The sequence below is a fragment of the Phalacrocorax carbo genome, chromosome 5 (assembly GCF_963921805.1).
Source record: "Phalacrocorax carbo chromosome 5, bPhaCar2.1, whole genome shotgun sequence".
NCBI classification, from domain to species: Eukaryota; Metazoa; Chordata; class Aves; order Suliformes; family Phalacrocoracidae; genus Phalacrocorax; species Phalacrocorax carbo.
The window spans coordinates 11,270,332-11,501,624 of record NC_087517.1 but is presented as its reverse complement, the minus strand read 5'-3'; the positions used below and the strand labels follow the sequence as shown (position 1 = coordinate 11,501,624).

At 43.0% G+C, this 231,293-nt stretch overlaps 7 protein-coding genes across 15 annotated transcripts; 2 read left to right on the top strand and 5 right to left on the bottom strand.

Annotated features, from left to right (window-relative positions):
- Positions 1-8,656: 8,656 nt before the first annotated feature.
- SNX4 (sorting nexin 4) lies at positions 8,657-45,289 on the bottom strand. Of its 3 annotated transcripts, none has more exons than XM_064451169.1 (15): positions 45,185-45,289; positions 43,243-43,358; positions 39,328-39,429; positions 32,567-32,705; positions 32,341-32,490; positions 30,648-30,695; positions 26,672-26,727; positions 21,940-22,012; positions 20,329-20,390; positions 18,805-18,870; positions 14,638-14,727; positions 13,320-13,419; positions 12,361-12,506; positions 10,898-11,012; positions 8,657-10,576 (listed from the first exon to the last, which is right to left on the bottom strand). In XM_064451169.1, the coding sequence occupies exons 1-15, from the start codon at positions 45,236-45,238 to the stop codon at positions 10,529-10,531; spliced, it is 1,365 nt and encodes a 454-aa protein (XP_064307239.1). In that variant the 5' UTR covers positions 45,239-45,289; the 3' UTR covers positions 8,657-10,528. The 3 variants fall into 3 exon arrangements, with proteins under 3 accessions (XP_064307239.1, XP_064307238.1, XP_064307240.1); XM_064451168.1 differs by lacking the exon at positions 45,185-45,289 and adding an exon at positions 44,359-44,637; XM_064451170.1 differs by lacking the exon at positions 45,185-45,289 and adding an exon at positions 43,883-44,352.
- Positions 45,290-54,849: 9,560 nt separating this feature from the next.
- LOC104043241 (TGF-beta receptor type-2-like) lies at positions 54,850-88,569 on the top strand. Its single transcript, XM_064451165.1, has 7 exons — positions 54,850-55,101; positions 74,446-74,596; positions 78,562-78,764; positions 81,790-82,598; positions 82,714-82,855; positions 84,119-84,246; positions 88,055-88,569. The coding sequence occupies exons 1-7, from the start codon at positions 55,050-55,052 to the stop codon at positions 88,265-88,267; spliced, it is 1,698 nt and encodes a 565-aa protein (XP_064307235.1). The 5' UTR covers positions 54,850-55,049; the 3' UTR covers positions 88,268-88,569.
- A 3,475-nt stretch (positions 88,570-92,044) lies between these two features.
- Positions 92,045-150,498, bottom strand: OSBPL11 (oxysterol binding protein like 11). 4 transcript variants are annotated; one of them, XM_064451161.1, is made up of 14 exons: positions 136,655-136,770; positions 130,086-130,180; positions 120,177-120,245; positions 119,015-119,190; positions 118,136-118,215; positions 116,934-117,116; positions 112,645-112,846; positions 108,264-108,409; positions 106,081-106,221; positions 103,360-103,858; positions 101,522-101,708; positions 96,621-96,803; positions 95,128-95,281; positions 92,045-93,704 (listed from the first exon to the last, which is right to left on the bottom strand). In XM_064451161.1, exons 3-14 carry the CDS (start codon positions 120,236-120,238, stop codon positions 93,627-93,629), a joined length of 2,091 nt encoding a protein of 696 aa, XP_064307231.1. In that variant the 5' UTR covers positions 120,239-120,245; positions 130,086-130,180; positions 136,655-136,770; the 3' UTR covers positions 92,045-93,626. The 4 variants fall into 4 exon arrangements, with proteins under 4 accessions (XP_064307231.1, XP_064307230.1, XP_064307229.1 ...); XM_064451160.1 differs by lacking the exons at positions 130,086-130,180; positions 136,655-136,770 and adding an exon at positions 150,440-150,498; XM_064451159.1 differs by lacking the exons at positions 130,086-130,180; positions 136,655-136,770 and adding an exon at positions 146,934-147,046.
- LOC104046397 (glycerol-3-phosphate dehydrogenase 1-like protein) lies at positions 148,657-164,494 on the top strand. Its single transcript, XM_064451166.1, has 8 exons — positions 148,657-148,794; positions 153,940-154,117; positions 156,001-156,141; positions 157,062-157,200; positions 158,968-159,080; positions 160,616-160,849; positions 160,998-161,104; positions 162,405-164,494. The coding sequence occupies exons 1-8, from the start codon at positions 148,754-148,756 to the stop codon at positions 162,499-162,501; spliced, it is 1,050 nt and encodes a 349-aa protein (XP_064307236.1). The 5' UTR covers positions 148,657-148,753; the 3' UTR covers positions 162,502-164,494.
- Positions 163,138-182,529, bottom strand: LMLN (leishmanolysin like peptidase). 3 transcript variants are annotated; one of them, XM_064451163.1, is made up of 17 exons: positions 182,313-182,529; positions 181,894-181,991; positions 181,766-181,796; positions 180,955-181,037; positions 180,535-180,652; positions 179,537-179,715; positions 178,773-178,878; positions 178,433-178,527; positions 177,577-177,694; positions 176,198-176,305; positions 174,424-174,500; positions 173,699-173,809; positions 172,813-172,945; positions 172,048-172,207; positions 171,155-171,285; positions 170,223-170,433; positions 163,138-168,480 (listed from the first exon to the last, which is right to left on the bottom strand). In XM_064451163.1, the coding sequence occupies exons 1-17, from the start codon at positions 182,481-182,483 to the stop codon at positions 168,407-168,409; spliced, it is 2,004 nt and encodes a 667-aa protein (XP_064307233.1). In that variant the 5' UTR covers positions 182,484-182,529; the 3' UTR covers positions 163,138-168,406. The 3 variants fall into 3 exon arrangements, with proteins under 3 accessions (XP_064307233.1, XP_064307232.1, XP_064307234.1); XM_064451162.1 differs by having other exon boundaries at positions 163,138-168,842; positions 182,313-182,528; XM_064451164.1 differs by lacking the exon at positions 163,138-168,480 and having other exon boundaries at positions 170,293-170,433; positions 171,155-171,226.
- Positions 182,530-184,331: 1,802 nt separating this feature from the next.
- Positions 184,332-208,209, bottom strand: LOC104052250 (protein mono-ADP-ribosyltransferase PARP14). The gene is made up of 17 exons (XM_064451157.1): positions 207,951-208,209; positions 206,832-206,971; positions 206,707-206,740; positions 204,240-204,500; positions 203,386-203,622; positions 200,068-202,367; positions 198,258-198,494; positions 197,781-198,002; positions 197,280-197,343; positions 196,228-196,377; positions 195,479-195,541; positions 193,921-194,088; positions 191,172-191,378; positions 190,476-191,084; positions 189,840-189,985; positions 188,329-188,503; positions 184,332-186,012 (listed from the first exon to the last, which is right to left on the bottom strand). Exons 1-17 carry the CDS (start codon positions 208,180-208,182, stop codon positions 185,723-185,725), a joined length of 5,535 nt encoding a protein of 1,844 aa, XP_064307227.1. The 5' UTR covers positions 208,183-208,209; the 3' UTR covers positions 184,332-185,722.
- Positions 208,210-209,768: 1,559 nt separating this feature from the next.
- Positions 209,769-229,762, bottom strand: LOC104053622 (protein mono-ADP-ribosyltransferase PARP14). Of its 2 annotated transcripts, XM_064451155.1 has the most exons (20): positions 229,429-229,762; positions 229,194-229,300; positions 229,083-229,116; positions 228,027-228,101; positions 227,791-227,832; positions 227,040-227,237; positions 225,734-226,021; positions 223,662-223,898; positions 220,576-222,812; positions 218,935-219,168; positions 218,432-218,653; positions 217,342-217,420; positions 216,237-216,386; positions 215,655-215,717; positions 214,480-214,647; positions 213,390-213,596; positions 212,710-213,303; positions 211,527-211,672; positions 210,801-210,975; positions 209,769-210,574 (listed from the first exon to the last, which is right to left on the bottom strand). In XM_064451155.1, the coding sequence occupies exons 1-20, from the start codon at positions 229,619-229,621 to the stop codon at positions 210,285-210,287; spliced, it is 5,739 nt and encodes a 1,912-aa protein (XP_064307225.1). In that variant the 5' UTR covers positions 229,622-229,762; the 3' UTR covers positions 209,769-210,284. The 2 variants fall into 2 exon arrangements, with proteins under 2 accessions (XP_064307225.1, XP_064307226.1); XM_064451156.1 differs by lacking the exon at positions 227,791-227,832 and having other exon boundaries at positions 229,429-229,761.
- Positions 229,763-231,293: the final 1,531 nt, after the last annotated feature.

Below are 231,293 nucleotides of genomic sequence, written 5' to 3'. Positions count from 1 at the left end.
GGCCAGGCTGACAGGCAGCACTGCAATTTGGCTCCAGCGGGAGCAAACAAGCACAGGTACAGACAAGATTTATTTTTCCTGTTGGAACATATTCATCTGCAGATTAGCGGCTGCTCTGTGCACACCGAGTCTAGATACCGCCAGTTAACCCTTCTCTGCCAGCCTGCAGCCATCCTGCTAGCCAAAACACCTATAGAGCAACAGCACCCAGCTCTCCAGCCAGCATGTGGTTCCTCCAAGATTAGCGCCCTGTACTTCAAGCACATAAACCCAGGTGCCACAGGCACTATCCTGCAAATATATTTTTTTTAAAAAAATTTTTAGGGAGAGAGAAAGAAACATCTATAAGACAGAGGTTCCCTTTCCTAGAGAACTGCAAAGCTGGTATTTCTGGACCAAATCCAAGAAGGCTCCATAAAATTCCCAGTTTCTAATTTTTACAGACAAAAAGAGGCCAAAAATCTTCAAAAGCAAACCCACAGCAAACCACCACAGCTTTTATTCCTTATTTAGGGTAGACTACATCTGAAATCTAATTATCTCTCTGCAGCTCCCTGTGCAGTTGTTGCCAGACAGAAAGGGATCTCCAGGGAGCAATTCCTTCAACCTGCCTTAAAGACTTACCTTGGGATGTGACTGACTCCCTGTCACACCCAGCACCCAGAGATGCTACACAGAAATAACTCCAGCTCCTGTCTTCTGCAATGTGTGAGTCAGACTACACCTTTACACTTGGCAGGGCAGCTTGTCCTTCCAAATGTTAGCCTCTTCAAATACTTGGAGGTGAAAGAACATCTTCGGTGTATGTTGACCCAAGGGACTAGCGGCAACGGTAAGATCAGTCAGCGAGAGGAGGCAATTTCACGGTTGGTGCTTTATTTTTCCTTTCTTCCCCAGATTATGGCAATCTAATAACTGGTTTTAGAGTTCCCATACAGCCACGCAGGAGGGTACTTTTACATTCATTGGCTCCAGAAATGCCCTTGTTCAGGGACAGCTGCTGAGACATAAACAGAATATGACACACTTACGGCCAGTCAGGGAAACACAACCCTTGCCTGCTGCAGCATGCCACATCTCCGACCTGCAGCAGGAGATGTTCCTAAGAAGCAAACGCTGGTCGCTGTGCTACAAAGAAGTCAGTGGTTTGGAAGGCAAAGGTTGACACAGCAGTTGGAGAACTCTTGGACAACTAAGCTGGAGGGGACTTGCCGCTCACTCTGTAAGGAAGATGGGGAAAAAAGAAAGGGGACATGGTTCATACCAAAGCTAAGCAGGAGTCTCTGCAGGTTTTAAACATGAGACAAAAGGACAAAGCATTCTTCGCTGGAGACAGAAAAGGAAAGAGCAGAAAGACAAAAGGTCCAAGAAGCACTGCTGAACATGGCTGTTCAAGCTAACCTGAAAGGCAATCCATGCTGCCTAGGGAGCTCTTCAATCACTGCAAAACCCCACTGTATTCAGGATAACACAGGTACATCCTTCAAGGGACACAGTTCCTGCCTCTCTAGAGCCAATACATAAAATGTAATTAAGCTTAAATTTCCAGGGACAGCTGGTTATGGAGCCACCTGTAAAGAAGCAGCACCATCCATGCCAATGCACCTCCCAGGAGGCTGGCACGTTGGTGAGGACTTCAGAGAACTCTGCTCAACACGAAGCAGCAGATATCTCAGCAACAGTTCTTGAAACCCTTCCCATCCTTAATCAATTGATAGGAAGAACAGAAAGAAATCAGGGATTCAATCGCATTGTAAAGTGAGAAATGAAGGTTTTGTGGCACAGTCTTCCAGCGGGCGGGGAAGCTGTGTACTGTGGATGGCCACTGTATCAGTAGAAGTCACCCTGATTTTCTGAGCACCAGGCTCAGGCAGACTAAACGACTTGAAAGGGTTTGAACTAGCATGAAGAGAGGATGAAAACAAGTGGCCATTGAGCCAGGGTGTTCAAAACAAAAGCAATGAAGGAAACAGGCCAGTTGCCTGCACGGCAGTGCCCCAGAGCGGGTAACACACAAAATCAACTGTTAAAACACATTTGCAGGCACAGACCTGGCACAGCAGTGTTGCCGACACCCAGTGAAAAGATTCACGCGCCAAAGCATTAACACAAATGGAAGGCAGAAGGGCAGGCAGCAAGAGAGGAAGGGAAGAGGCAGCCTCTGCAAAGACACTTTTGAACTAACAACGACTCAGGCAGCTCAGTCTGCCCAGGACACCAAAACGTGCCTTCTCACACCACACAGGCCACTCTAACCTGAGGTGCCAACTCCCAGCTTTATCACTCAGGGCCAGGGCTCTTGCATCCCACATGTTGCTCCTCAGATGGAAAAAGTAACCCCAAATTCAGCTCCCGGGCAGTGCCATCTCCTAACCATGGCAGGTTTATGTGAATGTCAGTCCCGGAAGCCAAATTTATAAATTAACTTTTCCACCAGCTGAGCCTGCGTTTGCCAAACCTGACCTTACCCAAACCTCCAGCTGGACTTGCAGAGCTCTGTGGTTTCTTTCCCCATGATTATATCCAACCCTGCTCCTATTAACAGCTAATTTCTCCTCTATATCCTTATCTGCCTACTCAGGGTGGGATCTTGTAACGAAGAGGTTATGAGATCCCGAAGCTGGGCTCCTACTGCAGCTTACCTCCCTCTGCTCCTGTGAGACCAAACAAACCCTGCCAACACCCCCAAACCAGGAACCTGCTGCCCTGTGACCATCCGGAAGCATCGCCATTAGAGCCAGGTGCCTGATCCCTCTGTGTTTGCCAGGGATCTCCAGTACCATAGTGCAAAAGCCACCCCGCTTGGTAATGGGGCATAGGGAGGAAGGAGAAACTTCTGAATCAAGTCAAAAATTCTCCAGGACCATCTGCTGAGGACCACCACCAAGGCATCTGTCCTGCCGCTCACATGTTTGCTGGCAATATGGCTCTGCTCCCTGGCTTACCATCTCCTTCATTTAACTCCAGCACAGGAAGCTCCATAGTGGATGTCAATGTGAGAGAGAAAAAGGAAATGTTTTCAAATTTAAAAGTAACAAGAAACTGAGCAACCACTAAATTGCTTTGTAATCGCAATCATTATATTTCTTGGAAGGAAACAGAAAAAGACCCAGCTAAGCACTATGTATTTAGCATTTTAAAGCTAAAAATAGCAGTAACTACATCGGCAGGGAGAAGGAGTTTGAACAGAAAGTGAATGATCACCAGAAATTATTTCTGAATATTTCAAGTAAGTGCCCTGAAATTGGAAAAGGCAACACATATTCAAAACCCTGGCCTTGCTTAGAGGAGAAACAGAAACAGGCAAAGCATTAAGGAGAGGGGAAGAATGGTAAAACCAATCATAAAGAGAAGTTAGAGGTTAGGGAAGATCAATTATCTATAAGGAAGCAAGATGTACTTAGGGAAGATTTAACACCAAGAAGGATTTTAGATTTTGAAGGGAGGATTCCTCATCTCCTCTAATAGTTCAGCTTCCCAGACCAAATGGCGTCTCCTGGTCCACAAATGAACCCACTTCACCACGGTATATTCCTGACACTTTGCATTGTTCAAAGGTTAATTCAGTATTTCAGCTCTGAGATGTCAGAGAGTTTGATCAAACTTCAGCAACAGTATAGAATTATAATGTAATAACATGTTAATCTACATAAGGGTATACTTTTCACTTTATTTAGGAGGATGCCAAAACTGAATCCTACTCTGTGGGCACTCTTCATCAACTACAGCTGTGCATTAGCTCCATCGTGAGGAGATAATTTCTCCTGAGTCACACCCAGGGTGCAGCACAAGACATCAGTGTCTTGAATTAATACCCGTATCTGCAGATCCATACAGCTTCTTCTCAAGCTTATACAAGTCCCAGTGTAAGAGATCTCTGAACCATGGACCTTGATTTTCAACAAGTCTCGAATTTCAGGAGAAATTCCACAAGGGTGGAAGAAGGCTAATATTTTGCCTCTTTATAAAAAGTGCATAGTTAGAGAGATTGGATTATTATAGGCCTGTCAGTCTGAAAGTAACCCCTGGGAAAAAATAGCTAATATAGAGTTAGAAGAGATTAATGCTAATCAACACGTTCATGGAAAACAGGTTTTGTCAAATTGATACTCATTTTAATAGATTACAGTTTCCTTGATAGAGCAATAGTATTAATGCAGCAAACCACCATACCGCAGTATTCCTCTCTCAGGTTGGGCCACTCCTGCTCTGAACAAGAAAGCAGAGAGCCAGCCTAGTGTTCCTTAAAATAAATTAAAATCTGGCCAAAGGCTTCAGGCTGTAACTGGAGACAGAAACCCTTTGGGGTAGCGGGGTCCCGCTGGGATCTCGTGTTGGCAGCTTAGCATCTTTACTAACAGCCGGGGAGTAAGAGCATTACTGAGACCATGGGCGATGGAGATGAAAAGATTAAGGAGCCATTAGAAGAAGAGGACGTCACACTGCTGAGGAGCAGTGCTGAGAGTCACCTGACGGAAGCAAAGAGCAGCAGCGCTGTGCCAGACCCGGCACAGCTCCATGCAGCCCCAGCGCAGTCGGGCTCAAGGAAGAGCCTCTCAAAGCCACCAGGAACACCAGATATGGCTTGAAACGAGCAGTGATGCATCAGGGGCTGACCTGATCCATGGAAGAGAGCAGGGAATGTCACACAAGATTGGGAACACCGCTGTGACTATTGCAATGCCCACTCCAGTTTGGCAAACGCAGGATGGGAGGGACGTAGGGCTCTGCCACATAGCCTGGGAGGGATCTCACTGCAGCACAAGGAGCCCATGGCTCTGCCCTGCTGCCCTCTGAGCAAGCATCCAGTGCCTGGCAGGACCATCAGAGGCGAGCAGGCAGGAGCCTACCAACACTTTGCTTGGAATATAAAGCAGAGACTGGAAATAAAGTCTGTGCTTTTAGCCCCTGGACCTACCATGAGATTTGGCCTCTCTGTCACCGGAGACGTTCAAAGCTGGGATCAGAGAGCACACACTTCAGAAAAAGCTAATTCAAAGCAGTGCTGGGCAAGGGCAACTTTGCCATCCCTTATACAAGAGTACAGCTTACACAAACGGTTACAGGTCATTGCTCCTGACCATGCAGCTGGCACTACTTCCAAGCAGTTACTAAAAAAAAAAAAAATACTGCTAGCTCAAAAACCTGTGTTTTAAGTCCAACTCATTGCAAGGTTTGCCTGGTGTGAAAGGCACCTATGGAACCTGCACACACACTGCAAATCACAGTATAATACATGGTATTATTAATAGCAACCTACAGCAATACATGAATTAATCACTAAAGCCGGCATGGATATCTGTTCCAGTATAACCATCCCTTTGTATTTAGGCATCCATTACGGTATGTCTATCACAATGGCCCTTGCACCTCTGAGCGGCAGGAGGGGAGTGGGTGGCGTTTGCCTCCCTCCTGCCACAGAGTTTTATTCTGACCCATGCAAGCCCGAGCTGGAGACCCACAAGAGGGCGGTCGGGGTTGCATTTTCCCTTTGACTACAAAATTTTTCCTCCTTAGCATCCTAGGAAGGTGTACCACAAAGTCGCTTTACATCTTCTGTGGGCACTTACAGCTACTTTCTGAAGAGAATGTAATAGGTGTTATCACATGCCACGATACCTACACGTAACAGAAAATGTTCTCCACAGATGAAGCAGCTATTTATTAATTGTAGTCCCTGGGATGTTTGTGGTATGTGGGGCAGCCCGTTTTAGAGCTGCATCAGCCAGCAGGCCCCCAGATCACGTAGCTGATCATGCTGGTGTTTGTAGGATCAGGGTGTCCACAAAGTTTACACTGGATTTTTGAAGACTGAAGCTTCTTCTCCTATTTTATTTATTCAGAAAATTCAAAGCAATCATATTAAAAATAGATAAATATCAGACAAAATTAAGTCTCTCTTTCTGAGCTCAAGAGAAACGTCACCCCGTTATCAGCGTTGAACTCAGCTTTAAGACCTCAGTCACCACCACGAGTTTCCTTCAGACCTAGATACTATCATTATACTATCAACAGTGTTACATAGTTGTGTCTTTGACACAACTCCCTATCTCCTGTTTCCACCTCCCTGACTTTTTTTACCCCTCCAGAACAAGGGCAATGCAGTGCTGCTTTCCCCTTCTCCTCCTCAGCACAGCTCACAGGTACAGCAGCTTTCCAGCTGTTCTCCTCTCCAGTTCCTCCACCCATCCCACCTCTGCTCTCCCTCCTGCCTGTTCGCCTTCTCTTCTCTCCTCTGAAGCCCCTCACCCTCTTGTGCGTCTCTCCTCAAGCCTGTACCTTCCCTCACACGCACACAGCTTAACCCCCCCCTTGCCTCTCCCAGCACAGTGCCATCTCCCCTTACCTCCAAATACTCTGTCCCTTCACTGTCTGGAGTTGGTTTCCTCCAAATCTGCCTAAGATCCTTTCCAATTTGGTTTTATTTTGTTGTTTCGATACCTTCTACAACCAGTCAAAGCAAAAAGATCTTTTTGAGAGAAAATACAGCATTGGGAAGGCCAGTCTATGTAAGCCATTCAAAAGCAACTAAAAGGCAGGAAAAACCCCAAAGTCTCTCCTCTGTATTTGATCTTACAGAAGTCACCATTGCAAAATCCTTTTCACAGGACTGTATCATACCAAGAAGCATCAGAAAGCAGCAGCCAAGGAATCACAGCCCTTTGCTTACGCAGGGACTGGAGGCTCTCCAGACCGGCCAAGGCAGGAGGAGGTACTCACCGCAGCAGGGGGATGCACGCAAAACCTCCCTGAAGCCTCTGCCTCTTGAAGAGAGACCCTTCTCTGGCTACCACCACCGCAGCGAGCATCCTGCCCTCCCCGGCGGCCACCCGCTAGAGGGAAGCAGCTCACACGAGTTACTCTGCTGCAGTGCCAAGGAGCCTTGGCACTGTGTGTCTGTGCCTCTGCAGGCGCTGGATGAAGAGTGCGCGTCCTTTGCGAGGAACCCCTGCCATGAGAAACCCCAGCTCTGCTGGGGAACCTGCCAGGCAGGTGCGCTCAGACTGCAGGGCTTCGAGCAGTTAACTCTGCAGCAGCAGCAAAGTGACTGCTTACAAATGTGGCTGCTTTTCCTGGCGATACACACGTGTGCTGGCCTTGGATTTGGCTCTGAAGCCTGCGCTCCCATTCTACTAGCTCTCACTCCGCTTGCTTCGTTTGCATTATTTCTATGGCAGCTGTGTACGAGGATTTTCTTACACAGATCGTGCCTCCCCACAGAGCTCTAAGAGCAAATGCAAGACAGAGGCACCAGTGGTGCACAGAACAGGAGGACACAAGGAAACATGAATTAAAGCCCTGCCGTGCCATTGCATGGCAAGCGTGGGGAATTAAGACAACTTACTTCCCTATAATCCTTCACAGCACATTAGGAAGTGTTTCTCATTTCTTCAACCAATACACACAAGAGACTTTCAGTTGTCGGGAGAAAAATAAGGAAAAATACAGGAAAATAAGGTCTTTCCTAGCATGCAGTGCTCACAGCCCAGCCTGCCGCTCTGGGACCTCAGCCTTGCTCTGCTGGCTCTGCCCTGCGTTTGGCTACAGCTGCCACTTTCCTCTGGCTCACCTGCACCAGGCATGCTCCTCAGCCAGGACCTGAGCTCCAAGCTCTGCTCTGCGCTTGCCAAGGTAGTCCCTGCACACAGCTGCTAGGTTAACTCTGCTCCAGCTGACATGCCAGATACTGAAATAATACATTTAAAAAAATAAAAATAGAGTCCATAAAAATACTTTCTCTTTCCATTTCAGCTGGCTCCCTTAGCCTAGCTGTTTCAGGAGCAGACAACAGTAGCAACTAAAATGTACTGACAAGTCAAGGTCCTGCTAGCAATGGGGAAGGTCAGGGATAGCACAAACAGCGATAATCCACCCGGCAAACTTGTCTGGGACAGAAGTGACAGCTCCATCAGCAAATGAGATGACCCACATGGGTTAACTCTTTCATACACAAGTGTTTTGTCAAGATTAACTTAAAATGGCCTACCTACCTGCTATTATTCTTAAGGCCTTCCACCAATTTTTGATGTTTACTGGATAATTGAAGGAAGCTCATGGAGGCAAAGTGGGTTGAGTTACAGAAGTTAAATCTGCACTGTAACTGGAAAAATGCATGCTTCACAAGTGTGCATTTGTCATGTGGACTCTATTAACCACACGGAAACAGCCATTAACTAGATTATTTCCCCTTAAAAAGCTAAGGGGGAGAAGCCTTCACTGTTTGCTAAGGTCCACAAGTACAGAGCGTATGCAATGCTTTTCTGCAAGCAGAATTAAAAGAAACAAAGTTATTGCAATATTATCCTTAATTCACCTTTCACTCAGTTTCTGTCAAACAACGCAAACCCTTTCCAAATGCATCTTCTCTTACCTAGATGAAGGCATGTATGAAATTCAGAGAGCTGGTTCTGTTTGGGCAAAAACAAAGCAGGGATCAAAGCTGTCTTTTAACAAGCATCTAAGTTTGGCCTTAACACTAGGTTCTTCACCTAAAAGGCAAATAAACTAGTTCTGGGCAATTTACTTTTGAAATTTTAAACCCAAGTTTGGGGGGCGTTTGAGAGCTAAGAGGGACAATAACTGATTTCAAGAAACTGAACAGCAGTTCTCAGAATTAGGAAGACAGCATTTTTACAAAAAACAATGTAACAAAATCTCAAAGAGCAATTTTATTTAGCTTATTTGGCACAAAACTTACAAGAACCATTTTGTTCCCTTCTTTAAATTTAATACAACTAGCAAGGAAAAAAAAAGGCATACTAGTACATATAATTAGCTGTACAGCAAGTGAAATATGGAAAGAGGCACCAGAAAGATCTACCGAAAATCAAAGTGCATGAAAAATACCTACTCTGAGCGCCTCACGGTATTGTATTAAGGCACCACTCCTTTAGAAGGTTTACTGAATACATCAAGTGTGCAACTTCTTGGTTTGGAATGTAAGAGTCCTTCCGCCTGTATCAGAACTGGATACCACAACCTCTGAACGGAACAACACTTGTGTTACATGGAGAGACCTCCTTCTGCCCAACATCATCTCCCAGCCAGGAGTGTCACTGTCATATGCCTTGGAAAAGCAGGTTATCGGAGTGACCAGCATTTTACTTCAGCATTTTAAACTGTAGTGTACACCAGGCCTATGAATGCTTCGCAATGGTTTTATAGAAAAGAAATGCTGCAGAGACAGAAGTAACATGGGACATATTGGTAACTATGTTATTGGTAATTTATCGGAAGAACTTTTACGGACTTCCCGGAGTATCTCTTAAAAGATCAAAATCTGAGTAGTGTTATAACCCAGAATAATTAAATACACTTTTCAACAGAGTATTACAAAGGTTCCTTTAGGACTAGGAATCAAGTCTGACAAATTCCACAAGACTTCAGGAATTTTAAGTAAATATGTAGAAAAAGCCCAGTATTAGACAGTAGTAAGTGTTTTTCATAATTAGAAACATTTAATACAAGTACCTGTAACTGCAAGTCACATTAAACTGGTGTGTATATATACACACACAGATATATATACACACACACACCCCCAAAACATCATTACAAGAGCCAGACAGACACCTCAGTTCATTGTGGATTCTGCACATCACTGCTCTTAAGTACTACAGAAGTTGCACCAGATTTTTCATTTCAACAACTTCATTAAGAACTATTCTTTTAAGAACCAAACTGCTTCAGTTACAAGAAGAGCTACCACAGGCCAGATTCACACCTAGTGTTCCAAACAACCAAATAGAAGTTGCAACTGCTTCTCACCAGCTATGACTTTGGTTTTGCTGCTCAGCTGGATCACCAGTCTCCTTTATTTGCAGGAAGAGGTTTGATAAGAAATCAATGCCCATATCAAAAATTAAGTGGGAACCAGTAAATGCAGAATATTGTATCAAACCATTGTACAACACCTCTACTGAAGAGAGTTTCAAACACCTCAGGAGCATGAGACTGCTTAACCTGAACTCTGGAAAAGCACATTTCTCTATGGACATGCAAAGGCATTTAAATATGAACCCTAGGTGTTACAGTATTTCATTTTTTGTCCTCTTATGGTGTAGGCCTCAAGAACACAACTGCGTGTCCCATTATAAAACCAAAGCACCCTCGAGCATTACAAATTCTAAACAGCAATGGCTGAAAAGAAGGGCATCTGGAAGTGATCTACGCATTACAGAGCATGGTGTTTCACAAGTCTCAGAACAGTTCAGTTCATACTTTCTGGGATAACTTTCCCCTATACCTTTGCCCCAGTACAGAGCTGTAGTTTTCAGTAACTCTTTTACCCCTGAATTATTTGCTACCACATATAAAACACGCCACAGAAGTGGCAGTCAGGGCTAAACATTTAATAACATGTCCTTTTTGTCCTTTATTAACAATTATAATCAGCAGAAAGAAAGACTATTCACTCAACTCATTTATTTCATGATTTATATGTAAGTCATGAAGCAACTTAACATAGGTGTTAGACATTTGTGCTTCCATTCTCTGGCACTTGGAGGAGGAATTCAATTCCAGATAATCACATCTTGCTGAAGCATTCCTTTGCATTTGTCCAAACTTGAATTCCCTTTTTAAAAAAAAAAAGTTAAGAATCAAAAGGTGGAAATACACTTTGTTTGCAAACCTCATCAACAGACTTTCTTCCACAGAAGAGTCCCACAGAACTTCACACAAGAACAAGGCAGAGACCATACTGGAATTGGATCACACTGCCTATTATATATCAACATTAACATGTGACTGAGTTAGAGTAGGACAGAATATGTGGGAGGTTTTACGCTTGTGACTTCCAACCTTCTGGGACTCCAATGTTCCTAGTTATTGGCAGTTTGCATCTGATCCCCTGCTGATAAGATATATACACCAGCCTGGCCTTTGACAAACATACCTTTTTGCACATGCTAATCTGCATAACAGCATAGCTTATAAGTGCCTCCTTCAAATCATGATTCTTTTGTTCTTTAAAGCGTTCAATGTCAGCCCAGGCACTTTTCACAAAGTCTCTGGAATTAAAAGCAATATTTCTGTTAGTGTTTGACATGTTCCATCCTCAGCTGATCTTCCTTCCTCCAAACCCTCAGCAGACAAGCTACATATGACAAAGCGCTCCATCTTTCAGTCAGTAAACCAAGTTCTGTAGTTGTTATATATCCCAGTGTCCTCATTGTATAACTGGCACTACTACCTAGTTCTCCATTTTCTTAAGGTTTTTAATCTAGAGAATCAGTTTCACAGAATGTGTTTGGGGCTTTTCTTCCCAGTAAGCATCACTGCCACAGAACCAGCATAGTAATTCAGAATATTCTTTTCTCCTCAGATTCTGTTGGGGTAACTAAGTATCTTTACGCTTACATTCAGCACACAACATTGCACAGTTCTTTGTCAATTGTCAAGTCAGAATCTTGGTCTTTCCAACATTAAAGCTCACTTGTCATCAGGATTTAAGATACTAAAGTACAACAAATATTTACAATGCAAATTTGACTTGGACAATTCACTTTAGGAATTAATTTTGTTGGTTTGGTGATGTGTCTTCAGGTCTCCTTAACTAAAATGGAGGTAGATTTCTGTAATTCACAGCTTTCATTTGTGCTGGACTATAAATACAAAGCAAGTATTCACTTGAAAATTGCTTCCAAAGCTACAAAAGGAGAGATTTCCAATACTTCTGTCAAAATGATTAAGAAGTTGCATCTACTGAGCATTACTGTTCATTAACTAGTCTCATCTTCTCAGCTCTGATTGTATCATATTAGGAGACAGCATGTTTACCCCTTGCGTTGTACGATGAACATGTTCTGACACAATCACATTGCTTTAGGAATGTTAGTTCCTATTTTTCTTGTTTGCACCCCTGAAGAAAATTTCATTAGAGCACTGAGAAGCTGTTACTCAAACACAACCCACTAGAACTTCTAATCTCATTCAAACAAGAGTCAGTTGTCCCCCATATTAGAAGTTGCAGAATATGAGCTCAGGACCCATATGCATAAACCAAGCTAAATACTGTACTTGAAGCAAATCAGCTTTTGAGTCTTAGGCTATTCAGCTGCAGACCTACAAGCTCACCTGCTAAACATATTACTAGCTGAACATAAAAGCACGCAAGTCAGCCATTAGAGTGGGCTCAGTCACTGGGAAAGTAATCAGCCATGCACTCAGACCAGAAGCTAACTGCATGTACTGTACTTTATTTCACAACTTGCAGCTGACAGGAGCTTTTATAGACAGCTCATAAACACCAAGAATATATTAAAACACTTATAAAATGCAAACACCTTCAAGAGCATCCAGTCAAGGGCTTTTGCTAACCAGCCCTGTGTTTTCTTTGAAAAAGTCAAGCCCATTTACCTGCCCTCCAGATTTTTAGACTTAAGTTGTTCTTCTCCTTCCTGTATCTGCTCTTCTAGAACCTTTATCTTGGATTCCCTTTGCTCAGGGGTTTCTTGCCCGAAGAGCTTGCTGGTCATCCCTTTCAGGGAGAACGTTCTCACAGTCTACAAAAAACAACAACACTCTAGGTTTGGGATTCTTGAGCACAGCCACAAGTCATCATGCGATTTCTTTTTTTTAACCCGCATTTAGGCTTATTCTTATTATTCAGCTGATTTTTGGCTTTAACTTCCATTTCATGAATGTCCCATTGATGAGTAGCTATAGAAGGTATGGTGGCTCACATTAGACTGAGCAAAATGGGAAGGAAGTAATTTCATGTTCCAACTCTTAAGGCTGGTCTGTGGATTGGACCATAAGTGAGTCACTCCACTGACACGGGAAACCTTTCAGAGCAATTTTCTGACTGGAGTACAAAAGAACCTGTCTTGTGTTCTGTATGAGAAAGAAAAGACAAAATAGTTGTGTATAGAGCATCAATAGATCCAACAGCAATATTAAGAATTCTAAACGCTTTTTTGAAGTTACCACTTTAAGATACCGTTTTAAGTAACATTATCTTCCGTATGAAAGGGACTAGCCATAGATCAGTAATATCCACCTTTCAAAAGGCAGAGGAAGCCTTTCAGGATTTTGATCTTTAGGATAGAGTTGTTTGTGTTATTCTGCTCAGCCTGCAACCCTTTACTTGCTCAGTAGCCAATAAAAGTAGTTTGGTGCAAACAGCTTATGTCACCAAGAACCAGGTTACTTTAAACCTCAGAGATGCCTACAGCTCATATGATACCGCTTCTCGTAAGCGGCAGCCAGCATGTTACAATGACATTTAAATGGCACTAAGTAACTTGGCTCAAATAAAAAATAAAAATAAGATTAAAAAAAAGTGGCATCTTGGAGAAGAATGTGGAAAGACTCACTCCTGTTGCCAGCTCCTCACACTGCTGTTTCTTAGATGTTAGGTCCTGTGCAGCCATTTCCAAGTCATATTGCATTAGTTCGTGCTTCCTGCAAACTGCCCTGAAAAGTAAGCAATGAAAGATCTGTCATGTAATACTTTGTTTAGTTATGCTTCCCTTCATTTAAACTTTACAAACGGCATCATACTTTTTTTTTGGCAGGCAGCACATTCAGTTATTTATCTAGCTTGAATTCAATAGTCTTATCACAGAATGTGTAACTCTGCAAATACTGTAGTTAAGCAAGCTTAGATCAAAGTATAAAAGTTCTTAGTACAGCAGCATTCTGCTCTGCTACTCCTCTTTCTAGACTCATTCCAAGATGCTCTCAGCAATACAAGCCCTACCACCTACTTAAGGACACCACTGTAAAGTAGTTGTATTTTAAATATATTACAGAGAAGTCACAACTATGAGAAAAGCAATGTATCAGTCAAACAAAATTCTTCACATTTTATTTTTTAAACAAGACAAGAAACTGTGCTCCTAGGTTCATACAGCGCCTTTCATCTGGAAAAGAAGAGAGTTTCCTCTGACCACCTGCAGTAAGTCCCAGTCCTGTGTGGGCTGACGACGCTACATCCGTCCTCCAAGGCCGGATGCACGTTCGTCTCTCAAGAGAAGCTACTTGTGCTCTGGGTTCCCACACAGCAGCTGTCACACTCACCAACCCGATTCACTACAACACTACCAGACCGCTCCAAGGGGTCCAGAGCCAGCCCATTGAGAGCACAATAGCTTCAGGTGCAATCTTACAGCATAAAAGCCATTTGCTTTTGTATCCAGACTTGTAATGGAGGAATGCCCTACAAAGGCTAATGTAATAAAAAAAAAAAAAAAAAGAGAACAGTGTTTAGCTGCACAGTACTGCACAGGAGATGAAAGTTATATAAGGGCACTTTGAAACTTGCAGGAATCTGTAACAGCTCTGACAGCACTGTTTGGGCTATCTCCTTTGAAAGCTGAGGCTTTCGGCACATTATGGGCACTATTATACCAGAAGCCAAGGAAACAGTGTAACCAGAAGAATAAACAGCATTACCTTCCACAGTATACCTATTTCAACATTTCTATCATTTCACTATTGATCAGCACAGTTCTAATTTTTATTGCCACCCACATGGCAATCAAATACGAGTAAGCAAACATGGAGATGCCACAACACTGGAATTCCTACTTTTTGGAGAACAGAAAAGGATACCAAACTAAATTCAACATCAACACAACGTTACAGGAAAGGACTATAGCTTCCGTTTGAGCTACACTCTTCTGTACATACCGTAGTGCTTCTGCATAGAAGAGATACTCTTTCAGCTGGTCTGCATAATGTTCCTCTTCTTCCAGTATGTCATCAATAGAAGCTGCATATCTGGTGAAAAACAGCTATGGTTAAATATAAAGTTCCTTAATTTAACCTTTAAGGACTACGTATACAGTAACAAGGGAGGACACCTGTTTCACAGAAACACCAGTCACAAAGTGAAAGACTGAAAAGCACTTCCAAAAAGGGTTTTTCCTTTGTTTTTAATTAAACTCCGAACCAGCAAATATAAAAACTCCTGCCAGCCTTTTTTAGTTGTTGCTACAAGATCTATCATAAGGTTTCTGCTGAAGATGAGGCAGTTTTATTACAGGAGAGGAAAACAATGTATTCCTTTTCTTTGGTGGACTGTCAATATGCAGCACCAAGGCAAAAAAGACATGGTGCAGAAGAAATCCTGCAAGGCTTAACGCATCAAGGCATAGGAATGTAAACATTGTATCTTCTGAAAAGCAAAGATGCAGTATTTTAATGGCTGCTTTCACTATTTGTTATTCAACCTGAGCACAGCAGAACTCACACTAGTGCTCTGAACATCGCAGCATTAAGTCCTTGAGCTCCTTGAAAGTGTGTTGCTTTGTCTGCTGTGTAAGTCAGACATATCAATTCAGAGCAACAAGGAGTTTAAATCTGCCTTTTAGGGAGAAATCTGAAGTACAAGGGCTTGGACTAACCCCCCAGCTCTTGCATTCGGTAAGAGTTTTGTAGTTTAGGCTGATGTCTCCTAAAAATGGCAAAAAGCACTTTCTTTTTCTAGTTTATATTGCTTACTGGACAGTATTTAACAGGTTCTCACTAACCAAAATGACAATGCTTGGACACATGTGCAGGGACAGGCCTATAGCTAAGAAGTAACTGCACATCCCACTTGGCACAATGACAGAAGCAGGATGCCACTTTAGCCAGCAATACAGGGCATGTACTACTAGAGATAAACAGAATGAATGAAATCCCATCACAAATGCCTTTATCTATTCTGCCAAACTCAGTCTGGATTCTCAAGTATGTGGCAATCCCTTGCGCAGCTGCAGGCTCTCTGCAGCGAGCATATGTCTAAGCTTGTCTAGTGACCAGCACAATGTGACCCAAATGTTAATTACAGCACCTCTTAAAGTTTTTCCAAAGTATGAGCTTTTCCCTTTCTTCCTGTGCCTCTCCAGTAACTGGCTCTACAGAAAAAAGAGGCAGAGTCTTAAGCTGAAAGGGAACTGGTAATGTGACTTGGGAGGGAACAAGAAATCCCTCCTGCAAGCTCTAAAAGAAACATCACTTAGACCCCTGGAATCTAAGGGAGATACCCCTGCTGAAAGTTATCATCACCCTCAGGCCTGCTCAGCAGGGCATGCGAACCACAGCTCTTCAAAGAGGGAACGGCCACTTGCAGAGTAACTGGAAGAATGTGGAATTTTATAAGTTTGTGAGCAAGATCAGTTGTTTTCCTCTGAAATCAAAGACATGGCACGCCCAGGAAAAGCCCCATCAAGGCTATTGGTGATAAATATTAATGTATGAAGTGACTGGCAACAGCAGATCAGATTGAGCACAAGGGATAAAAGAACAGGCAGAACAAGAATCCATATTATGAATCAAAGTAAGCAAGGAAGAAGTCCAAACTGTTGAAAACAATACTTTTTTCAGAAAGTCCTGCAGCCACATAGGTCATAAGTGGCTTGCCCTCTCTATTTTTACGTTCTGAAGAGCAATAATTTTAGTATAGTGGTTAGATTTCTCAGGGCAGCAGATGGACCACATTTCAGTTTCAAGTAAGTTCTAAGTTTACAGCAGTGCTAGAGTTCACCTCTGGCAAAACAACTCAAAAAAAATGCCAAACAAAACAAGAAACCTAAACAAAAGCCCACCTTACCTAGGCAGGGTTTTCATCATGACACTTAAATTTGATTTAAAGAAGGAAAAAAAAAAAAAGACAGCGCCATGTTTCTGACTGCTTAAGCTGAAGTTCAGACACTGGTTTGTCCTAAGCAGGTAAGACAAACCAGGGGAAATCTGGAGAAGTGGTGCAGTAAGTACTAAAGGTACCTAATACGTTCCCACTCTTCATGGAAATCAAAACCACTGTTTTAGTTTAGACTGCTTCCACCTGTCACGATAGTTTAGTTGATACAGAGATAAAGGGTCACTCGTTAATAGCATAAGGGACAGAAGTCAAAGGTCTGGCATTTTTTCTTTCATCTTTTAAGTGATAGGATTACAGCCATTCTCTCAACCTTTCTCAATACACTCTGTTGCTTTCTATCACTTTAGCAAGCCTTATACTGTTACACAACACAGACCCAGAGGTGCTTTGGGATGTCTTCCCCAAATATTAAGAAGTTTTAGATCATACTGAACAATAACAACTCAAAAGTTCAAGTAAACATCTAGTGAAGACTACAGCATATGGGATAGATAGAGAATAATTAAATTAGTCTTGAAGTTTAACATCTATATTAGGCAACCTTCCTGAAGTACCTCTCTGTTGCGATAAACTCCTGTCTAATGTTATGGGAATGGTAAGTGGAGTGGCAAGTTATACTTTCACGAGATCATAGATATGGTCCGTACTGGTAGGAGACCACATGGGTCACTGAATGAGTTCCTGATTCTCACAGCTGCTGCTTCTTGCTTGATTGTCACTAAGAGATTACTGTTGTACAAAAGTGCCAGAGCAGAAGAGATGACAGACAATGAAAGCTAACTCAGACTTCATGCAGCGATTAGTTACCCAGAAACTCACTGCCATTACTCTGGATCTTTAACCCTAACTGTGTTACAGACAGAAATATTAAACATCTTGGATGTGTGGAAAGGGTTCAGCCTCCTGACCAAGAAGTGAGACCTACTTCTTTTAGTTGGTTACACATCTTTAAGCATTTGACATCTTAGTGTGGTGTATTTGAACCGCTGAGAACCTACTTGTGCCTCATTAACTCCTCTCTATTATACCACATTGTCATTATCTCTTTAATTTCTACACACTGTAACAGGTGCTTAACATTGTATTCCACCTCCACTTCAATTACTTTGTTCTGAAACACATTTTCCATTTCTTTTTTTAGGCAGAAGGCTCTAGTGAGAATAATGTTATAGCTTTCTTTGGGTGCAAACCACCACGCTAGCCAAAACACAGAAGTGTGAATAGATTATTCAGAGGGCTTCAAATTCTTGAAGATCTGATAAAAACAGAATTATTCTGAAGCAGCGGAGGGCATAGTTTCACATGGCTCTTCAAACCCTTTCACTTGACAAGGCATAACACCAATAACATCCAGGCAGTAGAACGTGTAAATCTGCACTGTAAACTAAAACTGATTGATAACTTTACCTCCAGACAAATTACACTTTATCAGTAAAAATATTGTATGAGGAAGTGTCAAACAGCTTCCACCTCTTGCTGGAGTTGTTAGTTATCTGTACCGCGTAATTATAGAAGAGGAATCAGTGATGAGTTTTATGAGTGATGAGTGAGATTATACTGTTTCACTTATATCCATGACTACCTGAAAGCAGAAAGCATGAGCCTAGAATACCACTTCTGTGAGCACTCCGAAGGGCTAGACTCTTATTTTGAAGGCTGTGCTTCACATACTTTGCCAACTGACTCTAAAGATGCAAAGAGGGAGGATTCTCTACTTTATTACATCCAGTCAGCATTTTTTTCAAGAATCCATTGGAGTTTTGGTGCTGATTAATTAAATTTCTTAACTTTCTGTAATTAAGTCCAAATCTGTGTACCATCTACTGCATGGTACAAAATGCTGCTACCAAAACCAAATGGATCTCATCACGTCTGCAGTACATTAAAGTTGTATTCCACCAGTTTCTCGCATAGTAGCTTAAAAGAAAAACTGGAAGAATTCCAAACACTTCTACAATTTCAACATAATAATAAAGAAAGAAACCCCTCTGGTTCTCCTGAGACCTTCTGAGCTACTTAATACAGTATATGGATGCTAACATTGTGCCTGCGTCCAAGTCGCAGAAACACTGTATACGTAAAAACAATGCACCCCCAAGTTTCTCAATGCACTACTTGTATGTACTTTGGGGTTGAGGGAAAAGAAAAGAAAGAGGGAGAGTTCTACATCTGGCTTACATCAAACTATCAGATATTCAGTCAGTACTTACACATCCATGTGGTGGCCAGCACTCTGCAACCCATCCCCCATCTCCTTTTCTATTGCACTCCACTCACTGTAGGAAAAACAAATGAGAAACAACATCACACATGAAGGGTAAGGGAAGTTAATAAGCTGCATCCTGTATATAGTTTCTTTCCAGGTGACACCTGAATGGAAATTGCCTCAAAGTTAGGCTTGGCTGAACTGTTTTCCTCCTCTAAGCAGGAACAGTGACAACGTGGCAAGGCTATTTATGGCACTCAAACAATTGTCCCTGCCACCTAAACTCATCCTCACAAATATACTTAGTTTGGGATTGGTTTTGAGCAGAAAGAGTCTTGTTTAAATAGCTAAAACTCAATTAAAAAAAAAAAGATACTAGCACTTAAAATGGCGGGGGGAGAGGGAACTTTCTAAAAGAGAATTTGGTCTAACATGCTCATCAAGAAGAAACTAAGCTTTCCAGACCTGCAACACATCAGATAAAAGCCTTTCATTCCAAAACCAGAAGGTGGGATTTGACATTTGCAAGCATTTCACTGCTCCTGAAACCATTGTTGTTTTCTGTTTTCATAGTAGGCTGATGTTTAGTTCTATTTAAGATTCAACTTACAATCGTCTCATTACTACCACTACCTATTCACATTAGGGAGATCATTTAGATAAGGGAGGAAACAGAGCTACAATAAAGATAACAAGAGACCTATTCTGGACACCCAAGTACATACACTGTAATTTTAATTGTGTTCTCAGCTTTGTGAAACCTTATGCGATTTCTTAGTTACAAGACATCCACAACTCTTTTTACAAGAAAAAAGGAAGGGGTTCCTTCTATTTCACATAAGTTATGTCTAATGCATCTATTCTGTCCTTCACTTTCTCATAAACATTCCACTCTGCTGATGTTGACATTTGTTTGTCTTTGTGTTATTACAGAACTACACCTAATTTCACTTTAAAACCCCCAATGAGAAAGACATCTGCAATCCATTAACCCAGAGAATTAAATTTAGCACTTGAACAGTGTGCAGAAGCAGGAGGTTTTCCTTAACCAGAAGTTTAGATTCTTTAATTCTCCAGTGAGATGGAGAACTTGAGCATGCAATTCACTCATATAAATCAAAAAACGATTGGCAAATTCACTTTAAAAAGGCACTAAAATTGAATAGATATAGCTGTTGATTTTTAACCCTTAAAATGAACTTGAAGCTTTTCAGAGACAAGTGCATGAAAAGAGGTAGTAAGTTACCTTCTGAAGAAACAGAATGCCAATGCAACAAAGGTCTGGAACACAAAACAAAAAGCTAAAGTCTTCCACTTGAGACTAAGCTCAGCACACCCAGAGATTGCTATATCCGACACAAATCTCATTAGAACTGCAATGTGAAGTTCTTCAAGGCAGGCATTTAAATGTTTCAGATATGCTTTTGAAAAGCATAACAACATAACCAACAAATTCCCTACTCTTGCTATATATACACACACATCTCCTTCTATGTACTTATTTTAAAAAAAATGTGTGAACTCTTACCTGAATACTCTTCCATAGTTGCCATGGACTTTATAGACACCATATAGCCGGTCTGCTACCCTCTAAAACATTAGAGTCAATTTTCAGTCATCAACATTAAGTGCAATTGCTTTGTGAAAACCCATATATAAACTTCAGGATAAAGCCTTAATGTTTTTATACAGGTAAACAAGATTAGGCCCAAATCTAATCTAAGCCACCACTAAAGGAAAAAAATCTATAGCATTAAGTCATTGAAGACTGAAGTCACAGTCAAGGCTATATTGAAAAGTAACATTTCAAGAATTTCTTAGGAAGAACCCATGTATAGGATATGCCTACGGAGACCACAAATAATCAAATTACCTTCAGATTTTGGTAACCAGATGTAAGGCATAGCCTCCTTCATCCAAATAATGCTGAATTTATATACACACCTGCTTATTTAACATAAAGATGGCAAAACAAAAAAGTCCATCCTGTCACCAAAATTGTAGGGAAAGCTTCAGTAAAATTCTAACAAGTGACTTGATTTTTCCATTCAGCTCAGTGAAACAAAGGAAAGGAATCGAGCTATCCATTGCAGAGCTTATTGCTCAAGCTAGAAATGCCATTTCAGCTGTTTGGAGAGTCAGTACCTGCTGCAGCCAGCACTACAATGCTGGCGACAACCTCAGAAGACCACATGTACACTCAAGTGTGACTTGCAATCCAGGTAATGCCCTTGTAATTGTGATGTACCAATGAATGAGACTGAAGTTTGGTAAGAGTTACCATTATTGGTCTGTCAAAGCAGTAAAAAAGAAACATAAGCAAATTGCCCAATGGATCTCATGTGCATACAGCCCTGAGTAAAAAAGGAACTGTCAGTAGAATACCACTGATTAATCCTCTCAAGAACCTCAGCTCTACAGGGCAATCAACCACCATCCTCTGCCAACAGCTTCCACCAAAGATTAAATCCCTTTTAGTATGTTAAACATACTAAAAAGCAGTATCATGCTCCTCATTATTGGAATTGTAACTTCCTAATTCCTTTTTGTGACTTTTAAAAAAAAAACCCTTCCATTCTCAACTCAGAGTATCTTGATGCGTGACATAATTGTTCTCATCATTAGAAAGAACATTACTCGTTACAGATCGAAGAACAAGCCAAAAAAAAAGAAAAAGTGTGCTGGAAAGCATACACGATTGATACTACAAGCTCTGGAAAACAAAGTATTATATGTCTGACCAGAAAACTGTGTTTTGGGGCCCTTCCCAGCCCAGACATCCAGCAAAAGCAACTTGTCTGCTGAGTAGAGAGAAGCAGACATCTTGATCCTCTTTAAAACACCTCCCTCTGATATGTGACCATCAGGGGAGAGGACAGGTTAGCAACATGCATGTGTCTGATCCCCCAATGACTGTCAAACTCAACCACCACATTTGGAACTCTCCCCCCACCGAATCTGTACAAAGTCAGACCTGCCCCCCGCTTGCCATCTCCTGCCCTGTGCTCCAGAGCCAGACTCTCGCAGGCAAAATTGCCCTTATTCTAGAGCACATACGCCAGTTCTCCTGACTAAACAAGAAATACTGCCTTAGAAATAAATTATACTATTTCTCACGACACACATGGGAAATACTTACAGCTCTGACTCGCAGAAGGTGTGATATGACAGACTGCAGTTCATCGCTATAGTGTTTTAGCTCAGTAAATCTCCTGGGAGCAGGAAACAGATAGTACATCATTAGCCATCATGAAAGCAAGCTTTCACAGAACACAAGATAGAGCCGCAGCGCTACAGCCAGCGAGACAGAGCCTGGATTATACTGAGGTGGAATTAGCTGAAGGACTCCTAAAGAAGTGACTGCAGGGTTAAATTTAACTAAAGTGAACAACCCAACACTTGCATAACTGCTACTTTTTTATGTAAATGTACTTTAACGTATGCATTTGTACATAGAAGTGGTACAATGTTGTAAATGTAAAGTTTCAGAACAATTTAAGAGATAAATTTTTATGAAAAATCATTAACTGAAATTACTATATCATCGTGTTAGGATTTTTTTAAAAATAGAATTTATGAAAACAAGCATGAGTGAATAGGAAAGCTTCAAATAAGTATAAAGCCAAGATCTGCTGAAGCATACATACTTCCCAATAAAAATCTATTCACACTGCTGACCTGACAAAGATACTTTACTTTCAAGCCACCATCCAGCCAGTTTTGAGTATAACCCTTCAGAAGTTCAAGGAAGCATTCACAATTATCGCAATCCCTCTAAAGCTAAACTGTACAGTAAGTGCAACTAGTTACATATGGAACCCTACTGAGACCTGTACCTGCACAGGAGTCACACAAGGCTAAAAGAATCAAGTCACTACAGCTAGCAAGGTACCAGTCAGGTAACCCATAGCAAGTGGCCACGAGCACACTGCTGGCCTACCACTACTGAGAGAGAGAGAGGCATTTTATCAGCCACCCCAGTTAGGCCTTAGTGGTAGTTTAAGTTGATAACACTTAATTTAACTCACGCTAATCATGAAGCAAATGCAGCTGCCACAGCTTTGCTAATGACAGCTAACCAATAAAGCCAGAGCAAGAGCCACGTCTGTATATGTAAATCCTCCCTGTTACACGCAAGTCTAATTCATGACCTACTTTGGTACAAGAACATATTTCATCCAGATGGGCAGCCAGAAACAACTTTATCTAAATTACTAAACAATGATCTGAAAATAAACACAGAAGAACACAACTAGAATTAAGGAATGGGAGACTAAGATTAGCCTTCCAGGTTGATGTTCAAGCATAAGAAAACCCCCACCCTTTACCCCTCCTCCCACCACATGCACACAGTCAGGCTTTGTATTTCAGAATAGTTTGTACCCAAGAGGTTTTACTGAAATGAGTCAGGTCACTTGTTTTGGGTGACCAAGTATGAAATTCCAGGGTTTTTCCATTTAACACCTCTTGTTCCCCTGCCAGGAAGTCTTCCCCTAAAATATTCTCCTCCTTACATTCAGGAAGTAGGAGCTTTATTACAATTTCTAATATTTTTGATCTCCAAGGAGCATCTTTTATAAGATTATGACACACACAGGGTTAAAGTACATAAAAAGATTTAAAAGCCAGCAGAGAAACTGTATGGGAAAAATAAATATAGTCATTGATCTGCACAGTGGGGTTTAGAGAGCAATCTTTTCAGTTTACACTTTATAAAACATGCACCGGGGCTGCATGTCAGACAGCTGCAGACACATACAGTGAAGATATTTGAAATAATTGAACTAAAAACAAAAGATTTAAAAGCATGCCTTCAGCTCAGGAAGACTCCCATTTCCACTCCAGAAATTTATAATGAAAAGTTTTATTTATCCTGTTTTGTGGCAAGAAAGCTTTTAGGAATGCCGTACTCCCTGAAGGCAAGAGTCAGGAACCTTAGAGAACTTTCAGTATCCTGGACTCCAGCAGCAATACATCTTCACCCACGCCAATTCCTCCATTAAAAAATAAAATAATAGTAATAATAATTAAAAAATCACCACTTCAGAACCAAGCTGTCATCTTTTTACCGTCTCAGAAAACCATAAACCAAAGTAATGTTATTTTTTGCCCCATCTTCTGTTAAGGCTGAAAATTTTATAAAAATAATTTTTCAGGGAAAAACTGTTTCTAAGAGGCTGATGGTGCTGCAGATCAGAGGTTTATTCCTCAAATATTTGCTTAAGCCCTACTCATTGCTCATGTAAAAACATTACATAATTATAAAGTAATTTCCAAGCTGAGTTTGGCAAGGCACACAAAAGGATGTTTACTTTCCAGCGCATCATAACAGTAGAAGTGTGAAACGACATTGTTTTGGCACTCAGTAACTGAAGCAAGCCTAGCACTTTTCCCTTGGTTTTACTGGTTCTGCAACATTACCAACAGCCCAGATATTTACTGAGCTATTAAAGTAGAACTTCAGACAAAAATGAAGAACAGATCAGGTCACATTTCTGTAGAGGCACCACCAGGCTGCTTCTCAAAAATATCTTTTACGGTAATGGCAAATACTAAGATTTCATTTACAGCATTTCAGTATAAGTTATTTACTTTCTGCATTTTACTTGGCAGTACTCCTCCCTACATCAGGGAAAGTAGTACCATTTTGCTGTCTTGTGAAGGAAGATATTACAATAACAGAACTGTTCACTAAAGAACAAGCCACTTGTACAACTAACCAGACAAAAAAAGGAGAGGTTGGTTTTGGTTTTGTTTTTTTTTTTTTTTTAAGAAAAAGTAAGAAAGCTGCCTTAGGAAAGGATTTAGTGTTTCCTAAAGAAAGCTTTCATCAAGAAGAAAGCTATTGTTTTGATTAAAGCACAGAAAGAGAACAAGAGGATGGGTGCTATGAGGCCAAATTAGAGGGTTCTGCAGTAGATATTAATTTACCTCCGAGTACCAGAATACCACATTTTTATCACCATATAATTACATCATTAAAGATATTTATTGCTTCCCACAGGAGGAGGTTTAGTTTCCCATCTACAGTTAAACTCCTAGAGCAGCATCCTTTCAGCTGTTTAAAGCTCCTCAGGTTGCTCCAAGCTGAAGGGTGCAGCCCCACAGCACCACAAGGCAATCCAGACCGGGAGCTGAAGCAGTTCTTCACCTGGACCCTTCCTAATCCAGGAACCTGAAAGCCTACACTCCACACAGCAGTCAGGTCTTCTGTTTTGGCAAGGTACGCTTGCTGAACCCACTTTACCACCCAGTCACACAAGCACGAAAGGTAACGCAGAGGGGCAAGACATCAAATTCTAGGTAGCTCAAGCTAAGCGTGCTAGGCAGAGCAAGGCACTATTCCCCCTGTTAGGGCCATGCATGCTATGCTAAAAGGCCCTCCCTGAATTAAAAAAAAACAAAACACCAAGTTATGCTTATCAGTTATTTACTAAACAACTTTTATCCAAAAGTTCAATTTAGAAGTTACGTAGCTGGCAGAACAGAATAGAAAGCATGCGCCATCCCTCTTAAGCAGCGTGAAGTCTCTATTGAGAGATAGATTCTCAAGGACTACTTTTGTTGCAAGCCCTTTCTCATGTTTTCCTTGTATTAACTCTTTTCCTGCTTTTTACCAAGCCACTTCTCACAACAGCTTTGTTTTTTGAAATATTGAGTTACCTCAAAAGATAACAGTATATTCCTCATCTCAGCCTTAACTAGTCTAGCCCGCTTATGCCTACAGGCAGACTACTGGCAAAGTTTTCCTCCCGTGAAAATAGGAAAAAGATAACCCCTACTAGCCACAGACAAGATGATCAAGGATGAAATATTCAAACAAGGGGCCATTTTCACCTGTAGCTACTGAGAGAATTGCTGTCTTTCTTTCTCATTCGTTAATGTTATCCTTAATATTAAATCTTAGCTAAAAGCTTCCTTACTGCCACAGAAGGCTGCAAAAATAAACAGAATAAAATAGGAGGGACTGCACCAATTCCCAGATAAGTCTATGAAGAGGTTTAGAAAGGTATGTACCCTCTAACATCCTTAACAGCTCCCATAGATGCCAGGGCAGTACAAAGGGAACAGACAACCAAAAGCAGACAGGCACATGGGCTCTCCCTAAACAGGATCTCCTATTGCCACCACTGGACAGCAGATGAACCCAGAAGGGCACTTTGTACAGCTCTCCATTGCTTATAGATGGCAAACAGCAACATCTCTTTACCCTCTTGCTACACACTAATGTTTTTAACTATTGCAGAAGTAGAAACTCTCATTTTACCCTCCTCACATCACCGAGGGTGTGATGAACCTTCTGCTACACACCCTTACACTTCTGACCATTTTTTTTTATCAGCAGATTGCTCTAGTGCCTTTCCCAGAGCTTCCTAAACTGCAACAGAGCTGAAGTGACCTCTGGACTTCCAAAAGCATTTGTGAAAACTGGCAGCTTGAAGAGATCTATGAACTGCAACACCAGGTTGCGTGTAACCAGAACTGTACACTAGCAGATTTTTGGAAAGACCTACTATCAATCTGTATTCTGTTCACGCTTGGAAAGATTTATTTGCAAACAAATATTAAGAGGTTCTTTTTCTGGGTCTGGTGTTTTTTTTTCCCCTATTCCTTCCTTTTAATCTAGCTAAAATGAAAGACTCGTTTTGCATAAAGTGATGGTATTTTTCTGAATGTTTCCTGCTCCTAGAAACAGGATTTATCAAACCTTTTCACACTACCTCCTTACTGGGCTTCTGTTAAGATTTGAAGTGCAGAAAGATAATTTTTCTTTTCTGAATTTATTCTAAGGAGATAGAATATTCTGTCATCTGAAGTTACAGTTGTAACTGAAAAAGAGAAAGGGAGGGAGGAAGGATGTGGAATCTTACTTGTCTGGGTTTTTCACTCTGAATGTTGCATTAAGAGCTTTTAATCTGGAATCTGCCTGAAAAAAGGGGAAAAAAAGCTTTGTTAATTTAATGCAATTAAATTCCAGTGACAAAAAAATCTCAGTCTTCTGGCAGCGTTATTAGAAAAAAATTCTGCCTTCCTGGCATATTTAAATCTTCAACCATTGAACAAGTTGACACCAGCTGCTCTGCATGTCAGTTTTTTATTAAAAAGTCAAAAAACTACGCTATTTTTGTGAACTAGGATGTAAACAGTATCCACTAAAATTAAGCTGGTATAATCCAAATCCCACAAAAGTAGTCCCTTCTTAAAATATTACACAAATCACGGAGTTAAGATATACAACCCTACATTCTTTTTAGATGAAGCAATTAGGTAACATAAGACCATATGGACAAACTATTTTATATTTTTCAAACCAAATAAAACTGGTGGTAGAGTGACCTCTATATGCTCTTTATTACTAGGAACAGTTCCCCAGTGAAATCAAAATCTTATATACGGTGTTCTCTTATTTTATGACTGGCTTCACAGAATAGATGTAATTTGTATATCAAAACAGAGCCATTTTTAATGCAATGTTCTTTTCTAAAATAGCTCATATATAAGTCTGTACAGAAGAAAGTTCAATACCTAGTTAAAAAAGGTAGTTTGCTACTTTACTTTCTGAGATGTTCGTTTACCAATGACTGCAATAGTAGCATTGAATCCCTCTATGGAGGGTTTTGGGGTTTTTTTTCCAGTTTAATTGATCATTAGACTATGCAATGGGTATTCACCCTTAATATGACACCAATACAGATGAGATATCCCAGCCTTATCTAAGGAGGTCCCACAACACCACAACTTTTCATTTCTATATGGCATATTTTACATATAGCTCACTCAGGGCTCACCTATACTGCATGAGAACTCCAACTCAGGTAAAATGGCTCCAGTTTACTTTTGATCAAAACATCCCTCTTTCCATTGAAAGAACAATAAATAACACATCTTGTGAGGTGCATGGATTTCTTATAGTGTACTCTTTTAGGTAATGGATTGTGCCACAACTGCTAGCAGTAAGTTTCTCCAGCAGTACTTGTTAGCATGGGATATGACACAGGAATATTTTGCGCAGTTACAGCCAACTTAGAGCTGGAAAAGCTATTTTGAATTTGACAGTAAGAGGAACGCAGTGTTTGCCTAAACCAAGAACAGAGTCCTTCCTTTAAGGCCCTTTCAGTAAATTTTACAAATGAGACAAGCGCAGTTTCAGACTATTTCACCTCCCACTGCACTGGAGCTGAGCAGAAGATATCCATATTTGAATATCACTGCAAGTTCCTTTCACCTGGAACCACCCCCATATCCGAGGGACACTTCGGACAGCATCCAAGTTGAAGGAAAATCAGTTTTTCTTCAAACTAGGATGAGAGGTACTGATGGAAATCTTGCTACCTTTAGTTGTCCTTCTTCCAACCACCAAACCACCAATACAAAATATAGTCCACAAACCAAAAGGTAAGTGAATGAAGCCTGCAAGACTATAACTGATACTGGAAGAAAAACAGGTTCATTGTCACTGCTACGTGTGGTGCTCCTGTAAGACTATCTTGCAAAGGGAAAATGAAGGCAGCGTGGGGAAGCTTGTCCAAGATAGCGCAAGGAACACAAAACACTGCAGTAACTCCACTCCTAGCCCAGGCTTTATGTTTATTCAGAGCACTCCACAGGCTTGTATGGCCTTGGACCTCCACTGCTCTATCCCCACAAGTCACTACATATGCCAGTTAGATATCAGGTCATTCAGACCCACGTACGCATACTTCTCACACATTAACAGTCTGAACACCTCCTAGGTACACTGATATTAAATCAGAGTCCTTCCCTCTAAGTAGCTATTTCACAAAATATTTATGTTGAAACAGCAGGCACCAAAGCCATTTCAGTTTGTTGGGACAGCATACACATCCAACAGGTTTACACTTGAGAAGGATCACATCCTACATTACAGTTACAGGGCAAGTTTCTGCCTTTTGTTTCAGACACAGGTAGTGCTCTGAAGGAATGGCTCAGTAAGTACACAAGCACTGTCAGGCAGGAACCAAGATCCTGCCAATGCTCAGCTGTCTTAGTAGGGTTATTTCTTTCTTGCCATTAACAGCACAGTAACTCCCACACACCACCTTTTAGCATTTTCACCACACAGAATTACACTGTTAGAAAAATGTCCAGTCCTAAACTTGATTTAAGACTAATACACACAAGCATTTTAGAGGTGAATTCCCCATGAAGTGAGGTATAGTCAAGGAGTTTTTCAGACAGTTAATTCCTACTATGATCCTATAATCATGTAAGTAAACTAAAAAGATGGGGGGTATTTTCTCCTTCCTGAAGGAAGGGTTAAAATCCCAAGTGACAAATCCCTTAAAGAATAAAATTAAGTGCTGGGGGTGGGAGAGAGGAAAGGCATGATTTAATGATACAGTTGGCAGAGTAAACAAAGTCTCCAACATCAACATCCAGCTATAACATGCTACACTGCATTAATGCCTAATTTAAAGTTTAGTTAGCCTGGTTCAAACCCTTTGGGACAAAAGACACATCCTGCTTTAATGCATCAGCAGCAGAGACAGCAGCAGCACATAAACCAGTGGTCTGATTCTAGTCTATGACATGTAGAGGTTTGTCCTCCAGCATAGTGCCAAATAACTTCCAATCTTGAGGATTTTATACTTCGGATGTTGAATAAAGATGCTTTTTCCCAGGCTTTTGCAAGAAGTTATTTTTCTTTCCTAAGGAAAAAGGAACTATAAAAGGGAAACTATATGCAAAATCAAATCTAGAAGGAAAATGGGACTTGCTCATCTCTCATTTAATCTACAGTATGGTTTCAGGTAGGCAAATAGTCCCAGCATTCTGCTACGAGTTTTCTTTCATACACACACACCACTGAATGCACTCCTGAACATATATCCTGCCAGTACAAACTTTCTGAACTCCTGTGAGTGTAAGCTGAAATAAAAGATCTGTTGACTAGGAAAATACAGCTTGAGAGCTTTACGTTTTTTGCATTATGAATACTAGCAATGTGCAAGCCCTACCATGATGGAAGAGAATTATTTTCAACTTAAGTTATCAACATGAAGTGTCAGGACCAAACTTCCTCAGACATTGAGGATAAGACCACCAGCGATTTTCTTTAGCTCTCACTAAGAATTATTCACAATAATTCTTCATAATCTACCTAGTTATTTGTGATTTCATGAAAGTTAATCTCGTTACCATGAAACAAAAGCTCAGTGTTTGTCCTCATATAGTAACTTTTCCAGACACAGCCCAGCAAAGTATCAGCTTCTCACAGATTCTTGTCCTGTCCTTTGATCATTTATTCTTGCAAGTCTTCCACCGGTTTACCCAGCCACAAACTCACTGATATCAATGCGGATAGTACTACTTCAAGACACATTCTGTTAAATAGTTAAGGGGCACCAAATCCATCTGTCTTAGTCCCTTTCAGCAACTTATCCTTGTAGAGAAGACCTACAATTCAGACCCCTTTGGTTCCCCCTCCCCTCCCTTTACTTTTTTTAACACCTTGCACCTCTTACGAGGCTAAAGCTGACACGCATCTTTAAAGCAACCCAAACTAAACTGACAACATACAAAGGCACTGCTATGGGCTCGAGTTCATTAGTTTTAAAGCTTGTAAGGATCATAATTCTACATTACTAGCAGAATTACATGGTTCAGCATCAAACATAGGCACATATTAACAAGCCTGCTAGAGACCTTAACAACTGAAGTCTTACCTATTACATGCGAAGAACACCGTTTTTTGTAGTTACAAGTATATGTAAGGCAAGGCCTTTAACTCATTCTAACAGCAAACAGCCTTTCATAAATAGCCTAAGACATGTTTGCTGGAGTATTTCTTTGTCACAGCAGTCATAAGACAATTGCAGTAATTACCTTTAACTGAAATCCAGTCTCATTCACCACTTCTTTCCATGCACCTTCCTAAAAATACAGGAAAAGAACATTCAGTTAGGGTGATTTAAGAGTGCCACAGCTTTTGAAAGTCCTTATATCAGAAAAGCTTCTCCAGAAAGCCTGAGTTCTGCCTAGAGCTACCTTCCCATGTCTTTTCAAGAATAACATGTCATGATGTTGTGCTTACATACTAACCTCCCCCAGAAAACTCTCCCCTCTTCACTACTCAATTACTTCATTCTATCAACTAGGGCAGGAGCCATACAGCTTTGTCTAAAGAAGTAGCTCAGCTCTTTAGAAAGAAGGCAAACAGCATCCTGGCTTGTATCAGGAATAGTGTGGCCAGCAGGAGTAGAGAAGTGACCGTGCTCCTGTACTCAGCACTGGTGAGGCCACACCTCAAATACTGTGCTCGGTTCTGGGCCCCTCACTACACGAAAGACATGGAGGTGCTGGAGTGTGTCCAGAGAAGGGCAACAAAGCTGGTGAAGGGTCTGGAGAACAGGTCTTGTGGGGAGTGGCTGAGGAAACTGAGGTTGTTTAGTCTGGAGAAGAGGAGGCTGAGGGGAGACCTTATCGCTCTCAACTACCTGAAAGGAGGTTGTAGTGAGGCAGGTGTTGGTCTCTTCTCCCAAGTTACTAGCAATAGGACAAGAGGAAATGGCTTCAAGCTGTGTCAGGGGAGGTTTAGACTGGATATTAGGAAAAATGTCTTTCTTTACTGAAGGAGTGGTCAGGCATTGGAACAGGCTGTCTAGAGAGGTGGTAGAGATACCCTCCCTGGAGGTGTTCAAAAACTGTGTAGATGTGGCACTTTTGGGACATAGGCATGGTGGTGTTGCATTGGTGGCTGGACTTGATGATCCTAGAGGTCTTCTCCAACCTTAATGATTCTAAGGGTAGTTATTATCTATTGCCTATTAGATTATTGCAGCTCCAAGTACCTTTGCAGCTTGAGGCAGAGAGCATACAGAGAACATACAGGTGACAGCTGTTTATAGTGCACATGCAGTCACCTCGCTCATGTGTAGCGGTTGGTTGTCCACCATTTTCAGTTTCCATACACTGGTTCATCTACATACTACACCATGCTGGGGTAACCATCTGCTCAGTCCACTATTTGGGAATCTCTCATCAAAGCACAGGAAAAACCAAACATCCAACACCTCATATTGCAGAATGCAATGCTTTAGCTGACAACTGGATCACAACCTTTGTGATAACATATTGTATTGGTTTTGGACCACAACACATATGAGTGGATCATGATTCAAACCGCAAAGCTATCACAGATATCACAGATATGAATATCAGATATTCAAAGAGTGAATTGGAAGCCAGTACTGTCTGTGCAGCCAGCAGTATAGCATGGTAACTAGGAAAGAAGTTCCCAATATGCTGCTCCAAAGAGGTGGAAACTCTCTCTTAGGATCCTGAAAACTAGACTGGAAAAAGTCATAAGGTACGTTAGAAGGCCAATTGTACAACTGCACTGGGCTGTTAAGAAGATTTTACAGGGACAAGCCTTTTCTACCTCAAGTTTATTCACATTGTCTATCCTTCTTCTAGACACAGAAGAAGCTACGGGTCAATGGGAGGGAAAAAGAACAGAAGACATTATCTTAAATAATCACTAAAGAATGTATTTAGAAAGCACATCACTTTACTATACCTGTGTTAAAAATGAATAAAAGATTTTGTCTTGGCAAAGAACGGGATGTGAAGCCACACGTAACAAGAAGTTTTCCAAACCGATTCTTCTTCTTTCCACAAAATCTGGATCCATATTGTCTGCTGATAGCTTATGCCAAACAAAGTCAGCCTATTTAAACAGAAGAGTGTTAACAGTAAATAAATAACAAACAATACAAAGCAAGCTGCAGCCTCAGCTTCCTCACCCTTTTTTCTGGCAAAGGTGGAACAACAATATGTGGGTAGGTAACTGACAAGTAATTCCTCAACAACTCAAATTCACTGTAACGTCGCCACAGGGAGTCCACTGGGGCACACTGTCCCTCACTCTGGGACTCAACAGCTCTGAAAGATAAAACAGCATATTTGAGCATTAGTAAGCTATCACCTTCTCCCTCGTACCATCAGTACTATTATAGCAAAGGCCCTAAAAATAGTTATCCAGTAATGATTACTGCATTAACTTGCCCATAATCTAAAGTAACCTTAATTTCATGGCTACATACTTAATTTAAATATAATTTCTGCCTGATAGCACAATTTTTTTTAGGAACACAGGAAAAGTCAACGCAGTTTCATCATACCACAAACAAACAGGTAGGTCGCAGTCAAGTAAATAGTCACACAAGTGACTTAGTTCACTTCACTAGAGAATTAGACATATTTGTCTTGGAACAGTGTTAGGATCCAAGCCAACACGATTTCATGAGCAGCTACAACAAGGAATTTACTATTCAGTAGGAAAGTCTTCACTTCAGAGGGTAAAAGCTGTCTTGCCTGCAACAGCTAGAACAGGTAAAATAACTAAAAATATTAAAAAATTTTAAAGGATATTTTTCAAAAAACAGCAAATTTCAAAGCACTTCCTTTCCCTCCCTCCCTCCCTACACCCCCCCCCCCCCAGTGATATCTTTTTATATTTAAAGACTAAGGACATGCAGTCTAACAAACTATCTAAAGATACGGTAAGCAGGTACAAAATTGATGCATCTGAAAATTTCATCAAAAACTTAAAGTCAACATCACCTAGCAAGGGGCTAAAGGAATTTTATGTTAGTATATAAGGAGAAATCATGGAATATTATAGGATTGAAAAGTAAAAAGTCATTCTTCATACAAGGCATTTAAAGCAACAGAAATACTTCACAATATCATAAAATAAGTATCAGGTCAGTAATGCTTCTTGGCAGTTAGCGCATGCCAGAATAAACACAGAGAGAGAATTCAGACAAGGCACTTAACAGAACCCAGTGACGTCTGTGTCTACCCAAGCTCTTATATTAAGTGACTAATTAGCATACAAAGCACTGGCATAAACCAACATGAAACGGTATTTGCTATGTTATGAGATTATCACAGATTAGCTGAGGTTGAAAGGGACCTCTGCTCATCTGTAGTCCAACTCCCTTGCTCAAAGCAGGTTGCTCAGAGCCATGTCCAGTTGGGTTTTGAGTATCACCAAGGACAAAGACTCTACTACCAGACTGGGCAACCCATTCCCATGTCTGGCTACATGGCCAAACATGTTTGGCCTATATTTGAATTTGTGGCCACTGCCTCTTGTCCCTTCTCTGTGTATCACAGAAAGGGTCTGCCTCCATCTTCTTTACCTCCCCCACCAGGTATTGACACACATTGCTAAGATCCCCTGAGCTGCCTCTTTCTGAGGCTAGACAACCCCACCTCTCAGCCTCTCCCTGCATGTCAGACACTCCAAACCCATAATCATCTTCATGGCCCTTCACTGGACTTGCTTCAGTGCATCCACATCCTTCTTGTGTGGCAAGCCCAGAAATGGGCACAGTAAGCTAGGAACTACAAGTACTTACTTGTATGGTACTCTGTAGGATAGGGTACTACATTATTTCTTGCAGCAGAATTCAGGCTATGTAGTTCTTGAATTCATAAGAACCCTCTGGAGTCAAGTTTTAAAATCATTTAAGTATCACACAATTTTTTTTTAAACTATTCTTAACCTACAAGGTTGGATTTCTAGCGATCTTACTGAAAAAGAAAAAATCCCACTCCAGAGTGGCCCCAATTATTTGGTACACTTAAACAAAATACAAGAAGCCTTTGTCATCCATTTCTGAACTCTCAGAGAGGAACAGTCTTGCTATATCCTCTTGTTTACAAAACAAAACCAAACCCAAACAAACAAAAAACCTCCACAAACCATGGTTACATCTTGAGGTGAAGTAATGCAATACAGATTTATGCAAAAGGAATTTTTATAAATGAGTAAGGCAGAACATTTTCTATATATCTATCCTTGCCTGGTGGAACGACATTTATTCCAGATAACTGACTTTGTAGTTTTAAAAAAAAAAATCACAAGGAGGAAGAAAAAAAAAAGGATGTATTCATAAGCATCCAACACAAACTGCTGCAGATTAAAACTGTCTGAGACTGACTTAAAAGGTGAGCACACTACTGACAGCCACTAAATTGCACTGGCAACACACCACAGAATGCTTCTTCTCTATTAGAGTATTTCGATCTAATGAAGTTGTAACTGCAACCACAAAGTTCTGAAGAGGGTAAACTTGGCATAGCACTGGGCTGACAGGCTGTGCAGTATTCTTCCTACAAAGAACGCTGCACAATTTAAACATTTCAAGAACACTTCAGTAGGTATCTAGTGATTGTACCGTCGCTGAGTTGGAGGTAAACTTAAATAGATAAAGAATTAAGCTATTATGTTCTGGAAGATTAATTGTCTAGTTGAAAGCTGAAGGCACAAACCTCACTTTCCTAGAGGAGAAACTCCCAGCAGGGTTTGGTAAACAACCTGGCCATTCAAGACACTCACAAAGAATTACTTCAGAATTAGGGATCCTTTTAATCTCCAGCTTCAGAGGCTATCAACCACTTGCACTGACTTACACCATGGGTTTCAAGAGCCCTACATCTGCATGGGTTATTAACAACCCTTAACCAAGACTGCCACCATCAATATATCATATGATTACGTGTGCCCTGTCTGAGAATACACTGCACAAGGAAACATTAATAGGGAGATGAGAAAAACACAGGCTGGAACTGCCCTAAGAACCCAGCCACATCCCAGGAGGACCCATCTGTGCTGCAGATACAGATGTTGCTGTGCCAACACAGACACCAGAGACTTACCTAGAGCTAGGCAGACACATTGCAGAGAGTGAAGCGGGCTGCAGCCACCCATACTCTAAAGGCAGGAAGATTACTGATCCAGATCTCAGATCTGGAACAAGGAGGTCTCCGTACCATAATGCATGTTCTGTCAGGCAACAAAGAAAGGAAGGAAAAAAAAAAACACCCAAAAAAGACACCCAAAACCAACAAAAAACCACCCAAACCAAAACAAAAAAAAACACAAAAAAAAACACATTAAAAAAACACCGCAGGATGCATTTGGTCCATTTCTATTAAATGTCTGTCACTCCTATGCATAACCATTTCCTGGCCACAGCAAATGCAACCCTGGGACTGGCACAGGAGTTGTGTTTAACTAGCTCTTCTTTCCAGTTTTGATTTTTCTGTAATATAAGAGTTTCATTACTCATCTTTTTAAAATTTAACTGAACTTTAAGGCTGACTGCATCACCTTGTAACTAGAGGCAAGCTGGATGTGCACACACTACTGACAGTTTATGGCAGCCTAACACATTTCAGACATACAGTAGAGTTACAGAGGCTTAAGAAGTTACCACCAAAGGTAAACTACAAGAACAGTTCACTTTATTTTTTTAAACATCATTCTTATTTTTCTTGTCAATATGAGCCCCTATGGAAAAAATGCTGCTACCCACAATTATTTTTCATCTCCACTTAACTTATTCTATGGGCTTACACTGCCATAGGCAACTTCAAATATAGTGTGTTCCACCTCCTAAGTACCAGGTACTCAGAAAATTTCATTGGCTGTTTCATTTCACAGCAGTGTGTACTTAAGTGTGGTCTTTTGCCTCTAACCCAATCAATTCCCAATGCAGTGCAAGCCTGATCTTATATTTATCACTTTCTGAATAACCTATAACATCAGTGAGGTCAGCACAGAGAGGAAGGAAAATGAGTTTATCTTTCAAGGAAGTGGCTGGTCCAGACATTCCTACTTGGCTTTCAAATGCACTTTTGTAGAAATACAACTTCACAAGATGTTAGAACTATCCCAAATTTTGGTAGTACACACATCTGTAACTCATATCAAATACAATTACAGTAATATACATTAGTAGTATAAAGTTAGGTAGCTTGTCTTCCATAGTTGATTTGCCTTAACTCATCCTGCTCTGGCTTGCCATTCCTCCACACACCCGTTTTTGCCAAGTCAGTGTTATGTAAAAGTTCATCTCTCTTTTTCTTAGCGCTCCCAATTTCTGCAGTCAAGAGAGTCACATTATCATTTAATAAGCTTCAATAGTTTTAACACCACAAGTGTGAAAAAAGAACTAAAGACTAGCGCTCTGCTACAAACTAACAAGTGGAAGAGAAATTAAATCAAGAATGTCTTTAGAAATTTAAAAGTGACTTCACAGATTCAAGTCTGGTTGGAGAACTACATATACTCTACCTCCATAGTACAGATTACAGGTTAGAAGAGAATAGGCTTACGTTTTACGTTCCTATCCTAAAAACATTGAAGGAAAGCAAACACACGGATAGGAATATCACATATTGTAATAGTACAGCACTCCATTTATCATTCATAAGGGTTCAGGTCAACACACCATCAGTAAGCTGGCATTGTAAGAGATAGCAGCCTTCTGACAAGAGAATGTTCCAGTGTAAATTATGCTCTTAATGCTTCATGACTGTTTGGCAGAGTTAATTATAAACTAGAAGCAGCAAAGACCATGTGGAGCCTTAACTGTGCAAAAAATTATTCAACATGCCTGTTCTATCAGCTTTGTATTTGTCAAAGTTAACAAGAACACATCAGTTATTTGAAAAAACACAATAATTGGAGTAGTAACAGTCCACACAGACAAAAAAATATCATGCAGAATATTAAACAGGAACCAAAATTTTTCAAAGGTCATCTAGGAATGTAGCACTTCAGCAGGGAAGGACCACAGCTTTATAGAGAAGCCCAGTCCTACGTCAGAACAAATCATCACTACTCCACAACAGAGATGGAGGCACCCCGTTACTTGAAGTTTTATGCCCACAAGGGGCCTCAAGAACTCAAGGAGGAAGCACGCAGACTGCCAGACCAGACCATGCCACTCACCACATCTTCCCTGCCCACGCTGAAGAAACTAAGGAAGTTTACTAAACTTAAAGCCTACTGTCAATTTATTCTGACAAAGCAGATCTGCGGACAACAGGCTAGGTTTCCCTAAGTCCAAATTAATCAAGCTTTACAACCCTTACGACGGATACACAAGCCTCACATACCCTGAAGAAAAAGATTAAATTACTACTAGAGAACCTTGAAGGTCAAACCCGCCCACATAGTTTGTTCTTTTTTAAACAGACAGCATCTGATAAAATCTCCTCAGCATATTCCGAGTTAAGCAACCTGATGTTGTTTCTCTTCTCAAATCACACTTCCTTTCTTTATTCTAATGCACATTTATTCTTGCTGTCTTAGAATTGTGAAACACTGTCTTTTTTTGGTTGTAATTGTTGCTTTTATCTTTATATAATGCAGTTCTTGTTTTGGGTGAAAAGCAGTTAAGAGACAACAGGTGAAGGGAGTAAATGTGACACCAAAACAGGTAGACAGACACTTGTCCAGAGAAGCATTTGGATTTTTTTCTTTGCCCAACATCCCATTGCAAAAAGCTGCACCCTAACAGTTGCACCTCGGCAGGAGTCTGCCACCATGCTGCCCTTCCCTGCAGGAAGGAAATCCCTGCTGCCTCTGCAGCACCTGCTCTAGTTGTTTTCTCAACAGTCTGTGAAACTTCAGTTTAGTGACTTTTAGTGACCAGAGGGGGAAAACAACATTTCAGGAGTGAGCTTTGTAACGCTCAAAGAAGCTATGCTTTTTAAATTAGCCCACTTTAATAGATTTAATACATTTTGAAATTATTAACACTAGATTAAGATTCCTCCTTACACCCAGGCTTTTATAAAGTAAAAGCAGCCACGTTCTGCACTCTAGAGTGTGCAATGCTGCAGAGTTGGGTAAAGGAGGGGAGCAGCAAAGTTCTTTGCAAAGCTGTGGCAGTAAAGTACCATACAGCACACAGTGATGAACTTGTGTCCATCCCCCTGCCTTCTGAACTAGGTACTAAGAGTTTGAAACTGCATGAATGGATTTGGTACAGGCAAGCAAGATGCAAGAAATTTATTTTTTTTTTTAAATCACACCAAAAATGTCTCCACCTGGTTATACATGAGACCATAAAATATCACCAATTACAAGAGTATTTCTCCCCAGGAACCCCATCCCAGAAAGGAAGTAGAAATCCACAAAGGTACTCATTACACTTAATACCTTCATTACCATCTAATTTTTTAGGCCACATTATGAACTCCACCATTAAATGCAAGTACTGCAGACCAGTTTCAATTAAGATTATAATCACTTGTTGACATTCGGTCAAACTTCTCAATTTGTTTTGGTTTTAAAAACACAATATAATACTTGTACAGTCTTCAGGCAGGAAAAACCATATGTTTCCCCTCTAAGTACAGTTTTAACAATGCAAGTTATTCATTGAATGAACCAACCTGCCTGAAAAAAAAAATTAAAGACAAAATTGAAACCTTCAGCTTTTACATTCATAACTGATGTTATCATAAGTGATTAGAAGATTACATTACTCCAAAAGTCACATTCATTTGCCGTAATTCAAAGTGCCAATGTGAAAACTTTAGTCCATCTAATTAACCTCTTCCCATTTCCCATTTTAAACTAATTATCTTAAATGAGCCATTAAACAATTCTGGATGCAATAAAAAGAGGAATGGCTGCAAAATATTAAATCAGATGAGAAGGAAATACATTGGTTTATTTCCTTGTAAAAGCAATCACCTCTTCAATCGCAGAAGCAGTAGCTTTGCTTTCAGCCTTTGACCTTCCTTTGTATGAGAAACACCACTTCCACTCCCCTGCAGCGGACAAGGTTCACTCTCTCTGTGGAGAAATACCATTTTAGAGGGCTGAGAAACTTTCTATTAGCTATTTAGAAATGGTCTCTGTATTAAGGCCTCTCGACAGACAGAACAGCAATCATTATAGATCAGCTATTTACTTTGTAATACAGCAGAAGTTACCTGCCAAGCTGAATAACAAAGAGGCAGTTCTCCTGTAAGAAGATTTTTCAGTCAAGTGTTTCTTATTTTTTTTAATACTGTCACCCAGTTTGCTGTATTTAACTAAAATATACATCAGCTCAACAGGTTAATGATTCATAGTGTCAATTAAGTAAAGATCAGCAGTGTGTTTTCAACAACTCCATTGTCTTTCAGCTCCTGACTCTCCCACCTAAAGCTCATGCTAAATTCAGACCTTTTCCTTTTTTCGTAATACCTCCTTTGGAGAGAGCAGACAAGTCTTCCTGACTCTCAGTGACCTAAATCTGCATTTTGTTGTTTTATTAGAAGACAACATACCTCTGTGCCTCTCCCCAGGAAGTGCATGCCTGAGCCCTTCGCCTAGCCCAACGTGGAACGGCAGACTTTGGGAAAGGAACTCAAACTGTAACAAAGGAAAAACTCCTGAAGTCCCATCGTGCAGCATTGCTACCACTAAACTGTGACCTGCCTGGCTACTGATTTCCAAGTTAATTTCTCTCACAGAAACTTTCTTTAGAAGTCCCTACACTTTGGATGGGCAATCCAAGGCATTAAGGGAGAAGCAGTAACACCATGGCACAACTTAACTAATGGAAAACTTTCCAAATGCTGAAAACAGAAATAGGATTAGTAACTTCCCCAGCCATACTGGGGATGTAACAAGCAAATATGCTTCAAAAAGAAGTAAAGATTAATAGGGCTGGAAACCACAGATCCCACTATTAAATAGTCAGCTACCAGGCTGCACAAAGTTGTTTTACTTCTTCCTAAAGCCACATTTAAATTTAAAAAAAAAAAATAACACAAAAAGCAAAACCACAAAACAAGCCCACAACAACCCACAAACAAACAACCCACACCCAAAACACACTCTAGTCATCATACTGCGTGACTAGGATAGAGATCTACATCAGCAGTGACAAAAGCAAAGTTACCTAAATGGAAGCATCTACTACAGAATAAATTGTTTACTTTAAAGGAGAACAGGAAAAAAAAAGGCAACCCTGTATGTACTATAATTAGAAGTCCATCAACACAGAGCACTTAGAGCACACTGAATACTGACTGACTTTCAGTGCTGTCATGAAAAACAATGGGTACAAGACCAGGGTTCAAATTCTGGGTTTTATACTACCTCAGTTCTTGTAGTTTCATGCAGACTCTGGTATAAGGCACAGCTGCCTAAGTTTCTAACGAGGAAGCAATCCTGAATTTAAGTGAGATCCTGGATATTTGCAATTTCTCTCACAGAAAAAGCATGTGATATGCTGAGCACCTGCATCTCAAGGAGGAATATTTAGCTACACATCTTAATTTTAAGAATTTTTACTTGCCTTAATGCCATTTCCCACAAAGAGGTGGAAGTGTTCCTCTGTTCTCACAGGGAAATATAAAAACTAAGTTATTTTTAAATAACCATATAGTTTAACGGAAGCTGTGAAACAAATGGACTTCAAGACTAATTGAACGGAAATAGCTCACCACAAAAATCTACTTAGCTAATGCAGAAAGGTGTAAGCCAAGAATAAAAGAGATGCTTTCAGGAAGCACAACCCTTGGAATTTGCTGAGGCTCTGCAGTCTACAGCAGCAGAATTTGTTTTGTCTCAAAGAAAAAGATCTACATGGAGGTGTAATATCACTTGAAAAAAAAAAACAAAAAACAAACAATAGACATCTTTTTATTTTGGAAAGAAAAAAGGAAGCAACACTCACTTGAAATTTGAGCACAGTTTCATCACCACTAATGAAACTAACGTGTTAAAAGTTTAGGTACTCCTGTTCTGTAACAAATATACAGGGGTTGTAATTGCATCCATCTTGTGTCTCTTGTTTACCTAGATGCATGCAATTCCTCAGTGCAAACTGAAATTAAAACCTAGATAGCAGTAATGGCAGAACCCCGGCTGACATAATCGTATGCAACTATTATTAAGTGGTCTTCCTTTTATATTACTATAAACTGAGTTTTATTCTTCAGCTACAAAATATCCTATTACCCACACACAAATTGCTGTGAAGCCCACCTACAGCTACAGGCTCAGCAGGAAGCACATTTAATAGCCAGCAATTATATTTATGCAAGAAATTTTGCCTTCTCAGCAAAAGGAACAGAGAACCTATTTTATTAGAGATGTGACAAACCCACATATTCAATAGTTCTGTGACAAACATGTAATTGGTCTTGGTATTTGCTGACCACAGAATAAAATAAATCTTAATGAAAGAAAGCAATCTGGGCAGCAAAATACAGTTTTGCCACTATGAAAGAACCACTGGGAGAGACCAGCAGGAGTGAGTCTAAAGTAATGTAAGGATGACTGGGAAAGGAGACGCAGTCAGCATGTTCTGGGGCTACATAAAGATGCCCCCAGAGCACACTTCCCATCACAGTTAGACACCAATGATTCCAATTTTCTTCTCTTTTCCTTCAGGAACACCATTAAAAGAAAAATAACATTACTTATGTGAGAAGATGTGATCTTTAATATCAATACACTGTAAAAGTATTTTTTAAACATCTGAGCAATTGCCAAAGAGCTACAATATTTGAAAAATATAACATGCATATTTTTGTATTTTATTCTTAAAGTGTAGCAAAATACAGTAAACATATCCCAACAGATCTGCAGTTAGCGTGACTGGTGTTCCCCCTCATCAGTTAAACAAGTTAAAAAGCATTTTAACTAGTAACTAGAAGACTTATGCCATAGTATTACAACTTGAACTCTTCAGAGCCTTTGCAAAATGCAACTGCTTTGTTTCAGAAGGTTTTATCTGTACAGCAGATCATTCCCGAGGCAAGGTCCAAAGCTTTAAACTATTAATATAAACATGAGAGAGACAAAACTCCTAATAAAGTCTAATTTTGAAATTCTTACTTCAGCTGAGTAACATGATCCTGCATAATGGGAGTCATCTGTGACTGGGAAGTAACTATAAGTTAGAAGAGATTTTAAAGCTTTGTTCACTACTCAATACTTAAAATTGCAAGTTGTCTTTGTGGCACCAAGTGTGTTTACCATACTTGTATTATTAATCTATGTAACATAAGATTATTGAAAGCAGTAAGTTTTCCAGTGAAAGTTCAAGCTAGTATGAAGGAAGGAAATACTTAATTAACCCTAACCCTTAGAGCATCTACAAGGATTATGTGGTGATCAGATCACGCAAAACACAAATATTAGCGGAGCAGTAAATTTTGACCACATGACATAAGTCATGAGACTTCTTTATTTTCTTGTGATCCCAAACAAGCCTAACCATTCCTTTAGACCACAACGTACAACCCCTCTCACATACAGACTCATATATATGTAGATAAATTTATCCAGTCCATGCCTAACAAACAACCAAGCAGCTGCTGACACCATATTAAAGCAACGTCTTTCCAGAAAACATTTTTCCACCTAGCTCCAACTGAAGAATTACCACTGTATACAGTTACACAACACCAGCATTAATACTGTATTGGAGATCAGACACCAAGTTTTCATGGGAAAAGATCCTCACAAGCAGGCTGATAATCACATAACAAATCATAAACAAACTAGATCCTCTCAACTGTACCTTAACATTTTTTGGGGGAAGGAGAGAGAACCTGTTTAGAATGACACATCCACGTACTCTGAGAGCACACTCTCTTCACCCACCTTGTCTCAATGAGGTAAGCGGTGTATGTTTCTTGCATGTTCATGGCATTCCTCCCAGTCCGTTTTTCGGCTTCCGAAACAGTGATTTCCATTTTTCTTGCCAAACAGTCTTCCATCTTTTTAGAAGAGGAAAATAAAGATACATGTAACATTAGCCATACAAGGCAAAGGCTACTAACCCTGCCTCCCCTTCTGTCGCACCACAGTTGTTCAAATAAGACAGGTCTCTATAGGATAAAGGCACGGCTTCATTTTATACCCATGTTCTGTATTACATTTGCAAATGAAAACAGAATACCTGCTTTTGGGGGGAAGAAAACAAACCCCAAACTCAACAGACAACTTGGGATACCAAAAGCCATCGTGAGCCAGGAAGGTACAGAAAGGAGAAATATTCTTTCTTACAGGTAAGAAACAAACCTTTTTTAAAAACAAACAAACCAACGCCTACACTCTCTACCCAAACACTTCCCAACTCCAGGTGAAATCCTCCTCAGGACACCTGGAACACATGTAACCACCCCTCCCCTTTCACAGGAAACACAATACATCCAGACCGAGGTGTCTTTTAATCTCTCAGAAGAGAATCGTTATCTTTTACACATCGGCAGGCAGAAGTCAGTCAGGACCACACACTCACGCTGAAAAGGCAGAGCTGAATTGCGCAGGGAGAGGGAGTTATAGGTGAAATTAAGGGGGCGACGAATTGAAGATAATTAACGAATAAAAAAAATAATCTGGCACTAAGGATGAGTGCGGACGGCACACAAAGCCCTCTGACACCAGCCAGAATGGGGCTGGAACGAGGACCCGGCAGCTGGGAGGGCCAAGCTGCACAGCTCTGCCCCGAGCTCCCCGGGCAGGGGCTCGGCCCCAGGCAAGCAGACTGAGGGCTCGGCCCACCTGTACCCCTTCCCACCGCGGCGGTCAGCGCTGAGCTTCCGCCCGGCCCCAGCCTCCGAGCCCCTGCCCGCTCGCCCCGGGCCGGCGGCCGGGCAGCACGCTCAGGAAAGCCCGGTGCTCGACCCGCCGGAGTAGGCCGTGCCGGGGCCAGCGGTCCGCGGCAGGGCGAGAGGGGAGACGCCGCCCCTCCGCCGCCACCCCCCGCACCCTCACCGTGGCGGCGGACTGCTCCGGAGGCGGGAGGCCGCTGCAGGGCGCGGCGCCGTCCTCCTCCGGGCGGCTATCGCTGGGCTCGGCCCCGGCGCTCTCCATGGGGATAAGGGGCTCGGCCGCCTCCCTCCGCGCAGGCGCTGAGGCCGGCTCCAGCGGGCAAACTCATCGCAGGTCCTAGAGAGAGCGGCCGGGGCGGGAGGGCGCGTCCGTGTGTCCGCCCGGCGCCGCCGGCCGAGGCAGCCTCCCGAGGGCTGAGGCCAGGCCGACCCACTGGCCCTCAACCTTTCCCGGCCCTCCGCCGCGGCTGATACTCATCGATTGCCTTGAGCTGAGCCCTTTCTGTTGGTGTCCTGCCCACCTCTCTGCCAAAAAATGTGGGTACCCGGCGGTGGGCATCTCTTCGTGAGGTACCGGGTGGGTAGAGACACCCCTTTGTTTTAACGCTCCGCTTCCCCGAAGCCGGGCAGGCTGAGCCTCCTGTCCAGGAGAGGGGCAGACCTTCTGTCATCCCCTGGGCACTCATCCTCCCTCGTACAGTTGTAAATGTTTATTTCTAATATTTATTTTTGTTGTTGTTCCTCTCTTAGCCCTCAGGTCACTGAAGAGTTTCTGATGCAGCCGTGCTGCGCCTTATCTTCCCTCCATAGCAGGACAACTTGTCATTTTGCTTTATAGACTCTCTTCCAGCAGCTGTTAACTTTCCCCCAGTATGTTTGTTAACACTAGGCAGATGGGGTTATTTTTTAAAGCCCACCAGCCCGTTATTTCTCCACTCTCCTTTACAGGCAGCGAAGGAGTCGGTTGTGCTGTATTTGCTTTTACTTACCCTCCCATCTGCTCTGCCTTCTCCATCAGCTCCCTCCTGGCAGTGGTACGACATCCAGAACGGTGTTCTCCTGCCCACCGTCCCTTCCGGCTAACACCAAAGTGTGTCCCGTCCCGCCACGCTTCCCCAGGAGGTACCTGAGTAGCTAAAATCCCCCGAGCAGAGCTCTGGGGAAGCCTCTGTTGTTTATTTGATAAAAGCCGCAGCTGTCTCTTTTCTTCTCATTGAGCAGGAACTCAACTGTGCTTTCCTGTGATTCTTATTCCGTCGTTCTGGAGAGACGTTCAGCTAGTCTGCCCTGCAGCTCCTACTGAACATCAGTTAATGTATCATGCTATGTATATATGTATAATATATCTATATACACACATATACCTTCACTGGTGCAGCCTTTGGGTTTATTCCCTCATGACATTGCAGTGCCCACGCAGTCCTTGTGGGGCCAGCAAACTGGACAGAGGTCCTATTTATTCCTCATACTCCAAACATCATTTCGGAAACTCAGGAGCAGTCCCATCGTTCTCTGGTTTACATATCACATCTCTCCCTTGAGATTTCCTGTTTTTGGACCAGGCTTATGTCCTTTGATTCAAGCACTGCATTTTTTATTATTCACATGTAAATTTTTTTTCTTTTCCTGCCCTTTTCAATCCAGGTTAAAGGCCACCTCAGGGGATTGAAAGTTGATTTTATGGGTTGCTTTGCTTTGCTTTTTTCTGCTTTGAATAGGAAACACTTTTTTATGTTGACCAGAGCTGAATTTGCATACATTTTTCATCCAAAAATCAATATTTTTCTTTCAACAACAATTAAAATAAATCTCAAAATCCCCTCTGAAGACTCCGTGAATGAATATTTGGCGTCTGGTTTCTATTCTGTTGTCTTCAATGTTTATTCAACTTTTTCCTCAGATTGTTTGAACTGATACCTCAAGCCTTCCTTTCCCACCCCTCCACCACTGTAGCTGGATGGAGTTTCCCAAGCTTTTCCACAAAAGGCTTTCCTAGAACAAAAGTTTTTTGCAAGTATATGAACTGTGATTTATCCTCTGAATAGGACTGATTTAAGATTTGTTTTCTAAACCCAAAGTCCAGTTTAGATGTAAAAGCATGATTGCACATTGTAAGACAAAGTCTGTTTTTCATTAGGGTATGGTTTTCTTATGTTTACTCAAGATGTACATTAAGATACATACCTTGTATCAATTACACTTGCATTTGCAGGACGTGCATACTGAAATTTTTCTGATCCGTATCAGTGATATAATGGAAATATTTATGTGAAGCTCATACAGGGTATCATACTTTGTATTAAATATTTTTATTATGGAAACAGCATTAGCAATAAAGTACAGTAATATTTTGCAGGTCTAACATGCAGACATTTCAAAAACTATTTTCAGCTTTGAATTTTCTTAATACCACTAAGAGATGTGGAGAAGACTTAAAACACTATGCATGTAGAAGGAGGATAATGATAGAAGTGCCCAAATAAAGAAGACCAACAGCCCAGGTAGCCCTCATGTGCATTATAGCCTGGGGAGCTTTACAGAGTGTGAAATGTACTGACAAATTAGTGTGCAATGAAAAGGTCTTCGGTAAGCACCAAAGACTCCAACAAAGTCCTCTTACTGAGCCACGTTTCCCCACCTCAGCCTGCAAAGTGGGCTAACAGTATTTTCTCACAGAATAGTGGTCCCAGCACGGTACTGTTTTCAGGAGTACTTCCAGGACTTGCACTCCTTTCGTCAAAACAAGCTTTTGTGTTTCCCCCCTAGCTAGGCACAACCACTAGCATAGTCAGGCTCTCTTTGAATCCCTTCTCTCAGTGCATGAATCTGATTTCCTGCCGGTGACTCTAACCAGGACACTCTCCTCTTCAGCATCTTCACTTGTTCTTCAACCATAAGAAGGCAAGCTCAACTCAACTTTCTAACTACATGTCCGCTCAGACTCTGAAACTGTCATCAGAGAGGTAGATTTTCTCAAAAGCAACCTTTTCCCTTCAAAGCACTATTGCCTTCCTTTCCAGAGAGTTGCAGGAGAGAAAGCAATACCCCAAGTTCACCAGAGACGCTCTTTTCTGCAAGTTTTAGTATGCTTTCTCTAGGCCATGACACCATATGGGTAGAAGGAGACTGCACCACTTCCCACCTCTCAGGTGTTCCTGACTCCCTGCACAGTCTCTGGCAAACAGGGACCCCATCTTCTTCTAGGTTGTAAGTCCGTTCTTTTTAATCCTACTCTTATTCTGGATAAACTGTTGGGTTTTTTTTACTGAAGGAAGCTAGGCAAGGTATATATGTTATAACTACCTCTCTGACACTTTTTCTAAGGTTATATGTGTGTTACCTTTCCTGCTTGGTTCTTTTGACAGCCTGTTTTGTTCTAGCAAATAACACACCTTAAACAAAAAATAAATGCCATATTAATGGGAAATATTTCAGATAATTTCCCCTTTGTCACACCACTAATTTTCAGTAACTTCATTTAGAATTCCTCATGCCTTCAACTTCTTGGAAGCAGTTAGAATTAAATGGTAATACAACCACCACCAACAACCATCACTCTGCTACTGAGAACTTAAACTGGCTAAAACCAGTGGCTGTGCTTTGCACCCATCCCCCAACACCCATTGCCTTTTAGTAACCTCAGGAAGAAAGAGTTAACTGGCCAATATTCCTGCTGAGAGGAGGCGTATGTCTATGTGCAGTGTCTGGCTCTACTAGTATGCACAAGCCGTGAGGTACAGTACAAGTAGATTCATGGAGCAACAGAGCTGGAGCTGAGGACCCACCATCCACACCAGACATATCTTTGGGGGTATTTTTTAGGGCTCTAGCCCACTCCTGGGGACTGACCACCCTTTGCACCTTCCAGTTTAGCTGCGGCTGAAAAAATCTAGTGTGTGCCTGCCATATGACTGCCTCACAGTGCAACCCAAAGCATGATGGACAGGAGTTTCCCTTCAAAAGCACATTCCTGATCCATGGTTCAGGCTCCTGGATCCTATCATGATTTCACTACCAGTAATAATAATACAAAGGTCATGAGTCAGGCTGTCAAACTGCTTGTGCCTCCCTCTACAGGCTAATTCCCTCAGAGCCAAAGATGCTTGCTAACCAGAAGCATCCAACAGCCAAAGCGATGCCAGCTCGTGCGTTTGGTCTTCAAAGGCTGATCCACACCAAAGACCTTGGTGCCTCTCTGTATGTAATGCCATTGCTATGCTGGATGGAGCAGAAAACAGCGTATGCTGAGGTTCCCTAAGAAAACACAGCAAAGGAATGAATGTCAAGGAACTGTTGGTAAAATGTATGAGTAGCTGCTTCAGCATGGAAGAGCACGGGGAGGGGGGGGGGGGAATAAATTTAAAAAGAATAAACGGGAAATACTCTCCTCACAGAAATCTAGGCTCCTCATAGGCATATTTCTATCATTTAAATGGCTGTGTGAAATGGCCATTAAACAGTAGAAATTCAACATTTTGTTAATTATTCAGGGAAAGAAAAACCCATGGAAAGATAAGTGGAAGGAAAGGAGAGTGGAAAAGAGATCTGGGTATCTTTCAGGGGGGAAAAGAAAGCACCTGCTCCCACTCTGACTGAGACTGGTAGCAGTGGTTTCTATCCATTTAAGCTACGGCAGAACTGGATCCATGCATATAAACTAGAAAGCCAAAACTAATCCACATTTTTGAAAGAATCTGTACAAGCACATCAACAGCATGAATGAAAGTTTACTGAAATTGGCTTCAAAAGCAGCAAAAAAAGAGCAGTAAGAAAAACTCAAGACTTCATAAGGAGAGAACAAGAAGATTTGGGACAGGACTGAACAGGGAAAAAAACCCAACTCAGTAACATTGTAAATGGTAGAGGTGGGAAAATTAGGCCTTTACATAATCTTAGAATCATAGAATTGTTTAGGTTGGAAAAGACCCTTAAGGTCATCAAGTTCAACTGTTAACCCAACACTGCCAAGCCCACCACTAAACCATGCCCCTATGTGCCACGGCTACATGTCTTTTAATAACTCCAGGGACGGTGAGTCAGCAAGTGCCCTGGGCAGTCTGTTCCAATGCTTGACAACCTTTTCAGTGACTACATTTTTTCCTAATATTGAATCTAAACGTCCCTTAGCACGATTTGAGGCCATTTTCTCTTGTCCTATCACTTACTACTTGGGAAGAGAGAGGGACACCCCCCTTGCAGCTTTGGTCAAGGAGCTTGTTGCACGCAGTCTGAGAGAAATTAGGAGTTAGGCCAGTGTTTCTGGACTACAGAAGGACTCCAATAAAAGTCAGGCATCACTTAGAAAATGCATTTATCCTGCGTGGCTACCAAAACGAGCATTAGCTGAGATACAGGAACATGGGGAAGTTGGCAGGGCTAAGGAGAAGTGGTTGTGGTGATGCAGACAAGGCCACCTGTGCCCAAAGGAGGTATAGCTGTGTCCCTCAGGATGCATTGCTGGCTTTGATTGCACTCCTCATGCTATCTGATCATCAAAGGTTACCACACCATCGCTGGGGCAGGCTGCAGGAAGAGAATGGAGAATGCCAAAGGTCAAGTATTTTCCCTTAAGTGATCGCAGGGAGGGCAAACCATAGTACCATGTACATGAGCTCAAACAAACACCAAAACACTGTGAAACTGAGACAGTGGAAGATGAGAACTCCCAGCATCCACCAGGCAGTGGCGTTTGAATTTATTTGATGCTCCCAGGACTGGAGCCAATATCGCTGTGAATGCAGGATGGAGATGCTGGCTGGATTGGATCCACAGTGCAGGGTGCACACCCTTCTCAGGCAACTGTTGCTGATGGCATGGTGAGACCAAGGCTATGCTTATAAGATGCAGAAGTGATGACACTGAAATTCTTGGGGTTTATTTAACTGCCAGGACAACTTGAGAGTAGTTCAATACAACTGCGCAATAAACGCGCACATAATTAAGAGTATGGATTTGTGTTCACTAATAGAAGCTAGGTCCGTGATCCTATCAAGTAGCCATTTTCCTTAGACCTGCCTTTTAAAACTCTGGAGTATAAGACAAATCCTCTTCACAACAGAAACACTTGTGGACCTTATCTGAAACCCAACACCACTACTGATATCAAGAGATTAAAAGGAATGAAGCCGATGCAACAGATATTAGTCCAGTCACGTAACATTCAAGCAATCCAGAGGGCAAGAGAACATCTTCTGATGCAGAACTGAACCCACACCTTTTTTTGTAGTCAGTCGTTTTAAACCCATTGCCCCTGCTATGTTCTCTGGGGCCTAGTGGGCACAGAGGAGGTCCCGGGAGGCTCAGGAGATTTGGCCTTTGTGTTAGAACTGTCTGGGGCATGGCTACGTCATTCCCCTTCTCTCCCTTCATGTCCCGTGTCATGTGAAAGTGGTCTTTGCCCCTGGGAAGAATAAGAGATTTGACTCACCTGGGTCTGGCACATGTCCTGGTGATGCTACCCTGCACAAGGGTGTCTAGAGCACATGTTGGGATCTTCAAATTTATTGATTGATTACAGAACCTTGCCTCTCACAGTGGAAACCCAGGCTGTTTGAAATCTTATTTTAAATATATGTTATATTGTTCCAGGTGGCCAAAGTTTTATTTTACTTCTCTAGCAAATATCTTCCAGCTCCTAAACGAGAACTTTGGGAAAACTGCTCCCACAATGCAACTTAAAAATCACCCTGCAGAGACCTTATGTTCCTCAGCCTAAATCCTGCCTTCAGTGTGTCTTGAGTTATGAGGTTGTCCAGACCACTAATAGAGGAGCAGGGGAATTTACACCAAAAGGCATAAACAAGCCAACAATAAAAATAACCATTTATCTCTTCTTCCTCCCCAATTTCTTACTCCAAAGGTCACTGTGTTCTCTCATGGAAGCAAAGCTCTATAATGTGAGTTTAGGCACTTTAGGCTAAATCCCAGAGTTCTTACTCACTTCTCCCCAAGTAACTTTGGTGGATTTTTAGTTTGCATTTTTTCCTTGGATAAGGTCTGAGAAATAAGCAGCGGCTCCAGAACAGAGCTGTTGGTGAGAGAAAAGCCCAGGTCAGCAGCGCATGTGCTGTGTGGCTCTCTGCTTAACCCAGGATGACTCACACCATAGCATTAGGGAAGAAACAAGCTCCCAGCCTCACGTTCTTCCTATTTTGCAGATGAGGTTTGCTTACAATAGCCTCAGCTCAGTGGACTGAAAATGCAAGTGATGGGAGGGTACATAGAATCAAAATCATAGAATGGTTTGGGTTGGAAGAGCTGTTAAAGATCATCTAGTTCCAACCCCCCTGCTGCCATGGGCAGGAACACCTTCTGCTAGACCACATTGCTCAAAGCCCCATCCAGCCTGGCCTTGAACACTTCCAGGGATGGGGCATCCATGACTTCTCTGGGCAATCTTTTCCATTGCCTCACCACCCTCACAGTGAAGAATTTCTTCCTTATATCTAATAGAAATCTACCTTCTTTCAGTTTAAAGCCATTACCCCTTCTCCTACCACTACATGCCCTTGTAAAAAGTCCCTCTCCAGCTTTCTTGTAGACCCCCTTCAAGTACCAGAAGGCTGCTATAAGGTCTCCCTGGAGCCTTCTCTTCTCCAGGCTGAACAACCCCAACTCTTTCAGCCTTTCTTCACAGGAGAGGTGCTCTAGCCCCCTGATCCTCTTTGTGGCCCTCCTCTGGCCTTGCTCTTACAGGTCCACGTCCTTCTTATATTGGGGGCCCTAGAGCTGAACGCAGTACTCCAGGTGAGGTCTCACGAGCGTGGAGTAGAGGGGGAGAATCACATCCCTCGACCTGCTGGTTGTGCTTCTTTTGATGTAGCCCAGGATACAGCTAGCTTTCTGGGCTGCAAGTGCACATTGCTGGGTCGTGTTGAGGTTCTCATCAACAAACACCCCGAAGACCGTTCTCTGCCCAGCCTGTGTTTGTGCTTGGGATTGCACTGATCCATCTGCAGGACCTTGCACTTGGCCTAGTTGAACTTCATGGGGTCCACACGGGCCCACCTCTCAAGCCTGTCAAGGTCCCTCTGGATGGCATCCCTTCCCTCCAGTGCGTTCACCACACCACAGAGCTTGGTGTCATTGGCAAACTTGCTGAGGGTGCACTCCATCCAACTGTCTATGTCGTCGACAAAGATGTTAAACATCTAGCTCTGTGCAATCTTTCATGCAGCAAGGGCTGAACAGACAGGTTCCCTCTGTGCAGAAAGCAGCCTGCAGAGTCCAGTGGCCAGTTTACAAAAGCGAACTCTCACCCATGTCACCATGTTTTACCAAGCAGCAGGTCTAACACCATCTAGAAATAAGTACAGCTGTTCAGGAAGAGCGGGACAAACATCACTCCCCAAAAGCTTTCCCTTGCAGAGCTTCCTATAGAAACCCAACTGCCCTATAAAGGTGCCATCATATGGGACAGCTACTGCCTTTCCTCACATTTCAGTGAGCTCCGGCCCCATATCTCTCCCTAAGATTATTCTGCAGAGAGGATGAAGCATTTTACAGGGTTCAGTTTGGCCCAGAAGTTGTTTGGGATTGCCTGGGTTCTTTTAAAATACAGCTTCCGTGGCTCAGGGTCCCTGGCTGCAGGGACGTTGTGCAGGCTTCCTGCTGCCTTCCCAGGTTCTGCTGCTAAAAAAACAATATCCCTTGCTTCCCTTGCACTTCCAAATCATACAGTGTGTTTTGTCAATGTCCACCGTTGTTTAAAGCCTCTCCGGGCTCCTGCTGGGGACATTATTTCTCTCCGAGTTTCATAGGCAGCAGGGGATTCTTCCTGATTTTAAAGAGGGCTCCTATGGATCATGAATAATCTGTGACGTTCATAACACAAGCCTTATCCAGCTGTCTTGTAACACACAGAAGGGCTCATATCTAAAAAGCCAGCCAGCAGTCTGAGCGATCTGTGGGCATTTTGAAATGCTCCAAATCATAAAGAGGAGAGTTGGCAGGTCACCCAAAGAAACCACTGTGCAAACAGCAGTTTCAATATGCTTTTTTGAAAATAATGTCTTTCTGAATGTTTGCTGAACATCTGCTTGTCCTTAGCCCTCAAAGGCCATACCTCAGCTGTTGTAACTCAGGCCAATCCATTTCTTCTAGATTAATACTAAATAGCACATAGCAAGATGCCCAGTTTGATGTAAAGACAGCCAAGCAAGAGAGAGCAATGTTGCTTCTTGCCTAGGACTTGAGCTGATGTCCTCCAGGGCTCTGAGCAAGAGGCAGCTCCCCTGGTCAGGCAAACATTTCTAGACTTTGTTCTTCCAAATATACGTTCTCTGTGTATCTTAGGTGGTATATTTGCTTAGGGCATCCACATAGCTTTCTGCTTTCTTATCCAAGGCCCACATGGCCTTTTCTCCATGGAGGACAGGCTAAGCTAACTTGCATCTAGGCACCATGAAGTAAGTGGGAGCAGACCAAGCAACTCTCTGCAGAGGCATGCTGGTGTAGCCATGGTGTAGGGGAGATGCTTTATATTTATCAGCTGTGTCTGTACCTCATCTAAACCTCCCCTTTTTCCTTTCTAAATGCAGAAGGGAAAAGAGATGCCATTATTTAACTCCCTAACAGAATAATTTATATAAATAGTTTACAAACCAAGCACGTGTGGTTTATCAGAAAGATTCATACAAAGAAAGGGTCTTCAAGTCCAGCGGAGCAAAATGCTCACCAGTGATGATCACACATACACCTGAGCATATACAGATACACTATGTATCCACCACATACTGATTAATGAAATAAAAGATTAATTGTAACATGGGTAAATAAAAAGCTGGCGGCTCACAAAATTAGAATGCTGTGTGTGCATTAAAAAGTGATCAATGTATTTATCAATAACTATAAAAAATTAGCCTTACCTTATGGCAGGCATTTTGGCTGCAAAAAAACTTAATAACAACAACTCTTTCTCTGCCATGCTCGGTTACATTGATCATTATTTTAACCCATTCGGAAGGATTGGGGTAGATCATAGGGCAAGAGTTTGAGGATTTTACTCCTCCTTTTGCCACTGATTCATTGCGTTAACAACCAAGGCAAGTCAGATTTCTACTACGTTTCACAGTTTCCTTTTTGTAAGTGGGGATAATATTTCTTACAAGGTTTTGCAAAGGAGTTTGAGATCTTGGGGAGAAAGCAGCTATTTGAATGCTCTAGGTTATTATTTTAGGCCCTGATTCAGGAAAACATATATGTTTAAAACCTGCTGCTTTAATGGGTCAAAAGCACCTACTTTAGTCTAAGCTCATATTGATGTGGTCTTTCCGAAACAGCTGCCCTAAACCTTCCAGTTATCCCTATTAAAAATATAGCTCATTGAAACTTACTTAAAAGATAGAGTTAATTTCTAAAAGGGAGGGGAAAGTAGCAAATTAATGGCAGCTCAGCATATTGAAGCGTTACCTTCCATGTTTTATTCAGATGAAAGAGGCATGCAGGATTACCCATGCCTTTTTGATTAGATGCATGCAGTAGATATTAGGTCCCCTTCAAAGGTCCTTGGGCCGTATGGGGCTGGGAGCAGCTCTGCATTGTCATCAGAAAAAAAAAAGCAAACTCTTTTCTTGGAGCCAGGCTTCTTCCCCCAGCTCCCCCCTCCCATATTTGTATATATTTCGAGAGGAGAGTCAGGCTTAGTTTGTTCATAAGCTGCAGTTCCTGGGCGGACCCCACACACAGCTGGGCTTTAGCGGCTGGATCCGCCTTCCCGGCAAGCCTAGCCAGGAGCCTCGCAAACTCGGGGCTTCGGGCTTGACAGCAGAAACACAGGAGACTGACCGCACTGAGGGAAGATGAATTGGTCAACGCCGTGAAGCCGGGCTTCTGGTGGCTGGTGGGATCCAGAAAATGGGTTACTGGAGGAGACCGGGTCTGCTTTCCTTACTGCTGCTTTCCTTCTGTGAGTAGAAAAATGTTTCTGGTTAGACAACGTTAAGCAACATACTCTGAGAGGTCGTTTATTTTTCCTTCCTCCAGCAAAATAGCTTATCTTTGATTTTTCCCCTGACAGCAATTAACCAGAGGATTGGAAATAGTTGAGAATTTAGTAGAATACACTGCTACGGCTGCATCAGCTGTGTATTTCTCTTACGGTGAAGGGCGAGCGTTTGCCTTGGTGGAAGCGCTGCGTGCTCGCTTGGAGCAGCTCACAGATGTCAGTGTTTACAGTGTAAAAATATATATAGGTCAGCATTACTTGTTGGAAGTTTTTATTTTATTGAGGGAGGTTAAAAGCAACTGAAGTGCACTGCTGAATGATCTGCCTTCGACAGTGTCCAGATGCGGTGAAGTTTGCAGCTTAGAACTTTTATCTGCCCCAGTTTATGCGCAGAATTAATCGAACTATTAAAGAAGGAAAGAAGCGGGGAGAGGGGGAGGAGAAGCGTCTTTGCAACAACATCTGGTTATTCAGCAAACCTTTCCAGCACTTACGTAAAGATTTCTTTGTAATAAGTGCCCTGTTTAGGTTTTGATAGCACTTCTTCAATACTGTAGATAAAACCCTCCAGCAGCACTTGAAAATGTGCCCATCCATGGTTTAACTTCTCTTGTTTATATCTTGATGATTGTTTCATAACAAGGAATAGATTTGTATATAAGTAAGTGTTACATGCACATCTCCTAAGTATGTGTGTGTCTTTCTGTATATACAACGCCTATGTATGTGTATGCATGCATATATCCCTATATAGTATATATTTATATATTTGCACAGACAATGGCACTTTTTACAGTGAACTCTTCCACAAACATAGACCCATTCCCCTCGCTATAGAAACTTCAGTGCAACTAAAATTGCTTTTTGCTCAAAGTGATGAAGTAGGAGGATTATAATTCCAGTATTTTTGCATCCAAATTAAATAATTGGGGGCAGGGATCTGTATTTGCATCCACTTTACATGGATCCCCCTATCTACAGGAATAGGGAATGAAATAATATGATCGGTCAGTAGGCAAATACAATCCTTGGTGCAACTGTTGAAGCAGAGAGACACAGATGGGGGGATTTAGGACACAAAGTCTGGTTGATTTTTCAAAAAGTTGCAGAGATATATAGTGTTCGTTATTGAAGATTATACCCTAAAGTGTGCCTTGAAATGTAGGATGCTATGCCAATAACATCTTGCTAAATTAATCACATTTGGAGCAGAACTGAAGGAATTACTACAAGGTATTATTTAAAGCACAGTCTTGGGTTGTTTGTGATAAGAAAGACGACCACTAATTATCCTTCAGAAATACCTAATTTTGAGTTATTTAACTTATGGTTTCCTTTTTCCGAAAGGCAGGGTTTTAATCTGAAAGAAGCCAAACCAAAACATATCATGATTACTAAGTTCATCTGAAAGGTTACGTGAGTGATATGATGACAAAATTTGCCTCTGTATGGGGAAAAAAAAATAAACCAAGGCTTGCTTTCTCTGATTCACCTCAACAATGATATATGTTTTCTGGGGCTACATCCACTTCTCTTGTGTATCGCCTTAAGGTCGACCATACAGCCATTCTGAGACAGTAAAAGTACTCTGGGAGCCCACTTTGCACTGACGTTAAGAGAGAAGGGAACAGCCATGTGCCCCAAAATGACATAAAATACACATTAGTTGTTTGTTCAAGCAACAAATCCCACTGCTCATCCAGCCTCTCTTTAAAGAGTGGCAGTGTTGGCTTGGTGACAGCAACAAAGTCCTCCTCTTAGCACAGAGATTTAAGACTTGAAATAGAGAATGTGGCCTGGATTGCATCTTGGGTATCCCAGAATAACTCCCTCGAGGCCAGCTGAGCATCTTCAGGGAGTTTTCTGCTCTCCCTAAGAGTTTACACCAGGGCAGCAGAGAGCCCAATTTGTGCTCCACACTGCCTGTCTCTATCCTTTAAATCACCAGCATGGTTGAGTGGTCATCAGACAGCACACCTGACCACTTTCGTCCATACGCATTGGAAAAAAGGACTGTCAGACCGCTTAAATTTCAGCTACTGGATTTCCCTAATTCTCCCTGGCCAGCCCTAGTAAAGCTTCAAAATATCTGCCCTTAAACTTCTCCCCAGTGGCAGTGGCTGCTGGAGGACAGCATTTTTACATGGCTTTCTCAGCAGAAGGTACAGGCAGGATCACCACTGCTAATGCAAACCGTCGCGCAGAGGACTGGGGAATTCTTCCAGGGCAGAGAGCTGGCACAGTTCTCGATTCACCTAGCCCAGGACAAAAAAATACAAGGATCGTTCAGGATTGGAAAACCTGTCTTACGGGGGGGGGGTGGGGGGGGGGGGTGTGGAGGGGGGGTGGTGGTGCTGAAGGCTATCAGTGCCTTTAGTTTGGCCAGGAAAGAGCTAGGAGGTGAGCTAGTCATCATCTATAACCAGGTCCTGGAGAGATGCTTTCTGGCAGAGGGCTTCCTCTTCCATGGAACAGAGGGAAAACAAGATTTACACACTGGAAGCTGAAACCAGGCACTTTTGTGTTGGAGCACAACACAGTGAAGTTGTTCCAGCAGGTAATTACTCAGGCTCAGGATGTGGTGGATTTTTGTTGTTCAAAAGCCTTCAATGACTTCAAGACTATCTGCTCAGTAGACTATAACCTAGAAGTTACGGACATGATATAGGGATTACTGTATTGTGCACATGGAAACACTTTGGCCTTAAAGTTAATAATTAGGAGTTTTCCTGCCCTGTTTTGCATCAGAATCAGGAAAGTCTCCCTCATGCTCTGTCTGGTCAGGAATAGGGCTCAGGTCAGGCCATGCAAGCACAGGGCTGAGAAAAATCACGTCTCAGAGGAGAGAAAAGCACCACAACTCTCTGAGCTGTTGAGACAACCTCAAGAACATGAGCTACATGTCACTGGCATGACAACAGCTCTCAGGGCACAAAGAGCCCCAGGAGCCCAGCAGAGTGCCTTTGGGTATCCAACCTCCAAAAGAGGACATGAAACTCAAAATCTGCCAAGACACGTAGCACTTACCAAGGGAGAGCTGTACCCCAGGGGATTTGCTGAAGCTCCAAAGAAAGAGAAAGAGGATCTGTGAAATGAAGGAAGGTTGCAGGTCTGCTGCCCTGAGTCCAGAGCTCCCAGCATCTGGGGTTTGGGTCTGCTTCCCCATAACCCAGTCTCCCATTAAAACGCAGGGCCACTAAAATAACCTGACATTTTTTGCTGTGAGTCTCCTGGGGTCCCTTTGCCACAGTCCCTCACACCACTTCGATGACTTCACAGAGAGTGCATTTGAGGGGGTATTTCTTGCTAGATGGTGGCTCTCGGAGACCTCATGCTCTTTCCTGCTTGCACAAACCAGCCCCTGTTCCCCCAGTGAGCCTCTTCGGCTAAACATATAGAGAGCATATAATTCATAAATCATGACAGGGAGCTCCAGGGCTGTCAGAAAAACATCTCTGGCTTTTGATCTGCTCAAGAAATCTCTGACCTATCCCAGGCTCCTCAGGCAGCTTGTTCAAGAAGTCAGTCTCTTATTTCTAAGGTCACCAGAGCTAAAACAGGGGTCGTACTGCCACTGAAATGCCAGCCCCCTCCTCAGGCAGGGAGGCTATCGGGACTGCACTCCAACACCAATGCGACACAAAATTCAGAAACATGGAGTGAAACCTGAGCTGGTGACAGGACAAGGGAAGGAAGAGGATGAAGGAAAAGTCATCCTCCTTTTCACATGCATATACATCCGTTTGCAGAAAGGGGCTTTGCAGGTCCAAGGCTGAGCTGGAGCAGCAGAGCAGACCTCTTCTCCCAGGCTATGCAGCACACAGATATGGGCGCTGCCCACCCTGAGACACATGGCTGCAGGGTTGGTTATGACAATCCTTCTCAAGTAACAACATATTCTGCTTTGGTGTTGTTTTAAAACAACCAAAACACCAAGGAAGTAATTATCACCCTCAAAACAAACCAAGAGGCTGCAAGGGCCCCATGTTGGCTGGGTGCAGGTAGCTGGGTTGGGAGCAGGCACAGCATCCCACTGCCTGAAGGAGAAACCTGTGCATCCTACCATGAGGCTAAACAAGAACAAAGTTGCAAGAAATTGTCCAGTTAGGAAATTAAAGGGGAAAGCACGCAAGAACCCTGACAATGCAAAACTGGAGTCTTCTGCAGTGTTGCAAGTGCCATGAGACTCGGCAAGGCAAATGATGGATTATTTTGAATTCATTTTTTTGATTTTGAATTTGAATTGGAGAAGTTTACACTTCTCCAAACCTGATCCTACAGTTTCATCCCTTGGTGAAAGTTAGACTAACTGAAGGCTAGGAAAGCCGGCAGTGTACAGCTATGTCAGATTAATGAAAGCGGGCATTTCCTCTCCCTTGCATCTCCAGCTTTGCTCACACTTGAGACAGGCTGGTCACTATTAGGGCTGCTCAAATCTGTATTTCAGTGCAGGGTTTTGTGGAGGAAAGTCCTTTTTGAAATATAATGCCATGGAACTTGTAAGTAAAACACACTGTTTCCTAAAATAAAAAATAAAAAAAAAACCCAACAAAACAAAAGAAGAAACAAACAAACAAAAAATCCCAACCAAGCTGATTTTTACTGGTTATTTTACTGGTGTTATCACTATTAAATGATGGTCACAAAGACATTTTTGTGTACTAGTAGTAAAAAAGTTCAGCCAGCTGTAATCATACTTGTTACTCCCATTAGGGATGGAGTCCTGAACAGATGTATCCCACATATTCACTAAGTATGCAGAAAGCAAACATTGGCATTAGAAACAGGTGACTGGGGGCTTTTATTCTGAGAAAGTATTCAACTCTACTGCCTGTCTTCCACAGCTTTATATTGTTCCATGTTTTGCTCCATCAAGCTTATTTCCTCGGGACATTATTTTCCTCTCCCCATAGTGATAACTCTTTGCAATAACATTTGCTTTCAGCCGGGCTCCACGGTGTTGCAACTTGCCATAAACTAATGAACTCTCCCATAGATTGTCATGTTTTCAAGGAAGTGCAACATCTGATCTTTTTATTAAAAAAAAACAGTCCCACCAAGGAGACAAAATCAGCAGCTCCCACACACTTTGCTCTTTTCACATCCAGTGTTTAGCGCTGTGTGCCAAGTGAAAGCCTCACACTGGAAGGGGCCTCCGTGCAGAGGGGAGATAACACCACTGATGGCTGCCTGCCTTATCAAACCTGTGGATTACAGCTACATTATCTTTGTCCTGGACCCCAACTGTGGGATAACACTTCCTTAGGGATCTTCAGGAGGAAGTGAAGGGGTGGCTGAAAGATGTCTTGACCCTGCTCGCATGCACATCCCTGAATTCAGAGACGACCATTGTGATCCTGCCTCGGGAAAGGATCTGTAAGGTTCATCAGAGTCATATTTCTTGTTTGTCAGTTGGTTCATCTTTTTTGTTACAGCCCATGTAGGGCTGAAACTCTCCTGCCAGATGCTGGTAGCTGTCAAGCTTTTAGGAGAAGTGGGAGAGCCTGCTTATCGTGCAATCCCCTCTGCAGCCCATGCTCCCACCAGTTACACCACTCCAGGAATTACCCTTTCATGGAGTTGCTCCACTGCAGTGTTTTCCTTCCCATTGATAAGCCAGGAACACCCCTGACAAATGACAGCTGATTTATACTACAGCAAATGCATCTTGGCATTGGGGCAATTACTGTGTCCAGCTGTACACCACAGCCTGCCAGCCTGCACTGGACAGAGGGCTATCGCCTACATGGATTCTAGCAGCTCCTAGGATATACCCCAACCCAAGTGTTACCCTTGACTAGACAAGATTATTTACAGCTGGACTCAAGATTAAAATAATAATAATTTTTTAAAAAGACGTTTTCGACATTTCCGCTGTGCAATTTGCAGCTATCAGCAGGAGCAAGCTGTAATGGGGAGCTGATGTGCAACTCCAGTGGTGGCAGCTGCTGCGTGTCACTTTGCAAAGTCCCGCGCTCCAGTTCAACCCATGCTTTGGCCATGAGTCTGGAAGTGGTTGAAGCAGCTTCACACTGGGCATGCTCTGCCTGGCCCTGTGGCAAGCATGGGCACTCACCTTGCCATGCTGTCAGTGAAGATGTTCCCTTTAGCTTCATGTCATTTAGTCTCCACCAGGTCCAAAACTCCAGCTCTTCTGGGTAAGCAGAGGTCCAAAGAAAGCCATGCCCAGCAGTTTCCACCCCGGCTCCAGAGTCAGTGCTGATGAGGCCTGAAGGTGTCTGAAGGAAACACCTGCCTGCCTTCTCTCAGCCTGCAAAGAGCTGTTGTCCTCCCCTTGCAACATACGATGGCAGGTCCTCTGACCACGCCTGGGAGCTGGATAGTCCATGCCTCCATGACCATCACACCCTAATACATGCCCTTGAACGCAAAGCAGTGCTGATGTGCTTGTGCCAACAAGCACGGCAGTCAGCAAACATGGCTGGCTTATTGCCCTGGTCCAGGCAGGGCTGAGCCCTAAAGCAGTCACCTGAAGTGACACTAACTGATGTGATCCGATCATTGGTATGGCATCTCCTTGTCCCAGTATCTGAGCATTTCCTAATCTTTTCAGTTCCCCCAACACCCCGTGAAGAGGTTCCCTCTGGGAACAACATACTTTTCTTATATCTTTGCTCCTGGGAGGCCCAGAGACACCTGCTGAAGTTCCTGGCCTGCTGGTTGTTACACCACTAAGAGGGGCCTTTTCCTTAGATCAACAAGGCAAAACTGAGATTTTGATAGGGATCCCTTCTCACTTCCGCCATCCCAAACCAGACAGCTTGACTGTGAACTGCACTGCCTTAGCACACTGTGCACCCCATCACAAAGATGATATTGCCAATATGAATTCATACCATGCCTGTCACTGGAAATCCAGAGAAGAATTTCTTCTATTTTCCTGCAAAATCAGGAACTCAGACCCTTTCCTGGAAATGCTTCTTGGGAGTGCCATGACTACAAGTCCTTCTGGGGTCTTTACAACTGTTATGGGTATAGATATTTCTTTAAAAAGTTCCATTGGTGTTTTCAGGTGGATCATTTAATAAAATGCCACCAATGCAGAATGAATGCACATGTCCCCTGAGAAGTGTTTGACAGAGCAGGTTACCAGCCAACACAGCTGGGACACGATGAGGAGCATCTGTCTGATGTTGCTTGATAAAACTTCCGGCCTGGGAGACTCTGAACACCAGAATTCAGCGTGGAAGAAACTGAATCAGCTGCTCTCTTGCTGCATAAAGCATTTTTTTCCACACTAATTCTATCCCAAAATTAGCCCAACCAGTCCATGATAGCAAACAAGACCCTTCTTCTTACAATAGGAAGTGACACTCAGAGCCATAAGGAACGAGCAGTTGAATGAATCATCCTTCTTCAAATAGACCCAGGGTACAAGCATCCACAGAAATAAGACCGATGGATCCCCTGGGAGCTCAGTTCCTGACATGTCTTTAATATGTCAAAAGGCACTTGGTGGTGGTAGAAAATGGTCACAGACGTTCCCACCAGAGGCACAGGATATTTGCTTGGGGGTGAGATCTCCCTGGCACATGTTTACTCTCATTTTGTATATTTACCCTGTGCTCACCTGTTTGTAGAAGAGCGTCACAAGCAGCACAAGCTTTTCTTTCTCCCTTACTGGGGCTATTACCTCTGCAACAGGCTGCAGCTTGGGAGGCAGCTCTTGGGCAGAAATACTGCTCAGCAATGTTCAGACTGCAGCATGTTTCAGGAGTTATCGTGGGGCAGAACACTATGTTGAAAAGGCAAAGGACTACTGCAAAATGATGAGATCTCAGAGCAGGAGATGGTGACCAGAAAACATTCCCCTCTTTGTCCGTTCCTCCATGCTGGAGGAGCAGCTTCACCCCCTGCACCTTGTCCTCTCCAGCTGCTGAGGCTCCCTGGAGCTGTGCTGCAGCTCTGCTGTGGGGCTGGGACTTGTGGGAACCCTCTACTTCTCCTGCAGGAGGGGTCTCTGGGGAGGCACCAAGCAGACATGCAAGCTCCCGTTACTTTCACGTGCGGAGAAAAAGCACTGCAGGCCCTGTCAACAAGACTCTTGGTCCCATCCCTGCAAAAATTCCTTTCCAAAAACCTGCTCCCTCTGCCCTCCTGCCGTAGCTCTCTTCTGCTTTAGAAAAATTGAAAATATTCAAGTTGAATTCAACCCTGTTGGGCAGGTTACAATACAAGCTCCTTAAAAGATATCTTTTTACGAGATCAAGAAAGAATGAAAGAGAAGAACACACCATCTATTTATGCGCTAAATGTGGGACACGTTAGGAAAAGCGAGAAAGTTTTTAGCGCCTGTAATCCAGGCTAGCCTTAAGCTCAAGTTCCCTCTGACAGCACAAATTACTTAATTACTGTTAGATCCGGTCTAAATGAGGGCAAAACTCAACTCTACGTAATAATTTTAACAGACATAAAGAACAGGCAGCGCTGGAACAACTTGATGACAGCCCATTGACAGAGAATTAGCAGAACATCTCTGCCCCGGCAGCTTGTCGCATAGTCCCTTGCAAGCCTGGCTTCTCCCTGGGAATCAAAATCATACAAATGCAAAAAAAATACAAACTAGTCAATCACAAAAAGTCCACCCAAGATATGAAGAGCAGCTCCAGTCTAACATCTCTTTGTGGGCTCATCAAAGTCCTTCTAGCAGATGGCAAATGAAATGTGTGCCAGGAATTTCAAACGCTCATCAGGAAGTTCTTCTAAATCATCAGTAAACCATTTGCACTTAAAACAGAGTGAACCCTGTTGCCCAAATGTGACCCAGATAATGTTTCTGACATGTTTACCTATTTGGATGATATCTTTAAATTTCACTTCCATCTATTCACAGAGATCCAGGATTCCTGCAGAGCCTGAAAAATATACATAAAACTGAATTCCAGAGTATAATATGATGATAATAGTAAAAAAAAAGTGCTGTGCAGTAGTTTTACTTGGATTGCAGTAGTCAAGACAGAGCAACGTCTGCAAGTGACTTGCAGCTCACTTGCTTTCGCTGTTATGGGGATTGCTGCTGGTTTTTCTACATAGAGAGAGGGGGGTCATCTCTGCTGGGTCTTCCTGAGAATGAGATGCAGAAGCTGCAGTTAAACCAGATATAGGATATACTGTTGATGTCTCTGGAGAAACAAAAGCAACAAAAATGATGGCAACAGCATTATGGAGTCAGTTGACTCTTACCTGCTGCCATTCAGCTCCCAGACATGCAAGTGCTGTTAAATCCTCAGCAATTTCTGCAGTGACTTGCGACGAGATGAGCTTAAACCACCCGTGCGTGGCCAGGCTGTGACTCCTTCTCCCAGGCAGTGTGGGAGGTGGGAAGAAGGGATTCGTTTTTAAGACCAGGATTTAGTCAAAACCGGATCACTGCAAAGTGCTCTTCAAAGGGCTGAAATGTCAGAGCCCTCTGAAAAGGCAGTGTGCGAATCCCCATTCACCAGGACACACTTTCCACGGGGGATGTGCCAGCTTAGCCCTCTGCAGACCCCACCAGCAGCCTATGCACACCACGCCGTGGCATACTTTAATGCATTGCTCTACTCTGCAAAGCCCCAGGTAAGCAGAGGTGCCAGCAGAGCTGCTAAACTTGCTTATGAATATTGTCCTCAGCAGTTTTCCCCCTCCTCAGACCTTGAATAAACTGCTGTTCTTTCCATCCACTGGGGGAAATGGCATGTTCCCTTCAGGTGCTGTTTGAGCTGGTGGGATTTGCTGTGGCGGTGTGGCCATGGTGTGGTGCTGGTGGAGGTAACCACATAGGACTGAGTATATATATAGTTCTTCCAGACCTCCAGCTGTGGGGGTTTTCCCCTCCCAGACCCCAGACTTGTTGTTCAGGCTGCACTGCCAGCTTAGCTTGCTCTCTCAGGGCTTTTCCAATGCAATACATGGGTGGGAAGGACAGCAAATATATAAAAGAGAAAGTAACAGGGGCAGTAGGTGCAATCAAAGGGACTTGTTGCCAGCTGAGATCTTGTGTTGCACCTTCAGACACAGGATGGCTTCGAGCCTTTGTTTGCATCATAGCTCCTTGGGTTTGACTTTCATAGCCTAGTACTTAACCAGCAGCTGCCAAATGCTTAAGGGAATAAGTACAGTTATTACCAGGCAAGCTCACAGCTGCTTTTGTCTGCCAGGGCAGTTTTTGCCTGGCATGCACGGTAATGCTCTGGAGGTACGGACCATAATTACACAGCAGCCCCGAACAGCCAGCACACGCTTGGCACTTGGGGAGTGAGAAAACCCTGTGTTACGCTGCTGTCCTGTGCAACTTGAAGGACTCCTGCACTAACCTTCAACCCTGCCTTGGGCCACCTTTTCAGTGAGGGCTGTGGGGCATTGAGTACTCCTGCAGACCTCATCCCTGTTCTTCTCCTGAGGGGATAAGTGAGCCTCCAGAACTGGAGACAAACCCCTAACTTGTGGGTTCCCTCCTGGTTTTAGGAAAACTCTGCTCGGCACAAGGCTAGGTACAGTAGTGACACCCATGTGGAGCTGTGAACTTGCCCACCAGCATTGCCTTCAGGGATGTCCTGTCCTGCCCCTTCACAGCCCATCATCTGCTCCTGGGATCATGGCTTGGTGCCACCTTTATGTTCAGCTGCAGCCTGGCAAGTGGCAAACGCTGTTACATGACCCATCAGCCCAGCCAGGCCTAATTCAGTATTTCAGCTTAACTTGGGCTTAGCTACTTGCCCGAGTGAAGCGGGTGCTTGGGTGCCTTCAGGGCTTACTAAAAAATAACGTAAATAGCATGCAACCAAGCATCCCCCAGCCACTGACTTTACTGATGTTTCAGTGACGATTAAGTGCATAGATGAAATGGATTCAGAAATAGACACAACATTTTCAGACATTGCTGAATGTTTCAAAGACACTGAGAAAATCAAAGAAAACAGTACATGGCCACTAAGTCCGTGTTTTATCCATTTTGTGTTCCTCCGTCCTCAGCTCAACATCTCAGGGTGCAAACTGGTGTAAATGGGAAGGACGTTGTCCGTAACACTGGAAAGAAGAGTGCTCCTGGAAGAGCTTGAGTTCAGAGTCTAACGGGAGCATAGTTTTTTGCCTCACCTGGTACTTACAGTCCTTCCAGAACTGAGCAAGGGCAGAACATCCTCCCCATCATGTTGGGACGGGTCCTGCTGGGCTTCGTGACCTCAGGACTGCAGGTCTGGCTTGCTTGGTTTTGGCTTGCTTGGCTTTTTCAAACTTTAATGCCAAACTTTCTTTGGCAGGTAATTTTCACATTTGAAGGAATTCTCCAGCTAAAAAGAGAAACAATATGCCAGCATAACACATTTCAAGGAGCAGCAGAAATATGCAAAGATACTTAAAAATAATTAAGTAAAATAAAGTTCATCTTAATCATTTCATGCAGAGAGTAAACAGAGAGGATTTGCTTATAAAGCCCTTTCGTGTACAACATGCAATTTTCCTGTAACTCTTTTCTAATGGGTTGCATGAGAGCCTGGATGCAAAGTAGCCACCTGGAAATGGGGAAGATCCTCCAGGAATTGCTTTGCATGTGGAAATGAATTTCAGTTCAGCCACTTCAGAACATTTTTTTTGTTTACTTTCCACTAACATGAAATCAGCTGCGATTGCGTCGCATGCGGGATTGGTTAGTCGGTTACATAATGCTTAATAAATCCAAGAGAAATAATATAAAACACATCATCCAGTCTGGGAAGAGTAACAGTGTCTCAGCTGGTGTCACTAACCAGCCCGGGCCAGGCATCGGCAAAGCATCTGAACCGACGCTGGGGGGATGCAGGGCCATGCCGCTGCGTGATGGATGCGATTAGGAAAAATGTTTGTGGCATGTTTATAGGCCTTGAAGACAGACAGATTGCTTGGGCAGAGCGTGTGCATTGGTAAGGGTATATCAAAAAGCAGAGCTCACACTCCCGCAGGGAGGGCAGCTTACCCCATCCCACAGGGCAAGGCAGGCGCGTGCTCACGCGCCCAGCCCCAGCTGTATCTGCTGCTCGTGTAAGGTATTACTTCACCCTATTAATTTTCCTCTGGGTACTTTGTAAAATCATAACAGCCCTGTAAATAGAAAGAGCATGATTTGGTGATTAAATTATTTACCGCAGATTATTTCCGGAGGGGTGGTGTGGAAGAGAGAGGACATTGCGCTGAGATGTCAGCACTGACGGTCCCTGGGGAGTGAGAAGGAAGGGAGATGACCCAGGACGGGGCTGCCAGGCTAAACACAGAACAGTGGTGCTGAATTGCACCCAAAAAAATGGGGTGTGCAAGAAGAGTGCAGGTACCTCTGGCTCTGCAGTGCCAGTGCCCTGGCTTTCCCAGGAAGGCTGTTCAACCCATGGGTGCATCATCCCAAACACCCTCCGCTGCTTTGCATGGACCAGCTCTTCTCCTCCTTTCCCACATTTCCCTGCCTGCTCTGCTCCCCTGCTTTGCTTCTAGTCCCAGGGGAGACCTGCTGCCACTTTCACCCATGCTGTAGTTAAATACCAACAGAGGAAAAGCTGGGGATGAAGGGGTTAATTACTACAGGCTCAGCTCAAGCCAAGACTGTAAGTGACTCCCTATTGCTATTTCGAAAAGAGGCTGCCTGGAAAGGGAAAGGGAAAAAAAAAAAAAAAAAAAAAAAAAAAAGAGAAGTTTACTTTACAACCATCATTATTTCATCTGCAGAGTTTATACAATGGAAAATAAAAGCCAGGGTACATGAAGTCAAATCATTTCTGTTTCATTAATGGTATGGAAATCGTTTTGTTTTTATAGGGGAAAAACAAATGTGAACTTGATGTGTGTGTGTGTGTGCGCGCACATGCAACTCCCTTCATTGCAAAGGGCAGAGCAGTGAAATCCAGAAATAAAAAATGACTCAGAGGCCGTAGGATCTATGAGTCAGTTGAGCTGTTGTTGTTTTTAAACGCAAGTGAGAGCACAATATGGCAGATAATTGCCCGTGCAGCCCTCCCGTCGCAGGCGTCCCCGCCAGCCCAGCCGTCCTGCGGCAGCACGCCTGCTCCCTGCCAGCCCACGCTGGTCATGGGCACCAGCCGGACCCTGCACCAGCACCCAGACCTCCGGGACAAACCAGAGGGATGGAGCATGGGTTGTCCCAGCAGGAGCAACTCTGGGGAACAAAAAGTGACATCTGGGGCAGGAAACTTGAGATGTCCTGGAAGGGAAGCGTCTTACTGTGAGTGGAGGAGAAGAGTCCCTGGTGTTACCTCATTTCAGTACCTTGGGCATAAGCAAGATGGGATGTCGTGGTGGGTGGAAGAGGCGAGCAGCTCCAAGGGCAGACGGAGGAGCATGGGGTCAGGGTCCTTGTCCGCAGGCACAGACATCAACTGACTGAAATCAAAGAGAAACCGCTCCAGCCAAATCCTCCCCACCAAGCGTCCAGCTCACCCGGACAGTGCCAGCTTTGTTGGGGCACGACCCTGGGATACCTCTGTATCAAATGTCCCAACGCCCCAGAAGTGGGGTCATTGTGCTGATGCGTAGAAAACTTGCAAAAGGTACCCAAGAAATACCGGAGATTACCAAAGCAGAAGGACGGACAATATTCTTCAGAGCTCATATCTCCCTGGGGTGAAGTTAGATCATGATGTAATTTAACCATCTGAAAGAGATTGGAGAAGTCTGCTGGTACGATCCATACCCAATTTACTTTGTAATGGGACTAAGCAGTATTTGCTAAACACTTAATTTAAAGGGATATTTTCACAAAGGAAAAATAAGTGGTGGAATAAGTCAGTTACCAGCCTGTTTGAAGAAGGTCCAAGCAAACCAGAAATGCATACTGCATGTCTTTCTGGCACCAGGAAACACTGATGTCTAATGCAATCAAAATCAGTCCCTTTTTATTCACCAGGAAACTTTACTGGCTCATTCCTTGCTCCATACTGTACTCTGCCAAGTACGGTATTTATTATGCAGAACGATGTGGGACCACATACCTGAGGGCAGGGCCTGGTCCTCTGAAGCAAATGCAGCGTGAGCGCTGCTGGGCTTCCTGAGGGAGCCAGGGGCTAGTGCCTCGCAGGCGCAAAAAAAACCCGGGATAGTAAGTTTTTTCAGCTCCATTTGGTCTGCCCTACCTCTCCTACGAAGATGAAGATACAGTGTTTGTAAAACACACGGATAGAGACCAGCGGCCTGATACTAAAAAGCTCTTTGGTTCAGCAGTGGAAAGTGGCACCAGATCCCATCACTGGGGAACAGAACTGAGCTGGATGCCAAGCTCCAGCTGAAATAAAAATACACCAGCTTGAGATCTAGTTCTGGGGAGGTCCTGCAGCACTGCAGGATGCTGCAGCGAGACTGGGCGCTTCCTGACAGATTGGATCTAGCTCAAGCCAGAGCTGCCTGTGGGAAACCTGGGACCTCTGTTGCACAGGTCATGCTGGACAATTGCAATGGGGACTTCTGACCCTGCATAGGATCTCCTGGAAATCAGGGACATAGGGATTACTCTGGCATCCAGGGCACTGATGGTTGCTTCATGGAGGTGTCAGCTTAGGAGTAACCTGCCAATGGAGAACACCAAGGTCCTGGTGCTCTCACATGGCTCCATGAGAGAGTGGGGCCCATCAGACCTGCTGCTGTTTTAGTCTTAAAAACAAGTACTGTATATAATAGGGAAGGAATTTGTTTGTTCTCATAATAATTTTATGAGAGGCTCTGTTACTGTGTAGTCATGTCATTATCCATGGATGAAAGCCCAAGGCAAAGCCTAATCCTGAACTCACTGGCAGACAAAGGACTCACCACTGAGCCCAGGCTCACCCAGGTGGGAAAGCGGGTCTCAGCGCAGGTTGGGTTTCCATGAGGGAAATTACCCGGGGGTTCCAAGAGCAATGTGGCTGCAGGGCTGAGATACAGGTGCTCCCCAATCCTGTATTTAAGCATGCTCTTGGTTAGAGAAATCTGCACAGCATGGCAGCTAATCTCCCAGGCCTTAATCTCTCCAAGTGCAGAGCCCGGGGATTACAGGTTAACTGATCTGCGTGGAAAAGGTGATGCAGAGCTCCCAGAGCTGCTGCAGTAACAGCAAGCTCGGAAGCCACCTGTAGTTGCTGAGTTAGCATCAGCTAACTCAGCTGTTAGCTGAGCTGAGGTGTTCAGAGATACACAGAAAAGAGGGACTAGACCTCACTGTAAAGCATTTATGACCTAAAAATGATCAATTTTAATTTGTCATTGAAAAATAAAAGCAATTTAATGGCAAATTGCCCTTAAATTGTGGAAGGTCCCCTTCCATCTTGGGAGGGGAAGAGCTTTTGGGGGGGGGTGCAAGTTCCTTAGCATCTAACACCAAGCGCTTTTCCTTAAGCCCACCTGGTGCTTAGTTGTCACAAGACAACGCACCAAAGAGAATATTTGAGTAGTAAAACTGCCCATTCTGCCCCACAATGAAAATGCATTGCATGCACATACCATCGCTTTGGCTATGGAGTGCCTTCTCCTCCCCTGTAACAAATGCACCCATGCCTCCACCTCTGTGCACCCCAGGCTTGTTCCTTAGTGATTCACCCTCCTTGGGGACCGCAGCGTGCAGAAAGCTGGAGCCAGAGTTAGGTGGTGGATGACCTACCTGCTATCTGGGGCTGCACTCGTAGAGAGGAGCTAATTAGAGCCCTATTTGTCCCTCTGTGTTCCTACAGCTGCAGTCACCGTTGGCAGCTGAGCACCTGGCAAGTGAGCAAAAAGCTTATCTGTTGGGAGCTGACCGCCTCCGTGGCTGCAGTGATGGGACTGATACGGAATTCTCTTGGAGAGCTGTTTTAGATGACTCTTTCATGGAGGAAGAGGATGGGTTATTGACTATAGTGGTGGTGCTTCAGTGGCCACCTTGCAGGTGGCCAAGCGGAGAGAGTGGATGCCCTGTGGGAAATGAGAGGCTTGAGGGCTGCCCCAACACACATGAAAAATGAACCTGATGTCCTTGGGTGGTGGCATCACCCTTGCTGCTCTTGCAGGGGAGACTCAGGTACTTCTGGTGTAGTGTTTTTTTCCTTCATTCCTCTACTTGAAAATCAGCTTGTATTCTCTCAGTAACCTCTCTGGGGTCCCGATTACAGATACCAGAAAACTTGATCCCCTTCTCATGCACAAGAGAACAAGCCTTCCTATTGATAGGAAGCCAAGCTCACTGTGAGCCCACCTATCGGTGACTTCAAACCATCCTTCCAACTGTCATTCCACAATAACTTTGACTAACTGTACTATTTATTGGCTCACATCACATCCTTATGGCTTCAATTTATTTTTGGAAAACTCAACCCACATTTAATTAGTTTATAGTTTGTTCCAAGTTTTGCTTATCCAGCTTTTTTTTTTTTTTGCCTTTTTTTTTTTGAAGTTTGTATTTTGATGTTTAGCATTTGCCTTGGCAACATCTGGAACCCCTTTATGGAAGTGTATTGTTACTTTTACTGCTTGTGCAGCTTTATTAAATCATCCGAGTATTAATATTGAAAGTGTTCATCTGGGTCTAATCAGGGCCAAGATGAGTGATGTGGCAGTTAAATTGTACCTACGAGCTAATGGTTCAAGGACATGAAGTCCTGAAGAAACTTGCAGTGGGCTTTGTGCTCTTCTTTTTAGCTTCCTAGGAGAAGGGGGGGGGAAGAGATATTCCTGCTCTGACCTTTCTTGCAGAGCAGATAACAGAATCGCAGCCTGAGCTAGTTTAGAACAATTTGTCTCCAAAGAATTTTGTCCAGTTACAGCTATATTTCTGGATCTTGTTTCCATATTTAACTCTTTCATCTGCCCTGGCTTCTCTGCTCCACAGTGCAAACGACTGCCAAGTCAAGATCCCCACCATGCGCGCCAGTACAAAACTGCTGGGGCTGACGTTTTGCTCTAAGACCTCAAGCAAACCCTTGATATAAATAAGTAAACAACATACCCAATGGGTATAAATACATAAATAACAAACCCCATCACTCTTCCACATCAGTGACATCTACAGCCTGGGTTTGTCCATTCGCTCCTCCTCCGCAGGGCCCCTAAATGTTCCCTGGGATGATGGTGCTGAGTGCACGGTCCTGCATGAGCATGCCACGAGCACAGCACGAGCCAGGGCATGGATGCGTTGAGCTGAGGGGGTGAAAGCACAAATATGGGACTGACACCACCAGAGCACAGCCCTGGGTGTGGTGTGGCCGGGTTTTGGGGGGAGAAACCAACTTACCTTCAATTCTCTTTTCCTGCATAAGAACGCTGGTGGAGTTTGTAGAGCATGGTGGTTGTCAGTGTAGATCGAGAGCCCCACACAAATGCTTTCTGCTCATCCGCCCCCAAAAATCTTGTCCTCAAGAGGAGTTTTGCCCAGGATCCTGCGAGTCCTGCTCTGGCAGAGCAAGGTGGGGAGGCAGGGTTGGCTTGCGCTGGCTGCAAGTGCTTCAAATCCTGGCTGAAGTAATGATTTCAGTAGCTAACCCTTGGATGGACGCGGGGTGTTGGGTCTGTTGAGGTCACCCACAAAATCCCTGGGTGCTTCAGCAGGGCCAGAGCAGCCCCATGGATGGGGGAATGCTGCGTGAGAGGTTGTGGGCAGTATCCTCACCCACTCCACTCCTAGCTTCCCCATTGCACAACATGATCCCAGCTTAGCCACATTTTAAGCCTCGCACGGGTCATTTAAACCAAAATTTCCTTCTTCCAGCCTTCAGATGTAACAGGCTTTTCTGCAGCCAGGTTTCCCCTCCACCATTAACCTTGGCCCTACGTACGAGGCCACGGGAGCTTGTAAATGGTTTATTTCTGTGTGGGAGATTTCCAGCAGTTCTTTTATGGCTGTCTCGTGGAGGGGGGTCTGGGCTGGTGAGGGAAGTGGAGCAGGCAAGCAAGATGCTGTCAGAGCCAGCTGCGCACCCCAGATTTTGGGAAGCAGAGAAGTTAAAAATCCCTTTTGGCAGTTGGGACAGTATATGCAATAAAAAGGAAAGGGACCATAGGTTTGGCCATTGGCCACAGGCAGGTCACAGATGTGACCACTGAGAATGCAGGAGGGCCAGCAGGTTGCCCACAGACCCACGGTGCCTGCAGTTATTCTTCTTATCAGCAGGGCCTTGCTTGCAGGGGTTGAGGCTTTCTGAGCCACAGTCGGGGATTTTGCAGTTTGTTTCTTGTTCAAACTAATGGCTGGTGATGGAAAACCCCTGTGATGGCTGTGGCAGCACAGTGAGCCACAACTGCTCTATTCACAGGGACTGGGAGCACCCAGCACTGCCAGGTGGCTCAGGGAAGCAGCAGCCGGAGAAGCATGAGTGACCTGAACCTTCAAAACATTAGCTCTGTAGTTCAGGTTCCTACCTGTACTCTCTTGAGTGCATTTATATAAGAAAAAAAATTATAAATATCTATTTCTACATAAGCCTCTTAGTGTCTTTTTTTTTAAAAAAAAAAAAGATGTTTAGCAGCCTTAAAACAGGAAGTTTAAATTTAGCTGGGATTTATCCCTTAACCAAGCATAGTTCATTCACCCTTTGTATAAAAATAGAGATAATTTTCTGCCTGTGAGATACATGCAGAGCAGTTCCACATGGGTAGCAGTTATTCCTGCCACTGCAGCTGGATCTGGCACTCCAGGGGCAGGAGAGCATCTCATGCTGGGCTGGGGCAGAGTGGGCAGCGGAGCCAGGACAGGAGCAGCCTCTGTCACACCAAAGCTTGGGAAGTCTCAGCCCATCATTTATTGCCAAAAATGCAGGTGCTCAGGGAGTGCGTGGCAAACATATTCCCCAGCTTGGGCTTGTTGAATGGGCACAGGGAGGTTGAGGAGGCAGCAGGAGAGGAGGGAGCTGCCCCAGCCTAGCTGTGGATCCCTTCCCGAGGGGTACCAGTAAAGCCTTCAGGCACACAGAAACCCAGAGGTGTCCGTTTTCAGACACTGTGTGCACTCAGGATGAGGGGAGATGTCGCTTTGAGCTGAGGTTGTAGAGAGGAAGAAGTAAACTTCCCCTTGATGATAAATGGAACAGGAAATGAGGAAGGCAAATGTGGTTCTTTGTGGCTTCCCAGGGTCTGCAAAGCTCTTATCTGGGAGGACCTGCCTCCACAGTGCCAGCATCACTCCATCCCCTCTAGGCTTTAGCAAAATCTAAAAGCACATTCGACCAAGCAATGGAGCAAAATGAAAGCTATAAACAAATGCATGTAGAAATCGGGACAATTCAGGGTCCTCCACTGGTTGTGCAAATTGCTGAAAACGGTGGTTATTTTTCCCCACTCTGGGCAAGCATGGCCACGCTCACGCTCCACCACCTCTCTGCCCTACAGCCTGCAGTGCCAGCGCCCGCCGCAGCCTGAAGACCAACCTGTGCAAATGGTGCGACTCCACTCTGCCGGCCTGCGAGGAGAAGGTGTGCTACAGCAACTGCAATCTCAACTCCTACTGCGAGGATCCCTACGAGATCTGCGTGGCCATATGGTAAGCAGCAATCCCCTCATCAAGGGGGGACGCAGGGGAAAAAGGGGTTCACAGGGCAGCAGCTCATGGGAACACACATGTATCTACCCCTGCACTTGAATTATTGTCCATTAAAATAATTCAGGACTTTCTCTTCCTCTCCTTTTGACTCCATTATAATCAAAATCACAATTTGCAGTAAAAAATTATTTGGTCTGCCCTATAATTAGTACTAGTTTATTTTCTAAATAAATTAAGCATTTAAGTGCCCAACACAAAGCATGGCAAGTTTGCAGGGGGGCCTCTAAAACCCCATAAACCCTTGAATTTAGCTTTACAGGCTGAACTCACTGGGCAACACCAGTAGCCCTGACGCCCAAACCCATGATGTCCTCCTGCATCAGGCTGGTGAAAGCCTGGTTCACATGCAGAGGCGCAGCTGAGGTCTGTCCCCATCCGGTGCATGGACATCTGACCTGGTACCGAATTGGGGTTTAACCCACTGTGTAAACCACCTCCTTCCCATACCCTGGACAAGCGCTTTTCTGCTTCTCCTGGAGATGCTTGGAAGGGAAACACACTCTTGCACTTCAGGCCAAGCATATGCAGCATCATTTGCCCGGAGGAGTGCCTCCACCAGCTTTTTTGGTCCCCATGAGCAAAACTAAAAAACTATCCATTTTGGTTCTCCCCAGAGTGATTTTCTCCTCCTTCCCTTTTAATTTGGTTGCCGAAGTGAAAGCCAGCTAAGCACTTATCGCTAGGCTTTATCTAAACCTGCTAATTAGTGTGAATGCTGTGCATCCTGCTTTCAGTAGGAGTTTGCCTCAACATAATTGTTCCGTTATGGACTTAAAAAAACCCAGAACACAAACCCAACATGAAACACAAGCAAACAAACAAAATCCACCCCATGCCCCAAATTCCCCTACACAGCCATGGAGAAGCCACCTTAAACCCTGGGTAGGCAATCCAGCATCATGCTGGGTTTTCCCATTAACAGCCTACATGTACAGGAAAAAGCAAGGCCCCTGCAGCATGAATCCCCATGCCAGGAAAGCAATCCCATGGCACGGGATGGGGCTGCACCTCGCACCATGTATTGGAGGGGTGAGACAGTTGTGGGGTCACAAATAACCTGCCACCCCGCAGCCTCTCCCACCCCATCTTAAGCCCCATCCTGAGGTTGCAATCCCTTCAGGCAGGACTCACCTCCAAGCCACGCTCGCTGACTGTTGCTCACTTGCAAAGGCATATTTGGCTCATCTGAACTTGCACCGTGTGTGTATCACAGTCACAGCAGCCAGTTTGGCCCCGTGCTCCTGAGCAACGGGCTCACATCCTCCAGCATGCCCAGCCTGGGCAGCCCACGGAGGAGGGATCGCACCCTCCTGGGACTCTTCAGTTGGAAGCCTCTCTGACAAATTACCTGGGAACCTCAAGAAAACAGAGGGAGCACTGATGCCAGGGCACTTTCCATGCCCTGTACCAGGAAGATGACAACAAATTTGTTCTTCCCACCGCTTTTATTTCTGACTTCCCAGCAGACCCGAAAGGCATTGTGAAACCTCTCCATACCTTCACCCTCCCGCTTTGCACTACTAGGTTGGGAAGCAGAAGCTGTCCCTGGAAAAGTTGTTAATGGTTGTAATTTCCTTCAACACCCCCAGGAGTGGCTGCAAGGCTCGCCAGCTGCCCATAACCTCTATGGGGGCCGGCCACCCCCCGCCATTTGTCCTTGCCCTGGGACGGCCCTGCAAACCTGACCGGTGCTGGCTTATCCTGCCTCCTTTGGGGAAGGCCCCAGAAACAAGGGTTGAACACTGGCGCTCTGCTCTTAGGTGTTAATTAGTTCTTAATTACCCACTGGCTCTGTAATGGCAGCCACTGATCCTCCCCAGGTTGCATTTCCCAGGCTGGTGGTGCTGGCAGGGCAGGATCTGGCCCTGAGCTGCCCAGCATGTCTCGCTTGCCATGCCAGCAGCCTGCATTAGGTCCACTTGGGCTCTCTGAGGGCAAGAAGCTCCATCACAACACCAACACCTGCCTCCTAATCCCATCTCCAAGCTCCAGCACCTTCAGCTGCCACTGTCTGCCCCACAAAGGGACATAACCCAGTTCATGCTTGGCCATTCCTAAATCCACCTGTCCACCCCAGTCTTTTAGGATCTCCATTTGCTCCCCAGACCTTTTCCTCATCCAGCTTAGGAACCATGAGGTGGAGATGAAGCCATAGGTCCAACAAGGATGACTCCACTGCACACCAAAAGAAGGGAGCGCCCACACACCAGGACGCTGCGTGCTGGACCCTCTTGCCAAGGTCCCGTGTTGAGTCAACACTGCTCAGATCCGTTGGAAGAGCTGGAGTTTTCCAGCAAAATGAGCACCCTGCACTTGAGGAGTCAGATGACAATCAGAGCCAAACCCATCCTTTTGCTCTACATGTGGCACGTTTTCATGGCTTTAACAGGAGCCCTATCTAGGTGCTGGTGGGTAAAAAATGAGACGGACCTAACCTGGCTACTGCACATTGGTGGTTAAAAAAAGCTCTGAGGACACTATGGAGCTATACCTGGTGCTACGAGCCACATTTCAGTGAGTAACTGGAGTTTCATGAAAGAGACCTTTTGGTAATAAGCCTTGAAATATTTCACCTGTTCTCACTGCACTTGCTGAATGCTTGCACACAGGTAAATGCAGCACAAGCACCGGGATATTTTGCATCTTCACTCCAGAAACAGAAAAATCTCTTGGGAAGTCTTCAGCCCCCAGTGCCTGTCTCTCAGCTGGTGGGAGGGTTGTCTTTGTCTCCCCTGCCTGATGTTATGACCATCTCTGACATGGGGGTTGTTACACAGAGCTGAAGAAATATGCAGAGATTAAAAAAAAAGAAAAAAATAAAAGCAGGTCCATCCTTTCTTTTTGAAACAAAGAACAAATTATCTTTAAATGCCAAGAAATTATGCTTTTACCTCCCTCTTAATTATCTAAATGGAAATAAGCTAGGGCTTATTTGCCATCGCATCCCTGGCTGCACCAAGCCCCAGCGCTCCTCTGCCCCAGACCCAGTGAGGACTAGGACACCATCAGGTGACAAAGCAGGTTTCATTCATAGTTGCTCAGTGTCTGAAGCCTTGGTATAAATGCAGACACAGCCCCATTGTCCAGGAGTTTTATCGCCTTCACGTTATAATTTGGCAGCTCCAAAGGTCAAGCCATTTCTAGAAATAGCGCCGGCCAGCAACTGAAGGGCTCTGCTCCCACAGGGTGCTGGAGGCAGGAGCCAATGGCTCTGCAAGGACAGGGTGCAACAACCAGCAATTAGCCCAGAGCGAGCCCGGGGGTGAGATGGTGCTTATAGGGTCCACCTGCACACAAGGGTTGAGAGGAGGAGGAGGGAAGCGCAAGTCAAGCAGTTGCTGGTAAGCAGGCATTTTGGCCCCCATGTCTCCCTCTCCTGCACAGGTGAAATTTGGGCAGCAGAGACCCCAGTCCCTCCTGAGACAGAGATGTTTCAACTTGTATTGCAGCAGAGGTGACATACGAGTTGGGACCCTCATTTTGGAGGGTTCCCTTAGGACCATACAGCCCCAAAACCTTCTGGCCTAGCAGCTGGTGTTGGTAAAGGAGGGATTTTGCCCCAAATTCCATGCAGGGCACTCAGCCTTAGGATCAGCACTACCTGATTGAAGGTGTGATTATGAACTGGTGAATTATCTACTGGAAACAAGGGGAGTCTCTGGCTCACATCCTACTATTGGCGTATGCTAAACATTTATCTTTTCACCATTTGGAAGTGATAAAGGGCTTTAACAAAGCCCCTCCAAAGCACGTATAATTAGAATTATACCAGAGCTGCTGCAAACAACTCATACCTTACACAACTTAAAACAAATTATTTTAAAATCCGGTTTAAGATGACATGCAAGTGACATGAGGGTTGAGACACTAGACTAACACTTTGTTGGTTCATTTGACATACACAGGAGACAGGACAACGAGAGCATCAGGATCAGCACGCTCTGCCACAACCCCCACCACCCCATTGAAAACCTCATGGTCCCCAACTACAACACATCGCGCTGCATCATGACCCACCAGCCCAGCGAGGACGGGATCATCTACATCTGTGGCTGCGTGGACGAGCAGGAGTGCAACGATAAACTTATTTTTGAAAACCACACCAATGGTGAGTACGTTTGTTAATGTTATTTATGGGGGGGAGAAGCACCCAACACCAATGACAAATAACTTGTATTTCCAATAGAGTATGAGATGCAATGCCAGAAAGAGCTCTTGCAGCATCTTCTGTGGCCTCCCTATATAGAACTAGGTAAAATTTGTACCCCGTTACTGAGCCCAGTATTTTGTCTGTGGCTAAATGATCCCTCCCAGAAATGCCTCCAGCCTTGATCTGGAAACATCAGGCAATGGAAAATCCACCATATCTCTCGGTAGGCTGTGCCCTTCAGCGCAGGGCGAATCAACCAGGCAACGCGAAAGCTGACGTAACCCAGCATGAGTCAATGCTCTGAAAGCTTTAAATAAATCGCACCCGGAGCAAATCCTGCCCCGGCACACCCACGGGAACCGCTGGCGTCCGCCATGGCTGCAACCCAAAAAGGTGGTGGTGCCGGGGCGTGGGGCTCGGCACACAGCAGTGCATCCCCTGCCGCTCTCCTGGGGATTTCTGCAGCGGTGTGTCCCCCGGGCAGGGATGGCCAGAGCAGCCCCGGTGCTGTACGCATGCATAAGCATGGCTTGGCAAGCCTCTGGATGCTTCTGCAGATGGCTGGGGATCCAACAGGAGCTGTAAATCCACAGGAGGGAAAACTAAGAGGCAGGTCATTTTTGTACCCCAGGAGGGTCACATACTTTAGAAATGCTTCCAGCTAAGTCCCGAGGCTTTGGGGGCTTGTCCAAACCTCCCTAACTCCAAATGGACCAGGTTTATCCAGATGCCCACCAAGAAAGCAAAGTGAAATGCCTTCGATTTTTCATAATTACAGAGCAATGAAATGCTGAAAATGAGCCTAAACATAACCTGCAAGTCAGCGGCATAGCTTCTCCCGCAATGCAAAGGGGGGAGGGGGGGGAAAAAAATCACACAAAATGCAACTTCTCAGAACAAACAAGCCACTTTAAATGAAGGCAAATGATGCTAAATTTGGCAGTTCCTTACTGCTTCCCAAGCCAAACATAACAGGTACACGCACTTCTAGGGAGAGATAGTCAAATCCCAAAGCCGATGCTGGGATATGTAATTTCACACAAAAAAGACAACTGGCTCATTGGAAATGCCACCCCCACCAAAGGCTTCCACGAACAGCCTCCTCCTGCCAGCCGGCACGTAAAGTGCTGAAACTCAGAGAAAGAGCAGTGCGGGCCTTAATTGTGAGACTAGCTTGGCAAGCCCCAGACTCAGAGACCCCATTGTTTATGTCCTTTTCTTCTGATTTAAGGGATCATTTGCATTTTAAATATTAACTTATGGTCATCTTCAATTGTGTAGACAACTGCTAAGCAGAGAACTATCTAATAGAGAGGAGCACTTCTCCAACAGCTGAAACAGGCAGATTTTTTGTCCCCTTTCTTGATTTCTTAAGCTCTGCATTCAGGTCTGGTCTGGGCACTGCCCTAGCACCGGGGACCCCATCAGAGCTCAGAGATCACCATGATGAACACATGGAGGCATCATTTCCTGAAGCCATGCAAGCAGAAGCCCATTGGACACCTTGGGAAGATGCTGGGCAGGGTTGAGCATGCAGAGTCCTCTCCACCCGTGAACTCGCTGTGCCTGGCCCCGAGGTCCATCTCACCTCAGCAGAGATGGAAAGACCCACGCAGCTACGTTCGACAAGGCATAGATTTATAGAGCCATATAGGTTATGGACAGAGCAGCTACATTTGCTTTCTGTGGAAGAGTTCTAGGTCATGCTGCAACCCCTCCATACTAAAAGGCTTGCATCAGGAAGGGGCATCCTCACAAAGGAATTTGCTGAAGTTGTGTTAACTTCCCCTTCTCAGGGCTCGTGCACGCAAGTCCCTTAAAAATATCTTCTCTTTCAGTGTTTCAAAGATGGGATCTTAAGCATCGGGTAAATCCATTAAAGCAGTAGGTGATATCCAGGCCTAACGCTTTCCAAAATAAACATATTCCTGAGTTAGTTATTGATTTATATCAGTTCAGGTTGATCTTGTGGTTTGAACCTGATGCCTATTTTAGAAACGCTTTCACAGCCTTGCAGAAATTAGCTGCAGCACATTTTTTTGAAATTTGCCAAGGAAAATAGCTAAACGCTCTGTTTTTCCAGAACTTGAATTATGATCTGCACACACTGAGGTCAAACAGCGAGAGTTTTGCTTATGGAATGATTCTTATCCCTCTTCCCCTGGGTTATTATACTTGGCAGAAAAACCTCTGAGTAAGATTTTACTTGAATATCTCTACTGAAGTCAGCATGTTTATTCCAGGAATTGTGAACATCAAAGCATCAGACAATTATATGTTGTGTGAGGTTTAGGGCTTTTTGTGTGCTCCCCCTCTGATGATCTGAAGGCTGACGGGGCTTAAAAGAAATAAAACAAAAGCAGCCATGCCTGCTTAGTTGAAGGGACTCAGTGTTGTAATGTGGTGAGGAAGGAGATGCCAACACTGGCAGACAGCACTGAAATGATGGTCCCTTACACTAAGTATTGTGCAAAGCATCCTGGTGTGGCCCTGGGCCCTATGGTCCTGCACGCTGCCCACCGCCCCACAGCATCCCTCCCAGCTCTCCGTGTGCTGCAGGGGTCCAGCAAAGGCCCAGCCCCAAAACCCCTCAGAGATTTGATCTATTCCAGCCTTGCTTCAGCTTCATCACCATTATTTCCACCCTGGCTCCCCTCACCATGAGCGCAAGCGGCACTTGGGAGCCACCAAAGGGCAGCTGAGCCGCACAGGCTGCATCGCCTAGCCCAGTTAACACAGGCTGGCATCCTGAACCCTCACTTGATAAATGGAGCTAAATTTGAGACCTAAACCGAGCAGCTCTCTTAATAACTGCCTACCTCTGGCTTCTTTGCCAGGATGGGGTTTGTGTAGTGTTCATTGGGGGCCCGCAAAGGGCTGCGCTTCATTAACAGCTTTGCATATTTTCCTCCTCCATGTGATGAAAACAAGCTCTTGCAGACCCATGGCGGCAGCACCCTCACCTTTGCTTTCCTCCCCACAGGCTATTCCATGCTGCAGAGCAAAGAGGTCATCCCGGTGGCTGCCATCAGCCTCCTGCCCCCACTGCTGGTGGCTGTGATGATCACAGTGATATTTTACCTCTGCCGCACACAGAAGCAGCGCAAGAGAGCCAAGGCATGGGGCGGGAAGACGGGGCAGCCGCCAGCACTGCCAGAGCCAGGGAGGTCCGCTGAGCGGGAGGAGAAGTTGTCCGTGCTGATGGACGAGAGCCCACCTGGTGCCAGCCCCACCTGTGCCAGCAGCCGCCCCACCGAGCTGCTCCCCATTGAGCTGGACGAGATGGTGGGCAAAGGGCAGTTTGCAGAGGTGTGGAGGGCCAAGCTGAGCCACAGCCGCTCGGGGCAGTATGAGACGGTGGCCGTGAAGATCTTCCCCTGTGAGGAGTACTCCTCCTGGAAGAATGAGAGCCAGATCTTCACTGATGCCAGCCTCAAGCATGACAGCGTCCTGCGGTTCCTCACCGCCGAGGACCGGGGCGCAGGGCCCCGCCGGGAGTATTGGCTCATCACCGCCTACCACAGCCGAGGCAACCTCAAGGACTACCTCTCCCACCATGTCCTGAGCTGGATGGACCTGCAGAAGATGGCGGGCTCCCTGGTGAGCGGGGTGGCCCACCTCCACAGCGACTACACCACCTGTGGCAGGCCAAAAATCCCCATCGCCCACCGGGACATCAAAAGCACCAACGTCCTAGTGAAGAATGAGCAGGAGTGTGTGCTCTGCGACTTTGGCATCGCCATACGCCTTGACCCTTCCCTGACAGTGGACGACTTTGCCAACAGCGGGCAGGCAAGTATGACCCACCAGCTCTCCTCAGAGGGGAACTTTGCAAGCCACCCCTGGTCGCCCCAAGGCCGAAGTCCTCACCCGACCCTGCTATCACCTCTCTCCTCTTTGCGGGCAGGTGGGCACCGCCAGGTACATGGCCCCAGAGGTCCTGGAGTCCCGGGTGAACCTGGAAGACCTGGAGTCTTTCAAGCAGATGGATGTCTACTCCATGGCCCTTGTTTTGTGGGAAATGGCCTCCAGATGTGAAGTGGTAGGAGGTAAGAGCATCACACCTGGGTTGCCACACGCCTTTTTGCTCCCTTCCTCCCCATACAGGACCATGGCTCACTCCCACAACCCTGCTGCTGGCATGGGACCTGATTTGGGGTGGTCTGGGTCTCCGAAGGGCTGCTAAGAGCTGGTGGCAGATCCTCCTCTACGGCTGCCTGCTCTGTGTGCTGCGGCTCGAGGGGGCTGGCTCAGTAGCTGAGGAGCAGGACGGGACCCCAGTGGGTCATCTGGTCCAGCCCCCGCTCAAAGCCGGCCAGCCGCCAAGTCACATCCGAGTCAGTACTGGCAATGCAAAGCAAACCAAGCCGGAAGAGCCGAAGCTGCCTCCCCCTCCCTGGCCACAAGCACTTCTTTTTTTTTCCAGACAACACCAGAGAGTTTATGTTGCAATGGGGACTCACAAACTCCAGCCTCCAACAGAGCCATGTTCCCCCTCACTTCCCAGAGCCACATCCTGGCATCCGAAATTGCATGTAGCAAAACATTTAATTAACTGTCCTGCTGTTAGCCCCTGCCTGCCCTTCTGCCTGTTCCCCTCTCTTCCTTTTCTAGCTCTCTCTTCTGTTCCTCCCCTCTCCCACCTACTTGCAATACAAGCCCATGGAGCTGCAAGAAGCTCCAACCCTTGGCAAGAAAGCTGCTCCAACCGCGCCATGTGCTACATGCTAGGTGGTGGGAGAGCCTTGCATGGCTCAGATGCCCTGTGCATCCTTTGCTCCTGAGCCAGTGTCCCAGGCCATCCTTCCCCACTCGTATTTCACCTGCATTTGCATCCAGGCAGGGGCTGGCAGAAACCAGGTGGCCTCTCACCTCTGCAACAGGGAGTTTCTCCTTGGCATCCCACAATATGGGATTGCTTTTCTGCAAGGGCCATTTCTCCTTAACCAGATCCCTGCCTGCAGCAGGAATCTGGATGCTGGTACCGCAGCCACCTCTCCCATCTTTCACCAGCACAACACATTTGACTTGCTCAAAATATGTCTCACCCACCAGACACAGATCAAATCCTTTGTACTGTATCTCTTGGGTTCAGGAAGGCGGTCAGATGTTTCCTCTGTCCTGTCTCTGAGAACAACCTCTACATGAAAACCCAGCAATACATTTCTGTGTTCAAATTCTAAATTTTTTCCAGATCTGTTTGTTTTTGCAGACTGATAAAAACAAGTTTATTTTTATCTGGTGGACCATACCAAAGCAAAGCAGTGAATGTGTGAAAAACATCCTGTAATGCTGCTGTTGCTTCCTTGCAGAGGTAAAGAATTATGAGCTGCCTTTTGGGTCAAAAGTCCAGGAGCAGCCCTGCGTGGATACCATGAGGGACATCGTGCTGCATGGCAGAGGGCGCCCCGAGATCCCAAGCAGCTGGCTGGTACATCAGGTAAGCTGGGAGTAGCTGGTTCAGAAAAGAGCAACCCACATTGTCCTGCCTCAGTAACCTACCTGGGCCCTGTGTCCAGATCCTTCTTGGCTGACTGAGCCCACATAAGCCCCACTAGATCCATTTCCCTGGAGTACAGCAAAATGTATTGATCAATAGCCACGATCAGGAAGCATTATGAATGCCAAGCGATGGTATTCAGTTACCTTGCAGATAACACCAAAATGGAGCATTTTAGCACAAGCTATTTTCATGAAACAGTAAGTTATTTGAGTCTACCCCATTTCTACCATAACCACCATATACAGAAACCACTAGTTCAGGAAACACACGGTCCCTCGCACACAGCCAGGGGAGGAAGGGGCATCCAGCCACGGGCCTGCATAGTAGTGGAGGTTTCAAGCTCAAAATTACCCCTAACAAAAGAGGTCAGGATTTGGCACTTGAGAAGGACTTCTGCAAGGAAAACCAAAATGGGAAGCATCTCCCTCAAGTGAAACAACCGGGAAACACACATGAAACTGATAGCAGGGAACCTGCTAGGCTCACGTCTTGCCAACAGGAGGTCCCTCACCAGCCTTCAGCTCAGAGGGTCTGAAAGCACAGAAAGCATGTCCCAGTCCTCTAGAATAGAGATACTTCAGCAATGATGAGATGTGCTTTGTTGAAACCCTCCCCAAGCACACCCAGACCAACCAGGTCCAGAAACATATCTACCTCCTGGCCCTGACATGGACTTCTCTCCTCCATGTCCAATACTTCCTTCCATGCAGAGGACACAAGCGTAACAGGCACGCTGACAGAGATTTTAACATCTTGCCTGACTTTAGTACTTCTTAAATTTCACACAGCTTGTGGAAAAACACCATCCACTGATCAACAGTTCAGTTTATCTGAAAAACAAGCTGAAACATTGAGCCTGCTGGCTCACAGAGCCTTGCAGTGTTCAGTGCATCATTTTGCAGTATCCACCCATAAAACACACTGCTACTGCTTCCCCTCTGTCTGGATGGCATATAAAGCCGGGCTTTTCAAGAGGAAAGATACAATTTCATGATCTTAGAAGGCCACGTGCTCCCTACAATATCTCCTCTCAAAACCACATTTGGCCGAAGACTCACACCCAACCTGACCAACCAAAGCTGCAAACAGCATCAAATGAATCTGTGGTTTCTGCTGGACCATCTATCAGTCGGCAAGTCCATTTCCGAAGTTCACCCAGCCTTCTTCCTTGATGAAGGCAAATACTACAACTTCAGTCAGCACTGCTACATATTTGAAGCCTTTGAGTATTCATCACAGGCGTTCACCTCCCAGGGTCTCTGATAAACTTTGAAACCACAGGAAAAATACAGAGAGGCTTGGGTTGTCAAAAATCACACTCTGATAGAGCCTGACCATAACTGTGCTGTTTGCTGAGCTGAAGAAGGGCTGACTGCAATCACCTCCGAGAAATAATGTTGCTGTAGTTGGGTTGGTCCAGCATGTAAACAGAGCAAGGCTTATAGGTAGCAACTTTTATTAGACCACCTGATACTCACTGGGGAAGAGGAACAGAAAAGCCACATTGTGTTCCTGAAAGTTTGCCTCTGACTAATCTTAGCTGATCTAATAAACATCTCCTTACAAGCCTGGCTTTACACTATTTCCAGGCATTTTCCAACCGGCTTCCTCAGGATGCAGCATAGGGCAGCACCATCTGCTGGGAAGCAGCAGAAAGCCACTGGTTTGTGCCACTCCTGGGGTCTGCAGCTTCCTGCAGGAGGAAGCATTGGGTGACACCAAGAAAGGGTGACAAATTACTTACCCAAACAGGAGGCACGCATAGACATTCGCACCAACAAAAACAAGTTTGATCCAGAGCTCCAAATGTTCCAACTTCCATGTTCCAAGCACCAGGATCACGCTCAGTCAGGTGAAGAACTACATTGTCGACCACGGTTTAAGATTTTCAGCAGACATAAGCATGAATTTCCGACCGAGCTGACTCGCCCAGCATGCTGCCCGTCAGCAGCTCCAGGGCAACTGTTTGCACAGCGGCACAATAAATTCCACTGAAGAAATTTATCCCCACCCAGATAACTTACAAAACACCTTAAGTCCATGCTTTTACCTCACTTCACACCCCACCACATTTAAAAAAAACCAAAAAGTGGTTATTGAGACCAGGTAAATTCCTGGATCCTGATCACGAAGCAGCGGAACAGACAGTTGTACTGGCACAACCAAAGGGCTGGTGCAGGACGGGAAGGAGCAGCGGCAGCTTATGTCAATATTGGCACTAAAAATATACTTGTAAAACTCAGCATCCTTTGGAAATCAGAGATAATCAAATGTAAAACCCAAACTGAGTCCATTTTGTGAGCGTAACAAGATGTTCCAGTTGTACCATCCAAAAGATCATCATCACTACTTACAAGGCAAACTGCAAACAAATATCATTATTTCGGGGCAAAATACACCAGAAAATCTAATGACTAAGCCATATGACACTGCCATGGTCTGTTTGAGAAAAGGCTTATTTTAGAAGCTTCAGCTAAGCTAGCTCATTTTTGCATGTTAATCAATTATCCTCAAATCCTTTCAACTAAGCTAATAAATGAGTGACATAAGAGGCACCGAAACACACCATCTGTCAGTTTTGCTGCACAATCCTGCTCTAATCTTCACCCATTACAGAAGATTTAGTACGATAAACCTTAGTGGAGAGCAGCGAGTTCAGAGAAAGGTGCAGAAGGACAGATGACGGTACATCTCTGTAGGACTCGCATTTTCCTCTTGCTTTGGTCTGAGACTTTTGGGTTCTCTTAATTGCAAATTAAGAAATACGCAAAAACCACTGAAAAACATGAAGCCTTATTTTGAATAATGATGTTTTTAACCATGTGGCAACCTTGGTTGACAACAATGTAAAAAGCAATAGCACACGATAGGAATTTATATAGGCAAAGGGAAGTTCAACATAGCTTCTGGTGCTACCTGTGTTACTAGTTTAGGAGTGGGAAAAATACCAGCCGAATACTGCCATTTTGTTTCTAAGTCCAAAATATTGGGACTCTTCAGAGCAGTACACAACTGGGGAAAAAATACATTACTGGGAGACATAACTATTTTAACTGAGAGGAACCGAATGTGTTCTGGAGCACACTGGGAAGCACCCATTCCCACCTAAACCAAGACACTATTTAAATGGCGAGAAAACAAAGTTCAGCTGCACACTGCAATGACTATTTGGCACGCTGCACCCTTTCAGAAAGCTGCTAGAACAAGAAGCCATCTCTAAGTGGTTTAATTCCAAGCTTGCCTTTGAACCTCCCCCCCACCCCTCCCCTCCATCCAGGTGCAACAGCCAGAGCACAGGCTTGAAACCCAGGGAGCTGGGCTCAGCTGCCAGCCACGCAGCCAGCCTGCAGGCCACCACCTGCACCTCTCCTGTCCCTCCCAATTGCAGGGCGCTCCGATCTGAACAGACAGGGCTGAGTCAGCAGCAGGAGGGCCTAATTCCCTTGGACCCCTATTTAAATCTCACAGTCAATACAAACCAATTTCCAGGGAGCATGGAAAATGGGACCAGATTCCAGGCGAGCTGAGGCTGCTGGTCTAACCAAGCAGTGCCAGTAATGGTGCAAGCGCTGGCATTTGCCACAGCTTACCAAGGCTGCTTCCTCCTGTGCTTAAGCCTGGCCAAAAATAGCATTTCTGCAGGAGGCTGTCAGAAGTATGGTAAAACGCCATGATGGCTTTAGATCAGCTTCTAGCTCCTCTTCCTCCTGCCTTCAGATCTTAATTTCAGCCCTTCTGACTGCAGGGAATGCGTTTTCTGTGCGACACCATCACGGAGTGCTGGGACCACGACCCTGAGGCTCGCCTCACCGCCCACTGCGTGGCCGAGCGCTTCAACTTGATGGCACAGATGGATTGCGATGACATCCTCAATAACAACACGGACAACGAGGCCAGCAAAACAGCTTCTCCAGGGGGGGAGCACCAGGACAGTGATGGGAGCAGAAATATGCAGTGACCCAGCAGGCAAAAAACCTCATCATGAGGAACGAGAGGATAAGTGAGAAGCATTTAGCTCATGGGAAAAAAAACTTCGTTTTGTTTTTCAAAATGGAACTAAGATCTAGTCCGTAACTTATTTATAAGATCTGTTTCCTCCCACATACAGTGAACTGTGGAATCAATATTTTGGTTAAAGTGCAACAATATATATGAACTGATTTTGTACTTTAAATGTATAATGATGCAAAGCATTCCTTTTATTATTTTTTAAAATAATTATGTTTAATCTGTTATTAATAAGCACCTGAATTCCGTGTCTATCTTTTGAAGTCGTTCCATATTGCTGTCATGAGTTTCTCTAACTGCTTATTCTGCAGAGATTGAGACAATTTTCAATTTTCCTTTTTTAATGGCCTCCACAAACACACACACAAAAAAATCTGTTGTAGCAGCAGAAAAAAAAAATCTTGGGATGTAACACACCCTCAGTAGAAAAAAATGCTGGCACCCAAGAAAATTATTCATTGATCAGACAGTCCTTCATAGAGTGCAAAGATACCCAATCATCCAGTTTGTAAAAGCCTGATGGGCTGCAACTCCAACGCACCTTTTTTTCACTCGGGAATTCTCAGGTGTACTTGATAGTTCAGGTAGGTGCAAGAAGTTTCTTCAACAGACAAAAAAAAGCATGACCAATATACACACTGCTGTTTCACCCTAAGAAGTCTCCATACAGAGCATCGAGACAACTCTCTCCCCACATCAGTCCCGTTTCCAGCCACCTGTAGCCAGAGTTGTGCCACAGTAACACCATCAACACAAATGCGTTGGCTAATTCTTCTTGCAACTCTTTCACACCCCTCTGCTGTGTTGCTCAACCTGAAGAAACATGATCAGACAGAACCAGGATCTTTACTCCTGTAACCACCAGACCAAGCCAGGCTGCCTCTGTAGCGGAAAGGCAATTAAGGACAGGTAAGTCACACCTTGCTCTGAACCCTGGCACTGTGCAAACCTTAATCCCTCCACCCTTGGGAGCAAAAGGTAATAAAAACCTTAGCTGCTACTAAGAAGCCCTGCAAGCCCATACCTGACACTCACCTACACAGAGGCATACCTTTCCAGATCGCATCCAAGAGGAATGCTTTGCTTGCCAGCACACAGCTGCATGGATCAACCCCTACCAGAGAGGGGAAGGGAGAAAACTGTACATCAGCCACAAGCTTTCTACAACTGAGGCTCCCCAACGTGGAGCAGGGAAGCAGATCTGCAAGGCTGTATTGGTTTTCTAAAATGCACAGCTACGACAGCACCAGCCCATATAAAAAGCTGGGTTTTTTCCCTCTCGCTACTGTGTCCACCTCTTTGGATCATTTCCACAGCTCCTGAATTAAAAGCCCAGAACAAAATTGTCTCTAATCCCTTCAAAGAAGGGTGGGAGTGAATTAGGTTGCATCAAATCTGAACAATAAAACGTAACTTCAGCTACCATGTATAAGTCTCCACCTGCAACTGTGACCATACCTTTCATTTTAGGGACACGGTTTAGTGGTGGACTTGGCAGTGTTAGGTTTATGGTGGGACACGATGATCTTAAAAGTCTTTTCCAACCTAAACAATTCTAAGATTCTCACCAATTCCCTGGTACCTCCTGTCAGCTTATGACATTTTCAAGCCAACCCCCTTCTCCTGAAGCATGTCCTCCCCAGTTCACTATAAACACAACCTTTCCACCTGCCTGACTTCAGTCTCAGTTCTTTAATATATTAACCACTGCTCTGCTGTATGTAGGCCCAAGAGAAATAGACGGCATGAGGCAGCTTTTCTGATATGGAGATAATAAACTACAGGAACACACTGAACTCCCCTAGACTGTCCAATCTTTCTCTCCCACAACATTCAGTGCAGAATTCCCTGTCAAGTTTTGCGCCAAGTTGTTTGGCCATAACACTGATTAATATGTTTACTTGTTCTTCCAAGTCCAGTTCAAGAGGCTTTAAAAAGACACTCTGACCTGTTCTTCCACAGGTGGCTGGGACAGAGGGGGATCAGCCCGTGCAAACCAGACATTGAAGGCTACACCTCTGATTCTGATGGCTGAAATCCAAGTTCTCCTGGGGAGACAGACAATCCTAGGCTTGACAGTTTATATTGTAAATATGCTAAAAAACTTCTCAATATATTCCCCTCCCCATGGCTAAAATCTTGAACACCGATTTACATATTGCTTTTTTTTTTCCCCATGAAAACCAAGTCCAGAATCAAGCTTTCAGGATTATATGCCTGAATGCCTGCATTAAACAGGAGTGACTTGTCACACACTCTCTTTTCCACGAGCAGCAGGGTATGCAGCACCTCTGAAGAGAGCCAATTATTTAATCTCCAAGATCTGCTTATAAAAGTCAGGGAGTCTAAAAGCACAGAGATCAATATGAATTTTGCTCTTCACTTCAGTGGAGCCCGATCAAGCCAAAAAGGCAGAAAGGAACATAAGCTGAAATCCTACATTTTGCCATGCTCCCCATTGAACACACGGTGGTTCTAGCAAATATATACATAGGAAGCAGCAGTGAGCCCTTCCCTTCACTCCAGAAGGTACAAGATGGAAACAACAGCAGTTATGCAAGAGAATCAAATCTGGTCAGAGTTAAAAATACATTCATTAGTCCGTAGGGTGCTTGCAACTCCCAGAAGAATCACATAAACGTCTTACAATTTAAGCTGGATATTCAGTAGCTAGATGTTTTTTTAAAAATTGTTTTCAACTATGTCTTTTGTTTCTAGAAGTAACTAGAAATTTGCATCATAACTAAATCCACATCAGGAAGCCATTCCAGTTCTCGTGATCATCTGAGCAAAGGAAAACTTTAGCTTTTTTTTTTTTCCTAGCAGCACCCCCATGTTAAAAGAAATCGTTTCATGTATTTTAAAAGACTACTTCTTCAGCATTGGGTCTATTTTTACACAACAAAATTAGTAACAGCTTTCTTAGTGTGAAACCACAAGCCAGATGAGGCTGGAAGAGAAATAACTTGACTAATAATATCATATAAGGAACACAAATGGGTTTATGGTCAACATGGGAGCTTTTCAGTCTGTTTTACAGCCACCACCTTGACAAATTCCCAAATCAGAATTTTAAGCAGAGCTCAGTGATTGAGTCATAAGTCTATATTTTAATAAGCACGAGTTTGATCCCTGGAGTATGCTCAGCTGATAAAGGTTTGTTTTCTGCTCTGATCACTGCAATATTAAAAGCTGGACCTTGCACCAAAGCCCTTGCTTTTTGTTGAAAGGAAATCTGCCATGTGACACAGATAAATTGAATAGGAAACACATACGGTGTTGTCAATGTATTTTCTGTCCCTCTACCAACCCCAGTTTGGTGCACGTACCGATGAACCATGGAAGTTCATGCATTGCCACCATGATTACTACCCCAAATCCTGCAACTGGCCAAGGAGTGCACCCCATATGTGCCGCAGACCCAGAGACAAGGAGGAACTAATCCCACTGTTTTAATTTTTATTTTTATTCCTGGTTAAACATGAAAATGCCCAACGGATATCCAAAACTAACACAACAGAATGGTTGTATAGAATATCACAAACAAGACAGCAGGGCCTAAAACACTCTTCTGCTGGAGAATAAAGTTACTACTCAAGCGCACAGTGCCAAAATACCCCACTTTAAGGGCCAAGGAAAGCCCAGACAGACAGATCTCCAGCATAAAAGATAACAACCTACTCTTCCTGGTTACCTGATCTCTAGGAAAGCAGACAGAACAAATTAATCATTTTATAGTTTTATTATCCCGACCCCCACTTCTCACAAATGGACTATGACTCACATGGAGATCTCAGTGCATTTCACAGCAAAAGAAAAAGTACAAGAGGATCAAAATAGTTGTGCATAAACCCAACTCTTTTTTTTTTTTTTGCACAATTTACAGTTTGTGTTGAAAGTTAACATGGTTATTTAAACCTTCTGATGCATTCTTACACTTGTATCTTCTCCACAGAAAACATCTTACCAGATCACACAGTTGTGAGTTCTCATGATGCTGGATCAGGTGCAGCCATTGCCATGGCTGGGAAGTGGCAGATAATGTTATATACACTGATTGGAAGACTACATCAGAAGAAAAAACAGATTAAGGCACCACTGTTGGAAAAATTAAGGTAGCTTGTAGTTACAACAATAACGAAAGCCATAATAAGTACTATTCTTAATTGCCAGCAATTCTTAGACTTCAATAAAATAGTTATAAAAAAAAACAAAGGGATGTTTGTACCTGAATACAGTTTCCTGATATCTGATTGTGTTTCAAATCAATACCCAGTCCTCAGTATCATCAGCGCTTTTTTTATGGTAGGATGAAAAACCAGGACCTACAGTCCATGTATTCACAGATCACATTTCACTGGTTTGTTCTGAATAACACCACAGCAGAAAACCAAAAACGTTCCAAAGGACAGTCCGTAACACTGATACTTCACCTCTGAGATTATTAGATGGGCAGAGAAATTTAAATACAAAATTGTATGTTTTCTGTTCATTTTGAAAGCCTTAGTCCTCGGGAAGGGAAGGTGGAGGAGGAAAAAAAATAGGCCAAACCTTGTTACATTATAACATGACACACAAAAAAAAAAAATCAAAGTCACTCAAAGAGATTTAATAAAATTAAGAGTTGAAAAGTGTTCAAATTACTTTTCCAATTCAAGTCAATTACTTCAAGTATATTAAAACGTTTCAGAGGAAAAATTTCTCCATGGTTACAATTCTAATTGCTTTTATAAATCCATAAAAAAGAAAAGTAGTCTCTACATATATCCCATATTCCTCCGATGCATGCACGCGTTCTCTCTGAAGAAAAAAGTCATCACGATCCAGTTGTTTCTTAACACTGATTTCAGGCACATCTTTCAAACACCCCTCCAGTTTTCACCAAAAAGGTTAATCACTGGGCATAAAAGCAGCAGTTTTTTGTTGCTGTTGTCTACACGGGTACTGAGCAGGTTTCAGTTAAAGAGCTTGACGCAAGTTCTGCAAAAAGTTCCCATGTCACTCCAAAAATCAGTTGCCTCTTCTCTTAGGCAGCTTTTGCAATCAGATCTAGTTAGAATAATCTTACACAATTCAGATAAAATCTCTTGGATCATACAAAAAACAAGTTGCTTGAATGTATCTGACAAGTCTGTCTCTACAACTTCGAAATTTTTTAATAGCTTTAAAGTGCCCTAGTATATTTATTCCTTTATGCTTGTTTAAACTTTCACAATTACATAAAAAGGGGACACTCAGCATGATTACTGTGTTTTGAGAGAGAGGAGAAGGAGGGGAAAAATCGGAAAACTCATCTTAAAGCAGCTTTTCTAGTTAGCGTCCGTTTGCTGAGTTTGTGCAGCAGAGACTGTTTTCCAGAGGGGTTTATGATAAACCCAGCCATCTCCCTGTAATTTAAAGAGAAAATATTATTATAATAAAGACAGTGCCCCAGGAGAATTCCCTTCACACAACTACTAGACTGATAGCTGTGAAAATCAGAGGGACATAGCTTATACCTTTAACTCCCACAGATTAAGACACAGAGATCAGCACTGCACGCTTCTGAGACTACTTCAGAACATGTGCAGACTCTTGCCGAGCCACAGTGCTCCCTGGGAATCGACTGCACTTGTAATTAACCCAGACGGAAAGCCACTCTTCTCAAGTCCATGATCCAGATTACTTCAAAAAGCCAAACAAGAAGCCAGCAGAGGTGCAGCTATCCAGGATTATAAACTCTACCACAGCCCATCTGCTTACCCAGAAATGCAGGTAGCTCAGGATTACCTGTAAATGTTTTCTGAGTAGATCTATATCTCAGATTAGCAACAGAATTTCACCTCTTCTGTATCTAGATACTAGAAATACAAATATCTAAAGCTGAGCTAATAATACTAACGTAGCTTTAGAGAACAAAAAAAACTTTATTGGAGCTAACAGAGAGTCCTGAACTTGAACACAGAGAACCGTGGTGGGGAGCGGGGGGAACCCAACAAACCAAAACGCTACCTTTTTAGCTTATGTTTTAAGTCCTTGTTAGACCACAGGTATGAGAAGATGGAGGGGGGGTGGGTTACATTACTACAGTTTAACAGATAAAGCTTTCACTACAAGGAGAATCTAAACTACTAGTGCATAAATTTTAGTTGAGCCCTCCCCTCCTGCATAGGGCTCACTAAAGCTCTCTCCACAAGCAGGATCTCATCATCTAGATTGCAAGGAAAGCCTATTTCACAGTTATCACGCTGGCAGCCCCCAGTCTTCCTGGGCAGTCTGCAGTTCACCTTCTTAAAAGTCTTGCTATATTATTATTACTACCATTATTGAAATGCAGGTTAAGGCACCGAACAAATAAGCTCCATCCAAAACGTAATGTCCAAGAACACAAAAAGGTCTAACGTGAGAATAACTCATGTTCCTTCTTGCTAACAGTAATATCTTGGGTTCATATGCACACAACATAAGCAAAATTAGTACTACTGATTATTTTCTTTGAGTATTTTCTGTTACAGCCTAATTGCACATGTACCTGTAAAGCTGTTTATCATGTGCCATGAGGAAGTGCTTGGTAAAAGAAATCGAACCACAAAACAGGCAAACATTTTGTTGCAAGTGAATCACAAAACCTAAGTGTTTGGGAAGTGAAGGGTAAAGTCACATCTATAAATGTTTGGGAGTGCTTATGTCACCTTACTGCTGTGGATCCTGTGGAGCTAAACTATAAGGTCTAAGGCCAAATACTCTTTTCTGACAGGACACAGACCCATACATGCACCTGCTTTCTTTGTTGCTCTGCCTCCATCAACAGCTAACTGCTTGGGAACTTACTTCTTTAAGGAAGTATTTAGTACACCAAGGGGTTTCTGTTTCAGCACGAAGCCTCTCTTCATTCCGCTGTCGTTCTTCAAGAGCTCGCTTGTGCTCCGTAGCCTTATCGATGTCTCCATCCCGCAGAGACTCAGTTACATGCTGCCACAGCTTCCTACAAAATAAATTGGTAACTTCAGTTTTCAAAAGTTCTCTCCGCTTGCCACCTCGAACTACAGGATTGACGCATGCAGGTGTCTCAGAACAGGAGCACTCCCTCCACTTACGCGTGGCAAACCAAGCCAGGTCAGAGCACAATGGTGCAGCACAGGAGGAAGGGCTCACAGCTGAGTCTTACAGCTACTCTAGCAATTAGGAGCAGACAGGAATGGCTCTGAGGTTTTGGCTGTGCCAACCTAATGTCTGTTTGTACACCCATTAAAGATGCTACGGAAGGGTTATTCAACAAGCAGTTTCTTGTGAGGATCCTGTACTCGGCTCTGCTGAGGTCACACCTTGAATACGGTGCTCAGTTTTGGGCTCCTCAGTACAAGTAGGACATTGAGGTGCTGGAGCGTGTCCAGAGAGGGCAATGAAGCTGGTGAAGGGTCTGGAGAGCAGGTCTTGTGGGGAGCGGCTGAGGGAGCTGGGGTTGTTTAGTCTGGAGGAGGCTTAGATGAGACCTTATTGCTCTCTACAACTACCTGAAAGGAGACTGTAGTGAGGTGGGTGTTGGTCTCTCTTCCCCAGTAACAAGCAATAGAATGAGAGGAAACAACTTCAAGCTGCATCAGGGGAGGTTTAGATTGGATATTAGGAAACATTTATTCACTGAAAAGGTTGTCAAGCATTGGAACAGGCTGCCCAGGGACGTGGTTGAGCCACCATCCTTGGAGGTATTTAAAAGACATGTAGATGTGACACTTCAGCGCATGGTTTAGGAGTCATGGTAGTGTTGGGTTGATGGTTGGACTTGATGATCCTAGGTGTTTTTTCCAACCTTAATGAACTTTTGGGTGCCAGAGCAGTGGCACAGGCTGCCCAGGGAGATTGTGGGGTCTCCTTCGCTGGAGACATTCAAAACCCGCCTGGACACGTTCCTGTGCCCCCTGCTCTGGGTGTGCCTGCTCAAGCAGGGGGGTTGGACGAGGTGATCTCCAGAGATCCCTTCCAACCCCTACTATTCTGTGATTCCGTGACCTCCCTTGTCAGCAGCTGCCCTACTGTGTAGTTGATGGTTAAAGACAAAAAACAAATAAGGAGATACTGTTCTAGCAGGCATTTTATGAACTCATAATCAACGCTGTCCATGAATAAAAGAGACAAGATAAACAGCCATGTGCCTGCACTTGTTTTTTGCATTTTTGTTATGCACTTGTTTTTAAAAGATAAAAAATTAAGATCACTGCTGCTAAGCACTATCCACAAATAACATACATTTGTAGGTTTTCCCAAGGCATTCACCAGACTGCTTAGGACAAGAAGGGTCAGACAACAGTAAACACATACTCTACCTAGATTCAAATGGTCCTTGTTTCTCAAGGGGCCTGACTCGTTTTCTTGTCACAGACAGCTTTGTCAAGTCCACGTATTTTGTCTCCCCATCGCTGTAGGTGAACTCGAGCACGCTGTTCCACTCCCCTTGAACTCTGCACGCCACTGTATTTGTTGTGTTCTGCTTCACTTCACCTGTGACTCTAGGAAAGCAAGTTTTATTTTTAAAAGGCCATAGCTGAAGACACTTGAGGACTGTTCCTTGCATAATCACTCAACTTCACTCAGAACGAGTTTGCAAACTTGTCACAGTCTTGAACAGTGTTAGTTACTTGGATTGCATTTGCACAGAGAAGCTCAAAGAGCAAAACTACTTTTACACGCTGCTCTAGTTCTCTTCATGTTACCCAGGAAACTCCATTTTTGGCTTTGGCTTAAACTTATTTCAAACAGTTTAAGGGAACTGAAAATGAAAAAGAAACTAACACAGGATGGTTCACGTGTAATAAGCAGTTGATCACTTCCACTTCCCACATCACATCAGATGTGTAGTTCTGACTTCAAAAATAGAAATTAAGCTTTCTACCAAGAATGTATCTCACTACCTGCTGACACTTTATCTCACATCTTTACATCTCAGTGTTCTCCATATGCACGTCGTCTCATTTTTATGTTGCTCGCATAAGAAGCAGACACACAAAGGCAGAAAGTAAGGTGGGAAACTAGGAATCAGGAGAACGCTTTTCCTTCCCATCCCTTCCACAGAAACCTCTGCCAATAACAAGATACTAAAAATGTCTTTCTAATATGCAATATTTCATTCAGTTGCACGAATGCTCAAGCATTACCATAATTACACACACTGATGCTTATTTTCCTTCTCAACACCAAGACCTGTCCAAGGACCTCCCAACACTCGCTTCATCCTGAGTTAAGGAATGGAAGCTTACTGAGCATAGCCAGGCAAACAAATTATCATCCTCAAAGAGAAGCTTTCTCCCAGAAAGAAGAAACAAATGGATCTGCACACTATGCAAACAATATTTGAGAGATTCTCATTTGTAAGATGCTGCAGGAGTCAAAGGACACTATCTCAAGCTCCAATTAAACTGCGATTACCTGTACACAAGCTGCCTACAGCACACTACTCTCCAGTTCACCATCCAGCGTTCACACAGAGTACATGTTACATCTCTTTTCACGCTTACATTATGTGTGGCTAATAATAGGACACCACTGGTTTGCTGTTATTTCCTTTGAACAATTGCATACAGAGGAGCAGAAAGCACCTCTTCTGTGCTCCCACTTTGCCCACGCTGGCTGCATGGCACCACGCTCAGAGGAAGAAGGGAGCGCAGGACGCACAGATCCAAGTTCCCCTGTTCCATATGCACTGGTCACTTCCAGCTGTGTCTGCATCTACCTCTGTGTCCCTGAAGCCCTGCATCAAAACAGAATAATTAATTTCTCCGGCAACAAAATGAGTATCACGGGCCAGACCTTCCAGCACAAACACGCTAGATGCCAGTCAAATCTGACCTGTGGGGAATCCCCAGGGCAAGCAGTGAAAGCTTGCAGCTGGCTCGGAGGTGCAAGCAGCAGCCAGGATTTCTGCCACATCTTGCACATGCAGGAGCCACATCATGGTACAGCAGCTCAAACCTATTTTAACTTAATTAGAAATACCTTCCAAAAAACCCACACTGGTAGATATGTGCTGCTCAGGTGCAGTCTTCTATTACAAAAACTTAAGAATCATTCAAGACGACAATCCACAGTTGGAGCAATATGAGCAACAGGAGCACATTTACATTAAACTATTAAGCTTTTTTTGATGGAAGTTAACAAGTGCTAACGGTTTCCCAAAACAACTGGAAGAATAGGCAACAAGCAAGCAGCCTTCATTTTGAGCTGCTTTTTCATCCTGTGACTTCCACACCTCAAAGCTGTTACACGTGGTGGAGTCCCCATCCTCCTCCCAAGAGACCTCTGAACAGACTGAATCCACAGGATGCCGGAGACGAGCCTGTTCGGACTTTGCAGGTACATTTTCAAGTTTAAAAGCTTAATTTTTCCAAGTGTTGTGTGGTTATCACACAATACTGACATCCAGTATTTTAATATTAATCACAAAATTACTGTCTCAAGTAAACAATGTTTATCACTCACTACTAAGGTGCAGTATCAAGCTGCTACATTAAACTGTTGCAACCTATATTTCTTCAAGTTACATTGCCTGTGACAGACAATCATTCCCAGCATTGCAGATCGTAATAGCTGCCTGAACTAATATTAGCAATAAACATCTGCTAGTGTTTATTTGTAAGCTTGACATGATTGATATATGCCTAGCTGTTGTTATCATCCTCTGTTTCGTCAAGCTAAAAAGGTACAGGACCAAGGAACCAACATCTAGCTGAGGTCTAACAACAAGGGTCACTCTACCAAAAAAAATAAAATAAAATCTATAAGATTGCCATAGCAACTCACTTGCGCTCTGCGTAACCATGACAACACTGCTGCTTCCCATCCAGACACTCTTTTGGCAATGTCCAATCATCACCATGTCAAATTTTCAATAGTTACAGTACCTTGAACAGATATGTCTTTAAAAAGGCTCTACATCTGTGACTAATTTCAGAAGGACAAACAATAAAACAGTTTCCAAAATTAAATCACTGAAGTAAAATTGCATCCTAACGCTTATTTTTTATGGTGCAACAGGAGCTAGTGCTTACAATCTATCTTCCACCTCACAATGGAAACAAAAATCCCAAATGATGCATCACTTTAAAATTCTGTCAAGTGAAACAGAGCTACATGTGAGCTTCAGTTCTCCAGATGCCATTGGGACAGGGGAACTATGGTTGCAAATTAAATTCAAAGCATATATGGGAATTTATGGGGCAAAGCACTTCGAGATGGAGGTTTTCAAAGGGTGGTTTTTTTTGTTTTCCTTTAAACGAAAGCCTTGAGAAAAGGAGGCTCAGAGGGGATCGCACCACCATGTACCGGTACTTAAGGGGCAGCTACAAAGAAGATGGAGACTCCCTTTTTACAAGGAGTCCCATGGAGAGGACAAGGGGGAATGGACACAAGTTGCTCTTGGGGAGATTCCGACTGGACACCAGAGCGAAATTTTTCACACTGAGGACAGTCACCATTGGAATAATCTCCCCAGGGAAGTGGTTGACTCGGCCACGTTGGACACCTCCAAGAGTCGTCTGGACAGGGTGCTGGGCCATCTTGTTTAGACTGTGCTCTTCCTAGAGAGGTTGGACTAGTGATCCCTGAGGTTCCTTCCAACCTGTGATTCTGTAATAAATATGGCCTTACCCTACTGTTTCAAGAAAAGTGATTTAGAGAAGACCGCTGATTTTCTGCACTCTGTGAGACCAACCCACATTTAAGAAGGCCTGATGTTCTAAGCTGTTATATATTTCATTATCTCACATATTTAATCTAAGAAAGGTTTAAACAAGCACAGTCCAGTAAATGCCTGAAAGCAAAATGCTTTGAAACCAGACATTCTTTGTATGACTACTACTGAATTTGCTCCTTCCTTAATTAATCGTCTGTATATTAGCACAAAGCTAATCTGCAGCAGTCTTACCATACAGTCTCTAAAAGCATCAGTGTTAATGAGTTCTAAAAGCTTTTGCAATAAAGTGTGCAGACGCTTCCTAGAATCTGCTAAAAGTAACCCTAAGCAAACTTTCCCTGGATCTTCTTTCTTTTACCTGCTAGTTTTTAACCACACATACACATGGAGAATTACCGCTACAACAATTACTGTTTTTGTCTTAAAAAAAAAAAAAGGTATTTTTACCTAGAGGCTTTCAAGGTGCTTAAACTTGATAGTCTTATGTTTCTTACACAGAAATCCTAAGACCAATAAGTAACAGACTATCTACTAAGGTTCCCCACAGTACAACTACAACGGATGTTGCAAACAACATGCAACCCTTTAAGACAGCAAGATCAACCTCATTTCGCTCAAGGAGCAAATCAAAAAACAGGAGAAATTAACCAACTTCTGTCAACAATAAGAGAATTTGTGGAAGCCAGTAATAAAAGCCAGGAGCTCTGTTTTCCCAGTGGTTTGAACACAGCACCAGACAAACGTGGAATTTTCCTTACTGACTTTAAAGGCAACCCAATTTTTCCTTGAGGATCACACGAGATGCAGTTGTTTAGATATGATATTGTTTAAGAGCATAGTAATACCTTCAAGTGTGTTGTGGTTTAACCCAGCAGGCAGCTAAACACCACACAGCCATTCGCTCACCCCCTCACCCCAGTGGGATGGGGGAGAGTAGGAAAAAAAAAAATATATATTTGTGGGTTGAGATAAGGACCATTTAATAGGACAAAAAAAGAAAGGGAAAATAATAATAATACTGATAAAATATACAAAATAGGTGATGCACAGTGCAGTTGGTCACCACCCACCCACCAATGCTCAGCCCATCCTTGACTAGCTATTGTCATCCCCCAGCCAACTCCCTCCAGTTTATATACTGAGCATGACAGCATATGGTATGGAATATCCCTTTGGCCGCTTTGGGTCAGCTGTCCTGGCTGTGCCCCCTCCCCTCCCAGCTTCTTGTGCACCTGGCAGAGCATGGGAAGCTGAAAAGTCCTTGACTTAGTGTAAGAGCTACTTAGCAACAGTTAAAACATCAGTGTGTTACCAACATTTTTCTCACATTAAATCCAAGACACAGCACTATACCAGCTACTAGGAAGAAAATTAACTATCCCAGCTGAAACCAGAACGAAGTGTTTATGAACAGGAAAAACTATATTTTCTCAGCCTATCAAATGAGTGTTATTCAGCAGAGAGAACAGGGGAGTTACACAGGTACTGCAGTTCTAGAGTGTGGATTGCATGGAAAAATAGAAAAAAATGCTTTCTCACCGATGCAATTTGCCACCGTAGAAGGGCTTGGTATGAAAGTTAATACTTGCAGAATACCCAGTCTTTGCACAGTTAATGTTGACTTTTCCTCCCAGTTCTACCCAGGGAACTGTTAAAATTGACCGAGCGTAAGCACAGGGCAGAGAGAACGTATATTCTTCCCCATGTTCCAAGAGACTTAACAGACCTGTATGAAGAAATATGAGAACTCCTAAATCAGCACCACTTTAGAAAAGACCAAGCAATGTATTGAAACAGATAACCAATAATATATCTGACTACTTTTCGTCATAACCCCTCACACACATACACAAAAACCACCCCCAAAAAACAACAATGAAATAAAAATTTATTACAGATTCTAGATGTAAACATTTTCTTGAAATTACTAACCTGAGTAACAAGCATTTATGTTTCTTTTGGGAAGAGACATTTATCCTAATAATATTGCTCCATAAACATTGCACTGTGCAACATACTTTTCAGTAGTATGTAAGAGGGCTGGTCACTCTCTTACTGATAATTCTGGAGCACGGCAACATAAGACTTATGCTGCCAAGAGGAAATAACAAATGCACTCCCTGAATTGCAGATCCCGAGGAAAGCTAATACTCCTGGTCCATTTTCCCTCCCTATAATACATCCTTGTCTATCTGAAGGCATGTAGCAGAGAGAATCCTCCCTACTGCACCTCTCTGCCAAGACAAACCCAACCCTTCCCTGACGGTAGCTTTTGCAATAAATGTCAAGAATCTCATAAAACCCTAGCATTTTCTTTGGGTTTTAAGATGTGTGGATTTGTTTTATTCATATTTTTAAAAAAACAAACAAACAAAAAAACCAAAAAACAAAAAACTACAAACCAAAGATCTACCCTCTTGCTGTTACAAGAACATAGCATGACAGCTGACTGCTGCTTACATTGACCCATGTCTCTGTAGCATTTTATCACCGTGAGTCTGATGGACATATGAAAAACATGAGACATTCTGAAAAGTTATGACATGATTTGAGAAACATGCTAGAGGAGATATTAACATCAGAAATTACCTGGTATAGCCAAAGCACCGAGATGTGCCTTCCACATCCCCTGCCACACTCACTCCCCTATCACGGATGCAGTGCACATGCATATGCCTGGAATCCCCAGTTACTGGGCAATTTACCCAGGGGACACAGAACAGAAGATGCTGTCTCATCTCTTACAGTAAATACTAGTACTAAAGGGAAATTACAGTCTAAGGGCAGTTACCCTTCTCTGTCCCTAAAGGATCCAATTTCTGTAGGTAAAAATCAAAACTTGCATAGTAAGATACATGACTGCAATATATGCAAATTGAACAACACTTCTGTCTAATAATTGTCTGGTGCAATTTAGTTTGTCCGATGCTTGTAAACTAACATTTACAAATTTTCCAATTAAGTAACTGCCCCTTGGTTTAAAAGTTGAAATTTTATTTCCAAATGTAATCCTGATTTTTGGCAAAGCATAAACCTATCTAGTTTCCCCCCCACCCCATACAAAAACTTGCTGCTTATAACAAGGACTTGTAGCATATTCTGTACTTTGTAAAATAAGAAATCACTGAATGACTGTATATTCAGGTTTACAGATCACAGAGATTAGAGGAAAAACAAAAGTACTTAAAAAAAATATCTGAAAACCCACAAGAGCAGCTGACATGTCTGCAAGCAAATTTTTTTTTTAAGTCTTTAAATGAAAACTACTGAGCAGTATTCATCTGTATTTCTGCCAGAGGCATACAACATCAAATTGCCTCTCAAACTAATATTTTAACAACTTTCCAAAATGAATAAAGGACAGAAGTTACACTTACCCTCTCCAACCATTGTCACTCCTATTGACATTCCTAAGAATTTACTTTTTGTCCAGACATGGGCATTGACACACATCTTTCTCTCTACACATTCAGCATAAAACCCTGAGACAGGAGGATGGTGGGACACTTGCTCAGCTACAAATTTTACTGTATAGTAGTCCAGCTCTGTTTGGCTTTCCAGATTTTTAGACAGAGTTCCTTGCTCTGAGGGGGAGTGAGCAGAGAAGTTACTGCCATCATCGGTGGCTACTTCGCTCTTTGGCATCCTCCAGGAGCAGTGAAATGTCTCCCCAATGATTGGATTGTATGGTTTCTTTGCAATAGCTCCTTTGCGACCTTCATGAAATGAAGTGAGATAATACTCAACAAAGCGGATCATCCTCTCCTCAGGTGTAGTGCCATTTGTGATTGCAATGAAGAGATCTGGATGGGACATGAAGTCTGCATACATCTCCAACAATGATCGCTTCTCTAAAATAAAAGTAGGAAGAACCACCTGAAATAAAAGAAAACCCGGAAAGCTCTAGTAAGTAAAACAAAGAGACAGGCATTTTATAATGGAAGTTCTCCAGTGGAAGATTGCCCTGTTTTTGCCTCAAGCTGCGTCAGGGTAGGTTTAGATTAGAAATTAGGAAAAGTTTTTTCACTGAAAGAGTGGTCAGGCATTGTAAGAGGCTGCCCAGAGAGGTGGTGGAGTCACCATCCCTGGAAGTGTTCAAAAAACATGTAGACGTGGCACTTCAGGGAATGGTTTAGGAGTCATAGTGGTGTTGAGTTGATGGTTGGACTTGATGATCCTAGAGGTCTCTTCCAACCTTAATGATTCTATGATGCTACCACACTTTCAGGCTGAACTTCCTTGTCCCTCTTCTAAGACGTGAGCAAAATAGAGTGATCAGAGGTCCCAGAAAAGCAATTTACAAGGAGAAAAAAGCCCAATAAGTACTATTAGGACTAAAGAGGTTGAAAGGGACTGAGCATCCCTCAAAAAACATAAGAGCTGCAAAGAGATAATGTGTTCCACATGCCTGTGGAGGAGAAAACAAGCAGGAAGGAGCTGAAACTATAGCAGGGAAGGTTCAGAGCAGAGGTTAGGAAAGGTTTTGTCTAATGGAGAGAAAAAGCAGGCAAGCTATGACAGTGCCCTTGAGAGCCTGAAGAGTCTCTCACCACAGCAACCAGCACAAGCATCTGTAAGAAATAACAGTATAGGTTTGATCCTGTACCTCTGAGCAGAGGACCTTATACTTTCCCAGTTATATTCACCTCTATGAAAAACAGCAGTCCTGTCCTTTGCTGGGCCAAGAGCAATAGCGTAGAGTAAGAAGCTTAGGTATCATCAGCCTTTTCCTTCCTTGTAGTGGCAACTAACCTCATGTAACTGTTGTAAAGAGCAACACAGGTTGTCTCAACCATGAGATCAAGACGGTCCATTTAAATCAGCTGCATTCAAAGAGGTATAGCACAGACATAAGACTCTTAATAGGTATACAAGTTAAGGTGATTACACTTGCCGTGTTGTTGCAACAACAACCCGGAATATTAAAGTTGTTTTTCACTTCAGTACCCTGATATTTAAGGTAAATGCGATTCTAACAACTTAATTACTGGTTTTGAAGTCAGGCTTGTTGCATTTCAACACTTTACCTGCTCTGAACTAAAGACAATTCTACACACACAGCCAGAAGTCACAACTGGGACACAATTTGACAGTTTGTTCCAACTGAGAGAAAAAGATAAACCAAATCCAATCTAAAATATAAGTGAAGTGAGTTGATGAATTCCTGATTAAGCATCAGGGGTTTAAGTTTGACCCACAAGCAGCAGGGCCTGTTCATACCACCTTTTTTCCCCTCAAATTGTGAAATACAAGCTCCACAATACAAGTGTTTCTACTGGCCAAGTTGCTAGTGCTTGAAAAAAAAAAGTTACAATCCGTAACTCCAAAAAAGACAGTATTTTCCTCATTCCATCCACTGAAATCCAATTTTTCTTTAAAAGTATCTAGTGCTTATGGTTAAGAAGTCTTTACAGGAGTGAACTGAACATAAGCAGGTAGCAGCCCAATTTTCCTGGAGTTGCTGCCCAAGTTGCCTAGTAGCAGCTGAGCATTAATTTTTCAAAGCTGCTTGCTTTTGAGCTCTGTGCTGAAGTGTCAAACCCACTTCTCTCCGTTATATCTTTGTTCCTGCTTGCTATAACTGTGAGCAAACACAGAAATGAGAATAGGATACAGAGGTGTAAACAGACATCTGAGGATAGATAATGGGGAACAAAAAGAAAACTTCTTTTCAGAAGCAGCATGAATGCAAGTGTAGGGTTCTGTGAGTTTGGTGTAAAAGCATTATCAAGGGAGAAAAAAAGATCATGAAAGGAAAGCAGAAAGACAAAAATACGAGAAGGCTCTAGAAAATGGCATGAAAAGAGGAAGGTGCAAACACAGGAGAGGAAACAGGCCTTTTCTACTATGTTTTTGTTGGCTTTCCTGTAAACACAAAGATGTAATACAAAAGATATGGCCAGTTGCGTTAAAGAAAATCCACTCCCTCAGCATGTTTCACTTAAAACCTGCAATGTCCTGGGACATCGGATCTTGGGACCTGAAGTTGCTAGAGGCCAAAATTTCATATTAAACTCAATATTGTTCAATACAGGATTTGAGTTTAAAAATCACACTCCACTTTTATTGCAGCCAGTCTTGACACTTCAGTTACTTACTCTTGTTAAGTCCATGCCAAGTTTCAGCTGAGATAAGAGATGTAAGATAACACTGCGCTGTTCTTCTACTGCTCCTAGATCATCTTCTTTATCATCACAGATATCCTCCAGCTCCTCATCTGGATTTATTTCTTCAGGTTCCTGGGATAAGAGCCAATAACATCAGCTCAAAGATGTGACTGCCCAGACAATATCCAAAGAGGACTTCATATTGTATTTAACTGTCCACATATGAAAAAAAATACTAAACAAACCCCTGCAGAGAACTACACAGTGGAATCTACCCCGAAGATAAACAACAGCTGAAGAATTTAAAGCAACATTAAGATAACTCAGTGCAGATTTCATCTACAGGATTCAGGCTAAGATTTCTCACCATCTCTCACTCGGGTTGGGGCGGGAAGCTTAAAAACAAATATGACCTGTTTTCTTGTAAGGTTTGTGAGCTAACAGAATGGCAAGTACCTAACACACACAAAAATAGCAAAGCAAATGCTAGCAGAAATTCCAACCACCTCAGTAACACCCCTCCACCTCCACACTACTTCAGGCTTTCCAGTGTTGCCACCATTACTCCAAGGGCTATAGCAAATGATAGTTCCTAGTTACTTGCTTGCTGTCATGCCCGATGACGGGCAATTAACATATCAACAGGCTAGTCTTCACAAGCATTAGCAATGCTGCTGCTAGAGCCAGTAGGTAACAGTAAAGGAAAAAGGAGGAGTAACGTGGAGTACTTTTATAAAAACAACAACAAACATAGACATATACACACACCACACACACTCGCTGCCTGTTAGTGTAACTAAAGCACCCCAGACAGACTAGCAGAAATATTAACACCATTTTAACAACCACCACCCCGCAAGCAGAAACTTGAACACTTCATGCAGAAGAGATGGTGGCATTCCTAGCATCCCAGCATTCCCAGGTATCCTCAGCTGCATCCTCCCGGGGCAAACAGCTGGAGGGAGGCAGTTACAGAGGGGTGATGGTGCTGAATGCCACAGGAGGGCAGCAATATATGTCTGCCTAAGCAAAACCCTTTGTCCTGGACCAGCTGCCCTGGCTCAAGGCAAATTTTTGAACACTCAACCACGAAACACAGGGGGCCAAGCCTCATGCAGGTCTTGAACCCTGACAAAAACTGTGGTATCACGGGTGACTCCTTTCCAAGGATGCTACGCTGCTCTGCTATCACAAATAAGGGAGCTGAAAACATCTAAGGGGAGTGATAAGATTAGTCATATCCCAAATACAGACAGTGATATATATGAAGCATTTGAACTGTAACTCAATTATCAGAAGGAAGAAATTAAGCGATGTATTTGAAAGCTCCAGGTTTGATTCATTTTTTCTTTTTTTTATCTTAACAGCAACTATTCAGATCCATTTTTAAAAAATCTATAAACTACAGCAATTGAAAAAATCTTTTCCATTTCATTTTTGCTATAAGATAGCACAGTGCTGTTGCAGAGACATACAACAGCACATTATCTTTTCACGGGGATACAATCTCATCCAAACAACTATGTGAAGCCAACTAGTATAAAAGGAATGTAATTATGATTTTCTAGCTTAGTTAGGAAAACATATTCTTTATCATAATCCCTGCTGGTTTTTTACTTTAGTATTTTGCACTTCAAATCAACTTTGACAGTTATAATGATACAGACTGTAGCTGTATTTCAAATACGTTAAGCCATCCTGAAGTGAAGTGATGAGAGTTACTCAGATTAAGAAAAACAGACACAGCAAGAGCTAGAAAAGAAAGAGAGGGAGATTTAATAGCTGGAGACAGGCATTTTTGTATCTCTTCTACTCAGGCAGCACTCCTTGGTCCCATTTTGAGAGTATCATTAATTCCAGTTAGGTTTTTTGCACTTCAGTTTCCAGTTGTTTTAGATCAAAATGGAAGGGAATACTGTAAAAACACCTTGCATTTCCATCCCAGTTGGTTCCCTCCACTTGACAGCTAGTTACAGAAAGCAGCAAAAATTCATCAAAAAAGCAAGGTAGAAAGTTTCATTTACTGCAGCTGCACTAACTCTTCCTCCAACACAGCTAATCAAAAAGTATGAGAAGAATTGTCATTAAATTATTTTCACAGAATACGATTGAATCACTTACAGATATTCCTCAAAATAATTCCCCACAGAAATGGGATGTTCACATTACCTTACCCTTGTTAGCTGGCAGGGCTCTGCAATGGACTGCTCTTCTCTGACAGACGCTGGCTTGTTTATCTCTGCTGGGAAATTCTGAGCCGCTCCATTTTTGAAGTGGTTTGCCAGAGATATCTTCGGTTCCAACCAACTGATCGTTGTTCCTGAAGCAAAAGAAAGTTTGCGCTGAAACTTGCTCATCCTCTGGAAGGTCAGTAAATAGCACTTTTCACAAAAGAGCTATTTTTTTAAAGAATAAGCTGAAAGCAGCCAATTCCTCCTGCAGCCAATCTCTTCAGCAGCCACGAAACAAAGGTGGTGCAATGAGACACCACCTTCAGTGATCATTAGCACAAACACTGCGATTGGCGAGCTGTAATACATGCAACTTGGACTGGAGAAACTAGTTGGTGTCATGAAAGGCGTAATCAGACACTACAGGAAGAACCCAGTATCACGGGAATGTTAAGTAACCCTTACAATTTTCTTTACCTGGTACCAAAAAAACCCCCAAAGCCTACCACTTATCAGCTTCTCAAACCCGGCTCAGCTCTAGACTAGAAAGAGCTAAAGCAGAAAAAGTTCTGTTGCCAGTGTTTTCTCTGGAGAGGGTACTTGTCTTCTCTCTGCTGCAAAGGCGGCAAGCACACACTGCTGAATAAATAATAATTGCTCAAAGAAAAAAATGCTGCAGGGCTTGGAAAGCTATTACCCACTCAATGATTCCAGCATCTCTAGTTACTCCCGGCTAATTTATCAGAACAGATCGGGTTCCTCATTAATAATACAAATGTTCCGTTCTTTTTCAAAGGCTAATAAATATACAGGTGAGTTCAAACGGTTTTTACTGAAGAATGCACAAACTGACAAACCACGTTGGCTGGGTGGCAAACACAGAAATCGTTAGGAAGTCTGAATTTCTACCACCACACAGCAGTTTCTGTCCATAGGAACCTACACTGAGGCAGCTCTTGTCTCTTCTTATACGATATACAATGTTTTATTTCTAGACATCTATTACCTGGAACTAGGTCACATCCTCAACCACAACAGGCAAAGTAAGCTTAACTCAGATAAACTGCAGCATTTCCACTGGGAAAATACTGGGGCAGGAAAAAAGTCCAGCTTTACTAATGGGACTAGACAACTTTCCCCCCAGCAAGTCAGTTTATTTTCAGCAAGTCTATTAATCATTAATCCATTACATAGAGAGAAATGAGAATCCCTCAGCAGTTTAAGCTATTTAAACAGAAGTTTCAAAGTAGTAAAAAAAAAAAAAATAAGATGCTCAGAGCGTCACTGTCACACTTAACTTTTCAAAAAGGTTTTACTCTTCTTTAAAACCTCTTCATGAACAGTACCTGCTTTCGGAGCTGTAACTTTTAAACACAATAATCTCTAATCGCATGTTCTAGGCTGTATTTAATCCACACTCAATACCTTCAATATTAGCCTGAATTTAACAAGGAGCCTTTTATACTCCCTATCAGCTACTTCTAAAATAAAATTATTATTATAAGTTCTGTTTTAAAAAAACTCCTGTAATTTAACAGCAGAAAGTTAAAGTGATTTGAGCTACCAGTTGTATTTTAATCTTTGTGAGTGGACAGGAATACCACATTAATATTTCTCTTCAGCTGAAAGATCATGTTCAAATCTGCTCTCAACTCTTTCAGGCAGCACAAGCTATTCTCTTTACTTATGATCTCCTCCTCCCTTAAAAGTCTTTGCCCATTTTTTTATGCAGTTGCCAGCACTTCCCATCTGCTACAACACAGACCTCTCAGAGTCCACAGTCTTCACTTTCAACGTTTTTCTTCAAGAGTTGCAAACTGCTGTTGCAATTCACCTTTATGATAATGAAGTACTTTTTTTTTTAAAATTCAGTACATTATTTCACCACTTCTAATTTTCCCTAGATTCAAGTCAATAGCTGCAACTTTCCTGTTCATCTTTAAGTCTGGGTTATAGTATACCTTGATGCAGTTCAGGCAGTATTTTTGCTCTTCTGGGGTTGTTTTCTTTGAACAATTTACAGCAAACTGGCGCTTTTACATAATTTCTAGTCCTTGTTTTTTTTTTTAAGCGTGACAAGCACTTGTCCAACACACCCTTAGCAGTCAAGTGCCACTTTACCAGACCTGAAAACACCTTTTTCCACTTTGTGTTTAAATTTATGTTCTGTTAGACACATGTCCTCTTCATCATCACTTCTTGCTGCATCTCACTCATATCTAGTGGAAGTACACTGACCTGCCTTTAGGACCTTAGGAAGATTAAATAGTGCTTGAATATATTTTATTAGATAGAACAGTGTGTTCAAGATTTCTTCCCTGAATCATTTTATATTTTCCTGCACATAAATACGGAAGTGTTTCTTGCAGCATTTGAATTAAGCCACAACCCTCTTCCTTTCTATATTAACTTCTGAAGCCTACCAAAAGGACTCCACCACTTGAACCAGAAGGAAAGTACCCCTGCTGAGCGTGGGGGAGAAATCTAAGCTTAATAGACTTAAAAGAAAACTTCTTCGCCATCCTTGAAAGGAACAAATGTATTACAGTGGTCTAGAAAGGCCATGCCAGTGGGAGAGTGAAAGGCTGCAGAAAGGCACACATATTCTTTTAATGGTCTGTTTTTAACCCTGGCCCCAGTAATGCATCATCCAATCTCATGCTCCTCACCTCTCCATCCTTCTCTCTACAATATCACCAGAAATATTCAAGATTTGAATATCTTCAAGCAATGTTTTTAGATTTGGCTATTTACAGGCAGATACCAACTGAATAGCAGTCAGGTGAATTGAGCTTCTACCTGCATGGTTTAAAAATTTAAAAAACAACAAAAGCACTCAAAAACCCCCAATCTTCATAAGTTATTATGGTGGTGCTCACTGGGGCCTATTTCCCCAGGCACAGTAATGGGTCAAAAAAAAAAAAACAAAAAAAACAAACACCAAAACCACCTTAGCAGCACACGTGAAAATGCCAAAACAAAAAGACTTCTGATCTGCATCTCCCCCAGTTATGCATCAATAGTTTAAAAAATTTCATAGGGAATAGGAAGAGGTCTTTCAGTGTCAGTAACTCTGGATTTCAGCCAAAGACTTGGAGAGGTGCCATGCAGTTTTTAAGAAGAAATTTGAACTGAAATACAGCAAAAAAAGCTAATTCTTCCTATTCACATACGCTTTTTCAATGCCTGTGGTGATTTAAAAATCACAAACTACTTTTACGTAGTTTTAATGCTTTTATACAACATCTTTTTTATCTTAGATGCTAAACTGCAGCTCCGAAATAATATGCACTGGTTAGTAAGTGCCACAAATATGACAGGAATATGGGAAGGATAAGGTAAGGGACAACTTATGAGTTTATTTTATTACCTACTTACCTTATCTACCATATCTGTTGTACAAGAGAAGCATTTGAGAATCCTCAAAAGCTTTTTGCTCACAAAAAGCCACAAAGTAAATACATGAAAAAAATCACAGTAAGATGCAACAGAATTTACAAGCAGGAAAGCACGCATTCAGTTCCACGGGTTGCACACAAATTAGGTGGAACGATTCTGGTAAGCACCTGCTTTCGTGGAAGCAATCAATTGTGCAGACAGAGCAACCTATTTGTCTGCTGTCTGTGAATGCATGTTATTCCACACGCATTAGCAGTGGGGTTTGGGTGGGTGGGGGGTTGTTTGTTGGGCAGGTTTGGTTGTTTATGAAAAGAGACGTTTGTTTGTTTACCTTTCACCAATTTGCTTTTGCTTACAAGTCTGTTCTGGCCTCAGAATGGAATGCAACACTTAACATCCTAGTCTAAAACATGGGCTAACTCAAAATAAGAACCCTGATATATAAACAGTATTAATAATAAACTGTGCAAATGTAAAGCTTCATATTTTAATGCTTAACTAGAAATGAAAGCTACACACATGTAAGTGCTTATAATAGGTATTTAGTGCGTACAAAAAGCATGACATTTGACAGAGCTGTACTGGACACCACAAATCCTAGAATCTGCAATCTCATAAAAGTCCTCTTCCACACTTACTGTTCCTGAGCAGCCAGTTACACCCCAAAGGCAGCTTTCTTGTTGTGGTGCCTTACATACTTTATCCTGTTGGGAGATGCTCCCAACAACTAAATGTTACATTTATACAGCTGCTGCCAGAGGCTTCTTCATTGAACAGAGAAAACAATTTAAAAAACCCCAAATGATATGTACAGGAGTTCCACCCAACAACCAGCAAGTTAGACTCTAGAAGTCACAAGAAACCAGGCAGCCAGCTGTTTTCTCTACCCACGTGAAAGTGGATTTGCTGCAACAAGTATTTTTGCAAAAAAGAGAGGATTCATGTTTGTTATAGGGTTCTGCTCTTTGTGAGCATCTATACCCACCTGCTGGTAAGGATCCCTTTTGCTGAGAGGCATGTTGTAACTGAAGAATGTGGAAACAGTCATTTAAGCAGTTCATGGTTGCCATGGAAGTTGCTTTCAGCATTAACAGGTCTTGATCCAAGGATGTAAGGTGACCGGAGACAGGAAGGCATTCTATGCTCCTTATCAAGTCTCTCTGCTGGCCCTCAGCCTGAGACATCATCTGTCAAACAAAACAGTCATTTATCAGGCAATGCAAGTGTGTTGCGTGGTACATGTTTAGCTGTGCACACAGAGGATCCCAAATGATTTTATGACAATAATAAAACTAAAAGATAATAGATTATGTAGTTAACTGTAGCTACATTTTAAAAAAGTACTAAAGAGTCATTGAATGCATGATGAAATTCCCATGGCGATACATGGCACCTTACTAAGGAGCAAAAGAATATCAAAGTAACTTAAAAAAAAAAACAAAGAGGAATTTGAACATGACACTTGCTGTAGTAAGTATCAAACACTTTCATGCTTCGTTGATAGGGATGGGGGGAAAACACCTCACATGCTCTGTGTAAGGAATAGTTAAGCTCTGTGCTCTGCACAGCCTGAAAGAGGATCTATGAGGTAATATCCATGGGTATCAAGACCTTTTCACTCCCTACAAGAAGAGACCCAGCACCTTAAAGGAAACAACCTGTACCACTCAAGTTTGGCCGAAACAGGATTCCCATTTATTGTCTGTACTGCCATCACACTTAGGATCACCATCTCACTGTTTACTTTGTGGAGGGGGAAGCAGCAGCAGCAGGATTTTCCCCTTCATTATTTTTTAAAAATTACAGATTTCCTGGTGTCGGTATCCCCCTTCTCCCAAGCTCCTTTCCTCCTTCCTTCTGACACAGAGCACACCTACATCACAGAACCTGCAACAGCACATTTGCCTGCAAGAGGTATAGCGGCAAAGCACACCAGCCATCAAGCAGCACGCTGTGGTCTTCCAAAAACCCACACACTTTCCTCCTTGTACTCACAGAAGCATAATATTGCCTGATTTTGAATCATGGGGATGAAGGCAAGCTTCTACACATGCTAGTCCCTTCTTTGGGGAGGTACAACAAAAAGCATTAATGTAACTGGATAGTGCTACTCTGCGATCATTACATGTTCTGGCAGTTAAGTTCAATGTAAGAACAGATAGATTTAGCAGAGCAGAAGAATTTATTTAAAGAATCTGAGATGCACTCATGCGTTTAACTGCTATGGCACTGCTTAGTTTTTTAATTTACCAATCCTAGCAGTATCTTAGTGATTATTTTTTTGCCTGCAATCCCTTCCAGGAACTGCTTTTATGGTTTTATGCAATAAATACTTAGGCAATATGTATTCATCCAAGTTCACGGTATGTGGTGTTTGGAACATTTTAGGGCTTGGCTACATAGCATGCTATGGTGTGAATTTACTGAGCATTGGCTCTCTGGGAGTGGAGTTAACTGTGCACAGTCAGCCTTAGCATGTCCCAAGAGCGACAGGGCAGAAAGCTAGTAAAACAGTTATATAGCCTTGCCTATGTAAACACATCAGTTGCTATCAGAACGTGTGTCTTATTTTCTTTCAGTCATAAATGCGATATAAGTCTTTGTGTGCATGTTGTTTCCCAATGCTTTGAAAAACTCTGCTGGGTTTAAAAAAAAGGAGAGAAAGAAAGGACAGACACAGATAATTAATTGACAAATCACTGTAATCCTTCTGGTGATTTTCACTCTTAGTTATTTGCTATGTGGTAACACCCAAGCACCTCATTCCAGGATCAGGCCAGACAACAGGACAAGTCATATTACACCGAGCATTCAAACAGGCACATCTCCCCTTTCAAAGAATGTACCTTGAACAGTCCTAAGTTTTTTCCTGCTAATATACTCAGATTTGTTAAAAAAAAGATAATTAAAAAAAAATTTAAAAGTGCAAAAGCACAGTGATTACAAACTCAGAAATCTGTCAGAAGTACACAGGCTATAGTTCTCACTTCGCAAACATGCACCCGCATCCAGTGCAAGTCAGCATAAAGATCCTCTTAGACCTCCTGTTTTACAAGGTACCCAGATCACCAGCGTGACATATACTTGGCCAAGAACAAGGCTAAGTAGGAGGGAAAGTCACTCACAGAAGAACCTGCTACAGTGTAATTCACAGGAAAATGAAGATATCACCATGCAGCAGATCTTTTGAAAGAGAAGCTGCTCTTCCCACAGCTTCGCAAACTGCATTTACAAGTATTCAAGCTGTATTATGCTCACGTGTAACTGGCATACACCTGCCCTTTAAGTATTTTTTTTTTAGATATAGTTAAGAAAGTAGGCATTGTATTTAACAAGTATTTTATCTTCAAAAAGGTAAGCAAACCAACTTTGACATTCAGAAAAACTACCATTACTGAGGATTCTTCATCTGAACAGGTCAAAAATTTTTACATTGATAAATAATCACGCTGTGTCACCAAACTCAACAATCAAAAGAACATGAATAGTTTTCTGTGCTCTTTGCAATGCTATGAAAAACCATTCCACTATATTTCCCTCCCAGTGAGAATCCCAATTAGAGGATGCAAGCCACTGCTTCAGTGCTCCAGCAACCACTCTTCTTTCCTCCCTCAAATTTTGAATGCCATATTGCCATCTGAAAAGTCAAAATGTTAAAAAGCCGTTTCTGAAACATTACCTCATGTGAACAGAATAGCTTCTCAAACACCAAATTACAACAACAGATAAAATAAAAACTGCTAAGAGAGCTATAAGCATGAATTCTGTAAATATTAATGCCATATTCTGTATTGCTGCTGGTTTCATGCAATAGGTAGGAAAGTACAAATACTATTTAAGTTTACCATGTTGCAATTGTTGTACCACACTAGTAAGTTTATCACAAGAAAGATGTAGCTTGGTGAATCAAGCTGAAAGGCAACCACCTATATACCTTCAGTTTTAAAATTTATTAGGAAGAAAAACTCTTTCAGAGGATAAAGCAGATGAACCAGCTCATAAAAAATGGAAGCCACAGGATGGCAGCTGAAGTTGTCTTGGGTACCTGACAGGACTTCACATGCCTTTGCATTAGCACTCCAGGAGACCTTACTGTTATTAGAGGATATAAACAGGATGGCAGCAGTTACCATTTTGCAAGACATCTGCAAAAACAGTCTGCTGTGGATAGAGAAATTCACAGATTCTAAGGTCTAAAGAGACAGACCTCATCTAGCTTACTGATAAATTATGCCACAGCACTTGATTTAAATCAAGGAACAATAATGGTGGCAGCATACCATACCAGAGAGAGTATTTTCAATACCCATATACAGCTTCCCACCGATGAACCTACCACAATGCTCAGCCACACACTTTAAGGTTAGTGACACAATACAGAGCACTCTTTGGTCCCGGTTTGCCTAAGTTCAATTTCTAACTATTCACGCTTCCCAGATCCTTATTTGCTAAATCAAAAAGCCCTCCATTAGCAACTTATTTTTGCCATGAAATATATATCACTACACTAATTACACTGCTAACATTTAAATATTCATTAGTATCAATACTACTACTAAGTAACACAGGTTTGTAATTCAGCAGTGAATTTTGGTTTAGTATTAGCTTTAGATTTGCATGATCTACCCTGTAAATATTCACATGTTAAATCAACCAGTGGTCAGTCCATTCTGACAGTCAATATGGAAAGGTATTTCCTCTTTTTTTTTTTCCAAAATACAGTACACACAAATGTGTAGTGATAAAAAGCATACTTCTGAATTGCTCATTTTATTTTGCTCTCTTCTCAATCACATCCATCCCTAGACAATTTGTCTACGTGGATTAGCATACCAGAAAGTGGTATTAGTATTCTTAAACATCAACCATGACTAATTTCTCCTTAGTCATAGGAGATACAAGTACAGCTTAGTCAATTCTTTTATATCTTGACACAGGAAGAAAACAGTGTATGATATAATAGTATCATAGTACAGGATGTTGTACTTCCTTAAGGGTATTCCCTTGTGACTTGTAGTGCTAGGACTTGCAAGAATGAGAACACGCAAAATTCTACCTTGAGCATCAGGATATGCTTGCTGAGTATGAAAAAAATCATAGAACGTACACCACATACTTCTACAATTAACTGAGGCAAGTTACTCATCCTCACACAGCTACGCAATAATGCTTAGGACGTGGTATTGACAATATATCCAACTAAGACTCTCCACAATCCTACAAATAATAGGAACCGCTCTTTCAAAAGACTAAGATAATTTAAGGCATACAAACCTCTCTAACATCTACAAGGTGATCTGGCTGCATAATAGGAACTCTTTTTCCAGCTGGCAATCTGTGATGTCCAACATTGAAAAAGGAAACTGCATTTTGACTGGGTCTTCGTTGCACACCAGGAGAGTTGGCACTTCCTTGGGATGCAAGGGAGAAGCTGCGAGATTTCAGAGGAGGGTTGTTCTAGTGAATAAATAAGCATATTGAGAAACTTTTACAATTAATTCCTAATAACCAGCAAATATTCTAATTTGAAGATACAGCAGAACAGATTAATCCTCAATTTTTTATACAGCAAGGACAGATGACAAAGCCCTAATAACGTATCAGTAGCAACTGCTAAATAAATATTTTGCACTATCTGCTGACAGTTGCCGTGTTTTGTAGTCTAATTATGAACAATCTGTGAAATTACATTGATCAATATGTATCACTTCTCTGACTTGAAAATCAGCCCTTGATCTGCAACAGTACTAGAAACTGACTTCTAACAGATCCTGCAAGGATACAGCTCACATTTAAGAGAATGGGATTTTGTTTAGAACTATTCATTGAACTTACCTCTTACAACAAAGTCAGCTACAAGATGTTGATCTTATCTTAAAAGCAAGGTTTTATTCAAGTATCAGAAGAGGTGTTATGGTAATCAGGAGGTTCTATAAAATACACTGTATTCACAGCCACGACATGGTTAGCAAATGGAAGCAACAGCCCTCAGATAACAGTGGTGAGGACTTGCTTCTCAAACATGGGAATTCACCCTAAAGGTATTTGTGGGCTGTTGAGTGGTTTTAAGAAAAAAGATTAAAATACCAGGAAAGCTCCCAGAATGGAAGGGCTTCAATAACGCTGAAAACTTGTTTCCTTATCCATTAAAAAAAATGCAAAACCACTGGAAAATACTGGGCTAATACTCTAATCTTCTAGCTCTGCCTCCTGTTCAAACACCAGCTCATCGGCACCTGCTCAGTGAGGGCCATTCAGCTCTTCAGAGGCAAACTAACTTCACTTTCTGTCGTTCCTAAAGCATATTTCTATTACAAGTCAGCTATTACCCAGAAAACTTTCTTGATTTAAGCATCAAGCCCAACCACAGGCCCTTCTGTAGTATTTGTCTTAGATAACAGGATAGATGTATTTGGAACTACTTCTACCACCAGCCTAAATTATTTTTGCCCACGAAAATATCAGTTATACTATACCTTTCCAATAGCTTCCGTGTGATGCTGTGTGCATATCTGTAGCCTGCTAACCCAGTGCTGCCGTTCTTTAGCATCAGTAGCTAATGAAAGCAAACCAAAATGATTACGTACATGAAGATATTTTGAAGTATTGTCAAAAGGCTGCTTAATTCTTTAAAATAGACAGAAGACTAACAGTACAAAGTATTTTTCTTCTTCTAAAACTTGCTCAGCTGACTAGTAATTAGTTATAACATTAACTAAAGTTCAACATAAATGGCATGTACTTTTTTTAAATTACTGTGTGACACAGAAATAACTTCAACAAACAATAACTCCCCTCACACACACTTTAATCTAACAACATGACACATTTTCCTGCAATTAGGGTAAGGTACCCTGAATTAGACAACGACAGCAAGTCTTCAAGGGAAGAAATACTATAAGATATTAGCCCAGATTTCCATAGCCTGCAAAATCAGAGAATGGGCTTCTGTAACCATCACAAGAAGGCTAACATATTGAACATTAGGAATAATGTAGTTCTGTGCAAGCATCAACACTGTACTGTCACCTACAATGAGAGAAAAACAGAGAGAAAACTCTGAATCAGTACAGTTTAAGGGCACGATACATGAAGGTTAAACCCTATTCTACACATCTTAAGTTCACAGACTTCTGGAAGTCATCAAACCCAAAGAGTATGCAACCATCCATAAAGAAGAACAGTTCCTAACTGAAGGGTTGGATGAAAGTTTCACATATAATGCTCACTGCAGCAGTCTGCCAAACAAGCTCTCTCACTTTGGCCACACAGCCAGGCCCAGCAGAGCAGCCACAGGTGACGGCCAGGAGTGTCCTCTAGTGGAAGAATCCCCTGCCCAAGAATCTAGGTCCTACCTCTTAGTTTATACTGCTCCCCACTGGCTGCATTGACTGTAAAGGTGTGAGAGTCTTCATCACTGGGTGAAATTACAGCTCCAGCTAGCTGCAGGGTACCCCTGGGCTTTAGATGTCTTGACTGCTCATTCACAAAGTACTCCAGAAGGCCAGCATCATTGTTTAAAACAAAAAATCTGCAATGATAACAAAGCAAAAACACTAAATAAAACCAGCTCATTCTTTGGCTGGTTGGGGGTTTTTTTTGGGGGGTGGGGGGATGGGCTGGGGCATGGGAGTGGTGTTACTCAGAGATCAGGGATTGCAAAACAGAACAGCATGCCCACGGAAGAGTGCTATTGCAAGATTCTGGGAATCAAAAGAACATCCTGAATCTCTAAGGCTTAATACATCCTTAAACTACATAAATTAAGTGCAAAACAGCCCCAGACAAAAACAGTTAAGATACAAATCTGTGAAACTGAAAAATTCCGATTTAAAAAAAAAATTAGACTAGACATTATGCTTCAATTATTCAACTGAGTTTAACGATAAGCGTATTGACACAAGTCACTGCATGCCAGTGGTAGCACAGGAATTTGGCCAGTGTTGTACGCTAAGGACTTGTTTCTCCAATGCTAATTTGGTTGCACTGTGCTGCTCTAGGAGGAGCATTAACCAGGAAGCCTGACCAGAGAGTTCCACCTGTCAAAGAAAAGCAAGTTATTCCAGGGGAGATGGACGTCCTGGGGAACTACAGGGAAAAGCTTGCTTGAGTTTTAATTTTTGGTAAAGTAGTCTTCTTTTTTTTCTGCTGAGTCTTCAGCTTTATGCCAAATCATGCCACCATTTTTAAAAGAAAAAAAACCAAAGACAATATTTTTAATGGAAAAGGAGAAAAAAAGTAATCCTGTACATGCTTTTTACACACACAAGCATAGTTATAAGCCACCAAATGAGTTAACTGCTTCATACTTCCTATGCATTTTTTCTTATTCATGCCTTAATACAAATATTATCCACCTACATGTTAGCTTAATATATATTGAGAAAGGCATAAGACTCTTCCATACAGTTTACCTAATAGAAAAAGGGAAATCAAGTAGTATTAAAAAAATCTGAAACACGTTCATTTAGATGCTGCAAAGACCAACATTACTGAAAAGCACCATAGAAGACTTACCGATATTGCCAACCAGTGACGAGATTGGTATATTTCATTAAGTAGCCATAAATATTTTCCATGTGATCACTAGTAAAAAAAAAAAAGAGAGAGAAAACCAATCAGACAATATGAAACAAATTTCAGATCTTCCCAGCTTTTGATCATCATTATCTACTCTCAGAAAATGAATTTTCATCTTTTTTAGAACGGCACTACCGGTTTATTAAAACTACCAACACTGAACATATTTTCCAGCCTCCTTTCTAAAATAGTTTCATAAGACAGTTTAACCAGACTCCAACTAACTTCAAGGCATGATTAGTTTCACCAGTTCTTGGGGTTTATTCAGCAGGCGTTTCTGGATACATTTGTACTAGTTTCAGGTAATTAAAGACTGCATATCCACGCTGCTTCTGCTCCCTCTTCTAAGCAAATTTTGTTCAGGGGACCAAAAATACAAAGTTTACTTTCACTAGCTTATTAACAGAAGCTTGATCACTGTGATTAACTAGCAACAGTCCCTAGGTACTCCTACACCAATGTGGTTTTATTTATCTTTAATGTCCAGAACCCTTCCCCACTACACGAACAATCACACTCTTGAACAGATGTTCTACAGAACACAACATGTGGGTGCGGGTCACATCAAGATATTCTGAAATGTAAAACAAGAGCCGAAACATCTCCTCCTCTGGCCTGGCAGGAAAGTCAGGTAGTTTCTCTTTTGAAGTCTCAACCTGCAACACCTACCAACAACGAAAACCCAACAATAACATTTGACACAGAGGCTTAATATCACTGCAGGCAAAATACATTGCCAGTTCTGAAATCAATTGTCCTAAATAAGCCTTACAAGTCTTATAGCTATGAACTAATCATCTTAAAACCATGGTTTAAAGACGTGTTTTATACTGCACATTCCCATAATTCTATAAATGCCACCCCGATGCCCTCGCCTCTCACAGTAGGGCATGATCTTACATTGAAAAACACACTCTTGATAGACAATTCAGGTCCAGCATGAGAAAACCTCCTATTTTTCCAATAAAGAACTGAAACAGTGACCCAAATATCAGATACTGATTACTTGCTTTTTAAAAGATGCTTAAATATGAGCCACATCATTTAGATTTTAAATTAAAATTTCTGTATCTTGTAGTACGTTGAAGATTAAATGAAAATTACTCAGAATCCATTGGAGCAACAGCCTGTCTTGGTCGTTAAGAGGTTGAAGTACCCCCATAACAGCAAAAGTGGAAAGCAGAGATAAAATGGGACTAATAGAGCCAAGGGATCACCTTCATTAGTGGATTTTGGTTGCAAACATAGTCAGATCAAGTATTGGGGTAAATTTCAAATAATAGCTGAAGCTGCTGTCTACACTTCATTTATAAACAGCGTCAGTATCATCAGATTAGTTAGATGCCTGACAATTCAATAAATATAACACAAATAAGTTTCATCCTAAAGGAAGCTATTTAAGATGCCATTACTGAAGATAACCTCAGAGTAAATCACTGCCATATGAATCAATGCCATATCACTGTCATTCAATAATACTATTCAAAGAAGAGATGCAAGAATGTATGTTTTTGAAGGAAAACCAAGTTGCTGATATTTAATGTTACATTTAAGATGTGTATTCTAGCTATTACTGCAGCAATCAGTAGTGCAGTAATATCCTGCAATGGAGAGCAGCCAGCAGAACTATCTAGGAATTTAATTTCTAATAGCTCGTTAAATGGTACTACAGATAAAAATAAACCAAGGAGAGCAGAAGGTATTCAGGCTATCATATATTTTAAATGTATAAAAATGCTAAAGAAGGCATAACCAAACTCATCCTCTGCAGACGCCTCTCATTTGTTATTATTGGCATACAAGGGAAGCACACTTCAGACTTGCTGGAAGTCTTAATTTAGCTGAAAATTATGAGATTGCAGAGTAATAAAAATGTATGAGCTTGAGTTTTAATTGCCTGAAATTTGTCCCTATTCAAAGCTAATTGCTTTTCAGTTTTAGTGAATGCAAGCTTCACCCTTGCTTTCCAGTTAGACGCTGTACAGAGCCCTGCACACTTGGGCTAGGGCTGCTGTACTCTCCCATTAACTAACATGCCTAAATCACAGGTGTGTTTAACAGAACCCAAGACAAGTCAGAAAAGTAACTTCAGACTGCAACGAATTCAACAGGACTATATGTATGGCCTTGGAAGTCTATTCAGCTGACAAGGGTAAATTAAATAGTCTGATTAAAATAATTTTACTTTGGGTTTTTTTGGTTTTTTGGGGTCTTTTTTTTGAGTGCGACAGATGAGATAACTGATTTTGTCAGTCTTTAGAAAAAGGAAAATATTACCATAGAAGGGAACACAGTCCTTTCAGTGATGTACTTCCACATCAAATGAGCACTTGACTACATTTTGCTTTCATCTGCATGTTCTCCCAACTTGGATTTTCATTTTTGACTAGACCCAAACTTCTCCAAATGTCTCCTCTTCAGTAATTCATATCTCTAGCCTCAGCAGTCCCAAAAGCTGATGGTTTAATTGAAAAACATTGAAAACAGGCCCCTAGAGAAGTCTGTGAAAGTGACTGAGGACAAGTAAGCCAGTCACCTCCAGCATGTGGCCACTGCCAATCTCGAAGGAGCGTGTCACAGCAAATGACCATGAGCGCAAGCATGTGATGTTAAACATGCTGACCAGCTGTGTTTCAGAATCCCTAACTTTGCACGCAGAGGGTCCTCAAACCTCCTACCTCATGCAAAAGAGCTGTAACTCAATGTACAAGCTCAGAAGTACGTTTAGCCAGTATGCCCCATTCACAAGCAAAAAGACCTCATCTGCCTGCCCAAAATCATAGAAATGTACTAAGTACCGACGGCCAAACCTCAGTATAGAGGAGCCCAACGAGCAGCAGAGTGGCTAGTGTGGATCCCAAGACACAGGGCAGTCCGCTGCAGCAGGGGCGATTCCTTACAGACTAACCTCTGCAGCAGAGGAGGAATATAACATGCCGACTGCCAGGGATGAGAGACTGAGCTGTGGCTTTCTTTTTGCGAGACTGGAGAATGTTAGAAGAGCCAAAGTCCAAAAAGATGGAGCATGAACAGAGGTCCCTGCTAAATGAGCCACCTCTTGGACAACACTGATTAAATAATTTTCCTTCTTAATTGTGTTCATGTATCTACAACTGAACTGCACAAACCCAAAAGACTATATTTTGTTTTCACCCTGCCAAAGGCTGGGCAAACTTTTAGCACCCAACACAAGTAACAGATTAGCCTGCCTGAAGGGTATGAAAAACTTCGTTGATATTTAAAACATTTTCCTTGACAGTATAAGTGCCTAGAGGCAAACAAATAAACAAATAAAAGAGTAAAAGCAGAGACCTTACAGGCACTAATCACATTATCCCAGCACAAATTCCCACACTGCGTGGGCCAGGAAATTTTCAGCATTTGAACTACAGCTAGTCTTTAAATAAGTAACAATTTTATATAGTAAAAAAAGATTTAAATTCAGTCTGCAAATTGCAGTTCACAAAAGGTAGATCCTATAACTGTACACAAACCCATTACAGAACTACAGTTAACCTCCTAATCATCTTCTGGGTAAGCACTAGTACTTTCCTATGAATACAGAAAAACATTCTCAGTATTATTTATGAATAACAAGGGCACAGAATTATACCAGAAGCATTTCTTCAGTGACTCTAAGATTAGTGCCTCCACAGCAAGAGTTAAACTAAAATATCTGTTGTTGCTAAAGCAGTGTTATAAGGCAGTTAACATTGTAAAAAAACCCACAAAACCCCGGTAATATTTCATTAGTACAGAATTAACAGCAAAGCTCCTCAGAGCGCTACAGAAAGCTTTTAAGAGGGTAGACTTTGAGAACAAGAGGTTGAGGTTCAGGCACTGGCTCTGCTCACGGATAGCCACAGTCCACAAAATATGAGTAAGACCTTCCTTGAAGCCCTTACCAGCGTTGTTTCTAATGAAACAACAGTAAAACCTGTTTCAAAGTCACCTGTGTACTTCAGAAGCCTCCACAATTCCACACTTCTGGGGTTTCTGACTTCTAGAAAACAGATTTCAGGAGTTAATTTGACACAAAGCACTAACCAATTTATCTCAACATTGACAGTGAGGCCTGGCTGCTCTGGGATCCTTCCTGACTTTAAGAATTTCTTTGCATTCATGCTGCTGCCTACGTGCTTGTACCCATAGGTACGTGTATCTTTTCACAGCTGTGATAATGCTGCTGTTATTCAAAATGCTCACACCAGTCTCAGATTGTCACAGGAACAGCAATAGCTCAGCAACAATGAGTGCACAACCCCTAAAGTCCATATTTCTGTAGAAATTCATGCGTCCTTCTGTCACAAAAACGGACAAAAAAAGTGTTTAAGTGTTGCAACAGACCCATCTCAGCCTTAAAGATGTAAAAAAAAATTCATTTTAACTTTTGCCGGACTACTTTAAGTGAGGATACCATACAAATCACAATTCAGGAAAAAAAATTAGGCAGGAACTTGTAGTACAACATCTGAACTCCAGCCCAGCACATTGACCACCCCCAAAAAAAATTTTTTTTTGTTTCCGAAGGCTGAACACCGCTGATTTGGCTGCCCATTTATCACACTTTAGTTTACAACTATTGTGAGATGGACTGAAACTGTACCTGTAAGCAAATGACTGGAGTCTTTGAAAATTTACAAAGTAGTTCGTATTCTTTCCAGAAGACTATCCCTCCCCAACTTCAAAGATGTTTACCACAAGCCAGATTTCTACATATCTAAGTGCTACTAAAATACAATAGGAATAAAATATTCACAAAGGATTATTGCTAGTTTATTTATCCTTTTCTAGTTTTATTTGTCCTTTTCTAGTATGCCTCTTCAGTTGCAGCAGCTGTCAGTGCTTTGCAGACGGGTCTCCTGTCCTGGGGGAGGAATAACATAGGCCAAATTCCCCCTGTATCCTGTTTACGTGCAGCACCCGAGTCTTGAATGCAGATGCTGAAGAACAGCAGTCCCAGAATGACGTCTTTCAGGAGCTTCAGCCAAGACACCCAGGTTCACACCTGACAAGCGCTGGGCCAACATTTTCTCCAAGAAGGAACACTGATGCACCCTTTTTTCATATCCCTCACAGTGCAGCTCTCCCCAAAAGCCCCACACAAACAAATCACCACTAACAGTGACACAAAATTACACCCATCTGGAAATCGATTACAGAAAGCCTCCAAGACAGCCCTTCTGATGATTTTAGTTTTGCTGGGACCCAGACAGCACTGTGTGGGATGCTTTGAGCAGCCAGGTCTCTGAAGACTTGACAGCTGTTCGAAGAGCAAACACAGTGGCCAGAGGCTTCCCCACAGACTTGTGTAAGGCCTGGCTTCAAGCAGTAGCTGAGTATGCATGGACTTGCTTCCAGCAGGAAGAATGACGAGGAGCCCGGAGCCCAGGCAGATGTCGGGGAGGGCTCCTGAAGGGGGATCCAGCCTCCATAGGTGCCACCACCACCGTTATGACAGTGCCTTCAGGCCCTAGCCAAGGGAAGAGGCACTTTTTTACTGAGCTCACAGCAAGATGCAAAAACCTGGTGAATGAGTGTCTTCAGATTAAAAGCTAGCAAAGCATAAAGAAAAGGAAAGAAATCAGGATTGTAACAGTACAAACCAATGAGCGGTTTTGACTACATAGTTTGAAAGAAAAAAAAAACAATAGCCATTTTCACTGAACTTGTTCATCTCTGTCTGCCCATGGGCTTGCTGTCTGTAATGGCTGCGGTCAGTGATGAAAAAGCAAGCTAAGTGCTTATCTACAACATACTGATTCCCCTTTTTGTTACATGGAGGGGAAAAGCGGAGGACAACACAAAGAAAAAACCCTATGTAAGCAACGGAAACTTTGGGCATATCTTCTGCAACTCAAGATCACTGTCTCCCAAGAAACCACCACCACATTAAGCACACTCCAGTCCCACGGCTTGTTGGTGCAAGTGTGGGCTCCCCAGTACACCAGCAAGGTAAGGCAGAAGCCTCCTTGTTGCTTACCAGGTATCTTTATCAAGAAATTAGCTCTGCTTTTCCAAACAGCTGTTGGAAGAAAGAAAAAGCTAACCTTGCTGTGCAATTCACCAGCAGTGCCCTAAAGTCAACTGTAAAGTGGCAGCAAAGCTCCTGGTCTTCAGCTCGTGTGTTTGACTATTCAGTTTTAAGTTTAGAAACCAACAAGTGCAAGGAAAAAGATCCAACAATATGCAAGAACTTTGGCAGTAGACCCTGGGGATGCTTCAGAATACCACTTGGCCGCAAGCATGCTGGCAACACACACATCCTCATTAGATATAAAAACTTCTCTTAATACATACTCCTGTAAACCCTTGAGAGCACAGACATGCACTAGAAAAAGAAGCACAGGCTTGCCATGAAGGAAGGGTGGCAGCAGAGCTGAAGCAAGCTGTCAGATGTCTGTGAGCCCGGCATGACACAGCCCAGGCTTCCTATCCCAGGGGCAAGGGGCTCTCCCACCACCCAGCCTCCCCAGCCCCCTGCTATCAACACAGCAGTTGCATTTGCACCTGAAGTTTCTATCACTATTAATTTTTAAGGGGAATGATACACCAAGCTTATAAGTTTTTTTAAAACCATCCTAATTAAACTTGCATTTGTTTGTCCTCTTTGTGCATTAATGTGCAATTACACACAAATGATACTGTACCATAATGCTTTCACAGGGTAGCAACAGAAAAAAGGAAAGAGATAATATTTGTTTAATAAGTTGCAAAAGGCTGCTCTCACTGGACCACTGTAAAGCTGATTATTTAACTACTTTATCATTTAGAGATCTCTTTAGCTCTCAAAATACATCTGCCTGGAAGAAAACCACAGCGAGTTTAGCTAAGCGGTTTCTCTTGCACATACATGAACACCTCAGGTCAGCAAGAACTCCACTCACGTACAATTTATTTGTGGATTTGTGTCAGCGTAACACAACTGAAGCTGGACCCAGGAGTCAGTAGCCAGCCCTGCAGATTTTTCTGCAATGATAACTACTACTCCCGCTATCACCAGAAAAATAACTATAGATTAAGCCAACAACATTTTAGAGCTGGAGTACATGAAAACAGGCACCTCACAAGGTCTGAACTCTCCACTTGATACCTCTGGGCAATGATTGGCGCCTGCAGCTTTACTACCATTTATGTTACCAGTTTACATTAGCAGACCATAACACAGTTTCACATATTGTTACCAAAACTTTCCCTTGGAAGTCTAGTTTCAGAAAGCTCAAGCCATCAAGTTAAAGCTACTCTGCTCAGCCAAACGCACTGGTGTAACATAAGCAAAGCAAACACACTGATGGACAAGCATCTTTGCAGTTTTGGACTATCTGCTACGTACAACACCTCAGAGAGCTGTGGACCTTGGTAAGCACTATTCACAGAAACTGCTGCAGCAAACCTCCACGTCGCTTAGTTACTCTAAACACAGCCCAACATGGTTTAGCTTACTACACATTCTGTCCCTAGGCATTTTGTTCTGCTTCTAGTCTAGCAGCTTTTATCCTATGAAAAATATAAAGGTATGCCCTTCCAGTTTTAAGATGTATTTGTGATTATGACTTCGAAAAGATTATACTGACACACATGGCCATCCTGGCATCGCTGCAAAATGTGACTTCGCAACAATAAAACACCGGCTATTAAATGGAAGGTAAATACACTGATCAGTTACTCCAGACAAGCTTCTTGCCTTTTTAATTATTTTTGAAGCATTTTTGAGACATTTCAGATTAATTAGAGGATAACAATTATTACCACCTTCCAAGCAGGCAAGAACACACTTAGTTGACTATGTTATCTAAGTGTTCAGAAAGACCATAAGCCTGGAGTACAACACAGGCAAAAAAAGCCCACATGGACCACCAGACTCAAGAAGCGACAGCCAATAGTCTGAAGTCTAACTAGCAAACAGAAGTGGTGTACTTCAGGGGCCAATATGGCTAAATACCTCTGAGCTGGCCAATGGACTAGCGCATACTCTCTGCAACCTCTCAAGTAAGACCAAACTTAGGGGAGCAGTCAGGATGCAGTAGGGTGGGTTGCCTTTCCAGGGGATCCCGACTGGCCAGAGGAACAAGCTGAACAAGACCAACTGAACTTTGGCAAATGTCGTGCCAAGCCTTGCACCTGGGATGGACTAACCCATGGGTCAGTGCAAGCTAGGAACATTGTGCCAGACAAGAAAAGGCTGAGGGACCTGGGCCTGTTCAGCCTCCCTCAGAAGCAGGGAAGGTTTAATGGGGATCTCACTGCTGTCTCCCCTACACATGGAGATGATGGAGACAGACTCTTTTCAGAGATGTACAGCAGAAGGACAAGCGGCAATGGTCTCAAGTTGCAGCAAAAAATTAAAAAAAAAAAATTCCTTCGTTTGACACAAGGAAAAAGTCTTCACGATGAGAGGGGGAAACCCTGGGCCAGGAGCCCACAGAGGCTGTGGCATCTCCATCCCTGGAGCCACCCAAAACTCCACCAGTGGCCCTGAACAACATCTACTCTTCTAACCTTGAAGCTGACCCTGCTTTTAGCAGGAAGCCAGACTAGAGATTTCCTAGAGGTCCCTCCCAACCCAAATTATTCTATAATTCTTGGCTATAGAGAAACTAAAAAAAAAATATTTCTACATTAAAATTGAGGCATAAGGTACTCAGAAGGTTTAAACTCTCATTAAGAAAGCACACGTGTTAACTTAACCACCTACGATTATGGCAATACTTAAAAAGAGCAGGACTACTTTCTTGGTCAATCCTTTAAGTGGACAACGATTCCCAGACAAGGAATTATTCAAAACTTCTCCTTTTCATTGTGCAATGAGCATCAGGTGTTATTTATTTGGCACTAATAAAGAGTTCCTTATGCTTTTTTTTCCTCTTGTGCTTGTCATCAACATTTATGAAGGAGTCATGTACTGAACAATAAAAGGATGAGGGCATTTCATCTCATTTTACATATAGGGAACTAAGGTACAATGACTTTCCAGTTTTCAGCCTCTCCAACTTTTATTTATTATATAATGCTATAATCATACAATTTTATTATATAATTTTATTATAAAATAAAATTTTTATTTCATTCATACATTCAAATCACAGCTTCTGCTGACTTCTGCTGCAGCTGTGACCCTGCAAAAGTTTTGCAAGATCAGATCCAACTGTTCCAAACTAGGCCTCCGAGAAAAAGAGGAACACACAGTTAGTGATTACAGGGGAAAACCAGTTTAAACAATATGACTATTAGCACAGAGGAAGTCAGAGCTAGGGTCAAAAACCAGCTCCTTAATATAGCATCCTGCAGTTCTGCCCAGCAGATCTCATGCTTTCTGGCACACCTCCACTGCAACAAATAAAGCCAACTTCCCAGTGTAAACTGGGCTCTCAGGAAACTGATTTATCAATGCCTAAACATTAATCAGAGTTTTTCAAGACTTCCAGCCTCATTGAAAACTCAGGAATTTACACCTGAAGGGAAAAAGAAAAAATGCATACCCATAGCAAAAAGCCTTCCCCCGACACTGACATTCCTGCCTCAAAGCAGGTTATCAAATATCAGACTGTCAGGTTAACACATACAAAGAAACAGCATTTCTCCTACCCCGCTTCAGCCTGCCCTCCCCTCCTATTTCAGCATTAGACACACGGTACAGAAAACCTGAAACGGTGCAAGCTTTGCAAGCACCCTAAAAAGAAAGTTGTCCAGCAGCACTACCAGCAGGCAGTGATCCCCTACAAGAAGAATTCATCAGCACTGACAGGTGATCAGAGTGCATGTCAAGGCAATGTCCTTAAGTAAACAGGGGTCCTTGCACACGTGCCTTAGCGTTCATGGTAGGATGAGTACAGCAAAAGAACCTACCTAGGATAACTTAACAGCAGCAGCTGGCACTTTCTGCTTCTGCATTAAGCAGTGTGATTAGGACAGCCACATGCAGTTTGTTTTTCATCTTCTCTCTGGGGAGAGAACGTGTGTGGTAGAGCAGGACGTTAATGTTGTATGCAACTGTAATTAACTTGCTGCTACATAATTACATTAGAGAAGGTGAAGCTGAAAAATACCCTTTGCACTTAGTGAAGGATAGACATTTGTAACAGCCATTAGCTCCTGCAGAAATCTGTTCCATAGAAAGCACAAATTATTTGATATTTAGAAGCTGTTCAAAAGTTTGGGCTTCTTCAGTTTAGCTTAATTTGAACTCAAAATGAATATCCCAGTATTAACACAAGTATCCTGTGATACCAGAACCACCTCCCACATTTGTCAGCCTTGCCCCAGCGAGTTGTATAACCTGCCCGTTTGACACAGGAATGCTCTGAGAAGACAGAGCTCAGAGCTTTACTTCTCATAATTTACAGCGCATCTGAGCTTCCATCTGTTCTGACCCCCTTCTTCCAGGTCACAAATACACGTGCGAACATGAATGGCTCACCTGCCTTTTGAGAAGTGCTTGGGGCTTCAGCAACTGGTAACATCAGCTTGATAAAAGATGACCGTAACATTTTAATAACACAGAATGGATCCTGAGGTGGATATAACCAGCTCAGTTAGCTGTTTGTGGTGTGAATGAGCAAATCATGTGAACTGCAGCATCTCTAAATTAGCGTTATGAATATGGTATACTCTTTAAGCAAAGACTTAAATGAGGATGAAGAAATTCACATTTTTCAAGCCATTTCCCTCCAGCTTATAAAAAAATGTGACAGCCATCCTAATCTGATTTTTAGTAATAGCAAGGAATACAACACACAAAATTGCAAAAATAAATTCTGAATTTCACAGCAACCACTTGGGAAATTCTTCTTTTCAGTACCCACTTCATCACACCTCAAGAGGCCAGCAACAACTCAGAAAGTGAGCAGCTAGGGCTTCCTGAAGGCCATGCAGTGGTGAGGTATCTCCACAGACCACCAGAAACAGAAGCAAGGAACATCAGGGCTCACTTTGACACAAGCTTGACATCAGAGCTGCCAGCCAATCCAAAAGCTGCCAGCAGAAGAGTAACGGCAGGGGCAGCAGAAACCCCACATCCCCATTGGTGGCTGGCGCCTCGATGTCACAATGCTGGCAGGTTCTTATGACAGCAGGAAACCAAGGAAGTAGAGTGAGCTGTAAGAGCAGGAGAAAGCCAAAGCAGGAGCAGCCCTTGCCAGACCTCCCAGGTAACACAGCCTCTCTCCCTGTGCGGTTGTGCACAAGGAAAGAGATTACAGTTATCGATTACAGCAAATATACAAAAATTCCAAGTAGGATTCCAAAGAATTTCATTTTAAGCAGTGCAGAAAGAAAACTCAGAGCAAGGGAGATGGGTAAGAAAAAGGAAGTACTAGGAGTACCAGCATTAGAAAGAACTGTCCTAGGAGGACACTAACGTTTATGTGAAGGTTTGGGAGGTTTCTTTTCTTCTGTTTATCAAGCGATAGGGACTTTTAACTTAAATTATGGCCTGCTCTCACGAGTCCAGAGTTAATTAGGTCAGCTAACACACTCTATTGCAGCCGAAGCAAGAATTCAATGCTTACGTTAATACTACAACAAGAAACATTAAGTTCAGAGGGAAGAAAGGAGGACCAGCTTTGCAACATGAAGCGCTGTTGAACACTGTGCTGCCATTGCCTCCTATATCTGTTTCTAGCAAGCTAGCTTCAGCTTTAAAGGCCAAATAGACGAAATTCGTTCTCCCGAGATCAAACATTCTTGGAATGTGACTAGAAATGCATAGAAACTAGAAAAACTATGTTTTCTTGCAACTAAGACTTAAATCAACACCCATTCAAGTCGACTGTATCAGTTTCAAGACATTTCGCTTTTTACTACTAATTAGATCCTTTTGCAAGATAGCATCAATAAAAATCACAAACACTTCCTCAGCCTAGCTCAGTCTTACACATTTTGCTTCTAAGTGTTTGAAATACAAAGAATTGTCAGTCACCCTCCAAGTTACCTGGGATCAAACTCAGAAACAAGAATTTACTTTAATACACATTTCCTATGGGATCACTTTATGAAGAAGAGTTCATGATCATCTCAAAATGCAGAATTAATATATATTCATGTGTTTCAGCTACCAGTTCTTCTGTTATCACATCCTGAACTGCTCAGACACAGAAGACTGAATTAAGGTCAGTAATTGTTTACTTCTTTTCTTTAGTATTTATGGAAAGTGATTGCACAGTGTCAACTGCAAAATAAACAAGGCCCTTAAAAGAAGGCTGTCAACCATTCAACTTGCTTTAAATTTGTTATCCTTTTGCATTTGATACCAAAAAAATTTACAATGTTACTCTTCTTGCCAAAACCCTCTCTCTGTTTGCTTACCCTCAGCCTCTCTTACTCCAGCCCAAAGCCACACAGAGTAATTCTGAAAGAGAATCTGCCATAAGTTGATAACCTAATGACAAGTAGAAGCCTGACAAGCATGAGGAACCCTCTCACCTGCCATTGTCACCCTAGAAAAAAAAATTTTTAAGAAAGTAATATTAGTCTAGCAACTTGACTCCTTTCCTTAGAAACCACTTTCATCCAAATGTTTTTCTATACTAACTCACAGCTGTGAATAACCCTGCAGCCCTTCAGTAAACTTTCAGGAACAGGTAACTAAAGTTAACTTGCTTCCTCAAAAAAAGGAGTAAGAGACACGTAATCTGTAGCATTTTATAAATATATTTGGCTAAATCCATAGTGAGCAGATGCTAAAACCATTTCAGAAATAAAGAACAAAGGCAGCTATCTACAAAAATACATGCAGAACTGAAAAGCAAATAGGTTTTGAAATATAACTTGAAAGCTTAAAAATCAGCAATCATTTGGGAAATTCATGAACATTTTACATTATTTTTACCGGCAAGGGAAGAAATGCTGGGAATCCTTTTAATAGCAGCTGAATTGATTTATGTATTTGAGAGCAGAACCGCTAAGAAAACCTTAAAAGGGTGGCACATTAGCATGCCTCCAACTGGGAAAGACAATCTTGTTTCTGTAGTCAACCACAGTGCTTTGAACTTTTAATTTTGTAGATAAAGGAGAACCAGTAATTGCAAGTCACTCCTCTCAAAATCAGCTGAAAGCCCCTAAAGCCAGGCTGAAAGGACTTGTTACGCTTCTCTGGCACACATTCTGACCTCTATTTAGCTTATAGACAGAGATTCTGTTTTCTAGTTGTGAAATTTTTACATTATTTGAATGACTATGATTCACATGTCACAGAAGTACCTACTAAAGCTGTCTCCTCTCTCACTGCTTTGAAACTACGCTATTCATTTAACCTAGAGCAAGGCAAAAGCCAAACGGAGATGGTCAAGAGTAAAAGCAGAATTGCTGAATTCAAATAATTCTTTATACAGGCAACGCTACACTTACCTCCTAGCTTGGTTATTGCTAAAATAAAGCAGCTGTTTAGGACATGTCATAATCTTAAATTACTTTATCAAGTAATCTTGTAATAATTTGAAGCTATTCAGAAGTCTTATCTCACAGTATCTGTTTCTCTGAATGAAAATAGGGATAAAGAGTTTAGTGTGCAGCACGGCCTCTCAGGATCTCTTCACCTACTTAATTGCAAGTTAACATTCACGCTATTCCTGACCCTTATCAGCAAAATGCAGCCAAGGGTTGGTTGCTCTCAGACACACACTGACCCTGATCCTACATTTGTAAGCAAATAAGATCATTTCCTGTCAGATGTCTAGAAGAGCAGTTGCTCAAGAACTCTTAACCTCTATTAAGTAAAAAAAAAAAAAGTATCTTCCTGTACTCCAAAGAAACTGAGCCCTTACAAATCTCAGAGGAGCTACTCTGTCCTGGGTGCCTAAACTCACTGTACACAGTCCTCAAGCAAACACTCTGCAGAGAGATTCAGCTGTATCTCCACATCATCTGCAGTGTCTGGCAGCGCCTGGTTGCCTCCTCTTCTCCACTACGATAAATGTTTGGTCTAACTCTATCAGGGCTATTTTTAAATCTCCCTATTATTCCCATACAAAAATTTAAAGCTAGACTTTCCGGTTCATTTTTTATTTTCTAGACAGGCACTTCACCCCAAGGATGTGTGACTTCCCACCTCTGAGAGATTTCATTAATTCAGGTTCCAGCAGTGCTGGAGAGGGTTTTCCCCCCCCATACTCATAATTCCCCACTTGGAGCATTAAAGTATCAAGTCCCTGTTGTCCAATTTGTCTGACAACTATGCTACAGCTGTTTTGACAAGGTGCTTCACCAAACAGAGCTATCTGCACCAGCTGCAGCCTATGCTGAGCGAGTACTTCAGGATCCTACTCCTGCCAAGCTGCATGACCACATGTTGCTCACACTCCGTGCTATAAAAGTTAAAGATCAAACTACCACCAGAAGCTCCCAAGAAATCTGTTTCTAAACCCCATATTTTAGACACTGATTTATTACTGGAGGGGTCTTCCGTCAAATACATTTTAGAATAGGCATAATCTGCAAAGTGAAAACTAAGCTACAGGATCCCATCCAGGAAAACTTCCCAGGGAGGAAGGGGGGAAAGGTGATATTTTGTGGGTAATTAGACACACAGACAAATGTAGGGGTAAATAACTGATTCCCAACAGAGCAGAGATTAACAATGAGGTACCTCAGGTGTCCACAATAATACAATTAATACATTAAACTTGTCCCAATGATCTAGAAAAGAAAAAAAAAGTAATAATAATTTGCACTAGAGTGTTAGAGCAAATTCAATTGGATAGTGACCAGCTGCAAGGAATAATGTGGACTTACAGCTGTCAAGCCACCAAGCCAGCTATTGCTCAGAAAGTCAGTTCAACTTTTGCCCTACAAGCCACAGCACTGAAAGAGGAAACAAAACACTTGAGTGTACAGTTTTGAGAAATGGAATTTCACTGCATAGCACTGACCCTGTGACCACCATCTCAACCATACTATAGCAAAAAGGGCTCCAAGCAAGTCAGCTTTCTCATCCCTTCCACTGCCTCTGGTTCCACCTAAAAATATAAAATACTTCCATTTTGATTGCAAAAACTAACTCCTGTGTTTCACATGTGAAGCACATGGACAGTAAGTGGTTGGTCACAGTAACAGCAATTTTCACAAGAAAATTAACAGTTATACTTGAATCCAGAGTTTTAAAAAAAAGTAGAAGCTACTGGAAACAACGGATAAGACAACCAATAGCTGAACCGGACAAGAAGCTTTCCTGTTTAACTGCCTGAAATATTGGCCCTGAAATCACCACTTTTCTTTCTGGCAGTATTCACCAGAAAGGTGAATTACTCATGACCCAGATTCTCCGCGGTGACCGAGCTGTTCACTCACTATTAGAACCACCAGGCACTCGGTGCCTGCACTGCATGGGCGCTCCTTCGCCTAAGCCACCTGATGGCCCTACATCCCGCACAGCGCACACAGATGTACCACGCTCCGGTTTTGCTGTCTCCACACACAAGAAACAGAAAGCCAGTCCATCTGGGCTGGCAGCTGACGGCTTTGCAGAGTCTGCATTTGAAGGAGAGAAGTGTTCAAACTTAACATAACAGCAGTATTTTCAACAGCAACATGGCAGAACTCCAGTCAAGGATGAGAGACCTAAAAACAGAGATTCGGAAATCTCTCAAAGCAATGCCTTAGAGAGCCCGCTATCAAGTGGGTGTGAGTGGAAACTCCTTCAACCAGAAAGCACATTGGAAAAAAGTACATGAAAACTCCCAAACCCCTTGAATGCATGGGTGTGTCATTCAAAGGAAATATTTTAGTTTGAATCCGCTTCAAACTAACGCTGTGTGCTCAGCTTCTCCTGCTTTCCCTGCTGTCTTCTGCTGTATTTGCTGTACCTGAGCAATTACCCCGATTTATGCTAAGTGCAGCCATTCTTAAAACAAATCAGATGAGACAGAAACTCCGTGCATACTCAGAGTTTCGCTATCAGCAACAAATAGAAAGCATCAATAAAAAAAAAAAAGACTGACATTAAGTTCTTAAAGAAGACACACCGAGCTAAAACTTGGCACGAAGTTAAGTTTTTTGGAAAGGCTGGAAAGCGACGGCGCGCCTTTCACCAACTTTAAACCAGTCTCCACATTCCGCGAGGCAGAAATAAGATCTAAAAGGAAGGAGCAAAGGCACAACCCCTGGCAGCATCTGCAGCCCGGGCGTGGGGCTTTGTGCCCACACATAGGCACGGGGCAACCGGAGCCGCCCGTCACGCCGGAAGGGCACTACACCGAGAGCGAGCGGCTGGGCTTAGCCTAGGCCGGGCTTAGCGCGGGGCCGGAGGTGGGGTCCCCTAGCACCCCACCCCTCCGAGGGCGTCTAAAGTCAGGGCAGCCGCGCCGACGACCCCCGCTCGGGGGGGACAGGGCGCGGGCAGCCCCTTCGGGGGGCCGCGGGCGCTTCCAGCGCCCCACGCCGGGCCCGCAGCCCCTCGCCTCGCGCCACGCCGCCGCGCCCACCTGTACTGCCAGCCCTTGCCGCCGCGGCCGCCGCTGCTCCTGCCGCCGCTCTGTCCCGCCGCCGCCGGCGCCTGCTCCGGCTTGCCCTCGCCCTCCGGCCCCCTCATGGCCGCCGCGGGGTCCGCGCACTGCATGGCGCCGCGGCTCCCACACCCTCCGGGGCGCCCCTGACCCAGGGCGGGCCGCCTGTTGGGGAGGGACGGAGAGAGGGAGCCCGCCCCAGCGGCCCGCCGGCCCCGCTCAGGCCGCGCCGGGGACCGGCCGCGCCCGCCCCATGCGGGCCGTGATGATCGCGGCGGCTGCCGGTACCCCCGCGCCCCGCTCGGCTGGGTTGGGCTGGGCTCGGCTCCCGGCACGGCCGCGGCGGGCTGGGGAAACCCGCCCTCCCGCTCCCTCACCCCGCGGCCCGGCCAGGCCGCCCCTTCCGGGTCAGCGCCGCCGCCATCTTTAGTGCGGGCAGCCGTGCCCACTCTAGGCCGGTCGCGCTACTACCGCGCTTAAAGCAATAGCAGACCTCTACAATAATTTCAGAGTCATGGCTACAAGCATTCTCCCCCGCCCCCCCCCCCACCCCGAAAATAAGAGGAATTAGAAGAGCGAGGGTTCCAAGCTGTGTTATATGCAGGGACATTATCCCCCTTGGCTGGGATCTTGCTGAGCGCTGTCACAGACACACAAAACAAGGCCAGATTTGGCTGTTCATTTGCCGAGCAAAACCATGGCACATCCTGGCCTTGGGTGGAAATGAGGTTTTCCTCCTATTTTTCCTCCAATTACTGCATATGGGCAACAGCCAAAGGGGCTTTTTTCCTTCACAGAATGACAGCACAGCTAACTGGGGGAGATTGGTTTGGTTGTGTGTTATCTTTCAGGCCAGGCATGGCTTTTGGACAACAAAAACTCAGCTGACTGCAGCTGTGTTACTTCTTCAAATCAGGGGCAGAGGGTCCTTGTTCTGGCTTTAATCAATCGGCACATGAAGGAGAGGAGGGCAGAATCCGACATAGCTGTAGTTAGTGAGGTTGAGGTTCTGCTCCACATCTCCTACCAGCACGCTCCCACTTTCCCAGCGACATTCAAAACATCTTTGCCTTTGGCCATCAAATGAGGGCAGGATGTTATGATCATCATGTCTTTAAAATGTACTTATAAGCTTTAATCTGCCTCTAAATTAGCCCATATCCATCCCTCCTTGCCAAGAGCACACACATGTAATCTCAGCTAACAGATCCCAGGCGAGGACTGCCTGTTGCACCTACACCAATAATCTTTCTTACAAAGACACATTACCACTGCACAGGCAAAAAATCCCCCACTTCTGTTTCTTCAGAAGCACACTTGTCACACCAGAAAAAAAAAAAAAAAGGTTTTTTCAGCTGCATTTTTCTCCTGTGGAACCACAAGAGAACGGCTCAGCAGAGTCAATGTTGTCCACTGAAGAAAATTTTGGCCAGAACTGCACTCCTCTTGCCCTCCAAACATGGTAGTTCTTCCGCTGCCTATCACTTGACATTTTAATTGAAAATATAATGTAATTGCATCGTATCATAATGCATGCCAACATCACTGAAATTTCCCTGGGAAAATTTGAAGCAAAAGCAATCCAGTCAAGAATCCCACTTCTGTGTTTTATTTTCCCCCTGCTTGAGGACAACTGGTCCCAACAGCGACATAGCTTCACCCATGCTAGACCTTTTATAACCATCACAGATGGGCAGTAGGACATTCCCCTACCTAGGACTTCTCCAATACCCAAGACAGGACAGCGGTCCTTGTTGCATGTTTCTGCAGTCCCTCAGCATCTGGTCTCTGAGGACAGGGCGATAAACTCAGATTTGCTTCACCCATGCTTTTGATTTTTTTTCTTAAAAAAAGGTGTTGCACTCACAGTAGCAGAGGCTATCATAAAGTGGCATTGACAACATGCTTACCAGCATAAAAGGCTAACAGGGCATAACCACATTTGCTAAGGACTTACGGTTCAAGCTGCCTTTTATCTTTAGTTTACAGTTTCTACTAATTATAACCTGTGTTCAGGTTCACTGCTCTCAATTTCCTCCTTCCCCAGTTATCATTTAGTGGCTCAAAATGACCAAAATCCCACCCCAGCCCTTGTGAGCATGGCTGAGGGCGAGCACTGATGTCCCATGCAGTGCCTTGCATGCAGCCTGCCTCAGCCTTGCCTCTTGCTGTGATTTCTAGGTCTGGGGGAAGAATTCAGGAAGAGCTGCAGATCTGGAAAAGGAAAGCGAGAAAAGCATAAAATACATTTATTGACATTTGTCAAATCAAATTCTGGTAGGCCTGATTATGGCTACAAACTGAAGTGGATGGTATTTTATTATAATTCCTATTAAAGCAAATTTGGCAAATTTGCCATAATTTGTTATTCTGTTAATTTTAGAAAATTTTCAAGGATCTGATCAAAAGCACGTAACACACTTGCTGATTTGCTCCAAAGCTTATAGTCTGGCTATACATGCTTAGCATTTCTTCAGATCAGAATAATTTCTTCAGAGCGGCAAGTCTGAATCCATGTTTGTATACTAAACCTCTAAAAATCAGCGTCTTTCATCACTTGTGTCCTCCTCTGGTAGCTGGCCCACAGAAGATAAGCAATTACTGCTTCTCTCTGCTAAGGGAACCACATCCTCTACAGGCATGTGGAGGAATTACTTCAGTCCTGGGAAAGGAAAGAGAAGTGCAGCCTGCCTTTATCACACTAGGAGTGCGATTTTTCATAAGCATTGCTGCACTGGGGGAGCTGCTGGCTAATAAGAAAACGTTGCTAATTGCACTTCACGTCTGCGTTTGTTAATTCTACAATCAATGGTTCTTAGGGTTAAATTCTTTCTCAAGGCAACTGATACCTAAGTTTGTTAATAGTCTGGGAAATATTTTATGTTTTCTGGGCTCTTCTAAATAAGGAATATGAAAGAACTTCCTATTATTACAAAGAATAAAAGATACCTGCCTACTAAAACTGTAGGTGCTGTGACACAAGAACAAGACAGGAAATTTGGTTAAAAGAACAACTTTTCTCCTTCAACATACTGAGTGCACGGCTGTATTCTCCTGACCATAGGTGAAAATGGCCAGTAAGGTCAGGTAAATGTACTAAAAATTATTTCAGCCTCCAGAGTATTTTACACTGTAGCAATCATTTATAAGAATGTATTGATTTTGAAGCTTTACAGTTGTTACTGAGTTACTGGATCTGTGGCTTTGCTGTAACTTAACATGGGTATGAAGCACCCTCTGTTTGACATGCAGGATCTCTGGTGATTGCTTTTAATGGCGGTTCATCATTCCTTCTGTAGTCTTAATGAGTCAAAACGTTTTTTCATTTGGGCTTTTCAGTCACTGTTCGTTGCCTCCTAATCTCCTTCCTCTTCTCTGTCAATCCCTATGCATCATATTCTGCTGTAATGCATGTCCAGCCGAAAGCACCAGACTCACAGATGGGAGCAGCTCACATTGCCTGCAAAGTTTCCCTCCCTGTCCACAACTCATTCGCATCCTTCACACTCATATTTGGCACCATTTCCAGTTGCACTTGGTGTGACTTTGTATTGAGCTCCAGGCTCATGCATTATGTCACCCTGACACCATCCAGATGTGGAAATGTAAATTGAGGCAGCAGCACAGGCTTGGTCTGGCTGGAAGCCAGGAGTGTAATCCCAGTAGCTTTCCCTCTGTGAGGCACCCTCTGAGGAAAGGACCATGCCCTGGGAGCTCAGTGAAGAACAGGACTAAAGGACCCTGCATCTGCCTCCGGAGCAGCTTCTTTGGAGCTGCTGCCTGTGTACAGCTATTTTTCTTTAAAGCTTCCGTGTGGAGAGATGCTTGCCACACCCTGGAGTTGACTTCCTCATCATGCAGCCACAGGACTGCAAAAGTAGCAGAAGCGATGCTGCTTTGCAGTCATTGAACAAGAGTGAAGACTATGGCAGCCCCATCCCCCTCCACATCGGTGTATTGTGATCCGCACCCTCACGTTGCCTTTCATCTTTTAGATCTCAGCCTATGGTTCTGCCCACCACCCAGCCCCACCACCTGGGAACAGTTAAAGCACTCACATCCAGTCTTAGCAGGGGCTTCCAAGACCCCGCACAGACTAAAGCTTGTCCTAGAGCAGCAGTTTACCAGCAGCAGCAGGAGATAACTGTGTTATGACCAGAGTTCGAGGCATTTCTGTAACCACAGCACCCACGAGCGTGTTGTCTCAAGCCCTTTGCCTGTCCTTGCACAGCTGCCCAGCACGCATGGTGTTAATCTGGCAGTCTGCTGGAGCTGCTGCTGACGGCTGGATGTGTGTCCTGGGACTACCCTGGGCAGGCACCAACCCTCTGCTTGCTCAGGTCACACAAGGATGCCTCCCTGCCCTTTTGTCTCCAACTGTGGAGCAGGCAGAGAGCTCAGGGTATTGCCTCACTGCCCACTGTGGCAGAGTGCAGCAGGCTGTTCTAGCACAAAGGGCTGGAGCCCATCACCTCTGTCTGGTCCTTCTGCACCATGGGAGGGCTCGCCTTCTGCCTTGCCACAACAGCCCCCGGGTGACTCTGCTCCCTGAGCTCAAGGGGATCTTTTCCACCATGTTACTTGCCCCAAAAGAGAGTGAAGCAGAAACTTCTTCCAGATAGCCCCCTACTCAAGGCCTTTGTGTGGGGAATTCAAAACCACGCATTTGTCTGCTTAGGGCCTCACTACTTCTTTAATAAATGTAGCCCCACGTGAGTCCATCACTGAGGAGTGAGCCCTGTAGCACTGTGGGACCACCAAAGAGGTTCTCCATGGGGCGGGGAGTGAGCAAGTGCCGAATGAGCTGGGGTCCGGGTCACCTCCGGAGCACATATGGACCTGTTGTGGAAGAGGAGAGGAGGCCAAGGAGGGCATATCCCCTCATCACCAGCCTGGGTCTGGTGTGTGCTCAGCAGATGCAAGGGGAGCATGCACTGTGGTTGTGAAGCTTCCCAGCTTTTTCATCCACCTCATGGCCATCTCCAGCCTTTAAGGACTTTTTCTGCCCTACCCTGTGGCACAACATAGCATCTCTGCCTTCAGCTGTTCGGCAGCTCACTGTTAGGATTCCTTTCCTCCATGATTCTCAATTTCTTGAAAAGCTAATGTTATTTTATTAACGTCTCAACTAACCTGAACAGCAGCTGACTGAATTCAGTTCTTCAATCGCCAGCCCTTCTCCTAGTAGCTTTTTTGTGTCGTGCTTTACTCCTACATACTTTTCCTGTATGGTTTCTATGGCAACGCAAGTGTCTCTCCGTCTGCTGTAGATCTCCATTATCATGCTTGCTGCTTGTTATCTCAGTCAAATGCCATTTCCAGGTGTATCATAACAAGATCAGTTTGAAAACCAAAGCATTTGGTAATTTTTGTAGGCAAACCAGTCCTTCATAATTTTACTGCTCTGCTTCTACATCAGCTCTGCTTGTGGGATACTGATGCTGAGCTGATCTTATTACCAGATGTCCTGCTCCTATCTGCACTCTCTAACCAAGTCTGCATCCACTTCATAGTTTCCAGTTGACATTCTTCCTTCTCTTTGCAGCCTGTGCTGCCTACAGGGTGGGTATATTTGGATTCTGTAAAGGCTTTGTAGGTCTGTTGCCTGGGATTTGGCATCTATTTTATAGAAAATTAACTCCAAGTTACCAGTACTGGTTTTCTTCCAGCAAATGCATTTTTCAGTTCTGCTGTAGTCCTGCTGCTTCTCCTGAGAACCTTCTCTGCTGGATTACAGAAAGCCCTAAAGAGTACAGATGGTTTACAATTGGCCTCTCAGTCTGGTCCGCTTGAATTCCTTAAATTACTTGGAATTTCATAGATTTCTATAGGGCTAAGATCCAGTCTCATTTTCTGCTAAGTACCTTTTTGGAGAACTAATATAAGTGTGAAAAAAAGGTTCTTTCTATATAATCCGATCAGAACCTACAGCAGAGAATTCAACTAAATAAAATGAGTGGAGTAAAAACTTCACTGTTGATTTGTTTTCTAGATCCCATGAGTCAGTAAAACCAGACTGCAAGGAGTCCATGTGGAAGCTGTAAAGCTGTAAGTAATTTGGACTGTCAGCTCTTAGGGACATAAACTGCATTATTTATTTGTACCTGTGGGGTTCCGACCCTGGGACTGGACTAACGTCAAGGTTCTGCTGAAGAGGGAAAAGCCACCATGAGGCCAAGGTAAGGGCAGAACGAGGTGAAGACTTGGTGGTCGCCCCTTGCTTAGCCCACAGCCCCAGCTGTGCAGACTCCAATAACATGCCTCTGCCTCTCCCTACACTGCTTATCAGCTGCCAGAAAATTAGGCCTAAATTTATTTCGAAAGCCTAGACAGTTTCTAACAAAACACCCCGAGGGAAGTATTTAAACCAAATCAAGAAGCTGTCACCCACTTGCAGCTAAACACTAATCATAAGCACAACTTGTGGTTGAGGGTTTAGTTGTGTGGCTCTCTTAAATTATAGAAGTGTGAACATTTTTGCTGAACCATGAGACCTTTCTTCCTCTTTCCCCTCATTTATCTACCCAAACAGCCCCTGTTCATCTCCAAAAGTCACAGCGGGGTGTGCTGGGGCAATTAAGACTCTGGGTACAAAGACATGTAGGGACTAGGGGCTTCACCCCAGCTCCAGTGTATAAAACTGGAGAATGGGAGCAACTCAGGGGAGCTCCCTCTCAGCTGGCCTGAGACCCCCACTACCTCTGACCTTGCCACAAACTGCTGGACCACCAAACATGTTGTACTCCTCTCCCCCCCAGTCTCATGTATCTTGCACTACCAATTTTTGCCTTGTTATATTTTGAGCTTACTATATGGGTTAAAGCGACTTGCTTGACAACAGTGGAAAATTTAACAAAATTGTGGTATATGTTAACCGCCTGGCGTCTCGTCAGTGAAGCGCATTAATAAACAGAATCTGTCATGCTGTGGGTAATAATCCGTGAGCGGTGTATGACAGTACCTAACATCCTGGAAGAGCTGCTTTGAGATATTACATGCTACCTCAGTGTAAATGGTTATTATTTACTACCTATAATTAAAAGTAATTAGGCATACAATAATTTAGGGTTTATATATGTACACACATTTAAAACCCCGCAAATCTTCCATTTAGAATATAATTCAGGGAAAGCTTACATGCAAAAATTTTCCAGTGGAAAACCTGTGATACATGAGTAATTTTGATGCTAATGCCATCCACCAGGCTGTCTAGCGTAAGGTGAGGGTCAGGCGTGGTGCTTGCAGTTTGGGTAGAGTTGAAGTAGTAGGTTTCTAATGGTCTGCAGACCTTGGCCAGCAGAAGGGTTCTGTGGACACTCACAGCAGATGGGCTCCTTTCACCCACCCAGGCTGAACTTGGAAACCCTTATTCTAAACTCCAGACCTACCCCAACTTAACTCTACCCGTGGCTCCACAGGTGAGAAAACTCAACGTTCGCCGTTGAGTCCTGCTGACATCAGCCCATGAGGTTCAGAAAACAAGCTTGATTTTCAGCTCCTTTTCCCCTAAGCTCTGAAGCCTGCATTCCTAGAGATGCCGAGGAGCGATGATGTCCAGTCACCCGCCCAGGGAGTGCAAAATTGATATTCTGCTTCGCTTCCAAGTAGTCACAAGGCACAAGAGGCTCCCTGAATCTTATTTCTCTCCTAAGAGATCAGACAAAATAAGGCAGAATATTACCCATAGCTCCATATGCCTGCACAGGATGTGAACTGTGATGCCGACAGTGCAGGACATCTTAGGAATACACAGAAAGCCTAGTGAAAAAAGGAGAAGGGAGTGATATGCAGCGAAAACTGCCATTCAAACATCCAAAATTAAAGGTACAGCTCAAAATAAAAAAAAAAAAAAAAAAAGAGACCTGCACAGGGAAGGAAAACAAGAACAAAAGGAGTTTAGCTGCATAATTACAAAGAAAACAAGAGAGGATCACCAACAGCAGGGTAGATACCTAAAAGCTAAAGGGATATGTTGCTTCAGTTTCCATAAGGAAGAAAATGTAAACCGGGGGGGGGGGGGGGAGCAGAGGCAGCACACAATGGCTAAGGGCATGGGTATGGAAATCACCGCATGCAACACGGCCACAAAACTCAAGATCTCTTTACCCTTCACTTCTGAAGGCAAAATAATCTCCATCACTTGCATCTATAGGCTTTTTAGCACAAAATCTGTAGGCTTTTTAGAGCAAATGCTAGTCATGAGCAACAAAAGACATGGAGGGACGCAGAAAATGGGTCAAAGTGCAAGGTAGGCATGCTATATGTAGACTAACCCGATATCTTTCATTGATAAGATATTTGCATTTGCAGACAAAGGAAAACTAATAAATCTTATCAACCTGGACTTTGGTAAAGCATTTGATTTGGTATTACCTAGATAATAATTAGTTAAACTCAGGAAGATGAGGCTTAACATAAACACTATACAATGCTAAAGGTATCTCATATTGGGGGTGAAACATGCTGATGGGGCTGATAGCAAAAGTATAGGACTGGAGGAATCGGTCTTAGTGAATCATTTTGTTAGCTAGCTCGACGCATTAAATGACTGGGGTATGAAATTTGCTAACACAATGTTGAGAGACATTTACAACAGAGAGGAAATCTTACAGGAGGAATTATATGATTTTTATGCCCTAGTAACAGACATGGCATGAAATGTAACAGCATAAAATCCAAGGACATGCACTGGGAGATTGATAAAATTTCTGCTGTAAATTAAAATTCATTGGCTACGAATAACAGAAGAAGAGCCACGTGCCTGACGTAGTTCTAAAAAGGTAAATGCAGTCTTACATGTAGCAAGCCACCTATTTCCAGGAACAATGAGTAAATATATAGAAGGCACCAGGTAAAATTCCGCTGAGCTTTTAGGGCATCATTCAGGTTATCAGTGTTCAGCAAGCCTGGATTCACACTGGGACAGGTACAGAGAATTGCCATCTGGATAATCAGAGGAAGAGAAAAGAGGAGATAAGAAAGTGTGTCTTGCTGAGCTTGGCAAAATAAAGGGATCCAATTCCCCTCTGTAATACATTCGGGGTTTAAGGCGGGTGGGTGAGAATAAGCACCAGCAGAGAAGAATCATTCACTTTTAAAGATGGTGTTTGTGCTGGAGCAGATAGCCATAAGGTGGATATGGGCATAAACTGGATATGAAATGAGGAGAGGGGCTATCACGGTGAGAGGAGTAACAGTCTCAAACAGCTCAGTAGGAGAAGAGGGGACAAAAAAACCTAACCAATTTTAGGATGGAGTACAATAAGGCTGTGAGCTGACAGCAAGAACTGGGCAGAGAGTGTCGTTCCAGGCCCAGCTCAGGCTGACCTGGGGAAGGAGAACAGAGGACTGGCCCTACCCCATACTCACCCCATTTACCCTACGCACCCAATAGAATAGGGTGCCCAAACATCACCAACCCGTGGCCAAGGAAGCAAAGCATGCAGTGGTTATACCTATACCACAGGGCAGAGCATACTGCCCTTTACCTCGCCCTCAGGTCCCTCTCTGCAGAGCACCCAGCCCCACTTCCCCTCCCTGCCCATCCTCTGCCTGCCGAGTTTGGCATTTCTGAGTCATGTCTTTCGGGGTGTTCAAAGACTCTGTTGCCATCATAGAAAGAGCTACAGCTGGGTAAGAAAAAAAATGCCCGTCAGCCGCCCTGGCTTTGCAGCACTGAGTTTTTTCTATTTGCAGGAGCTGCTAGGCAGGGGAAAACTGTTCAGCTGTGTAATCTCCAGCTGCTGACACGTGTGTGACCCATTAGGTGCGGAAGATCAGGTGAGCTTGGGTGGGGGTGGCCTAGGGAGGGTTGTCTTATCCTCCCTATTAAGTGGACTTAGCTTTTATGTCTGTTATGTACTAATGACTCACACTTGAGAGGTAACGCTTATGTGGGCTTATGTGAAAAACAAACATTGTGCCTTTGTGGGAAAGAACAGGATTCTTCTCCTTGCCTGATAAAACAACAGTTGTCAGCTGCTGTGTGCTATATGGCTCCAGGGCTCTGGACCCATTTCTCTGGGCCCTTCTGGGTCCCTGCGCAGCTCTGCCACTGAGCTGCCACTGAGACAGCCTTGACACCTGAACCTGCCTGCAGACCACCTGGGACAGACCACTGTGCGTAAACGCTCTCCTGTCCATCTCCACGGAGCAGTGACTGCTCAAATCCAGAGGGCAGTTCAGCAGCAGCAGCACAAGTTATCTACTTCCATGGCCAAGTAGTGTCACAGATGTATAAGCTAATGTGTGTACTCACAGTCCCAGGCTGCGTCCTCTGCTCTTCACAAGTGCTGCCATATCCATCTGCCTGCTCATCCCCTGCCAGTCTCACCCCTGCCAGCTTCTGCACACCGACCAAATGGTCAGTGCAACCTGGATGTGGAGGACACATAAATTCATCAGTCCAGAGGCCACCCGACTGATACAGTTCCCCTTTGTAATTAAAAGCTTCCACATTAATTTAGATGAAACCATTACAGTTTGCAATACTTAGTACTATGAAGACTAGGTACACCTTCTGTTAGTTATCAGAAGTTAGTTGCAGAAGCCAATGCTTCAGTGAGTGCGCCCTCCCCTTGGGGCCTGGGGACTCACCAGGGCAGAAGAGCTTGCAACAGGCAGAGGATTCTTGGAGGACGAACAGGGCAAGAAGGACGATGGCTCCGCCTCACCTCCACAGTAGCTCTTCACGGAACAGGGGGGAAATATATTAAAGGGAGAAGAGAGCTAAGAGGCACAGAGGAGCTGTACAGCCAGGGAAAGAGCAAATCCAGGTGAATAAGCAGGAGACCGGAGGAAACGCCTCTGGAACCGGAGAAAGGCTCTTGTGCTTTCGCTGTGCTCAAACTGTGCACATGGGTAATGCCTCTCCTCGAAGAGCTCCCCATCAGGCTTCACATGTGCCCAGGGTCCCAGCTACACCTTCCTTTTCAGGAACCTGTCCCGGTCATTTTCTCAAGATATTATTTTGCAGGATTTTGCCCTAGTTTGTTTGTTATGTCCCCAAATGCTCTCACTGCCATCAAGATGCACCAAATAGCTGAGCCGATGAAGCCAGTGGCAGGTGAGCTGAGCATATGTGTACCTCCAGAAACACCCACAGGCTTCTGAAACGCTGGCGGGCAGCCTCCCTCTGTGAATCACAGGGTCAGGCCTCCTCATCACACAGAGCCAGAAACCCGCTGAGCCAGGCTCCGGTGGCGCGAAAGCAGCAGATGCTGAGCCTGCAGCCCCCCGCCAGGGAAGGGAGCCTGGGCACAGCAGGACCAGGGGAAGCAGGAGTGCAACCGCAGGGAAGGCAGCAAATGCAGCTCTTTGGCTCAAAAATGAGAGAGAAGGCTGCTTTGACGAGGGGACAGGGTTTAGTGGAGGGCTGAGAGGTGAAATGCGGTGATTTGTAGGGCGTCATGCGCGATTGGACCATGTAGGGAAAAAGAACAACACTCCGTTTTGTCCTTCCTTGCAGATAACTTGTGTTTGATGTCCCGTATTAGGGACTGTGATATAGTCCATCACTGATGGTTTATCAGCTGTATTTTGCTCTGCAGATGCACTCATAACCTTTCTCTGGTGTGCTCCTCATCCGTCGGAAGAATTTGAGCATTAAGCATCTGTCTGGCAGGACGGGTGGGACTTTGAGGTGATTCTCACTGTCCCTAAGGGCCAAGCTTATATCCCTCCCAAACTCCGCCACCTCACCCATCCTGCCGAGACCCTCGGGGCGGCAGGAAGGTCCCACGCCGCGAGAAGAACTGGCCTCCCGCACCTTCCCCACGCAGGTCCTCATCCCCGCGGATTTCGGAGAAGGCACCATTTTCCCCGTTCCCCCTCCAGGGCACTGAGTCCCCCCGATCCCCGTCGGGCAGCCCCTGGGGACAAGGACCGGCCCAGACAGAAGGGCCGGGGCTGCCCCCCCCCGCTCACGGCCGTCCCTCCCGCAGGCGCCGGGGGCCGGGCGGGGAGGGGCGGTGCTGGCAGGCGGGCCGGGCCCAGCCGAGCCGTGCCCAGCCGAGCCGTGCCCAGCCGAGCCGCGCCGTGCCCAGCCGAGCCGCGCCGGGCCGGAGGGCAGCCCGCAGCATGTCGCCGCTCCGCGTCTGCATCGTCGGCTCGGGGAACTGGTGAGTGCCGCAGCGCGGGGGGGGCACCCTCCGTCCCCCCGGCCTCTCCCCCGCCCTCCCCCCTTCCCCACCCCTCCCTCTTTTCCCATCTCTTTCCTTTTTTTCTGCCCTTTTCCCGTTCCTTCCCTGTGTGTCCGCCCCCGCCCCCCCGCGCCGGGCCCGCTCCCCCCGCCGCCGCCGGGGCTCGGCAACAGGTCCGGGGCGGGGAGCGGCGGGGCCGGGGGCGGCGGAGGGTCTCCATGGTCCTGAAGGCGCGGCCCCGGTCCCCGTCGCGCCCTGCCTCGGCGCCGTGGGCTCCCGGGGCAGGGGCCGTCGCCCCTGCGGGATGCACCGGCCGGCGGGAGCTGGAAAGACGCGAGGCTCCGGCACGACCGGGGGCGTGTGGGCTGTTTAAAGCCTGGTTACAGGACAGCGAGATTCCAGAGGGGAGCAGGGCTGTGCCTCTCTAGTTGCGCGCGCCTGTGGCAGGGCCCAGCAGCTGAGATGTAAGCATTCGGTAGAGGAGAGCAGTGATGCTGCCTGCATCCCTTTGAAGGAACCGGGGCACAGGCTTCATTTAAAGCCACGACTGATTGGCACCTTTCGCTTCCATCCTCCTCAGCACGGGGGTTTGCATCTTGGTGCAGACGCAGCCCTGTAGAAGCAATGTGTTTGGGTCCCCCGTTGATCCTTATCCCCGTTCATAAGAATATATTTGCTGCTGCTCAGTCCTATCTAGCCTGGACAAAAACACGGCTCCCCGCAGCTCTGTGGGGACCAGTAAACCTTATCTCACTGGACTTCACATCTGACTTTTTTTATGGTTTATGTAAACCAAGCACAGACAGACCAACACATACGTGCATGCACTTGGCATTAGCAAACCCAGCCTCCGGGTAGTTCTGTGGATTGTTTTTGCACAAGGAGGGCAAGCCCCTTAAGAGTTTTAAAATATCTGACAGCTAAGTGGAAGCAAATGCCAAAAAAAATCAATAGGTGAGGGAGTGGTTGGTTGTGAGCTGCTGAGAATACAGCGTAGTTAAAGCATGGCTCTTTGCCTTCCTGCCTTGCAAAACCAGTCCACTGCTTCCTGAGCCTCCACATGCATGCTCTTTCTGGATCACAGGCTCTTTGCACATGACATCGCTCAGATATAGCCTTTCACATGTAACTGCACAGCCAAGTCTTCTTCGGGAACTCATCATCACTCATTTGGCGCTCTCTGGCCCTGACGGATGCAGTCCTGCCCCGCCATTTCTGCACCAGCAGTTCCCCGACTGCCGCTTTCACCATGTCATTCCAGCACTTGCATCCCTCCCCTGCTGCCCTCTTCTCCCTCACCTTAACCACGGGCATCCAAACCTGCACAGGCAGCCCGTTGTCACTTCCAAGCCCCGCAACAGCCACGGCCGCCTGTCTCGGAGTCCATTTTTACCTTTGGTCAGCCTACAGTGACAGCCTTCATCATTCTCTTGCTGCATCCTCAGGGAAGCACCTCCTGCCTTTCCCAGGCTGTCCCCTTGCCATAAGACATTTTCCAAAGCCACTTAGTTGTCTTCCTTCAGATCTGTACTCAAGAAAATGCTCTTTTTTTTCACATGTACGTACAAACTCAGAAAGAGTTATGCCACAGAGATCCAGAGACCCCGGCTCATTCAATACTTACTCATACTGCCTGTCTGCCTGGGCCCACCTCTTGCTTCCTACCATATACACAGGCTTTAAAATCTTTGGGAGGAGATAAATATTGTGCTCTGATGTTTAAAACACATCTATTCACAGCCTGTGTGGCAGAACACGTCATTTTAGCACAACATAGACATATAATCATTACCTTTGGCAAATATTTTTTCTTAGGTTCCTCCTGAATATGTGGGTGACAGTTCAGATCACTGCTCTTGAGCCTTTCCTGCAGCTCAGAAGCGTCGTTGACATGTGACGCAGCATGTTGCAATAGCTCATGTCAGCTGCAGAAGTTCAGCAGGTCACAAGGACTTACTAAGTCAACAATGCCAGGAGACTCATGAGTGATGTGGTTAAGTGAAGTAAGTGCTGCACCGCATTTCGCGGTTGCCAGCCAGGTGCGGGAGGGTTTGTGTTTACATTAATCATGGTTCAGTTATCTGCTTTTAAAAATAGACGTTTAATTCACTGCCTGGCCCTGCAGTATCCAAAAGCTCTCCCAGTCTTCTTAGACTCATTTGGACTGCAGAGTCCTCAGCGAAGATCCAGCTTGAACTAGGTTCTTGTCTTCAACATGGACAGATGGCCAGGCTTTTTATGGAGGTGCATGGAAGGAAAACAAGCACCACTAGTCATAAATTGAACCAGGGGAAGCTCTGACTCAATACATAACGAGAGAAAAAAAACCCAAACCCCAAACCTATGAGAATACTAACGCATTAGGCCCGGTTGCCCAGAGAGGAGGTGGCCCTTGGAGAGTTTTCAAGACTTGACTGAACAAAGCCCTGAGCAACCCATCTGAACTCAGTGTTGTTCCCACTTTGGAGACCTCTCATGGTCCCTTCCAACCTGAGCAATAGTATAATTAAAAAAATTTGGGGTGGTTGGCTAAGAAAGAGACGGGAGGAAGACACGATCAGCTTGAAGCATCTAAAGGAGAAAACCAATATTCTACCCTTCTGGAACAGAGATGGGCTTAAACTGCAGGAAGACAGACTTGGGTTAAACGTGAGGATGATCGTTCTGATGCTAAGGATAGCAAAGTCCTGGGATGGACTGGCTGGGGAAGGGAAGAGAGCTGCAACCGCTGAGGTCTTTAAGACCTCCTTGGAAAAACTCTTAGGAGTGGCATGAGTATATCTGACTGCCCTTTGTGCAGGGAAGGGACTAGCTGCTTCCTGGGTTCTGTTATGCTCTGTTTCTCACCAGATCTGATGTATGCCACAAACACTTTCATATTCACATATGTAAATAATGGGTCTTATTTGAGTGATTCTACATCAAAGCTTTCTCATTATACTGATAGGAAACCTCCAGATAAAAGCTTTCTTTTTCTTAGCAATATGTAAATTGCTTCCAACAGGAATTAACATAATTGGGGAAAAAAGCCCTGATTGGCAGTTTTCATTTACTTTTAAAAATTATCTAAGTGGAGTTCTCTGCCTTCTATTAATCTTCACTAAACTGAGTTTTGGAGAAAATAAAACCATGGCAGAGTCTTTATACTTGAGCGTCCTTGGTTTTGTTTGCATATTCAGCCCTCTTCTGCCAAGCCTGTGTAGTCTACTGAACACCACCTTCACAGACAAAGCAATTCTTCTTCCCAAGGCTGATCAGCCGTGATGGAATTTTAACTGGGCTAAGTAAAACAGCACGTCAGGTTTTGAACTGTGTTTTGTGGTGAGGTATCTTCCCTGATGACTACTCAATGCCTTTTAAACATTAAACCTTTTCTCCCCCAAATCCTCATCCATCTAAAGAGAAACCAAATAAAAATACTGTAATCTATGGAGCCACCTTTATGCCTGAGATACCTTCACTGATATCTTGTCGATAGGAAAATATTTGGGTGGCAGCATCCAAGCACGGTGGTAACGACAGCTCTGCTAGAAGGTTAGATTTATCTACTGAGAGTTGCGAGTCCCGTTCAGGATTTCAGAGGTTAAAGCTGGAGTCTGCATCTTTCAACAGAAAATCATATGAACTTGGTACATAGCTAGAAAAGCTATTTTTATGGATAGGCTTGAGGTCTAAGTTCATCGTCCAGGTTGTGCTGGACTCCAGCCAGAGTCTCCCATCTCAATTGTGCTCCCTGTTGGTAGCAGGGCAAGAGAACTGGAATATAAGTCAATTTAAAGATAATACATCTCTTACAGAAAAGGTTCACCCCTAAAACATTTCCCTACCTATTTTAAAGGACCAGACCCAATCACCCCTTTTTAGAAAGAAAGCATTAGGGCAGCTCAGGATACAGCATATAGTCAGCACTCAGCAAAGTGAAATCTGATCTCAGTAGGATTTCTTTATCATTAAAGATTAAGATGAAGCCCATATTCTTTTATTGCTTATTGAGCAATTTAGCCTTGTGCAAACCTGTTACATCAAAAATACGGTTGAGCCAAGGAGAGGCAACTACAACATGGTTTCCCTTTGAACCACTGACAGCACGGACCTACCTGGACTTAGTCTTGGATATACTTGAGACCTTTATCAGTTCCAGAAAACACACCACTGCTAAATCCTTTTCATGCTCCTCGTTGCATGTGTGTTACAAGTGGGTCAGAGGGCAAGAGCGTTGCAACCAGAGCTCCTCTTTCAGTAGCGTTAGTAGAATAGCCAGTACTTGAAAGATTATCATTAAAATGGGAAGGGGAAGAGAGGAATAAAAATAATCAGCCCTTCTCCCCATATAACTGAAAGGGCATTAAGCAGTACTTGCGATATTTTCTGCAGGGAATAATTCCCTCTTGCCAAGAAAACAAGTGAATGTTTGCAAGGCTACAGTGGTGGATGGGGAAATAAAACTATTGTCTGAAGTGAGGTTAAAAAAATGCTCGGCATGACTGAAGAACAGTAAACTGGATAGTTAAAATATCCTTAGGGTGCAACTATTACAGGTCCTGTTACAGTGATAATTAGAACAATAAATAAAGAGAAAACATCGGGTTGAAGATTTATTTTTTTTTTTAAGAAAAGAACAATTTCTGAGGATTTAGTTCTCACACAAAACCCTTACTGCAACTGTTTGGTTATTGGTAGGGAAGCGGGATGCATCTATTTTAGATGAGATACACAAAGACTGTCGCAGCAAGATCGTTCAGCAGTGCTTTGCTACCTGGATTATTTTGCATTTGTTGGTCCTCAGAAAAAAAGAATTACCTGAGCGACAAGAGAGATTTTAATCCCAGACACTGTATTTTTAGTGCTGTTGATGGTATATCCCATTCCCACTCTACAGTCTTTGATATGACTTCAGATCCCTTATTACAGTTACATTTTCTCTAGTTCTACTTTCTGTGGTTTTAAACTGAGGGGGTTTGGTGGAGGGTGGTGGATAAAGCTTTCTGGGAAATGTAGCAGCGCCTGAACAGCTTGATATCACAGGCCTTTTACGAGTTACCATGTTTAAAGTAATTTGTGTTTCCAACTCACAATAAAACTGTTTGTTTCCTATTAGTTACTTCAATTATTTTCTTTTTAAAGGGGATCAGCCATAGCAAGAATCATTGGCAAAAATGTCCAGAACTCCAACAGATTTGATCCTACTGTCAAGATGTGGGTATTTGAAGAGATCATCAATGGAAGAAAACTCTCAGAAATAATCAACCAGGAACATGAAAATGTTAAATATCTGCCTGGATACAAGATACCCAAAAATGTGGTAAGTTCGGGGCGGGGGGGGGGGAAATCACAGAAATATTGTTATTCTTTATAAGGGAGGCAGCATCTGGCAAAATTAAAATTAGGAAGTAATTCTCTCTTTTTTCTTCTGGTTTGCCACTTAACTCGCTCAATTTTAATTATGCTGGAACATAACTCCCTTCTGTGACTTCTGCTTGTCTCATATGTCACATGCGACTTCAAACGCCCAACTGCATCGTGTGCTGGAAACGCACCCTCCTCCTCGCCGCAGAAATCAGCGTAACTCCAGAAATGGCAGGCAGAGATCTGTCTACACAGAGCTGAGATGTTTCAAACCCACAGCATCTTCTGTAAGAAAAAGGCAAAGCTACTGCTCTCCCTTCTTCTAAAAAAGAAATCAACAGCACCGCTAACAGCCGTGGCTTACAAGAAGATGAATGAGCTATTGGCTCATGGGTGCTTTTTGGATAGCAACACACTGCTATAATTAATAATACTGTAAATTCCACCAAAATGACAAATTTTGTGAACATTTAAAATACCAAATTTGCATCTCTACTTAAATTACTCAGCTTAGATAATTTATAGCTACTGAAGCAAGCAGGGTGAGGGGTTTTGGCTGTTCAAGATTTTGCCAAGTGCCGCTGTTTTGTGAATTAAAGAAAGTAGCACTGCGTTTCTAGAACAGTAGCAGTTGTAAAAGGAAGTTAAGATGCTGCACGTGGTGGGTCTCTTTGCTTGGAGAGTGGTTATATTTAGCACTCCATTTAATGCTGTGATTGCATATTTGCACTCCTGTGGTTTGAACTTGGCACGCAGCTCTCCTGGGTTAGAATTGACTTGTCACTGTTATTTTTACAACCTTCCAGCAGATCAACAGGCTTGTCATCACCACTTGAGATCAGCCTCATCCTGTCTATAGCAAAGTCTGAGGCTTCACCAGCAGAAATGAGCTGGATTCAGTAAAGCCTGGAGAGACCCTCACATCTTCATCTCTGACTGAGGGGAAAAAAAAAACCCTCCCTAATTTTTTCCTTGTGTTGCTCTGCAACATTTTGGAGAGACAGGAGCACTGTCTGTACAGCGCTGCCAGCCTCTGCCCTGCTCCTGCTTTGCCATTTTCCCAGAGAAGTAGCCTTGCTGGCAGCAGTTCTGGTTCTCCCGCCGGGAATCCTGCTCGCTCTAAGGCTACGTCCAAGGGCAACGTTTGCTCTGATTGTAAACTGTCCGTGATAGCAGGCTCACATTCACCTGCCATTGCCTCCATAGGCTGGCTGGAATTGTTGTTCTGAGTAATGCCAGCATTTGGAGGAAGATACAGCTTGCTAGTTAAATGTGTTGTACAGGTTTTTGTAACTACTGGTCAAGTTACCATATATTCAAAACAAAGGCACATACCCCCCAAAGATGATGATAGTCTCTGCCTTTTGGTAGTTTATTCCTGAGTAACTCTCAGCTGGTGACCTAGGGAAACTAAAGGCTGCCAGAAGATGCTCTGTCTCACCACTCTGCTTTGCTCCCGTGCTCCCCAGTGCTACCGCTCATTCTGGAAGAGCTGTAGAGTGTTGCTCGGTATCTTCAGAAGCCACCCAAAGAAGCTGAACCAGCAAAAGGGCTTCCCAGAATGGTGCAAGTCTAGAAAGAATATCATCCTCCCCAGATTATCCACATAAGGCTGGGATGGGAGACAAGTTAAAAGAAAAAAAAAAAAATCTAAACCTAAAAAAAATTAGGCTTTCAGAAGAGAGCTGCAGCTGCTCACATGAAGAGCTACCAGCTACACAACAGTGCCAGTTAAAATTAAGGACATTTGCAACACACTGCAATGGCTTCGGCACATTGCTATCTTGCAAGGTGTGAGCATTCCTACCTGGGTCTCATTTCAGTTGTCACTTGTCGCAGGTGGCTGTACCGGATGTGGTCGAAGCAACAAATGGGGCAGATATTTTAATATTTGTTCTGCCACACCAATTCATTGGACGAATCTGTGAGCAGATCGCAGGCCAGATAAAACCAGGGACATTCGGGATTTCATTGATCAAGGTAAGCTGTCATCTCTACAAGACTCAATCTGTACGGACTAAATAAGTATCTTCTACCTAAGGGTAGGAGCTCCTGTCCTCAGCTGCACGCTCTGCATAAACACGAGCGTTTCTTTCTGCAAGAGTTAAAACTTACCCAGCCTCTGCCAGCCCTTCTGCTGCTCACGTGGCCACAGAGAGGAATGGATGGGGCAACCCAGCTGGGCTTAGAGTAACTGTCTTTGCCAGCTGTCTTTAGCCTGGATCCGTTCCCACTTGGACAAGCACGAAGGTGAAAATGGGCAGAGAGAGGGCTACATAAGCTGGTGCTGCTGCCAGAAAAAATACTCATCAGACTGCAGCCTCAATTAACTCTTAAAGTTTTCAGACTGCAATACCAGCTCTTCCCCCTTTTTTCCCCCTATAGAAATTATCTCACAAGCAGCAGTACAGAGGGGGGGAGAGGAAGGAAGTTCCTGCAAATTTCCTTTTCTTTAGCTTAAAAGAACCCTGAAGACAGTTCAGTACATTCCTTAATGCCAATGAAGCACTCAATTTAATGCTTAATGCTTAGCTCTTGCAAAAAAGCCACTGCTTGTAGGCTTAATTTAAAAGTCTGGTTCGGTACTACAGAAGTTTAACACAACGGAAAAATATAGCATCAAAGAAAGCCTCAGGACAGCAGCACTGGATCTGAGGCCTCTTGCAGGGTTACCTTGACTGTCGCTACCTTCTCCCTGAACTTGCCTTGAATTCGCAGTTATCAAAGTACAAACCCAGAGCATTTGTATTAATGGCTAATGCTAGTGAATTTAAGACCCAAATCCTTCCAATTAAAACTGGAGAGCTGCAGGCAATAGGACACCTTCTGCTTTACCAGTGCTCTACTGCTGTCATTTTCCTATTCCAATAACTTGGCTTTGACTATTGTCTTCTATTCAGGGGATCGATGAGGGTCCTGACGGCCTGAAGCTCATATCTGACCTCATTCGAGAGAAACTGAAAATAGAAATCAGTGTGCTTATGGGGGCCAACATAGCCAAAGAAGTGGCTGATGAGCAGTTCTGTGAAACCACCATTGGTAACTATTGCAAAGAGCAGATCAGAGCCGCTAGCTGTGGTTTAATGTCACCTGTGGCTGGGCAACAGGATAACCTCTGGAGGTAGCAGTGGGACACAATGGGTCCCACGTGGCTCCCGAGTGGTGCGGTGGGTGCAGGGCCCCCTGAGCTTGTTCAGGGAGGCAGCGTGATTTCCAGGGAGTTCGGTGCTGGCAGGATCAGATCCAAACTGACAGCGGGTTTCAGTGCTCAGAGCTAATTTAATCCATTAAAAAATTACAGCTTAATCCTGTTTCTGTAGGAGTTGGCAAGAGCCACCTTTTGTGTCTGTACAGCTCAGCACTGAGTACATCAGCAGCTGACACACTGTACAGTCTAGACAGAGAATTGCAATCAGAAGCTTGTATGTGCTCATGCTCCCTGAGGTGTATTTCTCCATCTTCAAATTTCTTTGTTTAAAAAAAAAACACCACCACCACGACAAAGAAACACAACAAAAAAACCCCCACAAACCAGAAACATTCTGTTCCTCCCTCCCATTCAGACTGCTTGCCAAGCTGTAGCCTCAGATCCTCCTAGAACTGGGTCTGACTTGACTTGCAAAGTTCATCCGCTAGTTTTTAACACCCATTGATTTTTAAAATCAGCAGAAATTAAAGTTACATCCTTCCATAGCTAGGGAAGACAAAAAAAGAAAAATTGTTGTATTTCTGTTCCTTTGCCTTGCAAAGGTTACAGTAATAGTGAAAACCGTACCAGCTGGGCATTTGTTGCTGGCAGAGTGACTAGGCATGAAAAGGACTAGACATGTTTAGGAGAGTTGAACGATATTAATTTTCTTGGGGGGAATTTAACTTCTGTTGGCCCAGTTTGAAGCCACACTGTGATGACGACTGTGCAAAGAGCTTTGTCCCTCACTTTTGTCCTTGTGGAAAGCCCGATAGCCCAGAAACAACCACCTCAAAGGGAGTGGGTATCCCCCAGTATCAAGTGTTGCAAAGGACAAGAAGCAAACCCAAAGTTTCTCGTGAGCTGGGGCACAAACCGCATAGCTACCAGAGCGCTCTTGCCCAGGCTTTTTAATACTCAAAAATACTGAGTGCCCAGAACCCCTCCAAGTGCAACAGCTAGAAAATGCTACAGCTCCTCACCACTGAGCTCTCCCTGAAGGAAACCAAGTTGCCTTGTACAGAAATGAAGCGAAACTCCATTCAAAAGCCTTTTCCCAGCTGCCTACCCTTCCTCTCAATACCTAGGGTAAGCGCACTAATGACACGATACATCCCCTCTGCAGAATTGGTAACAAAAATGTTTGAGCAATGCCAACGCGCAACTTCATCATCTGTGGGTCTTCCTGTAATTGGGAATTAATTGGGCATTAATCATTTGAACTCATAATAACACTTAGCAATTATACTGGTTTACATTTTCAAAGCAGCAATTATACTGTTGTGCTGCCCAAAGCGAGTTGTAAATATAATCTTTTGCAAGGTTTGTGATTATACAAGCGTTCTCAGGCAGAAAGCTGCATTAGGTGCTATCTACTTTTCAGCTCTTTAAAGTGTTATTAAGCGATGCTTGGTCCGTGACCTGGGACTTGCATACATTTTAACACTGGCTTCCAGCAGCAGGAACTGCTGTCACGCAAATCTCTTGTTTAGCAACCCCCAGTTATTGGGACCACAAAACCTACAGTGGTCGCTGGGACCTTATTTCAGGTTTCAGTTAACTGCATGTACTCTGAGACATTGCAAAAGTTCCCTAACTTTCATCCTTCCTTCCCACAGGGTGCAAAAACGAAAGACAAGGGGAGATCTTTAAAGAACTAATGCAGACTCCCAATTTCAGGATTACCGTGGTGCTCGACTCTGATACAGTGGAGCTTTGTGGAGCCTTAAAAGTGAGTGATTTCAAACCAAAATGTTTTTATTAGGGCCACATTCTACCCTCACCCAAGCCCTCTGTAAGCCACAGGGTCTAATTTGAGTCCTGACACCGTATGAGTGAGCGAACACAGACAAGATGTCCGTGTGCCAATTTTCCAATCTGTTAAAAAGGGAAAATTTACTTAAAAATATAACTGCTAACAAAGCATTTCAAAATAATTGTATTTTTATCTGTATTTAAACGGAGGCACCTCTGCTTCCGAGGGCAGAATTCTGTCCACTGTATTGTCTTGTCTGCATATTGTAAGCACATGGAACAGAGACTTTTAGTACGTATAGTAGCTCCCACTAATAACTTTCTTCCACAGTTCAAGTAGTAACCTGCTACAAAGTTTGCATCAGAAGCGATGCTCTGTGTTGGCAGCGCATCTGTGGTGTTCGGTGATGCCCACGGTGAGATCCCAGACCAGATCAGAGCAATACCAAAATTACCGAGTTTCCAATGAGATGGCACTTGAGTGAGATTCAGAGATTGCTTTTAAATGTGCTGAAAGCGACTCCAGCCTGCGATCCTTTGTAGTTTTTTATACATTCAACCATTTGTACTTCAATATCTCACCTTTCCTTGGGGGAGGTGGCATTACTGACTAGGAAAGAATTGGTCCTGTTTAACCTTACATACAAAAAGAAAAGTTTCTTTACACACAGAACCCTAGATTTTGCTTTCAGCCACAGACTGGAACTGGGGGCAGGCACAGAGGGGAGAGAGGTTGTTTCTGCTTTGTGGGAGATCTTTGCTCTTCTTGCAATCATTGCTTTGGCATTGCCTTTATTAACAAAATAAAAAATCTGCACTGGGGCACATGTGTGCCTGGAGCAAACACTTCAACAGCAGTACTAGTGACATGTTACTCAAATACAGTGACCTACACTTATTTAGGGGCTGGGAATTGGGAGGTGAGAAGGGAAGTGTGCAGGACGATGGTGAGGAGTTGTAAAGATGTTTAGGAGCCTGAGAGATTTGTTTAGGCTGTAGAAAAGGGCAATTCTACTGACCGTTTTTGCAGGGAAAAACCAAAATTTGACCTACTGCAGCATCAGTACCTAGAACCCATGTCTGTTTAAATTGGAGACCCACACAGAAAACCTGGAAAGGCATGACTCCATGTGGGATATTTTAAATAGTTAAAACAGTAAGGTCAGTGATTCCCACTTGGAACTAGCAGAAAAACAAAACATAAATTGCATGCACACTACATGATTGAAATATTATTACATTAAACAAGCTGCTTTGATTTTTGCCTGTGGGAATAACAGAATATTTTATAATAATCTTCTAGAAACACAGCTACTCTTGTTCAACAATATTTGGCTGTCTACCTTCTTCATAACATAAGCTCATGGCCACTGGAAATGGAACCATCTTCTGGTGGATGGGGTGAAGACAGATTTGTAGGGTTTTCTTAAAGCTCAGTGCATGCTGATGAACCACACCTCTTGCCTGACTGTCTCTTTTCCTCCTCTATATTTCACATTAAACCTCTTTTAGAACATCGTAGCCGTGGGAGCCGGCTTCTGCGATGGACTGGATTTCGGTGATAATACAAAGGCAGCAGTTATACGCTTGGGCCTTATGGAAATGGTGGCCTTTGCCAAGATGTTCTGCAGGGGACCAGTATCAATAGCCACTTTTCTGGAAAGCTGCGGGGTCGCTGATCTGATCACTACCTGCTATGGGGGACGCAACAGAAGAGTAGCAGAAGCCTTTGCTCGCACAGGAAAAGTAAGGAGGGTTTTGAAATATTTTACACTAACACATAAAGAAATCCTTCTCTGTTTTACAAAAGCATCATTTGCTGTTTACCTTCTTGCTAACTGCTGGTATCGCAGCAGTATCCCCTGATTCAAGTAATCAGTCTCCTCTTTTCTAGTCCATTGAGGAACTGGAAAATGAGATGCTGAACGGACAAAAGCTGCAAGGTCCTCAGACCTCAGCCGAAGTCTTCAAGATTCTGAAACAGAAAAATATGCTCGATAAGTAAGTGTTCTGATTTAAAAAATCAACTGATCAACAAAAAAATTGTGAGTGATTCATAATGTCCTTAAGGTAGTTGTGTTTAATTATCTTGTTAATTTCTGCAACAACTGCTTTCTGCATCCTGGGCCACCGTTAGAGCTCACTGCACCTGACTCCTCATTGCCATGGTCAGTAGAATAGGATGAAGGCTACACAGCATTAGAAGAAACAAGCCACAGACATACAAGAAAAACAATAATCCAAAGGAGCTATCCAGACATCCCTGTCCCCCTAAACAAGAGTGAAGGCCATACACAGAGTGAGCTCGCAAACACGAGCTGTGGGTCAAAGGGTTTCTTGTTCTCAGTATATCACTGTCACAGCTTGCAGCAATACTGCTCTCGGTGCAAACCCTAACGAGGTTATCTCAGTACAAAATTCAGGAGCGCACTCCTAAGCAAAAAAATTTATACACATTGAATAGGTAATATGCACCTATATCAATGCTTTAGCACCACAAATAATGCTGAGATAAAAAGTACTTCTAATCGTTTGGGATGAATTATGATTAGTTATAATGTGAAACCTTTGTCTCAGCTTACACAATAGGAAAGCTAAACTTCCCTCCATCCCATTCCCTCTTGTACATCAGGAGTACTGAGCGGTCAACACCACTAAATGAATACTTTTTAAAAAATCTTACTAAAATTATAGCAGATATAGCAGATTTGAGTGGCATTATCTTTCAAAAATTGAGAAAAGAAAAGCTCATTTTGACAGGATGTGAATCACAGAATCAAAATTTGATCTAATTAAGTACCCTATAATTGTATTTAGTAACACACTCAGCTCCAAGTCATGCAGTGGACTCATTTTTTACCACATAATGGCTAAGACAGCTTGCAGAAGAAAAAGAACCCTTTACACCAGGGAAAGAAAATCATTAGACATTGTCATTCTTTTTCGTCTTTGAGAGATCAGCAATGAATGCAAATAATATATGCATTTTGCACACAGGAGGAAACAGAGGATATGCAATTCAATGTTTTTTGTAAATAAAAAATACTGGATAAGAGTTTTGTCTCCAAAACAGCTCTTCTCTGCTGTCACCCTCAAAAATTGCCCCTAGCTCCTCTTAATTGCCCTATATAGCTTCCAGTAAAGCCACATCCAAGTTAAAATTATATTGTAGAGAAAGAAAAATTTTCCACTTTCCTTTTAATGTAATAACAATTAAAACCCCATATTTTTTCCATTCTAAACAGAATGGAAATGTTTATATAAACTTTAAAAACTTTTCATTGCTACGCACTTCTTTTAGGTTTCCATTATTTACAACTGTCTACAAGATCTGCTACGAGGGTCAGTCAATCCAGGATTTCATCACGTGCCTGCAGAACCACCCAGAGCACATTTAGAGATCCGCTGTACTCACCTGGTCACGTTCTCATCTTCCCAGGACTTCTGTCCACTCCACAGCAAATAAAGCAGAGAAACAAGTTGTGTGACAACGCTTGCTGTAAAAGCAAGAAAGAATGTATTTCAGTATCCTCATTCTGGGGATAAAAAAACCTGCCTTCAATTTCAACATTACACCCAAGGAAATGAATGTAAAATGTAACGGTATTTGATTTGAGTTAGTAATGTGGGCATCTCCCTAGAATTACTTTCTTACTGATTGAAAACGGTTCCCCTTGTAAGTTCCATAACAAGGCCTCAATCTAACTCACATGGACCTCAACATTTTGCATACTAGTATTATTTACAGAACAGCACAAGATGCAGAAAAATTGAATAACTCATCCAGACTAATTATAGTTAAAAAAAAAAGGTCTGACAGCAATAAGACGCAATCACATGGGCAAATGTTGGGTTTCCATAACTCCCCTCAAACACAAATAACATTTTGTATTTTGTGATGTTTAGTCCCTCCCTCATTTCATTTCCCAGTGTAAGCCTCTTTGGAGAAATAGGTACTGACACTGTGCTCAGACACACATGAATGTTCAGCAGGTTTAAGGGGCCGGGAAAGGAGAAAGAAGGGGATTTTGGGGAGCAGTGGTGTTCGTTTCAAATTCAGGACACTTTGGAATCCTCAGTAGTAGTCTGACCTTCGTTAAACTTGTTGTATTCCATTGAAATACAGAAAAAAAAATTGGGAATAACCAAATACATTTATGTTATCGTCATGATTTCTCAGCAAGTTGTAGTCGTTAATCGGTACTAGCAGAGAGGGGAGAACTGGAAGCTCACAAGGAGAATGTACGCACGACAGCTTGCAGCTTGTGCAATGCCGTTATTTTTAGGACGTAACAACAGTGAAAAACCCTCTGTGATACTTGACTTTTTATACATGAAAATGACCGCTACAGACGCACAGAAATCCTGTAAAATTGCATTTGAAACCCTGCTGCATTTTAACTCCCCAGGACCGACACCAGTGCAGCTCCTCCCCACCTTTCCAGGCTACAGATTAATGCCCTGATACTGCTGTAGCTTAAGAAACATATCTCACACTCCGGAAGACAGATCTCTATCTACTTCTGAATTTTAAACACAAACTGGTCCATAGACCAGCTTTTTTTATTTTGCTACCAATAATGTTAATTTTAGAAACAGAAGTTTTTAAACCTTATAGCTGTGTTTGGGTAACTTCACACACCTGATGTTTTTCAGGGTTAAAGCCATCTATAAAGAGAACAGTGGCACATTTTATAAGCTTTAATACCCTTTTGAAAGACTCCTGGTTAGAGACAAGGCAAACAAAAAGGAAGAATAACCTACTGTTGCTTTGCTTTATTACATTTTCCAAAATAGCAGAGAGGAAGGCAAGTGGGTTTTTTTTAACCTCTCTGTATTTGCTGAATTTTGCTTGGGGGGAGAAAACAAAAAAGCTGGATTATGAAATCATCTCCACTCTGCATTTTAGAGAAATGTTGTTACATCTTTCACATTTACCAGAGTTACATACATAAAGATGTATTGTAATTATATGTAAAGATCTCAGTCTCACCGCTAGCAAAGCTGGCTCGGGTACCAGAAACAGCAGCTGCAGCATCCCTGCTCCCTGCTGAACCGCAGTGAAGGTAAATTCAGCTCCTCCAGCTCGGAGTCTGGTCCCAGCCCAGGGCTCCGCAGGGCAACGCCAGCATTCCTCCAGCTGAAATGGGAACCATGTGGCCAAATCCTTTACACAAAACAGGAAATTATGATCTTCCAGTTCAGGTGGAAAATGAGACTTAAATATTGCAAAATTTTTAAGTATTAAATACATGAGGATGGGATACAGAATTCAGGAACCTCCTTACTTCACCGGCAGGCCAAACCTCTGATGTATGAGCTGATAATAATACAGAATATTTTACATTCAAAGTGTATCAAGCAACAGTTTATTAAAGTGATCAACATGCAGACTTGATGTAGTTTCATTTTTTCAAAACTCTCACAAAATAAATGACTGCTGTAATGATGGTTGGTCCTTTATTGTGCTTATTCTTGCGGTTAAATGTCCGCTCTCAAAGAAAAGGATAAGAAGAATCAATTTTCTACAGACAGTTTATTGATGAACAATTTTTTCTTTTGTATGACATACTTTTTTTAAAACACAATAAGGAAATTTTTACTCCAAAAATAACAAAAATTAGCCCTTGTATCTCAATCCAGTCAAAATCTATGTAAAATAGTTCATTCTATATTTACATTCTGTACCAAAATAGGAGACATGTTCAAGGTCAGCCAGTTCTCTCAAAACAGTTGTTTAATCTCCAAGGTAAGCTTCACATTAAAAAGGCAACATTTGCACTTTGGAAGTCTGTTAGTGTAAGATCACATTATTTAATATACAAATAGACCCAAATCCCGAAGAACGTTAGATGCAAGCAGGCACCCACGCGTTCAGCCAAGCAAAAGCTGGCTAGTAAGTCTTGCAGGGGAAAGACCTTGACCTGCTCAGCTGGCTGGAAGTCACTCGGAAGAAACACAGGGAGGAAAGGACATATGCCTCCCTCTCTACTGAAATATATTGGAGCAGAAAGATTTGCAGGACAGGAAGATCTAAAAACAACTGGCCCTTGGAAGGGACTGCGGATATCTCCGGCCTTAAGTGACATCAGTCTTCCCATTTACTAGTGCTCTGCAGGAAGTGAGCTGCACTCGACTGACAGTCAATTAGCAAGGGTCGAAATTCTCTTTTGGTAATTAACCTACATCCAAGGCCCTGACACTCTCCCAAGACCTCAACTCATTTCAAGAGGAATGAATTGCCTGCTTTTTAATGTAATTTTACGTGCTGCCTACCTCCAGCCAAAAGCCACCCTTCCTCCTTGTAATTGTCTGAAACACTAGAAAAACACGTTCCTGAGGAATGACTTGCCTTGACTTCTAGTTGAAATGCTACAGATTTGAACTACAGGGGTAAGGAAAAAAAAAAAAAAAAAAAGACCGCAAGACTAATTTACTTCCACAATTCCACAAGCAAACATGGAATGTTTTTAAAAAAATAAAACTGTGGACATTATGTACCAAAAATAATGTTTCTGCTACAGACAAGCTAATACATTTCTCAGCACTATTTCCAGGGCTCCTGCTGCCCTCTCTACTCTGGCGAAAACACAGAGCCTTGTTTTGGGCTGTATTTCAACATTTTCACACGTAAAAGATGCAGTAGGATGGACTTGCCACAATATAGTCAGGACACCTAAAGTAGCTGCCTGCAAACTCTGTATTTATTTAAAACCAATACCCACTTTTACAGGGGAAGCTGCACTTAAGGCTATGTAACTGATTGAAATTGTAGCTTAAACCAGCTGTGTTCTACACTGAAAAATGGCTTATGCTTCCTACTGCCTTTATTTTGCTCTTAAACACCCAAGACAGGTTTTTACTTAATTCATCTGAAGATGTGGAAGTTCACATCAGGCTAGAAGCTTAACTCAAACAGAACTGAGGTAGTCAGCTTTACTCAAATATTCCTTCTGACAGTCACCAATTCCTTCTCACTTTAAATTGAACTTGCCACGTTTCTTGGCCTTGGCAGTTCCAACATGGCTACAGCTGAAGTACCTTCCCACTCCCGGCACCCCAAAATCATGTCTGGTTCTGCAGCTGGCATCCAGTTGACGGGCTGCACATCAGAGAAATTATGACTGAAATCTCAGATTATTAAGGCAGTGACAGTTTTACTTCACTGGATTCACTGATGCAGCTACCCAGCAGGTACCGTTGAATCTGACCACAAGAGCTCTGACAGGAGACAGATGTATTTTCCTCTATGTACAACGCACTGCGGCCTCATTCTTTAATTAATGCATACAATTCAGAAGTAGGCAAGCATCGACTTTTTAAGCCATCTTCCAGTTAATTATCAGGAAGAGAGGATAAAAGGAGAAAAGCCCTCGAGATAAACAACTGTGTAGAAGATAAAAATATTCAATTAAATATGACAAATTTCACACTTACACAGACAGGAGACTAGCATATCAAATACCAAACACAATAAATTAACACCAGTAAAAAAGTTTAACAGTTATAAAGTTAACCAGAAAGTTCAGACAGTGCAAATATTTCACAGTAAGAAAAAATAACCAATCATTTCTTTTCAAGTATCAAAAGCATTGTTGTTGAGTGATACCATTTAAACTGTATTATTGCACAACAGACAAAAAATACAATATCAACCTCTGGGACCTAAGATATATTCTCAAACCTTTCTGTTTTCAAGGAATCAATTTACACCGACTGTTGATTGTGCATATATTAAAATAATCGGTGTTCATTTAGTAATCTGAGTGTTTCTTAATTCAAACTTGCACACACTTAAAGCATTTGATTCCTAATTTGTATTGCTTCTCAGAAACACCTATTTAAGGCTAGCCTAGGCCTTGTATAATTCAAAGCAAACTTAACCTGCAGTTAAGAAGGGGGGAATAGCCCAGTGCAAGGTACTCTCTCAACTGTGGTGCCTTCAGACAGTTTTAGGTTGCAGCTTGCTCACCTCAGCAGTGTCTTATTTCTTTAAATAAAAAACTGCAACAAGTTCAGTAGGCACAAAGATTTTCTTACAGTAACAATGGAAGTCCTATTATAAACAAGTTTAGTTGTAGCTAAATAAGTTTTACTCCATACCCCTTCCAATCCCCTACCTTTCATTTTAGAAAGGGGTCTACTCACTGACAATTCTAACATCACAGCACATTCAAGAAGCAGAGTAACATCATCTTTGTGCATTTTTTAGTGCACTGGGCACGTCTGCTCCCTCAAGTTTAACAATTTTCCAAGAATGAAAACTATCCAAACAGGACAGCCAACGGATTGGACCACATAAGGGTTTCTTTTACTCTGAATGGGATTATTCGTACCACATTATAGAGTCAGAAATGAATAAAAGCATCCTTACAAGCGTCCCACACAGCAGCTGTCCTTAGCCAGGCAGATTTTGCTCACTTCCTTCCTCTTACGTATTTTGTCCTTCAAGTGATTGATTTAGTACCAAGGTGTGCTCTCATGTGGTTCTAAACGTCTGATTCTCAACTTATTACAAATACTCAAATAATCCATAGTATTTATATGTCCAAGAGAAAGTGGGGGGGTGGGGGGAGGAAGACAGATTAGACTTCTCTTTACACATTCCATATAGTTTTTGGTCTATAGAAGTCAATATGGTCCTGTAAGATCATAGCTGCCATCACTACTGGTTTGCCCTTCAATAAAAAGTGAGAACAGCTGCATTTATGTTCATAGTATTTAAAAAATAATGCCATTATTTATGAAACAAACCAGCAAAATCATAAATAATCAGAAAACCTATCCCAATTTTACAGACTGGCTGTCAGTACTGAAATGCATTTGCCTAGAAAATTACACTGAGAATATTCAAACATTTGATGTCTTAAGTTTCACAGTAGAACTGGCACGTGCTAAATGAGAACGGGGTTTCTAGACAGTTGTCTTAGCTACCAATCTGAAATTCCACTTTGTGCATGTGGGAAGGTTTAAGTGAAGCCCAAGAATTAGCTGCTTTACTGCAAGCTAGTATGAATTCTGAGAAGCCTCAAAGCTGCAGAATCCAGCTGTGGAGACAGCTGCCACCCACTGGTCTATCCCATTAATTATTTCTTCCCCCCCATAAATTGTAAGAATTGACAAAACAAACATGAAAATTCCCACACCTGTTTAGGCCTGGGTTATTAGCAGTGATGACAACTGATTTTTACATGGCTTTTGACTAAACCACTGAGGTATATTTCCAGTTTGAGGATGCTTTGCTACCAGTCACACAGAGGCCATAAGAAAAAAAAAAAAAAGAACCAACAACCCTCAGTTCTATTACAGACGAGTTCTCATTTCAAATCTTGACGAGTTGCCAGGTAGTCTAGTGGTTGGTATAGCATATCTTGTTACTGCGTCAAGAAGAAAAAAAAAAATCAAAGGTTGCAGTTCAGGAAAATACTGGCACTTATTGAGATGACAAGGTAAGTTTTCCTCCTCTCAAACTCTGGCTGCTTTTGTCAGTACCACCCTGTCTACTGTCTGCACCGATACTTGCCAGGAGAGACGAGGTTCAGCAGAAGATGGCTACCTGCAGAGACAAAAACCTCTGTGCTCCACAATAAGGAGTGCAACATGAAGGCTTATCATCTCAGAACATCTTCTTGCCCCATGGTTAACTAAGCGCAGAGAAATAATCCTGTTAGTAGGGGAATTACGTTAGCCATCAATAGCCAAAGGGTTACAGCCAGGCTAGACGAGCAGGAACATAAGTCTAAAATAAAAAACAAAACACCAGAAAGCTTATAAATTTTATATTTAAAGAGAATCTAAAATAACAAAGAGAACACTAATAAGCACAAAAGACGAAAAACATATCTGCAGTAATCTGCACTGATTTACTCTAGCTTTCACAGCTAGGAATTCAAACCAACCAACCAATGTGATTATTCCCCTTACAATTAACTACATTTCTGCATTCCTTCACTGATAGCAGTTAGGAGAGCAAATGAGAAAAATTTATCAGTACTGCAAGAAAAGGAAGCTCCCTATGGCATGACGAGGGAGAAGCAGCCTTTCAAAACCACAGACCCTCGAAAGACTGTTTTACGAATACTTGTGATCTGTATGGCTGTAAGTAATATAAAAACCCAAGCGACAACACACCAAGCTGAAGGAGGGAGAGGGAAGAAAGGGAGGGAGAAAACCAAACACATGCATCAGGGGGTTCGTCTGTATGGTAGGCAATTGCACAGCCACAAGGCTTAAGAAAACCATGGACACAAATGTAAACGTGCAGATAAAAACCTTTTTACACACACACACACACACACACACACGAGAAACAGCAAGCATGAATTCAAATAGATGCTAGAAGATGTGAATCTCCTAGGTTACAGCCTTCTCATTCTAAAATCTAACCTATAGGATGCATTCAATCAACCACAGAAACGGTGCCATCTCTGAGATGGAATAAAAGTATTTGAAATGGTACACACAAATCCAAGTGCACCGCTTTGAAAAAAGAATTGAGTGTGCAAGTAAAACAAACAGGTTTATTTTTTCCTTGATAGCTGCAGTAGAGACAGCACATACAACCACTGAATTGGTTAAAGACTGTTAAGACTGTTCTATCGACTGGCTTTTTAGAAAGCCATATGCTCTTGACAAAACATTAACTGGTAGTCACTGAATTAAGCTTTTTTCCCCGCCCTCAAATAACAAACTGACACCTATCCTTCACGTTCTGGATTACAGCATTAACATTGTCAATGGGAAGTTATACAAGTGAGAACTCACTTTTTACCAAGGTGGTAATTTTGAAGGTTATAATAATGATATGGCCTTCAAAACACAGATCAGGTTTTCCGATAAGTTGCCAGCCTAAAGCTAGATTTCTTGGACGATTACCAGGAGAAGACATGACATGAAGTAGTTACATTTCAGACATGTTTCTCCTATGTTAGTTACCGTCCTGCATGACTGCACAGACACAAAAAGCAGGGCAGCTTTGCCCTCCTCTAACTCCTACGCCTAGGATCTTAGAATAGCCAGGCTACAGCTCTCCTTTCCTGTTCCCCGACAGTCAGAGCTGACACAAACCTTCAGAGTTTTTAGATATTTAAGTTCCACTTCAGCAAATAAAGCAACCTACCAACTGGTGCACCTCTTGTTACGTTAGAAGCTGGAGGATCCCGCTCTGGGGGACAGGAGTCACAGAAGTCTGAACAGGCTGGGCAGATCAGATTCCCAATGTGTATCCAGCCATTCATCTGAATGCTCACAGTTAAGACCTGACCCGAGCGGCTGCACAAGTACGCAGTGTCCTTGACCCAAACATGCAGCCCTTGGGGAGAACAAGAAACCTTAAAATAAAAGAAAGAAAGTCAAGTCTGTATTACGATTTATCAGAAAAGTGTTTTGGGGTTTGGAGGCTCTTTCAGTAAACACCTGGTATTAGCGCACAGATTAACTATTATTTTAATGCATACAGAGCAAATATTTGGTTCAAGAATGCTTTAAAGCACTGACTGTACTCTTTCCGTGCAATATGCAGATCATCAACTGAGAACAAGTAAAAATCAGCTTCTGCTAATGACTACTTTTTAAAAAAAGAAGAGTCAGTCGTGCTGTTGTTGAAAGTGACACCTTTAGTGAGACAGTCCTGAAGAAAAGGAGAATAATGAAAAATAAGTGACATGTGCACAATGCTTTCCACCTTTGAAAAACCAGAGTGACTAATTAACATTAAGCTTCCACAACAGAAGATTACGAAGTATTCCTACTTAGCTGTGGAGAAAGCGTCACGGGGTAAGCCAGATGAAGTCCCTAGCAAGGCTGGAAGTAACACACACAAGCCATCCCAGTGGTCACACACTTAACTTGACGCGTGATCTAAACTACAGGCTTACGGTTGGGAAGTATTTATTTTCAAAGCATGTCATATAATCTAGTGATTTAAGGCAGAGAAGATCAAGTAATGTCCAGGTGCAAAGCTCTAACAGTCATAGCCTACATTTTACGCCTGACTTTTCCCTTTAATGTTATTTTAAAAAAAATGAGGCTAAAACCCCAACACATACTTACTTGATAACATCCACTACCCCAGTCAGGGTAACTGAGTTTCCTCCTGCACTGTTCCATGACAAAAGCAGATTTCTGAATAAGACAGACAGAGTTTGGTCCATATTTCTCTGCACCATAGTTTTTGGTAGGATCTAAGGTAGAAACAATATACTGACTTGCAGCTTACTGGCGGAACAGAAAGTCCACATCAACTTAATATACTGTAAGTAGTCAATATCTCCGCACACAATTCAAGGTTAATTTTGGGATCCTTGACTGTTAATCATTATCTATTTGGGAATTATAATGCCTTGAATACGAAGTGGAAAGAAAACCAAGATTTTTTTAAAAAAAAAAAAAATAAGAAAGAGAGGAAGGAGCAAGCACTTCTCATCAGAACTCTGTGGGTTTGCCCCCAGGAAGTGCCAGCTGTGATTGCGGGCTTGAGGGCAGAGGGTATTTTTGTTTGTTTTTGAGGCAACTGCACAGACAGGCGATATCCTACAGCATTCTGAAGATCTGCAATTTTGAATGTTCATGCACTACCGCAAGAGACAAGCTCGTGTTCTGTAATTTGCAAAGCTCCTTGCCTTGAACAAAAAACCCGCAAAGGTGGAAAGCGGTATTATTTTTCATAGACTCAAAAAACAGAACCAACCGACCCACTCCTACCCTTTGTCACATATTTAGATCATTTGGGGTTAATTTCTGTTCAGCTCTTATGCAATTCTTGTATTAGATGTGAGTGTTTGCTCCCTACAAGGTGTACAAGGTAGTTGTGCTGTGGTTCTCACCCCAGCACAGCTTTTACACAGCTAGAGTGTAAAACTAATTTTACATCCAATTAGTTTGCATATATAACAGATTAACAAGTGTAGTCTCTTAAATACCATACTGAAGTCCTGGAAACTGACCTGGTTGGTTTTCAGTTATTCTACAGTCTGAACTGCGTTGAAATTCACCACTTAAATGCCAGCTGAATTCTTGACTAAAAGGACAATAGTCAGCAATTTCTACTGAGCCACCATAATAAGGCAAGTCTTCTGCTGGTACTCCAGTAAGATTGTCAAAATACTGCAAGACAAAATAGGTGGTGAACCAGTTTGCGAAGAGACAAGCGTAGAACTGTTTTTCAAAACAGCTGTAGTGATTGGTTCTATAAGAACATCAGCTATAACTACTCAGGAACACTATTAACAGCAACTTACAACACCCATGAACCAGATGAGCCAAAAGTATTTAAGAACACTTAAATAATGCAGAGATTTTCACATTTGCATGTATCACTTCCCACCCCTTCCCCTGGCTCCCCCCTTTGCAATCACAATATTATCTGGGACGAAACAGAGCAAATTTCTTAGCATGCAGTAACACAAGGCAGCAGGCTGGGTGAAAAAATACCTCAGACAAAACATTCTGGGAGACTTCTGTTACACAGCAATGTTTCCATCTGATATGCAGTTAGATGGCTAAGCAACATCCTTATTGTTTTATTAAAATCGCAAGGCTTGTTTTCAGCCTCCAGACTCCTTATAACAAACTAAGCAGACATTTTTCACAATATTTACTCTTGTCTACTTCTGTTTCAGAAGGAAAAAAAAAAATTGAACAAATATAATCACCTGGCTACAGAACACAAGAATGAAAACAGTTATTTGTTAAAGTAAGATCCATTATACCTGATATTCCTGAGGTAACTGCTTTGGAAACTTCTGCAAGTTGCACACTGCTACTGCTCTTTGGTCCTGTCTGCAGGTTAACTGCAAAGGATTACTCCTCAAAGTGTCACAGTATGGACTGATTAACTGCCTCCTCAAAAAAAGAAAAAGAAAAGCATAAAAATCACATTACATCGCTTTAGCTGCTTTTCATAATTTAACTAAGCAGTCTGCCAAGACTGTGTGTTCCCACTGTCCCCGACACTGGGTCAATCACACAAAGAAGCACCAACTTCTTCTCTGGAGGCTAATTATTGTTATTCTTCTGGTTATGACTTTTCCAATTTAAAGAATATCAGGCCAGCAAACAAAGTTACAATGCACTCGCCTATTTAGTTTTAATGACATTGCTTTGTAAACTTTAAAGAAAAAAACATACAAGCAAAACAGGCCCACTATGCAGCTGTGTACTAGAAATTTACGAGTACTGTAACAAACAAGGAAGGCTTTGTTTTGAAGATGGCTATCTTTTCCTGGAGCATTAAGTACAATCCAGTAATGCAAAATGACACAGGGTGCATTTCCAATTAAGAGAGACAAAATAAGAAAGGAAGTAGTTTTAGATTAAGTACCACCCCTCCTCTTTAAAGCACAGCCCTCTTATAGTGTAAATGTGTTCTACACCCTAAGATGTTTGGCGCTGCATTTACTGGGTGGGAAGCTTCTGTTCTTAATGCATTCGGTGTGCTCCTCCTTGGGGGCATTCTGCAGGTACTCAGGACAGCATTCCTCGTTGATCTGTAGCTACCTGCACTACTTCTTACAAAGCTGAATTTGAAGGACAGATGTAAACAAGCATCAGGGTTTCCTCTCTGTTTTTTTTTTGTTAAAAAGACTGTATTCTTACTTTTGTCTCTTTTGGTCAATCCAGAATTTACAGCTCTTCATTACGAAGTCACAGCCTTTATTGCGTCCCCAATCTAATTTCTCTGCCATGCTGTAATTTGCTTTATACCAGCTGTAAAGGTATTTTGAAATGAGAACACAGTTACTTCAAAAATTGGTTTTCTGATTAATAGAACAGCAGCAGTTCAAAGAACTTCATATTATGCCTTAAGGTCTTCAAATGAAGAAAAAGGGAAACTGCATCCCTTTCTGCCTCTAACAAAAATGAATTACAATTTCATTATTTTTCAAGTCACAATGAACCAAAAGAAAATTTTATTGCTTATTTGTTCAACAGTAATGCATCGTGATCTGCAAAGGAAGAATGCATATAGAAAGATGAAATTTTAGACAATTTATGCTTTCTGTCCGCAAGAGGAGCTGAAAAAGTAATATGTACTGAATGCAACTGATAGAAGACACATATTAGGGAAGAAGTAAACAGACTAATAGCATAACGCATTGCAATGCATTTTTTTAAGGCTAGATTAAGAATGGATGGGTTTGGGAATGCATGAAGAAAAATCAACATACTAAGCATAACTCCTTGTCTAATGTAATGCTAATTATGCCTGATTATCTACTGTGTTGCACATGGAGAAGCACAAGTACATCAATTCCAAATCAAGTAAAATAAAAAACCAAACACAAATGAACCAACACCCCCCCGCCCTTATTAATTCTTACCCCGTGTCTTCCATTAACGCTAAGGTGATCCTGGAAAAGACTCGATTCTGCGTATGGGATCCAGTCATTGCTTCATTCTGAAAGTTACCAGTTACTATTAGCAAGCCACTGAAAATTATTGTAAGAAAATGCTTCCTATGAAAAAGCATTTTATTTCTAGTCTTCTTGGAAGTTCCCTTCTTACTATTGACAATCAAATCCCAACCTTTAATAAAAGGAATCAAAAGTGCAACTCCCTCCCCTACTCCATCCTACAAAGCTTCAGAATTCTAGAAAAGTCAGAAACCTCATCCCAAATTCCAGCTAGACCTTATTCATGACCAATGCGTACTAGGTTCTCTTTGGTAAAATAAAACTCTTCTTTCTTCTAGCATATTTATGAGGAGCAATCACACCCTGCCCCCTTCTGTCTCCTTTTGGTAAGCTGAAAGCCAAGATCATTCTTACCGTCTTGTGTAAGACTGATTTTTAACTTTCCTAGAATTTCTAGTAGTGCTTTTCAGGAGGGAGGTGCACAGGGCACATGACTAAAGGAATACAGCACTGCAAAGGAAGCTTTATTAGAGTGGCAGCAGGATTTTCCACCACATTTGAAAATAAGCAAGTTCACACCATCCTCAGAGAGCAACTCCAGTCACCCTGGAGCTTCCTGATCATCTTAACTGCAATTGTAACACCCACATCTTTTTCCCGCTCAGTCATTTCCAACTGAAAAGCTTCAGGCTCACAGCAAGTCACTCACCCTTAATTACACAACTCTGGGACTTCTATGATTGAACTTAATCTCATTTCTATTATTTCTTCAAAACACGTAGTTTTCCAGCCTTCCCTCTCTACTAGTGTGGTTAGGAGGAGCTACCACCAGACTTATTAGTGCCAAATTTGCTACCACTATAATACTTAATGAGAGTTGGATCAAGACCAAAACCAAACTATATGGGTTACTTTCCAGATATAAACTTTCTCTGGAAAGGTGTAAATGAAACTAGTAATTATCTAAGGTGTAAATAGTATTAGCAAAAAGGAGAATTATCCTCATTCTAATTACAGTCTTTCCAGCTGGCTTTAAACTATTGTCCCACACCAAAGGTTACGGAAAAGCAGGAAAAGCTAACAATTTTACTCTCAAGAACTACACATTTTTCAAGATTACTGCCACAAAAAGGCCTGTCCTAAAGCATTTCCCTTCTTGTTTACCTCACTGCATACAACAGTAACTACAAAGTGTATCTCTGCCCAAAATATCACACAACACAAGGTTATAAATAAAAACAAGCTTAAATATCAGGACGGAAGGAAGTGTTTCCTTGGTCATATGAGGTTCTGGAGTTGAGATGGCAAAAGGTAACCCCTGAACACATGAATAAAGATGAAGTCAAGAAAATGAACAGACAGAACAATCAAATATTTGATGTATAAGAGGCAGAGGCTGACAAAGTTGAATTGACTCAAAGGAATACCCCCTTTCCCCTAAAAAGGGAGCATACCTTCTCAGAAGGGTAAACGGCAGACAAAGTAATAGACCTTTGGTTTTTTAGTAATCAGCTTATCTCAAGCTCACACTCTGAGACTTAGCAAGAAGGTAAAAAGATAAGTTTGTCCAGAAATTGGAAATTTTATTATTTGTAGGTTAGGACTGTTTGTGATATATTTCAATGAGGTTTGATACACCTGCATTTTTCAAGGCTCCAGTAGGTTCCACTACAAGCTTAAAAATAAAGGCAGGGGATCAGACATTCCCACATCCCCCTCCATTCCCAATACCAGCACTAACCTCTAACAATCTCTTCTCCCAGTGATTGAGCTCAGTCCCCATGCCACCTTGATTTTCAAGCTCCATTCCCTCTAGAATTGGACAATTAAAATGTTTTCGAGCTTCTTCCTAGAAAGACAATATTTCAACACAACTCTCAAAATATTGAGACGGATACCCCTATGTAGTCCTAATCTTCTAGAAATATCTTTTTAAAGTATTTCAGCATTTCTTTTTCTACCCTGTTTTCCTCCAAAATGTAAAACAATTCTACTCAGAGGCTCACTAAACCAGCAAGTACCCCAACACCAAGCCTAACAAAATCTGTCTACTCATCTCCTGGAAATAAACAATGGAAGTTTACAAGAACAAAACAGCAACAGTATTAGCCGAGAACAGCATGCACACACAAAACCATATTTAAAAAAAGCCAAATAACATAGGAACACTACAATCCTCCCTCTGTCAAAACATTTTCAGACAAAAAAATGCTTTTCTATTAGGAAGCTGTACATGTCAACTAGTTTTGCACAGGGAGGTGTTTTCTGCAAAATATTTGGAAATCTTAAGAGGCATCATGACAATGCTACGGTCTCACAGTCAGGAGCAGAGAGGCAGGAGCCTCTGCCAGTGTGGCACTACCCATGAGCACCTTTAATGCTCTGAACAGTTTGACCAGCATGGCCAACTTTCAAAACAGGGGTAATTACACCAAGTTTGCTCTATATACTGTGTTAGATTTAAGACCAACAAAGAGATTATTTGTGGCCAAATATGATTAACACCAACTTATTTCCAATACCAATTCATTGCACATAAGCATATGTTCTGCTGCGGGCAGGGGGGAGAGTCAGAGGCATGGGAAGCAAGAACGGTTTCCAATAACACCTAGGAATTTATTTTTAAACATGACAAAATGTTAACTGCATTATTTTTTAATCCATAACATTAGAAAAATACTGAAACACTTATTTTAAAGAGAAAAGTAGAAAATAGGATGAACTTATAAATAAGAAACGCAGTGACAACACTATCTGTTAAGGCAACAGGAATACCAGGTGTCTAAGATCATAGGAAAACATCTAAAGAGTTGGATTAAGGAATCTAATTCAACACCGGTTTGGCTTAACCTTTGATAACTTACTTGCCAGGCCCTTCGTTGTCTCTTACTATGTCAATTTAATTATTTCATACTCTCTGTCAATCATTTTCCACTTTACATTGGATACAAGTTCTCAACTAATTATACAGTCTTAATTGCGTGGTCTTTGGGCCATAATTTCAGGAAAAGGATATTCAATGTTACTTTATTACTTCTTAAAGAAGAAGAAACATTTGACTTGAATGTGATGGTAACCTAGACATACAAAGTGTAAAAGTTTGAGTTAATCGACACTTACAACTACACGAGGTGTTATCAGAAGATAAACAGCATGGCGCAGCATTTTGCCACCACGTATGTCCCATAACCTCACTGCTTTATGAACAACTTTATTGCTCCATTGATATAAACCTAGACTGTAAGGAGAATGTTTTAGTTACAAATCTTTCCCACAAATACATGCTACCATGCAAAGATTTATCTCTGTAAGAAACGGAATAATGAATAATCTCATGCTTTCTGAAGTTTAAATTTATTATGCAACATTTTACCTTTGTAAGAGATGTGTTCATTAAACACACAACTCTGATGTAGTAAGCCAAAGCAAGATTATTAAAAAGATGTCTGGGGACTCAAGATTTACAATTACCAAAGAGTAAAAATCCTCAGAATTACATTTCTACCATATCAACTAAATGAAGAAAAAAAGCACAAACCATTCAATAACAAGTCAGAAAAATCATGCAGATTACACATATTGTCAGTTCTGCATAACTATAAAACTTAACTGATACATGCCTTAAAAATGAATTGCACTGACATTAGACAGACCACAGAAAATACAAGTCTCAATTTCGTAAGGTGTTCAGCAAGCATTGGAATTTAAGCATGGGTAATTTTAATGCTTAACTTCAAGCTTCCTGATAAATGATATCCTGCCTTAGTTTGTAATATATGTGGATAATATACACAATGACAATGTAAAGAAAGACTGAAAAAAAACCCACCCCACCCCAATGTTTGCACATAATAAAGGCAAAGTGTTCTAATAATAGAAGTCAGTTGGATTTTCAACAGGCAAGAATACAGCCTAAAAAGGCAATGCGAAAACATCCTTCAAAGGGAGTACTGAGAATTCCAAAAAAATAAAATACCTTTCATTAAAAGGAGGGAGTCCATCTGCGTATCTTGTTGTCAAAGGCTTTCCATCATCATCACGATAAAATGCAAACAGTCCAGCAGAGAAACCCTTCAAGTTAAAAACCAAGGGCATGGAAAGCTTTGGTAAGACATTCACATACAAAGTCAGATGCTAAGCGAGCTATCGCTCCGCAGCAGATACACTCGAAGCACCGCACTTCGAGGCGATTAACACACAAAGCAAGAGCTTTCCTCCACCAAACATCCTTCTCTCGCAACAAGCAACAAGCTGGACGTATGTGAGGAAGCAGGTGCAAATTTCAGGGAAGCATGTTTTATAACATCAACCCTTACCAGTGCATGGATAATCTCATGTTTCACTGTAGACAGCATGCCAACGAATTCCTGAGCTTGCGTTGAAATCATATTTGGACACAAGTTAGCATATCCTGCTATTGGCCTGGAAGAGTTTTAAAATTAAATTGTTTTCAGTAAAATACTAGAAAATTCAAATCATATTCACTCGAAGGGGCAGAAGATTTAAAAGAAAAAGGAGACTAATGCAAAAATAAGTCCTTCCCAACAACTTCCCTGATCATTAATAGATGGTCTGTTGACAACACAGTGACTAGTTTCCTGTTGAAATGGGGAGGGGTGGGACGAGATCAATCTCTGTAGTTGGTATTCTGCAGAGGTGTTAGTGACAACACTATAGGAAATCTGAATTTTACGTCAGATGCTAGAGGTACAAAGTGTCTGTTACAATGACTCCAACTGAACTAGAAACAAAAGGCACTTAAGTAGGGACCATTTGCATCCTCCTCTAAATTTGTGAAACTATGACATTCACTTCAACAGAAGCAGGATCCTGAAAATTTAGGCAATAACAGCAGAGGATTAGCTTTGAATTAAATGCCCCAGCTTTGCAAGTTAAGCACTACTTGACTGGTTTGTGGTTTTACATAAATATAGTGCTTGTCTATTTGAATAACAACTTCTATCTTGCTATACTACGCAACACAGGCAAACAATTAAACTCCACATTCAAACAATTAAAAAACCCACAAAACCTCCAAAGTTTAATTAAAAAAGGAGTTTGTACCAGCAGGAATACTTGCCTGTCCATTTCAGCTTCCAGCTGGCAGTAGGCCGCATATGCAATGATATTTTCATGGCCACACCTTTCAGTAGTGAGAGCACTAACGTAAAGTACAAAGTCAGCATCTCGAACACCTTCTTGGTCAGGTAAGCCGGTGGGTCTGCAGTGCCACTGACTCTCATTACATACCCTGCATTGCTTTGACAATGTTCAAATGGAATAATTAAAATACTTAAGCTATGACCAAAATTTTACATGACAAAATTCAGTTAGCTTGAAGCCAAGAATAAATTCCATTGTAAGACAGTGGAAGATGAGAAAGCTCCCTATGAAGACAGTAAACAAAACCAGAGCCAAGGAATGACTTCCAAACAACTAGCTTTTTTAATTTATTAGACAGCAGGAAGGTGGCAGCTTTTGAAGAGGGCCTGCCAAGCTAGATATCCCAAAATTAGCACCCTTTTTTTCCTATGAATTAAAACACGTGTCTCACAGAAATAGTATACATAAGTAGCAATTGCATTTCACTTGTAATCTGGTACATTTTTAATACTGTAGTTGAAACTTCAAGCTAAGAGAAAGAAACAAATCTAGTAATCACATACTGTAGTTGGATCAAAAACTCATGCAAGAAAACAAGTGAGAAGCATTTCCTGCACCGTGCTCCTGGTTCAGTGGAAAATTTATTATTAATTCTGTGAAAGTCTAACTCATTGACCAAGGTGAATAATGAAGTGACTAGTAGCAATTTAACGAGCTTTAAATCTCATTCTCTCAGTACAGTTCATTATAACACAGGCTTAGACAACAGTAAACGGTCCGGTTTACTTGACCTTTGGTTCAACAGCATGAACTAAAGAAAATCCCACTAACTACAGTGGTTCTATTTTGTCACTCAAATGTGACATCTCCCACAAACACGTCACTTATGCACAATTAGCGATATTAACTTTTTTATTAGTTTCCACAAACAATAATATTCCAAAGGTTAAGAAGCAGGTCGATGACTTGGCTTACCTGGAGATGTTTCTCAGGAACTACAACTGGCCCACATCTTGTATGGTTTGCGCAGGCTCCTCGGCAGTATCTGTGAGGGTCAGCTTTCCTCCTTATATATTGGTTTGTTGCACACTGCCTTCAATCAAACATGAAAGACAGTCAGCATTGTTTTATAATTAAAAACAAACTGTAGAATAGTCTTACAGCACTCAACAACACTTTAGTACAGGTATTTAACATAACTTCCACAGTGAGAACTATTAGTTACCCTGCTCTGGAACACATAATGCTTCCTGTTGTTAAGGGAGTACCCACAGGTTCAAAGAGTGATTCAGGAGAGCATTTCTTAGGCTCTTATTCTACTCTTATTTTAAAGGCTGTACAACACAATGGTAAATATCAAATATAGCAAGTGATTTTCAACAAACTTTTACATACCTGCTTAGTAATATAGTACCCGTGGATTTGCACACTTGAAAAGTCTTCTCCAAATAAGAGATAGCTTGTGGAAAAAGTTTGTTCTAAATAGAACAAAAATAAAAGTCACCCAGTAGCAGGGCAGACATAAGTCACCTTACAAGCATCAACTATCAAGTTACATGAAACTTGCTAGATGCTGTGGTGTAGCAGAACAGTGGAAATCCAGACTTCCTAAGAAGTCAAACTGTTACCAATATATTTAGGAAATTATTCGTTTCAGTATTCCCATATTTTGTTACTGGAATGACAAAGTGAGACGGGAGCCAGTATTAATTTGAATGTACAGCTTCAAAGAGGCTGAATTTATTTCAGCTCTAAACTTAATGGCCACTGGGAACTGTCTATGATAAATTAATTCCCCAGGAGCTCCCGTCTCTCTGCAATCCTCAAGTCTGACTGCTGCACTCTCTTTTACTCCTTTTGAGACACTGTGCAAGTAAGAAGGCAAGAGAAATATTTTAAGATATTTTTAATGGTGCCAAAAAGGCTTTTAAAATTACAAACATATTGCTCACCAAATCTTTGGACATCAGGATATAGCAAACACCCAATCAAACAACATTGAACAGAACACAGGAAGTATCTGGAGCTGAGGCGTAATCTGTACAAAAGGCCTTGGCTTCCCTGGCTAAAGTATATTAATTGCTGGTATTTGAAGCCTTTAATTAATGGTACTTTTTAAATTAAGTTTAATTAAATTGGCAAAGGCTTAACTTCATCCACATAATAAAATACATGCAAACAAAAGAGGGAAGCAAATATGACATACCTTTATAAGGTGTCTTTTCTCAGGTAGCAAACTGTATTTAATAAAAACAAAACAAACAAGCTTTAGTTAACAGGATTTATGTTCTCAGATATGGAGAAAGAAAAAAGTCACCAGAACATTATACTCACTCCTCAACACTTCTGTCATATATAATCTTAATTCTTAGCTGTTGATCCACACTTCTCTTCAAGACATGATTTTCCTTCAGAGGAACTTGATAGACCACCTGGCAGGGGAAGGAACAAGCTCAAGGATTAGGCAGCTCACCTGGACAGCCACACCGAGGAGTGCTCCCTCGCCTCCAGGAGCCTCCTTTCATCTGTCTTTAAGCGAAGCCCAATCCCGCCCTTCTCCTCACACATCGCCCCGCGCCCACCCGCCGCCGCCGCCGCCCGAACCCCGGGGGTGCCGGGGCCATACCCCGCATGCCTCGTCCCGAGTCCAAGGCAGGGGACAGACCGACTCTCCCCCCGCAGCAGGAGCGGGAAGCGAGGGACCCCTCGCCCTGCACCCGCCGCCGTCTGAGGCGCCCCCGCGGTGGCCCCACCTCCTGTCTGCTGGGCACACGGTGGTGACATGACAAGGAAGAGAAGGGGGAGGGGGCGGCGGCGCGGCCGCAGCCCAGCAGCAGCAGCAGCAGCCGCAGCAGCGCGGCGGTAAAAGCAGCCAGCGGCGGCCGATAAGGGCAGAGACGCCCGCCGCCCCGCTCGGTAGCCATCTTGACTACCCCTCCGCCGCGTCGCCATGGAGGCAGCGCTCGTGGGAGCACTTCCCACCAATAGGCGAGCAGGGAGCGGGAAAGAGGGTGGGGCGGAGGTGACGGGCGTTCCTGATTGGGCGCGGCTCACCGAGCGGTGAGGGGTGGGGCAGGGAACGGGGAGGTGAGATGAAGGTGATGGGGGCGCGTGCGCGGAGGGAAGGGCGCGCGGGGCGGCGCGGGGCGGCGCGGGGCGGCGCGGGGCGGCGCGGGGCGGCGCGGGGCGGCGCGGGGCGGCGCGGGGCGGCGCGGGGCGGCGCGGGGCGGCGCGGGGCGGCGCGGGGCGGCGCGGGGCGGCGCGGGGCGGCGCGGGGCGGCGCGGGGCGGCAATGCAGCGTACAGCAGTGCTTGCAAGGGCAACGCAGCGCTGTGCCATTGATCCTTCTGCACAGTGGTGCAGGGCAATAGCGTGGTGCGTGTGGGGCAGTGCAGTGGGGCGCAGTATTGTGTGGAGGAATGCAGTGTATATGGGTCCGTGCAGCGCTGTGCCAAGAACACAGTACATGTAGCTCAGTGCAGCACTGTGGAGAGAAATGCAGCGTGTGCAGGGCAATGCAGCACTGTACAGTGCATGCAGTGCTAGGCACTGGGTTGCAGCGGGGGGTTGGGGTGGCCAGCACGGCACTATGCGGAGGAGCATACTGCAAAGCAGTGCTGTGTAATCCAGTTAAGTGCAGTGCAGCGCAATCCATGTAATCGCAGCAGTGTGGTGCAATCAAGTTAAGTCCATGCAGTGCAGTGGGGAGCTGTGCATCACACTGCTGAGTGAGATTCAGTGCACCCCATAGAGCTCTGGTTGCCTTGCTGCTATTAAAAGCCAGTTTCGGGTTGGGGTGCCAGGTCCCCAGCTCAGCAAGGCTCCTCATTCTCTCCCCAAGACTGAGCACCTTGACCCTGAGAGTCCTGTGCCTTGGGGAGTTTGCTGCAGGCCGTGAGTCTGAAATCCTACTGCCTAGAAGCAAAGGTCTTCCTGCGTCTTGGCTGCTGCAGCCCACCCATCCCAGCACTCAAGTCTGGGGCTGGGATTACATTTTTCACATGCAATATGGCGGTTTTCCAGCTTCTCAGTCCACCAACACCATACAACAGAGTATCTGCAAGTTTCTAGTACAGAAACTAGTAAAGAAGTTTCTACCACCACCACAAGGGATAAAACTTGTCCAGGAGCAGCTCCTGCTGCTTTCCAAGGCATTGCAAATAGAAAGCGGTGTCTGCCATCTCACTTGGCAGCTCTGTGACAGCAGCGGGAGAAGCCAGTGGACGCCTGGTGCCGTCAGTTAAACCGGCTGCCCGAGTCCCTCTGGCTGCTGCAGTGTTTCCCTAATACAGAAAAAGCACACAAAAAAGCAGAGAAGGGAGAAAAGCGTCCTCTTCACAGGGAGCAAACTCTATGAAAGCAGGAGTGGGTTAAACCCTTTTTTGCTTTAAATGGGAATTTACGCAGGACATTCGTCTGGAGCGTTGCATGGGTACCTGCTGTGAAGAGCAGAAAGTTTTTATATTGCCACCTGCCCCATACAGATACTGTAAGCACTTTTCCCCTTTGCAGGCAGTGGGAATGTCACAGCAGGGTTTTAAGACATCGTGGCAGCTACTTGCAGCACAGGTCTCCTTTGGACTAGGGCAGAACAATTTCACCTGGAGTCAGTATGCACAAATCCGTCACGCAGACAAGAAAACAATTTTGTCTTCTAAGTCGTTTCAGCTTTGCACTATTTATAGCATCCCTGTAACATATTCAAACAGAAAGTGACACTTCTGCTTGAAGTGTGTTTCTCTGTGTAAACAATGACTCAGTAATACAAGGTATCTGTTTGAAACAAATTTTATTAAAACCATGTGTACATGGCTTTTGATTGGTAGTTGTAAGATTATCACCGTATTTAAGTGTACAGATTGCGAAAATGTAAAAATGGCATTATTTACTTGCTTTAAAGAACCTAAAATATTTTCAAAGTGTTTAAGCGTGGTAACTGAGTATATACCCCTGTAGATGACTCTGCAAATTGGTAGCTTTACAGAAGGGTTAATGCTTTGGTACTGTCCAGAAGAAATTAGAAGTCTCTCTTTACAATGACTTTGCATGCAGTAGCTGGATGTATGCAATGCGGGGACCATAGACAATGCCCCTAAGAAACAGGTATGAATATAGGAATTTATAGCTAGGGAATTTAGACAGGAATATAGGAATTTATAGCTAGGGAATTTAGACAGGAATATAGGAATTTATAGCTAGGCATACAAAGTATGCCACAACAGCATCAGGGGGGTGAAACAACAAATGCAAAATATATGTTCAATATTGGATTTTTTTTTCCTTCAGGACTCAGCACCAACAAGGGTGAGTGGATACCTGAGAATGACCTGAGTTCTCCTCTGCTGGCAAGACAGGTTATTCCTCCAACACAGGTGTTTTAAATAAATCCTCACAGGCAGCCAGCCACTTGGTGCTTTATGGCTGTTGTGATTTAACGTGGTAGGCAGCTAAACACCACACAGCCGTTCGCTCGCTCCCCACCAGCGGCTTCACCCCCCGGCCCTGGCCAACTCACCCCATTTTTTTGGTTCAGCATGATGTCATATGGTATGAAATATCCCTTTGGTCATTTTGGGTCAGTTGTCCTGGCTGTGTCCCCTCACATCTGCTTGTGCCCCTCCAGCCTCCTCACTGGCAGGGCAGTATGAGAAGGAGAAAAGTCCTTGACAGTGTAAGTACTGCTCAGCAACAACTAAAGCATCAGTGTGTTATCAACATTATTCTTATCCTAAATCCAAACCACAGCACTATCCTAGCTACTAGGAAGAAAATTAACTCTATCTCAGCCAAAAACAGGATAATGACAAATACTGGAAATAGGAACATGCTTAGATGCACTGGCCTACCCTACACCTCTTCAGGCCACAGCAGCTCCCTCTCCTACCAGTCCCCTCTACCTTCCATAGGAAGAGGTCAGGGCTGTTCTCACAGTTCTTTTGTACACCCCTGCATACCTGAATTTGAAACGTGAGTATTGAAATAGCATGTTCTAAAATATTTGCTTATTGTGGCCTCATTGTGTTGATAATTTGAAGACATATTAACACATGGATAGATAAATAACCACATAGTTTAAGAAACCTAGATGTAAACAAGAATCAAGAATTACCATGTTAATTCCCATATGTAAAAGGCACTAGTTTTCCAGACTATGAAGAATGTTCTACCTTCTGAAAGTAATAAGATATTCAGGATATGCCTGAATGTCATTAAATATGACAAACATTGTTGGATTATATACATTATCAACCACGCTGTCGTACAGGTCAGTAGGATCTGCTGCGTGTTTTGGTGGTGGAGTAATTAGTCCTCCGCTCCCAGCACAATACTCCCCAGTGAGGACCCGAGCCAAGTACATGTATCTTCTGCCGGTCATATCTGGTCTGGAGTAAGTATCCTGAGCAGAATAACTTGCATCAACGGCAAAATAGGTTCCTTTTCCAATGGCTGCAGCTGTTTGGAAAGATGTTTTCAAATATAGTTAGTGTTCTTATTCCCATAAGAATCTCTAAAACTACAGGGCCCCCCCCCTTTATTTTCTTTTTATACTGCAGAAGTTATAAATTTGGTTAGGGTTTAAAAAGCAACTTCTAGTAATAATTCTTTGTATCACAATCAAATATGAATCCACTTAGATGTTGGGTAAGTATCAACACTCAGGTTTTGACTGCCCTTTTATATGGGAAAAAGGGTTCCTCTCTCTGTTTAGCCTGCAATTTGTCAAATTGCAAATCTTCAGAGCCTTTTCAACTTAAAATTACTAAATAATTGTAATTAGTTTTCTAGTTACACTTCACAGCAAGAAGTTATAGGAATCACATTTCTCTACCTGAGACAGATTTCTTTTTTCTGACAGTGGTAGAAAGCTGTTCAGGCTAGACAGGTCCTTCCTCTCTGACTGCTCTGATCTTGGATATTTTTGCATGGCTATGTATCATGGTTTTAGCTGGGATAGAGTTAATTTTCTTCACTGCAGCTGGCACAGTGCTGTGCTTTGGACTTAGTATGAAATTAATGTTGATAACACACCGATGTTCTGGTTGTTGCTGGGTAGTGCTTGTACTAGTCAAGGACTTCTTTAGCTTCCCATGCTCTGCCAGGGGCACAAGAAGCCGGGAGGGGAGGGTGCACACCTAAGAGAGCAGATTCAAACTGGCCAAAGGGATATTCCATATCATGTAATGTCATGCCCAGAATATTAACTGGGAGGACCTGGCCGGGGGGACTGGCAGCAATCACAGCTCAGGGACCAGCGGCACTGGGCAGCGGGTAGTGAGTGGTTGTAGTGCTTGGGGTTTTTTCCCCCCCCTTTCCTTTTTATTCTATTATCATTATCAGAATTATCATTATTTTATTGTAATTATTAAACTGTTCTTATCTCACCCCACAAGCTTTTTTCTTGCTTTTGCTCTTCTGATTCCCTCCCCTGTCCCACAGGGGTGGAGGCAGTGAGTGAGCGGCTGCATGGTGTTTAGTTGCCAACTGGGGCTGAACCACGACAGTCCTTTTTGGCGCCCAGCGTGGGGCTGTTAAAAGGTGAGTGAGTCTTGCTGATCACTCCTTGGCTCTCCAGTCGATGAATGAGCTCTATCCCAGCTAAAACCATGACACTACACAGCCTGACAGAAGGGAAGCGTGCCTTTCTTATAATAAATCGTGGCTGAGATGGAGAGGTGGACATCGATACTCACAGGCAGAGAGAGAACATAGGGATCTAGAGCTCTTGCTTCCTGAGTAAATCCAACCTCCTGGCACTACCAAAGAGAAGGAAAGCTAAACTACATCTCCTCTGGTCATGTTTTAAAAAGAAATGGTGGCTGCCACTTCTATCTGTACACAGCCTTATAGATTCTGTGTATATAGGGCTTCATTTTCTCAAGAAAATATCAGCGTAAGTACCTCTAGAGGATCCAGACAGGAAAATATCTACTTCTGGATCCAGACCACACTGAAGTGTCAACTAGATCTGAGTTAAGCTGTCTATCTCTCTCGAGATCAAGTCAGCCCCAGGCATGTACAATTATGTCTTAAGGAAGAAAACATTAAAAAGAGAAAGTAAGGACTATTGAAGTAAGGTTGCAGGACCTCTAGGAGTGACTGGCACCTCAGTTCAGCCCAAGTTGTTCTACTTTGGATCCTGTCCTTCATCTTTGAATACTACCAAATAAACATAAAATGACTGTACTAGAGGAACTGGCCAAAACAATCTTTGAACTAATGCAGAAAGCCCTTCTGCTAAGTATTTAACAGTTATCCCTAACAACTATTGAAGGGGAAGAATTAATTAAATAAATTGAAATTAATTTGCATTAAAATGGTGGGGGAGTGGGATCTTCTGATTCCTTGTGCTGTCCTTATCTTTGTAGGCACTGTGAGAAGTATCTGCACCTGTACTTTGCTACCTGCCTTTGTCTAAGAAGGGAGGAGATACCAGCAGTTAATGGTTAGTATCTCAGCTTAGGATGTTGAACAGCAGTCCTTTTTCCTTTCTGTAGACAGATCATACAAAACATTTCTCAAAAGCTGCCCAGGCGTGACTTCAGAGTAGGTGAGCTGCTTCTGACACCCTCTAGATGGTGGCATTCATCAACAAGGGGTTAACTGAACAGGTTAATTCTTCTGTCCATATAGACTATGCTCTGGAGTTGTTTATTATTTTGTTCTCCAACTTCATTCAGTCTTTGTGTTGTGCTGACAGCACTAAAACGTTAACATTCCCTAGCACCGCATACATATTTAGGAAATTAACTGCTTTGGATAATGACTCACCATTCTTTCCAGCAAACCCACGATTAAATCCATTGTAGTTGATAGTGTTCAATGAGGATGCAGCTGTCCCATGAAATAGCAACTTCTCGTTATTTTGATTTTTATTCTTTGTACAGAAAGAGCTTTTTTTGATTTGGTATGTCTGCCAGAGGAAGGGATTTTGTATTCTTTCAATCTGCAAAGTTACAGAATAGAATTTTATTTACACTGGTAGGGACCAATATTTATCATGGCAGGAAAGCACTATAACCAAACCAAACTAAAAGACAGACAGTAATTTTCACTATGCCCTGTTAGTGTGTGGTTTGGGTTGGGGAATTGAATATGTGAGCCTCCTGAAAAAAATCAGAAATCAGAGTAGCTTACAAGAGGTTTTCAAGCTTGGTAATTTTTGGCATACAATTGTCTTGCCTAGTATACCAGGTACACAGACAGTCATGGTAGCTGTGCATTGTCATTTTTAGAAATAGGCTGTTGTAACTCTGCTAGAGGCAATGATTTAAGACGCCTTCTGTACATCCTAATCATCTTTACTGATGATATTCTCACTAAAGGGTCGACTGCAGCAATAGCATTAGGTTGAATTTAAGTTTCTCTTCATGATCTCAGCTTGGAAGTCAAAATTACTTCCTTTGCTGTGTAGCTTAGCACCCATAAGAAACTCCTATGCCAAAAAAAAATTGGTGGGAGGATAGATGTTGCTGGCTCCCCTATGCCAACAATGTGAATATTGCTCTGGGGGAAACAGTGTATCTTCATCAAAGTGTAATCTTAAAGGCATTGGTGTAACAGCTTTCCAATGGAAAAAGACCTCATGTCATTACTTGATTTTTTCAATTGTTTATTTTTTGTTTATATTTTGTTCTATTTGTGTCTTAGTGATCATGCTCATTGATTCTCATGATGGAAGAAAAATTTTCGAACACATATTCTCACTCAATTTCATTGTATTTTCTCCTATTTATTGCTCCTCCTGATTTTGAATAATTCCATCTTCTCCCTGGCAATTAAATCTCTGTGCACTGTGTTGCAGACTTTTCAATAAGCAGAATCAAATCTTGACACTTTGGTTAAAACCAACACTCTAGCCTGAAAGGCTCTGGGACTGATAGGGAAGAAGTAGTAATATAGTAAAAAACTTTATGGCCAGTCTGCCAGGACTGTGTGTTCTCCTTTGTATTCTGAATGCGTTTGCTCATGTGTCCATTTCAATACATTTCAATTTCCTAATTGGAAATACCACATTAACTAGTGACTACCACATTAGCTGAACATAGCCAGCCTGAAGACTGATGGTCACTGGTTTTGCATTATTAGAAGGCAGAAATAGCAGGACAACTCTTAGGAAATTTGATTTGATTTATATCCACCCTGCACAGTGCTGGGGAGACTGACATATGAAAGGTATATTAGGCTGCAGACACCTTACAAAGAAATATTTACAAAGTATATTCATGTTTTTAGCTCAAGAATTCACTCACCCCCCACTCCCCACCCCCCCCAGATTTCACCTTCTCTATGACAAAGTTGGGACAGGTTTTCTTAAATTTCCTCTGAACATTTGCATATTCTGGACATGACGGCTGGAGATTCACCAGTTTGACCCGTTGTCCCTGCATGTCTTCCCACTGCGGAGGGAGCTCTACTGGCTGCCTATCTGCAAAACAGAGATTGCATTATCATCACAGATACCTAGCTCAGTTTTGTATGCACATCTTACAAACCAGCTGCATATAGAGGGCTGAGAGGACAGTACCTTATGCAATACTTTATTCCAAGAATACTCTCTCTATTCAATACATCACTGGCTCTGTAATGCAGTGTTAAGACTTTACATTTTCTCTAGTCTAATTATCCCCATATCAGTATCTAAAACAAGTTTGAAAAACACAGAATTTTACACATTCTTCATACACCACTTCCTTTGGGGGAGGGGGGAAGGAAGGGGGGAAAAAGGAAAAAAAGAAAAAAGGGGGGGAGGGCAAAAAGAAGAAAGGGGGAAGCAGAGAAAGGGCGGGGGACAGGGGGCAGAGAGGCGAAGCTATGGAATAGCTTACTACTTTGGAATACCTGAGTTTGCGTTTAATCAGAATTGTCATTCAATAATCACTATTAAAGTTTTTTTTATTAACAAAGTTGTAATTTACCTTCGTTCTTCGGCACACGTTGAATGTTTATAGTTCTTCCTTGGTCATCATTAGCCTGTAGAGTATTCAGATCCACCTTGTAGTTCTTCTTGTTAATTTTGACAGTAAGATGTGTTTTTTTAGCTATTTTGGCATCCTCCAGCTGCATATTTGTCAGTTTATCAAAAGCAACAAAGCTATCATTGCTTCCTGGATACCTCCATTCTACCAGGTTATAAACAAGTTTTGCCTTGGATCGTTCTTCTTCAATCTCCTTAATTTTTTGGATCATTTTTTGAACTTCCACAGAAACAAACCAGACGTCCCTGCTAATACCAGAAATTTTAATGTGAGGGGGAGAAAGTTTATTTTCAAGCTGAATGGTAACTTGCTTTCTTCTCTGGAGATCTGCCAGAGTGTCAATTTGCCTCTCATCAAAATTTTCAATTAGGTCATCTGAAATAATGTTTTCAAATTGTTCCTTTAAAATTAAGTTCTTTATCCAGGACTCTGTTGCATCCACATCTTCTTGGCTTTCTCCACAAATTTGAAATGTGGCTAAATCAACTTTCTTCTCCAAAGCCACGGGCTTTTTCTTCTCAGGGGGTTGTTTTCTGCCCCCAAAAAATGCTGTGAAGAAATAGATGTTAATTATTACTTTTATTTAAAGATCTTTAGTTTTATGTGCCCATGCACATGGAAAACCCACCTACTTACATTTAAACAGAGACATCCATGAATCTCTTGTGGATGAACCTGAATATTCTATTTTCTTCATGCTTTTGTAAAAATCTCTGAGCATATTTGTCTGGAAAATGACGATTTTAATTTTTTTCAAATACTGCACTGATCTTTTGCTTGCAAATTCCACTATAGCATCCAACATGTTATCAGCTACCTTTGCTGGATTCTGTCCTGCCTGACCTAAATAAAAATAAAAGGCATGTATCAGTGAACAGTACTTAAACCAAGGCAGCATCCAGAAGACAGAGACCGTGTCCCCAGCTAATGCAGAGCTGGTGTCCCTCTCTTGTCCCCATTATGCTTTCTGGCCAAAGCACCAGGTTTAACCTCAGCTTTACACCTAAGCCTGTGAGCTCCAGGAGTTCACACCCTACACAAGACCCAGGAAGCCCTCTGGGATTCAACCCTCATTTACTCTGAGGTTCCAACGAGCACTTCAGCCTTAGCATCCTCCTAGTATTTTTAAACCCACACATCACTAACAGAATCACAGAATGGTAGGGGTTGGAAGGAACCTCTGGAGATCACCTTGTCCAACCCCCCTGCTTAACCAGGCACACCCAGAGCAGGGGGTACAGGAACGCATCCAGGAACGCTTTGAATGTCTCCAGGGATGGAGACTCCACAACCTTCCTGGGCAGCCTGTGCCACTGCTCTGGCACCTGCACAGGAAAGAAGTTTCTTCTCATACTGAGGTGGAACTTCCCACATTCCAACTTGTGCCCATTGCCCCTTGGCCTGTCATTGGGCACTAATGAAAATAGCCTAGTCCTAACGTCCTGACACCACCCTTTAGATATTTATAGGTATTTATGAAATCCCCCCTCTGTCTTCTCTTCTCCAGGCTGAACAAATCCAGGTCTGTCAGCCTTCCCTTGTAAGGGAGATGCTCCAGTCCCCTGATCATCTTCATAGCTCTCCACTGGACTTGCTCAAGCAGTTCCCTGTCCTTCTTAAACTGGGGTCCTGAAACTGGACACAGCACTCCAAATGTGGTCTCACAAGGGCAGAGGAGAGGGGGAGAATAACCTCTCTCGACCTGCTGGCCACACTCCTTTTAATGCAGCCCAGGATACTGTTGGCCTTCTTGGCCAGAAGGGCACATTGCTGGCTCATGGTCAGCTTGCTGTCCCCCAGCACTCCCAGGTCCTTCTTAATGGAGCCGCTTTCCAGTAGTTCAGTCCCCAGCCTGTACCGGTGCCTGGGGTTGTTCCTCCCCAGGTGCAGGACCTTGCACTTGCTCTTGCTGAATTTCATGAGGTTCCCCTCAGCCCAGCTCTCCAGCCTGTCCAGGTCTCGCTGAGTGGCAGCACAGCCTTCTGGTGTATCAGCCACTCCTCCCAGCTTGGTATCATCAGCGAACTGGCTGAGGTTACACTCTGTCCCTGCATCCAGGTCATTGATGAATATATTAAACAGGACGGGGCCCAGCACAGACCCCTGGGAAACACCACTAGTGAGAGGCCTCCATCCAGACTCTGCTCCATTAATCATGACCCTCTCAGTTCTGTTGTTGAGCCAGTTCTCAATCCACCTTCACTGTCCACTCATCCAACCCACACTTCCTTAGCTTGCCTGTGAGTATGCTATGGGAGACAGTGTTGAATGCCTTACTGAAGTCGACATAGACAATATCCACTGCTCTCCTTTCACTGACCCAGCCAGTCATGCCATCGTAGAAGGCTATCAGCTTGGTCAAGCATGATCTCCCCTTGATGAATCCATGTTGACTACTTCTGATAACCTTCTCTATCCCCATCTTTAAACGAGGTACCAAAGTCAAACTGAATCAAAAATTAGTGGAGGATTTCAGCACAAGCCTACAGTGTATTTCAACATACAAACAGAAACATGAAGCTCAAAACAACTGCTCTCATTCCCCTACAACAACCCTGAAGTGCAACCTGAAGCTTATCCTGAAACATTGGTGGGACCCTTGCCAATTTCAGCCACGGCATCCCTTGGACAGCCATCATGACACCAGCATGCAGAAGATGTTGGCACTCCAGGGGACCTGCCATAACTATTACTGTAGAGTCCAAACACTGACCCACGCACCAGCTCCTGCCCTAATCTCACATGCTGAGCAAGGACCAGCTTGCGATTTCTTTTTCCAGTCAAGGGGAGCCTTGGTCTGGGAAGGATACCCTCCTTTCTCCAAGCCCTGCTCCCCAAACCAACAAGAAGCTTAAGCCAAATAAGCTAGCCTGCCTTTAGCCCCACACTGGAGCAGGGCAGCTGAAACAAGACCTATAAAAAGTGTAAACTGTGGGTATTCTGTACCCAGCCCACAATTTCCATAGTTCACCAGGCTAGCTTTTGGTCTCAGGACAACTCCAGCTTTCTACAAACCCCAACCCCAGCCCTTCTGTGGAGCTCAAATCCAAAAGCAAGGTCTATGGGAAGTTTGAAGAAAGGTGCAGGGCGGCCAGCTAAGATAAACAGTCTGTTTTGGGGCAGAATGTCTTTAATGGAGCAATACCTTCTCTTTAGGTGTTCTTGCTCAATCAATATTGACTGTGATATTCATACATTTAAAAAAAGCAGCATTTTTGAAGTGTGCAGGTGGTCTTTGAACTGACCACAATGAGCTTTCACAAATCACAGTTTACAGAGTTTCTTGTACAAGTCTACTGTTATCTATAGCAGAGGTATTAACCTTGTCCCAGTTTCTGAACTACCCCCATCACAGCCCTCATTGTTTTCCCAAGGAGAAGCAAACCTGTTCCAATTGCCGGGAAGGCGACAGATCTGTACATCATTAGCTCACACTCGTGAAGGACTTTGGAGACCTGACTCTTCACGTTGTTATTGTGAATCAAGTGGATGATTTTACTGCATAACAGCTTTCCACCTTGTGTAGTAATAAAGCCACTTTGAAACTGCCCAGCTGGAAGAGAGAAGATAAAGAAGGAGACAACATTTTTGAAGCGGCTACCTCTTCTGATAAGACAGCTGGTTGTATTGATGCTAGCGTGCACTGAAGTAATACACAGTAGAAGAGAAGTGGAAAAAGTGGAAAGAAGTCCACTGTAAGCTATACTCTCCTGGTTTTAGTTGATTTCAGTTTTCTCTGTAAATATTCTCATTGCAGAACTCCTTTGAGAAAGTAATTCAAGTCACTGCGTGTTTTCCAATTTCCCTGAGATCTCTGCTACAAAGTAGTTTCCTATTAAATACAACTTCAGAAATTATGTTGAATTTAAATACAGCTCACTTTTATTTAAAAGCGTGCCAGCAAAATGCACACAATTCATTTATATGAGAAATCCTTTCTTATGCCCCTTCCTCCTTTAAAACTCAAACTCTTATTCTGCAGAAGAGCTGAATGATTAAAATAATATAATTAAGATAATAACCAACTGATCTGAGAACTGTAGTATGGAACCTTTAAAGAGATGTTTGTGTTTTTTCAGAGCACTCATGTTTGGTTACAAACACCTCAAAATGGAGTCCTATTGTGAGGATGAACGGACTGATGAACACAGAATTACATACCACTTTGCTGGTCACAAAGGCAACAACTGACTGTAAGATGCCCTGCATGTGCCAAGAGCAGGGTGATAAACGGGGAGAGCCTGCAGAGCCAAAGGCTGGAATAAACATCCAGTAAACTCCATCTTGAAAGTTAACTTTTGGACTCGGAATACATTCTGGTTGCATAAACAAAATGTTCCTGCTCTTTTCTGTGCTCGTAAGGGTCAACCACAGTGAGCTGGGATTTTACTGCTTTACTGGCCTGGCAGAATGCAGACCACAGACAAAAACTCACGATCAGGGTGATAAGCAGAGTTACATTACTTCAATAAAAAATAATTATGTACTTGTGAACATCAGCCCAGATTTACTATTAGCTTTTAAAAGCTAGTCCTGCACATGCTTACACCAAAAGACAGTCTTCCACCACTTTGCTCAGTTTCAAAACTTCACCTCTCCTATAGCTGACAATAAGTGAGCTTGAAAATTATGCTCAAGTCAATGGGACTGTTTCTGTTCTTAAGTCAGGAACATGCATGAGTAATTTCAGGGGTAAAGAACTTAAACTGGATTAATTTCCAAGGATTTATTAGCATCAGAAAACTGTAGCCATCTTCTGTTCAGCTGTGAAAAGACGAATTCTCAAAGCAGGCATCACAACAACAGAATTTTTCAAAATTCCTAAAAGTGAAAGCTTTTTTTCAGATAATTATACTATCAGAGTAAAGAATTACAAAACAACTCCAAGTTTTCAGAGAGAACAAAAATAATTTAATCAAACAAAATAGTATGCTTTCACATACCATATTGAGCACATTCTTCTTCTACCTCGGAACCAGCAGCATCCATAACTGCTTTGAAGACCCCTTAAATTATACAAGAAAAGCATATGCATTCATTAAGTCAATTTAGCTATTTCTGCTCAAAACTCTACGCAACTTCTGTACTCTACAAACACCCCAAATTCTCACAGGGCAAGATCCCATAAAGTGGAAAACCTTGCCAGTTCCCCTAAGTGCCCTCCATAACACACTGTACTGGCTGCAAAGATAACATTGCCTTCATTATTGATTAGAAATCATTAAGAATAACTTCTATTTCATCGTTTCATGAGCCAACAGTATGCCCCTCACCAAACTCTGTTTACTTTGAATTATGTCATTTGACGTCCTTCATGCTTGCAATTCACAATGTCACCAAGAGTCCTCTGCTTCTTACAGGTCAATTCACTTAACCAGGGCTTTGGTTTACAGTAGAACATATTAGGACAAGAGCAGTTTTGCAGAATTATATTTGATCTAGAAGTCACCTTTTCTTTAAGCATTTTTGTTTTTAAACAAGAAAAATCTGGTCAGATGCCTTCTGTTCGAGTAGTTTGGAAACTAACTGGAATATTCAGGACATGTAAAAAGATCTATTTCTTCACTAATCACAACTCTCTCATCTCAAAAATACTTCATAGAAGTTTCCCATATGGACAATTCTTCCCCCTCCCCCCTTCTAAAAGCTAGCACAAATTTATCACTAAAGAGCTACATATTCAACACAATACCTGATGTGGCATCAAATGTTGGATTTGATACGTTTACAATAACCTCTGTATCCTCCTTGGTAATATCTCCACTAAGTACTTGGAGCGTAATGGAACCAATCTGCATTTCATGAACTCCCAGTACTTCAGTTGAGACAGGCCTAATGAAACCTGCAAGGGAAGGAAAAACACATAGAAACACGTCTCCTCTAGTTTGGGGTATTATTCTCTTCTATAGATGGAAACGTCAACTTATCCTTCTGAGGAATATGCTCTAGATCAATTTGAGGGACCTAGAGAGTCTCTGCCTTTCTCTTTACTCTGTTTCTGAAAGCAGGAAGGCACCATGTTCTTCCCATTTAAATACAGTGAAAGTGAAACCAGTTAATGTAAGTCCAGAAAGCACTATCTGACCTGACCAGCTCTGTAACAGTTTCCTGAATTAGCTCTTACAAGAAATGGAGTACCCAGCTTAAGCATTGCCAGTAATGGACAACCCATCCCACTACTTTTGTAAGTTATTTCATCTTTACCCTCACAGACTGTTCCTTACTTATATAATTCTCATTTCATCTTCACGCTGTTAACTTCATCTCACTGATACAGCAACTGAGAAGAGTTATATATTCTTATGGATAAACCTCTGTTGTTGATGCAGTTCACTATTTTTTGCTACTGTGTCACACTACCATCAATAAATGGAAGTGAAATTATCCATTCTGTATCTCTATATAGGAGATTAAAAGTACAGAAATACATGTTATTTATGGCTTGTTTGGCAAAGTGATACCATATTCTTATACCCTTTGAGTAGGACAAACTAACGGTTCACCTACCAGGATACCCTCTCCCATGTGGTAAGACTGGTCTCACTAAGAGATGAGCATTCCCTTAACAAAAGAAATTCCTCCCTAAGATTTTTACAAATGGAACTTAAGAATGCCAGTCCATTAGGAGGAAAAAAAATGTGCCATGTCTTGATGACGTTTCATCTGTTTCCTGATACGTATAAATCCACTTTACAGTATTCACATTCTCCCCTGTGTCCCACCTCCTGCCCCTACGCAACTTACTTGACAGTGGTGCTGCAGCATTGCAACTTTCAGCTACCCTATGTTCCAGTTCAATGGTAAAAGCCTAAGAGAAAAAAGGTATCAAAGATATTATTTCAGATTTTATATATTGAATATTTCTATAATTAACAGTCACGCAGATCTTGCAGAGCCCTCTGATGCATTTTACAGTTGTGTTTCGGTATCATTAATAACAGGGGAAGCTGGTGTGATAATAGATACTGTCTTTGCATTGCCAGAACTCCTCTGCCAAAAGATAAGCGAGCATCTACAGGTGTTTACAGTGCCAGCAGCAGGGCCGATTTTGTCTGAAGCCTGTGCTTGCTGAGAGATTATATTTCAGAGACAGTGAATGAGACACTGGAGAGACATCCCACTCTCACCGGCCCACAGCAATAAGAAAGTGCTAAATTATTCCCTTAAGAAAGCAATATAACTGAACTATATTGTTAAGGTGTAACTAGAACAGTATGTAACAGACAGCTTTGTCCCAAGAACTACCTGAATATTATCCGTATCTTTTGGATTCAAGAGAAAATGAACTTCCTGGAGAGTCTTCCGAGTGCATCTACTACTGAACTTGAATACCACATCAAACATTAACTTAGAAACAACGGGTTTTGGAAATCCAAATCCTCCAGTTCCAATAGCTGGGAAAGTGATCGAATTCAGTCCAAGTTCTTCAGTTTTCTCCAAGCAGGAATAGACTATATCTTCTAGGGTCTGTAAAATACAGCAAAGATTTTTTTTTTTTTTTAAAAAGGCATCCTTTATTATTTGTTCCATAGAGACTATGCTGGTATGAGAAAAAGCTTTCAGTGCATCAAGGCATCTTTAAGGTCACTCAAACAGAAGTAAAAGGAGTTGAGTCATCCAAGCTAACTATTTTAAAACCTGAAACTTCAGGATAGGATCCGAAATAAATCTGTTTTCAAAATAAATGTTTTTCTTTTTTTTTTCTAAACAATTAAAGTGTACCTCCAGGGTCTGTCCTTTTCCTCCACCCCACACAGGAAGTATGGCATGAAGCACGGACTTGCAGCGCAGAGCACATCCACTGGTGCAGAGCACACTCCCTTCACCAGCAACCTGTCTTTGTTTTTCTCTGTCAAACTCCAGTTGGAGCTCTGGTCCAGCCGTTTGCAGCAAGGCTTTGCAAAGAGGCCCCACGCCAAACTTCAGATCTGCACCAACACTGTTGACAATAACATCCGTCTGCAACAAAATTACAATGAAAATACCTATAGCCAGACTTAAAGTAAAAACATGCATTGAGACTAGTAGCACTACCAAAGCAACACACAGCACAAAACCCATTATGCCAATAGAGAAATAACCTGGTTTTCAGCACAGCTGCTGCATACCGAGTATTCCTGGACATGTACAAAACCTACAGTAGGCAGCATCAGACCCACTGTGAGTACCAACACCACAGGTACCTATGCTTGAGCAGGTTGTCATCCATCCATACAGGCAGAGCTGTCAAGCCCTCAGTGGAGGTAAGGCTGTGACTCGCCTCATCCCAAGCAGACGCCAATGCCTGGGCAGGTGAAATAAGCCCAACGTCTGCAGTCTGCCTCATCCCCTCTCCCCAGACCCAGCCTTTCCTACATTTTCTCGTGAAGAACTGCTGCAGTATTGCTCCTTCTTCTCTACCATCATCACAGGATGCAAAATATATGTATTGTATAAGTTACACATAATGTAGAAAGTTTAATGTCCCTTTCCTCCTTTTCACTGAAGCGCGGTTGTCTATACCTTACCAGAAAAGCAGCACCTCATGCACCAAAATGAGGTGAAGGCAGGGTGTTGTGCTCTCATGAAGTAAAGCGGGCAAAGCCCCAAAGCCTGGTGTTTGCCTTGGTTTTTTCCACTGGAGATGTTTTAATTACAAAATATTTTAAGTGCGTGTCATATTGAGGTTTTTTAACATCTAGTGTTGCTCTTCTATTGGAATAGGCTTTTACAGGCACCAAAGCAACAACTGAAGCAACTACTATTGAAACAACAATAATAATTTAGGGAAATTTGTAACTCCCAAAGTTTAAAAATCAGAGGCTGTCGAAAAAGAGAGATTTATCAAGATGCACTTTGCATCACTGAAGAAAAAAACATACAGGAAATAAACTATGTCAGAGGTGAAAATTCAGTCTTGGTCTAGATGAACAGTAGTTAAACTCTCGTTTGCAAAAAAAATGAAAAATGAAAAATGGGGGAAAGAGTAAGTAGTATCAGGTCTAGACTTTGGGAAAACAATCTAAGCGTGCACTCTTCTATGGGGTCACTTTTCTAGAGCTCAGTAACTTCCTCATAGACTGTGTCTTTAATCCATCCAAAAAGAAGGTAACTAATAAAATAAGCTACGTCCTGCCTGTTAGTGTGACTCAACAGCAGTCCAGACAGGTGCTGATTTCCTGTAATATCCAACCTAGATAGCTACAGATCATATAAATACTTTTAGAAAGTATTTTAATTTTTCCATTTTAGGAAAAAAGCAAGTTTGTTTTACATGTTGACCTTAGATCTGGAAAGTTAATATAACAACTGGGGGCGAAACATCCTGAAATTCACAGCTGCCCACTAGGAACAGCTACAGAGTGACAGATCCCAACCTGAAATCCATCAGTTTTGCAAGCTTGCATCCTTGTTTAGCTAGCACATAGCCATTGTTTCCTTATGTAGCAATTGCCTTGTAAAACAATATAACATACTGCTCTTCTTTTTCTATTTAAATTTAAAGAAGATCTGCACATCAAGTTAGAGAGGAAGCAGAAAATTAAAGACCTACCGTGGCTTCCTGAATGTTCTTCTCCTCTATTCGGATGCGAAGTCCTTCATTTGTTGTAACCATCTGTAGATCATCCCCAGCCATCTGCAGATCCTCTCTTCTCTTCTCCTTCTGGCTTTCCCTCTGCTTATGGTTTTCCGAGCACAGTGTCCGTGGTATCGGGGAGGATGATTTAGCTGTAAACACTTTTTTCACTGTCTCACTCAGAACCTGAGCTGTTTCTTCCACGTTATCCACAAGATGAACCTCCTTCAAGCTGCTGTCCCCCATGGATTCTTCTAAGGTCTCCTTGATGGAGCATACAATTGAATTTGCACACATCTGCAGTGGGAAGCCAAAAATCCCTCCACTTATGGCAGGCAGAGCTATGGAACGATGATTGTATGTCTCAGCTAGTTGCAGACTTTTCTTCACTGTCTTTCTTAACAAGTACACACACTTTTCTGCTTCATCCTTCCTCCACCTGGGCCCAACAGCGTGAATGACGTTCTTGCAGGGAAGTTCCCCAGCGCCCGTGATAACTGCGCACCCAGGCTGCAAACTCCCGTTCTTCCTCACCAGCTCGTCGCACTCCTTTTGCAGCTCTGGACCAGCCGCTTTTAACAGTGTCTCAGCAAGGCCACCAATGTGTTTTAACTCTTCATTAGATGCATTTACCACAACATCAACAGGGTAATGACACAAGTTACCTTTATACACTGCTATTACAACTCCATCTGGCAGCACTTTCTTGTAGTGAAGCTTTCTTTTCTCTTCACCAACTTTTTCACCCTGCTGTTGCTGCTGTGGTTCTTCTTCTTCCAGCCTAATCAAACACCTAAATTTCTGGTTTGCCTCAAGAACACATAAATCTTTCTTCTCAGTGAAGAACTCTTTGGCTCCTGGTTTATCAATTGGCACATTTTTTGAGTAAAGGGATGAGAGAATTTTTTCAAACGTGGTGACTGCTTTTGGCACTTCTGCTCTTGGTCCGCTCAGGGAAATACATGGCGTCTTGGTGTCAAAACGTACCGTCACACCTTTCTTCCTCAGTTCAAGACACACACCTGATTTTTCCTTCTCTACAAACTCCACTACCACTACCGACTTAGCCAGGATTACTTTTTCTATGCATGTGTTTCTATCTATAAAATCATAAAGTTTCTCATAAACTTCTGATACAGCCTTAGAAAAGCCAGCAATAATCACTTCATTGTCTTTTCCAACAGATTCATTAATGACTACACTCTCCTGGGAAGAATTGTACTTCTTACGCAAGGAGGCAAGAAGACTCCTCCACTGCTCCTTTTTAATGGCCTCACCATCCCCCACGTTGATACACTTATACTCTAAGTCCGTCTTTATTTGCTTTTCTGCTTCTAAAAGATCTTTGGAAGCATCTCCAAATAGCAACACAGTATCAACCTCAAGCTCATAAAAAGCATTAATTTTTTTCCTAGTGAATAATGTCTCTGACATTTTTTTATTATCCACATGCTGTAGATAGTACAAAACATGGGAATCAATGGTAACTGATGTACTCGGCATGTTCAATACCTTTTCCAGTAAGTCAGCTTTGATTTTATATACTTCCGTAGGTAATCCACACAACTGAACAGTTTTTTTGGTGTCATCATAGAAGGTCTTTAAGCACGGATATTCTTTGTGAATATTCTCTTCCAGCCCAGAATTGTGCAGGACAGCATACTTCCCTGGCATCACTGGCACAGAAATTTCTATGCTTTGTTTTTCCCTTTCACTTTGCTGCATGGCTTTTTCCATGCATTCCCTCACTTCTTTCTCTGCACTGTCCACTGCTGCTCTGTTTCCTGCAATCACCACCATCTCCTCGGAAATATCAGTTATGATCAAAGCAACATCTTTCACCAATCTGTTTTTCACTTCTTCCCAATCCAGTGAATTTACTTTACACTTTATAGCTATGTAACGTGACATGGTACGCGAGAACTCAGTAGAAGCATCTTGCTTCCATGTCTTGATCAACTTTATCATTGGCTTTTTCTGCTGAGAGAGAGATGATGATGGGCACAACATAACTTCTGGGTCTGCACAGTCCATCTGCGGCCATTTTAGCTCACAATGGCAAATCGCCATTTCCTTGTTTATGTCTTCCATCAGTTTAGCCTGCCTTTGTAAAAACTGCCAGACATATGGATCTAGTGGTACCCCAATGGGGTCTGGCATCTTGATAGTTGGTCTTTCCTCTCCATAAAGAGCTGTTCCCAGGGAGGGGTAATACGGATGCACAGAAATCAGCGTCTGTTCTAGTAAATGCTTCTTTTCCAAGACACCATTTAGATCTAAAAGTTAGAGCACATACATACAAAACGCACACGTCATTAATTTCAAATCAAGCAAATGACTATGTTCTTAGAACTATTACATTGAATAAAATAACTCTTTTTTTCATTTGAAAGAACTATTTTTGTCTTTCTGATTTCCAAACCACTCTGTAGGGGACAAGATAAGAGACTTGGCTCCAACTAGTTTGGTAAACTTGCTTGTGCCTATGTTTACCTGTACAGCTACACCTTGCTCTCATTTCCTAAGGCGACCCCACCACAAAGCAGGGCCATATCAAGGTACTACTGTGAAATGCTCCTTACTCTCAACTTAAAATAAATCTCTTTGTACCAGTGCAGTTTTCCTTCTCTTTTGGTATTTCAGTTGGAATGGACAAAGGAAAGGATTCTAACGTTGGGAGGGACTTAAAACCATATTGCAACAATCCAAATTACATACTAACTTAACATACAAAATATTCTTAAGCAAATTCTGAGTCAGAAGGAAAACAATCACCTGGCAGATATCTTTTAATTAAAAGTAAAGTAATCTACTAAGCCAGGAATCTCCCAACACAGTATATTTACCAGAGGTTGCGCTGGCACTAAAATGAGACAGTAATTCGACACAAGGATTACTCTTTGGCTCTATTCTTCCCTGATAATGAAGATATTTGACATTAATTAGTTTCTGAAAGCTAACATCATTGACAGATCCTGCTTCCTCTACCTGTAAGTACAACTAATGTTGCATTGCAGATAAAAACCTCTGTAAATGGGGAAAAAACATCAGTGGGAACAACCCACACACAAAGTAGGTATTCAGGTGAACCTTTGGTAACATAAAAAGCCAGAGATATTCTGAAACCCTAGACACGTAGCAGTATTTCTAAATCCAGAGCACCTCCCAGGAACAGGACAGTGTATGCTGGCTTTAGCAACAGCAAGCCAGCCTTCTCCTAATGCCCAGATTGCAGTAATTTTCTTTCAGGGCCTCCACCTGGGAGCACTTTGGTCAGGCAAAGGAGAGCGTTACCTTTGAGATCACAGAAAGTAATGACAGCCGAGTTCTCCTCAGGGAAGAGCTGGACGTCTGACACAGGCCCCCCTCCGTTCCGTGCACTCTCAAAGTAAACAGTGAGGTAGTCTGTGGAAATGCTGGCCGGTAGGTTTTCAGCCTTGATGCTCTGGGTCAATTCAAGAAGCCTGGCAGTCAGTTTGAATTTTTTAACTCTCTTGTTTTGTGAACATTTTTTAACAAATTCTTCAGTGTCTGTAAACAGAAGAGCAGTGTGAACTGACTGTGTTTTCCTGGGTCATTATCAGCCCTGGCTATTCCTTCTGGCAGAGAACAAACTGAGTCTACTTCTCCCTGTATTTGGAACAATTGTCTTTGGTGCCAAATAACTCTATGCTGTAAGAGAAAAGGGGAAATGCACGCAGCCATGTTACTCTCTGCTGTTCACTACCACTATATTTCTGTTCCACTCTTATTCATCTCTTGTATAAACTAAGCACTTCTCCCTGTTTCACTGTCTTCTCAAATGGAGACTTTACATACTTCAAAAATTTGCAGAACTCATCTCCACACTCAGTCCACTTCTAATTCTTCTCCATCTAACCCAAAATAAGACAGAGACAATGAAACATTCTCATCCAATTTCAATTAATGAAGATGCCATGATTTTCTTTTTGCAGTGTAACATTTGAATCACAGGTAGTTTCATGGAGTTGTACATAAGACTTACATCTTTCCTGAGAGACTGCAGTCCAGGTACTTTTTAAAAAAAACAAACACCTGTGAATCTCTAATGGGAGAGGAATCAAGCTCTGAAAGCTATTACTCATACACATACATGGAAACAAACTATGATCTTCATCCTGTCTTACCAATACTTTTTATAAAGGTAGCTACAGCAACATTTATTTCAGGTATCACTTCCACAGTGAATTCATCATCTACTGACAGGCCGCTGATGTTCTCCAACAGCATACGTAAGCATTTTGGGCTGCATCCTTGTATGTTTTCAAACACCACTGAAGGTGAGGTCTCCGCAGACTTTTCTGCAACGTCCTCCACAGAGCCAGTTTCCTCCTGGAGTTCACTGTTTGGAACAAAACTCTCTGCTTTCTGCAAGGCTTCTGCATCATCTTCAACAGAAAGAGAAATAAGCCACATGTCATATTATTACACATCTCCTGGAATAAACAGATATTTCTACTCTTTCTCTCCTTTCCTTTCCCAGGGAAAGAGATCATCTAACCAATCAAATACTGCAGGGTACCCTGGGACATTTTGGGATATTCTGTGGGGCCGCAGGCAGCTTCTTTGGTGGCACAAAAATAGCCATGAGCAAACAAGTCCGAGGTCACTGGTATGTCTCCAGGTTGGAGACTAAAATAAAATAAAATAAATTGAGATAATTGGCCACAGCTGCTTAGGTGTTGGTAAGCATTGCGAGAGACCCTGCAGCCTCTGCATCTGTTTCTCAGCCCGGGTGCAGGCATTACAAGCCTGAACATAGTTCGGGACATCCACAAACACCACGGGCCACCAGTAGCTCTGTGCAACTCGATGCAAAGCCTCCTGATGACCACTGTGCCATGCCATCAGTGCAGCATGACAGTGCTCAAGGACCCACATCCACAGATGGCTGGTGGGGGATGCAACAGATTTTTGTTGACAGAGAATATAACAGGGGTGCCCACCAAGTAACCCCAAAGTCCAGCAGCTGCTGGAGGAAGGCGTGTCTCCAGCTTCGCAGAGAGATGATGGTGAAGGCAAGAGAGAATCTCTGAATGGGAACAACATGCTCCTCTGCATGCCTGAGTAAACTGAAAGTGTATGTGGCAACACAACTGCCCCACAAGTCATGGAAAACGGTGATCACAGTCCACTGCAAGGTGGTGGGGGACTGGCACAGGCCAAAGGGCACCCCAAGGTACTCAGGATGGCCACACTCACTAACAAAGGCAGGTGTCCCCTCCTTGCCCCAATGAACACAAGCAGGAGCATAAGCTCCCTCTCAGTTTGGTAAACCAGCACATCCCTGTACCACGGCAGGGAAACAAGTGTTGAATGAAACCCTGACATTCACCACCCTCAATGTAAACCTCCAGGGCCACCCCTCTGACCGTGGCAGAGGCCAGATATGACTGAGGGGAGAGGAGCTTGGTGGAGCAGTTGTACACATGACATGGGGTATGGGGGTAAGGTCTCTGCTTGCTTTTGCTTAAGAACACTCAAAAATCCCCAAATCCTGAGGCAGGGCCCAACAGGCTGGCTGTGGGGGCAGCCCCAAGGGCAGAAACAGATGTGGCGTGGGAAGGCTGGAGGAGGTGGCAGCACAAACAGGCTGGCTCTGCCCACTCACTGGGTTTATGAGCTCTCCTGAGGTACAACAATAACTGATACCAAACCCATAACATTTACAGAAGATAGCTGCTTTTGAAGGCCTACAAGCATAAGCCTGACAAGAAGAAAACAAAAGAAATAACTGCAGAAGCCATATCTCTACAGACACCAGTAGTTAATTTCTAGATCACCGACAGGAATCATCTGCTCCACTGTGTCCAATGAAGAAAGTACGAAAAAGCCAAACCCGAAAGCTAGGCTGACCAACAAAGCGATTAAAAGCATCATCTGGAGATTTTCAGGGTCCTCTCTAGTATAACTGAAAAACAGTACATGACAACTTTGAGTACCTAATTTTGAAATGAGAAAAAACACACAAAACAGCACTGAGCCATACAGAAAGGAGAAGATATGGGGGTAATCACTGAAAAAAATTCCTGATTAACTAGTCTGTCTTGGGACTGAGTATTTACTCTTCATGGGTACGGGTATATTTGGGTACGCAGTGATGTTTTCTGGATCACTTTCTGAATCATGAAGCTAGCAGAATATTGCTGAAAGAGGACCTAACCGAAGTCACTGAGGTACTGGGGAGATGCACCCCTTGTCTTTACAGACTCTCCCAGCTGTAGGTGCACAAAGACACTAGGCCTGGGATTAAGACCTTCAATCTAGATGTTTCTACACAGATCTTATCTTAGAGCAGTTATGCAGGATAAGGGAACTAAATCCCTCCCTAGAGCTGCTCCTCTGATTAAAAAGGTTATTTTAGAAGCTCAAACCAGGTATGTAGTCTAAGTCTGGCAAGGTGAACTCCATCCTTGGTGATCAAGTCTACGGTGTTGCTGGCCAGACATCTTTCCCCATATCACCTGAGTCAGGCTGCCTAACTCGGAAACTTTCCGCACAACTCCCCACAGAACTGGAGCTCTGTGTGGAAAAAAGCACCAACATTTTCATTTTATGAAGAATCAGCACATGGATCGATGAATAATATGTTACCTCTTGTCTGAAGGTTGCTCACGGCATCCAGAGCCTAAAATAAAATTAAAGCAAAATATCAGTGACTGATTTGATACTCTCACCACTACTTCAAAGCTCTGGTTAGGATTAAAATTCTAATTCACCTTTGTGGGAACTAATTTTTCTTCAAATATCTCCTCTTTAGCATCTAGTGCTGTTTCAGGCTCTGTGACAATCAAATTCAATTCTCCTTTTCCTCCCAAGTTCAGCTTATGAGACTGCCTCTCAAGAACTCGTTGCTTCACTAAATAAAACAAAAAAACCCCAGTGACAATCTGAACAGAAATACAACTTCAAATTACATAGCACTTTTCCACTGTTACAGTAGCATTTATATACTGTCCCACAAAATGAAAGAGTTTTAAACTCATAACACCAACGCAGCATGCACAAGAGATTATTTCTGTAGAAAAACACTAGAGTTGTGAAGCAAAGCTCCACCACACATTTTGTGGCTGGTGCCCAGCTGGCAGCCCCGCACTGGGGCTGCAGCACGAGGGTCCTGGCACCAGCCCCATGCCCTCTTCCACCCAGTGTCAAAATGGCTTGGGGCTGCATGTCCTGAACTTACCAGCTCGTTGAGCCAGGAACTGGGAAGCATGATAAAGCAGAAAAAAACCAGAAGTGTATATATTTATGCACATACATGTACATGCATCTATATGTATACATTTAACACAACTGCAGCTAAATGCTTTCTACTGTGCTGCAAGTTTTTATAGACGTGCATGTTATATATGCCATATTTTTAATATATACCTGTAACTAGAGTAGATGTTTAGTAACATAAGCTTTATTATTGCAAGTGCACTCTTGAGAATATTACCATGCGTCAAAATTAATACGTATCCTGGTAGGATACATTTATTAATTTACAGCCTAGAGTTATGCAAAATGCAATCAGGAGGCTAGTACTAAGCACTGAATTTAAGCATATATATAAGCAAATGCATACTATATAGCCTATATTATGGGATGTATATCACATTATATACTATAGATTTGTATATTAGATACTAGGCAGCATATATTACATCACACGCAATAATGAAAGTAGTACAGATATTTTAACTTGCAGAAAGTTAGGCCTTGTGAGTGACACCTCGCAGCGCGTTCCCCCCCGCCGGTGCCAACGCACTACCCGCGTCCCGGCCCCTCCGCCCGTGGGAGGCGGGCGCGCAGCCCCGGACCCCCTCAGCCCGACCCCCGCCCCGGGCGCTCACCCTCGGGGTGGGCGAAGCAGACGAGGAGCTGCCCGGCCGCGGTCCCGGCCCGCAGCTCGCACTCGCCGCCGCCCGAGCGCTTCTGGCTCTGGAAGTAGCAGAGCAGCTTCTTCCTCAGGGCGGGCGGCGGCTCGGCGGCGCCCCAGTCGCCGCGCACCAGCAGCGGGAAGGCGCCCGGCCGCTGCCCCGCCATGGCCGCCCAGCTCCTTTCCCCGCTGCCTTTCGCTTTCATTTCCCGGCCCGGCGGGGCGGGGCGGGGCGGAGTGGCCCTGCCCTTCCCGGCAGGCGGCGGCGGCCGGCAGGAGGCCGCGGCCGGGGGCGAAGGCGGGAGAGGCGGGCGCTGCGCCCGGGCGGGGCTCCCGCCTCCGCTGCCGTCTGTTGCGACACGCCCGCCGCGGGCCGGCTCCTCCTCAGCCGCCCCAGCGGGCTGGCGCCCCGCGGCCGGCTTCACGCCTGCTCCGTCAGGCTCCTTTTTCCCACCAGAATTTCCCAAAACGCCCTAAGCTGCCCCAGGCGCTCCCTCCACGTTATGAAGTGTCCTCTCCCTCCCTGTGCTGGGAGCTAGAAGCCCATCGCGCTGTGGAGGAACAAGGTCCCCTTATACTCTTCCACCTCCTCCCTTCATTTCGATTATCATAAACTCATTTGGAGAAGCCGCACCTTTTCTCATCGCCTGCCCAGAGCCCAGTGCTGTAGGCTTCTACTCCGTGCTGGAGGCCCCAGGCACCTGTAATGGGAGCACAGGTGAAAAAACACCTTGGTCTCCACAGCTTCTTGTGGTGACAGAGAAGCTGAGAAAGATGCGTTACCATCTGCAGCAGAGAAAGTTCAGAGTGGTGTAAGTGGCCCATCTGCTGCAGCAAAGCACCCCATGCCATCACCTCTGGCTCCTGTCATGCTGGCAGACCAGTGACCATGCGTAGATGTTGCAGGAATTGACTAAGTCAGGTTATTTTTAAGGCAAAGCTTAAGACTTTTGGCCTCCACAGCCGTATCTTGACTTCAAGCAGTAGGAATTCAGCAGTCAGCATTTTTCAGCAGTTAAAAACCAGACATAATCGAAAGCAATTAAACCCAAAGTGAGCGGTTCCAGCGCTGTTGCAGAGGGGTTGATGGGGTGGGGTGTGAACGAAGAGCCTGATACTCATGACTCTACTCAGTTGCAGTTTTATTATTTCACACCACCTTCCCTAGAAAACATAACCCTCAGCAATGTTTATCCTGTTATGATTATTACTCATATGGACATACCAACCTACAGGAAAACTTTTAAAGTAATAGCAACCTACCTAACTCTGCAAAGCAAGTAGTGGAAGATTTTCTCCAAACAAATAAGAAATCAAACCAATACATTAGGAGGAGTTAAGGGTTTTTAGAATGATACAGCAGCACCTCCACATTCTGCTTTTTCAGTGGAAGATCTTACGCTATCTAAGGCTGAGAGGGGCACATTTTTTTATTCCATCAACATGCTACAAAGAAGATGATGTTGCTTTGCTCCCCCCCTCCAACATGGAACTCCGAGGTGTGGTTTGTTAATGAGCACCCCGTTGAGATAACCTATTTATTTAAGCCACAGCAACCCCCTCAAACCTCTTTGCACTTCTCTTTGCTCTAGTCATTCCTCCTTAAGATCACAGGAAGATTGCTGCAGCTGGTATATGACAACAGAAACACCTTCTCAAGATTTACCTTCCTATCTCTCTTAGGCTATATATAAATAACTCAGGCAACTTCTAAAACCTTCTATAGAACCTCTTATTAACCTCCCTGGCAGGTTAATTATTAACCTTTGTATTAAAAACAAGCAAATACACATTTGAGATGTCAAGTTCGTTGAAGTTTATTGGCTGAAAACCAATGCTAAATGACAAACAAAAGCCATTAACTACAATTATTTATTGAAAATCACTGTATCATAATTCATGATGCAGACTGCAATTTACAGAGGGTAAGAAGCCATCAGAAATGCACCATCGAGCAGTCAGTGGCTGGAAGAAGATCCCTTCCAATACTCCCCACTTGTTAGTGCAACTAGGATGGCCATAAGGCTGCATGGAGAGGCTAACACAGTGTAAAGGCTTGACAGGTAATCTAACAGCAGTTTTCAGTAGGATATTGAGCTCAAGTGTTAAATACGCTCAGCTACTCCAATGTAAACAAGCAGTCTATTTCAGTGCTACCCAAAACTGCCAGAAGTTGCTTAAAGGTAAAAAACCTTTAAGGAATTAACTTGATAAAACTATTTACTGTTTTCATTGTGTAGGACAGAAACACTTGTAACAAAATCCACAAAGACTGGAAGATATTCAATCTTTGCTGCACTCAAAATGCTTATTTAGTGAAAGTGATAAGGTATTCTGGGTAAGCTTGAATGTCATTAAATATGATAAACATGGATGGCTGGTTCACATTATCAGTTGAACTATCAAACAGATCTGTGGGGTTACTAGCGTTTTTTGCTGCTGGAGTAATTGATCCTCTTGTCCCTTGAGAATATTCTCCAACAAGGACTCGAGCCAAGTACATGTACTTCTTCCCCTGCGCATCTGGTCTAGAGTAGGTGTCGCTGGCAGAATAGTTGGCATTAACAGCAAAATATGTTCCATTTCCAAAGTTTGCAGCTGTAGTCAGAAAAACAAATGTTCATGAGCATTTCAGTAGCAGCAATCACTTATCTGCCATCTTCAGAGCCTGTGGATCTCCTGACAATTTTGTTTTTTATTTGCAATAGGGAGATTTAACTAAATAATTTTGCATACAAAGCAGGACTATACAACTATACAGATGGCATGGCAAGTCAGTCCTAGCCCTATTCAGGAAAACGAGTTGCTTTGAAATTCACATTACCGTGCATTCCAGCATAGCTCCGGTTAAATCCATAGTTGTTAATTAAGGTTAACGACTCCTTACTTGTCCCATGAAACAGAAGCCTCTCATTATTTCTGTTGCCATTTTTGTTATCCATTTCACGCTTTTTTATTTGGTAGGCCTTCCAAAAAAATGGGTTCTGTACCCTTTCAATCTGCAAAGTTTGAAAGTAAGACAGAAAGAAAGTAGGCAGGTTGCTGTCATGAAAAAACATTAGTGTATCAACAAGTCAACTAACTTCCAAGATTCTCCTCCTCCCTCCAATGCGCGTATACCAGATTATGAAATAAGTTAGTCAAATCACCCCCAACTTTGGCATGATGGACTGCAGAACCCATCCCAAACTGTGACAGAAACTCTCCATCGGAAACAATCTAGGACCATTTCGCAGGTTTCTGGGGCATAGATGACATGTGTACCTGCAAAGCACAGGTGGTTTAAGCAAGCAAGGGCTGTGCTCTACTATAGCAAAAATTATTTAAAGAAAGAACACTCTTCCCTGGTGCTGAAGAAGCGACTACTTAAGAGTTGTTCCAAATACCTCAAACTACAACATTAAACTGATGCTGATTAAAGTTAGTGACAGCCATAAAGACTTGTCCAACTTCAGAAATCCCAGTGGAATTTATTTTTCCATTGTTATTAGTATACCTCATCCCTTTGCTATTGAAGTATTTATGCTCAGAAATTATGACATGCTTTTACCTTTTCAATTTTTAATGACTGACAGGTCTTCAGAAACCTTTCCTGCACATCTCTATATTCTCTTGTGTCTGGTTTTAGTGCCACTATTTTGAGTCGCTGGTTTTGCATATCGTCCCACATTGCAGGGAGCACTGTTGACTCTTGATCTGCAGAAGAAACATAAATCAGTCCTATTTACCCAAACCCTCTGCTTAAAATGAAATATGCCCTGCTGCAAACCCTTCTAAAAGCCCATACATCTAGCTTATCACTAGCAGTGCCTACTGGTCTTTGTCAGCCAAGAGTATTCCATGGGTCTTTTACTAGAGGATTAGGGCATTATAGTTTCTAGTTTGCCACTGCACTGACAATCAACGTGCCTGAATCAGTAGTTTAAAGAGAAACCTGTTCTTCACAGCTGAAGAGGGATCCTTTGCAACACCTTTTACCGGTAGCATTCCCTGCAAATCACATTTTCAAGGACATGGGGCAAATGCAGATTTACTGAGCAGCTAATTCTCATCAACTGGGACACTAGGAGCAAAGCAGCTCAACAAGGAAGGTTTTAAATTAAGAAGTTCAAGAACATACTCTCCATCTGAAAAGCAGAAGTCTTCCCTTTCTTCCCTTCTCTCATTTCATGTGAGGCCTGGTATCTAGCCATATTGTCAAACAGTAACACTCACTGATGCAAATGCTACAGACATCCAGCAATGATACAGACATCCACTTTCAAGTGTTAAGTGGACAAAACGGTTTTTCCCATTAAGATATAAAATGTGCCCCTGTAAAATTGAGTCACACCAGGACAAAGAAAAATAATACACTGGGAAAATCCCTGTATGGGCGAGTAAGAAAAAAGGTAGTTCCTTATATTGTAGAGGACCAGAAGTAAATGGAAGAAGGTACATCTCAAGAACAGAAATGAGCCGAGATCTAGAATGCCAGCTGCTACAAACATCTAATTATTGTTAGTAAGCCTGTTAAGAACCTCAGAACACATTATCTATATTTTTTTAAAAAATTTAAATAACCGCAGGATTCTTTTAATTTCCCAATTCAGTTCCTTTCTACATTTTCCAGAAAAAGATCTACACAATGGTCCTAACAATATTTTTGCATATATTTACCATTTCTCACTTTTACTAGCCTGGATGCAACTTAGTTTTAACATAAGAACATTGGTCAAGATGCTTTTACTTACCTTCAGATTTATCAACACGTACAACAGGTGTACGTTTTCCTTCATCATCCATAGCATATCTATCACCTATATTCACTGTGTATTTTTTCTCATCAATGATGGCTGATACTTCTTTCTGCTTTTCCATGAAAGCATTTTCCAAGTGCATATTTGTGAGGCTGTCAAAGGGCACATAGGAATCATTTTTAAAGTATTTCCACTGAATTAAGTTTTGAAAAAGTTCTGCCCTGATCTGCTCCTGTTTAACAGCTTTTACTCTGTGGATCATTTCTTGAACAGCTGAATAAGCAATCCAGACATCTTTTTCAATGCCTGAAATTCGAATAGAGTTACTACCCAAATGAAGAGCAATTTTTAATTTCTTTTGTAGGTCATGCAGCTCCTTACTCTCCGCTTCACCAAAATGAGAGATAGACTCATCCGTGATTTCATGTTGAAACTGTTCCTTTAAAATTGTACTTTTCAACCAGTTTTCAGCTTCTTCCACTTTCTTTTTGTTTTCACCACAAATCTGCACAACAGCCAGGTTGATTTTATTTTCCAAAACTGCTTTTGGTTTTTCCTTTCGGGAACATTTGTCAGAGCTCCACAATGCTACATTGAAATACACAAATATAACCATTATCAGCTGGTGCTACACAGATCAATCTATAAGCTGTATTTAAGTGACCTCTACTTACATGATATTTTGGAAAGCAATGATTTGGCTGTTGTTTTAGCAGACTTTTCTTTTTTCTGCATGCTTGTATGAAACACACTTAGCAGATGTGGCTGAAAGATGACAACTTTAATAGTCTTCACAGATGAAGCAGATTTACGTTTTGCAAAGTCAGTTACTGCCTCTATCATGTCATCAGCTACTACAGCTGGATCACGGCCTGCCTCACCTAAAACAAGTTATAAACATTTTGCCTTTAAAAAAAAGCATCAATAACTGCTACAAATGGTTAAAACATCTTTAAAGGAACAGTTATGACCATACCCACAATCACTTGGATCATAAACAGGTCAGAAATAACTTCAGGCTAGCAATTAGGAAAGGTTTCTATTTCTCAGGAAAATGAGGTTCAAGACCACCTTCCCAGCAAGGGGAAAAATTGAAGTTTATTTTTGTTGACATGGTGACCAATTAGGTTATGATGTAGACGATATGGCTTGGTTACTTTATAGACCACAGGCTTGACACTCAATGGCCCGGTAGCCAACCCTTTGCTCAAAAAACAAGTCTAGTTTTATTCATGCAAGAGGTTCCTGCATACTTGGGGCCCAGTTCTGGATTCTTTACTCTACTGAACTAACTGAAAATAATAAGAGAAGAAAAAGGGATAATCTGGCCTTTTTGACAGGTTCACATTCCATCCATATCAACCCTACTTGTACGGCTGCTAGCCAGAGTTGCATCATCTACTGATTTCAGCAATGGAGTAGTAGCTCCCTGGATATTCTCCAATGAGCAGCCCACACATATCAGGTTGTTGTGACAAATATTTATGGTTCTCCAGGGACCAAGGTCTCCAAGGCATACCTCTGAATCTCTGTTAGCAAGGAAGTGTTGGCTCTAGAGCACTCATATTCTTCACATACTAGCTGACTACCGGGAGTGAAGCTTTCTAGGTCTTCATAAGGTTTTAGTAATATTTTTAAAGCCTGCAGTTTCTTAATATATTTTCACAAAAAGAATAGCCCCTCCAGATAAATCAAACTCATTGCTTCAACCCTGAGATCAGCAAAATCACATGCTCTGAATCATTTCAAAAGGGAGACACAGACCTGTTCCAATTGCTGGGAAGGTGACAGAGGTGTACTGCTGTAATTCACACTCCTGAAGCACTTTGGAGACGAGCATCTTGATATCTTCTTGGGCAACAAAATGAATTATGTTTTTGCATGGCAGGCGTCCTGCTTGGGTGATGATATAGCTCTTTTTATGTTGTGAGGCTGAAATGTAAGTAGAAAGTAATCAATCAACAATTATTCACAATATAGATGTGTACTGATTAGGAGATAAGAAATGATGACAAATATGCACCAGGATAAGCTTCAAGTCTCCTTCCACAAATTGTGCAACCCCCTCTATCCTTACTTCCAAGTCACAAGGATTCATTTTATGTTTGCAAAGTATTTGCCTCATTTGGCAAATAAAGTCTGTGTGTGCCTTTGTCAGGTTTGCTCTGCAGACTTGGAGAACTTCGTGCAGGCTAGTACTACACTCTGGCTTCACACAAGTGTGCCACCTAGCCTCCACAGCAGAGGTTTACCTCTAAGAGGGTAATTCAGGCTAGACAGCCTGAGAATCTCTCCTCCACATCATTCTTTTCCTTTGATTGGTCTTCCAAGCTGATGTCCGCAACAGCATCCTTCCCGCTTCCCTTATTTTGTGGGGTTTTAAACCCCACACTTGTCCATCCTCACTCCCTATTCATTATATTTGCTGTTCACTAGCTGAATTTGGTCTACAACTAAATGCCTCTTCTGAGGCAGGAACCCAACCTCACTAGTTTTCCCTCTTGGTCACACAGAGGATGTGGTAGTGGGTTGCTAGTTAAGCCAAAAGCATACATTTTCTCACTTGGGAATGACAAAGGAGTTGCATGTAGCCAGTTGCTTCCAGTGAGGTATGGCTTCTCTATTAACATTTCTGCCAACATCATCCCTTGCTTGTGGCTGTTTGACGTAGACTTGATTTGTTTTTATCATGGAAAGCTTTATTGGAATAAGAGGATGCAATAATGAATAGATTTAGTTCTTTACATATGCTTAGAAGCCCCCTCTTCTTGAGGATTTTTCTTTTCCTTCCCTCATTAGATGTTTTACAAATATCACATTAACTAGCTGATGTAACACAGTGCAAGAAAATGTACAGTAGACACTGAGAAAGTATTCCAACAGATTCCCTGCCACGCACGAACACCTTCAGAAAGGAGATCAGAAATGTTGTGCCATACCTAGCTGAGCACATTCATCTTCAACTGCTTTTCCAGCACCATTCAGAATTGCTCTAGAGACACCTTAAATGAGAAGAGGCATATGAATCCACTGTTATTACTACTAATGCCGTTAAAGTCCCATCTGAGGCAGAACTGCACACCACTAATACCTAAAATATCTCAATCCTGGTAACAGTAAAGGTTATAATTGAAAACCACTCTTGCTCACATTTTAGGCTTATGCTTTTCAATTCAAAGTTATGTCTAGAAGTACTTAAGTTTCACTGAGGTCAAAGCCTCATTAAGGTTTGTCTTCTCCTTTAGTCCAAGATGCTCTATAAAAAGATTCTATTAAAAAATTAAAGTTATTAATTTCCCTTTCTGCAAGAGTCTTAAACATGCCATCGTGTAACACAGAGTAACAAAGAGTTTCAGACACTTCCTGATTGAACCTTTGTACCCTAAGAAGCAATATAGAAACCACGCTGTGAAACAAGAGAGTTTGAAACATTGAAAAAAAAAAACCAAAACCTCCTACTTCCCTTATCCAGCCCTTCCAACCACATATACTGTTTTCACACATAAAAACAACTAAAATACCTGTTTTCAGGCTGAAGGTTTCATTTGTTATGTTTACAATGACATCTCCCTCTTCCTTGGTAATATCACCTTCTGCCACCCGGAATATGATGGAGCCAATTGTCATTTCATGTACACCCTGTGCCGGGGTTGAAGAGGTACCAGAGGAAGCTGCAGGAAAGCAACACAGACCCTGAGCAGACGGGAGCAATGAGGTAAGAGACAAGGGGCTTGTTCATGGTTGCAATGCCTACAGAGACCACAGTTTGCCTCCAGACTCAGCCAGGGAAGAGCACTGCCTGCCATGTTACCTGAAAATCATTCCTTCTCACAGGAGTCTCTGATCAACCTCAACCTATTCCTATCATTGCTATTCATGCCAAGATGGGAAAAACACTTGTTCTGCTGCACACCTGATATACAGACACTACTTTGCAACATTTTACTATACGAGCCTTTGAAACTCCAAGGTAAGAGAGCAGCAAACTTTCCAAGTCTCTCTCTCTTGCTCCTCTGTCTCTGTTTTCAGGCAGGTTCTCTACTCTGACAAGAATGTTTTACCTACACGTTATTTGTAAAGACTGGATTAAGTTTTCAACATAACTCGTTTTCTATACTCTGCAGTTCCATTAGGCTGCATAACACTAAAGCTCCTTCAGTTTGGTTTTGCGATTTATCTGAACGTGTAAAAGATTTAAGAGTATTCCAGAGAGGCCACTTTGAGACATACAACCACAAACTCACCTGCCTTCCCAGGAAGACACTGACTTGTTCGCAATCTAATCAAGTACTGCAGCAATAAAAGAAAAAGCCTTCCTTGTGCCCTCAGCACATGACAGCTTCTGTTGTCCTGATTTGTAGGGGCACTAGCCAGATAATGAATCACAGGCACATTTTTTTTTCTTAGCATCTCCAACACTGTTTCAGACATTACAGACACTCAACCTGAAAATACTATATGCTGCCTTTAACAGCAGCCACTTCAACAGTTACTTGGACTTTAGGAATGACACGCTTACCAAACAAATACCTGAACATCCATAATTAATGCATTCCCTAGAATATATAACAGAATTTAAAAAAAAATAAATCCATTAGGCACACAACCTCTGTGAAACAAGCTTACCAGAGCCTTGGCTAGCTTTATTTGGAGAAGTGTTCTGTACTTTATTTCCACATCTGTTCTCAAGTTCATCTGAAAATGCCTAAAGAAGGAAATTACAGTCAAGCCCTGTAGGAGTCTTCAGATTACACAATAGAAATAAAGGTTTGAAAAGTAAAGTTAAAAAACATTTAGAAAAAGCTTAACGCAAATTACTTCATACCATCTGCCCTAACACTGGTGGCAAGTCTCGACACACTGTTGCTCTCAGAGAGCAAAGTTATTCAGTGTGAGCAACAAGACAGAATTGATAAAAAACCTAAGCCAAAACCCTAGTTACCATTCAGAGGGATACACTCATGGACAGCATCCTTACGCCGAGGGGCTACTTTACACTCTAACTCAAGTCTTGCATCTAGTGCCACCCTTCTTTATAAGCAATAGCTCAGGCTTTAGCACAGTAGCTTTCAAGTTTGGCCTTTCAAAATATACTAGCTACTGCACAAAATAACAGAAGACAACAGACGCAGAAACACTTATTTGGATGTTAATTCACAGTGTGACTGCTCCGAGAGATTCAAGTGCAAAATGAGTAACTTGAGCATGGATATAGAAAATTTGTGCTAACGTCATACTGAACAAAGAGGGATGTGGGATACTGATATATTTCTACTGGAGAAGTTTACCAGCAGAGCAATCCAGCGTAATTATTCTTCCTAAAAATAGACACTAGCACGCCATTGAAAGCACTCCTTTTTCCAAGAGTGAAGGCATCTATGCATGAGTTACAGCAAGTTTATATGCAGGCGAGTCCTATGTACTGAAGAATTAGGTGTGTTCACGAGTGAAAGAGTAATTACACTTTTGTCTGAATTATTACCAGGGAACAGAAGAGGATAGGAAGGGAGCAGGGCTGTATGGGACAGGCAGGTGACCATGAGAGGTAGAACCAAAAACAGAACTTTCAGTACAGACAAGAGAGACTGTCAGCAAACTTCTTCAGCATAAGAACATGCACCCTGTGGATTCTTTGGAGACCATCAGATAGCCAAGTTATCATGACAGAGACCCAAATAAAACAGCATATAATAGACAGAAAAACACAGTAACTCACCTGAATATTAGCTGTGTCTTTTGGATGCAACAGAAAGTGAACTTCCTCAAGAGAATTTACTCCATTTTTACTGCTGAATTCAAACACTTTGTCAAACAGTAATTGAGCAACAATAGGCCTCGGGAATCCTAAATTCCCTGTACCAATTGCTGGGAAAGTAATTGACTTTAAAGACAGTTCCTCAGCAATCTGCAGGCATTTTGTGATGATGTCACCCAAGACCTGTAAAGCATGATTATTTTTTCAATTACGGAAAATAATTTTTTTCAGTTTGTGCAATGTAGCACTTTCCTTTTTAGCTATATCTTGGTATTAAAATACAATAATTGCATACATCACAAGGAGTCTATCAGTCAATGAGAGATTAGCCACACAGCTAAAACAGAACAGCCCAAACTCTCTCATCCCCTATGAAACTGTCCCTCATTTCAAAGTAGAGGTTGCATTAAACCCTCTATAAAGCCCAATTGAATTACAGTTCAGGCAAATGAAACCCCTTATACCTTTGCAGATGCATGTTTCTGGGACCACGCAGGTACAACAGCATGAAGCACAACACTGCAACCTAGATTGTAACCTTTTGTTTTCAACACAGATCCTTCCTCAGGTGCTCTTCCTAGGCCGCCTTCTTTTAAGTCCATCTGAAGCATTGGCCCAGCCTTGCTTAGCAAAGCTTTAGAGAGAGGCCCTTTATCAAGCTGGAGATCTTTGGCAATACTGATGACAACAATGTCTGTCTGAAAAACACACAAGCAAAAACTCTAGCTTTTAAGTATCAAGTCTTTTAAGTACCAAATGTAAATTTTGCACTGATTAAGCAAATATAGCCAGTGTGCTGATTTACAAAGTCAATGTTTGGGTCAGCAATCTGAGAGCGAACGAAGTTTCAGAATAACCCAGAAAAGTTATGCTCAGTTCTAGTACCATGAGCCTGCCCATAGCAACACAAAAGCTGAGTTAACATTTAAATTAACTTTCTCCTGTTGGCTTGAAATCAAAATTCTGCATTCCCAGTCTACTCATTCTATCTCCCTTTGAAAAACATTTATGAAGTTTGCTCTCTAAGAGAAGCTCACAGACCAAAGGAAATCTACGTTCACTGAGGGAAGCAAGATCTTCCATACACGACTGGTCTAGAGAAAAAGGAGAAGCCAAAACCAAACAAGACTGGAGGAAATCTATGGAGAAAGAAGTGAGAAAGGCAGTAACTTCCAAGGAAGAAAAATACAAAGGGCTATGAACATTGTGTCAAGCACTATATTCAGTTCCTCAGGAAGGACCCCTCTACACATTTCAATGTGTATTCTGCCCTGGCCAACTAGAGGAGCTGCAATCACAAGCCATGGGAGGCATCCACTCCTGAAAGGATTTGCTGGCCACTATGGAAAGGGTTCTGAAAAAGAGTTGCTTCCAGTATCAGTGATCCCAGTAAAGCCAGCTAACAGCAATTCAATACTGGAGGCAACTGGAAGTTGACCAGTGAGGTTGGTTCTCCACAGGAAATGCAATAGCAACTGCATGTCATGTGCCAATCTTCAATGCCATAATGGATAAGAGTTCCCCTGACAAATATCCTACAGATGCAGGGAGAACCAGACTGGTTGTGGGCCCAGGGCTCAGGTGTGCATGTCTGTGCTGCATCCAGCCCACAGTGGATCTGGAAGCAGCCCAGCCACTCTTACTCAGCAGGGTACTTGTGTTAACTGACACTGAGCACCCTCTTCTGCGCTAGTACCAGATACTGGTAATTAGGTTTTCAGGGAAGGTCAATGCTGCATGCAGGTGGTTCCTACTGAGCAAGGCAGGGTAAGGTGGGTTTGGAGCCCAGAACTGTTCCTGCTGATCCCAGTTGCTTCTGCTAAACTGTAACGCACTGTGTACCACAAGGATCTGTGTGCCTCTGTGTCAGTAGATGAAAAAATGCAATGCTGCACAGCCATCTGTATCTAACACGTAAGACAGTCACCTAATAGCAGTTCTCATTATCAGCAGTGACAGCCAGTTTCGGTAATGTATCAAACATGTTACATTGCTAATTACAGATGATGGTTGGTTGGAGTTTGTTGTTTTTTTTCTTTTAAAAAACAACAAACCCAAAAAACCCCCACTTGATATTGTAAAAGCAGATGATTTAAAACACTTACTGTAGCATCTTCAATGCTTCCTTTTTCCAGCATGATGTCAAGGCCTTCCTCAGTCGTTACCAGGAAGTTTTTGCTATTTTGAGAACTTCTACTTTTCCTAGGTTGATGAACTGTACTGGTCTGGTCCAGTGACCTGCTGGAAGGCAAATAATCTGAAAACACTTCCACCAGTGCCTTGCCAAAAGCCTGAATGTTATTCTGTGCAATATCCACAAGATGAACCTCCTTCAAGCTGCTGTCCCCCATGGATTCTTCTAAGGTCTCCTTGATGGAGGATACAATCGAATATGTACACAGTTCCAGCGGGAAGCCAAAAATCCCTCCACTTATGGCAGGCAGAGCTATGGAACGATGATTAAATGTTTCAGCTAGTTGCAGACTTTTCTTCACTGTCTTTCTTAACAAGTACACACACTTTTCTGCTTCATCCTTCCTCCACCTGGGCCCAACAGCGTGAATGACGTTCTTGCAGGGAAGTTCCCCAGCGCCCGTGATAACTGCGCACCCAGGCTGCAAACTCCCGTTCTTCCTCACCAGCTCGTCGCACTCCTTTTGCAGCTCTGGACCAGCCGCTTTTAACAGTGTCTCAGCAAGGCCACCAATGTGTTTTAACTCTTCATTAGATGCATTTACCACAACATCAACAGGGTAATGACACAAGTTACCTTTATAAACCGCTATTACAACTCCACCTATGGTCACCTGCTTATAGGGCTTGCCTGTATCACTATGTTCTTGCTGTTCTGACTGCTCTTCCAGCCTGACTAGACACTTAAAGTCATGTTTCACACTGGTGACAAAAAAGTGTTCTCGCTCTTTCAAATACGACTTGGCGCCTGGCTCACTAATTACCACACGCTTATAATGCAAGCCAGACAGAATTTGTTCAACTAAGGTGACTCCCTTCAGCACTTCTTTTCTCGGCCCACTCAGGGATATAACTCTACCTTTCTCCTGTGTGCTGAAGTCAACTTTCACACCTTTATTCTGTAAGTCACCCCAAATATTGGTCTTCTCTTTCTCAAAAAACATTATGACGGCCATGGGCTTTCCTCCAATGACCTTTTGTACCTGCGTGTTTTCATCTATAAAGTTAGAAAGTTCCTTACAGGCTTTTGCTACTGCGTGAGAACAACCAGCAATGATGACCTGACTTTCTGCCTGAGTGACTGTTACAGCTTCATTATAGCAGTTTCGCTTGGTGAGCATACTCCATTCCTTCTTCTGGAGGACTGACTCATCCTCCAAAGTAATGCTTTTGTAGTCCAGTTCCTTCTTTATTTCTTCTTCTGCTTCTAGGAGATCTCCAGGACTACTCCCTTTCAAGATGATAGCTTCTGTGCCAAGCTCATAAAAGACATTGATTTTTTTTGACATAAACAGGCTCTGTGACAGGGTTTCATTATCAACATGCTCTAAAAACTGGAAAATATAAGGGTGGATATTAACAGTTTTCTTTACCATTTTGCGTATAGCATCCAATATTTCCCCTTTCACTTTATAAACTTCCTCAGGCATTCCACATAGGTTAATTATCTTCTGCAAATGATCATAAGTTATCTGCAGGGCTGGGAACTCTGCACGAATACTTTCTTCAAGACTAGTACTCTGTAAAATTGCATATTCCCCTGGACCCATTACCACCATTTCTTCAATTCTTAGCTTTTCTCTTTCAAATTCTCTGGTGACCTTTTCTATCAGAAACTTCAGTTCTTGTTCAACATTCTTCACAACTTCTTTTTCACCTACTAGAACAAGTAAATCCTTGGAAATATATGGGATTATTAGAACTTGATCATGGGTAAAACTGTTTCTAATGGCTTCCCACACCTCTGTGCTTATTTTATATTTAACTACTTTGTACTTTGATATGCTTTCTGAAAATACTGTGGAAACATTTTCAGTCCATGTCTTGATCAATCGAGATAATAATCTCTTCTGCTTAGACAAAGCAGCTGAAGGATGCAAAGTAACTTTTGGGTCTGCACAGTGGGGTTCAGGCCATGCTAGCTCACAATTACACTTTGCCATTTCACAACTTATTGCCTCAATTAGCCTATTATTGCTCTGCAAGTAATGCCAGACATGTGGATTCAGAGGCACTGTAATTGGATCTGGCTTCTTTATTTGTGGCCCTTCCTTTCCATATAGAGCTGCTCCCAGTGAGGTGTAGTAAGGATAGACAGATATTGGTGTTTTATTGAGTGAATGTTGCTTTGCCAAGATATTGGTTACATCTAAAACAAACAACAAAAACACAAACAATTAATGCTAGCACTTAAAAAAAAAAAAAACAGATGATCTTCCATTCTTTCTCAACTTTGTTTTCTACATAATGATGCTTGTTACAGAATAGTTTTACAAGAATTTTCCCCCTTTCCCAGACAGACATAACTCCAAATTATTGAAGAGTTACTGGCTTTAAATGCCAAAGAATAAGTTAGAGAGAGACAGGTAAGAACCAACACCGTCCACCTCCAGGAGGAGCTATGCACAGCACTGTCTCTGTGCCCACTTCTGTTATATGCTGTACTTGAACTGTCTGACTCTGAAGTTGTCTGGGCTGTTACTCAGGAGTATCAAATCACAGCTCTTCCACTTCCCTCAAAACCAGCATCTACATTCTTCAACTCTCCCCTTCACTGCAATGCCCCCAGCTTCCACAGACGCTCATGTTCCTGTCATTGGCTAGACAAGCCACAGCACCTGCTCTCTGGCCAAAAAGCCACCCAAGAAATTGTCCTCAGACAAGCCAGACAGCACACATAGCCATGGGGCAGCTGGTGGCGGAGGCCAGGGTGCGGAGAAGTCTCCGGCACTACATGGGGCTGTGCTTTCTCTATCAAACTCTGTAAGGATCAAGGCCTTGGTGAAATAAACTGGGCATTAAAAAAAGAAAATATTCTATGCCTCATGCCCAGCTGGTCCAAAACTTAAGCATGCACTCCAGTTAGCAGAGACCTGCTGACAAAGCACCAGATCTGCTGTTTTACAAGGGCAAAATACCCATTTCTCTAGCAAAATCCACATTTTTATTTTTAAGTGAAAGTATCTCAGGGAAATAAATAACTATATTTTTGCATTACCTTTATGGTCATTGAATGTAATGATAGCTGCATCTTCATCAGGCAGCTGCTGAACATCAACTACTTGTGCACCTCCATTCTTCTTGTTTTCAAAGTAGACAGTTATATAGTCACTGGGTGTGTTAGGTGGTATGTTTTCAGCCCTAATGCTTCTTGTTAGCTCGAGGCACCGTGCAGTAATATTCTGTTGCTTTGCTCTGTGGTTTTGATTAAAATTTTTAGCAAATTCCACTGCAGCTAGAAAGAGAAAGGAGAAGGGAAAACAACCAAAGAAAACCAAAATCAAACTAGTAGTTCGCTTTTCTGCTACGATGTTAGCAGACTATTGCTGTGTGCGTTGGCCAAAGCACTGGATTACAAAGCATCTGTCAACTCCGAGGTGCCCACAAAGCTATTTCTTTCCACCTACTCAGTATCTGTCACTTTGTATTCACCACATGGTTGACCACAATTGTTGACTACAACTACCGAGGCCAGAATACATCACTGGTTTTCCTACTGAGTAGCACTGGGTCTCATTAACCCCCAAAGAAAATAAAATCAGGTTTATTTTTGGGCTATGGCTTTATACACAACTAATCAGACATAAGTTAACAGTTCAAATTTGAATTCTTTCAGTTTTATGGTCAACACATTCTATTTTTGTCTATTTTTCCCCCTATGATCATCACAGTAAAAGATAGTCAAGTCACTTTTACATCTGTCAAGCGAACATATAATTAAGTTTTTAAAAGATCTACTTATTTCCTAAAGGTTACACCAAAAATTTGGGACTGGCCCACAGTATGAGAGGCAGATGATTTCTGACTTCTAAAGCAGAAAACCCTACACCTTCTCAGAGACTGAAAACTTCTTTGGTTTAGTTATACCACAGACTAATCCCATCACAACTTTAAGATTTCTAAGCAACTTCATTCTTACGTATTACCAGCAATACAGCTATTCCCACGAAGTTGACTCAAAGTGGCATATAACTGGTTTTCACCACATTCTACCTTATAAAGGTATTTACAATTTTTCCATGCAGAAGACAAGTCTCTCTTCTTTCCTGTCCCACTTCCTCACCCGGAATCAGGCACACGTAAAGTCACCTTGTCCCTAAAAGGACTCAAGTGCAGCAGCACTCAGAATCCCGGAACCAGTTCACCACTGTCAGTTTAATTCAGTCCTCCTTGCAATGCAATGCTGTTATCTCTACAGCATCAGCTATGGCTTACACTGTTTCTGAATCTGGTCTTATCGTACCACTGACTATTGACCATATCCTGGGATGGAATTTGTTGTTAATATCAACCATAAATCTTGTCAGGAACCACGATGTACCCCCCAACCTCTCACTGGTGAGAAGTAGGAGCAGACACTCCCCTCTCAGCTAGAAGATGCCTTTGTCATCAATCACTAATAAGGCAGAAAAGAAAGTGTATGGTATCAAACACACTGAAAAACCACAGTGGGCACACAGTAGCTTATCAACTAGTTGGTACTGCAGCATCAGGCAAAGCATAGGGTGTTAATTCCACACTTCACGTAACTCCCAGACTCCAGCAATGGCCACAGCAGCTATCTAGAGAACAGCTGGAAGAAGATGCTCCTTCCCTAATCCTCTGCCAACATCCAACTATTTTTAGTAGATTTCACAAGCCTAATGCAGTCTATTTAATAACCTTAAAAAGCTCTGTTCCACAGACTTGTTCAATTTTCCCTCAAATCCATACAAACTTACTACACATGTAACACCTTTTGGCAAAGAGAGCCTTTAACATCAACCTGTTCCAAGACCAAATACATCCATATGTTGCTTGTATAAAGTTATAGTTTGTTTTTAGTCCTACCTGTTCTGTTTACTATCCAAATCAGACCTAGCCCTCTTCTGACTTATGCTGGTCTCTACACCTTACAGAAAAAAAGGTATGACATCAACTTTGGTAGAATAAATCCTCATTTAAAAATGATGCAATATCAGATTAAACCTTAAACCTATGGCAGAAAACACTAATTTCCTGCTTAGACTCCCTCACACACACACACAAACAAATAGCTAATAAAAAAGATCTGCAACTCCAACTCCTTACCAGTATTTCCAGTAAAAGTAACTACAGCAGAACGTATTTCAGGTATCATTTCCAGACTGAAGTCACCATTATCCTCCGACAAGCCACTGATGTTCTCTACCAGCATAATTAACATACATTCTTTTACTGTCTCCTGCACATTTTCAAGCACAACTACGGTGGAAGGCGAGGATCCTTGAGAGTCCTCCACTTGGCACAGCTCCTGGAGAGTCTCCTCTTGCCATGGCTTCACAAACAGATCAATTTTCTTCACCGAGTGATGATTCCTTTGCAAAACTTCTTGGGCATCTAGTTCCACAGGAAACAAAAATGTGATCTTCCCTTCCCCTCCCACCACAGCAGAGCAAAATGCTAAATTACACTCTACTTTAAAAATCTGGCCAGCTATATTTTCTTGTAACACAGAAGTAACAGAAATAAGGCAGAACTACATCAAAAGTTAGGGTCAGGATAAAAGCTACTCTATGATGTAGATGTTCCCAGTCTCCTCAAAGGGGAAAAACAAAAGAAAAAAGAAAAAGGTTACTTTCTGAGGTAAGTGCTATCTCCTTTCTACTGCCCTCAGTGCAAGAAACTGTTCTTCTAATAAATAGCAAATAAAGTGAAGGGTTTCCATCCTGCTTCTCTCATGTATTTAACAATATTTAACTACTAAATATTTAACATAGTCAAATATAGTTAACTATATTTAACTATTCCTCATAAACAGTTTCCTCTTTTTGCATACATCCTTCACAGATTAACAAGCAGCCAACAGCACTTAAGTGTAGAGAAAAGCATAGGAAAACTACAGATAAATTGAGGCTGCTTCAAAATAATTTTCTCCACAGAAGTGAGCATTCACCTCTCTATCTTACAAATACATAAATATTTACTACCTCTTTTCCTATCGATGTCCAAAACCCTGGCAATTAAAATGTATACGAAAGAAAATACAACAAAATAATATTCACCCGTGATCTGCTGTTAATACAGCAGATGTTTTGTCTGGTCTGCTGAACTAGAATTAAGGTTTACTTATTCTGCCGTGCTCCTGACATTTCTCCTGCATTATTCTATGTAATGGCTTGATCAAGCATTTGGGACAGGTCTAGAGAACCACCTTTTTTCCCCTCTGTATGAACACTCAGAAACCCACATCCACATTGGACAGACAGGCACATTTGCTCCTTTTACGTCCCGTCACTCTTTGGGAATAATACACCATTTTTGCTGAAGCAATACCCACAAAGAGATCCAGCACGAGCCAACACCTACTTTTAAATGGGAGCTTTAGGAATGTAACACCCATGAGATACCATCATACCTTTCTCATCCTGAAAGGTGATGATCATTTGCTGATTCTTCTTGAGGTAGGACTCGATTGCCCCCCCACCAGACTTCTTTTTATTTTCAAAGTACATTTCCACAATCTCATCTTCTATTTCCTCCCCTGAGGCAGTGGTTACTACTATGACAGATTTCCTAGAGGCTGCATTTTCTGCTTCCAATTTCTCACATGATTCTGAAATGAAAGATCACACCCTAATGCCTTAGGCAAAAGGTAAGAAAAAAAACCCCAAGCTTATTATCTTCCAAGATTTCACACTACATTTTGTTCAGACCACAGATAAGATCAGGGAAAAGAACAGGCAAATAAACAGTAATTCAGGTGTTTGTTTTCCCCCCACAACCACTTTTAAATCGCAAATAAGCTGAGCCTATCACTAGTGTGAGCTGCCTATCAACAGGTGAGGAGAAAAGGCTTCCATTCATCACCAGGCAAGGACAGCAGAAGCAATGGCTATGAAAGCTTCTTCACAAATCCACGATGAGGGGAAGCATCACTCTTCTGTCTATGCACTCTCTCCATTTACAGCTCCAGCCATTGCTGTGGGTCGCCATGGGTCTGGCGGGCTGCTGCCCCAGGAGCTCAGGTGTACCTAGGGTATACGGCTACTGATATTCTACCACAGGTTGCCCCAGCAGGGCTGGTGGCAGCTGGGAAAGTCTGGGTAGGGACAGGTTACCCAGAACAGAGGTCAGCATCCACTGCACACTCTCCCTAAGGAGCTGACCTGTCCGAGGCAGCCACTGAAGTGAGGAGTTTCCTAGAGGGACTAAAAAAAAATTATTTTTTTAGTCAAAGGGAAAAAAAATGATTTATTTTTAGCCTGAGATAATGATTTCTACACTACATTAGACAAATACCACAAGACACACAGGTGACCAAGGCACTATTGCAGCACAAAGGTCAACGAAGAGCAGTGAAGCAAGAATATACCGGTCTCTGCTTGGTAAGCAGCTCACTTACCTGCCTTTTCCTGCTGAGCGTGCACAGAAGCCTCTTTATTCTGGCAGGTGGGAAGAGACACCTGGGATTCGTTAACTAGAGATAAATGACAATGCTTTCTCAGTTACTGCGTTCTTCAAGAACAAAAAGGTGTCACACTCTTGTAGACTCAGAACATAACACAGCTTGAATTTAGTTTCATTTGACACTGCCAGAATCACAGATTTCCATATATTCATTTTTTTCAAACCATATCTTGAATGTGGTTACAGAAACACCCCTTTAAAGCTCAAAAAAGCCTTGGGCATGATGTCAAAAAACAAACCCACGGAGCACGACTATGTGCTAACCACTGCGAGCAGGTCCTCCCGCGCATTACAGCGCTACCCTCACACAAAAACTGTGCTGTTGAACACGACACCTGTTGAGGACACCCCTCTTCTGGAGGGAACCGCCCTTAGAAGCCAGGCACCTCTGTAAAAGCATCTCTCACTACCTATTCTATCTCTGTGCAACTTTTCTACCTGCTAGTTTGAAACAATAAGGAATACAGCTAAATTAGAAATCAAAAGATAACGGCAATATCCATCAGACTGCTTTTCTAGTCGACGCCCTCGATCTTCACCTGTGCGCTGCCCTCATTTGTGCTAATAACGTAGTCTGCATGTAGAGATAAGCTCGCTACGTACGATCAGCAAGCTCCGGCTGCAGGGAGAACACACGCGAAGTCAGCTGGAACTGCTACAAAACTGCATACGAAGTTGGCTCGTTCAGTTTCTATGCGTGCTCCGCCGTTTAAAGGCTGTGCTTCAGCAATTAATTGTGTGGTTTAAAAAAAAAATGAAGGGGGGGTGGTTGGAAAAGAAAGAGCTCAGCTCGACGCCGGCCTGGCCAAGCCCTCGACGAGCAGAGGGCTCGCTTTCTGTGCCCGGTTCCTGTCAGCCCCCCGCGGCCCCGCCACTCCTCCCATCCGGCCGCCCCGGGCCGGCGCCGAGCCGCGGGACGAGCCCGGAGCCCCGGCCCCGCAGGGCTGAGGCGAGAGGTCAAGCCCCGCACCGCGCCTCACGCACAGCCTACCTGGCGCCGCGGCCCCGCCGGCGCCTCCCGCCTCCTGCAATGGGAACGAGAGGAGAGGGGTTACCCAGGGCGCCGCTCGCCCGCCCCTCCCGCCCGCCGCCCCCGCCTCACCTGCGCGGGGCCGCCGTCCGCCGGCGGCGCGGTGACGAGCAGCGACAGCCGCCCTCTGGGCCCCCAGTCCAGCTCATGGACCCGCCGGTCCAGCACCCGCTGCCTCACTGCCAACACGACAAGCACCGGTGGGGGGGGGGGCGGCGGCGGCAGCCGCCACCACACCCCACACACCCCCACCCCCAAAACGCAGGTAGCGGCCATCAGCGCCCCCTCCCCCGCCCCGGGCGCTCACCCTCGGGGTGGGCGAAGCAGACGAGGAGCTGCCCGGCCGCGGTCCCGGCCCGCAGCTCGCACTCGCCGCCGCCCGAGCGCTTCTGGCTCTGGAAGTAGCAGAGCAGCTTCTTCCTCAGGGCGGGCGGCGGCTCGGCGGCGCCCCAGTCGCCGCGCACCAGCAGCGGGAAGGCGCCCGGCCGCTGCCCCGCCATGGCCGCCTCTGTGTCTGCCCCTCCTCACGACGACGACAGCGGCGGAGACGCCGCTTTCGCTTTCATTTCTCCAGTGAGTGAAGAGGCGGCGGCGGGTTCCGCCCCGGCCGGGGGCGGGATGGCGGCTGCCGCGGGGCCGGACCGCCCGGGGCCCTCCTCCGCTCGCCTGCCTCGGGGCGGGCGGGACGCGGCCCGGCTGAGAGAGGTCGCTGCGCTCCGGGGAGCGTTGCCGTGGTGTTGCACTTTCATAGAGGCGTGCAAGAGGCCGGTTTTACGTACACGGCTGTTTTCAGTGGCTCTTCTAACGGTTAGGCGCTGGATGATACAGACCTCGCTCTCCCTGTGGTACACCTTCAAGTCGTGACGTGAAGTAAAACCACCCATTTCCAACATTCTCCGTCAGAAAGACTTCTACAACTGTGCAAGATCACAGCGAAAGAGTATTATCCTCAGACCAACCCATCAGCTAGCTGAGACATCTCCAACTGAGTGCTCGGGACTTCCCTCTGCAAAGGTTACAGTTTTCAGCTATTTCTTGCTGCATGTTTCACTGATGCATCCAAATATGAGACAATAAAATAGCAGATAAATTAATATTCCCCCCAACTTCACTAAAAGTTCACTGAGAAAATGCATGACAACCAAATGCCATTAAATATGATGAGCATGGGTGGATGTCAGCTAAATACAGGTGTCATCAGACACGCTGCTGAGCAGACCTGTGGAATGTATGTAAGGAAACGACCCCCCCGTGGAAAGAAGAGGTATTGTCTATGTTTAACGTGAATCTAGACTCCTTTCTTTTTGATCAAGCATAATTTGTTGTTTTAATATTCAACCTCAGCTTAGGGATGGGATATCTTGGCCATCAGCATTATCCATTTTATCAAGGACAGATGTTCCTTTTGGACAAAAATAAAGGAGAGCTGGCAAGAGAAAATAACTTGAATTGTCTTCAGGTGACACGTGGCCATATATATGGACAAAAAGGGCTAGGGTGCTTCATCTGTAAAGACCACCAAGGACCCCCAGAGGAAGGCATGCGCAGAACGATCTGAAAGCAGAGGTGAGAGGACTGACTTAATGCCATTACGCAACCTATGTAGATTAGATGAATATGTATTAGATAGGCAGACTATGTTTGAATTTACGGTATAAATGTAATGAGGTAGCCGGCTTCAGCATGCTTGATTTGTGGGAAACCATTGAGCACCTAGGCTTGCGCAACCCTGAAATAAATTAGCAACGTCTCTCCTGAGTGTGTGATTATTGACTCGTTGCACCCCAGGCGACAAATCCACTTTTCGGACAACAGGGACACCTTCGTTTCTCAGTGGGCAATTGGTCTTTTGTTTTCTAATCCACCATTCTCTCAAAAGTTAGCCCAGGTGCAGGCTCTCCTCCTTTGCTGTAATCCAGGCAAAACACCTGACTCTGACAGCAGATCAGGTAGGTTTATTCCTGAACTGTACAGCTATGACTAGAAAGTAAAGGTCTGTAAGGCTGGATAGAGGATAAAGGCTTGGGAGCTTTCAGGGACAGTCAATAGGGCTCTGCTGCAAAACTCAGCCTGCAGAACTTTGCCACAGATAAAATGGGGGACGCTGAATTGAGGGATTGGGGTCTGTGAATAATAAGTAAACCATAAGTAAGTAAATAAGTAAGACAGAAA

Coding starts and splice junctions, on each gene's coding strand:
- LOC104046397 (XM_064451166.1), top strand. CDS start 148,754: ATGTCGCCGCTCCGCGTCTGCATCGTCGGCTCGGGGAACTG. Junction 148,795..153,939: donor ATCGTCGGCTCGGGGAACTG/GTGAGTGCCGCA, acceptor TTCTTTTTAAAG/GGGATCAGCCATAGCAAGAA. Junction 159,081..160,615: donor AGCTTTGTGGAGCCTTAAAA/GTGAGTGATTTC, acceptor AACCTCTTTTAG/AACATCGTAGCCGTGGGAGC.
- LMLN (XM_064451162.1), bottom strand. CDS start 182,483: ATGGCTACCGAGCGGGGCGGCGGGCGTCTCTGCCCTTATCGGCCGCCG. Junction 181,992..182,312: donor GTGTGCCCAGCAGACAGGAG/GTGGGGCCACCG, acceptor TTCCCCTGCCAG/GTGGTCTATCAAGTTCCTCT. Junction 178,879..179,536: donor CTGGAAGCTGAAATGGACAG/GCAAGTATTCCT, acceptor AAACTCTTCCAG/GCCAATAGCAGGATATGCTA.
- LOC104053622 (XM_064451155.1), bottom strand. CDS start 229,621: ATGGCGGGGCAGCGGCCGGGCGCCTTCCCGCTGCTGGTGCGCGGCGAC. Junction 215,718..216,236: donor AACCTTCAGCCTGAAAACAG/GTATTTTAGTTG, acceptor TTCTCATTTAAG/GTGTCTCTAGAGCAATTCTG. Junction 214,648..215,654: donor AGATGAATGTGCTCAGCTAG/GTATGGCACAAC, acceptor CTTACATTTCAG/CCTCACAACATAAAAAGAGC.
- LOC104052250 (XM_064451157.1), bottom strand. CDS start 208,182: ATGAAAGCGAAAGGCAGCGGGGAAAGGAGCTGGGCGGCCATGGCGGGG. Junction 203,623..204,239: donor TACCTTTATAAAAAGTATTG/GTAAGACAGGAT, acceptor TTCTGTTTACAG/ACACTGAAGAATTTGTTAAA. Junction 195,542..196,227: donor AACATTTGATGCCACATCAG/GTATTGTGTTGA, acceptor GTATAATTTAAG/GGGTCTTCAAAGCAGTTATG.
- SNX4 (XM_064451168.1), bottom strand. CDS start 44,457: ATGGAGAGCGCCGGGGCCGAGCCCAGCGATAGCCGCCCGGAGGAGGAC. Junction 30,696..32,340: donor TTTATTCATTTTTAACACAG/GTATAGTAAAGT, acceptor CTGTATTTTTAG/GAAGGTGCATGGAAAGAAGT. Junction 12,507..13,319: donor GTGAGGAGCTGGCAACAGGA/GTGAGTCTTTCC, acceptor TGTTTTTTGTAG/ACTGTGAGAACGTTCTCCCT.
- LOC104043241 (XM_064451165.1), top strand. CDS start 55,050: ATGGGTTACTGGAGGAGACCGGGTCTGCTTTCCTTACTGCTGCTTTCC. Junction 55,102..74,445: donor CTTACTGCTGCTTTCCTTCT/GTGAGTAGAAAA, acceptor TCTGCCCTACAG/CCTGCAGTGCCAGCGCCCGC. Junction 78,765..81,789: donor TTTTGAAAACCACACCAATG/GTGAGTACGTTT, acceptor TCCTCCCCACAG/GCTATTCCATGCTGCAGAGC.
- OSBPL11 (XM_064451158.1), bottom strand. CDS start 136,788: ATGCAGTGCGCGGACCCCGCGGCGGCCATGAGGGGGCCGGAGGGCGAG. Junction 103,859..106,080: donor TTGGCATGGACTTAACAAGA/GTAAGTAACTGA, acceptor CTTTTATTTCAG/GTGGTTCTTCCTACTTTTAT. Junction 93,705..95,127: donor CTAAATACTTCCTTAAAGAA/GTAAGTTCCCAA, acceptor TTTAAATTACAG/GGAGATGGCTGGGTTTATCA.